This window comes from Nansenia antarctica (genome assembly GCF_963989245.1).
Source record: "Nansenia antarctica genome assembly, chromosome: 5".
Classification (NCBI taxonomy): domain Eukaryota; kingdom Metazoa; phylum Chordata; class Actinopteri; order Argentiniformes; family Microstomatidae; genus Nansenia; species Nansenia antarctica.
In genome coordinates, this window is record NC_137690.1 from 64,171,243 (window position 1) to 64,398,742 (window position 227,500).

The 227,500-nt window shown below is 41.7% G+C and overlaps 10 protein-coding genes across 11 annotated transcripts; 6 read left to right on the forward strand and 4 right to left on the reverse strand.

Annotated features, from left to right (window-relative positions):
- Positions 1–9,063: 9,063 nt before the first annotated feature.
- Positions 9,064–10,337, reverse strand: LOC308157437 (complement C1q-like protein 2; the record flags this gene model as incomplete). Its single annotated transcript, XM_080530990.1, has 2 exons — positions 9,064–9,243; positions 9,747–10,337. The coding sequence occupies 2 exons, from the start codon at positions 10,335–10,337 to the stop codon at positions 9,064–9,066; spliced, it is 771 nt and encodes a 256-aa protein (XP_080387116.1).
- A 15,737-nt stretch (positions 10,338–26,074) lies between these two features.
- LOC308159312 (metalloreductase STEAP3-like) lies at positions 26,075–34,120 on the forward strand. Its single transcript, XM_080533077.1, has 5 exons — positions 26,075–26,104; positions 26,701–27,181; positions 28,287–28,814; positions 29,127–29,291; positions 33,238–34,120. The coding sequence occupies exons 2-5, from the start codon at positions 26,702–26,704 to the stop codon at positions 33,526–33,528; spliced, it is 1,464 nt and encodes a 487-aa protein (XP_080389203.1). The 5' UTR covers positions 26,075–26,104; position 26,701; the 3' UTR covers positions 33,529–34,120.
- Positions 34,121–35,342: 1,222 nt separating this feature from the next.
- LOC308158238 (acyl-CoA-binding protein-like) lies at positions 35,343–37,365 on the forward strand (the record flags this gene model as incomplete). Its single annotated transcript, XM_080531832.1, has 4 exons — positions 35,343–35,433; positions 36,742–36,859; positions 37,096–37,158; positions 37,292–37,365. The coding sequence occupies exons 1-4, from the start codon at positions 35,425–35,427 to the stop codon at positions 37,363–37,365; spliced, it is 264 nt and encodes an 87-aa protein (XP_080387958.1). The 5' UTR covers positions 35,343–35,424.
- Positions 37,366–37,976: 611 nt separating this feature from the next.
- On the reverse strand, positions 37,977–40,838 carry LOC308158239 (vasoactive intestinal polypeptide receptor-like; the record flags this gene model as incomplete). The annotated part of the gene is made up of 11 exons (XM_080531833.1): positions 37,977–38,129; positions 38,274–38,315; positions 38,396–38,534; positions 38,730–38,821; positions 38,914–38,983; positions 39,145–39,205; positions 39,386–39,539; positions 39,657–39,789; positions 39,963–40,072; positions 40,450–40,553; positions 40,748–40,838. The coding sequence occupies 11 exons, from the start codon at positions 40,836–40,838 to the stop codon at positions 37,977–37,979; spliced, it is 1,149 nt and encodes a 382-aa protein (XP_080387959.1).
- A 1,510-nt stretch (positions 40,839–42,348) lies between these two features.
- cfap221 (cilia and flagella associated protein 221) lies at positions 42,349–56,134 on the forward strand (the record flags this gene model as incomplete). The annotated part of the gene is made up of 23 exons (XM_080531834.1): positions 42,349–42,469; positions 42,710–42,810; positions 42,981–43,067; positions 43,165–43,260; positions 43,475–43,575; positions 44,050–44,153; positions 44,894–45,053; positions 45,806–45,935; positions 46,567–46,699; positions 46,815–46,926; positions 47,041–47,128; positions 48,426–48,515; positions 48,767–48,862; positions 49,329–49,416; positions 49,589–49,680; positions 49,861–49,941; positions 50,099–50,206; positions 51,000–51,104; positions 51,505–51,663; positions 51,805–51,905; positions 54,457–54,552; positions 55,478–55,597; positions 55,969–56,134. 23 exons carry the CDS (start codon positions 42,349–42,351, stop codon positions 56,132–56,134), a joined length of 2,535 nt encoding a protein of 844 aa, XP_080387960.1.
- Positions 56,135–74,726: 18,592 nt separating this feature from the next.
- LOC308159015 (gamma-aminobutyric acid receptor subunit gamma-3-like) lies at positions 74,727–112,442 on the reverse strand (the record flags this gene model as incomplete). The annotated part of the gene is made up of 9 exons (XM_080532754.1): positions 74,727–75,008; positions 75,550–75,749; positions 78,983–79,135; positions 80,738–80,875; positions 83,722–83,804; positions 86,789–87,009; positions 102,020–102,087; positions 111,879–112,024; positions 112,390–112,442. 9 exons carry the CDS (start codon positions 112,440–112,442, stop codon positions 74,727–74,729), a joined length of 1,344 nt encoding a protein of 447 aa, XP_080388880.1.
- A 6,272-nt stretch (positions 112,443–118,714) lies between these two features.
- On the forward strand, positions 118,715–149,124 carry LOC308158633 (gamma-aminobutyric acid receptor subunit beta-3; the record flags this gene model as incomplete). 2 transcript variants are annotated; one of them, XM_080532312.1, is made up of 10 exons in its annotated part: positions 118,715–118,842; positions 131,369–131,416; positions 132,299–132,390; positions 132,496–132,563; positions 139,083–139,303; positions 140,053–140,135; positions 142,563–142,700; positions 144,469–144,621; positions 147,911–148,155; positions 148,777–149,124. In XM_080532312.1, the coding sequence occupies 10 exons, from the start codon at positions 118,715–118,717 to the stop codon at positions 149,122–149,124; spliced, it is 1,524 nt and encodes a 507-aa protein (XP_080388438.1). The 2 variants fall into 2 exon arrangements, with proteins under 2 accessions (XP_080388438.1, XP_080388439.1); XM_080532313.1 differs by lacking the exons at positions 118,715–118,842; positions 131,369–131,416 and adding an exon at positions 132,171–132,211.
- A 9,602-nt stretch (positions 149,125–158,726) lies between these two features.
- On the forward strand, positions 158,727–169,694 carry LOC308158241 (transmembrane protein 69-like; the record flags this gene model as incomplete). Its single annotated transcript, XM_080531835.1, has 3 exons — positions 158,727–158,816; positions 168,242–168,378; positions 169,487–169,694. 3 exons carry the CDS (start codon positions 158,727–158,729, stop codon positions 169,692–169,694), a joined length of 435 nt encoding a protein of 144 aa, XP_080387961.1.
- A 1,768-nt stretch (positions 169,695–171,462) lies between these two features.
- LOC308158242 (structural maintenance of chromosomes protein 6-like) lies at positions 171,463–189,448 on the reverse strand (the record flags this gene model as incomplete). Its single annotated transcript, XM_080531836.1, has 18 exons — positions 171,463–171,568; positions 172,523–172,620; positions 172,937–173,089; positions 173,258–173,363; positions 175,394–175,519; positions 175,685–175,906; positions 179,090–179,248; positions 180,218–180,306; positions 181,935–182,081; positions 182,341–182,439; positions 182,918–183,037; positions 183,282–183,383; positions 184,794–184,874; positions 185,026–185,087; positions 185,527–185,663; positions 188,636–188,741; positions 188,962–189,079; positions 189,326–189,448. The coding sequence occupies 18 exons, from the start codon at positions 189,446–189,448 to the stop codon at positions 171,463–171,465; spliced, it is 2,154 nt and encodes a 717-aa protein (XP_080387962.1).
- A 16,000-nt stretch (positions 189,449–205,448) lies between these two features.
- ndfip2 (Nedd4 family interacting protein 2) lies at positions 205,449–221,359 on the forward strand. The gene is made up of 8 exons (XM_080532126.1): positions 205,449–205,661; positions 208,517–208,673; positions 214,877–215,007; positions 215,460–215,547; positions 216,656–216,780; positions 217,965–218,031; positions 218,887–218,992; positions 219,174–221,359. The coding sequence occupies exons 1-7, from the start codon at positions 205,632–205,634 to the stop codon at positions 218,988–218,990; spliced, it is 702 nt and encodes a 233-aa protein (XP_080388252.1). The 5' UTR covers positions 205,449–205,631; the 3' UTR covers positions 218,991–218,992; positions 219,174–221,359.
- Positions 221,360–227,500: the final 6,141 nt, after the last annotated feature.

The window sequence follows — 227,500 nt, forward strand, 5'->3', positions numbered from 1 at the left end:
TTGCCTGTGGCATGGTAGCCAATGCTTTTGTTTCTTTACATTGGAGCCTTATCATACGGTGTAATGCTTTGCTTCTCTACCTGACTCGCTATGCAGATAGGTCCCCAGATGTTTTTTGTTTTTTGGCGGGGGAATACTTTTGAAGTTTTCAATGGCACTATGGGCTATGGGCAAGACAGTAAAGTTTAAGTCGCTTTTAGGATATACACAAAATAATAGTAATCAATACAGAACAATGTGGACTACCTGGGCTGTGTTATCCCAACTATCCCAATGCCAGCTTTCCCTCCTGCCATCTCCCACAGTCGTTAGATAGATGTATTATTAATGAAAGGTCCTAATTATAAGCATCTGCAGTGAGGGACAGTTTACTGGTTGTATATTTTGTTTTTTTAATGATCGCTTTACACTCAGAGCTTGTTCTTCCTGGCCATGAAAGGTCAAGATGTGTCTCCTCTCCAGTACTTTCTTTAAGCTGGTTTAAAACTATCCACCTATACAATGATCTATAACAAAGATTATCCTCATAGCAATGAGAGGTCACTCTCCCTACATCTCCTTTATTTTGCATATTGTATAACAGTGCAACGACATAGACCTACTGTACTGTATATTTCTTCAGTTCAAATATTGAATATTGGTTTTGATTTGGTTCCTTTTTGGTTCACGTGCCCTACCATTAACCAAGTACTTTGTGTTAGATTAGCGTGGTGAATCAGAGATATTGAGCTTTCATTAGCTTTTATTAATCAAACACATTTTGCTCTTCAGCAGCTGAGCTCATTAGTAGCCTGGGGAGGTGGACCCTCATCTCCTATGCTGCGTGGAGCCGCTAACCTTTCACTATGCCCCTGGAGGAGCGGCAAGCTCATTTATATACAAGCCAGGTCAATTTCAATGTTAAATGGTGGCTAAATGCTATTTGTTTTGAGGTGAGTTTAAAACAAAGGAAGTGTCTTTAGAAAAAACATACAGATGTAGTTCCCATTTTCTATATTTAGTATTGATTGTAATGGGGTTGTTATGACGGGTCAGTTCATCCCTCTGAGATCCTCAATACAGGGTCTCTGAACAGAGACGTGTTTTTGACAGCCATACGTAAGCATGGTTGGGGTATTATTATTGTCTGGGGTAGTGGTGGCCAAGTGGATAGTGAATTGGACTGGTGACCAGACGGTCATCAGTTAAAATCCCACCGGGGAAACCACCACTAATGTGCCCTTGAGTAAGCCACTTAGCCCTAAATTACTCCAGGGAGACTGTTAGACAACATATTATTTGTGCTTCAAAGTCAAAGTATCCAGAGCAAGTTACTATAAATGGACACATCATAATGTGAAACGGTCTGGTCAATCGTCAAACAATGTAAATACATTTCAGCGTTGTTGAAAATCAATGACACTCTCTACTAGTCAACTAACACAGCTTGTTTTATGAGCCTGCTAACAATGTAAAGTAGGGTTATAGTTGACTAGGTAGCAGTGGGGATTACTCACCGAATCCATTGCATTATAGTGTTTAGGCTTGACTAGCAAGTTTGCGTTGTGATTTTGTTTTTCCAACAATGTTGAAACATATTTCAAAATAAAAGTCTGAACATTCTGATTGGTTGCCGACTTGCGGCCCAAATGACCAGACCATGTCACATATTTCACAAACTCAAAGTAGGTTCCAACCTGGATCATAATAAAAACATACAGTTGATACCACAGACAGACAATGCCACTTAATCAACCAGCTCAACCTCTCCTTCATACCCATGCCCAGACAAAAAGCTAAAATGTAAACCAATTGCAATGAAAAATGACCATGATGATGTCCTGGAGTGGCTATTCTAGTTTTTGTGCCATAGTCATCATTAGACTGGGGGCTGCCCCAGCAGCACACTACCCTCCACAACCTGTAGAGTATGCTCCGCTTGGGCTTGATCTGGGCCTTGTCTGAAAATTACAAGAAAGACTGTCAATATCTCACATACTTTATTAAAGAGACTGTTCGTTACAATGTGAAATGAAATGATGACAAAATAATAGTAAAAGTAAAAGTAATGTGTTAGCGTAACCTCCTGTAACTGATTCACTGACTTCCTTCTCCACCTCCATTTTCTTTGGACTAGCAGCCACGGTGGCATCCAAACTACGTAAATATAATGGCTTTGACTAACAATCCTTAGAACGTTACTCTTACCAATTTAACAAGGTTGTTGTCCTCCTCCAGAGCACTCCTCCATAACCTTCAAAAAGAACACAGGGCAACTTAACTCTCTCTACATCACAGTCTCCCTGTTGTTTCTGATCAGTATTATCTTGAATGCCTATGGCGGAGAATGGCAGTGACATGTGTAAGTTTACATGAGGGCACACGCTACTCAAGTTTACAGTTTACAGTTTTATTGTTATGTCACATTACACAAGTGGAAGAGAGTAAAACTCGTAGGCTTTCAGTTCCTGACATTGCAGCACAAGACAATAAGGCAAAAGACAAGATAAGTCAAGATTTAAAAAGTGACAATAGTACAATACATAAGTGACAAATAAGACAGGTTACAATTAGCAGTACAAATAGTAAAACAAAATAGTGCAAGTAGAATGTCATGAGTATTGCACGTGGCAGTGGGTGTGAGAGGTCGTATTGAGTCGACTGTGAGCTTAAGGTTTGGGTAGTTCGTATACATGGGGTGTGCTTGGGGATGATAGGCAGTTGTCTACAGTAGGCTTATTTATGAGCCTGATTGCCTGGGGGAAGTAGCTGTTGGCCTCTGAGTTTTGGCCCTGAGGCTCTGGAAGAGGCTTAGTTTTTTTGGACGGCATCGGTTCAAACAGATTGAACTTCTACTCACTTCTCCCTCAAGGTTTTCTCCCTTGAACGACCAGCCAGTCACTCATGTCCTCTGGGGTGATATGGGCTGGGACATTGCCCTCTCTATGGGGTTGTAGAAAATGAACCATGCCCCTCTTCTGCAAGACAAGGGTTACACATGAGACAATAGGAGACTACAAGAGTAAACATTTCAGTCATTTGTTTGTCATGACATTTTAATTACACATATCACATGTCATAGTGTGTAGTGTGGTTTTAATTTCTTTAGATCTCTCTTTAGATATGTTTATTTTGTGATATGGTCACCTTGAATATCAATGATAATATATTATCATTGACATTCAGGGTGACCATATCACAATTATCATACTATATGTGGTGTTCTTCGTTCTCTATAGGTGAGTTACCTGTGATTTATAGTACTTGGGCTGCCAGCAGGTCTGCAAGGTCCATGCTCAACGTAGCCAAACGCAAGATCTAGCCAAACATTGTGCGGTCACTACGTTTTCGTACTTTTCTTCTTATTGTATAATGTATCTTAAAATGTCTGTAAACATCAACCACTACTTTATTTAACCTTTATTTTTTACCAGGAAGTCACATTGAGATTAAAACCTCTTTTACAAGAGAGACCTGGCCAAGACAGGGTCAAAATAGTAGCTTAAAAAACAGTTCAGATAACAAGACAGGACATAAGACAGTGGCAACAATACAATAGACAAACAATGGTAGGGGTATTTACAAGGTGATTAAAACATTGAGAAGTCTAACCAAAGCAGGTACAGCGAGCGGTGACCACATCCTTTAATCTACGCTTGAAGATACTTATGGAAATAAGCCTAGGCCCCACCCTACATTACCCTATTATTTTAGTGTGTTAGAGAACCTTAGATCTAGATTTATTTAACTGAATATAGGTCCCCCTCCCTTGGACCCACCACTAGTCAGGATGGTGCCAGTGAATATGATCTTCATTTGATATCAGTCTGCACAATACTGATTGAGAGCCATAATTCAGTTGAGTTCTGTTAAGACAATAAATTGGACAATTTAAGACACACTGGGACAATGTGCAATAGTGGGCCCTGATAAGTGTCCTCAAAGACTGATTCTACTGAATGTTAATGCATCACAGTTGTTAAATGCAGCACTGAGAGGTTTAAATTAGGTCAGAATGGTATAATATGGTTCCAAGTGGACTTTTGGACAGATATATTATTATATACATGTATATTATTTGTTTTAAACTCTTTAGGTCTAGTGTAATCCTGTTGGTAGAGAATTAGAAAGAACCAGGAAAAGTTTAGAGTCTCTCACTCGTATCCATGGGAACCCAAGTTTGCGCTTGTCATAATTTGTAATCAGCAGCACTGTCTTTGGAGCTTCGTCCTTTAAAGTCCTTCAGACAGCAACAAGAGTGTGAGGGGAGGCCTGGAAACCATAGAACAACGAAAGTATGCATTTTAATGATTTTGAATTGCAATGATGTGACTGCAGCTGGATGATGATGAGACAAGAGATAAGTCCCAGGTGGAATTAATAGAGGTGACACACATTTTAGATGTGCTATTACACAAGGCAAAAGAGAGTGAAAGACAGACACTAATCACACAAGTGGCCCCAGAGTTAGTTTTTGGAATACAACTCCATCACTTGACTTTGATAATGTCACAAGTAGAGAAAAACTGCTATCTTAGATTCTGATAATCCTTCATACATCCTGCGAATCGGATTGACTTCTGTCAGGAAAACTAACTTTATTTGCACTGCAGTTCGCTGCAGTTAACTCAGTAAATCCAAACATGAACTAGGTGCTGGACTTTTTTTCTTTATAATGTAGGGGTGAAAATGGAAGAAGAAGTTGTCTCTGTGTGTCTCGCTCTGTCTGTGTTTACCTCTCATTATCTCTCTCTGCTCCCCTCCTACTATCACTGACCTCTATTTCTCTCTATCTTCTTCTCACCCGCTTTGGCCAATTAAATCCACCCATGCATTCATGCAGCACATTTTAATGGTATATACTGTACATATGAGAGGGATGACTGCAAGACTGACAGATTGAGGAAGAATCCAGTGAGTGATAATTAGATAAATCCAGTGAATTGACTAATAACAGACTGCACTCAATACCTAAACACCACAATGATTTAGAGGTCTAGGCCCGTTGTCCACAGGTAACCCTTTGATCTGCTCTTGTGACCTGCCTGGGTGGTTGAGTTAGCCAAACTCAGGGGGCTGAACTAACACTGGGTCTCTAAAATGTCAGGCTGATCAATGGGGACTGGAAGTTTTCTCCTTAGCAGCTCAGCTAGCTCACAAAGTTGCACTAAACATATTTTGTCTCTGATTTGAATTAGCATCACAGTAATGGTTTGAATAAGACAAGCCAAAATTTAAAACAACTTTACCACATGTGTATGTGTGTGAGGTATGAGATTTTTTAGAGCTTGAAAAGTGCAGAGTCAAAATTCAACACCAGACAGTGATGACAAAAACTATCAATACCCAGACTCAGCTTCTGTAACTGAGCTGTCAGAGCACATCACATCTGAGCACCGAGCCAGACTTGTCCCTTCATCTATCAAGGAGCTTACCACTCTGCTTGTCACTCGCCAATTTCTCACCCTTATCTGGGAGGGCTCAATCCTGTCCTCCATCTTGTTGCAAGTGACACCTGCCATTGTTGATATCTCAGTTGGAGTAGGGGCTCATCTTTCTGTAAAATGTTGCATTAGTGCTACTGACACTGCAGCAAGACAAGGTCATCATAGAAGCACTTTATCGTATACATGTAGCTGTTTACAGCATAGGTTACCATTTTGGCTTAATTATTTCCATTATCAACAATATATTATATACCACGATATATGGTGACCCATTCCCCTTTTCCTTTGTAGTTGTGTTTGTGTAAAAACATCAATATATAAAATAATTGAACAAATTGTGTTATGTTTATGTTGTGTTATCAATTTCTGATCCAGGCAATCAGTCTTAAAACCCTTTCACACATACAAGCCATCCCAGTATATTCCATGGAATTTCCCTGGTCCGGGGTATGTGTGAACATGACTGACCAGGGAAATCCTCCCAGGCAATTACCCAGGTCGGGACCATATATAATTCCATGGAATGTACCGGGTCAGCTTATGTGTGAAGAGAACGTAAATTGGTATGTTTTCACATGGAACAGGTTAACCAATCACAGCGAGTAGTTTCTCACTTGGTACTTTTAGTTCACTCCACTGATGTTAGGGAGTGGACTAGTTAACCCACATCACATCAGCCAAAGTAGTGATCAATATAATTCTACATTGATTGATCATTGTATGACAGAAAACCTCATCCAATGCAGAAAATATAACAGGCTTCCGAAGTTTGCGACCATCCACCACGATGAAACCCCTGTCTTGTGTGAGCGACCCTCCCGGGCAGCCTGCTCACATGCCTCGGCTCCATGGTTCTTTGGTGGAAAGGCATTTTTAACAACAGTTAAACAACATCTGAAAAGTTGAATGTGTGATTCAAGTAGATCGCCCAGACCCGGGCCGGAGCCATGTGTGAAAGGGAGCAACCCGGTAATTGTTTGGCATTTAGCTCATGTGTGAAAATCACTGGCGGACCCGGGTTGGGATTCAATGTAATTTACAGGGAACTATGTGTGAAAGGGCCTTTACTCAGCCTGGGTTAGAACCATGTCATTTGGTAGCATTGCCTTAGCATTGCCTTACATCCCTCCCATTGATGTTCTGTTGCTTATAATCATCAGTCAATCTGTATCAGTCATTCCAGTACCTGAATTATCTGGTGTCAAGACTGTATTAGTCTTAAGGGTTTACACTTTCACATCAAGACCCTACTGTTTTCAGAATGTGGTGGGCTTTTTTCACTGTCATGTTATCTCATCTAATGGTCCAGACATGAACAACACAGACTGGACAGATCAGTATCACTAGGTACTCGACATGTGAGAGGACAGACTGTTTGTGCTTTATGCTGTTATGCCAAATGAGGAAACGTCCCTGTGGCAACGTCGGGATCAACAGAGAGTCCATGAGATTTCCAAAATAGAACTTGCCTGTGGTCTCTTATGTTGTCATCACTTCTTTTTCACCTTGTAAACTGCCTTCCCCAATGGCTGGGAGCATAACAAATATGTGTTTCTGCAAAATGGTTCTCACTGTAGCTCTCTCTCCATCAGTATAGCAGGACATTTGCATTATATACTAAGTGGTTGCCAGTATAATTACCAAGACGATTGAAAGAGGGTCCTCATTGAAATAATGCCTGATGTGGTTGAGTGCAGTTACCTCTTATGACTTGATTGGCCCTGCCCTAATATTCTGTTGTCCTCATTTGTAATTCTCATACCTGAAGCTTTTGAAAAGCTTTATCAAACATTCCTACTTGGATTACCAAATAGTATGATTTTGCCACAAGTACCAGATGGTTTACTGAATTGAGTAAAAACATACAGTATTTCCTGATTTCCATCTGTTCTCATATACACAGTAAGATTTTACGAATAGCAGGGTTTGAAATCTGTATTTTGAACACAGCTAAATAAACCAACAACTTAGCAGAGCCATGTTTGACCAGGTTTGCTAATATTTGTTTTCCATGATTGCAGTTTAATTGAGAGTATTGTGTAAACAGCTGTTTAATCCAACTCCAGGTGAAATAATCGTTTAGAGACACACAACACAGTCATCCTCTTAAGAACAGAATATGCTGACAGTTTTTTTTACCCTTAAATACATTCATTTTCTGCTCTGCAATCAAAAACAGCACCAATGTTAATATCCCATGGTTGATTTGATTGTTGATGTGTTAACATTACTGAAAGAGGCACCTTGTTCTATGCTAATTTGCCTTAATTAGTAGGCAGCACTTGTTCCCCCTCGTTTAGTGATGATATGGAATGTAGATGCATATAGATCATTGTCAGAGGAATGGACCCACCAATCAATCAATCAATCAATCAAACAAACAATCACATTTATTTGTATGGAGTTTTTTTACGAAGACAATTGTCTCAAAGTGCTTTACAAGAAGAACAGTTCTTAACAATGCAAACAATAAATACAATAAGAACAGTATTAACTAACACCAAACCACAGACCTCCAAAAAAGCAAGCCAAGCAAGGATCAAGCACCAGGATTCTCCCACCTTAAAGACTGTTCAATCCATCATCCTCTATAGCCACTGATCTCCCCTGAGACTAATGGATCTGCTGTGGAGCGGAAATAAGAGGAAAGCAACTGCTCCTGTGATACAGATGGACCACAATAACACAGGGATCAGGAACGATTAATGTGACCAGCAGTCATGTAAATACACAATCAAACACAAACGTTTTCCATGTTAACCAAATAGGAGCAGGTGTCATGTATGGATGGACTCTGGCCAATGGGGGACAGCAAACTGGATCGATTTGTTTCTACATTTAGATGACAACTGAGAGAAATCAAAATAGTAAATACCTATAGTTATGCAGAGGACAGTGTGGCTCATTCTTATTTGCATGTTTTGTCATCTCAAACTCCAAACTCCTTAAAAAGTTACATAGTTACAACTGCCAAGCTTATAGTACAGGCCTAAATGAAACATTAATCATGATAGGAAGACAACTATGATACTGTAGAACCATTTTTATTAGTATAAATGAGGACAAAACATAATGCACTCTGGGCCTGTAGTAGTAATATGACATAAAACACAAGTTAGACGCTGGAAGTGCATAACACATTGGCTTTGTAAGTGTTGTTATTATATCTGCACTGATTGGGTCTTTGAATTAAAAAGCAAAGGTGCTTTAGTGTTAGGTTTAGGAATAGCTTAAGTGGAAGTTAAGAGGGTAAGGTATTAGCAAACATTAGCAAAAAGAAAAACAGAAAACAACAACACTAAAAGCACTTTTGTCAAAATTGTCCCGAAGCAGATTCGAAACCCAATCCCCACCCCAACATTCTTACCGTTGTCTAATCTCTATGACAATTACGTCTTAATGATGAGACCAATACGATTCTTCCTTATGTAGGCTATCAACAAGCTATGAGAATTCTGCTGGACGAGAAAGGTCATCACATTCAAGCTAAATGACCTCATCTGCTGTCTTCCTTACCATGAGTAGAAGGCCAGGCAATGCACTCCACACAAAATAAATAAATAAATAAATAAATGTAAAAAAAACAAAAACATTGGATCCTTACAGAGAGAGAGTAGCCTAAACTGTGTGAAGGTATTTAGTCAGGATACAAAATGAAACCAGAGAACGTGCTGTACTTATTATTGTTGCCTCCATGTGCTTTGCCACCGTCTAATTTAACGTAAATCTCGTCTCCGGAGTCTAGGTGTAGAACGAGGCTGTTACTCGCGTAATCATAATTCTGATCAGCGTCCTGAGCGATCGCACTCGCCCGAACCTGTGGGATGAAACGGATATAAATATTACTGCAGTAATAATTCCCTGAACATGATATAATCCAGACAACTCCAGACAATATTGACGCCTGATGGGTGTCGATACAAATAGGCTGGGGACAAGTCGTGAGCTTAGAATTAGCCTATAAGGTTCTAAATCTCCGTTTAGGGTAGTTCAGAGATATTGAGCGTCAAAGTTTTTACATTCCATTATGTTTTGTGAGATGGAACCTTTGTATTTTATGAATGACTAACTCAAAAATGTCAACATTTTAAAAATAACACCACACAGGCATTAATAAACACCTAATGGATCAGATTATGTGGAAAAACTAAATTTTGACATAAATGGAGATAGAACCTTATAATTCTAACGTCACGAAGTATTTTGCCTCTTTGTTATGCCCCAGACTAATTGGCCTCAAGTCTATCAAAGTTTCCAAGCATGCTTGCATGGCAAAGAGGCCGATTACAAATAGCCTACAATTTTAGTCTAGATGTTTACCTGTCCGTTTTTGCATAAATCAGCCCACATGCTGGTCCCGTCGCCTCCTCGCATTAAGACATGGTACGTGAAAAAATAGATCCCGGACACATGGCACGTAAACTTGCCGGTGGTTGGGTCGTATTGGTTTCCCAAGTTTGTGACCACATCGTCGAACCGCAGAACCTCATATCCTTCATGGGGGTTCTTTAAACCGACATAGAAAGCAATATGTGTGCCAACAGCTGCTGTGTTCACCTCGTCCGACAGGGTGGTCGCCGTCCCTGACGTTACCGCGGGGAAAACGGGTGTCCTGGAACCACCGCCCTTTTCCCCAGGTGGACCTCTTGGACCGGGTGGTCCTAGTTCACCCGGGGGACCCCTCGGTCCCGGTTTCCCTGGGCGTCCCGGCTCACCTTTAGTCCCTTGCGCCAACGGTGGCGGCGGAATGGCATTCATATCCTGCATGACCATCTCCATGGCCGTGGCACTGGGTTTATTAGAGCTGTATGGATCACAGATCATGCGACAGGTGCCCAACATCTCATAATGCGCCGAAGTCTTGGAACTTTGCACAAGCAGCGGTATTGCCAGGAAAAGGGCCAACACCATGACGATGCCGACCGTCAAACAGCAGCCAAAAGTCGCTGCCTCTGGACTATTCGAGGAGCAAAGCGATACCAAGTCAACCGAGCTTGGAGAAGTAATCGTGCAAGGTTTACGCGCGTCTGAAGAAAGCCAAAAACAGAGACGGAGGATGAAAGAAATCACCTTTTTTTTTCTCAATACAATACGACTATTCAATTATTGTTTTGACCATGAGCTCTATGCAGTTAGGCTATGCCAGTATCCCAGTAGTATCCCCGTTTCAGAGAACAGAGAGACGGATTGTACGCATCTTTGGCATGGATGTGCGCGCGCTGGTTCGCACGGAGCGCTCCAAGCCATCCCAGTTCTCCTGGATCTAGGAGAGAGAGAGAGAGAGAGAGAGAGAGAGAGAGAGAGAGAGAGAGAGAGAGAGAGGGGGGGGGGGGGGGTTCGCTGACGCCGAGTAGCCTAAAGCCTGTTGCAATATGGATTAAGATCGAAATAATAATCGCGCAATCTTTATGTATGGTTTACAAATCCTTATACACCAAAGGTAGCCTACTGAATCGGAAAGCATGTTACCGAGTGTACAATTTGAAAAATATCTGCCCCGTGTTTTTAACTGTTTAAAAGTGCTCGGCATCTGAACATGAAAACATTCCGTCCAAAAGTGTCCACTATACGTTTGAATGAGCGCTGTCCTTTCAGCACCAATCTTCCTTTTAGGGCGCGCGCCGAGGCGACCGTTTAAAAACCATTAGGTTGAAGTGCATTTGTACACTGATTGTTTAACTAATATTACTAATATCCAAGTCATATTCAATAACATGTTTAAATATCTTAATTCCTAGGTTTTGAATCACAATGTAGCTAAACCCAACATGTAAAATATTGAATACATAGCCTGATACGTATACGACTATAGGTACAGCCCATATGCATCACCTTTCATAATATGCAATATTGACTTAGTCACAACATGGGCTTTACTACACATCTCCAATAGTACCCACACAGTACAAGAAAGAGATGATTTCATGTCTGAAACAAATATGTAGATCCTTCAATGTTAGAGCTGGGACTTATCATTTCACACCCTCTCTCAGCATTACACTACCAGCTAAGGGAAATGCTAACATGTATTCCTGTTCAGCCTCCTAAAGGAGAGTCTGTCATGCATGACACTTTTGTCATTTAGTCGTTACGCATTGAATTGCTCTGTTTATCCATAGATGTTGAAACACAGACCTAAAGATTAGCCATACTTCACAAATTGCTGCACACACTTAATAGGCTAGGGTGTTCCCATACACGTATGTGTTTCCACGGGAAACCTTTTTTGTATTGTAAGTGCATAAGTGAAATGCCTAGCCAGAAAAAAGTTATTGTTTTCCCTTTTTAAGATTCATCAAAGTTAATATCAATATTTAACGTAATTGAATATATACTGTATATAGTTTTATTCACAGTCTATTTTCATGTATGGTCCACTGAAAATCAGGCTGAAGCAATAACTCATAGGAAACAAACCTGAAGCAGAATGAGTGTCCACATATTTGACTCAGATGAATGACCTGATCAAAGTCATTCCAAGCTGGGCGGAATCAGTCTGACCTCACACTGAACATGCAGGTGAATTAATGCTCTTGCCAGTATGCATGTATTGCTGTGGCATTTGTTAGATATACTAGTGTACAGTATGTGATATGCAAAACCTCCCACATATCTTGATCACATTGCCCACTTATTTGATCACAGTGGCCCTCATCTTTTACCCCATTGCATGCCTGCATGTGAAAACAATAGTTTCTACATTAAAGGGATTCACTATTGATAGATGAATTTGTAGGAGACATACAATGGTGATGTGTTATTATCGTGATTGCTTGGGGGACATAGCTGTTTGTCATCCTCTGGGTTTTGCCCCCACGGCTTCAGTTCCGTTTCCACAATGGCAGTAGATCAAACAGTTTCTGACTGGGGTGGCTGTGCTTCATATTAATCCTGGGAGCCTTTCTGACACACCGGTCCATGTAGGTGTCCTGGATGGAGAGAAGCTCACATCTGCTAATCCTCTCAGCTGTCCGCTTTTTTCATCAGGATGCTCGCAGTTGTGCCTCTGAAGAAGGCCCCTAGGATCTTAGGCCCTAAGCCGAACTTTTTCAGCCGCCTAAGATGAAAGATGCGACGTTCTGCTTTTTTCACTTTTTTTTTTACTGGTTGGTAGGCTCGTCCCAGGTGAGGTCGTTGGTGATGTTAACCCCCAGGAACTTGATGCTGTTGACACAGCAGACCCATTGATGGTGATGGGGTCTTGTGTCTGCCTCTTCTTCCTGAAGTCCACCAGCAGCTCCTTGGTCTTATCGGTGCTAAGAGCGAGGTTATTGTCCTGACTGTACTGAGCCAGAGGGTCGACTATGGGCCGCCTAACTAACGCCTAACTGTAACCTCACATGCCAGGCTCCTAGGCTTCAACAGCACATGGCTAGTGAACCATATAACATAATAAGCAATCATCTACATTTTTAGAGCATGTGTCAGAATGCTTCTTCACCAATGTCATTGTCACTATGAATGTCAGCAGATATACAGATTGCCTCATCATCATATCCAATACAGTCCAGAGGAGCAGTTCGTTATACTGTACAGTGAATGGCCACAGTGCTACAGTATGAGTACTTATGAATAACGCCATAATAAAAACCCAACAAAAACCTGCACATCAGTGTGCAATTGACATAAACCTTGCAGGGATTACAGGGACTCAAATGTTCCCACCCAAAAAAATAATTTAGGGAAACAGAAGCAAAGTCTTCTCAAATAACGAGCATGAGCCTGTTAACATAGTAAGACTGAATCTCTAAATACAGCATTTGACAATGACATTGACCTGCGCTGCCTCCTCATTTCCATTTTCAGCACCAGCGTGTTCCATGGTCAACATGTTAGACATGCATCCCTACAGGCTAAATGTCTGCCCCTAAACTTCCAGTCTAGCCTGACCCACTTCTCTATTCTGGCACGTGCCTCTGTAAGACTGCAAGTCTGTTATCTGATGCAATGGGCCTGACTCACAGACCCCCGAGCGGCATTATTGCCCAGATCATAATGACACCTACTCGGTTTGGCTGACAGATTTGGGACTCCAAGTTTCAATAATGACATGGCAGAGGTCTTTAGAATTGGTTCAACCTTTGTTGAACTCTGACCTTGCATGAGTGACCTATGTGTATAAAGCAACAAATCAAGCTTTCTTACAGTGTTCTTTACACTGTACACTATCAATCATGTTGTGAATATGTGACAGGGTCTGATGAAAAGGTCCCCAAGTACGGCAACGTCATTTTTCTGTTTTTTCCAGATTATGAAAGGGCAGATTGCAAGCTTTCAAATGATGTGCCATTTACTGAAACAAGAAACACTGAAACAAGTTTATGCATATTTGAATGTTGATACCCCCCAAATCAACAAACCAAGAAATTCTGCAGTGTTTTCACAGACACTTTTCACCAGCAGGTAATGGGTGGGAACAATAGCTGGTTAACTCCATCCCCAACCACTCCCCCAGGACAACCACTCCCTCATTAAACTAGCTGTCATCTGTCAGTGGGGTTGTCAGCTAATCCCCAGGAAACAAACTTGCAGGGCTGACATGTTTAAATTGCTAAATAATAATAAGAATTCAAGATTCATGATTTCATGATTATTGCCATCTTATTGCAAAACGTTTCTTACATCCCATTGTAAGTGCAAGAGAGTAAAATACTTATGGCTTCAGTTTCAGTCAACATTGCAGCAGCAAGAGAAAACTAAATGGCAATGGAAAAAATGGAAACAAAAAGGAAACAATAATAATACTGTGTCCATGTGTATGCATTTATCATTATAGTCCATAATGCATCTAGTGGGACTTGTGTAGTTCCTTCCCATCCCATCTGGGCATCAAAGCTGAAATAAAAATAGAAGACAGTACGTTTACAATGATTGCCCACTGTTATCAACACACCATTTTTACAAAATCCTACTATGTTCATAAAATAGAATTGCTAATACAATAACAATGACAAATACCTGAAGTGCTGGTGACTCACATCAAGGTCTCATCTCTCAGAACCTCTCACCTCGTCAAGACAAATTTGAGGTCAGAGGTGTGGACACTTCTATAGTGTAGTCTTGCATGGTTTCCATAGACTCTCGTGAACATAGGGTACTGTACTTGTTGAAGTCATCCTACATACTGCACAGAAAGAAATAGGCTAGTGAAATAATTTCAATCAACAGGATTATTCTACAGCAAATCTACAAATCAGCAACATTCTCCAGCATTAAGCTGCTAAATATGAGTGCAGTTCGTGAATGAAACATTATTTTTGATTCCACACAACATTACCGTTCATTACAAAATAATTTACCTTTTCTATAATATCTCTAACAAAGCTAGCTAGCTAGCTAACAAGCTAACACTTGTTTGACTAGTGTAGTAAACACACACACACACACACACACACAAAATAACTTGTGTATATTCGTACAAAACAAATAAAACCATGCTGACAAAAAACAAACAAATAAGCTTCTAAAGCCCAATGCACACAGCGTGCGATTTCTGTTGCACGTCAACGTTCCATTTTGAAGTTTGAATGGAAGTCTATGAGAAAATCGCATCCCAATGCACACGGCCCCGATTTTAATCGCACGGCGAAAATTCGATTCCATTCATGACAACAATGGAAGTTGTCGTGCAACAGAAATCGCACGCTGTGTGCATTGGGCTTAACAAAGCTAGCTAGCTAACAAGCTAACACCTGTGTACACAACACTGACATAGCTTAGCATGTAACTCAGTACACTAGTTAACAAACTAACATGTTTGGCTATGGAATGTAACTCACTACATAGTTAACAAACTAACACGTTTGGCTATGCCATGTAACTCACTGTTGGTGTTTCTGGAACAAACATACAAACTTGTACATACACACAGCTTAGTAAACAACGCATGTTACTCAAAAACAAAGCAGAAGGTGTATTGACAGACCACAGTCCTGTGAATAGTATGTTGATCGACGAAACTTTCTCTGTGGAACTTGATTAAACCCAATGTTCTATAGTCTTGTTCCTGGGGACCCACAGTGTACGCAGGATGTTGTTTCAGCTCAGTACTAACAAACCTTGTTCAACTAACAAAGGTGATTCAATGATGTAGCACTTCATTCCATTACAGGACCATTTAGGTGCTGTAACAGAGATGGTACAGTAAATCCTTAATTACAATAAATGCACTGTGATTTATCTTGTGGATTAGTGTGGCATTGCACTCCACATTAGAGAGGAAAGAGTCCAAGGCTGTCTGGGCCCATATCTCTGTGCTTACCACTGAAGTCCTCTAAAGAAATCCTACTTTACTCCTCTCATCTTGACAGACGAAGCTGAGAAGGTTACGGTCATATGAAGGAGCAGATGGGGCTTGTGAGCCAGGCGGGCAGGGAAATGTTTCAGACATGCTTGGCATTCAACATGAGCCCAGATAGAACTGTCGACTGAGATGAAAGTTAACCACAAACGCAGATGCCACAAGGGATCTCTCCATGTGCAAAGTATGCGGGCTATCACAGTCACTGAAAATCTATGTTAATAGTCTGTTAATTGGTAAGATGAATAAATGTGTTCATTAAGTATAAATAGTCTACATTTAGCCTGAGCAATGATTCATGCACTTCTGATTCATGCATTCATTGATATAGGGATAGGTATTTATCTTAATTTTCATTAGTAAACTAGGAATAATTATGGACATCGATTGTGACAGTCTGTCAAAAATCGTTGTTAACAAAATAAAGGCAGACTGATGAAATAGTGTTGACAGCATCTGACCTGCAGTCAAACCTTTATTTTATTTTAGTAGCTATGTTTTTCTTTTACACCCCTGGGCTGGGATATTTAGTGACTTTCAACAACAACCTTGCATCATAAATATTTACAGTATACACACACACACACACACCACACAAACGCACACACACACACACACACACACACACACACACACACACACACACACACACACACACACACACACACACACACACACACACACACACACACTCTGCCTCATGTGTGTGTGTATATGGATTGTATTCTGATTTATACACTGTTCTGTTTTATATATATTCTGTTTTCATTGTATTCTGTTTTAGAACATTACAATCTCAAATGCACTATGATCCATAAATATAAAAAAACACAAAACAATGCTTTTTCAGGTGCATCACCAAAACATTTAATATCATGGAAAAGTTCATTATTTTCCGTAATTTAATTCAAAAAGTGAAACTTTCATATATTCTAGATTCATTACAATGAATTGGAATATTTCAAAAATCCAGTATCTCAAAATATTACAATATTATATTGTATAATATATATTATATATTATAATACAGAAATGTCGACCTTCTGAAAAGTATGTTAATTTATGCACTCAATACAAATTACTGCATCAGTGCGGTGTGGCATGGAGGTAATCAGCCTGTGGCACTGCTGAGGTGTTATGGAAGCCCAGGTTGCTTTGATAGCGGCCTTCAGCTCGTCTGCATTGTTGGGTCTGGTGTCTCTCATCCTCCCCTTGACAATACCCCATAGATTCTCTATGGGCTTCAGAGTTGGCGAGTGTTTCTTTGACTGAAGTGACTGGCGAATTCTCCAAATGGCTTCATGTGATTGGACGAACAAAAATGTCAATCTTTCAGCCCTGGACTCAATGCATGGTGCCCACCCATTTTCAGTGATTTGGCCAATCACATAATTATGTTTAAAATCATTATCATTAATTCTAAGACATGTGGTGATTAACCGGTTTGCGTCCTAGAAAGGCGATGTGAGCTTCTCTTCAAATAAGGTAGGCCCAAGCAACAATTGAGTTGTTGGCAGATATTACAATTGGACCACGTTTGGTAGTGCACGTTTGGTAGTGCATATGCATAGAGAATTATGAGGCGGCCGCCTCCGACAAAACTGCAATTGCGGCACTGCGCCGACGTGGTGGCGGGGGCGCTGTTTCGCAAATAAGTTAGCTTTCGTTTTTGCTAGCGAAATAGCTGATAGTTGATGTTGACTGCTCAAGGAGAATACATATTTGAAAGTACAGAATGCCTGAGAGCCTTATATTGCATTATATTACATTATATTTTGATTGGTCATCTGGTGCCTGAATATTCTGTTTTCCTTTTAGGTGGACCTTTTCTGATATTGTTGGCTTATGCTATGATAGAGCGTCTCTTCTTTCATGTAGCCAATCATTTCATCATTCTTGCATTGTGTTTTTGTTAAAAATGGCATGGGATAATGTGTATTGAGAAAAGTATGTATGTGTGTGTGTGTGTGTGTGTGTGTGTGTGTGTGTGTGTGTGTGTGTGTGTGTGAGAGAGAGAGAGAAACAAAGAGAGAGCGCTTTTGGCATCAGAAGGTTTTTGTAGGTAGCCTACTTCTCTAAAGAGCATTATTACTGTAACTTAGTTGGCACTGTATCTCGGATGTGATGCTGCTGTTGCTGCAGTGTGAACTATTGATGGGTATAGGCCCTAGACCTAATGGATTTATTAGCCCCCCCACTCAGTATCACCGCCAGCCGCCACTGATTATAATTGTTTTTAAATTATTTTGGGGGGGGTAAAAAAAATGGAGCTCCTGAGACCAGGCTGGGCTGCAGACAAAACTCAGACGGATGACGTCATAATCACAACAGTCGAGATGACATAAAAACGTCACAATCAAATGTGGGTTTATAAAAGACAATCGAGCCAGTTTGATGTCAGTATCACAAGGATCAAGACGCTATCACAAGGTAAGCGCTGGATGTGGCTGCGCGGGTGTGTGTGTGTGTGTGTGTGTGTGTGTGTGTGGGGCGGGGGTCTGGATGTGGCTGCGCGGGTGTGTGTGTGCGCGCGTGTGTGTGCGCGCGCGCTGAGTGTCAAAGTCTAACTCGTTTATTGTTTGAAAGTGATCAAAAGTGTATGCCAACAGAGATTCTTATGTAAAGAAGCTTTTGCTTTACAACCCGACGTCCTAGACATATTTTTTGAAGGTAGAAATACGAAAAGGAGAATGGCTTTTTGGCACGTTGCTTCAATCACAATGTCACGCAATATCAACGTCAGTCACTTTTGAAGTTCAAACAGCCTCACAGTCATTCTGGAATAATAATAATATATACATATAAAATCAGTGGCGGGCGGTGCATTTCACACCTAGGCCTTCAGTGATGTCCGACACATTCCTACCTGAATTATTCTACCTCTTAATACCATCGTTATGACGCCATGGCTCTAGAAACTAGACAGAAACACAGTATAACCGGGTGTTGCATCACCTTAACATAGTCAGACAAGTACAACAGAGTTATATTAATATTTCCGAAGCATTTTTAATCAATAAATCCGCATTTACAATGAAGAGTGTTAAACTAACATCTTTAAGATCTCTACATTACCCACGTCTGTCGTCTCGTCCACCATAATAGCGACAAAGGGTGCCTTTTTAATCTCCATTTTGATCTCTTCTTCCATCACTTCAGCAATAGCAAAAATCAGGTCGTTTTGTATTTTGCCTGACGTCCCAGTAAACACTTTGTTTGTGGACAGGTGGTAATGTAAATCTGGGTTGTTTTCAGCCAGAAAAGAAAGAAGCTCAACGTAGTTTCCTCTGTTTGTGGACTTGGCGCTTTCATTGTGTCCCCTAAATGAAAGTTATTGTTTACCCAAAAACAGGACACAATCGATCAGTATTATCGATCAGTCAACGAAAGCTTTCGTTGTGAGGCTCCGTTTCCCTGCGCACTTTCAAAAGTTTCACATCTACCGGCATAGTTCCGCATCTCAATAGTGAATATCAATAGTGCGTATCAATAGTGCGTAGCAATAGTGCGTATCCAATCAAAAGACGTGCTGTGTGCTGACATCATTGAGCCTTACAGCAGGCGCCGTTGTTGCTTTTGCTCGCATCTACGTAGGTTTACTAGGTACGCCACAGGTTTTCTCGTTCCAATGTTAAGTTACAGGTCGAATCCGCAGCACCGTTTAATGTGAAGGCGGGCAGATTTTTGAGCCCCCTAGCAACACATTTTGATTGGATAAAAGCTCTAACATAAAGGCCAGCCCTCCAAATCTCAATCGGAGACTGGAAGCAGCGCAACCAAGAGGAAAGCTATGAAATGAAGAGAATAGACTATGGGGAATCATTAATACATATTTGTGGAAAATATATATTAAAATAAAATGTATATTCTGATGATGTTTAGGCCAGCAGAGAAGGCCTTGCTGGCCCTGACGGCACACCACTGTATAAAATACGTCTTTTCACATTCTCTTCCTTGTTCAGTTGTTTGTAGAAAGTTATAGAAATGCCAAATAAGAAGAAGCACCAGGGAGATGACTTCAATATCGAGTCTGCTCGGCAGCTTGAAACTGAATTGCACGATGACTACATCGCCCAGGGAGCGGCCCCACAGGCCCACAGAGCAGCCAGCCCGGAGGACCAACCCAGAGGTGTGTGTGTGTGTGTGTGTGTGTGTGTGTGTGTGTGTGTGTGTGTGTGTGTGTGTGTGTGTGTGTGCGTGCGTGCGTGCGTGCGTGCGTGCGTGCGTGTGTGTGTGTGTGTGTGTGTGTGTGTGTGTGTGTGTGCGCGCTGAGTAGAGATCAACGTGGGTCTTGTGTGTAAATTACCGGAGGGTCTTGAATTACAGATTTGCGCTTTAAAAATTTGCCTTGACAAGTAAAAGTCTATGGGCTTGACGGCCCGCCTGTATTCTGTAAATTTCTTTTATTTATCTATTTTGTGTTGGAAGTAGCCTACTAGACATAATGCAAGAAACAGATCAGTATTCTTGCTAAAATTGATTTATTAATGTACTATGTTATAAGAATGTTCATGCATACATTCTAAATATTCCATTATGCACTCCAGCAGACATCATACATAGAGTAGAGATCAATGTGGGTCTTGTGTGTAAATTACCAGAGAGTCTTGAATTACAGATTTTCGCTTAAAACATTTGCCTTGACAAGTAAAAGTCTATGGGCTCCGCTTGACGGCCCGCCTGTATTAATAGATTGTTGTAACGTTATAGGTTACATGATTAACTTTAATTGGTCCCAGAAGGCCTTGCGGCAAGACGTCATAGAAGTTGACAGTTTAGTTTGTTGTTTTTGAGAAATGCAAATTGTAACGTCCAGAATTAAAGTGAATATCCAGTGTAGGCCAACACATTTTTTTATATAAAGAAGCTTTCGCTTTATAACCTGACGTTCTAGCCATCATTTAGGAAGGTAGAAAATACTACAAGGATACGGCTTTTTGGCCGTATCCTTGTAGTAATTTCACATTAAGTAATTTCACATTCTCTTCCTTCCGTTTTTTATATTGTAGCCATTGTAGAGAAGTGCAGGGCCCTGTTGGAGTACCAGGCCCTCCTGGAGACTGTCACTGCAGAGGACAAGAGTCTGCAGAGTGAGGCCCTGGAGGACAAGGAGGCAGCGGAGGAGGAGAAGAAGTGGAGGGCCCTGTTGTTGTACCATCCTAACCTGTTGTTGTGCCAGGCCCTCCTGGTGACCGTCACTGCAGAGGACAAGAGTCTGCTGAGTGAGGCCCTGGAGGACAAGGAGGCAGCGGAGGAGGCTCTGGTCCTTTGCAGGGAGGAGGTGGAAGAAGGCAGACTGAGAGAGAGCGACCTCCAACAAAAACTCCACGTTATGGAGCAGGAGAAGAGGAGCCTCGTCTGTGACAACTCCGACCTGGAGAAGGAGAGGAGCCAGGCCCTCGCTGCCCAGCGAGAGACTGAGGGGAGCCTGGCCAGGGTCAAGGCGACCCTCCTGGAGACCGCCAACGCCACCAGGGAGGCAGAGGACCACATCAAGGCCCTGCAGAAAGAGGCCCTGGAGGACAAGCTGGCGGCAGCTGAGAAGGCTCAGGTGCTTGACAGGAAGGTGGAGAAAAGCAGACAGAGAGAGAGATTTTTTTTTTATGAGGTATCCCTCAAAAATGGAGCAGGAGAAGACGAGCAGGAGAAGAGGAGTCTTGTCTTGAGCAGGAGAAGAGGAGTCTTGAAGGAGAGGAGCCAGGCAGTCGCTGCCCAGCGAGAGACTGAGGGGAGCCTGGCCGGGGTCAAGGCGACCCTCCTGGAGACCGTCGAAGCCACCAGGGAGGCAGAGGACCACATCAAGGCCCTGCAGAAAGAGGCCCTGGAGGACAAGCTGGCGGCAGCTGAGAAGGCTCAGGTGCTTGACAGGGAGGTGGAGGAAAGCAGACAGAGAGAGAGAGACCTCAAAAGAAAAGTCCATGTTATGGAGCAGGAGAAGAGGAGTCTTGTCTGTGACAAGAAGAAGAAAGGGAAATTCAGAAAATTCTGTTCAATGGTGAAGCGCAAGGTAAAACAGAAATATACAGTGAATTTATAAGAGAGCCACATTCCACATAATTTCACATTAAGGAAATGTAATGTAAAGGTAAAGTCTTACCAGTTTATCGTAAAACAACGAACAAGCTATGCATTGTTGTTGTAGGAATACTGGGGTTTTAAGAGATATGTTCTGTCATTGATTCTTCTTCTGTAACAACTGATATAGTGCAAGAGGACTAACCAGGCTGGTGTCCAGCCTCCAGCCCCAGGACAGGAGGACATCAATGATGGTGTCCAGCCTCCAGCTGAAGGACAGAAGGACATCAAGGTAGGAATCCAGCCTCCAGCCCCAGGACAGAAGGGCATCGAGGTTGCCCACGACGATGGACACAGCAGAGGTAAGTCAACATGTAGAACACATAGACCAAGGACATACTAACCAAACTAATGAAGTATTCTATTCTGTAGCTAAGGCCTGGTGAAGCTCATATGAACTCTCTCTCCTCTCTCTAGCGGCCAGCCCAGTGACAGCTGACACGACGCCTTGTGAGGAGAGCGGAGCTTCAAAGAAACAGAAGCGTTCCCGCCTCCAGAGGATGCTCACATCTGTGAAGAGCCTTGGGCTGCTGAGCTGCTGTTCAGGCAGACGGCCTCCGTCCCCCCAGTAACCGTCTTCACGACGATGGACACAGCAGAGGTAAGTCAACACATAGAACACATAGACCAAGGACATACTAACTAAACTAAGAAAGTATTCTATTCTGTAGCTATAGGCCTGGTGAAGCTCATATGAACTCTCTCTCCTGTCTCTAGCGCCCGACTCCTCCAGAGGACGCTCACAACTGCAAACAGCCTTGGCCGGAGCTGCTGTCCACGGTGAATAAAAAATAATTTGGATTCCATTCCTTTTGCTTGTGCATTTTTCATATCTTGTGAACTTGTTATGCTGAAGATTGTGTAACTAGATAAGTGATCTTAAATATCATAGATAGAAGCAACTGCGATTACAGCAACAATTATTGCCATGAAAAAAATTGCATTACATTGACTTCTATGAGAAACCACTTTCCTGGGGAGGCCTGGCCTCCCTCAATACAAACGGATAGGGATTCTGGCCTGTAGGTGCTTTACAATTGCAATATTGGGTTTTAGCCATGGAAAAATTCAGATGTATGAACAAAACGGAAATAATATTAATATAAAAATTAAAAAAATATGTTTTTTGTTAAATAAATAAATATAATTATTGCTTTTTTAAATCTCTCTCTCTTCTCTCAAATTATTGGGGAGGCCAGGCCTCCTCCACCTCTATGGAGGAGCCTCCACTGGTACACAGTCAATCCTAACATCACCACTAGACAACCATAGGATACCCCTTACATTTAGACATGGGTACACACAGTCAGTCCTAACATCACCACTAGACAACCATAGGATACCCCTTACATTTAGACAAGGGTACACACAGTCAATCCTAACATCACCACTAGACAACCATAGGATACCCCTTACATTTAGACAAGGGTACACACAGTCAATCCTAACATCACCACTAGACAACCATAGGATACCCCTTACATTTAGACAAGGGTACACACAGTCAATCCTAACATCACCACTAGACAACCATAGGATACCCCTTACATTTAGACAAGGGTATACAGTCAATCCTAACATCACCACTAGACAACCATAGGATACCTCTTACATTTAGACAAGGGTACACACAGTCAATCCTAACATCACCACTAGACAACCATAGGATACCCCTATAGTTCCTACATTAAGTAAGTGACTACAGGTGGTCAGAATCAAATACCTGGTTGAAAGTAAAATACTTTGAACATCCCTGCATGAAAACACAAAAGGGCATCTAAATTCAGCACATTTATTTATACATTACTTGACACCATGATGTCAATGGGAAAAGAGCGGCGCAAAGCTACCAGCGATCATTTCAAAACAGCGATAATCGAGGCTGTGTTCGTAAAAAACGCTCTGGAAATCTGATCACCACTCATGGAATGCTTCTTATCCAATCAAATTACTTGGTCCCTTTATGACGTTGCACCTAGTGTGCGTTCCGGGCGGCACTCTCAGAGCAAAATTACGAACGCAGCCCAGCGCGGTCGGCCCGGGCCGATATAAAATGTTTTGGGCCGCGGTCTGCTGAAATAAGTTATTTTCAATGAAAATCACCAGAGACAAAATTACAAATATGTTATTCATTTATTTTTTATAAAATACATTCTGAGCGGCCCAGAGTCTCGCGGCCCTCCTGGCATTTGCCAGGCTTGCCCGATGGCCAGTCCGCCACTGACAGCATCTGACCTGCAGTCAAACCTTTATTTTATTTTAGTAGCTATGTTTTTCTTTTACACCCCTGGGCTGGGATATTTAGTGACTTTCAACAACAACCTTGCATCATAAATATTTACAGTATACACACACACACACACACACACACACACACCACACAAACGCACATCTGTGCCTCATGTGTGTGTGTGTGTGTGTGTGTGTGTGTGTGTGTGTGTGTGTGTGTGTGTGTGTGTATATGGATTGTATTCTGATTTATACACTGTTCTGTTTTATATATTCTGTTTTCATTGTATTCTGTTTTTACAATGCACTATGATCCATAAACATAAAAAACAAAAAACAATGCTTTTTCAGGTGCATCACAAAGACATTTAATATCATGGAAAAGTTCATTATTTTCCGTAATTTAATTTAAAAAGTGAAACTTTCATATATTCTAGATTCATTACAATGAAGTGGAATATTTCAAAAAATCCAGTATCTCAAAATATTACAATATTACATAAGGATTTATAATACAGAAATGTCGACCTTCTGAAAAGTATGTTTATTTATACACTCAATACAAATTACTGCATCAATGCAGCGTGGCATGGAGGTAATCAGCCTGTGGCACTGCTGAGGTGTTATGGAAGCCCAGGTTGCTTTGATAGCGGCCTTCAGCACGTCTGCATTGTTGGGTCTGGTGTCTCTCATCCTCCCCTTGACAATACCCCATAGATTCTCTATGGGCTTCAGGTCAGGCGAGTTGGCTGGCCAATCAAGCACAGTATGGTACAGTATGGTAATACTACCACGGTAATTAAACCAGTTACTGGTCGTATTGGCACTTTGGGCAGGTGTCAAGGTGTTCCAAGTCCTGCTGGAAAATGAAATCAGCATCTCCATAAAGCTTGTCAACAGACGGAAGCATGAAGTGCTCTAAAATCTCCTGATAGATGGCTGCATTGACTCTGGGCTTGATAAAACACAGTGGACCAACACCAGCAGATGACATGGCACTCCAAATCATCACTGACTGTGGAAACTTCACACTGGACTTCAAGCAACTTGGATTCTGTGCCTCTCCAGTCTTCCTCCAGACTCTGGGACCTTGATTTCCAAATTAAATGCAACATTTACTTTCATCTGAAAAGAGGACTTTGGACAACTGACTAACGGTCCAGTTCTTTTTCTCCTTAGGCCAGGTAAGACGCTTCTGACATTGTCTCTGGTTCAGGAGTGGCTTGACACTAGGAATGCAACACTTGTAGCCCAGTTCCTGGATATGTCTGTGCGTGGTGGCTCTTGATGCACTGACTCCAGCCTCAGTCCACTGCTTGTGAAGCTCCCCCAAGTTCTTGATTTGGCCTTGCTTGACAATCCTCGCAAGGCTGCAGTCATCCCTGTTGCTTGTGCGCCTACCTTGCTTGTTTTCCTACCACACTTTTCCCTTCCAGTCAACTTTCCATGGGCTTCCCTAACACCTCAGCATTGATGCAGTAATTTGTGCAAAAGGAGCCCAGACCAAGTATTGAGTGCATAAATTAACATACTTTTCAGAAGGTCAACATTTCTGTTTTATAATTCCTTTTTTTTATTGTTCTTTTGTAATATTCAAATATTTTGAGATACTGGATTTTTGATTTTCATGAGCTGTAAGCCATAATCATCAACATTAAAACAAAAAAGGCTTGAAATATTTCACTTTATGTGTAATGAATCTACATTTTTTATTTGATTAAAGTTTGTTTTTATTGTTGTCAGTTGCTTTGGACAAAGGCGTCTGCTAAATGCCCTACACATTATTATAACGGTTTATAGACACATCGCTTTTTGGGGTGGGACTTTTTATCTCTCGCACACAGGGTGGGCGGTTTTGGGCAGGGACTGTTTTCTACGTCACAGAAATAGGATGCGTTCGTAAAATTGCTGTGGAAATCTGATCGGCACTCGTGGAATGCCTCTTGTCCAATCAAATTACGTGATCCCTTTAATGACGTTGAACCCAGTGTGCGCTCCGGCGCTCTCAGGGCGAACTTACGAACGCAACCACAGAGTTGTCGCAGGCCAGGGGGAAACACAGAACGAAGGAAAGGTGAGTGAAGCAGTAGCAAGAATGTTTCTAGAAACGTGGTTTGTTTACTATAGATCGTTTTTTCAAGCGAAACTGTACTTTCCTTATAACACGTGGAACAACTTCCCCCGAGAGGAAATCACGTGGTACTTTCGTATAACTTTGATCCAAACTTAGCCATCAATACTCAGTTCATCCAAGGACAGCTAAAGTTAGCAAGCTAACTATTGCCTGATCATATGTCACAGAAGCTGGCTAGCTAGCTATAGATCTGTACAACCTAATCTGTCATTGATTTACATGTCAAGAGTAAAGAGCCTGAGTCTCTCTGCCCGAATGCTCAATGTCAGGCGACCTTAACTCTGTCACGTGCTTAGCCTGCGGGACTTTTCTACTACGGGAAGTTGCTACCCTACTCATGTAGCAACGAGTAGACAGTGCACAGAGCTGCCAAGTCTCACGCAATCACCGTGCACTGCATGACATTCGCAAGATTGTTGAATTAATCGAAACATGAGTATCAGTGATGCTGACATGCTTTGCTTTGAATGGTGCACTGACAGAATTGACCAGACATTTCAGTTTCAGTTTCCATTTTCATTTTCTGTTCTTGGCAGGATGCCAAAGGAGGAGATGAAGAAGCCTCTCCTGAGAGGTGCCAGACATCTGGAGACCTCTCTGTCAGAGCCCTGTAACCCCATGGTGGGCATCCTTGGCACCGGGGACTTCTCCCGCTCCCTGGCCACGAGGCTGGTGGCTTCGGGGCACCAGGTGGTGGTGGGCAGCCGGAACCCCAAGCGTTGTGCGGCACTGTTCCCCGAAGAGGCCGAGGTGACCTCCCAGCAGCAGGCGGCGACCCAGGCCGACCTGGTCTTCGTGGCCCTCTTCCCCGACCACTACTCCACCCTGGCCGGCCTGAGGGAGAAGCTGGCGGGGAAGACTCTGGTGGACGTCAGCAACGGCACCCAGCTCAACAGGGACCTGCCGTCCCACGCGGAGCAGCTCGCCTCTCTCTTCCCTGAGAGCCACGTGGTGAAGGGCTTTAATGTGATCTCAGCCTGGGCCCTCCAGACGGGGCCACGGGATGGCAGCAGACAGGTAAGGGCCTCTGCGGAGAATACTCCCATTACTCTGAAAATGAAGAAGTGTACAGTGGCATCTATTCCCTTCTGATTGAATCATTGGATTAGGCCTACTGTTGACATGTTGACATGTTTCACTTGTTAAATATCAGCCTCTAAGCCTAGTAATCCCAGATGTTATTGTATACCTGTCGGTGGCAGGCCTGTATTTTACTATTGGTGTAGTGTCCCTGTGAGTTTTAGATTCGATTCGATTCGATTCAACTTTCATTGTAGAGTACTAGTACCAGACAAGTACCAGACAACAAAAAGCAGTTTAGCATCGAAGCAGAAGTGCGAATAGTGATATAAGAACTTGATATAAAAACATGACAATGATAGTGCTATGTACATTATGGCAAGTACAGTAGTTTAGAGGTAAAGGTTATGAGCTATGTACATGTACACATACAAATATGTGCATATGTACATGTACACATACAAATATGTGTACATAAGCAGAAATTAAATGTATGTATTTTCTTTTGTTAGTGAATTAATAAGAATCCATTTTTGTCATTTTCTTGTTCCGTTTTATTATTTTGTATTTTTGAGGAAAATACTGTGGAATCGTTCCTGTTTTGTTTGAGTGATGTGCTCTAAGCCAATCAGATCACTTTAGAAGAGATGTGTTGAGAGTTTGAGGAAGTGCACGCCAGTGGCACAAATGAATGATTGAGAGGTAAACAGACATACCCATATATAAAATAAAATAACCATATTTTTGTTATTTCCTATTGATTAACCCTAACCCTGTATTTTGTTTCTTCTTAAAAGGTTTATATAGCCTACTTACTTGTTTTCTGGGGACATACAATTACAATTACATACACTTGTATATCTGATCTGATCTATTTGCAAACAAGAAAAGTTAGCCAGCTCAACTCAAGACTCAGAATCCCTTAATTAATTACCTCAGGAGAGGGTTACCTACAGTTATGGTAGTTTATGTACAGTATGTATAAAAGAGGCTATATCAAAGAGGCAATGTGCAATAATACGGTATACGGTTGGTGTCTCCGTGGCGAAGATTCCCTAAACTGCCTGACTCTTTATGGTTATACTCTGCCCCCCCTGTCCAGGTGCTGATTTGCAGTGACAGCATTAAGGCAAAGAGTGCTGTAGTCCAGGTTTGCAGCAGTATGGGCTTCATCCCCGTAGACATGGGCTGTCTTTCCTCTGCACGGGAGATAGAGAACACCCCCCTGTACCTCTTCCCCTCATGGCGAGCCCCAGCCCTCTGCACCCTCTGCCTCTTCTTGTTCTTCTTCGCCTACAACTTCGTCAGAGACATCCTGCATCCGTACGTCACCGCAGAGAAGAATGTGTTCTACAAACTGCCCGTGGACACGGTCAACGTCACCCTGCCCTCTGTGGCCTTGGTGACTCTGTCCTTGGTCTACCTGCCTGGCCTCATGGCTGCGTTCCTGCAGTTGTCGTGGGGCACAAAGTACAGGCGTTTCCCCTGTTGGCTGGACCGCTGGCTGCAGCTGCGCAAGCAGTTGGGCCTCTCCAGCTTCTTCTGCGCTGCCTTGCATGCCGTCTACAGCCTGTGTCTACCCATGCGCAGATCAGCCCGCTACAAGCTACTGAACGAGGCCTTTAAACAGGTGAGGACCTGGAGATGATGATAGGTTTGAAACATTACAACCACGGCCACTTACGTAAATACTGACTCATCAAGACCGCACACATGCACAAGGCTCTGTCCACCTCTTTTGTGTCAATATTCCTTTAGCTGTCTGTGTGTGTGTGAACATCATATCTATGACATCAGATGTACAGTACTCGTATAACATAACAAACTTTTGTATACATAACAAACTTTTCTATACAGAGAGGGGTGTGCTTGGCTACGACATGGTTGTGCTGTTCTCACAGGTTAATGTTTATGAGTGTGTCTATCTGTGTTTGCTGGGAAGGTGAAGGCGGGCCAGGAGGTCTCATGGGTGGAGGAGGAGGTGTGGAGGATGGAGCTCTACCTGTCTGTAGGGATCCTGGCTCTGGGACTTCTCTCTCTGCTGGCCATCTCCTCACTGCCCACTGTGGGGAACTCCCTCAACTGGAGAGAGTTCAGCTTTGTACAGGTCAGTTTGCTTTAGACATACACACACACACACATACACGCACACACACACACACACACACACACACAGTGAGCATGAGCAGCCCAGTAGTGCTGCACAAGGCTGCCTTCCCCGGGGTGTCAAACTTGTTTTGGTTGCGGACTTCATTGGACCAAATGCAACCTCACGTGGGCTGGAAAAATAATAATACATTTGCTAATAAAACGAATGTTCCACTGTGGGTCTGATTGGACTAACAGTGCAGCTCAGAGGGACACCCTTGTGGCAATGTCTGTCAAAACAGGACTCTCTCCTCTCTCCTGCGCCTCAGAATGCATGAAGGGGAACTCGGTATTATGATTCCATTTTCCAGGGATTTGTCGTTCTTTTAGCTTTTGAACTTTTCCCCTTCATATTTATGTTAAGCTGATCCAGTTGGAGCAAGATTAGTCACATGCTGCTAGTCCCTGTGATGAAAGGGAGGGGTTCTGCTTGGCCTGTCAGACTGCCTGCAGCCCGGGGAAATGTTTTATAAGCATTATTCTCCATCTAGATTACGGTCCGGTCCCTTAAGCCTGCAACCCCAGACAGACTGAGTCCAGTCCAGCCGGACATGTAGTGTGGACTTTGCTTTAAGGAGTAGGCTGGCTGGTATTAGGAATTAACTACTCTTCAACTCTAAACGAGAGCCTGGTATCATTATTAAGAAGGCCTGAGGCAGGCATGCATGAAATACTCATAGCAAAGTAAACATAAATATTTAGAGATAAAGTGGATGAATCATAACTGTAAAACGTCCCTCTTCGTAACGTTAATTATCCTCTGCCTGCCCTGAGTGCCGTCGGCTGTACAAATAATTAGAGGATCCCACCGACACACACACACACACACACACACACACACACGTACACACACACACACACACGCACACACACACACACACACACACACTCACTCACACTCACACACTGACGACAGGAGCTCATTAAGGTCATATGTGCGTGTAGGTCACACTACTCCCCAGGGTCTCTTAACTACACTAGTGCCCTCATGATGAGCGAATGTACTGCGCTTATAAAAGACCACTCCCTATCCACTAGGGGTGCAATGGTTCTCGTTTTTTATATCGAACTGTACGGTTCTCCAGCCACGGTTCAAAATGCACTAGTGAACGTCGGTTTCTCGGTTTATGCTGCGATCCATTGAAAGTCGGAGGTCGAGTTTGTCTGGAGCGCAGTTGCTTCTTGTTCAAATGTTTGTTCAATGAGAACATCATGGCAAGAGTTTGAGGAAGTCCCGGATTGCTACAAATCTGCGTTGTGGAGTCATTTCAGTTTATGTGCATAATGCGCATATGAATGAATGAATGAATGAATGAATGAATGGTCTTTGTTGTCATTGGTACAGTACAGGTACCATACAACGAAATTTGGGAGGGGGGGCTCCCCTGGCGCTAGGAAAAAAACTAAAAACAAGAAGGGAAAAGAGCTGGTTTACATAAATAAAGGCTATGTACACTATCCACTATACTATACTATACAAATAAAACACTGTGCTGTACTCTATGCTATGCTATACCTATTCTAACATTTCCTATCTCTGAACCTTATGTACCCGAGGGTTGTCATATGGTCTACCTGTCAAGCCTAAGGTGCACTTTTATTTTAATTCTTCCTCTCCTATACCAGTAGTCAAGCCTATTTTTACATTTGAAAGTGTTTTCTGTTGATATATATTTCTATTTGTTATATTATACTTTATATTATAATATACCAGTCATATTCTGGAATGTGTCTGAATGTTAAAGTTCCATAAGTATAAGTAAAGCAAAATAAATGAAAGTAACAGTTTGTATATAAATAGTAGCATTTTCTTTCTCCTTACGCACAAAACATGTACCGAAACGTACCGAACCGTTGGCCAACTGAACTGTTGCACCCCTACGAACCACTGCCTTTCACTGAACTGTCAAGTTATTAGGTTGTAAGTCAAATCCCAGATCTAGGCAAGGTTCCTCATCTGTGTCTACAAAGTTCTTCAGAAAGGGCCTTGAATGGGCCTGAAAGGCTGTGAGCTTATTTAAGGTCATCGCTGATGTTTGGTGTTGAAAATGTTTTTTTAAATATATACTGTATATATATGTTGTTTTAGTGCATTTCTGCTTTATTGGGATAGAGACAGTAGAGATTGACAGGAAGGATGGGTGAGAGAGAGGAGGGATGCAGGATAGATTGATGGCCGATTACACCACCAAGGCGCCCCCAAGGTGTTGAAAATGAACAGGAGGTCATGACAATCGTGGTCCTGATTTTTTTAAGATGACATAACTATTTTGACGATGACAGCGACATTGCTAACTGAAATCATTTACAGCTGAAGGGTGTGCACTAGGGGTGCAACGGTTCTTGGATTTATATTGAACAGTACGGTTCGCCTTCCACGGTTCAATACACTAGTGAACCGTGGCGTTTTCCGGTTTATCTCGAAGCCATGGTATATCGGCACAGCTAGGGGGTGTAACAGCACTCCGCTTTGCGTCGTGCCTAACCACCCCGCTAGCTGTGCCGATATCCACGATATACCACGGCTTCTCATTCCATAACTCTTAAGTAAACCACCAATAACAATACTGTTCCTACTACTACTACTACACTAATTAGCAAGAAAATAGCCTTTTATTGGACCAGGAAGTAATGTGTTTGATGGATGAACTCCTAGTACTCCATGCTTTGCACCTTCCAGCCAGCCACAGAGGCATGTTGAAGCTAAGATGCACGTTAGTAAACACAAACGATGACTGACTTCACTCCTCCCCAAAGCTCCTTGTGGTTTTCAAAGAACATGTGATCATACCCAAATACATCACTGGCCCTTGAACCACATACTTGATCTCTCCTGACACGCACACACACACACACACACACACACACACACACACACACACACACACACACACACACACACACACACACACACACACACACACACACAATTACACACACACACACACACAATTACACACACACACACACACACACACACACACACTGTGATCAATCAACTTTCACTTGACTTGGGATAGGTATACAGGGGCCGGTTGCATAAAGATAGATTAAGACTGGTCTAAGCTAGCTAACACTGTAACTCTAGCGAGGTTAAAACTGCTAAGCAGTATACTTTTCTCCACATTATATTCCTCCAATATACATACGCTTTCAGCAGAAGAAAATTGAGTATCTCTCATATCTTCCTCCGCTAAGTGTAGCTGTTTCGGCCGCCATGTTTTTTTTTCTTCCGTCAAGTGTCTTATTTTACCCAGAATGCATTGCATGACAGGCTATCTAAGTCAGTCTTACCTTAGTCACTCATAGGCTAGCTTTATGCAACAGGACCATTTTAGAGTCTATATAGCAAGACTGACTTAAAGTGAGATCTAAGTCTAAGACTGGGTCTATATTTATGCAACCGGCCCCAGGTGTGGGTGGTGTTCAAGGCAAGCCATTGGCTAAACGCAAAGCCAGCATCATCCACCCACCCCAACATTACCCTCATTCCTTTCAAGTGCAGCACCACAGAGGGAGGACAGGTGATGCCCTAAACATAGTAGCTAACAATTGGTTAACACGTGGCTATAAATTAAAACAGAATGACAAAAGGGGAGGGGGTTAAGGGAGCAATTTTGATAGGCTTAGAGCCATGTAGGCAGTTAGAGGACTGTGGATTGGTCAAGTACCACTGGGATAAAGCTAATAAACGCGAATAACAAGATTTTACAAATGATTTCAATGAAAAAAATGAAAAATGTTTCTTCATTATGTGATAAATCGGTGTGCCACGCAACACCACCTTGTGTGCCAACCTTGGCATGTGTGCCAGAGGTTGCCAACACCTTTCAGGCATATCCATCAAATGCTCCTATAGTGATTCCCCTTCATGTATTAATCATGGTCTCTTCTCTCCCCTGCAGTCTAGACTGGGCTACTGTGCCCTGGTGATGGCCACCCTGCACACCCTCATCTTCGGATGGGACAGAGGCTTTGATCCAAAGCAATACCGCTTCTACCTCCCCCCCACCTTCCTGCTGGTGCTGGTCCTGCCGTGGGTCGTGCTGCTGGGCAGGCTGAGTCTGTCCCTGCCCTGCATGGCGCTGCGCCTCAGACAGATCCGCAGGGGCTGGGAGGAGAACCGTCACATCCGCTTCACACTGCCTGAGGAGGACTGCAATGGTTGCTCACGAGAGGACATCAGTAACGTCTGAGAAACACTGACACACACACACACACAGACACAGACACACACTCACACACACACACACACACACACACACACACACACACACACACAATTTAGGTGGCATCAGGAGCAATTGAAGGATTTCCATGACTTTTTATTTTCTTACTAAATACATCTATGGGGAAATACAACTTTGTTGTACTTTGTGTTGAGAATGATATTTCAAATACAGTAGTCTGTTTGTCTTGCTATCACTTATCAAGGGAAATGAACCATGCTCGCTATGCCTCCTGCACTTTGTATCGTAAAACAAGTCTTTCATTAGATCAAAATTAATGTGTGATCATTTAATGTGTGTGCCAGAGATTGTACAATCAAGTCAAAAAAAATTGCTGGCAGCAAACCCATGTTGGGTTGAGGTCAGAATGTGTTGTCCCTGTTGAAGTCTACACAAAATAATATATGGGTCTAATTTAAAGATATTTTATAAAGATAGATGCATTTGATCAAACTGACCTGCTGTCTTGGAGACTCAATGGTCATCTTCAATTTGTACATATTATTTTATTTGTATTGGCTGTTACAAAAGTTTTATAATGTTATGTCACTTCTGTAAAATGTCCTTAATTGCTTGTTAGTTCATTAATGAAATCAAAGAATTATCATTATATCATATAATTATATTTTGGTTGTGCTTGTTACAAGAATAAACACAATATTTTCCACAACTTATAGTGTATTTGCTTCATGACTGATTTGATTTAATTGTCATGCACCTTCCAACAACGGTACCAAGCCTGTATGGGCTTATAACAAGTTGTCTGTGCAGGGCCGGCCCAAGGCATAAACGGACTAAGCGGTCGCCATAACCATAAACTTAACCCTAACCGTAACCTTAACCTTAACTCTAACCCTAACCCTAACACTAACAACGTTAGCAAACTAGCCCGCTCCTGTAGCCCAGATGACTTCCGTTGACAGCTCTGCAGCCAATCATAATGTGTAATGTCATCACAGCCAATTATACAGTGATACGTATCAGTAATGGCAGGACCCCGATCAAATTCCGACAACCGTTCAAGTTCTGTACCTACACCGGCCGGTGCGAAATGCATTCTGGGATGCAGTATGCATACTGCAGTGTGAACGGTCGGCTGGTATTGGCATACTTATTATGAATTTAGTAGGCAGTATGCAGTATATACTCATTGAATAGGCTATGCTAGTATGCAGTATGCTCGTAGCCTATGCCATTTCGAACACAGCCACAGCCAGGTATTTCAGTTGACACGGGTCACTAGAATGAATGACTACACGTGACAATGCAGTCACACTGCTGCTGGTATTCATTATGAATGTCCTTAAGTGCCCCCGTGCAAGGCCCCCCTTAGTCTTGTAATTTGCTCCAATTCTAAATTAAGATTTGTCTGTATCATTTTCTCAACACCCCCCCAACACACACACACACACACACACACACACACACACACACACACACACACACACACACACACACACACACACACACACACACACACACACACACACACACACACACACACACACACACACACACACACACACAATTACACACAATTACACACACACACACACACACACACACACACACACACACACACACACACACACACACACACACACACACACACACACATTATACATTGCAAATGTTAATTTAACACATCGACTTGTTCTGTCTTATGACGAGCAGATGCTGCCCTCATGTGGTCATTTTAAGCCATTTCATTTGTCACCTCCCATTTCTTCATTACAACCAATGGTATTTGACCGCACTTCAATCTCAGGCAGCTGGGACGACACAACTCATTTTTGATGAAATCAAGGAAGTGAGCATTCCACCTGTAAGGAGTAGAATTGTAGTTTTCTCCTGTCTCCTATCATGTCGCAGGTAAGCAGCATTTATATATTCAATACATGTTTTGTGGCTTGCAAATAGGCCTACAGAATGATCCATAAAGTAGCTGTGATATTGTCAAAGTAATATTAATGTAGGCTATAGATAGGTCCTAATAATGCCGGGCGTACACTACACGATTTTGGTCCCAATGTAGCTGTCCTGTCCCAGACACGTTTTTGAGATGGGAGACAAAGTCCCCATATCGTTGCTTCTAGGTGGAGCGCACTAATGTGAGTGGGTCAGAGACGCAACACGAGGGCTACCCCTCACGTCTTTGACACATCCTGATGGGGTCAAACTTTTATTTTTTATTTTTTTTGTGGCACAGCATTCTGCAATCCTCTTATAGTGTGATATGTGCAATGACAAGTTGTGAGAAAAGTGCCGAAAAAACAGTCAATGACAGCTGGTTTGCCCTTCTACATCCGGGCAAAAAAAGTGAAGGAAACATGTATTTCGTAACAGCCTAATTCCTCGCAGTCCTCCCTTCCCTGAGGAGGTTGAATGGAACAAGTATCTTCACGCAGGAGACTTGGCAGGCATGCTCCCTGTGTAGGCATGCTCCCTGTGTACTAGGCATGCTCCCTGTGTACTAGGCATGCTCCCTGTGTACTAGGCATGCTCCCTGTGTACTAGGCATGCTCCCTGTGTAGGCTGCTACAAACGGGTTTTAAGGCTGAAGCGGGCTTCGACAGAATCGCGGATCCGCTCTATATCTTTGATCATATCGTGACGTTAGAATTATAAGGTTCTATCTCCATTTTTGTCAAAATTGAGTTTTTTTTTTTTTTTTACATAATCTGATCCATAGGTGTTTATTAATGCCTGTGTGGTGTTATTTTTAAAATGTTGACATTTTTGAGTTAGTAATTCATAAAATACAAAGGTTCCATCTCACAAAACATAATGGAATGTAAAAACGTTGACGCTCAATATCTCTGAACTACCCTAAACGGAGATAGAACCTTATAATTCTAAGCTCACGATATGAACACTCATTATCCGAAATACATTATACACTCATTATTTTCATAATAACAAATAATAAACGTGTGAGGCGAAATCAACTTTCTTACAGAAATTATAAGTAAGGCCACTTGTACCCCAAATACAGTAGTGCCACATCGTTTATTGTGTGCACCACTACGTCTGTTAGACAAACACTACAGGAAAGTGTGAGGCTCATCGATGTAATGATTGTTAAAGTCATGTAGTGTACGCCCGGAGTCATAATATAGGCCCACTGTAGCCCACAGCTCTCTCTCTGTACAACGTGTGGATGTTGTCTCTCTCCCCTAGGCTGACTTTGAACAAGCTGCAGATGAGGTGACGAGGCTCAAGATCAAACCAAGTAACGCTGAGCTGACAGAGGTATATGGTTTATACAAGCAAGCCACGATGGGCGATGTCAACATGGGTGAGTCTGTTAGACCTGTCCCACAGGTAACTTGTCAGATCTCATTCCTTTGATGACTCAGATTTCAAATGCCTGATTGCTCTGCAGTCTTGTTCTCAAGAGGAAAAGTGACAATTATCAATTGTTTAACTTGTTGGAACTTTAATTGCTTAACCCATATTTAATGCAACCTAAATTGCCTGTTTGAGGCAGATGATTGGTTAATTGTGAGAGTAACTACATGTTGGTGTCCACAGATCGTCCTGCAATTATTTACTTTGCAGGAAGAACTAAATGGGATGCATGGAATGCCAAGAAAGGTCAGACTGGACAATACCATTATTTTTCTTTAGTTTTTTAATATGTTGCCATTAACCCATAGATGTTAGGTATGTTTTGTTAAAGTAACAGATGTGTAATCAAGGTGTTCTGTTGCTCTTTTCAATCTTAAAGGAATAACACAAGAAGATGCGTTGAAGGCCTATATTGCCTTAGTGGAAGAACTGAAAGCAAAGTATGGACTCTAAAACCTCTAAGTCAGCAGCAGTTTTAAAGAGAGCCATGACACAGTGCATGTAAGATCACTCACCAGCAATCTATCATGTTTAAAATGTACAGTAGAGCTCTTAAACCAAGCTATTATTTCATAATTTATAAGTTTTCAAAAAGTGAGAAAATGCATTGTGCAAAATAACAGTACTGTGTTCTGTGTACAGTACTGTGTACTGTGTACCATTAAAGTGTAATGACATTTTTTATAACACCAAATAAAAAAAGTAAGATAATAATTACCTCTGTTAAAATTCTCTGTACAAAAGGCTGATGTTTCAATAACATTATATCTTTTTGACTTTCTCCAAGATGGCTCTTTCACACATTCATGATTGAGAAATGAGTCCTGTGCCCCTATTTCACAAAAGCACTTCCACTGGGTTCATCACAATGTTCTCATGTGGAGGACTCTTCTTTTGAAAACTTCCCTTGATGGATCCAGTTGTGAAACAAACGACTCCACTTAATAGATAAAGGACAGACAAACTGTGGAATGTGTTGATGGAGTCAGCTGTGAGTGCCTATATTCACCGTGTCTGTGAGGCGACCGGTGGTCGGTTGACTAATGCAAGACTTGGGTTTGTGGTCACACCAAGCTGGCTGGGCCGCAGGGCAGCAGTGAGACCTGGGTAAGGGGAGACCCGCCTTGGCTCAGGGAACCATGATGCTGTCTCGGCTCCCCATGCAAGTGCTGCTTCAGCCTCCACCTGCACCATCTCCTCTGCACTTCATACTGGACCTGGGGTAGGGGCATGTGTGGGGTTATAGAGTAAGGCAAGTATATTATCCCATACCAGAAGTTGATGATGACCGGCAACTTAATGTAAATTATAACCCATCAATACCACTAAATTTGACATTATCTTTAGATCTGAAAACCTACCTCCCCATTTAGAAAACAGTAAAGAACAGCAACAACGAAGCCCTGAAATGGAGGAAATGGGAGTTAAGACATTAAACAATGTTTCTACATCGAGCAAATATCTAAATCATCCAATCACTTACTTGTGTGGATGCTAGAGCCAGCTCCAAAAAGGTCCATATTTTGTACATTAGATTACTGATGTTGACTGGTAGGAATGCAAAGAGGATGTAATGCAAACCAAAGAGGGCCACCAATAGGAAAGTAGATTTAGTAAGCCTCCTGAAGAAAATATGTAATACAAAATGAGACATTTTTGCGGTACACATTAAAGGTAACACATCACATTTTGTGGTTCATTGAAACATGTTTTAAATTAGACTTTCTTGTTAGTAAATGCTGGTATTTCAGGTTTGACAGGACTGGACTGACTCTGGTTGCAAGGTTAGCACACAGAGCACCGTTGTTGGAACTTACTTGTATTGACTGAATTCATTTCCATGAACATCAGGCATCCTGACTTTGCCCACCAGAATTCTTATGATACTCAGAAAAAATATCAAATTAATCTGAAAAAAAGTAGACATATTCATATAGTTAGGATACCAAACACATATTTTGACAAATGTATTAGTCAACACAAAGCTGTCAGTGTACTTACAACTATGAACAGTAGGATTGGTGCTCTTAGAATCCACCAAATCCAGGCATGCGTCCTAGTTTCCCAGCAACTTATGAGAAAGGGAATATATTTTAAAATGTTGGGGGATTTTCAGCAAAGTATTAACAAAAGAATACTGATTAGTAGCTATAAAGAGAAACACATCATGTGTGTACCATATACTGTAGTGTTACACACACACCCATGCAAACACACACACATGGTTATTACCTTTCATCTTCATAGAAGTATTTTGCTAAGCCCCAGGAAACAATGACAATCATTGGCATACCTATACATATCAGAAAGAAAAGCGTTGCCCTACTTCAAATCAATTATCTAATTGAGATGTGAAGACAACCAGCTGTTCTGTCACTTTGATGTAAAAAGTGTTGCACATTTATGTTAATCTCGTGTTAGATGTCATGCTTGCTAGTTAGATTTGTTTGTTAGATGTCATAGATGTATGTACCCCAGCCTAGGATGATGTACCACCACAGATGTTTTTTCTTGGAGAAGTAGGAGAGGCTGACCAGAGTGTGGAGGTAATGTCCCTCCACCAGGAGCCAGCTATAGTTGGCCAGGATGCAGTAGTTGGAGTACATAAGCACAGACTTACAGGACACCTAGATAACAACAGACCACACAGAGCACATCTTTTCACTCCATGTACTGTATCCGTTTACTCATACAGTATACTTCGACGGTCACATGTAGAGTATAGTGGATAGTAGTATACACACTGAGTAGTAGTCACAGCGGTAAAAGTTCTCGTTGGTGAAAAGAACAGCGTCTTTGATGAAGATGAAGGCGGCACGCAGGATGAAGGAAAGGAAGAGCTGGATGTGGATATAGTTTCTGGTACAGTGTAGTTTTCTATACAGGAGCAAAAGTGTCATAGATGTAAAATGTCCAGAAGGAATTTAATACAGTATGCATTTCTCATTTCACTAAAATGTTGAAGCATATTGGTTTCATTGCTGTTTCTGCGGTTTCCAAGTGTGCAATCGTATCATAGCAGTAAGATAAGGTAACTCTCTGTTGCTCACCTACATAGACACAGGATGGTGATGGCAATGGTGAGGGAGATGACAGAGAGCGCATAGCCTACGGTGTACATGGTCTTCACATAGGGAAAGTACACATGGGAGTCTGGAGACTGGGAGGAACAGGAACAACAACAAAAAAGCTGATGGTTGGTATAATGATGCCATCCAAGGGATACAAGTTTATGAACAAAATAGCATCGTTTCAGTATCATATCATGAATTAGCAAAGGTAACACTTCAGTACACAAAAACAAATAATCTTTTCCACCTTGGTTTGTAGCTGCTGTATGTAGATTCACATTTTTGGTAATGTGACAGTCTGCTGGCCTTTGTGTGGAACCATATGCAGGCATTCTACCAACATGGTCCATTAAATCAAACTAAGTACCAGTGAGATATACAGTAATAACCACTAAGTTGAAATAATAATATTATTACAAACCTTTATAATATACTGTACAATGAGACAGTGAGAGATGAAACCCACCTCTATAAAGTGAAGAATGTCATTGAAAGCATAATCACAGACGTTCTCGTAAGGGGGGAATATGTCGGTCCAGCCTATTTCTGTGCAGTTCCGGTACACTTTACCTGGAGAAACATACAACTCCTAATTGGTCTGTAAAAGTACCATGCTCATAAAGTCTTACCGTCTTCAGCCATTTAGCCATCGCATTCATTCTATGTACATAAACAATTTATGGCTAGAAGACGAATAATTGTGTATGTAAACAATTAGTCCATTGGCAAGTCATTAACACAAGTCAGTCACACAGATATCTTACCTTCTGATTTGAAAAAATTGGGACAGGGCTGAGATACAGTTTCCCCTACAAAAGCAGGTGGCCAGCAATTCATGTAATCCCACATACCCATGCAGTCTACAGAGAGAACATATGTATCTTAGTAAATTGAAATACACCACATGCTGACATACAAATATACAAACAATAATAACTCTCCAAAGGTGCAATCTGTTCAATAATCAATAGCTATATCAGTCATTCAAAAAGTGCAAAAATGGATGTACCAATTACGGATTGCCCCTTTAATGGTGTCAAATCCTGTAAACATAAAATCGAAATGCTCATGTTTAGTTTTTAGGAAAATAAATAGATAGCCTAAATACATGAAAAAGCTTATGGTGATAACCATACTCCATTATTGCTGAACATTTACCCATTTAATGTTTACTTACCTGTCTGGTTGACATTGGACACATTATATCGTTGCAATTCGTTAATGCACCTTTCCTCCTCTTTAATATGAATTGTGAGAGGTTCACAGTCTCGATGAGCTTTAGCCTTCTGTAGAGAATTATTTGTTTTATCAAATATTTGTTCTGTTTTTTTCTGTTAATCACGTGCATAATAAACACATGTTCGTGCGTGCTCACCTTTGACTGAATGCAGAGTAGAAGTCCAATAATTCCAATTATGTGCATTTTGTCAGTCTTGTAATCCTTGAATTCTATTTGAGAAAAAACAAAAAGGTTGTGTACCTTCTGAACTCTAACCCTGCAGTCTGATGAAATAAAGCCTGAATGAAAAGTAATCAAACATAAAACATAAGTAATCAAGCAGCAGCATCATCTAATAGCTGAACCCAATTAACTGCATCAACAGTACTGACGGGTTGACAGTTATTGTAGCCTACTTGGTATCCCGCATCTCCATCCCCATCCACACCTCTCTAGGGCTGCGTTGGTAAATCCTCTCTGGAAATCTGCTGCAGCACTCATGGAATGCCTCTTGTCCAATCAAATTACTTGGTCCCGTTATGACGTTGAACGCAGTGTGCGCTCCGGCGTTCTCAGAGGAAATTGACGAACGCAGCCCTAGAACTAGCCCGCCCACCCCCGAGCCCCGGAAGCATCACTATGACGACCAGAGTGTTTGGTGGAGATCTGTTCTTTTGAGACAACACAGGTATGTGGAACCTCCAGCGTTCAAAGGCACTTACTTCGTTTAACAGATTAAAATGTGTTTTGTTTATACAAATGAACTACAACAAACTAAACGAATTATTTTTTTTCTTCAGAAAAGAAATATGACCTGCTGTCATATCCCATACTGTTAACTAGCTGTTGTTTTGCTTATCATTTGCATGCAAGTTGCTAGCCTGGCCTAGCTAATGCAGCGCACCATTAGTACTCTGGGCCACTTTCCCCAATTATTTCGAGGTATTGGATGCAGTACTGATATAATGATACCTAATACTTCCATTTAGGCGATTCTTTGTCATTGCTTAGTTAAGTCACATGGACAGTATTCCACCATGCGATGCTTGAAATGTAAATTGGCTATATTAGTGTTTAGCTAATAATGTGATATTTCATAATCTCCAATTCATCATGAAGATGTCAGTGAATTAGAGGAATACTAGGATGGAAGTGGCATCAGGGACATTCACAGAGCCCTATAGAAAGAAGACCACTCTTCCACTTGGCCAGCTGGTGGAGGAGACCACCAGGAGACCTGCTGTCCCTCATCACCTACTAGAGACCAGTATGACCACTTCACCCCTTTCCTCTTCACAACTCTGTATTTTCAATACAATTATCCAGTAGCGTCTTACTCAGTCAATGCCCAATCTCACATACACAGCAACAGTAGGCCATTCTTACCTAGCCTAAATGGCATAATATTTCCCACTTATCGTGGGTTGTTCTGTTTCATTTTTACAACCGTGTGCTCTTATTTCAGCTACTGTACTTCATAATCATGTATTATCCTTTTATATTTCAGAAATCTTTGCCAAACTCAAGAGCAACAGTCTAATCCAAGCAGAACCGTCAGTGATGCACTTCAGTGGTTTTGACTTGGGGAAGGATTACATAAGGGTCTTGGTCAGTGAAGGTTATCAATCAGTACATTTTACAAAGAGAAATCATGACAACACATACATTTTATGTAGATTTCAATGTAAATATAGCCTACGCATCAGTATGCATTTTGAATGTTCTTTTTAAATTGCACAACATGTGAAATTAATCTATTTTCTTTTTCTTTTTCTCAGAAACTAATCAACTACTCTTCTGAAGTGATAACTATTCATATTATTCCCACCCAAACGAAGTACTTCCAAACTAGATATACCAAAACGGTATTTTGTTGATTACTTCTTAATGTCATGAAAATTACATGTTCCTTGATTTATGTAGTATTGATAATCATTCCCTCCATAAAATGTGTTCATGTAGCATCGACTTCTCCCAGGACTTTCTTACACAGTGAAGGTGCACTTCTGTCCTGATGAATGGCGATACTTCTATGACTGTATTCGCGTCCATTGCAAGGTAGGAATCCACTACTTTGTGTTATTTCTGTTGAGCTCAATTTGCCATGCTGGTTATCTGTTCAACGACCACAACTAATCTTTTGAACTGCCAATTTGCCAAAGATTTTCTGTGTTACAAAGAAATGAAAGTGTTCAGTGATCCCCGGGTACTAGGAATCCTCCAAGAAACAGAAGCGTTAGGGATATTAGTATCATGTTCTTTCTCGTTCCAGGGAGATGATAATCTGCTTGTTCCTGTCCATGCTTACCCAGTTATTGATGATCTGCACATCCCATCCCATATCGGCCTACTGGCTGTCCCTCTGGGCCAGAGGTGAGGCTCTCTGAAAATGGCTATGTTTTGTCTTCAAGCAACCACAACCACCTTTTTCATGGCATGTAGCCCTTAATAGTTGTAGGGCCTCCCTCATCCCTGTTTTCTGAACTCTCTCCTTATCCCCTACACGCTGACTGTCTCATGGGCTACACATCCGTTTCTGAAATAGCCTGAATGATAAACATGACAACCAAAGCTTGTTTGAGGGATAAACACAGTCCTTATTAATGACTAATGGTTCAAGATGGTTGTAGGTCACTGTATTGGAGTTCATTTGTCAAGGCAAATAACTTAGTTAAAGTATTTTTTCTCTCATCCGCTTTGATTGTTGAATAGCTGCGGCAAGTTATATTTAGCTTTGTATTGCATTGTAGGAATAAGCTACACATAACATAACCTATCTGTTTGTGGGTGCTGCTCTTGCTGGGGTTATGTTATAACTCTCTCATCTGCTTCCATTAAATCTTCCAGTGTCAGCCGTGCCATTCCCCTGAGCTGCAGTTGTCCCATTGACTTTGAGTTCCAGGTGTACATTATCCAGCCACATAAGGCCTTTTCTGTCCAGCCCCTCTCAGGTAACCCTAATCAAGAATTGTATTCAAGATGACAATGATATCCCTGTCTTAGCTACAGTAGATAACGATACATCTGGTGACTGCAGTATTTGCCTATATTTAGGCCTAAACATACTTTGATTTACTGTTCATACAGTATGAGGTTAAAATGTTCCTGTTAGTCGTTGGAGGTGATTTTCTCTTTTTATTTTTATATGTTTTTTTACTTTGGACCATGTAGACGAAAGTTTCCCAGACCATTCTGATTCTGAACTCATCCACCAGAATAAGCTCATTACCTAACCCCTCACCGCAGAGCTGTTCTTCATCAACACCAATGTATCCATTATTGTGGAACTGAACATGTTTTTCCAGCCTGCTACTGCCACCTTGACACAAAGCAGCCTGGGGTTCAGTGCATCCCACTGCTCCTCATGTGCTGTTTTGTCTCTGGCGTAGTAATGCTCTCCAGACAGTAATGCCGGATGTCTGGTTTCACTAGAAACATCCTCAGACTGGGTAGAACTATCCAAGAATTCTATCCTCAGTGTTCTACTACCACTACATAAAAGTGTTTGTTTCAAATTGTTCATGGTCTAGCCTGAAAGAGAGATGCAATACATATTCTCTAAAACGTGGGAAAGTAGCAGGTTGATTTGATAGTGGTAGTGAAGGTAGCTTAGGTCCTCCTTAGCTCTGATTTAATTTAAATAAGATTTATTTGTCACTTCTATGAGCTTTTCTTTTGTATTATATTATAGGAGTCATTCCTGCCCATGGGAAGGTGGAGGTCATGATCACATTCAAGCCATTCCAGTATGGTACATTCCAGGTGACCCTACAGGTGGTCATCTCCCAGTTTAACTCCAAACCCTACGTCTGCACGCTCAGTGGATCCTCCTCGCCTCACCTGGCGCTCAGGTACTCAACACAATCTTGGAAACATGTTGACATTTGAATGATTACTATACAGTATATCTGCCCAACACTGTAATTCAACTTGATCAATATTGGTCCAGCGTTAAGCCACAAAAAAACAGGTCATAGTGACGGTGACAAGACTTTAAATGTTATATATTCTTAATCATGTTATTGCTTTTTAGATTAGATTAGATTAGACTAGATTCAACTATATTGGCATTGTCAGAGTACCAGACAAAGTACCAGACAATAAAATGCATTTTAGCATCTAACCAGAAGTGCAAATGGACATCATCATTCATGTGTTTGGCTAGCTGGGATGCTTAATCACGGGACTATAAACAGACATGAACACTTACGTTTATGTACACTGATGAACAGTCTGCTCTTGTTTGTACTTTGTATGAAACATAATTCTTGAATTTGTTCCCATGAGAAAATGGGTGTAATCCATCACTCAGACCCGATCTGTTTATCTCCTAAACAACGAGTTATGGCTGAGAGAAGTTAATCATTTAGGGAACTCACTGCAACAATGTTTTTTTTTGTTAATATTTGACACACAAGATATGGATAAATCGTTGGCTTTATTAAATATTTCTTGGGTAATAACAATAATAATAATTTGCTGATAAAGGTGAGTTATCTGTCAAATGTTTTTGGATGATTACATGAGAGTGATACAAAAAGAAAGCCATGCAAACATATAGCATTATTGATAAAGAAATGCATTGGTGTGTAAATTATCACAGTCAACAGGAGGGAGCCATGGGGCATGGGAAACTGATGTCTACTGCGAGTCGAAGGCCTCCGCATGTCACTCCGATACAGCCTCTGACCAAAACCAAGCTCAGGTCAATGAGGACACATGAAAAGCCAAAGGTACTGCAGCATATTCTCCTGCTGTGCTCACTCGTCAATTTACAGTCTTTATACAGATAAGGGTATCAATATTGAGTGACCGGGTGTGTGATTTGTATTATAAAGCTTTATTTATATAGCACCTTTCATACAAGAAATGCAGCTCAAAGTGCTTTACAACAGGAATAAGAACATTAAGTGAAAAAAATAAAATAAACATATATAAAAACATTTACATGCATAGAATGAATATAAAAGCAGGGGAAAACAGTAAAAAGAAACGGTAAAGGTCAGTCTTTCTGTACTTCCCATTGGTTTTCACCACAAACATCAGTTTTTGGAAAAGGTCTGTCTCAGTCTCTGTGTACGTTCTCAGTCTCTGTGTACGTTCTCAGTCAAGGAAATTACCCACAAACTATCCTAGCTTGTCTTGCCGGATCGTTGAGGCTAGTACCATTTGTTCTTTCAAGATGCACTTTTTTTTTGGGGGGGGGGGGGAACACAGACACACGTCAACCACTAGTCAACCACTAGTCAATCACTAGTCAATCACCAGTCAATCACCAGTCAATCACTAGCCAATCACTAGTCAATCACAAGTCAATCACTAGTCAATCACATGTCATGTTATACAGTATGTCTCTTTCAATAGGCTGTGAGGGAGTTGAGAGATGCAGATGTGCAGCCAAGCCTGAAGACTGCAGTGGATGTGTCAACCCATGCTGGAGTGGCCAAGATGCTCATAAAACAAACAGACAAAATGAGTTCTAAAGAATTGCGGCAAGGTAGACGAACATGGCCATACCGTCATAAATATTATTTTCATGGATGCAGGTAGTTAAGAGTAAATGCTAACCCAGCTTATACTGTAACCATGCCTGTCTTTTTTATTTGATTCAGCAATGATGTCCCAAACCAAGCTGGGGCTCCAGACCAGACAGATGAAGGAAGCCTTGTTTGAGAACAAGGTTCGACAGGACGTCCAGGAGGAGAGGGTCAATCACCTCAGCTGGTGGGGTGGAGATTTGAGGGTTCATTGATGATCATGTACAGTATATGTTATATTCCAGTCAAAATGGTAGTATAGGATTTTTATAAACCTCCACCTCTGCTCTTTTTGATCAAGGCAAGTTCACCTTGGGAAGGACCCTGTCTCGGCACAGACCAAGACACAGATTATGGAGGAGAGAGACATAGCAGATAATGAGTATAAGGTACAGTAAGTCTTCTTTGCTACAGTATCTTCTGAGAGCCTTCCAATGGCTAATGCATCCTTGCCTAAAGAGAATAAAGAATTACATTATTTATTTACTTTATGTCTGCCTACATGTATTTTTTCAGCTGAGATTGACGTGTTATATGTCAAACATTTTACATGATATCTTATTAATGCTCTGTTTAATATATAAAATAATTTGCAGCATTTTGTACAGCCAAAAAGTAAATATTTCAATATGCTTGGTTTTCTTTTCTAGTTTTATTGAGACCGGTGAATGAAGTGTAAATTCAGCCATGGTCACTTTACTTATTTAAGGGGTAAATCAGCTTTAAGATTAGTAAATAGAGTTAGAATATTACTATTTTATTATTTCCTTTAGAAATACATCCTTTTTTTTACTGTGATGTTTTACAAACCTCTCCATTTGTATATTTTTTGGTTTTGGTTTTCAGATCCCATATTGAAGATTGAAGGTCTATCTGCACACCAATATTATGGTTTAACAACCCTTCCTAAAACTCCTAAGACTCCAAAAGTGAGCCTCCCATAGTACCAAAATAGATGATCTATTGATTCTGTTTCCTCTTGGCAGCATCTGCACAAGTCTGACTGTTCAATATCCCATATTGAGTATTCTTTTTGTAGCAATCATTTTTTGTTTAAATTGAAAAGAAGGGACTGTGGTATGAATGATTGTTTTGTATATTAAATCATAAACCAGGTGCCATGGTATCAAAAATCTGTTCCCAACTTTCTAGATTTTCTATGCCATAGTTGTCAACACTTTTGACCTTATGTGAAACTGGTACACTTTATGGTTTATGTTAATCATTTTAAACCATTTGTGTTTTTTAATGTGCGGCAGACAGACTAATTAATGACCTCTTTTAAGTATTCGCCTCTTCTATTTTTGTGGCAAAGCTGCAGTGAGAAGTACACTTCTGCTGCTTCACTGTTTTGTTGAAAGAGGAAAGTGGAAATGACAGTTGAAAGAACTCTCATGGACACTTAACAGCACTTCTTCAGCACTTCTTCTCCCATTTCCTCTCCCCTCTCTGTTTATAAACGCTGTATTCACACACTTCATGCTTTATGGGAACCCTTTGTTTTTAAGAGAGGAGAGGCCAACCACTTGGTTATTGGATAAACTCCTTTCGTGTGTCTCCTCTGGAATCTTGAGCTCAGGCCAGGACCACAATATGCACTACCCCTCAGTGTGGATCACCCTCTACTGCATTTCTTTTCACCCGGGTTGTCTTGTTAACATGACAGCTGCTCTGTCTTCATTCCAGATTAGAAGAGGAGATGTAAGGAAGGAAGGGGACTTTGCCAAAGGTCAACCCAAGCTTTGTAACCGGCGTGCTTTGCGCAATGCAGGACAGGTAAGCAAGTCTCAAAACTGCCCTGTCGTGTCAACAATCAACTGGTATTCATGTTGCCTTCTTTCCCAGTAGAATGTAGTGTAGTGTCTTCCCCTATTGTAGCAGCTACTGTAGTTGTATATCCTTTATATAACTGTTATATTATAACAGATGAGAAAGCTAAAGCGAGATTGAGATGCATTTGTACAGTATCTAAGTCTGACTGCCTCACCACAGTCACAACAGTGAGACTGTGTATTTGCCCCTCACAGGCACCTGAGGCCACGCCTACTTTCAGCGTCTACTCCAGCAGTCAACTGGAGGTCAGGCAGAGAGCTCTGAGGCTCTTCCAGCAGGCAGCTCGTAAGGTACTGAACCCTTAGTCTGTCTCTTCTAGAATTCAGCGGCATGTAACTGTGCATAAAGTTCCCTGTGATAACAATCATAAGCCATATCAGCACCGTCCCGTGTGTCACATTCCTGCATGGCAAATTCCTGAATGTTTCCTGGAATGCGTGTTGTACTGTACATGCCAGTTGTACTACTGTGGTATGCCATTTGGGCTGTGCACAGTGAACAAAGCACAATATTATTTGGTTTCTGCTGAAATATTCTCACACTTTGGACGCTCTGGGTCAGAGTTTTTTTCGAGGAACCCTCCTCAGGACAGACAACAGGGTTTGCCTCCCCGTCTTCAAAACAACAAACACGATATGTAAATACATCATTAAATATGAATGATGAAATAATAAAAAGTGCACAGCAAAGCGAGCAGGGTTTCTAGGGTATAGGACCAACATACTGTACTCAGGAAACAAGGCACTTGTGTTCCAGGTTGTGATTCGATGTCGAATGAAAAACAGACTTGTCAAGCTGAGGGAGCTGACTCAGAGCATGAAGAGACCGTCCAGCGGAGTGAAAGGTACTTCACAGATGAGACAGACACCCCCAGGATAAAGTATTCTCTCTGGCGTAAATTATATGCTAAAAAGTGACATACTGTACTCAGTGCTTCCACTTGTCAGTGATCGTGAATTGACATGTGAATTTAGAGGTGGCAAAAGAGCACAAACACGTTGTTTTTTCTGTTTTAGTTGAGCAGAAGACTCTACTGAAGATATCACCAGACAATGTGCTTCATTTCACTTTCCCCATCTTCCCCCATCCTAACCAGGCAGATGAACTTGTGAGTGCATTGGTCCTTAACCAACCCTTTGATGAGAAGTCATTATATTGGAATACACTACTAGTGATTTGGTTTGATTTGAGCAAGTTTCACTTAGACTAGAGGCATGAATTGAAATGATGTACATTGTTATGTGGAGCTGATCATAACTTACACCTGTTGCCTTCCTGATGTTTCCAGGCTCCAAATGCATTGGGCGCAGTCCCTGTTAGGCCCATTGAAGTCCTAGTGAAACCACACACTCCTTTATTCAGTCTTAAGGTACATGTATGCCACAAAATAGGCTCTATACAATTATCCTCTAAAATTGACTGCAAACAGTTAACTCAATGATTGGCAACTGCAGGAAGAGTTTTTTTGGGATAAATGATACAATAAAATGCAAATTTCTCTTACATTACCCGTGTTACTTTTGCAGGTTCCCCAGCACTACAAATTGATGGGGTACAAGCCTGTGTCTGCCTTTGAGGCAGCAGCCAACTACATTCCTTTGACCCTGGCCAGGACGCTACGCACAGGAGCAACGGTGAGACATTGTAATACGTAAGGACATACACAGATACAGTCATGGCCAAAAATATTGGCTCCCCTGCACTTCTGTCAGATAATGCACCATTTCTCCCAGAAAATTATTGTAATTACAAACTGCTTTTGTATTCACGTGTTTATTTCTTTTGTTTGCTTTGGAACAACACAAAAAAAAGCTAAATCTGATCTAATTCCACACAGAAGTCCTAAAATGCACTGGACAAGATTGGCACATTTTCAAATTGTAAGAAATAATTGTATTCCAAGCATGTAACACTCCTTTTGTCCATGACTGTATAACATGTATATATATATACAAGACAACGAATCGGAAGCATTTCATATATGATAGACCGTGATGGGCTCTGGCTTCCAGAGACGGATGCTTATTTACAGTACCTAAAGAAAGAAAAACCAAATGCTGCAGATTATGACGCACAGCAATTCCAGGCCATTTCAGATGACACACATACAGTACCGCACTAGATCCAGTGTTTACCATACTTTCAGATTTTCCCATGGTTGACATCTATTGTACATTCCCCTCTCCAGAACTGAATGTCCTTATTCAGCCTTAGATAAACACTACTCAAGTATGGTCAGCTCTCCATCTGAACTCTGAACTCCATCTGAGTCCCATCCATGACTACATACAGTACAGTACACTCTATCAAACACTGGATGTTCTTGCCAGAATAGCTATGATGCAGGATTGATAAACCTCTCGTTTTTTTTCAACAATGTGTTGTTATGTGCTCTGTACTGGTTGCTGAGGTGATGTTGTCTCATAGGACGAGCTGATGCCTATGGTGGTTGATGACGAGTCCCCCAGCCTGAGCTTTACTGCCCCCCAAGCCCTGCTGGAAGCTCCCTACGCACACCCCCTCAGGATCTTTGTAAGGCCACATCTTGTAGTAACCTGATTGTTTTGTCACTTTAATTAACATTACATACCATACCAGGTACTTACTTAATAATGACATGATACAACGGTAATAACACAATTATATAACCTGTTCATTATATAATGAGGTCATATTGCATGGGCTTCATTTAAGTGTGTTCATGAATAAGATTGTATATGCTTTGGTGGAGCAGTTTTGTCACGTTGTATCTCTCAACATAATCTCAACGTGATTAACTATGTAGGCTTCCTAATTATCAAATTACTTTCTCAAAGTAATCTTCTCGGTGATCTAGTTAGCCTGATGATTTTTCAGATCATTGTGATCATTTTGCGTAGATCATGTTCCATAATACTATGGCCTTTGGGATGTTGTGTCTCCTGTGCTGTAGAACCCTGCTCCTTACCTCCATGCCTTCAAAGCAGCCCCGCTCTACCTAGAGAGTGACCTGGAGTTCCACCTCTGCCCACTGCCCAGGTACACCGTCCCCAAGAGCACCATCGGTGGCGTCCACACCCCTGACACTCAGAAGAGGTTCTTGGACCGAACGGTAAGTCCATTTCAGTGCAAAAAAACACAGCTTAAAGTGTACATTCAAGCTAAAAAAGCAGGCCGTTCCTCTTTAGAACGGGGACAACTGAAGCTCTAGCCACAGTTTTACACTATTATGTCTTCTCCCGATCAACAACAGGATGTGATCCGAGGTGTGATGACCTGGAAGAAGTTCCCATCGGCCGCCTTGGCAACTCTGTCCTCCACTCCCACACTCACCAGTAACCGGGCCCCACGCATGTAAGGACCCTGCGGCATCCCGCTCTACACATACACAGGGTTCCCACGGGTCCTTGAAATCCTTGAAAGTTTTTGAGAGAATTTGAGAAAAAAAAATCAAGGCCTTAAAAGTTTGTGAAAATACGACATGGGTCATTGAAAGTGCTTGAATTCCCCTCTCTCTCTCTCTCTCTCTCTCTCTCTCTCTCTCTCTCTCTCTCTCTCTCTCTCTCTCTCTCTCTCTCAAAAAAAAAAACAACTTTACTTAGCTCGACAACTAGTATATAAGTCTCTGTATTGCTTAACTTTACACATATTTCACAATATATTGTTTTGCTGTGCTGTGGTAGAGAAGGCAAGAGACCATCTAGTGTTCACACAGCCTCTCTTTTTAATTGTTGTCTATGAGCAGACAGTTCCTATTATATACATTCTCATCTAGATCTGTCTTAAACTATGCCGTGTTGGGTCCTTGAATTTGAGGGAATTGAGTCTTGAAAGTCCTTGAAAGGTGCTTGAATTTGATGTTTCAGAAGGTGTGGGAACCCTGCATACAGTAGTCATACCAGTGTCTCATGAACCAACATGCATCTGACATAACGTACATAGCTGATGACAGGTGTCATACTGATGTGGGATGGCTCATCTGTATGTTATGAGTACATACTACACTATTTAGGAGTATCCTGTTTGACTATCATTGACCCTCACCCCCAGCTCACAGCTGAGATGTGATGGTATGAAGCTAAGGCCCAAGCTACACAACGACAAAACGCGGACGAAATGCAATTTCGATCTCTGACCACACAAGCGTTTTTGTCATTGTCGCTCAAAAGAATCTCTGGCCACGTGGAACCGCGTATTCAGGTACACTGTGCATGCGCGTACTGGTAGACCCAGAAAATGGTTCAAATATAATTGAGACAGTTCCGTAAAATAATTTAAATTCATTCATTTTCATTCACTCGGTAGTATTGTCAACTCCCGATCAATCTCCTCTCCACTTACATTACGTCTGCATGACGCTTTCATAATCTTATTTAGCCTATATAGCACAAGTCATGCATTGAATGTAACCTCAAGTGCTGAACAGTATTAAGCAAACCACAATACATTTGTGCATGTCCGTTATCGAAAAACGCACCTAATCGCCGACCACACGACTCCGAAAACGATATGGAAACACAGCGTTATTGTCTCATCACCGTCTCAGCTCACGAATTTGGCGTGTAGCTGTGACGTGCAAACGATATCAGATCATCACCGTTTCAGTCAAATCCGGCGCCGTGTAGCCTATACCTAAGAGCGAACATGTTTTGTTATGCTTGTTGAGGTGCTTAGGATACTTCAGCTATCATTATCATTATCATATCATACCATTTAACATACTAACATTATTAGTATAATTTTTAACATGTTAACATCTCAAAACCGTCATGTTTTAGCTCACAGTGCTTCAGGATTCCTACCTCGGCCTCCAACTCAGAGCATTTTAAGTTCCCTAAGGCAGGTAGTTACAGTCTGTTAGATCCACTGCCAGTGTTTCAGTCATGCGAGTGGAAACTCAACGATTTATTCCATATTTACAGGGTGAGGAGGGACTGGGAATTTGTTCCTTTGTCTAAGATCTATGAGTGTGGGTGCAGACTCCCTGGAATCTATTCAAGACAAAGTCTTACTTACTAAGAATAAGCTATAATCCTAGGCTCTGTTGAACTAGTGTCCAAACAAATCCGAGTGAAATGCTGTGTGTATATTTAGGGAATACAACAAGCTCTATTTATATACAACAAGCTATATACAATAAGATACAGTACAATAGCCTGTGTGCCACAAGTCCTCTGACTTGCCTATAGGCTGGCTGAATTTTTTCACGTCGTCAGCATTTTGATAATGGAACTGAATTGTTCTGTGTGCTTGTCGTTGAACAGTGTAAGACCTCCTCAGGTCTCCCGACAGGCTGTTTTCGATTTGTCAATTGTTACGAAAGCAGCTAGTCAGCCACTTATTCCTACCACTCTCGCCTCGTCAAGTGGGCTTTTGCTGCCTTGTGGTTTGGTAAACCGTGCTGAATGTATGTGTTACTGTGAAGAATAAGGGTCTGCGAGTCTTGTGTTCTCCACCGAGACCGCAGTCGGCCAGGCCAAGGGGTCGATCGATTGTTCACGGGGTGACAAATAATAACTCACAACACAGAAAGAATAATGTCCTGCATAAGAAACGGAGATCCAAATTTCCCGGGAGGATCGCACCACCATGTGTTAAGACAGTGTGTGGCTGTCGTCGTCCCCCCCCCGACCCCACACACACACACACACCCCTCCTGACACACCACACACTGACTGAGGTCTTAACCACATCGTCAATGCCACTCCCGCCCCGGGGCCCGGCCACACTGACCCCCCCGCCCCCCCACAGATGGGGAATGTGAAATATGATAGTGAGCTGTCTATCTACCCTACAGTAGCTGGTCCTAACATAATGACCAGACACAATGCATGAATGAAACTAGAATAGAATGTTTCCAGGTTTTACCAGATGTCTAAATAATGTCTGTTGTATGTTCCACTAGGTGTGACCCGTTTAACACTGACATGCTTCCAGCTGAGGCACCCGTTGCTCTGAATGGTATTCCTGAGGATCTGAGAGAAGAGCTATATGATGAGCCGTAAGCAATAAACTCAGGACACACGACATCACCCCTCAATAGCCGGCTTTCCACAGTGGGGCTTACACCATGCCTGTCAGGGCCAGCCAAGGCCAATTGCTTTTCCCAGTCACTCCCCGGCATCAACAGTGCTTTACTCCGAGCCTATTTGGTGCTTGTTGGCTTTTAGACTCCTCTATCCCCTGGTCCTTATGAGGCCAGACAGGGCGAGGGGTGCGGTTTAGAGCAAGGGCGGGATATTGTTATCAACCAAGTGCTTTAGTTGGCTAGCAAGCTAATACAAAAAGTACAGTTCAAGTTCGCTGTACTGCACTGTCATCAAATTGATTTGAATAGCACTTTACCAATCAAAGTTCCATAAACTGGTAAAAAGTTACCCGAACCTGTTGGATAACCAGTCAGACCTCGGGTACATAAGGTTCAGAGATAGGAAATGTTAGGATATTTATAGCATAGCATAGAGTACAGCACAGTGTTTTATTTGTATAGTATAGTATAGTGGATAGTGTATATAGCCTTTATTTATGTAAACCAGCTCCTTTCCCTTCTTGTTTTTAGTATTTTTTTCCTAGCACCAGGGGAGCCCCCCCTCCCAAATTCCGTTGTATGGTACCTGTACTATATCAATGACAATAAAGACCATTCATTCATTCATTCAGATGATTCAAAATGTAATTCAAACAAACCATACTACAGGGTGGGAATAGAAAGCACTGCTGTGCAAAACATTCAAACTACCTTGTTCACTAGGCTCAAAGTACTGGGTTTTGAACACTAGCTGGCCACTAAGTAAGCCTTGGCACACACTGGCACTGCTGTGGAAAAGGCTACAATAAAAGTAGCAGAAATCCATACTGGCTCCTGTGAAGGGGAAGTCTTTATTGGATTCATGTGGTTCCTTTTCATGTGGATCTTTTTTTACTAGGTCTGAAGGCACAGGAGTGTCTCTCACGCCAGAGATTATAAGAGCAGTGTTCCCCCTGCCAGAGAGTGTACCCTCTAAACAGCCGAGAGAGGACAGCAGTAAAGATGACAGAGGGTACAGGTACCGTTTGCACTGCATTAACCTCTCATCCCTGAGAGCAATCTATACTGTATATATCCGCAGAATGATGTTTAAGATGGCAGGCATGCCCCTTTTGGGGAACACTGAAGCTGCCACAGCAAAAAATTGGAGGTATACAAAAATAGGCTACTTTACATTGAGGCAAATGATGAGACTGCTTCGTTGTCCCCCAAAAGGTTCCAAAAATGCTTCTAGACGCATCATCTCAGTGGATATCTATACTGGCATGGCCATAGGACACACACTCACACACTCACACACCAACTTTCTCAGGTATCAATAAGTTATTTGTAAAAGTGTGTGTTCTCATTAAGCCCACTGTTACCCACATGTACCCCACCCTCCTCCAGCTCCACCAATAGCCTGGGCTCCAAGGTGATGGCGCGATTGAACCATTTGAAAGGCATGGCAATGACTAGTAGTTCACTAGCAGCTCTACAAGAGAATAAAAAGTGCAAACGTGGCAAAGTTGTACACTGGAATTCACTGGAATTCAAATACACCAACTTGGATTGACTTATGGATGTACTGTAAGTGCTAGATATGTAGTGCTCACTTCAGTTTTATAATATGTCTGTACATTAGAACACAGAAATGTTCATGTCATGTCTATGTTTCAGGTGCTTTTATTTCTGGCAAATAAATAAAATGACAAATAAAGGTTTAATATGATTGTGTCATGGTCAACATGGGACATTATAACATAGTACACTCAGACATGTTGAAACTGGTAATGTTTTATTTTGCTTACTTTAGCCCCATCTTATGGCAAAAAGGACAAACTACTATCCCTGCAGGTTTCAGTATTGCTAAGCATGGTACATTAGCAATCGTCACATTAGGAGGCATTGTCACTGCAATAGCTGTACTAAAATGTGTGTTTCAGTCTCCTCCTTGATTTATTTGGCCCCCTTTTCACATTGAAAACTGTTTAATCTCTTCAATGTCTCTAAAATAACGGTCTACTGTCCACCAGCTCTTTAATCTGTACATCTCTCTTTGATCACTTGCCTCATCTTCTCTATTGTCCTTTGTTGGTTCTCACATATTTCTTTCAGCCCTCTATTGCTTTTCTCTGCTTGCTGGTACATGTTGAGTAGATGCTCAGTGTCGTATCCTACAACCATTTCCTCAATCTTATCTAGCAGCTCAGTGACCTGCTGTCTGTCAGTTCTGTTTTCATTATTGATGACGTGGTACCTGTTCCCACATTTCTCCACAAGCCACTGGACAGCACTCCAGCTCTCGATGTGTTGCTCTGGGGTGACGTCTCCGAAGCGGTCCCCCATTGTGAACAGAACCAGGGTGTGCTCCCAGACCCTCAGGCCCAGTAGCTCCATGTGTTGCTCCACAGCTTTTCTGTCACTCTCAGTCAGGGTGACATCCCCTGGGATCACAAGGAGCAGAGCGTGGGGTTCCGGAGGACACAGATTAATGCTGCGTGCAACTTCCTTCTTCACCCACTCGGATGTATCCTCCACTGAGCTCCAGTCCCAGCCCAGAGTGTCAACCACAGTCACCTGCCGTTCTGCCACCGCAGTGCTGCCCCTCTGACATGCCTTGGTCTCGCTCCCGAACTCCTCCCTACCCAGGATTGTGTTTCCTGTTGAGCTTTTCCCTGCATATTTACCCCCTAGAAGCAAAATCCTGAGCTCTGTGAGTTTGTTGGCTGCACCTGTCAGTGAGACACAGAAACATATCACAACCAAAGGAAAACCATGGAGAAATACAGTGGTTTGTCAGAATAAATGGGTCAAACCAACAGATTAGACCTAATGGGCCGGTTTCAAAGACACAGCTTAAGCCTAGTCCTGGACTAAATCACACTTTCAATGTAAAATCTCCATTGAAGATGCTTTTTAGTCTAAGTTTAGGCTTAAGCCTTGTCTGTGAAACTGGCCCCATAGAGTTTTAGTGCTTACCTGAGATAAGAGCTCTGAGTGTCTCTCTCCTTCTTTGGACCTTCCTCAATCTATCTGTTGTCCGTTTTTCAATTTCCATGGACTTGTGCTCAAACTCCTTTGAGACTTTCTCGTTGATTTCAAAGCACCTCCCACTATTGGCAAAGACTACCTCCTCTATCTTTTCCAACAGCTCCTTGACCTGTGTGCCATCATCCCAAGTCTTATTGTTAAAAACATGGTACCTGCTCTTGCATTTCTCCACCAGCTGTCTCATCTCTCTCCCTATAAACCTCTCAATGCTAATGTCCCCTAGGCCATCCCCCCCAGTGAACAGTACTATGCTGTGTTGCCAGATGCTAGCAATGGGGTACTCCAGCTGTTCCTCTACCATCCACACCTTCCCACAGCTCGCCATGTCCACTGGTATGACCATGAGGAAGACATGGGGTCCCGGAGAACACATGGACACATTAAATGCTAATCTCTGCTTAACACTCTTAAGGGAGTCCAGGGGGAAATATCTCCCCCTCCAGGCAGGGATGTCCACCACAGTAACCCTCCGTCCAAACACTTCAGCTTCTCCCCTCACAGTCTCCTCTGTCTCGGCTCCAAACTCTTCTCGGCACAAGATGGTGTTGCCAGTCGAACTTTTCCCTGAGTATCGGCTCCCCAGAAGAACGATTCTCAACTCTGAGATGGGATCATTCTCAACTGTAAAACAGTCATACTTTCAGCCAAGGCTGTGCATATCTGCAGTAGGTAGACTTGGTATGTAATGTTTACATATATGTATACTGTGCAGTATGCAACCAGTCATAGCTTATCATTGTTCATAACTTACCAGAGTCCATCTCTTGAACTTCAGCTGAGTGTTCCTCCAAACGTGGAGTGGTCTCGTATCTAGATGTTGATGTTAGAATAAAGTCATTACATTTTAAAGAATTGTTGAATTACATGGCATAGTACAACTGGCACAGCGGTCGGCACCTAGCGTATTTCCACATTTTCAGTGCTGTGAAAATGTTTTATGGGGTTCAAAGTCTCTCACTCACTCACTTTAGGGGAGGGCCAATATGACATCATATCTGGAAATGCTATCAACATAATCTCAAAAAGGTGTCACCCATCTCAGCAATATGTCAGTGGAAATTATGATTGATGATTATTATTATTATTATTATCCATGCACTTCACTTACAATATTATTTTAGAATGCCTGCCTGTCAAAATCTCACACTTGTTTGCAGTTGCAAAACATTAGTGTGATTCAAAAATGTTGCTGTTATATCCAGGAAAGAACAGAATAAAAAATAAAAATGACCTGAACGTCACCATGCTGTCCTCCTAGAATGTTTCTGCATTGGATAGACTAACTTCTCCTATTTCCCTTTTACATGTTGTGTCACTATAATTGTTTTTGAATGTTTGTCTAAGTCATGCCCTTGCCTTTAATACAATGGATTAGATGTGCAATATAATAAACGTTTGAAACCCCCTATTCTTGTAAAATAGACATGCACAAAATGTAGATGACGTCAGTAATCTAGTCAAATTGTTTGGGATATGAACTCTGTAAAATGTCAGGATTACAGTTTTGCATAATCCCTAAACTTCATGTTTTAAGCCTTTTGTATTATATCTCATATTTACTGACTTTGAATTTGGGTCTGTAGTACCTAAAAGCGTTAATAAATGAATAGAAAAAGTGAATATACATGAGATGAAGATATGAGATATATGAGATATGATATGAAGATGATATGACAGTATGATATGTATAGAACAGACATAGGTCTTGAGGTATGTCGAGGTATTTTCACCACCTATTGTAGGGCTTTCTGGTCAGAGACAGAGCAGCTGCCATACCACACTGTGATTCAGTTTGTCAGAATGCTCTCGATGATGCACCAATAGAAGTTGACCCCTGTAGGCCGACTCGTCATTGTTAATGATCAGGCATGGTGTCATCTGCAAACTTGATGATGGTGTTGATGATGCATGCACGCACAGTCGTCGGTGAAGAGAGAGTAGTGGAGAGGGCTCAGCACACAGCCCTGTGGGATACCGGTGTTCAGGGTCAGGGTGGAGGAGATGTGGTTGTCTAACCCGGCAAACTGGGGTCTGTTGGTCAGGAAGTCCAGGGTCCAGTTGCAGAGGGAGGTGCTGATGCCAAGTGTCACTGAGTTTGGTGACCAGCTTTGAGGGGATGATGCCGTGGAATGGTGAGCTGAAGTCAATGAACAGCATTGCATAGGTCTTGTTGTTATCCAGGTAGGTCAGGGCGGAGTGTAGTGCCGTGGAGATGGCATCTTCCGTTGATCTGTTTGGGCGGTATGCAAACTGGTGGGGATCCAGTGTAGATGATAGATTGTTTTAGGGATTCAGGGATAATTCAAATAGATAGTGATAAAGGAAATGATACAAACTCAAGCCAGAGTCGTTCAAATCTGACTGTAAACAAAGCCTCAGAAAAAAAGGGTTGTCCATTTTTTTTTGTGTACTTTCTGTCTGGTTGTTTGAGTATTAGAGACTGTCAACAACCATCAGCGAACAATTCTAATCCAAACCTAAGTGACCAACACTATACCTTTCTCTTCTTTTTACCATTCCGTTATTGTAGATTTAGACACTCGTTTTCTAATAAGAATTAAATCAAACCAATATTCTTCAGTGAAATGGTTGAAGGAGCTCACAGGGAAGAACAACAAGCTATTGGTGCAACCACAATTTATTTCTGAGCTGCTAACAGTTGTTTGCAGTATAACCTTAAAAGCCACAGGGAGGCAAAGGACAGTTGTGTTAATACTCACCTTATACTATTTGCACTATCTGGTTAGATGCCAAACTACATTTCATTGTCTCAGTACTTAGCGGCATATTTGATAAAGCAGAAATCATTATTCACATACTGTACATAGCTAACCTTGCTACTGCAGGATACTATGATTGTTAAAGTGACCACCAAGTGGTGCAAAAGCTCTCAATGGAGCATATCTTCCCTAATCCTAATAAAAGCACCAATGGGCAAAGGCTATGATATACTATTTCCTTACTCCATTCTCAAAAATATTACATGCAAAATAATGCTGGTTTCCAAATGTACATATTTTTATCATGTATTTCGATTTTGCTGAATGCAAACTGCAAACATTGCACAGACAAGCCTCTGATAGCAGTAGTGCTATAGAATGCTTTCAATTAAAACATCCATTCCACTGTGGGATTTAGCCCGCTGGGGTTTCATCAGAGTGTGTTCAGGGATTAAGCACATAGGCCCTGCTTAATCTTGACCACAGATTACAGTGTTCTCCCAAGGCCTGTCTCTTAGGCACCCGCTATGACTACGCTGAACACTGGACATGTGTGCTCCATGTTGCTTATACTTATCGTTTACCTCAGTCACATTAGACATAATATACACATAAGACATAATACACATAATATAGTCGTTCATAGGATACTGTAGTGTAGCCTGCACTCCATTAGCTCACCACTCAGAGATTTGTCGGGTTGAAGGGAGAGGTTTTAAATGATGACCCTGTAGTCACACTGCATGCAGGGGCTTATCTTGCAGCGTTTGGCTAGTGCGTAGTTGACACGCACAGTGATTTCCCCCATGCGCAGCCTTTACCCTCTGCCACCGTGCCTACGCTTGTGTGCAAAGCTGGAGTGCCATAAATCAAGTCACGTTTTTCCAAACATCTTATCTTATCAAGATGAAAGGTTGTTTTCCCCCCTACCCCAATCTGGTTATTAATCAGGAGTGCAGACCAGACATGCATGGTCTCCGCCCATGGAAATAATCTGCCCAAATATCAGTGACAACAGCACAGCTGGCCGAGAATCCCCTCAGGATCATCATAGTACTGGAGTGATGGAGCACAACCAGGGGATTAGAGAGGGTGTCACCCTAGGCATTTTGTGCAGAGTAGATTATCGTAAATGTGTATATGTCTGTGTGTGTGTGCGTGTGTGTGTGTGTGCATGCATTTGCATGCAGGCTTGTGCGTGTATGTGTGTGTGTGTGTGTGCGTGTGTGTGCGTGTGTGTATGTGTGTGTGTGTGTACATGCTTTTGCGTGCAGGCTTGAGCTTGTATGTGTGTGTGTGTGTGTGTGTGTGTGTGTGTGTGTGTGTGTGTGTGTGTGCGTGTGTGTGCATGTGTGTGCGTGTGCGCGTGTGCATGCGTGTGTGTGTGTGTGTGTGTGTGTGTGTGATTGCATGTGTGAGTCCAGACTCCATCCATCCCCACTTTTTAGCCCATAAATACAGTACATTATGACATTATGGGCCATAAACACCAGTAAAGACCACACACAGTAGATAGTACAGCTGTACTCTGCAGTGTGTAAGGCCTTGGCATAGCATTGATAGCTCCTTTTGTCATCCCCTGAAAGTAGGTCAGTGTAAGTCAATGTGTATATACGTATGTGAATACTGCTGGGTCACATGAAGGGGACCCTGGCTACTACAGTAGCTCCATGGCAACACATCTTTTCTGGAAGATGTTTATACTGATATGGGACGTCATTAGCCCATGTGACCTGTCAATCCTCCAACAGGCCTTGACCTACAGCACGCAGCCTGCCTCCCTGATCTAAAACAGGCCTCAGTCCCCAGTACACTGTAAATCGCTACAGTGGAGTGGCCTCGTTTAGATAAACTTGTGTTCGGAAGAATTATTGATTTCCCTCCTGCGTCTCCCTAACACTAGCCTAATAAAACTCAACACTAACAGCTGGTGTCATTACCTTTATACTGCCGTAACATGATTGATTCCATTTTCGGCTTGGCCACCGGCTGTTTGATATTGACATTTTTCCGCTTTTTAGATGGTGACACAAAGGTAGAGCAAAGTTGGGTTGCTTGGGGTATGTGATATTTTGATGCACGAATCAAACAGCCTCATGATTATGATGAAATCACTGAAGAAAATGGTGCAACTTCAACACTCAACACAGTCTATTTTCTTTACTCAGTCAGAATGCATTCACCCTCTCGGGGCATTTACTCAATTGTTAAACATGCACACAGAAAAAGAAAACACAGCTGTAATGAAAAACACCCCTCATCAAAAGCTTTATTAGTCCCATATTAACCCATCATCATACACTCAGCCCACTGGCCAAACACTCAAGCCCCTTCCAATACCAACTGTACTGTATATACTGGATAGACCTATAGAGGTCACCCTACATCACAATTCCACACACTTCCTGTTTTCAGTGAATATACTGTATGTCATGAATTCACGTTTCATCACAACAGTGGCAAAGCCTTGAATTCTCCAGAGTACCTTGGAAACGGTTATGTGCATCTCTACTGTATATTGAATTGTACATTATATCTTGGTATCATTGTGTTCGGTCAAAGAGATTTGCTCGTTTGTCTACAGTACCTAACAGGAATGCGATAGTAACGTTTTCTAGAGTCGGAAGACCTGGCGTGCTACCAGCACCACACAGCTGAACCACCACAAAGCAGGCAATTAACACCATCCTCCTCACCCTTGAATTAATTCTAAGCTTTCTTTATTCCATTTTCCAAAGATAGAAATAAATGTACTGTTAAGGACCCTCCCACTTATCACAATGCACCATTTCTAGCCTCTACTCAGAGATAGGCTTTAAAGAGTATCATTACTCTGATGGTTTTGTTGGGCAGAGGTGTATACTAGGTGGATGGCTATTTCTCTCAGCACTGGGAATGCATGATACAGTATGGCAGTTGTGTGTTTTGTGCAACTCTCAGAGAATAGCTCACAGCTTGCGATCTACAGCTTGCTTTCTGAATGTACTGTACCAGGGTATGTGCTTGGCTGATCTGAGTTTTTTTTATGGACAATATGGAATATTATGCCTGATGGAATTTGCAAGCATTGACACTAATGGGTGATGGCATAGCAAGGACCCAAGTCACATGAGTGCGGGAACGCTTTCCTTCAGAAAGAGCCCACACTTCTTTAACACTAGAACAGCCATGGGTGGGCCCCCTGTGAGTAAAAATGTTTTTATATCTTTGCACTCTATCAAATTTCAGGACCCTCCTTTCATATGTGCGTTCTACCACCCAGTATCCTTACATTTTCAAAATCACATCAGGATAAGCTAGTATAAAGCTATTTTTCTGTTTTTCTGTGTAGGAGGCAGGCTCATTTACAAGATGGCCAACTAGTGGTCGTTGTGTGTAAATAGCAGCTTACATTGTAAAGACTACGGTCATTTGACCCCCAAAGCGGCATTTATAGTATGTAAAAAAGGCACAGCTGTGTTAATCAGGCACAACAAGTATTGCACATCAACACACTTTTAGCTCTCATCTGTTGTGTAAATATCATAAAGATATGTGTTCCCATGTTCTGACACTTTCACACAGATACTGTGTTAAGCAACAATCAAATAAAGTAAGAAACCCTTATTTCCTCATCAGACCAGTATTAGGAACGCAGACATCATAGGAAGCCCTCGTAGCTATTCCTGACTTCCATTATTGCAAAGCACAATACATTTCCTATGCAGTACAGCCAGTTTCCAGCTAGTACTCATGTGGGCTGGAGCTGGTGAAAAAGAGGTTACCTTAGAAGGCTTGTCTCGTTGTGGCTTTATGAAAGATTTGCTTTGCTTCTCCGGTGGGAGGGAAACATGGTATCTTGAAGTGAGAGTCCCACGCATTAAGTTTCCCTGTTGGGATAGAACTGCAGGAAAGTTTCCCCCTAATGCGTAGAGAATGGCTGCCCTCTGAGCAGCGAACCTTTCAAAAGCAACATTACTTATTTAAACCACAGAGTGTGCAGTTCACATAAGGGACCACTGTCAAGCTTGGCACTGCAATTCCCTAACATTGTGGATGTAATGGTTCCTCTTAAATGTCTCTATACTGAAGCATTAAAAGGTATTCATAGTGTAGCTAACTCCTTAATATTAGACACTGCCATCGGACAAGTCTGTGCTTTCCAATTCTGATAACAGGAGCTCATTAGAACCATTCTGATACTTGGTAAAATAAAAACTGGGAGTGAGAGCAAATGACTCTGGTAATCAATATTATATACCGTACTGTACCACTGTATGATGCATGCATTGAACACAATTATACGCTTTGGAGGGAGTATTTTGTTCTGGATTGTTTTTCAAAACAAAGAACACCTCTCAAGACCTCTCAGTCAGATACACAGCACTTCAGACAGAAAGAACCCACAATGAATTCAAGGTAAATCTAGCCAGTGGCTTTGTTTTTTTCCCTGTTTGGTTGTGGGGGAGTTCTCTGTCTCTCCACAAGCACTGCTGCTTCTGAGCAGATCACTATTATCATGCCAAGCTCCACATGATTTAATCTTTACCTTACAAAGAAATACTTGTGGCATGAAAGCACTCATACTCTCTGGAGAGCATTACCACCATTTAAAAAAGGGGTATCGCATTTGATTGGAAACCAAATAATGTCACTGTGACCTAAAACTCTGTCTTGCTCTCTAATGGTGATGTCAATAACCTGTCACAGCTCTGGACAACCCCACTCTGTTACACCACAATGGCATCTCCCCCTCTCATCTACCTTGCTGAGCATGACACAGCACAAACATGCCCCAGACCAACATTAATGCATTTTTCATTTACCATTAAAATAAATAATTGTCAGCCTTAGAGGCATAGGAATCTCATCCTATAGGGAAGCTGGTGGAGGTAGACATTGGAGGATGGGCACAATGTAATGCATGGAATGGAATTTTTTTCTTGGGAATTATTTTCCCAATGCAATATTCACGTTGTAACAATAGTTTATGTAGTTAGAGATGAAACAATTAAGAAAATAATGAATTCTCAGTTGCAAAAGCAATTTTTGAGAGCTGTCATTCTCATCTTCGAGCATCAAATGTACACTTTTTGATTCCTTTTACTTAGCTATGTTGGATGTCTTCGTTTAAATGGGGTTGAAAACCATTTCCGCCGCTCCAATTCAATGCAGCTTCCCCTCACATGATTTATGATGTTTAATTCTGTAACTACAACTGGTTCAGAGCCTTTATTTGATTACTTTCTCATCGCTGTCCACGGCATATTCCCTTGAATTAGTATGTCATTTATGAACAGCAGGCCATATTTAGGATATTTCCATATTTCTCTCTGCAGAGTCTTCAAAAGCTTTGCTTCCAATTGTGAAACTGAAAATGGTTTACATGGTGATGCCTCTGACAATTGTGAGGTATTATAACCATAAAACCATTTAAATTAAAATTCAAGATTTAAATCTTAAAATCCGTCTATCATTTGTAGTCTTCTCTCCTGGACAACACACAAAGCTTTGACCTAAAACACCCTTACATGAACTAGATTCTTACTAGTAAATCTTCCCAGTGGTATTCAAACATTTAATTTCACAGAATTAATGTAAATGCCCATTTTGAAACCTTTATTTTTTCTTGATTTACATGAATTAATCACACAGTAGGTGGAGAGGGAGCCACTTGTGCTTGTTGATTGTCATCAACATCACTGACGTACCATTCAATAGAATAGGATGCACACCATTTAAACCGTCGGTTTTCAATATGTGACCCTTTCACTGAAATACTGCGTGCACATACTGTGTTTGTTTATCTTGTTTCAAAAACAAACAAAAAAGACAAAATGACTGCATCTATGTTCCCCAAGACCGTGCTATTGGAAAACTGCCCCAACAAAACAACAATACCAGGCAGCTGAAAGCTCAGCAGAGCTCACTTTATCCAAAGCCTCTAACCACAAATAACCTCTGTCTACTGTTGGGTGTGGTGAACATTCCATCAATACCCTGGGGCTCTGAGGTGCATAGGGTTCAAAATCCATCCCACTTCATCCTTATTGTCTTACAACAGGTGGCGTCATTTCTACGCGACACTCTGAGCCTCGACCGAGCAGTGCAGGCAGGTGATGCACATGAGACAATGCTTCATCCCTGGAACCCCATAGCAACTGACTGAGTGTGTGACTACCAGTCTAGATTTCCACAGTATCTCAAGCTTATTTATATGCAGTACTGAATTAAAGTCAGGATCAAATATGTAAAAAACATATTCTAATTCATCCAGTAAAAAATTGGGTGAGATTTGTATAATAAGTTGCCTGTGTAGTAACACTGGTATTAGTCTAGTTCCAACATTGTATCAACATGTTGTTAGTAATTGGGTAATTGCATGTTACCAGAAAACGTACAATGTTACAGGTAGAGGGGCGACTTAATTGAAAGTGTCGCCAAGTCGGGCAATTAAGATAATTGTGCTATTAGGGAACTATAAATGGCATGAGTAAGAAGGATCCTGTGGCTAGAGCCGATGATATTGGGCAGAGATGTTACGTCGGTGACACTCAAGGCAGCTTGATGTGAGTAGTTTTATGATTGCTGAGACACGATTTTACAGGGACAAGGAAACAAGTTCATCCTTTATGTAATTAAATATCTATTTTTGTGCTGATTCTCTTTTGAGCCTGCCACCTGCTGCAGTTGTTTTCATGCAGGCGTCAGAGGCAGATCTCTTGTGGTTTCACAGCCTTGGTGGCATCAGCAGTCACACTGCAAAAGGAAGTGAATACATGGCTGATTGGGTTATAAATAGTCTCGGCGGTGGTCTCGGCTACATAACATACCACTGAGGCAGAGAGACAAACATGGAAAGCAGAGCATACATTCAAAGTTGTGTTGATTCGTTTAGTTGTAGATTTATTTAATCTTCAAGAGTATGATGTGTTTTGTTTTCTGTTTTTTTATTTACTTTGACAGCACAGGTTTATGTAAGAGGAGTCACAGAGTACCCATGAATACCTGATTTATTGATTTGCTGTGAGCCATGTTTTAGGCTTGAATGTACAGCAGTTTGGGATGTTTCTTATGATGATATACAATGTTCCCCCATGATATGAAACATGATAGGAATTAAACTATATTACCATATACATTTTCATTGTTGCTGTTGTTTAAAGAATACTGTTGTGTACTGTTGTTGCTTTAATCACTGCTTATTCTTTGGGAATCAGTGTACCCAAAAACACCCTCCTGAAGTGTCCAGTCCCTCTCTCCTCTTCTTTGAAGCCAGAGAGAGGCCTGTGAGAGCATGGAAACAGCTGGTCCATGTGATGACCTCGTCTTTGGTTTCCCCATAGAGTCCAGTAAACCAACAGGATAGTAACAGATACCGAGCTCATTTAGAATTGTTCATCAACTCTCCCAAAATTGGCTAATTAATGTCAGTAGGGTAATCAGTATGGCAGATGATATCCTCAGAGATACAGTACGGTACTGTAGATAGACTAGACGAGACATAGGGAAACCCATCCTTATGTTGATGGTCTTGGACCTAGCAGGACAGGGCATTATATGATCCACGATGAAGACATGTTGGACCCTCACACTGAGTACCTTTTACAATGTTTAAATCCAAAAAGGTTCTTTGTCGGGTTCATATCCCACTGTGTACTCCACCCACACAGACATGCAATGCCAACCATCATTGAAAAAGACAGTGGAGCACCTGTCTTGCTGGTCCTGTGCTGGTATTTCATGGTGGTTGATGTATTGCAGCGATTTACACAATATAGATAATTATTGTTATTATATGACTGCTATCTATCTAAAAAGTAATGTATTCAGTATATATGTCATAAACCACCAGTAAAGGATCAGTAAGACAACTAGCGATAGATTAATGTTTATAATGCATGAAGAGAGGGAGTTGCAGCATTAGCCACAGCAACATATGATCCCTAACCTTACTTTTAATGTCTTTTACATTACGGTACAGTACATAGTTTTTTTTTATGTTCAGTGCTTATGTAATTTAGAATGTAGACAGGATATAAGAGCTCTCTGGAGAAAAAAATGGCTATTGGGTCCTGTTAGAGGGAGAGGGACATTTTCATCTCTCTGAATAGTGAAAGGCACTGCTGCTAAAGAAACGCTTTACTTTCCTCTGAAATATCTCATTTCAAGCCATTTTCACAGACGTTATTAGCCTGTATGCTTTCTTGATTCCCTTGTTGAACACATTTCACACATGATAACATACAGTATTAATATCAAATCTTAATTATATTAATGAATTCCCAGATGATTCATTTGTATTGTATTGTTGGAATGTGATTTGTTGCTCTCTTACTATGCGGTATGATGACATACTGTGTTTCCCATTCCGTTGAGGAGAGCAGCTGAACCTATGATCTCCTGTGAACCCTTAATTTCCAGCTGAGCATAATTACAGCTATTACAGTTACAGTTATGTCATGTGACTAGTACTGGACAATTATAAAGTAACACTATTATCAACATTACAGTACAGTATGCATTCATTTCTTACTTCTTTTGTGGCCATATTCTTTTTCGTCATTGTTTTGAATTGTATTCATTGTTTGGAAAATGACATGTGATACAGAACGGTATGTGTGTTTCTGTATGTCACAAAGTATTAGAACAGCTGTATGTCTCGAGGTAGAACAACAGACACATCTGTGAGAGCCTGATGTTCTGGTAGAGAGGCTCCCTGGGTGGATTCGGAAAATTCCCTGTACGACTTTGGATCCAGTCTTAACCCACTCTCAACCCCAACGCCTACTCACATCCCCCTGGGATATCTCACCCAGGTGTCTGTCTCTTTGGACACAAAATCTTGTTATTATGCATGACTGCACATCACACACGCACATCATGCACATCACGTTTACAAGGCAGGCAACTAGGCACATACAGCATGTGGAGGCTGACAACTCAATTCACTCTCCTTAAAGGACTTTCTGACCATAAGGTTGGGTTCCGTTTACTGTTTTATCCATTACAGCCACTCTCTGATAGTGTGCCACTCATTACTTTACTGTTTGTCTCAATCTAGGTCAGTAAACATACAGTACATCTAACAAAGCAATCATTTTGCAGCTGTCACATTCCATAGAGAGCTCTGAATAAACCATGTTATTGTATGGGAATGATGATCTTCTGATACCTTTTGACTCATTTCTCACATTTAAAGCTAATTTCGGTCTGTTGGAATAAAGTAAATATTTTTGAATTGTTTACCTACTTTCTATTGATTGTGTTTGTTACAAATGCCTTTTTATTGATTTGCTTCTCATGAAATAGCAGCATGCACAGGTTTTAAAGTGTGCTCCCAAACTCAAGTTACCTAGAAAATGATGAAATACATGATGTTGAATGAACAGTGTATGCAAGCAAGGTAATATCCTTGATTCAAATGCTAAACACACATTGCACAAACTTCAACCCACTCACCCGCCCACCCAGCTACCCACCCACCTACCCACCCACACACACACACGCACATGCGCGCATGCGCACACACACACACACACACACACACACACACACACACACACACACACACACACCTACACTCACACTCACACACACACACACACACACACACACACACACACACACACACACACACACACACACACACACAAATACAACAAATACAGAACTTCAACAAATACAATTTTATTAATTTAGGCATACCATAGACAGAATTTTCTAAAATGCATACCAGTAGCTATGTGGTTTATTGTTATTTTCAGTAACAACTGGTGAACTTAATTAGGAGTATAAAATAGTGTTGGATTTATTGTAAATATATCAGACTAAGCACTTATAAAGTGTAATATTATCTTGGTATACATACTAGGTGAAAACCATATTTTTTCCTGTTGGTCTAAGGTGTGATACATGTACATTCAACTAATATCTGTATGAAAATAGAATGTAAATATGTCTTAAATACACTTTCTCTCAACATACAATACAGGATACCAATGTATTTCTAAGCTAAAGCACTGCAGAAACACCACAGTAACTTACAATTAAAAACAGTTAAACTCCATAAACACACAATTCACGATTATCTGTGATTTAGATCAACAACTCAGATGTTTCCCTTGTAACTTTGTAAAAATGTTCAAACTCATATGACGACTTCTTGTAGGGTTCCAGAAAATCAGCCATACTATATTTCTTTCATTACTGTACGAGCACAATATGCAGTAAACAGTACAACAACCAGTAAGTTGAGAGTCCAAAGGGCATAGCTGGTTTTCCTCTTCAAATGTTTGATACATGAATGCCACTCTTACCTTGAGTGTACAATAAAAAATAAAGCACTCCTATACTGTATACGTTTAGACTGAAACCATGGTCTGGTGAGATCAAAGCCTCTTTTGGATTAGGCCTATGTGGATTCTCCTCTTAAAACTTCAGATGTAGACTATGCAGATTCAGACTATAAGAAAACAAATAATGCTTATACAACACAATTTCCTGTGTGGCCAAGTATGTGCTGAATGTGGCAGGAAGAGTACGGTAATGATTGGAGGCAGCCATTGATAACAGAGGATGATATTTTGATAAAGAGGAATAATCAATTTAGTGTACAGTGTCCATTTTAGGACATCCTCAGCTCTCAACCATTAAACAAAATGCCCTCAGTTCTCTGAACAAAATGTCCCCAGTTCTCGGACCACATTTCCTCAGTTCTTAGACCAAATGCCCCCAGTTCTCAGACCAAAACCCTCAGTTCTCAGACCAAATGCCCCCAGGTCTCAGACCAAACACACTCAGTTCTCAGACTAAACAACCTTACATCAAACACCCTCTGTTAGTTCTCGTTGTTGTTCCTTGTAACTCTCAACAGTTGTCTTTCTTTCAGATGACTAACCAAATATCTGTGTAAAGATAGAAAAGTGCAAATTAATGTTTAGTCTAAGTCTGAGGGCCGGTTTCACAGACAAGGCTTAAGCCTAGTCCTGGACTAAATCACATGGGCCGGTTTCAGAGACAAGGCTTAAGCCTAGTCCTGGACTAAATCACACTTTCAATGTAAAATCTCCATTGAAGATGCTTTTTAGTCTAGGATTAGACTTAAGCCTTGTATGTGAAACCAGCGTGTTGTAATGTATTTTGATGTTTTAGTAATAATTCTAAACTGTCTGTGATAGGAGTGCATCGCCCACCATCTGCTCATCATAGTACTCTTGATTTAGCTGCACTTCTATCCTCCTACATATACTCTGAAGTAGTAGTCATAGGTGATTTTAAACTAGACTGGTTGTCTCAAATCTCAGATAAAATTCAACATCTGTGTGATGTCTTACAACTATAACAATTAATCTAAAAAACACAATCTAACTTGAAGTCCAGATGAATCCACTCTGCTAGACATCATCCTAACAAATAGGCCGTACAAATATATAGCTAGTGGTGTTTTTGCAAACTACATCACTGTCCAGTAGACTGTATTGGAGGTGAAAGGATAAGCAAATCTGCTCCATGCTTCCTTACACAAATATATTTTAAACATTTTAGTGAGCAAGTTTTTATTTTTTTACATAATCTTTAATCTTATCAACTGCATACCTGACCCTCCGATTTGGCTCTAAAACATTTTTTATCTATATTTACATCTTTGGCAGACAATCTTTAAAGACAAACCTTTAAATACCTTAGAATTAAGAACAGAACTAATCCTTGGTATTCCACAACACGTTCATATCTCTTTTTGTTGGGAAACCAGGCCTGGGCCAAAGCTAGAAAAGCAGACTCAGTAGCTGATTGGCAGATTTTCAGCCAACTGAAAAATAGATGCACCAATTAAGAAAGCTAAATTAAGCTACTTCCTCAGTGCTCGGTCAACTCCCAGCTAAGAACCTTTTTATCTTCCCATTCTACTCTAAATATGCACCAATCTGGCTTTAGACATGGTCATAGCACAGTCTCAGCTGGTACACTTGTTTTAGATGATGATACAATTGCGTCGATCAGAAGAAAAAAAACAACTAACTTATTTATAGATCTCTCCCAGGCATTTGATATGGTAGACCATTACCTACTCATTGAGAGTTTATCTGAAATAGGCCTGGATTAGGCTTCATAGATGGTTTGAAAATGATTTAATGGACAGAACTCAGTGCATCTTAACTGATGGTGTTAAATCAGGTTTTCTTCTGGACATAACAAGATAAGGGTGCTCCACAAGGACCAGTTCTTGGTCCGGGTCTTACTAACTATTTACATCAATAATAATGGATTATCTGTCAATAATTGTAACATAAACAACCTCAAGTAATCTAAACCTAAAGTTGGTGACACTATTGTATCTGCTATTTCACCTTCTGTTTATTTATCATCCATAAAATAGTGATCGCAAAAGATGCAATTTTGAACCCTGCCAATACTGTTGCTGGACTTGATGCAGCGTCTCTAGCGAACAGGGAACATGGAGATTTTGCCCACTGCTGTCAGGACTGCAGAATCGCTACCTATCTTCTGCCGTAGATTGAAGACCCATCTCTCTCTGTCCATCCTAAAGACCACCTCCTCCCCACTATCCCCCCTATACTGTTTCTCTACTATCAAATAAATAAATAAAACAAGTATTCCTTCTTCTAGCAACTGTAACTGGTAACTGCCAACAGCCCCTGGTCATAGCATAGATTATATTTTCTTACGATGACTGATGGATAGATGATTCACTTACTTAGACTTGTATTTGTTATAAGTCACTTTGGATAAAGGTGTCTGCTAAATGCCAGAAATTATATATCATAATATGATATTTTCCTTTTTCTTTCTTTCTTTCTTTTTTAAATTGGCAAATGCTCGTACCTATGACACCCCTCAAATGTGAGTTTCTCCGAACCAAGCATTATATTTGGCACAATACTGTGTACTGGGCTGATAATGGAATACACACAGGAGCACCGCCACATTCACAAGTCAAGGCGGTGATCAAGGAAATGAGAAAAGACTCTGGGGTCTGCTTAGTTAGTATAATAAGTTTGTTTGGGTGGTAGAGTCTGAACCCTGAGCACATTTGGGCTGAGAATTGAGGGTTGTTGTTTTAATGGTTGAGAAGTTGTGTGGGCTGAAAAATTAGGACATTTTAAAATGGAAATTTTAAGATAGGCTATTACAGATAATTATAGTTTGTGATGCTCTATTGGAAATCACCCACATATTATTAATCTTAGATATTGTACAATAAAGAGTGATTGCCAAACTGCACACCTTTATTCTGATAGATCTGTATCAATGAAGAAACTGTAAAACAAGGACAGTGTTGATTGACTACAAAAGTCAAACGTTAAATGATAAGACGGTTATGAGGTAAGGAAGAGAGACATACTGTTGAGTGATAAATGTCAGATTTAAAGATTGTGTAAAATGTTTAACTGTACATTTGCTATGATGCTACACGACCAATACTGATAAACAAACTTGCAGGTCAACGTCCATGCACTCCCTTGAAAGTATAAGAAATTATTTTCAAAAAGTTGGAAAGAAGTAAACTATTGCTTTAACCATACTCCATTGATGTTCTCTAGAGACCACTGTAACAAGCTTTTCAGTTGGAAAGAACATTTTGGCCAGATACATAATTACAAGTAGAATTTTCATGTATAAATTACTACCGTATATTACAATCGATTGTCTGCAATTTCAGATCTCGTTCCTGTGAAGAAAGCATACTTAATGTTTACCATATTAATGCCTATAGATTTTCTAAAGAAAAGATCAACTGACTGAATATACTGCTGATATAACAAACAGAAAACAAACATTTAAAAGGACTCAAATGAATGCAATGGAGATGGAACTAACTAACTATGAAATGCATAAGTAATGATAATTTATTCCATACTGTAGTCTACCCTAGCTTTTAATAGAATTGTTTTATTAATGAACAATCCAGCATGGGTTGAGATGATAAATGAGGGCAACCTAAGTAAGAAAAACTCAGAACAGAACTTCTTCTCTTTGTGTTACACCTCTGTATAGGTGCTGGCCCCCTCCTAAAGAAGGCACTGTGGATGCTTCAACATCTCGTAACCAGCCAGCATCCTGGTCTTGACTCACAGATTATTGGTTTACTAACCCACCCTAATCATTGACTTGTGCCACTGAGGCCTCTTTCACACCGGCAGTTCCGAACGCCGGTTCGCGTTCGCGTACCGAAACCTCCGAACGTTGACGCTGTCTGGCGAACGATACACTGGTATGAACGCGGGCTCGTTCGCCAGACAGCGCCAACGTTCGGAGGTTTCGGTACGCGAACGCGAACCGGCGTTCGGAACTGCCGGTGTGTAAGCCCTATCAGTGACTTCATATGATATCTCTTAATAATATACATGTCTTTCCATTTTGTCCAAATGAACTTGTGCAGTCAAACTGCTGCTAAAGATAGAGGTAGCTAACCCAGTACACAATGTTGAACAACAAAAAAGAAGTCGGAAAGAAAACTCTAGCATAGGCATCCAGCTCTCTGATGTCTATGTGAATGCGTCCTTTCCTCCATCCGCCCCCCTTGCACTCCTCGTAGCAGCAAAAGAAGCTCTGGCAGTCCTTCCCGTCCAGACATTCATATACACAGGTGTCCTCAAAGTCCTGCCAGTACATGGCGTTGTTCAACATCATCACAGTTGTCGGGGATGGCCCCACGTCCAGCACTGAATAGGCCTGCAGAAAGGCAAGAAGGAGGCCTCATTAGAAATGACAAGAAGAGAAAGAGAGAGAGAGAGAGGGGGTGGTGGGGGGGTGTAAACAGATACCGAAAGAAATACACAGATAGACAAGCCAGGCTGGAGACAGATAAGGAGAGAGTGAAGACAGAAAGAGAACTAATACGTTTGAGTGGAACTGTGCTGTCATGCATAAAAGCTTCACAGCAGGCGGGAATCCTCCCATAACCAGCAGGAAGCTGTCATAGGCAGCAGGAAGCTGTCATAGGCAGACATGAGATGACACCCTTAGCTGAGTGATTTCTTAGGGCTTGGACTCGCTCACAAGCTTGACATTAGAACATGACATAACATGGCATTATGAAACAATAACACAATATGGCACGGCAACTGTGACCAGTTTAGAGGATGTACCATGAGGCCTACTGTGAGGCCGACGGCTGTAAGGTCACAGCATTACTTGTTTGGTCTATTTGGTTAAGACCCCTATTACATCAGATGCACAGTGCATGTTAAGGAGAATGTGGACAAAAGCTTACCAATCTCTGAGTCTTGTTGAAAGTAGGCTTTCGTGCCCTGTATGTGTAGTAGTTAAGGGTGGCATATTCCATCATCGCCGCAAAGACGAATAAGAAACAAACAGTAACGAAAAGGTCCATAGCTGTGACATAGGAGACTCTGGGTAAGGAAGTCCTGGCCACTGAGCTGAGGGTGGTCATTGTCAACACCGTGGTGATACCTGAAAGGAGACAGAACAATCAATACTGTACAATATTGAATGCAGAAGATATAGCTTACAGTAAAACATATATTTAAATAGATAACTAGTTTGATAACGCTCTTGGAAAGGTTTTCTGAGCATTGAGTAATTTTGTAATTCTTTTTTCATTTGGTGTCTCTCAGGGTATGTTATATCTCTAGGGTTTTTGTGAAATAAATGGACGTTTATATCAATAAATTATCACTACTCAAACATATTGAAAAGTGAGCAGAATGAATCCTCTGAGATTTCTCATGTTGTGCCTGCAGAGGCCTTTGATATAAAGTTCTGGGTGAAACACACACACACACACACGCACGCACTCACGCACGCACGCACGCACGCACACGCACACACGCACACACCCACGCACACTCTTTCATGCACATCTCCAGAATGCCTCTCATGAGATGGCTGAGCGCTGTTTTCTAGCGGTTACCATGGAGACAAGAAGGCCCATCTATTTTGAGCTGGTAGTTCATACTCAATTCCCCTTCCTTCAGACTCTGCTGGCCACAGTCATTATCCTACCTTTACCATTACCATTTCCTACCTTTTTTACCATTACCTTTTTCTACATATCCTGTACTTTACAACTTACGTAAAACCTTAAAACAATATTTAAAACAAAATGTAAAGTAGAGAATGCTATTTGAATTGTAAAAGGAATCTAGATTCAACAACAAAAATACTAACAAAAAAAGATTCTATAGCCAAAGCAACATTTGTTTTCAGGATACACATACAGTATGTCACTGAAGTGAGCATAGAGCCCAGTCCATCCATCATGGGGGCACTGGCTCTTTGGGATTGTCACAAGGAATACGCTGGCGAGCCTGTCACGACAGTAACCCTGAGGGGACATGTCAGCACCTGCCTACACCGTCTCTACACCCACACCTACTCCTTAGCCCCCACCCGCCCCACCCCCACCACCACATCCTGACATTTCTCTTGCCAGAACTTCCTTATCACACCTCTTCCTTTCAGCTCTCTATCGATCAGGGGAGGACTGAAGGGCAAGGGGGTGTGCACATAAATAGAGACTAATTGATTTCTTTTGTGAAATAGAATATGATTTTTATCTTAATACCACAGACAGTATTACCTGTTGAAAGAGACAAACATGTTGGTGGCTTATCTTTGATTGTGTCCTAACAGGTGTTTGTCATCAACTCTAAAGGCTGTCTTTAACTTCAGTCTGTTTTGTAATTACATTTGGTGGCTTTTTATTCCATTATGAAGTATCCTACACATATCAAACTTGTATCCCAAAAATGTTAAACATGGAAGTTAGTTAATGGCACTTTGTTAGTGATGATGCTGTAATACTGACCACTGTAAATAGAAGGCATAAAACCATGAAGGGAAAAACCATGAATTGACCAAGCTCCTCGAACGACAGAATGAAACTGGAGGATGTTTATCCATTGTTCTTACCTCAAACCAAACTGGAAATCACCTTCAACAATATGATCCACAGGACAGCACATGAACTAACGGCAGGCATGCAGTGGAGGAGGAAAATCATAAATGGATCACAAACTAACTAAAACTTAAAAAGGCATAACATGTACAGTACGTACAATAAAACAGTAAACAACAGTAAAACAAATATACACTGACATAAACATACACACACAAATTACGTTTTAATATTCACTTGGCTATTCAGTTCCAGTTTTAATGTTTATTCATTAATGTATTAATTAATAAATGTTTATATATTTACATTTCACACATAGTCATGTGAAACAATTAGGACACCCCATTACATATTTAGTTAGATTTAAAGAAATATGGACACATCAATATTTGATCTTCTTTCAAGCAATATCTATAGATAGAGGTGATTGAACCAAAAACAATGAAAATGTAACTTTGTTATAATTTATTTAACAATAAATGAACAAAGGTGCCAATTCCTACTGAGGAGAACATTGCCCTGAAAGAGAAATAATTCCCTAAAAGCTGGTGTTGCCCCCTTTGGTTTAAATAACCTCAATTAGATGTTTCCTATAACTGTCTACCAGTCTCTGACATCGACTGGGAGAACGTTTTTCCTACTCCTCCATGTAGAATTCTTTCAGCTGTGTGATATTTGATGGGTGTCTTGCATGCACAGCCCATTTCAAATCACCCCACAGCATCAATATGATTAAGATTCTGGCTATGACTTAGTCTTAGGCCATTCCAGAACTGTAATTTCTAATTTCTTTATTTTGAGCCATTCCCTGGTGGATTTGCTGGAATATTTTGGGTCATTGTCATGTTGCATGGTCCACTTCCGCTTCAGCTTCAGTAATTTTTGGACAGATGGTCTCAAGTTTTCCTTAAGCATCCTCTGATACAATAAAGAATTCATAGAGGATTCTATGATGGTGAGCTGACCAGGCCCTGCTGCAGCAAAGCAGCCCCAAACCATGACATTTCCACCCCCATGTTTCACAGTTGGTATGAGTTTCTTGTGCTCAAACGTTGTCTTTAGGATTGTTGGCGACTTCTTAAAGCATCTTGCGGTCTGCTCTTGGGCTTGCTAGGAATGGCCTGACCTGGCCATGTTCGCAGTTGTTTTACATTTTCTTGACTTCAAATTATTTTCTGGACAGTGGAATGGCTAATGTCTAGTTTGGAGATCTTTTTAAATCCCTTCCCAGACTCATATACGCATATACAACTGTTTTTCTGAAGGCCTGAGAGAGCTCTTTTGATACCACTCACTTCAACAATCAAAAGCAAACCAAACTAAATGTCTGAGGTTTAAAGACAAGCTCCTCCAAAATCCTCTCTAACAATGTTATAATCATATGCACCTGATGTGGTTAAAAACATTTTAGCCATTTTAAGTAGTAATAAATGGGTATCCTAACTTTTTAATCACAAGAAAATTGCATTTCTATTAATTACATTTTACAAGTAATATAAAAATATCATAATTCTGTTTTATTTGTTTAGTTATATTACCTCCATCTCTCAATATTGTTAAAATGAAGATCAAATGGCCATATGTTTAATGTTGAAAAAGCCAAAGGTTTTCTATATTTCTCACATGACTCTCTAACATTTATTTTGAGTTATAAGTATAAGTATATTTGAGTTATAAGTACAGCACAGGAGTGTAAACAAATGTACATTAACATTCCCTGGGCAGGCATGATTAAACCCTCACATATATAATCTTTATATCAGTGTACAGTATGTCATCATGCTACCTAGCGTAGTCCTGGCGGGGGTGGCATCACTCTTGATCCAGAAGGACACCCAGGAGAGCACCACAGTCAGGATGCAGGGGATGTAGGTCTGGATGGTGAAGTAGCCCATTCTTCTACTCAGGTCAAAGTACACAGTCATGACCACATAATCACCTGGCAGTCATGAGAGAGAGAGAGAGAGAGAGAGAGAGAGAGAGAGAGAGAGAGAGAGAGAGAGAGAGAGAGAGATAGAGAGTCTCTCATTGTCCCTCATTACTTCCTACGACGCTGCACCTACTAGTTTCCTGGTGAAAGGAGAGGGAAAACTGCAACTCTACGTTTTTCAGAGTTTGTTGAGATGTAAATTAATTATGGATATTTTTAGCCTAGGATCTAATCGTCATGCAGTGATGTAGCCTGAGAGTAAAGCAAAGTGAAAATAGATGAGAAATGTCTAATTTCCTTGAACAGCAAGAGGCAGATCTGAAGTTAACTGAGGCTTTAATGGTGCTCAACAGAAAACTTGTTTCATCAAGTCGTAATAATATAATAATATAAATATATAGTGATTCACACTTCGAATGTATAATTAATAAGATCACCTGACCTTTTGAGACTGAATCACTTTTCAATATGGAGATGAAATCAATGTTCTCCAAATATAAAACAATTCAGCATGAACAAAGGCATACTCACTGTACTAAAATAGGGTTAATTCAGGGTAATTATTCCTCCAGGTCTCATACATAGTGTGTCAATTTATTTACCCTTAAAATATGCATTAATCCTCAATGGTGTCATGCATATATATATATTAAAAATGTATTGCAAAGTCATTCAGTAACTGCAGTCATGAATATAATCAGATACTTGTTCGGAAAACAAGAGATTAATCACATAAAATTATTGTTGAAAATAAATCACTGTCAAAAGCAATAGGCTTATAACGACATTCTATGACTGGACAAAATCAAATTGAATAATTAAATCCTTTAAATGTTTAATCTGGATGATTTATAGAAGTCTGTTTGCCTTTATAAGAGGAGAATACAAACTAGAACAACATTTTCAACACAGAAACAATGCGTTAAATGTCACAGTGCATTAGAAGCTCTATGGTTGCCTATGCCTATATTAGAGCAACATTCTGTATGATGAAGTCGACTACCACAGCCTAAATGCAATCTCCACTTATCTATGTGGTTCTATTATCTATTATCTCCACTATCCTGCCATTTCTCCTCTTTGTCACAAAAAGGGAATATAGAGAGGATCATGCCACCTTCATTGAAGCCACTGCCATTGCTCTAAAGAATTTTAAAGAACTGCAAAACATAACCTAAAGTAGAAGCAATGCAAACACAACCTAAAGTAGAAGCAATGCAACACACCTTCAAGACACAAGCTGGTAGACCCTGTTTTCACACAGTGCTAGGTGACAGTATAATTCTATACATGTCACAAGCTACTACATTGAGCTATATCAAGTCATAATACAATGGGGCGCTTTCCTGCTGACATCAATAACAACAAAAACCTGCCAAAGCTACCTGTTGTCATTGCCTCTTCCAAATGTCCACCCTCCCATGAGATAAACCCACATTGGTATTGGCAAATTTGATGCAAATTTGATTTGATTTGCTGTTGTTGTTGATGTCTGAGCAGAGTTGCCCTGTTTTGTATGAGTATGTTGTATTGCTGAGTCGACAGTACCTTCTCAAGAAGAAACAAACTGAAACCAGGTTTTGTGTTATGGATCAAAATGTTTACAATTACCTGCAGTTGTTTTGAGCACGCCAGTGGTGTTTCGTAAACCCATGAAGTCAAACTGGTAGAGTCGCCAGTACTTTTGGTCAGAGGTTTCTACAGAGTTCTTTCTCCATTTGAAAATCATTTCGTCTCGGGGGTAACCATCTGTAATCAAAGAAACTGTGACCACGGGACTGCAAAGCAGCTTACTATAAACCTATGCTCCAATGCCTTACAGTACCAATGTCTTACAGTACCAATGTCTTACCGTAAACAATCCCATATATAGCCCACAGAGGTAGAAAGCAGAGGCAAAGAGAGGCAGGGTTTCATTTATATTTACATTTACATTGTTGGCATTTAGCAGACGCCTTATTCCAAAGCGACTCGTTTCATAGAAGCTATGAGTATAGTATTAGTATAGTATTCCTTGATGGGTGGTCGATCTCTGCTGGGTTGGGGCTGTAGCTTGCAATGTAAGATCCAGGAGCAGAGGTGAGACAAGACGAGGGAATGATGGTGAAAGTCAAAATAACTCCTTTACAAAAGAATAATCCACAGGATGATACAGAGGAGCACTTCAGAAAATAATTTGAAAAAAAGTCATAGACTAGAGATTGGTAACAGAGGCTATCGTGGCAAAGAATCCAAGCTACAGCACAGATGCAACATAAACACTCCTCTCTTAAGGAGAGTTCTAATGAGCTGGGAATACACCTGTGTGTTAATTAGTCCAGTGATAAGATGGAACCATGACTGCAAAATCATTGGTAAGGCTGTGTCTAGAGTGACAAGCCATCACTGGCTGGGCCTGAGCATGTGAAATGGAGAACGGAGGAATCTGTAGCTCCATCTCAGAATTTCCTCTGGGGCCTCTAAACCATGTTTGAAAGGGGAAGATTATACTGAACTTAGGGCTAGGCTACACGGTGCCGGATTTGGCTGAAACGGTCGATGATTTGATACCGTTTGCGCCTCACGGCCACATGACTCATGACCGATTTCGAGAGCTGAGACGGTGAAGTGACGAAAACTCTGTGAGGGTGTTTCCGTATCATATTTGGTGTTGTGTGGTCGGCGATACGGCAGCGTGTGTTGATAACGAGGATGCAGACACCCACGTCAGCGTGACCCTTCTCCGGAAAAACCAGATGAAAATAAACAAAGCACTTCAGCTTTCTTTGACTACCAGTGGTTTATTCAACATGGACATCAGAATACAGCCGTGTGTGAACGTGTTGCTGCTTCTGTCTTCTACATTGCATAGTGTTACTACTCACTACCTTCGCAAGAGGCGAGCTAGTATTGCAAATGACAGCATTTTATCATTATGACACGTCTGTATGGTGTAAGTCGTGGCTAACTACTATCTCAATGTCCACACTTGTACACGACTTAGAACGCATGGCCAATACTCTGGTGAAGTGCAGCAAAGAACACCATGACAACGAAGATAAGGGTATTTTAGCTTCTTTTTGCATGATCAAATGTTTGTATTCTATGCATGTGTACGCGTGCAAGTAGCGTGACTAAGGTGATCAGTCACTAAGGTGATCAGTCACTAAGGGGAATGGTGGAGAATGTATTTTATTGTGGTTATTTACTACTGTTCAGCACTTGAAGTTACATTCAATGCATGACTTGTGCTATATAAATCAAGTTTGATTGATTGATATGCGCATTGTGCTTCAGTAGGCTATGTATCATAGTTATTTTCACACAACGACAAACATGTGATACATGTTCCAGTTTTATTCTTTGAACAACAGATTAGCAAACGTTAAATTACACAGATTAATACCACATACATGCCATATTTTACGTATCGGATGAAGACGTAATGTAAGTGGAGAGGAGATTGATCAGGACTGCGGCAGTTGACATTACTACCGAATGAATGAAAATTAATGAAAGCCGTTGACCAAACATTCAATGCATGACTTGGGCTATAAATAGCCTACACTTGATGAACCAGTGCTGTGATATTATTGACCGTCTTAGAAACATCTTAGCAAGAGGCACTTCAACAATTATCATAACGTTTATTATGCATCGGCTCTTTTTATACAACCTAAAGTTACACAGATTATAACGCATACGTACATGCCATATCTTGGATGAAGACTTAATGTAAGTGGAGAGGAGATTGAGTTGACATTACTACCGAATTATTGAAAATTAATGAACATTTATGAATTTCTATTATTTTCCAGTACTGTTTCAAGTATACGTGAATCATTTCCTGGGTCTACCAGCACACGCATGCCCAGTGTACTTGAATACGTGGCCATGTGGCCAGAGATTCTTTTGTGCAACGGTGTGAAAACGCTTGTGTGGCTAGAGATCAGATCGGCTCCGAAGTTACGTTTTGACAATGTGTAGCCTAGCCCTTAGTAGTTCATTGACTTTGTTCTGACATAATAGTAATCATAAGATGTGTATTGAGCAGCTCTAGAGGAGGGACAGAAGTATTGTGCTTTATGTAACACTGCTGGACATCCATTACCTTCTCTACACACTGTTTTCAAGTCATGTTCTAGAACACCAAGCAAATCACTCCAACAACATCATTCACTCAAGAAAACGCTTTTCCCCCATATTGTCCACATTCAGTTCAACATAATGTTATTGCAGGTAAAGTTGTGCGCATCCTTAATGCACTACCCAGATTTGAATGCACTTAGTGGAGGACACTGGTAGGCCAAGCTTTGCATAAAGCTTTCATATTGGTGACTCACACATCACCTTGAGAATATCAAACACAAGCTAGAATAGTTTTTCATGCAGAAAAAAAAGAAAAGCTAGCTGCTACTCTAGAAGAGAATTACGGATGCTTTCACTTCAACATAGTACTGTACATTGCATTTGTAGATTAAATGATTCACAATATTTAAATAGATAGATATATAACATGTATAATAATATCATTAAAATCAATACCTCCATCATGTTCTTGAAATAGAGTCACTGAGAAAAGATATACAATGTCGGCTGGCTGACAATGTACTCACAGCTGGAGAAGACAAGGGGACAGGAGTGCTCATCCATTGGAAAGTTGTGGAGTTGCAGCTGGCACTCTGCATTGATGGTCAACCTACACCGTGAGTCAGAGTCAGAGAGAGACTGTGAGCAATGAGCAATGATCATTTCTCCCATACTGTGTACCCCTGCTCTGACAGAAGCCTGCTGGAACAACGGTGCTAACTAGCTACTGAGCGAGGACATGAGCTACAGTATGTGAGCCAATGGTGTGAAAGTGCACATAGGGTGTGAGGGAAGAGTTAACTCTTACTGTCGTTTTCACATGCGCCATGCTGGGCAGAAAACCGAGGGGCATGATGCATTTCACTGCTATGCCTTTTGGTGTGAATAGACTGAATCACAAGACTGTTGATTAACAAAGTGACTTAGGCTGTAAGAGGGACATGTAATGGGACACCTATTATCTTGACACGACGGGGGGGGGGGGGGGGCTGGAGATTGCAGGTAACCTTGGAACCGGGCGAGTCCTGCAAATGTTATTTCCCGGGAACGCAAACTAGTTTTAAAAAAAAGCTTCCCAGAGTATGTAGAGTAGGTCAACCCCCCCCCCCGCCACCCTTTCCCTGATAAAATGTCACTCTTGTTTATTTTGTCTTCACTAAAGTTCACAGAGAGGCACATTAACATTGGGGGGGGTTACATCCACTCTCCCGTTGTCTTAATCAGCCCAGGATGCCACTCAAGATTCTGGACACTGATGATTACCTATCCTTCATGGATCTTCTGTGATTTCTCATGGAGACAGCAAGTCTCACAACAATAATTAACCTCCCACACAATCTCCTTTAAATCCTTTAAATTAGGCGGTTGCCATGGGAATACCTCACTCAGTACTGTTAACAGCAGGGTGAGGTTTATGTCTTCAATTGAGTTAAATCCAGGAATCAAACTTTGATTTTAAAAGGAGTATATGTATGACCTGAAAAGCATGATCCTGCAGAGAGAGCAAGCTACAGGGTGTGCACTGTGCAGGTTACAGAGTATGCTAACCTGCACCGTGTGCAGGAATGGATCGGCTTGTGACTGATTAAAGGAACCATTATGAAATTGGTTATCCAGACCATTGAGATAAGATCCCCACATGCCAAGTGAACAGGTAATAATTAGGGCTGGGACTTTAATGCGTTAATTTCGATTAATTAATTCCCGAAAAAATAACGCATTAACTTTTTTAACGCATTTAAATCTCCGTTTTTTTTGGGGGGGGGGGGGGGGGGGGGTATTTGGCCAGCCCTGCCACTTCTGTCGCTTGTGAGACACGTTTCTCCCTTGGCAACATGCAAAACAAGAGGGCAGCCTTGAGCTCTGATAATGTAAACAGGCTAGTTTGTCTCAGCAACTGGTGGAAAGAGAAGAAGCAGAAGAAATAGTAGGCTTAGAGGTATCCTAGATGGTTTGTTGTTACTGTGAAGGGTACTGTTTTTCCTTGTTACCATTTTAGATGGCACTTGTGACTTTATGTTAAACTGTTGGTCTGTTTATTATTTTGACCAAGGATATTTGGGTGGGTAGGGGAGGGTGGGGAGGGTTAGTGTAACATTAGGTTAGGCACATTGTGTGATCTGTTGGTCTGTGTAGCTTAAATAAACAGGATTTTGCTGCTTTAAACTTATGTATATGTATTTTCATTGATTCACTCGTATACCAAATCCATTTGAATTGAAAACTGTTGCTTCTCGGGTCAAATATTGATATGCGATTAATTTCGATTAATTAATTACAAATCGCGTCCCACCTCTAGTAATAATACATTTGCCTACTCCCTTTGACAAGTCCTCCAAACAATCCCATGTATTGTTCTGTCCATATCGGTGCAAAGTTTGTGCAAACTGGTATTCCTTCTCAAGTTTGATTTCCTCAATAAAAGGTAAAAGGTGGCCTGTGTACATTGCGGATTGGTGTGCCTCTCCTGTCCTGCCTCCCCCGAATTCTTCAACTCTGGGTGAGGAAACTAATCTCTTTTTTCTCCAACACTAATCTCTATTCTCTCTCTCTCTCTGCTATGTCCCCACTGCCAGAGGTCACATAGTGAACTGCTGAGGACACACCTGCCAGATGACACCCTGAAGTACCTGGCCAGTGCCCTCTCTGTCTTGTTGCTGATTTCGCTGCTCAAGTGACATATTCCCTCTGTGAATTGTTTAGGCTGAATCTACACAGTCTCAACCACCCATGCTACCTGATTTATAAATAATAAATAATTTATAAATAATAAAAATACAACTGTGTGCTTTCTATGTTATGAATTCTAAATAGCTTTGCAGGATTACTCCCGACTTTTAATGATTATACAGTATGCTGTACATGTTCTATGTACATGTACATCACTTCATAGAGGGGGTTCTACTAGGAGCTTATGGGGGGTTCTACTATAACAAAAAAGGGTTCTCCTACAGGGAAGCCAAAGAGCCCTTTATGGTTCGAGACAGAACCCTTTTTGTAAAGAGTGTACACAGGCTATGTGCCCAACAGGGCAATGCAATCGAACAGACTAGGCTAAGGTTACTCAAACAAAAGAAAAAGAGAGAGTACCATGCCCCCAAAAGCCTATTTCATTAACTGTTATAGTACCCAGGTGATGCAAGTCAAACATATATTCAACAAAAACTGGAAAATGTATGAAAGTGACCACTCATTATGCAACATTTTCCCTGCTAAAGACCACCTGGATGGATCTTATTGCAAGTTGCTCTGGATAAGTTTGTCTGCTAAATTACTCAAATGTAAATGGATAATAATAAATAATAAAAAAACAGGGTTCTTTAGATGTAGAGGATGCAGTCTATGTAATAACCTTTACTGATGTCAACTCATCAGCCTACAACGTTTGTGCTCTACCATCTGGAAAGTCCCTGCGGCTTCCTGTACTGTACTTACGTACTCTACAGTACCACCCTGGTCCTATCCCCTCTGCCCCCCCGACACTGATGTCTGAACAGTGAATAATATTGAAGTAGTACTGAACAATAACAAACAGTACAAAACAGTACCTGTAATATGCAATATCAGATAAGAGAATTAAGTTGTTTCCTTTACCTCAGTGTGTAGAGTATCTTCCCGTCGTTCCATATCCGTAGAAGCTGATTGGGTGTTGTAATCCAGTGTGAGTCAGCGTTTTTGGAGTTTCTGAAGATGGTGTCAGGTACCCATATGAGCCCCACCATGTTGCTGTTCAGGGTCAGGATTTTCATTGTGCTGTTGTAGCTCAGACGGGTGTCTATCCACGACTGTGCAAAAATGATGTCAATTTGGTATTCCTGTAATTAAACAGAATGAAGCGATTTGTCCCAAAAACTCTTTGATTCACTTTCAAATTGGGAAAATGTCAACCAAAAACAGTCCAAACTATTATTTCTACGAAAACACTTTCAGTTATAATTATTATTGAAAGGTGCTGAGCATCATTTGTGTGAATGGTCTTTGTAAAAGAGGGGAGGAACCATACAATACCTTTAGTTTTAAGTTTTAGGTTTTTGTTATGAATTGTTCTTAAAAACTCAACAGTGATACAAAATGAGAATGCCAACCTACACTCAGTGTAATTTAACTTTCTAATCACTTATGTTAATACCATCCCAACACCTACATCTGCCCCTGACTACTTAACATTTTCTAAACTTTCCCAGGCCCATGGGATCTGACTTTAATGCCACACTAATTAGTGGATGATAGTCACTGCAAGACTTCGTCTGTAACTATGACCTTTAGAGGTAAAGTAAAAGTCAATCACAGAACGTAGTGGTAGAGGCAATACACATTAGAATGGAAATAAGGTAATACACATTAGAATGGAAATAAGGTAAGTGACCCTGGCTAAAACAAAATTGCTTATATTATGCTATTTCAACTGTCAAGTGTGACTTGCTGTTACGACTTCTGCATGGGAAATGAGTGCTTTCCTAACAACTTGAATAATTGTTTGTGCATAGTCTACAGTTGTGTACTAAACTAATAACTAAACCTCTAACAAAAGTATCACAGCCAAATCATATACATGATCAATTAATAACAACTAATAAACAATAATAACATTGATTATGCTTATACAAGGCTACAAGCATTTTTTTTTCACAAACATGCTTTTTTGTTAGCTTGAGCAGAAAAGTGACTTGAAATCGTCATGCAGGTCATTGACCACCTATAACGCATTCTCAAACCCTGAATAACTCAAATAAATAAAATGCATTTCATCTGCTTTCCCTGACTCCCCAACTTGAACAGTCTCTGCACAGTCATGCAGTAACATTACCCTTTAGATGTACAATGAAGGTCAATAAACTAATGACATTTGTATGAATGCAGTTGTAAAAAAGAAATCCCTTGGAGGCATCACAACTCATTTAACTTCAGTGAGGTTATTACAACCTCAAGATACCAATGGCATTTCATACTCTTGGCATACAGTAAAACATGATTCGGAAATTACTTGATTTGTATGAAATGATTTGATCCATAAACCATTGTTAGGTTATCTACTGTACTGTGCACTTGTATAGTTTGTCCTCAAACAATACCTTTAGCCAACTACAGTAAAAGAAAGAAAGAAAGCAGTACTATTTTGCTCGACCTGGAGCTATTTTGTACCTCTGACTACTGTATTGTTGTACCGTATTTATGTTTGCTTGACTGTGTCTCAGTGTGTATCGTTGTATTGGTTTGTTTATGGCTGTCTTGGTGTCCATGTTGTATCGCTGTGTTGATTGGTTGTGTCCCAGCGCTTGTTGTTGTATTGTTGTCTTTCCTGACTGTGTATCAGTGCTTGCTGCTGTATTGTTGTGTTTGCTTGGCTGTGTCCCAGTGCGTTTTGTTGTATTGTATTGTCTTGTGTTGCCTGTCTGCCCATTGTGCTTGCTGTTGTGTTCCATTGTTGATGTCCGTTGGTGCTTTTGTTGTATTGTTTGTGTTGCATGCATGTGTTTAATGCTTATTGTGCTTTGTTTTTAACATGTTTTATCTTTCAGCCCCCCTCCCCTTTCCCCTTATTGCAGGCCGGCATTGTAAATAAGAATTTTGTTCTTAATTGTCTCGCCTCGTAAAATAAAGGTAAAATAAAAAAATTAAAATAAAAAAGTATCTGGGACCAAGCTAAACCTATTGCTGTGATTAACCTCCCAAGTTGAGAGTTCGCAGGTGAACCAAGAGAATTGCCGCGCGGGCCTTGAAGCCTTTGACTTAGCGTCATGCTGTAAGCGTGAATTGATAGGGTCAGTCTTGTGCATATACTGACACCTAATCTGTTCTGGGAAGACTAGGGAGGGAGATACGGACTAAGGAGGGAGATACGGACCTCCAACATCAGGTCGGCAAATTCAAGGAACCGGTTCACTGAGACAAGCATTTTTTCCTGTTCAGAAGTGCAATGTGCAAATCATGCCTGTGCAAGCTGCTACAGTCAATATGATACAGTACATTCTATAAGCATGGATGTTCTGATGGATTTGTGCATTTATCATGTATTGTTAGATGGCTGCGTGACTGAGGTTTTTTCTTTTCACAGACCAAAAAAAAAGATCACATTTGAGATTCTTCCATAATATGTGACACGGTCTGGTGAAAAGGTCCGCATGTTGGCAATTCTCAACGCTGTGTTGCCTATGTTTTGATACAGAGCAAGTTTCTCCGGTATTTGGTTTGAGGGCTACCAACATTCAAATAAGCATATCTTATTCAACTATTTTCAGATTTTAAAAAAACTAACAGAAAAATGGCATTGCCCTACTTGAGGACCAGACCCAGACCCTGTCACATATGCTATTCAAATGTAAAATGATTTAAATGTTATGATTGATGTAAGACATGCTATTTTCTGATATAAACACATGACATCTATATAACTATCCCATAACTTTCCTGAAAAATGACATTATTCTATTCCACTTGATAGCTCAGGTTTATTGGATTGTTTTGAAAGCTGCATTTAGAAGAATGTACCATCATAGTTCTGCTAACACAGTTTGCTGTGCCAAGAACGAGGCAAGACGGCTGCACCCAGCCAAAATAGTCGATATTTCATGAAGGGAAGCTATCTGAAAACTATTTTGGCTACATTTCATAACGGGAGGCTATGTTCTTTAAAGGTCGATAACTAATCTGCAATTTCAATAATTTGAAGTAGCTTATGCCTGCATGACATCAACAATTGCGTCAACACTGTATTTCTCTGCTTCTACGGTAGGGCTGCACGATTAATCGATTTTAAATCGAAATCGCGATTTGAAATGATGCGATTAGCTAATCGCAAAGCCTGCGATTTGCCTGCGATTTTTTTTTTTTTTAATTTTTTTAATTTTTTTTTTTTTTTTTTTCAATCTTTATTTTACCAGGAAGTCACATTGAGATTAAAACCTCTTTTGGAAATTTGATCAGCACTCATGGAATGCCTCTTGTCCAATCAAATTACTTGGTCTCTTTATGACTTTGAACCCGGTGCTCTCAGAGCGAATTTACGAACGCAGGCATAGGTTGTGTCACGACAGTCAGTCCAATTATTATGAGACTTTGGGCTAACGTAACGGAGACAATTAGACACCACATGGCTTACTGGACGTATGATAAACGTTAGTATGTTATAATTGCGACAGGTAAGTGTACAATTTCACTATACTAACTGTACCAGCCAAGTGCATGTCGGTGCTGTTAGTCCAGCCTTAAACTTAGCTTAGCTAACTTGTAGTCTTTGAGACGGTAGCTTAGCTTAGCTACTCATGCTAACCCGGCGTTAAAGTACAGACACAGAGTTGACAGTCTCAGCAACCTGCGTGTTGGTGTTTATATAGTATAGCAGGCTTATGGATACATGGAAGTTAACTGTTCTGTTGTCAAACATGAATGTGTCCTGTATGCATAACCTCATACCATTCGTTCATACCAGCCGGCTTTAAAGACGCAGAGGTTAGCCTAGCCTAGCCTTGGGCTGAAGTATGTCACAGATTCCTAAGTCAAGGTGACGTGTGTCTGTGCTCCATAGTCAGAGACCACCATTCTATCATTCATCAGTTCGACTGTTGACCGAGTCATCTAGATGTGGTCCTTTCAGTTATAGTCACAGTGTATCCCCAAATGATCATTTTAATAGCTGGATCATCTTAGAAAGTAGCCACCTGTCTAGATGAGATGAGGTTATCATATATACAATTCATATCTTTTAAGTTCTCATCCTTGCATTAGAATTAGAGCAGTTAATAGTTTGATGGTATCATGTGGTAATGCTCTCTGAAAATAGGTGATAGACAGATTCATCCAATCACCTGCCAAGTATTTTTTGAAAGTACCTGCCCTTTTCCAAACAGCTTCCAATTAAGCTTTCCTAGATGGTTGTGTGAAACAAACCACCTGAGTCAGGTTAGTAATGCTCCATCACATGTTTTAATCTGAAGCTTGATTTTAAAGCAACCCAACTTTAAAGCAACCCCAATGTAAGTTTAGTTCTTTCACTCGTAGCTCGGGCTGTGGGGGTGCTAGAGGAGGGAGCCTCTAAGTCCCCTGAAGACGTACAAACAAACTGCACGTTGATACGACCTTCCTAGCCGGAGATATGGCCACACTTTACAAAAACTCCCTTTTTTTTTTTTTTTTTTTTTTTTTGCTATTTAAAAAAATAATAATCGCAAATTAATCGCAATCGCGATATCTGTCCAAATAATCGCAATTCGATTTTTTTCCCAAATCGTGCAGCCCTCTGCAATGCTCTCGCTGACAAGGAAAATAGACTCAAAAGATATTTAGCCCTCCTCAGATATTGCACCACAACCACAAACACAGAGCTACTGATGAGGCGGGCTTCCTGGCAAAAGCATGCATACAGCCAGTTTGATACAGCGAAGGCAAGCTGGCAAGAGCTCGAAGACTTTGTTTGTGTCATGATATTTACACATTGTGGTATTCAATCATGCTATTGAACAAGCTGGTTAGAAGGCACTACTGACTGTTACCAGATCAAAATGTAGGTTAAGCTTAAATGTACAGTGGGCCAGTGGTTAATAGGTCCACGCCATCTCATCAGTGGTCTACGTCAATGCCGCTGCTGTAGCAGACACAAGGTATCTAAAATCCAGTTTATTATAGCAGCTCATAAATTGCAGAGATGAAGAGTGGAAATGGTTTAAATATCAAGTTATTTTGACGAGGACCAAGCAATGGGACCAACTCCTCTCTACTCTCATACCGTCGTCACGCACTCTCTCACAGTGCCGAGAAATGGCTTTAATTTATCTTTTTTTTCAGTGGGATTGAGACTGGATAGACAAGTAGCCTACAGTTGTTATGATTAAAAACTTTGATCGCTAAATCAATGGCGACACGCTAGATGGCCTTTTTCTTTATTTTTATTTTCTCCAGCATCTGGAGATCCGGGGCTATTCATAAAACATTCGGGGCCAGTTGAAATATTGAAAAAAATAAAATAACATGTATTTCAGTCAATATTCATCAGTTTAAGCTATAGGTTTCATAGAATTGTAACACCCTACCCAGTATTTAATGGTTATTTAAACAAACAGAAACAAATTCAAGTAACAGCAACAAATGATTTGTGGGCCGGCTGTGGCGCAGGAGGTAGAGCTGGCGTCTAATGATCACAAGGTTGCCAGAGCAGTGGTTCGAGCCCCAGCTGGCCACATGTCGAAGTGTCCTTGGGCAAATTGCTCCCAATGAGCGGGCTGGTGCCTTACATGGTAGCTTGCCGCCATTGGTGTGTGAATGGGTGAATGAGAGGCCATTGTAAAGCACTTTGGAATAAGGTGCTATATAAGTCAGTCCATTTTATTTGTGAGGTATAGCCTTACAAAAAGAGCTCAGTGAGAACATGACATTAAATGACGTTTGATTTATAAAGTTTCATTTTCCTAATTCAAACTGACTGATCAGTGTCCCCCAGCTAGTTTAGATGGGGTGGTGGTGGGGTTCAGGTTGTTTGCAGTCTATCCAAACTTAGTTCAGTAGGGCAAACAATTAAGTAAAACAGGCAAAAAGAGTTTATGTATTATACTGTATTATACTGTTATGTTATTACTGTTGTAAAGTAGTAATTCATGTTTCCCTAGCGAACTGCAGTAACGTCAGTAATGAAAAGTATAGTATGAGGACGTGGAACAACAATTGCTTTGCCAATGAATATTAGGTTAGAAAATATTGTGTAATTTGCCCGATTTAATGTCACTTCTCATATAAACCACGCCCACTTCCGATCTTCTATCCGAATACAGATAATAACATCTCTGTACACCTCTAATTCGCTGACAAATTCTCTCACCTTCCCACTCCACACCTTCCCTCAATTACACTATATTGTATGTATATTGTAATTGTATGTGACATGGTATGGTGAAACGGTCTGCATGTTGGGAATTGTGAAACCTGGCAATCGAGCAAAACAAGTGTCGTTGTGAAAACAATTGTTTCAAGTTTTTTTTGGGCATATTACGAAAATTGAAGCGATGAAGAACCCACTTAATATAATAAGCATCAGTTTTACACTCACTAAATACCTAGAATTTGTGAGCAAACTTGGGTGGGGGTAGTATTCGTATTAGTGTGGGGGTGTATTCCCTTCCCTTTCAGCCACCTCCACACTCCCACAAATAGCCATGTGTGTGCGTTTGTTTACAAGACGGATGCTGCCAACAATGACTGTTTACACAAAGAAAGTTTGGTCGATCAACATACTATTCACGGGACTGTGGTCTGTTGGCACACCTTCTCCTTTGTTTTTGGGTAAGTGAGTTACATGCTACTAAGCTGTGTGTATGTTTACTAGGCTAACCAAACAAGTGTGTATGCATGTTGCCGACACACCGACAGTAAGTTACATGCTATGGCCAAATGTGTTCGTTTGATTGATTGATTATACTTTATTGTCCCCGAGGGGAAACTTGTCTTGGGCATGGTACTTTCATGCTTCAAGTGCAACAGAGACGATACATACAACATACAGTAGGCAAAGTAAACAACAGGACAGCAACAAACATTGAGTGACATTGGCAGCAGTTTCCACCTGGACATGGCATAATTTGGTATAAATATATATTGCACATAACCCTTCAAGTGGTGTTTTCGAATATTGCACATGGCCCTTCAAGTGGTGTCTAAGATAAAGTGCAGGTGCTGGTGATCATGTCCTAATCATCGTTTCTGCTTGAGCGAATTGATTAGTTTAATGGAGAATGGGACAAATGATAGTTTTAAGAGCTTATAATTACATCTTGGCATGCGAAGCCTTCTACCTAGAGGGAGAACTTCGTATTCTGTGGATAGCGGATGTTGGGGGTCTGCGATGATCTTATTAGCCTTGTCCAGGACAGTTTTTTCATATAGTTTATTTAGGATCACATAGTCTCTTTCACCTACACTTTTCATGGCTGTTTTGTGAATGCTGACTAGTCTGTTTTTTTGTTGTACAGTTAAGTTGCCAAACCACACAATTATTCCATATCTGATTACACTTTCAACAATGGACTGATAGAAAATATTAAATATATATGTGGCATACAGAAAATGTAGATACCTAGTCGTAACACAGTAATAACTGTTTGACAACGCCACCCTCACACTGTAGGGGTGAGGGACCCTCAAGTTCGTTAAGGCTAAGTTTCCCACTAGGACGGGTCCGGAATTAACTGAACCAGAGGCTGGTGTACCCAAAATACAATTAGTTTATTACAATATTATAACAATAAACCAAGGCATAATAATCACTCTCAAATGGTGAAGGCCTATAAAAACAGGGCTACTAAAAAGGGGAAGGGGGGGGGGGGGGGAAGACCTGTGGGTGGACTCTATCCTTAAAGGCAGACAAACGTGAACCGTTGCTTAAAAGGTGCATGCAAACACAGCAAATAGTGTAGGCTAGGAATTCTTAGTGGGCAATACACGGCACACAGTGAGTTCAAAAGACAACCATAAAATGAGGGCTCCAAGTATCACGGCACACAAGCAACCTTTAATATAAAAGCACAGCAAACTGGGAAAAGTAGATAAGGGAACACGTCCGCTCTACACTCCAACAGGTCAGGGATAGTTCAATATCAAACTGTTCGAAAACCACTGCAAGACTAAAAACATAATGGCACAAGGGTAGGAAAAAAACAATGGATAGGACAAGGTAGCGTGGACCTCCTTGATACTCTGAGGCTCTATGCCTGAAGCATCAATAAAAGTTGAGTGACCAATAAAGGCTGAGTGACCATGTGGCTTCCAAACGAATGGGTGCAGAGAATCCTTCCTCACCAACCACGACTAGGTCGCAATAATCTGGAAACAATGCTTGAAGCAGTGACCATGTGGCTTCCAAACAACAGGTGCAGAGAATGAGTCTGAGGTACCCACCCCCCTATATCTCCTTCCAGTCACCACTGGTGCTGGGTCCTAGTGCTATAACTGTCACATATAAACTAAATATTATTAACTAGTGTACTGAGTTACATGCCATAGACAAACGTGTTAGTTTGTTAACTAGTGTACTGAGTTACATGCGTTATTTACTAAGTTGTGTGAGTGTTTACTAGGCTAGCCACACATGAGTTAGCTTGTTAGCTAGCTAGCTAGCTAGCTTTGTTAGAAGCTTGTTTGTTTGTTTGTTTTTGTTAGCTGACTTGGCATGGTTTTGTTTGTTGTGTACGAATGTACACAAGTTATTGTGTGTGTATGTTTAATACGCTAGCCAAACAAGTGTTAGCTTGTTAGCTAGCTAGTTAGCTTTGTTAGAGATATAATAGATTATAGAAAAGGTCAATGCTTTTGTAATGAATGGTAATGTTGTGTAGAATCAAACATAATGATTCATTCACAAACTGCCCATCACTGATATTTAGCAGCTTGATGTATGGATGCTGTATGCTGGAGAATGTTGTTGAATTGTAGATTTGCTGTAGAATAATACTGTGGATTGAAATGACTTCACTAGCCTACTTAAAGTGCAGTTTTATCACACAGTACAATGTCATAGATGTCGCAAGTTTTGAGGGAGTGTGCAAATGTCCACCAGAGCTGTTGCTGGTGAATTGAATGTCAATTTCTCTACCATAAGCCGTCTTCAAAGACGTTTCTGAGAATTGGAATTGGAATTGGAAACGACTTTGGAGATGGCTTATGGTAAAGAAATGAACATTCAATTCACCGGCAACACCTCTGGTGGACATTCCTGGAGTCTGCATGCCAATTGCACGCTCAAACTTGCGACATCTGTGGGATTGTGCTGTGAGATAAAACTGCACATTTTAGAGTGGCCTTTTAGGCACATCTGCGTCAAGCAATAGTCATGCTGTCTACCCAAGCTCCACCTGCTGCGTTGCGTCAACGTTGCGTCAACGTCAACGTTCTACTCTAGCTCCACTGGCATTTTTTGCAAGGTTTTTCTCTCGGTCCTTCACCTGGGCATCTGGGCATACAATCTGTCATTTGTCGCATATAAAAAATAAAAAAAACGACCTCAAGGATGAGCCGTTCGTCGTCCATTCCTGCAACAAGCTTTCAAGCACCTGTGGTGATTGACAGCTGACTCGCGTGGCGTGAATAGCAATTCGCAATAGCTGAGTAGTTGGCTACAAGCATGTTCAATCTGGATGTGCCACACCTGTCAGGTGGATGGATTATCTCGGCAAAGGAGAAGTGCTCACTAACACAGATTTAAACAAATTTGAGAACACAATTGAGAGAAATAGGCCTTTTGTGTTTTTATTTATTTTTGGCCTTTTGTGTTTTTATTTATTTTTGTTCAGTGTAGCTAATTTGTCCATTGTGCTATTCGACCCAGTGATCTACGAGTTCCAAGGCAAGTTGTTACCGTTCTTACCTCTCTGAATGACTTTCAGGAGTATGAGGATTTTGTCTAGGCTGCTCAGTCATTACAAGGCAAGAATTATTTCCACTGTACAAGTTTCAGCAAACATTAGGCGCTCCTCATGAATGTCAAGTCCAACACCAAGTACTAAAATGAGCATATACTGTATACAGTATCAAATGCCACGTTATGAAAGGTCAAGTGCGAAAACATCTCCTGCATTGAACAGCAGTAAAATGTTGTAATCTGGAAATTAGTCATATTCAGTAAAGTATTCCCAGTATAAATTCTTGCATGAGCTCCCTTTCATCCATACATTTGTTCTGTTTTACATTGATAATTGACTGTGAACAGAATTGAGCATGTATAGGCCTATGATATTATATGTACTATATTATAGCTCAACATAGTGTTATCTAGAAGTCTACAAGGAAGACACTATTTTAACAAATTATATTCCAGTCTTTCAAGGCAGGGGGAAGATCATCTAACCATCAGCCCATAGAGAGCTGAGAACTGATTTCTAAGTGTGTCCCTGGTATAAAAATAGCAATACTTTCAACAAAATGGTCAATATGTCCCTCAAACTAGGAGTCAATAATTTATTGAGTGGACTTCATACAGTGTTTTATAGTTGGAATCTACTGTATGTTGAAAAATATGTGGATAACATAGCTTTGTGACTGTAAACACAGAAATACCATGAAATTATTCACTGACCACATGTCCTTCATAAAATGTGACAGCAATGATAAATTAACTATGAATACATAGTTGTGATATCCCTTAATTGTGGTGTAATCTGATAAAGAGCGTTACATTTTGTTAGACTTTCCTTGATGTAAAAGTATTAGGGCTGTCAATGTGAACACTCGCGATTAATTTGGAAACCTTAACGTGTTAAAAAATAAATAACGCAAATGAATCATGTAGCCAGACTGAAAAGGTACCAGGACCTTTTTGATTCATTATCAGTCTTGCTTCTTACAGTTTTGCGTTGATTTAGAAAAATATGATTCCCAATGTGTTAGGCTATAGGCCTACTGCATTAGGCTACAATCCTAGCACTCCACTTTGCACCCTATTATGACGTTTTTAATGATGAATAGGCTTCACCTCAACAATCTCTATGGTGAGACGCATCACCATATTTGAGCCAATCACTGTAATTCTGTAAATGCTATTTACAATCTGTATGGCAAGGCGCATCATTCACCCGTGTTTCATCATAATTGTTAATGGTGTTAAAAATAATGCATGATGTACGACCAGACATAATTTTGCGACATATGAACGGACAGAGACTGAACCATCGTCCACTCCCCGATTTCACCATGGGGCACAATAAGATGTAGCCTAACCCTGTAACCATCATTGCCACTGGAGAGAAGTGCATAATGATACAGTATGTGTTCTCTTTTGGTAGGATAAACACTATCCACTGATGCACTAGAACCCTCCTGAGAGCTGATGTCACATCTTAAGCATAGCTGTTTCAAACATGCCGTCTGTCAAACAGAGACATCTCTTCCTCTCAGCGTGATGTCTCCTCACAAGTTAACATTAGGTAAACATTGCTATCTAGGCTAGACATTTTGGCAGACTATATCAATCTATTTTTATTCTTATGACACCAAACAGCCAGGCAGGTTTAAAAATAATAACAATGCATATTCATGCATATTGGCAGTAATACTATGTGAACCTTGTCCAGTGACAAAGTTTTGTCTGGAAATCTCTGTGGATACATTTTAGCCCAAATTAACAAGATTTGCTTTTACCTATAAGAGTATTCACCAAAAAACGACCTATCACCCCTTCTCCTGCTGGACTGGACATAGATGGTGGTGTGCCTTTCGGCCACTTAATTTAGCTTACTGGGCTTTTTGCACAGCACCAGCAACAGCACCACAGCGCTTTGAGTTATTGGTGTTTAATCACACATCCTTTCATTGTGCCCTATATTAATATCCGCTTCAATAATGCCTAGTCATACAAGCACTCAGTATCACTGGAGTAATTTTTCAATGATATAAAATAAATACAAAAGTCTATGGTATAAGGTCAGTATTAATGTCCATAAAATATAATGTCTGGTTGAGTACAGTACATTGCCTATTAAACCATAAACTGTTATTGTACATATGGATTTACCTTTTAACCATTTAGCAGACACTTTTATCCAAAGCGACTTACAATTAGAGTTTACGGGGACAGTCTCCCTGGAGTAATTTAGGGGCTTAGTGCCTTACTCACAGGCACACATGTGGGATTTGAACTCATGACATTCTGATCTCTAGTCCAACTCACTATCCACTAGGCCACCACTAACTACCCCAATATTTAGCTATGTCAGGTGTATTTAGCTGTAGCTAAGTGAGGTGTATTTAGCTATACTAACGATGCTAACACCCCTTCCAAACTCTCTCCTCGACACTCGGTCTCTGGCTTGTCATCTTTTTCCCCCCTCTCCCCCGATGAGATTCTCACACTTATCACATCAAAGCGGGAAACCACATGCCCTCTCGATCCCATCCCCTCCCCTCTTCTCCAATCCATTTCCGCCAACATCCTTCCTTACCTCACCACCCTAATCAACTCCTCCCTATCCACAGGATCTGTCCCAGCGGCCTTCAAAATAGCCAGAGTCAAGCCTCTCCTCAAGAAACCTACCCTTGACCCATCATCTGTCCACAATTACAGACCTGTATCCCTTCTCTCCTTCCCTTCCAAAACCCTTGAACGCGCGGCATCTAAACAACTGACTGACTATCGCCGGAAGATGGAACACTTAGACCCCCACCAATCCGGCTTCAAGGCTGGGCACTCCACTGAGACTGCGCTCCTTGCTGTCACGGAAGCCCTCCACTCTGCTTAAGCTTCCTCCGTTCTCATTCTCCTGGACCTGTCTGCTGCCTTCGACACAGTCAATCACCAGATCCTTCTCTCCATCCTCTCAGAACTGGGCATCTCTGGCACCGCACACTCCTGGTTTTCTTCCTACCTGGCGGGCCGCTCCTACCAGGTGACCTGGAGAGAATTGCTGTCTTCTCCACGAACCCTCTCCACTGGGGTACCCCAGGGCTCCGTCCTAGGGACCCTACTTTTCTCTCTCTACACCAAGTCTCTTGGCTCGGTAATCTCCTCACATGGGCTCTCCTACCACAGCTATGCAGACAACACTCAACTCTTCCTGTCCTTCCCCCCGTCTGATCTACACGTGGCAACCCGTATCTCTGCATGTCTCGCTGACATTTCAACATGGATGGCTGACCACCATCTCAAGCTCAATCTTAACAAGACCGAGCTCCTCTTCATCCCCGGGAAAGCCTGCCCTCTCCAAGACTTCTCTATCACAGTGGAGAACTCTACTGTAACCCCCTCCCTGACAGCCAAGAACCTTGGAGTGATCCTGGACAACCGACTATCCTGTGCGGAGAACATTGCAGCAACGGCTCGCTCCTGCAGATTCTTCCTCTACAACATCAGAAGGATACAACCATTCCTTACCAGAGAGGCAGCGCAACTCTTGACCCAGGCACTGGTCATCTCCCGCCTGGATTACTGCAATGTACTCCTGGCTGGGCTCCCCGCCTCCGCCATTAGACCTCTGCAGCTCATCCAGAATGCTACTGCCCGGCTGGTATTCAACCTCCCCAAATACTCTCATGTCACCCCTCTCCTTTGCACCCTGCACTGGCTCCCGATAGCAGCTCGCATCAGATTCAAGACCCTGGTGCTTGCATACCAGGCAGCTAAAGGGACAGCCCCTGCCTACCTGAAGGAAATGGTAACCTCCCAAACCCCTGCCCGCTCACTCCGCTCCTCCACCTCGGCTGGCCGACTGGCCCCACCTCCTCTACACAGCAGTCGTGCTGCCCGATCACGTCTCTTCACAAGACTGGCTCCCCGCTGGTGGAATGAGCTCCCCACGGCTGTCAGAACGGCAGAGTCACTACCCATCTTCCGTCGTAGACTGAAGACCCATCTCTTTAGGTTACATCTTAACTGCTCCTCCTGAGACATCTTCTGCCCCTCACCACTACGTCTCCTAAAGACACCCGCTTTCCCCTCTACTGTGTCCCTAAGAACTTCTATTGCCCCCCTTGTACTGTTTCTCTGTTTCTCCAGTGTAAAAAACTGGGTTTTAGAAGAAGGTGATAGGAGAAGGTTTTCCCTTCTATCAATGGCCCCGGGCCTGAGCTAGATTACTCTTCCTGCTACGAATGGTGGACTGATGATTCTCATGCTTAGTATTCAAATGTATTGATTGTAAGTCACTTTGGAATAAGGCGTCTGCTAAATGCCAAAAATGTAAATGTAAATGTCTATAGCTATGTCAGGTGTATTTAGCAGTAGCTGTAGCTATGTCAGGTGTATTTAGCTATGTCATATGGATCACACGATGACCTGCTTTTTCTTCTAGAAGTGGAGTTCAAAAGATCTAAAGCGCTAAATGGACATTAAGCCTTATGAGTCCTACACAGGGTCCCTCCACTGTTCAGAGAGTGGGGTTTGGTGTTCATTGAAGTGTGCCAAGATGTGCAGCCAAGCCGAGCTGAAGAGATATGTTGTTTTCTCTCTGGCATTGTAACATTTACCAAGGCGACAGGGGTGGTGCTGTGGCAGTGTTTGGTCTCCGTCTATAGGCTATCACTAAGTCACATCAGAGTGAAGACAGACCAGTCCCTGTGTATCTACCAGAAATGTACTTGTACTTAGACATAGTTGCAACTCCTGCATGTGATGGCCCAATAACCTAGGCATAAGTATAGCAGTTTGAACTTGTTTTTTCTTAACACAATTGCCTGTGTTCCCACTGACTTATTTTACAGCCCAACAGTGATACGACAGCACACTATACTGACTACTGTACGAGCAACATCAGTTCAGTTCTAAATGATTTATGATGTAATTAAATCAACTGTCTATGATATCCTGTGTACATATTTGGATACTGAATATTGAATACCGCATCACTTCAATGTACTACTGTATATGCAAGGTGAGACAGAGCCATAATAGTAACAGTATTATGAGAAGTCTAAGGAAAGTGTCAACTGCACTCTATCCTTCCTACATATCCTCCCACTCATTTCACCTTATCAGCAGATAAATGACCTGCACGGCTGTGCATCCGAGCTCACAAGAGATGGGATTTGAAAGTATACGCTACTTTAACTCTCCTGGCCACAACTGACCTCCTCTCAAACAGAACAGCAAAAGTAGCTCTTGGCAAATAATGTTCATGATAGGCAGGATAAAGCTGTCCATGCTCTCTCTCTCTCTCTTTCTCTCTCTCTCTCTCTTTCTCTCCCTTCCTCTCTCTCTCCCTCTCTCTCTCCCTCTCTCTCTCCCTCTCTCTCTCCCTCTCTCTCCCTCTCTCTCTCTCTCTCTCTCTCACTGTGTGTGCATGTGTACGTGTGTACGCAAGTGTGTGTCTGCAAGAGAGAGAAGAGAAAGACAGAGAAAAAGAAAGAATATTCACTTACCATGTCAATTGATGAAACAGGTCCGATGCTATTGACATATATTTCAACATCTATAAGAGTTGGTTTCACTGCAAAAGAGGGGAAACAGTGTAAAACTTCATGATGAATAAAAACAAATCACAAAGCTGACAAACCGTGTCAATGTTAGTTCAGGGGACATGCCAACATCAGATTGAAAACAGATTGAAAAACATCAAATGAAATTGAACATACTCTTGATAACAATAGGAATATGTAGCATATAGTCCATAGTCCACACAATCTTTTGTGTAGATCCTGCTGCATTAGGACAGTACCTAATTTCCAGATAAAAGGAAAGGAATTTACCAACCAGAGCCATGTATCGGAAACAATTATTTACAACTGCTAATTCTAGACATTAACAACTCCGGCAACAACTTAAAAGATGGCATTTCATGTTGCCAATCTTCCCCATGTATTTGGTATTGAGGCAAACAGATTTTTACATGCACGTCTCCTAAGAAAACATCCATGCAGAAACAATAGTGCTAGCCATCATGTGCACATCTTCACCTTCTGCACCTTAATATAACATTAAATCTGTACGCTTCCATGAAGCACAAGATAAAACAGATGAACAATGATAAACAACAACAACAAATCACTATGTTAACAATGCAACTATGTAGTATTTCGAGGTTAAGGTAAGGGTAAGTTGTCAGTGGAAGGCATTTGAAAAAGGATGTTTGTCAAAATTGTCCCAAAGCTGATTGGAACCACAACATTCGGTTGCAAGTCATCCACCCTCCCCCACATCCAACTGACCTCCTACTGTAGCAAAGTACCGGTATTCTTTCTTTGGTAGCTGCCTATCGATTGCCATTGCCTGATGTGTGCATGCACACATGACAGAACAATCATGTGAGGGCACGTGTACAGGCATGGACTTCCTAATGACAGAGGATGGTGTGGAATATTACTTGAAAAAAGTTCTAATAATTTTTTAGGAAGAGAGGGGTTGACCAGTTCTTCAATGCCATTCCAGTGACATTTGAACAGATGTAAAGATAGTCACCGTAACCACCCGGTTAATTGACATGCTCAGCTCAGCTTCTACCCCAGGGCCATCCAGGCCATCCAGGCCCTGAACACAGCAAAGACCTAGGTTCTGGGCCCTGGACAGTCTGGACGGATTGATGGCAGCTGCTAGATTGAAAAAAATCAGGTGTAGTGCTGAGGCACAAATGTGTACATTTCAAGCCTGCAAACTGCGACACTTTAAATGAATGTGCAATAACACTATGTGCAATATGACAACCCTAGGGTACATAAGGTTGCAGAGAAATAGGAAATTTTAGAATAGGTATAGCATAGCATAGAGTACAGCACAGTGTTTTATCTGTACAGTATAGTATAGTGGATAGTGTACATAGCCTTTATTTATGTAAACCAGCTCCTTTCCCTTCTTGTTTTTTTAGTTTTTTTTCTTCTTTCCTAGCACCAGGGGAGCCACCCCTCCCAAATGTCATTGTTTGGTACCTGTACTATATCAATGACAATAAAGACCATTCATTCATTCATTCATTCATAAACAATTCATACTCTAGATGTTACACTTAGCTTCCCGCATCATTTAAAGCCTGTTCTCTATACCTATTAGCGTTCAATCTTACAAGGCATTGTTGTAATGAACAGTTCACGCTTGTCTGGCTATGTGCCTCTCTATCATTGCACATTATCCTAACTCACTGCTCACAGACTTGGTAACTCCAGCAATTAACTGTTGAGGTGGTATTGTAGGCTACACTCAGTACAGACTTTCACAGAAATATCAGCATGTGGATATGTTTTGTTTGCAACACAGCCCTGTAACGCAGAAGAACAGAATGTAGCATGTGAGGCCATTTTAGACATGTGCGTTAATGCATCATAATAATTCATGTCAGCAACTTCCTAGGTGTAATATTGGATGTGAGCACTAGGCTAAATGCCAACTTTTTTTTTCATTGTCTTTTGGTTGTAGGCTACTGAGACATTACATCAACGTTCATGTACAGTAAGCATAATTACATAATGGCCCAGTTTTTTTGTTTATGGAATATCTGAGGATTGCTCCTCTTTGATGTTCCCTATGGTGAGTTGCCTGTCCTGTCCTGTCTGTTATTAATGATTTGCTGGCAGGCAGGGAGAGACATCCCAGCCCTGCCCAGTCCTGCCTCCCCCCATATCAGACAAGCATGATTACAACTCCCATCTGCAGTGTCAAATGACCCCATGAGGGTTTAATGGAGGAGCAGCTTTTGCACCCAGTTAGCCTGTCAATGTGATGGGAAATAAATTACATGGTCTCGTCAGACAGACCGGCCCCCGTTCACTCAGACCTCTCAATCACCCTGTTAGCAGGGACACCCCCCCCTTAGGAAGGATGTATCTACAGGGTCTCTGGCACCTCACCCTGAGGGGCTATGTAAACAACACTGTACTATACGAACAAACCAAATCGGTTTGCTCATGATGCCACTCCCTTCACTCTCTAGTCCAGGGGTCTCTAAGTACGGTCCTGGAGAGCCGCAGGTATATTCGCGAAAATCGGTGAGTCTATACCCTCCTAGAAACACCTCTGGTTAGTAACATCATGTTTTATACAAACTGAGTACTGGGTAGGACACTCCATTTTAGAAAGCACTTTCGCTGGATCAAAACAGCGTTCTTAAATTAAATATTTATTTCATAAGGGACCTCAATCCCTGATCACTGCCGATTAAGCATAGTCATTACAACCATTAGGAAGCTATTAGAACGCTTGAATGTTACATGCTGCTGGAACTTTACGTTGAGAATATCAAAACCCTGGGGGGTTCAGTTCTATATAACGTTCTGATCTGACACTACATGAGAACATTTCAGTTGTGAAAAAACTATTGACACTTCAGTTCATTAAGGAAGCGAATAGGTTTATTTTGTACAAATAATCGAATAAGATTGTAACATATAGATGTATGTACATTTATGTTCAAGATGGATTTGAACTGGACTGAAGATTAGTGTGGGAAATGCAGCTGTTTGCTAAAGTCATAGCCTGTTTGCTAAAGTCATAGCCTTTATTGATGTAAACCAGCTCCTTACCTTCTTGTGATTTTATGCATCTATGCTTTTTCTAAAATGTGTTTTCTTTTTCCTTTCCTAACACCAGGGGAGCCACTCCTCCTAAATTTCGTTGTTTGGTACCTGTACTGTAGCAATGACAAATAAAGTCCATTCCATTCCATTCCATTCCACTACATCCAGTTACATGTGTTTATTATGAATCACTCTGTGTTTGTGAGCCAAAGGAATTGCCATGATTAACTTACATTAATTCCTTTACAACTGTCCTGGTTCGTTGTGTCACAGAAGAGTGGGTACGCCTCATCATGACCTATTCTCACCTTTTTTCGCCTAGGTGTTTCTATTATGTCTATTATGACATTTGAGTGTTTCATAGATGTGTGTATACTGTATAGTCATATTTTATCTAATTTAACATGTTTTTAAGAGTAGCATTTTGATGTTATTTTCCTTATTCTGTGATGTTTCTTTCCAGTGTTTTGCTACAGTAGCTTATGTATCTTTGATATAACATTCCACAGGAATCCAGCCAAATGGTCAATCAGTTTATTACAATGATCACTGTAATGGTATCGCACCGTTAGCTCCGGATCCAGCTGAATACCTGTGGTGAACACTGATTAGGGATGCTCCGATTTATCGGCCACCGATTTAAATCGGCCGATTTCACTCCAAATGACTCGATCGGTGATCGGCAAAAATGGCTGATCGCAAAAACCGGTTTTTATTTATTTTTTTCTTCTTTTTTTTTTTGCCCCTGGGGAAGACAGATAACTGAACAGAAAACATAGGAGGACGTAACAGTATGTCAACCATGAAGGCCACGTTTATGATGTCTTTTATACAGCCATATCGACTGACTTGGGCTTCAGGCCCTAACTGGGTGATAGGCCAGACTTTTACTATGCCATAAAAATGGGTCTGCGTTTGCTTGGTGCCTAATGGATCAAAACTTTTGTCTAAAAAGCAAAAAATATGTAGGCTATCCAGTCAGTAGGCCTACAGTTATGTATTTTTTAAAAAATCGGTATCGGTATCGGTTGATCTTGAGGAAAAAAATCGGTGATCGGTATCGGCCCCAAAAATCGGAGCATCCCTACTATTTATGAAGTTTCTCCCCATTTGATAAAAGGTCATTTGATGTTAGGGTTAGGGTTCAAAGGTGTCTCTGTTTCAAATATAATATCTTTGAATTATTATCATAATTATTATCATATTATGTGCTGCTGCCCACTGGGTTTCTCCACATACTTTTCAGAGCTTTTACAGCCTGGACATGATGACTGCACCTTCAGAGGGCCAGACTGAACTTGGTGCTGTATCTGAGAACTGCATCAATAAGACAGGGGGAACATTGCTGTATCCACACAGGTTCCAGTTCGGACCAGGCAGTGGCTCAGGAGGTAGAGCCGGCGTCTAATGATGGCAAGGTCTGCGGTTCGGTGGTTTTTATCCCCGGCTGCCACGCGTCGAGGTGTTCTTGGGCAAGACACTGAACCCCAAATGCTCCCAATGAGCGGGCGTGTGAATGTGTGAATGTGTGTGTGTGAATGGGTGAATGAGAGGCCATTGTAAAGCGCTATGGAATAAGGTGCTATATAAGTACAGTCCATTTACCATTTAGGCAATCAAGCCGTGTTTTAAGCCAATCAGGGTGTTTTACAGGGTTCCCTAGTGAGGGATCGAACCAAGTCGTCTGAAAGAGAACCAAAGGGTTGCTTCAGGTTATCTGAAGGAGATGAAGGAGAACCCTCACCTCATTGCCCCTCTTACTCTTGTGAAGTGGTTCGCTCAATAAATTATTGTGCACTTGGGATCGGAAGGTTGTGAGTTCAAATCCCGCCTGAAGCCACACCACTACTAGTGTGCCCTTGGGTAAGGCACTTAGCCCTCAGTTACTCCAGGGGGAATGTCCCTGTAATTCGTAATTGTAAGTCGCTTTGGATAAAAGCGTCTGCTAAATGGCAAAATGAAAAATGAACATCCAAAGTCCAAAGTTTTCAAATAGTATTTAGGCCAGGACCAGGCTGGATCATCACAAAAGCATGTCCCATCCCATTGGTACTCTATTGAAAGAAGAACTAGATTGATTTGAGACATGTATTTCCATCTAATATCTCTCAATATCTGTACAATGTCATGACAATATAGGGCTTTTAACAGACGAAAACAAAATAAATTAGTCTGTGCCTGGTTTGATAGTGTCTGATTGCCCTGGTAAACTGCAGAGCTGACTTTAATGATATCACATCTTGCTCAATAACATAGCTAGCCCCAAGCCTCTGTTTTTACAGCAGTCCAGAGCCAGTACAAACACTAATACTTTTAGCTGAGTGGGAAAGGGGAAGATGGCATTGCTTGTTATATTAAAGGCCTTTGTAGATGTGTACCTCTGGCAATCCCATCATTAGGGTGTGTGGTTCTGTCTCAGGCCCTGCCATTGTACTTGCTGCTAACCTGATCACTGCACAGCCAGAGGAGAAGGGTGAACTTTCTGTAATGAGGCACAGGTGACATAAGGTCAAGTGATGCCTGTTGAATGCCTGTTCCTAAAGTGTTGCTTGCCAAGTGAAGTGTTTCTACAGCACTGCACTGTTTGTGGAGTTAAAGTGTACTGTATTTGAGAAGTGGGAGAGGTTTGTTCATATTGCAGATTTTTTTCCCTCTTCCTTCCTCTAAAAGGGTAAACAAGTACAAGCGCGTGCATACGCGCCATTAAGTTGGCCTATCCCTACAGTATTTCTGACACGCACACATGCACACACGCACGCACACACATACACACACACACACACACACCACACACCACACACACACACACACACACACACACACACACACACACACACACACACACACACACACACCACACACCACACACCACACACCACACACCACACACACACATACACACACACATCATTACATTTCTTGAATATTCACTCTTGCATTCAGAAAAATATGGAATAAAGATTAGCTGAGTATTAACAATGGCAGACAGATTTCATTAGTATTATACATTTCCCAGTAGATTCCAACAGAATGTCTGGGGATTACCCTGAGCTGTTCCAAAGCCTTTCTTTGCATTGCTATTGCTGAAATAATCATTTGTATTCCACCCATAAACCACAGAGAGAATTCTCTTAATCCCTAACAATAGGGGAGTGGATGATACTCTTAAGAAGGTTAACATCCATAGGGTTTACTTTACACCCATCTACACATGACATGACCCCCCCTGCAGTGACATACAATATCTAACAAACTAAATGATGCAGGCAGGATCCTCCGTGCACCTGCTGGGTTATGGAATTGGGAATGGCATGATGAACTAACTGAGGAGTCAAAGATGAGTGCCCGGTATGGTCAGACTAGAAGTCCATTTAATTGAGTCTCTCCAAGACTGTGAGCTCATTTCATGTGAGACCTAATTAGATGTCATTGGGGCCTTGGAACATTGAGAAAGGTAGTCATATCCTGCCTTTCTGCTGACAGGATGTGCCACATGCCAGCTCACCTGCCGTAGTGAGAGAGAGTTGTACAGCACTGGCACTGTCTGTAACTTGAAAAGACGAAAATCTTCCAGTGAAAAAGAAAACAGTAAATGTTCAGTAATCGACCAATTACTGTATGTAACTGCGATTGATGAAATTACTACATCAATTATTTGGTCCAGTCAAATTATCATCATCATTATCAACAAACATGTAATCATCAAGGATTTCCCTTTAAAACAGCACGGGACAAGAGTCCGAAGAAAGAGACAACATTAACCCTCACTGTAACCGCCATGTGTAAGAGAAGGGAAATACTTGCCAACGGCTGTTGAACCACTTCTCCTCCAATAGAAAGTGTATTGAGTGGGCGATGCTTAGAATGAGTCTGACATTGTCTCTGGATGAGCAGAGTTCATTGCTCTGAATAACGGCAAAGTGGGTCAAACTTTACCTTGTGCTAGGAATGCTGCACATTGTTTTAATTTGTGAAAACATATAACTAGGATGCAGAGTTGTTTCCTGGCAGGAGAAACCTCCTGCCTTGACATTTAAAAAAAAAAAAAAACTCTATGAACTAATGACAACGGAGATCAGCTGCACCCACTCTGAAAACATCGATTTTCACCAAGATGCACCTGTTTTTGCGTCCCTCCTCAGTCACATCTCTCAGCTTTCAAAAAGCTAGACGGAAAGAAGAATCCCCTCTTGCCCACCCTCAAACCTTTGCCCTACCCCCCTACACACACACACACACACACACACACACACACACACACACACACACACACACACACAAACCTGCTCATGAGTACATACACACTAGCTCACACAGACTGTTATAAATGTTGTGACTTGCTATCAGTCAATTAGTTCATGTATTTCAATCTATTTTTACAAGGACAACTGTGACAGTCTGGTGAAAAAATGCCCAAGTAGGGCAAGGTCTTTATTATTTTATTTTTTTTACAATATTTTACATATGAAAGTACAGATTGTACACTTTCAAATGATGTGTCATAAATACAATTGTTGAAGAAGATAGAATGTTGGTACAGCTCAAACCAAATTCCGGAGAAACTCGCTCTGAATCAAAACAGATGCGTATTTTGCGCATTTGGTAGTTGGCTAGCAGCTAAGGAACGTTGCTATGAACATCTAACTGCATGTTTAGCACAACAAAAACTCATAACTACACATAATTAGTTGATCACAGAGTCCTTGCTTTTGAACATGTCTTAAAACGTAAGTTTGTTTATAAGCCATGTGTATTACTAACCCCGTAGCCTGAAGCAAGACGGGACGCGTGACAGGACGTACAGTGAATCCAATTCACAAATTATAAGTATTTAGTGATCCTAAAACAGTTTTTTGTTATATTGAGTGGACTCTTCAACACTTTCACTTTCGTAATATTGAACAACCGGAAAACACACATTTGTGTGGACTACATTTACATGTAGTCCAAGGAGAACTCGATAAAGGAACATTTAAGGTTCAACTCCCAGAAGCTTGGAGGAATCTATCTTCCAGAATCTTCTGTGTACCATGGTGTGATTCCGAACTAGGTGGTGGATGGCATGCTGAGTAATGTAGTCTGACCCACTTTGTCTAGGATCCCCTGACAACCCAAAAGGAAGCTGACATAATAGGGCCACAAAAGCGTTACTTCCTCATGTGAGATGAACCGAGAGATGCATCAGTATCCATAATCTGGTAGGTGATGTTCAAGCCAAGAACTATAAAAAAAAAGAATCACACGGTGCAAGCCATAGTATACCAAGTATAGACCTATCCAATATGAGTTCATTTATGTGAGGTGTTTACATGAGAAAGGAGTGGATATACTGTACGATGTGAGTAGGGCATGTAAGTCAACATCATGTGCCTCAATGCACAGGAAAACCATTGAATACAGCAGTACACACATATTCAATGTTGAGAATATTGAATACAAATAAAATTAATGTGTGCTTATGAGAGATTGGCATAGTTCAATCATTTAGCTATCAAGCTTGCAGAGTTTAGAGAAATGCAATGGTATTTTATGGCTCTGAGGAAAAGCTCAGCTACAGAGGGATCATCAACAGTGTTACGAATGTTTTGGTTGTGTCTTGTGTTTTGGTGTGTTTCCATCCCTCTACCTATCTCCATCCTTCTCAGGCATTCTGGCAATCAATTTGTTCAGCTGCACCTCGTTCCTCAACACCTCCCGACGTATTTAAATCCTGCACTTCCTCCCCTCACAAGATCCTTTTGTTTCTGTCTGTTCAGAGTGTGTGTGTGTGTGTGTGTGTGTGTGTGTGTGTGTGTGTGTGTGTGTGTGTTTAAATTAATTGTGACAATTCTCTGTTCAGACCCCATTCCTTCATAATTCATCCCTTGTATTTTCATTCCAGTTACAGGAGAACAGTGGTATAGGTGAGAGCAGCCCAAGGGTATACATTTATGCACGTAGGTTACTCTTGTCTATATGGGTTAGTTAGTTGTTAGTTAGTTGGTTAGTTAGTTTGTGCCATCTGTTGTGTTTTTGGGTAGCTTAGAGTGTTGGTGCTAGACTTTGTCTAGAGGTATTCTTCTTAAGTATAGGTTAGTCTTAGTTTAGGGACTACTTTATATGTGGTTCTTTCTTTGGGCACAATGCCCCTCTTCACTCCTTAGTCTTGGTATAATAAATCATCATTGTACTGTTCACTTTGTCTCCTTGTCATTGTTTTTCACTGTTTTCACTCCATTGTCACTGTCCGTCGTGTCCTATGTTAGTTGCCTCACCCGTCCCCTAGACCTGGGCCAGGGTGGGGAACAACCCTGGAACAAATCCACTCTGTTCTCATGTCCTGAATCTCACTTTTGACTGCATGTTATCCTCAAGTGCATGTGTTAATATTTAATAACCAAGCTGAGTTTTGACAACTGCCTTTCATCTAAATTTAATCTGTAATAGATGTAAAGAGGGACAAGATGTCTGTCCTATATAGTGAGAGAAATGTACTGAAATGCATATCATTTGAATCTGTGTTGGTCATAATAATCATCCAAACTATGCAAATTAGGTAGCCTATATTCCCTTAGTCTGAATTGACTCACATAAAGGCTGAATCATGTGAGGTCTGGGTTCTTTGGGGAAATAACATGCATGATGACGAGTCGCGAGCACTGCGCATGGGAAAAGCCTTTCAGCACCTTGGACAGCGCTATATGTGTTTCTGAGGCACAAAGCAACTTCGTTACCCAAAGTGCACAAACTTTACAGTAGCCTAAATCCACAGCAAAGATTATAGAGAAATAAAACTCACCTCCAATATCTGGACGAAGTTTCTTGTCGTACTCCTTCAGCAAGTTATTCAATATGTGCGTGGCGTCGGCCTGATGGTTTTTCGGGACAAACACTTGATTGACAGTGACATCCTCATAGTCCTCGTTGTGTTGGCGTGGGTCTGAGCTAAATATACAAGAAACATCTGTTTTATTTATATGTTTTTAGACGCCGATTCTTCAAAGTACAACAACACTTGTTCTCACCGAAGCGCTTATTCAACAAAGAAAACAACAAGCGTAACATGCAACAATACATTTACAAACATAATGACATCAAACACGTCAACTCGGGAAGTTTGAACATAATCATTCTGCAAAGTGCAATACGCTTTCCTGCCATCGAGAGGATAATGTAGCCTACTATTTGATACACAGAGCATTGCACATTTTATTACAATTAATAATAATGATGTTAAAGTCAAGAATAGCCTACATTTTCAACAATAGGAAAAACGAGTCATGTCACCTTACTGATATTGACATACTTACCGCCCACGTTGGATTGTCAGAAGTAATAAAGAGACCAGCAACTTGATTGTCATTTTTCATGAAATTACTTGATCAAGGCGTTAAGACTTCTGCGTTGTTGAGCCGCGCTGTGTTGACTAACGATGGAATCAGGAGACAGGGTGGGATCCAACAACAGTATTGAATATGAGCCAGAATCACTTCATATAGCATGTTCAGCCGACCACATAGCCACAATAACCTCTCCCGTCCATAAAATAAGATGAAATCCACGTTCGAATGTCGCCGGGATTTGACTGAACCGGTCCAGCCCTGGCTTCCACGTCAATGATCAATGTCTTGAACAACACCCAACCTCCTCCTTCCGCAACATATTACACTAACCAGTTTATGGACAGGACATGATGACGTTCGTTCACCAAGGTAACATAACATACAGCGTCTCACAAAGTGACAGCCCCTAAAACGATTAATTATGCAACTCTATACCCACATTTCAACTTAACGAGTGAAATACCCTAAAGTGGAGTCACAAACTTTCATTGCATAGCCTATTCTGAGTAGTTAGTTAATTGTGCCATTTATGTTATGATATTGTTTAATTCATGTCGATCTATAGGCTATTTCTCTATCAATAATCTCCATAAAACAAGGTTTACTATAAAACGTTTAAAGTATTAGCTTACATTTGATACAGAAAACTATGGAAAACGACCACGTTTTTTCTCTAATATAACTTTCAACCCTGAACTCAAATCGTTTGGAAAATGTTGAACCTTATTTTTCGTATCGTGCCATTATATAAACATAAAGCACATAGTTGGACAAGCCATTGAACGAATAGTGTGTTAGTTGGTTAATTAAACTGAAACAAGTGACGGTGGGGATGGAGATGGCAGACTACCTCCGTGCGGCCAAAGGGCCGTATTGCAAGTGGCTACAAATTGTCATAATGTATAACGGATTAACCTCTTAGCTTCTACGGCGGAAGATATAATCTGTCTATCACAGGGGGGGGGAGAGAAATAAAGACATATTTGACATAAACTCAACATACATCTGGAAAGGAAGTATTATTCCAGTTCTCCTGATTTAACGCCAGTTCGGATTAGGCCTATTAACGTGGTATCATCAGTGGCCTGTGAACTCAAGTTGTCTGAAACATGCAGATGCAGTTCTGATTTATCCTGTGTTATAGACAGCCTACATAAACAGTATAGGCTAACCACCAAATAAAGAACTTTACTAAATATAAAATCAATCATCCATTGCATGTAATCGTTCATTTAAAAGTATTAAAATAAAAAGTGGAATAAATTGTCACAATGTGCGACTCAATCAAACAAAGTCCACTTGTAGGTTAATATTTTTCTCAGATTAGTAATTAGTATTGTATAGCTGATTGTTATAGCTCATAGCATCATATCCAGTACCATTTTAAGGGATGTTGTATTACATCCCTTTTTATTTGTTCAGCATAGCTGAAAATCCTAAATTTCTTACTAGCACGCACCCCAGCTGTCCACTGCATAGGACAAAACCATTTGTCATCAGTTACGGCTTAAATTAAAGGAAAGCACAGGCCTCCTGAATGGAAAAGCAACTTAAGCGGAACTAAATCCTTGACAAACAGATGTATGGCAGATGTGGCTGCCAGTGACTGGTGGGACAGAATCAGTCCTCTGCTTGCATCAGGACCATAGTATCTCTATAATCCAACAAGTCATGGCCAGTGTTGCGTTGACCCTCCTCTCCTGGTCTTCCTATTACAGACAGGACACCTCCTTGTGGGTTTTAAGTATAGTTCAATGACAATGGAGGTGTGAGAGGCGGATGCGCTTCAGAGAGGTCCTGTGCTTTATAACCCCCTGTTCTTGAAACAACAACACGTTGACAACAACCTCAATGATTATTTACACATTTAAAGTAGCACAAGGACTATAGCAGTACAGAGAACATTCATGAAAATAACTAAAATGTTGACTTGAATATGTTTAAACTGAATGTCATTATTTAACAGCACTATATGAGATAGAAACATCATATTTCAGTCATGTCCTATATTATAGAGAACTTGATTACAAATAATAATGAAACGTGTATTCATTGCACTATTTACATGACTCTTTAATGAGAACTGTACAGTCAATTTCCAAACACTGTTGGAACAAAAGATAAAAGATAACAAAAGATCACCCCTTTCTTAAAAACAGAAAACAAAAGAACCCTGGAAAAATGCAGGATACTTCTCAGCACAACTGTTGCCCAGTTCTCTCTGCATTCTCTTACCCATTTCCTGAACCTTCCGCTTGGTCTCACAGAGCATGGAGCCTGAGGGCAAGATGCCAGGACCCTGCTCCAGGGTCTCCTTCCTGGGTCTCCCTCCAGGGTCTCCCTCCAGGGGCCATTGCAGGTAAAAGTGCTTTACAGGCAAAGGTTCATGATCCCAGGATAATTACATCCTCTCAGTCCTCAGGAGATCCCAACAGAGGAAAAAAGGCAAATCTTGTCATGACACACAGATGAAATGAGAGGAGTACACTTATCTTGATAAAACTGTTCACACTTTCACCCCCAAAGTGAAGCTTTATAATTCACAGTTCATCCTCTCACTCTCCTGTCATTAGTGGGGAACAGATTATTAGTTAAAATTGAGTGTCTTTGGTAATGATGGTATGTTCAATCAGATGTAAATGGTAGGTTACAGTCAATGTAAAATTGTGCATTGCCATTCATGTTGTATTCATTGCCATTCATGTTTATTATATCATTAGCAACATCACTGTCTATTTCCTGTATCTGTCACAGTTACACCCAGGTCATCATTGTAAAAAAAAATACACAATATATTCACTATAGAGAGGTGAGAACATGTCAAGATTGCAATACAATTGTACACAGTAGAAGGTGGGTAAGAAAGATAAAACAATAAAATACTGTATGTCAGTATGAGATATTTAGCTGTCAAATGTTACAGGCACATACTGTATAATCAAGTTTATGGAATCTCAAACCTTTGGATAGCATGTTCAAAAACTCAAATCAAAAGCGCCATGTTGATTTTACACAGTTGATTTACAAATCCTTGTTGAATGAAAGCAATGTACAGTGGGAATAGAGAGGGCATTCAAGGTAAACATGGTGACAGTATCTCTCTAATGGTTTCATGCAGATCACAGTACGAGAACAATGAAAGGATGACATCTGATGAAAACTCCTCTCCATGATGAGGTATCCTCTCCAGCAGTTTTAGGCCAATATGGTTGAAGATAGGGCTGTGTGGGAGATGACATGAGGGAAACTGCTCCTTTGACCACTGGTTACCTTTTGTTGAGGTAGGTAGCCCAGTACACCAGATTAAAGGTTCCAAAGAGAACAGGGAAAACTATTCTGGACATTTTATCAATCTTGCTCACGCTGTTGTAGGTTTTCTTGGGATCCTGAATTTTGGTTTCAGCTGACCTCAGCTGTATAGAGGTGCTATTTGAGATGGTGGAGATAGCTATATCCTTGGTGATATTAGGGGTATAATTCACCCCTGCTGAACAAACATTGTTTGGCTTCTTTGACAGCACCATGGGGTCCCTTTTCTGCAGATAAAATAATGACGGAATGAAAATACACTTGTTATACAGTCACAGTAAAGCTTGTGCCACAGAAGTTTCACAGAAAATACAGTTCTAAATTCAAAAACTTGGCTATGGATCTCTATCATTTTCAGTAGTGTCTCATCAGGCCTAAACAGTTTTCAGTATGGATAGGACCATACAATGACCTACCTTGGGGTGCTGCGCTTCCATGGCCTTTTTACCATCCCATGCCCAGCTCCTTTTGGTGAAGTAGTTTACAGTGGCAAATTCAATAAGCGCAGAGAAAACAAACGCATAGCACACTGCGATGAACCAGTCCATGGCCGTAGCATAGGCCACTTTAGGAAGCGAGTTTCGTGCGCTGATACTGAGGGTGGTCATTGTTAGGACTGTAGTGACACCTGATCCAAAACAAGAGGTATTTTAAGTTACAGTGCAGCAGTGTACAGATCATGCACATATACTATATACTGTATATGCTATCATTGAACACTTTATTAGGAACACCTGTAAGTGTGGAGGTCTGGAGGTGATGTAATGGCGTGGGGGAATGTTTTCTTGGCACACTTTGGGCCTGTTAATACTAATCAATCATCACTTGAATGCCACAGCCTATTTGAGTATTGTTGCCGGCCATGTGCATCTCTTTATGGTCACAATTTACCCATCTTCTAATCGTTACTTACAGCATGATAATGCACCATGTCACAAAGCAAAAGTCGTCTCAAACTGGTTTCATGAACATGACAATGAGTTTAGTGTTCTTCAGTGGCCTTCCAGGTCACCGGATGTGAATCCAATAGAACACCTTTTGGATGTGGTAGACTGAGAGATTCACAGCTTAAAAGTGCTCTTGAAAAATTATTAAAGGTATTGCGTGATGCAGTCATATCATCATGGACCAGATGCTACGAAGAATTTAGGCAGTTTTGAGAGCAAAGTGAGGCCCTAACCAGTATTAGTATAGTGTTCCTAATAAAGTGTTCGGTGAGTGTTTGCTGTTTGAGTTCTACTAACCAAAGACAGTCCTGGCAGGTACAGACTCGCGGTTGAGCCAGAAAGACACTTGAGACAGGATGACGGTCATGAAGCAAGGCATGTAGGTTTGAATGACGAAGTAGCCAATCTTCCTTTTCAGGTAGAAGTGGGCCATCATTACAGTGTACTGTCCTGCAGAGTCAAGGGATAACAGAACAAGAGTCAAATCCCTCCACCCGGTATAAACATGCTTTATACTGGTAAATGGACTGACTTATATAGCGCAGTCCAAAGCCCTTTACAATGGCCTCTCATTCACCCATTCACACACATATTCACACACCAATGGCGGTAATCTACCATGCAAGGCGCCGGCCAGCTCATTGGGAGCAATTTGGGGTTCAGTGTCTTGCCCAAGGACACTTCGACATGTGGCCAGCCGGGGCTCGAACCGCCGATCTGCCGACCTTGCGATCATTAGACACCGGCTCTACCTCCTGCACCACAGCCGCCCCATACTGCAGTGCAGAAAGCTGTTACAGTATCTACAATGGACATATCCCATCTTTGGTTGTAAGTACTGTATATGTATTGATCAGCTTATTTTTAAAAAGCCTTTATGCATAAAAGTCTGAGTGGATACAATATTTTTTCTTGTGTGGTTAATTTGTCAGATCAAGGGATTTTGATTGTTAATAGCCTACATAATCGTACCACTACCATAATTATAAATATTGCTGCCTTTTTTCAGTCACAGCACCCTTTAAAAGTATGCAAAATCGCGAGCACCCCAGTCTAAAATGTATTCAAAAACGTACTCTGCATCCCTCTGACAGCGCACGCACACACACACACACACACACACACACACACACACACACACACACACACACAGACACACACACACAGTTTAAAATGTCACAGCTATTTTGCCTGATCATCATTTTCATGATAAATTGTGTAACTATAGTTTTTGGGAATTTAAATCTATTTTATTATGTCAGCGTATTTTTTGGGAATGGCCCGGCCCCCCTGATGAAGCCAGACGTCAATCTATTAAAAATGATGACAAAACAAAGAGAAGACTGACAACAGCCATATATATATTATTATTTATGAAAATGTTTGTGCCGAAGTACTTGGATGATATATTTTGTTTTATCCTTTTCAAACGAAATAATGTGACAGTAACTCAATAATGTGACAGTTGCTGCATGAGGTAAATTGTCAGCGGTAAAAAAGAGAGGGTGGAACATAATATCCTGTTAACCAACTGAAGATTGCATTTGAAGCTTTAAAAAAAAAAAAAAAATCCTTTCTAGCTTCCTACTGCTGGCTCTGATAAACTATAGAAAATCCACTGATGACTGCTGCTTTCTCCAGGCAAAATCGGATTTTTGCATCTCACTAATCCCTTGTCACAATCTGCATCCTGCCATCAGTGCTGCTGGGGACGCGCTCAGTCCTGCCCACTCGCTCTCCTCTGACCACACTCATCAGGGACAAACACACACGTACACACACAATCTCCGGCCGCAGAGACACCCGCTCCTGTTAATCAAAAGGCTCCAACTGGTGGGATGGAGGGGGGCTGACCGGTCCCCTTGGGAAGTTTTTTTTATTCTTCCTGTGGAGGGCTAACAAGCACCAGCACGATGTCTCCAGCAAGCCGGATACTCCTCCTGGGCCTCCCTACGCACCCATGACTCCCAGCCTCCAGCCCTGCCCTGACATACCCACCGGGGGAACCCACATCTGGACTGTTTTGCCTTTGATGCATGGAGCCCGATGAGACTCGTGGAGGAATGAACATGTTCCTTTGGTGGATTTTACTGCAAGGATTTTGGAGCGTTTATGGGGAACTTCCATTCATTGCAGAGAATAACGCAGCCATGTTGGTCAACTGGTAAGTACCACGGCAACTACATTCAGAAGGAATCATTGCAATGAGAATTATTTGACCAGGAGGAAAGTTATACGTTACAAGTATTGTAGTTATTAATATTATATTATATTATTTTCCACCAACATCGAATGACAATCAAACAACTGAATATATTTGGTGAATATAAATTATATCCGAAGTAATGTAGACGTTGCAAAAAAAGATACCCAAACGGTACAGTACTCTATTCAGATGCTAAACGTCGATATTGTTTTAGGGGTATGGTAGTGTGGTTTGTAAATGTAGTGGCTGAAGAGGAGGATGTCATGTCTCTAAAACGAGCTCCACTAATCTTGACTTGATTTAGCTAGTAGGGATTGTACCTAAGATTAGACTTGCTAATTGAAGAACCATAACAACCCAGTTCCTATTGGGGACAGCGAGGTCCACATACTGCACAGATGCCCAGACAGACCGCCCGCTTTCTCCAGCTGACCTCCACTCCACTCTCCCATCACTCACTCCTAGTGAGCTGGGCGGAGGAGTCAGAGAAATAGCCCTCTTAGTATGGCTAGGGTCGATGCGTAAATATGTGCACAAATGGACCATCGTGTGCTATATGGCCAGGAGGTGGCTTATAGGATCCCGCAGCAGACTTAACAGTCAGGGTTTAGGTCTTATCCACGATCAAGGGAGATTGCAGGGACCCTTACTTTCATGAGCAGCCGGGTTAAACGATATGGCTCTGGGATGGTTTCAACGATCGACAATATAGGGAAATCCACACTTTTAATAACCATTGCTGCAGACAGCAGCTGAAGTGTATTACAGTTTCTGTTTTACGTAAGGGAATTAAGCAGATGCCTTTCAGTCCCACGTGTCACGGCCGGAGTGTCCAATCCCAAAGGGGACTGTGATGTCATCCTCTTATGCAGAACTGATGGGACCGTCTAGTAGGATTAACCCTCGACTCTCAGGGGCACGGTACAGAGATATGTTTGGTTTGACTTCCCTGTGCGGCCCTAGTGGCCATTGTCCTGTACAGGAGAGGCTAGTTTATGTTGAGCTATGGCCTCAATTATTCCAACATCAAAACAAAATCCTTATACAGTGGCCTTAGCTAGTAGGGATTGTACAGTGGAGTTGAGTGAAATGTGCAAAGCAGAAAGTAGAGACGGGTTTTTGAGCATGCACAGAACCTCGACTGGTGTGGATGTCCTCTGTGCCTGCGTTGTGGCCGACCAGGAGGTACTGGTTAAGCCGTGACCCGTCTTCGGCCACCAGCACAGACTTGGCCGCACCCTCGGTCCAGGTGTACACCACCTCTGAAACCGGATAGGCATCTGAGAGAGAAACAAAATAACGAATCATATCTTAAATAAGGAGCCTGCATCAGCTAATAGGTTACGGTTGGAGTTGAAGTGCATAATGTTTTGAAAAAGCTGATCTTGTAAGATAAATGGCACACCGTATGAGATATTTTGGAAACAGGTGTAGAGTAAATGCACGTTAGGAAAGGAATTTAACATTTGTTATTAAACCTCAGGACACAAAGCAGTTCAACATTCATGAAAGTATACAAGTTGATTAAATGAATTGAATATACAGCTGTTAATGCATCCTCAACTCTGTAGAAACATGAGCGGAACAAGAACTAAAGAGATTTAGTTTAGTGATTTAGTTCAATGTGACCTTATTATGTTTTTAAGGGGTGTTTTGCATCAATCTTCTTCCCTTGCCACAATATCAAAATGCACTGGAAGCTCCAGAGAGTAAGGGACTGGACACTTTTCTCAGCAGGGGGTCTATAAGCTCAGACTTTAAGCTGTGTTTGAACCCTTGTTCGCAAGGCATCTAGTTAATCGCACAGTGCTGGATTGGACTTGACAGTCTGACCACGTCTGACCTCAAGGTCTCTTCCAAATTCTGTGTTAGCCTCGGGAGATAGGGTCTGACACTGTGATAAGCACGCACGCATACACACACACACACACACACACACACACACACACACACACACTGTACAAGCATGTGACCTTGGAGAAAAAATATCAAAGAGCAACTAATGGGAGCATCAGAAATCTAGGAATTTCAATTACTTTGTTCTCTTACAAAATACATTTACCGGGAAACAATTGAGTGAAAAATGCTATGTCAATGACAGCACTCTTTATATCTTGGTATTACTTATCAAGGGAAATCATCCATGGCTTAATGCCCATTATGCCTCCTTCACTATAAAGATTTGTATGCTCTTTCGACTCTTTAAACTGGAAATCAGACATTGTTACAGTATGTCCTCCTTCTGCACACACACACACACACACACACACACACACACACACACACACACACACACCAGGATTAAAGAGGAGGTTCCGAATAGTGAGGTTAAGCCCTCAAGACTTTCAATCCTACTCATTACATTCACAAAGAGATTCATTAGCTCCTTCCTGAAGCACTGACTTATGACTGAGTTCATACAGTACAAGACGGTTAGGATAGGTTGTAGGATTTCTTTATCAATACCACACAATTCAGACATCCTTGGAAAGATGCAATTGATCAATAATACATGTATGATTGAGTGCTTTGTGCTTTGCCCATGTCTAGTACTTTGCCCACGTCTAGCCTGTGTTGATGTAACTCTACAACATGAGGTTGTGACCTTTCAGATGAGAGAGATCTACTCTCAGGAAAGCCCTGCTTACGAAAGAACCACTTCAACAAATGGAACAGTGTATCTTCAAGCACAGAGAGTGGAAAGTAACACCGAGAGTAGAGAAAGACAGAAAAAAAGCTAAAAAAAACTGAGTATAGCTTTTCATCTTTTAAAGATGTATACACGATACAAAAACAAACACATAGAAAAGTAGGGAAGAAAGAGCTAAGCCACAGGCATCTGAGAGAAGAAGAGAGGGAGGAGGCAGAGACGGAGAGACCACTTGGAGAAAAAGAGCATGAGAGAGAAGGGATGAGTAATGCTCTTCAAGGCAATGCTGTACAAATGTACTTTTTCCCATGCCTTGTGTACTCCTTTTCTAAGAAAATAATTCTGGATGAAAGAATAACTGTTTTAATCCCCTGATGACAAAAAGTATTTCTGGAGTAAAGGAAATAATGTAAAAGAGGTACAGTGTGTGAGTGTTTCCAGGGACAAAACAGCACCATTTTCCCACTTGTAGGAGGATAATTAAGAGTAGGCTATAAAATGTATGGAAAGAATGGAGAACAAAGAGAAAGAAAGTGGGGAAAAACCCTCTAAAAGTACAGGGCCGTAACTAAGCAACAACATGCACGTAGTATGTGATCTACTACTTGGCATCGGTGGGCCTACTACAGACACAGGCCGACACAGTACAGCATGTTGGATGTTGGATCTCATTAGCCAAAAACCAGGGCCAAATTAAAAGTTGGTTAGGTCGGAAGTATTAAGGATCAATGACGTGGGGGATTTTGTTGCCCTGAGCATGACCTGACTGACTACCTGTGCCAACTTTGCAGCAGTATTCAACAGAACTATGGAACCGGACATCCATCTATCACTGCATAGCTTTGTTCATGAATGAATTAATGAATTATCTTCATTTTCATCATTGTCATTATCTTTTGACTAATGGTTCATCTCTCTGACTCTTAACAGACAACCTTGGGTTTTTGTATTAATAGCGCTGAGATGTCAGAAGCACCTCAGTTACTGCACCAAAGCTTCGATGTGTTGCAGACAGAAAGAGGCTTGACCCCCGTTGTTTAAAATGTCATAACCTTTACACTTTAACACCCTTCTGTGTATTTAATAACATTCTAGGGACTATGGCATTTTTCCTTATTTTTGAGCAGCTATTTTTGCTGTGTCTTCTATTATGGACTAGCTCATTGTGAGTTGATTAGAAAAGGAGTGTCTGCTACTGTACAAACAGATGAATAAAAAAAAAGTGCAATATTTTGTAAATAAACACAGTAGGCCTAAAGATAGGCAGAGGTGAAAGGTGATGTATGAGCAAAGGGGAAGAGGTGCATACATGACAGAGTATAGGATTTGCATAGAATCAAATAGCATCAAACGACAGCAATGTTACCAATTGTACATCTCTTCTCCCCAGTATGATGTCACAAGGAATGGCAGCCATAACAGCAGACTGGTCAGAGTTGTTGTACGTTTGTACGGGGGTACTGTCCAATCGGCTCAGAAATCAGTAAGGGTATTTATGGCGTATGGTGTGACAACACTGCAGGCGCCAAATAAGTATCAGGGTTTCCCCAACAGGTCCACCGGGGACAGCCTGCGTCCCGGGCCAAAGGTTAAAGAATAGCCGAGGTATTTTAAGCAAAGTCAGGTCAGATGCAACACCTCAGGGGATCTTAACCTAACTGGATGAGATGCTTAGCCCTCAGATCCCCATGTGACACCAACACACCCACACTCTCTCAGCAGCAGCGATACACAGGGGCCTGAATCCTCTTACTCAGGAACCCAGTGTCACACCCCCGATACAAGCAGTAGGCAATCCAACTACGTATGCCAACGTAAGCCATAAGGTCCTGGCTGTAATCTCCATCTAGGGCTAATTGGCAGATGATAACGCACACCTGTGGTGGTGCTCCGAGAGACAATTTAGGCCACGGGGGGCATGGACTACGTAGTGCTCTAATTAAAACGTTTGAGGTCAAGCAAGCAGATTAAGGATGGGAAAACCTTCTTGTCGTCAGACCACTTATAATGGACAGGTTTCGTCCATCCCATGTCATCGAATAATACACAAATTGGAAAATGTATTGTTCATAGCCTGTGTGGTAGAGAAAGCATGCTGCTGTCTAGAATACTGTCACTGTGCAAGCTCAACTGTCTCTTGAGAGGCATTCGTTTGGAAACTGAGAGAGGTAGAGGTTTGACTGAGGTAGGAATAATGCTGACATTACCATTTGCCATTGACCCAGAATACTAAAGGTATGGTGCATTATGATGGAGTTACACTACATTACAATAGTAGTAAAAGTCTTGTTATAAGCACAATCTACTCACAGCTTCCAAACTTTAGAGGGCAAGCGTGAGCATCCATTGGGAAATCCTCCAGCTGCATAGGACATTCTGCTGATATGGTTAACCTAGAGTAACAACAACAGTATCACCATCACCATCATCATCATCATCATCCTCATCATCATCATCATCATCGTTTGTTTAGTAGTTTAGTAGCCTGCACAGATACATTGCGTAGTAGCCTGCGTAGAAACACTCCACATAGCAGCAAAGCTGTAAGAATAAAGAGTAAAGTCACAATCATTTATTGATATAATCAACTAAGCACAGGACATTAGATAGATTATACTGCCCTCTTGTGGTCATCTCTTGTACATTCTTAGCAGAGGTTCTAATCCATCATGTATTTCGTCTGTGTTTACAGATGAAAACTCAGAACCACATACTTTGATCAATGTAAATACAATGATATGATAGAGCAATCAAATTGGAAACAAACTGAAATGAGGGCACCTCAGGTCCTTGAGGACTGCGTGGGCTCAGGTTGTGTCCACTTCACTATGTAACTATCCAATTGTATAACCGTGCTTGTTGTGACATAAATAGCTGAATGATTTTGAGACAAGATATATAACCACTAGCTAATCCTCAATGGATATGAGACACTAAGACCTACTATGGGTCTCATTTGTCTACATTATGAGCAGGAAAGGCTGCCTTCATGTGGCGGTGAGTAAAAGCGCAGCACTGAGCACTCAATTAACTTTCAATCTCCAACCTATCCTATGAGGACAGTTGTGCATATTGGTACTTTTGGTACAAACATAGCTGGGCCATGTATAGCATGCTGCTGTCTCCAACAAATATGATATACATAATTGAAGACTACTACTACTACTACTACTACTACTACTACTAATACTACTACTACTACTACTACTACTACTACTACTACTACTACTACTACTACTACTACTACTACTACTACTACTACTACTACTACTACTACTACTACTACTACTACTACTACTACTACTACTACTACTACTATACCTGCAGTGAGAATATACATGTATTTTCCTCCTGTGTTACCCTTTTCTGAATCAAAATGTAATGTGATGCAACAACCATCATGCCTTTATTGTGAGCTGCTAAAGAGTTGTGAAATAGAACATTGAATGAATTATTTGTGGAGACAAATATGCGACTTGCTCTGAAAACTGTGGCTCGCGGGCTAATGTTTCTGAATCAGGTTGAGAAAGCAATCACATTTAGTCATTATCTCAGAGCCGAGAAGAAGCTTTTCCTGATGTCAGTGGACTCTGAGAGGCTGTGCATGCAATAAATCGAGGTAGTACTAATCTCTTTTCCTGGTAATGGAAATGCATTAAGAGACAGTAGTAAAACCAGCCGATTAAAAGCAGCATCCTGATGTTTCATTTCCAGAGTCGTTGGGAATCTATTACCTTTTTAGATTATGTAGCCTGCATCCCCCATCTTATTGCTTCCTCATAAGAGTTGGATGTCTGTGGACATGCTCGATCACACCGATTAGAGTCAGAAACATTGCTCTGAGGGGTACATAATATCTTGGATAATCTATTTTGCATCTGGTATTGGTAGCTCAGTGGGTTGCATTGATTTGAGATTAGTTGATTCCTGAGAGGATACCAGTACACCCCGAGGTCAACTTCTATTGCTAATGGTCATAATAAATGCAAAGTAATAAATGCAAAGGGTTATTCATCATTGATCCAACCTACAATGAAATATGTCACTGAATGGCACCCAGCTAAAGATATATACTGTATGTATATCTTGTATAAACAAAAAGAACACACACACAGTGTGTGTTACATACACTTTGTTTAAAAACATTGTTATTCAACAGAGTACTCCTTTACTAGAACATCAGAGAGCTGGGCCGAGTCACACTTTTCACTTCAGAAGGTCTTGTAGCTTCCTAACAGGGGTGTATAGGTATTAGATGTATTCAAAATACGTATTCAGAATACATTTTGAAGTATTCAATATTCTGGTACGATATATTTTTAAAAATGGGTAGTCAGAATACAGATACTTTTATAAATAAGAACATTTGTACTTTTAGAATACTTACTAATTTATATACAAAATAAAAGAATTACTGCACAGTAGCTGTAAATGCTGATGTCCACCTGACTGCACCATGGGTTTTGTGTCCCCCGACTACACCATGGTTTTTCCACACAGATTGACTGGTGGAACAAGTCAGCTTTCAATTTGTGGCGCTACCAGAACCATTTTAAAGTCAAAATATCCAAATATGTTGCAAAATATTTATTATAAATATTTATATTATATTATTATTCAGTATGTCCATGCTTCTTTTAACAATTATTTTCTGTGGTTTATTCAATGCTCCTGTAGGTGCACTGAACAAATACAAAAACATCCTCTGTACAAATGAAAAATGTGTAGCTCTGAATACTGAATACATGTTAAGCCATGTACAGTACTGTATTCAGTATTCGGTACCTCAATACATTCATCAAAGTATTCTATACAACCCTGCCTCCTACACACTCACAGGCAAGGACACTCAAACATGCAAGGACAGGGGCCTAGTTGACTGTACTGTATTCTAGTGAGAGAGCATTACATGAAGACTTCAGACAGAGCTCAGGTACTGTGTGATGTACAGTATGTACCTCATTGTGTAGAGCAGAGTCCCATCGTCCTGCAGCCGCAGCAGCTTGTTGGGCGTGGTCATATTGTGGGCGATGGATTTCTTGCCATTGAGGAAGAAGGTGTCGGGGGTCCAGATATTACTGGCCAGGAGGTTGTTGAGAGGCAGCATCTGCATGGGCCCTTTGAAGCAGAGGCGCTCATCTTTCCAGCTTTGTCGAAAAAACACATCGATAGTGTATTCCTGAGGTAGAGAAAAACATGCTATCGATACTTGGTAAAACTCAGAGGCACACGTCCATACTATGTCCATGAGGTATTTATTCATTTGTTAAACTTAGCAGCATATACTGTAAGCTATCATTACATTGTAACTATCTGCACATAATAATTGTGGCGCTTATAATGTTTTCAGGAAGAAACTGCGGTTGCTGTAGTCTCATGCTTTGACTGGATATAATTGAAAGTGTGGGCGTAAATAAACTCACCATTTCGGTATCTGAAACTGGCCCAAAGCTTGTGACAAATATATTGGTTTTGATCTCTGTGACATTTTCTGTGGATGAAGTGGGATTTGAAATATACAAAAGTAAATTCAAGCATTGCTATACGATCTAAATCTCTCTTATCAAGGAGAGAAACAGAAATCGATAGAAACAGATTTCTCAGGAAATTAGTTCAGCCCTTTGTCTGACACATCATTTCCCTGGCATAATTTCACGGTGAATGCACAACATCACTGAACTGTGATACTTACTGACATTATAAAAGAAGATTTCTAAATTAAACGAAAATAACAAAAAATGGAAAAAGGCTATATTGGCTATTTTCTCTCAGAGATGCAGAAGAAGGAGGTGCATTTCTTTCAATGTATGCTCTGTGCCTTCGCCCATCTCTGAATAGAGTTCTGCCTCTCAAGGTTACTTTCTGCAGACAGAGATGGTCGTGAAAAGCGCTTTGCCTGTGATATATGGAAGGATTGCAGTGCACTTCATTTTCACTTAGGATTGATCTATTACTGTGATTACTTCTGCTCTGGGGAATATTTCATCCAAGGTGCCATATGAGGAGAGACTCTTTCTCTCACCACATCAACAGGGTCTAGCGAGTGCTTTTCTGCAATGGGCGATACTATGCTGAATCATAAATCATTAATGAGAATTTAGTATGAATATATTCACAATAAATCCAAACAAATCATAGACTTTCACACAGGTGCATCCATATGTCTCACTATAGGCCTACTTCATTTAAATCCCTGGCCTGCAGCTTCACACAATGGCTCAACAGCACGTGTCTAAATCGATTGTAGAGAACCACAACCCTCTTACAACTACATAAAATGTGCACCCATATGTGACAGCTGGTGAAACAGGGAACAAAGTTGCCAACCGATCAAATGGCTTTATTCTGGAAAATGTAAATACATTTCAACGTTGTTGAAAATCAATGACACACTCGCTAGTCAAGCCAAAATATTGCAATGCAATGTATTCGGTGAGTAATCCCCAGTTACCTGGGGATACCTAGTTACTGTATATACCTAGTTAGATACCTAGTAAGATACCTAGTTATCTATAACACTACTTTACATTGTTAGCAGGCTCACAAAAAAAGCTGTGTTAGTTGACTAGCGAGTGTGTCATTGATTTTCAAGAATGTTGAAAACGTTATTTTTCATAATAAAAGTCGGAACATTTTGATCGGCCGCCGACTTGTTCCCGGTTTCACCAGCTGTCACATATATTTAATACCGTTGTTACCTCCTTGAATGTATTGACATGGGCTTGGAACACAATACAGTACTAAATCAGTGTGCAGTACCTCCTAGTCCTGGCCTGAGTCTGTTGTCGTAGCCATCCAGCAGGCCATCCAGGATCCGTGTGAAGACGGTGCTGTTGTCATCTTTCTGTGCCTCAGTAGTTTGGGAAAGACTAGAGGGAGAGACCAGGCTGGTAAGCATAATGTCTGTCAAGGACAGTGTCATTAGGTGTTGAACCCTGTAAGAACCATCATGAGACACAACACAGGTGGCATGAAAAACCTAGACACAAAATACATATTTTTAAATAAAGAGGTGAAGTAGCCGTAGTACTTCCTTGGCTTCCAGAAAACGTCTTGTCTCCGCCCTTTTCCTTTCACAATTGGATTATGGTGATACAGTATATAGGTTTGCTTCTCTGTCCACTTTATCCAAGCTAGACCCCCTGTATCATTCGGTTCTAAGATACATCACCAATAGTGCCTTCAGGACCCATCACTGTACACTGTATAGTCTGGTTGGATGGCCATCTCTTTCTGTCAGAAGGCTCCAACACTGGTACACTCTTGTGTTTAAAATCATCTCTGGCTTCTTACCGAATTATCTGGGCCTGAAGTTCATCCCTATACCGAGTGGCTCGGGTCTCAGGTCTCGTAGATGGCTACAATACAAGGTGCCACTTATCATGAACAATGTTGGAAGGGCAAGCTTGTCTTATTATGGCCCTTGGTCTTGGAATGACCTACAGACTACTTTTAAATTAGAGGCCCTTATTTCCATAAGTATCTTCAAGCGTAGATTAAAGGATGTGGTCACCGCTCGCTGTACCTGCTTTGGTTAGACTTCTCAATGTTTTAATCACCTTGTAAATACCCCTACCATTGTTTGTCTATTGTATTGTTGCCACTGTCTTATGTCCTGTCTTGTTATCTGAACTGTTTTTTAAGCTACTATTTTTACCCTGTCTTGGCCAGGTCTCTCTTGTAAAAGAGGTTTTAATCTCAATGTGACTTCCTGGTAAAATAAAGGTTAAAAACTGTATGTATTCAGAACTGTCTGTATTACAAGTTTGTTTCAAATGTGTTGTGTGAAAGAAGGCCAGTCAAATAAATGTATTAGCATTATGAGACATCAACATAATCATATCTACTGCTTCTACTGTTACTATTACTACGTATGATAGTTAGGGCTACAACTTTTGACTTTCGACAATATACTTATGGGTGTACATTTTTAACTAACTGTAGTACGAGTTGACTTACCCAACTTGACATGAAATGCACACCAGTAAGACAGTGAGCAAAACATGTTTAATTGTTGAAACGCTGAACATTTTCTCCTCAATGTCTGTAAAACAATAACAATAATTATCATTATCATCATTTTATCATATACATATTAGCATTATTGTGACAATCATAATCATGATTACTACTGCTTCTATTGTTACTACAACTATAGGCACTAATCCAGACCCCTTGATACAATAACAGTCTGAAAGTCATGCTATGAACATGACATTCTGGACATTCAGTCTGAAAGAATGATCATTCACATTCTGTTCAAGAATCCCAAACCCCTTGTTAGGCTACAGCAGAGAAAAAACATCTGTTTGGTGCAACTGTTCGCATTGTGAGCTTCACTGCGTATAAATTCGCAGGCAATGCAATAGCTATAGCTTTCACTATAAACGATCCCCCTCCCCCACCCCAATACCCCAAAAACGGCTTATGGGTGCATCTTCTAGTGCCATCCTCATGCATTCATTGATAGCGGCGTAATCAAACAGATTACCTGAATGGAGTGCCATCATCTTGGGTTTAATTTCCGTGGAAGAGGGGGTTCAAAACATGCAACAATGAGAGTCGAGGTATGCTGGAATACAGCGTTTACAATGAACCACCGCTGGCGGATTCGATCGGGTATTGTTCTCCCCTGAAATTGGTAGAATGAGTTCCAACTCACAGGCTTTCAGGCGACGTCTTGTCCTAGTATCACACCCTTCGCACCTTCTTGAGACGTGTCAATATGAGGCGCATATCTTATTCCTGACAACGTTTTTGTTACCCTTGCTCAAGTACCGGTAATTCGTCCGCTGATGTCAGAGCGGACGAGTGGAGCCCTACACACTTCTCACCTCCAGTGCCGCTCACTGACTGTCTGCAACAGTTTTTCGTACCGGTGTCTTACCATAGGTGCGACCGTTACAAAGGTCCCCCAAGGAGTGCTCCTCGCATCACTAAACTTTGCCTTAGACCGTTTCTCTCTTACCCTGATTTCCGATGCTTGTTGTGAAGCCTATAATTCAAAGAAAAAAACGTCATCTTCCCTCGCAAGCTGCAATTAAAGTCTAGTTAGAAATCCTGTCAACGAATAAAGGGCAGTGGGGGGTGATATATCCAGTTGCGAGAAAGTCCAGACCCAGCATGATGTGTGCATGGTTATAGCCTGGCTATTGTATCAATCGAGGTGCTCATGTTTATCGTTTGGGCAAATAGTTGACCGTTTGGGCAAACAGGCCGTTACCCCCCAAAACATTTTTAAGAACATCAAACAAAGTCGTAATAGTGATAGCCGTAAGAGGGTACTATAACTCCATATTTGAAATATTATTTCATAGACAGCTGATGTTGTCACATCACATATACTCTCAGTATCATACTGAGTATGTGAGCCCTTTGAATGATATGTCGTATACGTAGGCTATTTACACGTAGGCCTATTGATAATAATAATAAAAAATGTTATTGGAAAACCAATATGTTGTCAATGAAAATAACTATTTGAGCGACAACGTTTGTTTCAGCACCACTGACTGGACAGCTCCCCAGTAGGCTGCTGGGGGCAGCGCTGGTGCTGTTCTATTGTTGAGTTTTGCTTCAACTGCGCAAGCATACAAATAATGCTCCATAAAACCATCGGCTAGGCTAGAAACGTCTAAGGAAATTGTATTAAAACAACAAATAAATAAAGAGGAATTAATCGTATTAATTAATCTATTGTTATGTTTGAATTTGATGCATGTCACCAGGTATCTGTGGATGTTGGGTAATATAATCAACATGCTTGACTGTGCAGGTACTGTACAATAACAGGTTGACAAATTATAGCTTATAACTATTGCTCATATTTTCCAGGAATGCTGTCGATGGAAACAAGAAGTTGTTTGCAATTTATGACACAAGGTAAGTCACATGAAGTTAATACAACTGAATATAATCCAGTGTCCAGGGTCAATGTCCAGTGGGATTAATTCTGAAACACATAAGTAAGTAAGACTAACTTACTGTGATTCTTTTGTGCTGGAATGATAACCCCAACGGGGTTAATGGTCAATTATAATTATTGACCAACACTCGGGGAGTACGGTGATCACTCAATTGGAGACGACTTGTTAGTTAATACGCTTGTTCCAATAAGCCTATATCAATTAAATATCACCATTGCTATTTGCTAATAATATAGACGTATAGATTTTTGGGTGAAAACCCCTTATTGTAACTCATTGTAAAATATGTTATGGGGGATTTGGAGTGAGATGGTTGGCTCCTATTTCAAACACAGTGCCTTTGCAGCCTCCACCGACTGTGTTTTTTTGTCAGTAGGCTGCGTTTCGTTTAGGAAACTACGTTGAGAGAGAGAGGGAGAGAGAGAGAGAGAGAGAGAGAGAGAGAGAGAGAGAGAGAGAGAGAGAGAGAGGGGGGGGGGAGAGAGAGAGAGAGAGAGAGAGAGAGAGAGAGAGAGAGCGAGCGAGAGAGAGAGAGCGAGCGAGCAACCCAAATAAGAGTGATGTCAAACCTTTGTACATATCCGAATTATCTCAAAAGCCAACGACCTCGACTATAGGAAACTATGGATCTTTAATAATTAGGAGTAGGACCGTTTTTTTGCACGTTACACATTCTTCTTACAACAGCGTGAGGGATGTGGGCTTTTCTTTCTGCACCAGTTATTGTGGCTGTCGTATGTTGCGCACAAAGGTGAGTGTGGCTTTGGTCCAAGTGCGTCTGGAAAGAGTGCGCGCGGGTTAAACTTAGTAGCTAAATATCATTATGTTGTCATTTCAGCGTTAATGAACCAGGGAACATGTCTTTTGTGAAAGAGACAGTGGACAAACTATTGAAGGGATATGATATTCGCCTGCGACCAGACTTTGGAGGTACGTCTTATTTCCAACGGAGTTATTTTTTTTGAGGTTCCAGATTAAAACCATTTGCAAAATACAGGTGCAGTCATTGTAATTGTATTTGTATTTGCATTTCAGGGGCTCCCGTAGCAGTTGGCATGAGTATAGATGTCGCGAGCATAGACATGGTCTCCGAAGTAAACATGGTGAGTGAACTTTACTACGACGTAATGAATGAAGCACTAAAAAGCATTGACATGATAAGCGCAAGGCTGCACCGAATCGACGTTGGGAGCGCCAGCGCCGTCCGGAGTTCTGGGCGCAAGTTGCACTGTTTCAGATTCAGATTCAGATTCAGATAACGTTTATTGCCATTATGCTTGACACATATAGGAATTTGTTTTGGCATTTACAGAAGGTGCATTTATGCTTTTTTCACATATACATGAACAAAACAAGTACAAATACAAATGCAAAAACAGGACAACACAGGACAGACAGTGCATGGATAGTGCTGTATATAAAGTGCAGTGCAGTTATTCAAGGTCCAGTGCATGTTCAGTCCTTGCAGTACCTTGTACTGTAGTACTGTACCTGTACCTGTATGTCGCTTATCATGTAAATAGCCATAGGCGTACAATATATTTTGCAACCTAGTCGTACCTACACTCTCCTCACCACTGCACATATAGGCCGACAACTTTTCACTCTCTAGCTATAGGCTTTTTTTTTATTTTAAGCATATTGAAGAAAATCATCAATCAATATCAATGTAAGCACACTTGTCTGGATTGGATTCCTCCCATACTAACTCCAGTTTACCTGGCTAGTGCTGATATAACATAGTACCCATTAAGGGCGCCTGACTGTTCAAGCTGTTTTATTTAGATCTGTTGCATAACTAGATACACTATATGGACAAAAGTATGTGGACGCAATTATCCTCTGGGGCTTTTTTCATGGTTTGGGCTAGGCCCCTTAGTTCCAGTGAAGGGAAATCTTAATGCTATAGCATACAATGCCATTCTAGAGAATTGTATCCTTCAGTTTGGGGAAGGCATGGGGATAGCATACAATGCTATTCTAGAGAATTGTATCCTTCAGTTTGGGGAAGGCCCTTTCCAGATTCAGCAATGCAATGCCCCCATACACAAAGTGAGGTCTGTCTATGACATGACATTTGCCGAGTTTGGTCTGGGAGAACTTGACTGGCCTGCACACAGAGCTCTGACCTCAACCCCATCGAACACCTTTGGGATTAATTGGAATGCCGACTGCGAGCCCGTCCTTCTCGCCCAACATCAGTGCCCGACCTCATTAATGCTCTTGTGTCTGAATGGGAGCAAATCCCCGCAACCATATTCTAAAATCTAGTAGAAAGTCTTCCCAGAAGAGTGGAAGCTGTTATAGCAGCAAAGGTGGGACAAACTCCATATTAATGCCCATGGTTTTGGAATGAGAAGTTCAACAATCAAATATGGGTGTGATGTTCAGGTGTCCCAAATACTTTTGTCCATATAGTGTACATTTGATGGAACACTTGATTAGTATTAATACCATAGGTGGGCCTACCCAGTCTGATGCATGTATTGTCAGTATAGTCACTGCATACAGACTATATATCGTCTACAGTGTACAGTATAATCACTGTACACACCTATTCATATATCATTCAGTTACCATATGCAGCCTCTTCACTCAAGTGTGACATAAGGTTGATTTGGTAGGTAGCCTACAAGAGTAATAGTATTGTATGTGTAACTGGTTGGCAAATGTTTGAATTACAAGTAGGCCTACAGGTAGTGTGCATTGGAAAGTGTCAAAGTATGGTCAGTAAAAACACGCTATGTACTGTACAGGTTCAATGATTGATGACCATGATAATAAACTCTCACTGGGGTAAAAGAGAGCATTTATGTTGTGCTAATATCCCTTAAAGTATTCCCAACTACTTCAAATAAGTTTCAATTATTTAGACATAGAGTATGTGAACTCGTGACGTTAGAATTATAAGGTTCTATCTCCATTTTGTCATAATTGAGTTTTTTACATAATCTGATCCATTAGGTGTTTATTAATGCCTGTGTGGTGTTATTTTTAAAATGTTGACATTTTTGAGTTAGTAATTAATAAAATACAAAGGTTCCATCTCACAAAACATAATGGAATGTAAAAACTTTGACGCTCAATATCTCTGAACTACCCTAAACGGAGATAGAACCTTATAATTCTAAGCTCACGAACTCTCAGCAGCTTAAAGAAGGATTCATGTTGGAGTAATTTCCACTTGCCCCCCATTCAGGACCAATCTTATAGAGACAGTACATGCTCTCTCTCTCTACCTGTCCCACTTGCATGCCGGCACATGCATAGACATGCACACGCACGCACACACGCATGCACACACATGCACGCATGCACACACACAGCATCCATCTGGCATGGCCATTAATCCAGCTGTCTGGGCAGATCATATCTGCCTATACACTGGACAGTAGTTCCTGAAAAGATACACAACATTTGCATAGCAACTTCTGCTCAGGTGTCTCTCAGAACTAATTAGTTCAGCGCTTCCCTACTTGAGGCTGGGACATCAAGTGAGGAGCCATTCCAGGGCAATGGCATGCACATCCAAGTTCAACCAAAGGTGCATTGAAAAGTAGATTGCTTATTGTAAACATGTCACCGACCACTGCACATAAAGACAAATGTTTCTGATCGTTCTTGATGAGATATTGAGGTGTCTTATTGTGCTTCTTCTGAATATGTTCAATATAAAGTGCCAACACAGCCAAGAAGAACATGAATGCTGTTATAGTCATGGTATCAGTGTGTTTTATGTGCTCAGGAACATGAGACACATGGCAACAAATGAGCAAGTTGTATGATTTAATTAATGCTTTTTGAGGGTATTTAAGATGTCAATGTCACCTCTATAACATCATGTAGTCCCGCATAAAGTGCTACCTTTTGGAAAGCCTGTAATCTTTTGCTAATGCACTGCTCTCTCTCTCTACAAACCACAGTGACACACAATTACAGTGTGTTTCTCCACACTGTATAGCTGCTTAGTGGAGGAAGAGAAGAGCAGCCATAGCCATCAGTTACTATGGAAACTATTATAATTAGCCTACTATCTAGTGTCTTCAAACCAAGTGATGAAATAAGTTAATTTAACCAGCAACCAACCATGAACACAATGAATGAACAGAACATTTCTTACTTTTACACAAATCAGTCTTTGCAAAATGTATTTCATCTGCAGCATATAGCTGTGTTTGCTGAGTGGCATTTCAATCATATTAACACAGTCGACTGTATTTGGTATGTATTTTAGATACCGTCTGACCCATACTAGGAGTGTCATATTGGATGGAGGAGATTACTGTACAAACAATACTGTTTTGGACATGGACATAATAATATGCATAGAAATATGAATACACATACTGTACGAACCAGTACATGTCGTTCCGCAGTGTGTGGGTGTTCAGCCGAAAAAACTGTCATGCAGAAGTGAGGAAGACATTTCCAATGTTTCTGCCATTACTGTTTGCTCACCACTGTACCTTAATAGCTGTACCTCTGTATCTACATATAAACATGAAGAAAGAGGGAACAAGTCGGCAACCAATCAAAATGTTCAGACTTTTATTCTGAAAAATGTAAATACAATTCAGCGTTGTTGAAAATCAATGACACACTCAGCCAAGATATTGCAATGCAATGGATTCGGTGAGTAATCCCTACTGCTCTACACTAACTAGGTAGTAATGGGGATTTTCAGAATAAAAGTCGGAACATTTGGTCGGTTGCTGTCTGACTTGTTCCCTCTTTCACCAGCTGCTGTCACATATGCTATTTACAAACAAGCTTATATTTTGGGTTCTGATGGGGCATTCATAGGGCATTCATATGTTATATTCTTCAAGAATCAATGGCTATATTATACAGTATCATTTTATTTCAAAGCACACAAATGGATGTACCAATCCCAGATTGCCCCTTTAAGCTTGACCTCTCACTTTAAAAAGATGTGATTGCCTATATTAGAATTGGGCATGCTTTTATTGATCCACCAATCAGCCCTCTGGACTATCATCCCAAATGAGAGCGTCTCCATTTCTGGGACTACTTTGAACCAGAATCATGTCACTGAGTCAGTGTCCAAGGCAGCCACTAGTTCAGTGCTCTGTGGAATTCTTGGATGTTGCCCCTTGGGAATCCCTTACAAAGCCCAGTAAGGCCTTAAGGCCGATTTAAAGTTCTGCATAAAGTCGACGCCGTAGGCTACGCGTAAGCTTACGTAGTCCCGCGTGACCGTGCGTAGCCTTGACGCGCTCCTCTCAAAAAATCTAAGTACGCGTCAGCGCGTCAGCTCTGTGATTGGTCCGCTTGGTAGCACATGATTCAGACAAGATTCCGACTCTCTCGTCGGCCAAAATGCGGAAGCCATGATAGAAATGTCATTTACTTTTTCTGTAATTACTTATCAATAAAGATTTGAAAAATTATGATAACCATCGTATTATCTTAGTTTAATGTCATTTCAATGCATCATAGAACGTATTTACAACAAGCATAACAACAAAAAGATCGCTATTATGCCGCTTGAGCTTTGAGCTCCGTTGACTTCCTAACCGGAAGAGGCACAGCACAGGGGCATAGAAAACACACTGCCACCTAGCGATGTGACGGTGTAATTGCAGCGCGGCCTACGCAGAAGTGTAAAGTGCGAGAGCCCTTACGTAGGGAACATAAGCTACGCACGTAAATTCGACGCAGAACTTCGGCCTTAACTCGCCATTTTAATCCAGATTTATTTATAAAGCCCAATATTGCACATCCATAAAAATCTATTCATGTCTCTGTGGAAACTGTGTATTTAGTTTGGGTCTCCCCTCTCTTGCATTACTCTCTTTACTGACATAATCAGCTCCTTCTACAAATCCCCCTTCTCTCGCCATGGGGACTATGCTACTTTTGATATGCTGTTTAAGGTTATTCATGGTAGTAGAGAGGGACCTTCTTGGAGATTCTCAGCAGTGAAAAAAGGGCACTGGGAAATCCCTTGAGGGAGGTCATGGAATTGCTTTTTAATTGATAGACTGCCACAAATCATAATATGATTGATAATGAATGACACAACATTGATGACACGCATAATTACATGCGTTTTAATCATTTATTTTTAAAGGAAGGGGGGTGTATGTAGTAAGGAGGTGCTCTGTAACTGATATTGGATAAGGGGGCCTGTTTTAGACCATAAAGCAGTTTGGTAACACTTTACATTAAGGTCCCATTTGTAAAGGATTTATACATGTTTTAGAATGTGTTCATACATAATTTATAACCAGTTTATTATAAATAGGTCAAGCCAATGTATAGTTAGTCAAGCTAGTCAAGCCAAAATATTTCAATGCAATGGATTCAGTGAATAATCCACTACTACCTAACTATAACACTACTTTACATTGTTCGCAGGCTCACAAAACAACCTGTGTTAGTTGACTAGCGAGTGTGTCATTGATTTTCAACAACGTTGACATTTATTATTATTATTTGTATTATTTATTGACGTTTTTCAGAATAAAAGTCTGAACATTTGATCGGTTGCCGACTTGTTCCCGGTTTCACCAGCTGCTGTCATATTTGATCTGAAATGAAGTGTGATGCAGAATTTATCAGAATTCCAAGGCAGCAGTGTTGTATTCAGGACTGAGCGACATTGGTGATTTGAATCATTCATGATCTTTTTCATGTAAAACCCCATCTAAAACTACAACCCATGTCACACCTGGAAGGCTCAGACATTGAAATACATATCCTGCAACATCACTGAATAGTCTATTCAAGGTTTCATAGCATATGGTCTGTGAGGGGGGGGGGGGGGGGGGGTATTGGCTCAACATAGTTCAGGAAGGGAGATCGGTGGGGCGGCACAGTGAAAGCTAGCCAATAGAGACAAACAGTACAGAGGGATCTATTCTACAGCAGGCTGTAAGGCCGTATGTTATACCCTGAAATGTAAGAGTAATGGCTTATGTTATACCCTGAAATGTAAGAGTAAGAGTGTATGTTATACCCTGAAATGGGACCTATCGTACATGGCGAGGGCTGCAGGGATCGTGTGGCAGGAGACCACACAGGGACGGCTCAGAGGGTAGAGCCAGTGTTGAGAAAGGGGGATGGGGACAATCAAGATGGCATGGGGTAGTATCTCACTACTTAGGGCATGGCTAGCCGGTGCTGGATTTGGCTGAAACGGCGATGATCTGATATCGTTTGTACCTAACGGCTACATGACTCTGAATTCGAGAGCTGACACGGTGACAATATGACCAACTGTGAAATCCTTACAGGAATAACGTGTTGTTATTCTGCAGTGGATTATAGGTTTGTCTGCTAATGGAACATTTAATTTCTACCATTTGGTTCATCCACAGCTCAGAAGTCGCAGAAGTCTTCTCATCACAAATAAATAAATAAATAAATATGAATCCATATAGCGCTCAGCATTCCCATATAGATAGTCATCTATCTATGATATTACTCACCTACACATCATTTCACATGTCACAGAAAGAATCATAGGCATACACACACACACACACACACACATACACCCACACACACACACACACACACACACACACCATATGTTGAAATGAGAACAAACAGTGTCTTTACAGTACTTACCATGAATTTCTCGTTTTCTTCCCCAGGACTATACATTGACCATGTACTTCCAGCAGTACTGGAGAGACAAGCGTCTGGCCTACTTAGGGATCCCCCTCAATCTAACTCTGGATAATCGGGTAGCAGATCAGCTGTGGGTGCCTGACACATATTTCCTCAACGACAAAAAGTCATTTGTCCATGGTGTGACGGTGAAGAATCGCATGATCCGTCTCCACCCAGATGGCACAGTTCTCTACGGTCTGAGGTGGGTTCTATTTCAGTAGAATTCAATTAAAATTCCAAAGTCCAAATTCAAAGTGGATCACTGGATCTGTTTTGTTTTTTTTGCAATGGGGGATGTTGTTCAGAACTCAATTTCACAGAGGTGGCCAGAGGTGTGAGATTTACAATAGACTTACACTCTGCTCCTTTAAGTATTTAAATGTCTCTTCTTGTGACATTTTGATACCTTACCAGTAGACTCTAACGGCTCCAATCTTATCTTGATCAAAGATGACTTGATCCAAAGAGGAGCTACTCTTTCTTACAATAGAAAAAATAAATATTCATTGAAATAAATATATTGTAATGACAAGGCAACAAGTCATACTGTAATGTATGAAAAGTAATAAAGGAGTAGGATCTCCAAACATGGGTTAATGTGGCATATGTGTTGTATATTACATTACCTGTACATTACCTGCATTGACTTCTGGCTCTTGCTTTTAGCCTCTCTAATCTAATCTGATACTAATGGAAACACCATGACTGAAGATGAATGCCCATATTACGTTTCTCTGTGCAGTTGTCTGTAGTTATTCAGAATACAGTGATGCCATTGTTCCCTAAACAACTCTTTGGAAAGTAGTGATAGTGGTTTTATCAGCTAATCTCTTGATTCATGCAGTTGGTATGAAGTGAGGTAGGTCCAGATTAAAGGGCTGGAGAATGTGTGGTTTCCGTTGTAGCTGTCGCTGAAAGTGAGTCTTCTTTACTCCTGTGTGTCTGACTCAGGATCACGACGACAGCAGCCTGTATGATGGACCTGCGTAGGTACCCTCTGGACGAACAGAACTGCACCCTGGAGATAGAGAGCTGTGAGTGACATCAAAGCCATCAACCTCAGAAAATTCAATGAGCAAAAAATAAGTGGAGATGACTATGTCATCTATGTGTCAACTTAGTACATTTTTGTACATATTATAGTCTGATAGTTCCTTACACTGAATGTAGTCCATGGGTCAGGAGAAACTGTAATCCATGGTTCAGAGTTTACATAGCCACTACTAACTTCAGCTAACTTTGCCACAGCAAAACAAAATGTGATTGGATAATGTTCAAAATGACATGGTCAAATCAACTCAGTCAACTCGGTTCGACCCCTCACTGGGAAACTCCCCTCTTGTGTATCTTTCGCTGAAGACCCCTGTTCATCACGTCTGGAACAGGCAAGAGAACGAACCGAGTGGTGGTTCCATAGGCAGAATCCCAACTTGGATTCTATAGCTGGTACTTTGTGGTTCCACAAGGAGCCAACAACCACCTCTGTCTCGCCTGATGATGCATAAGCCTCTCGCCCAGATGACTGGTTCACAATGATAGACCTAAAAGATGTGTCATTCTGTATCGAGGTTCGTCAGCCACACAGATCATTTCTCAGATTCGGAGTTCATCTTATGAGTACCGGACTCAGCACTGACATGGTGGAGAGTCTTGTGCCCCTTGACACCCATAGCTCCCCCATGAGGTGAATCCTCAAACAACGGGTTGTGACGACAGTTATGTCCACAGTAACGTACACCAATCGCTGTTGAGGAATACATTCTCTCCAACTCTATAAGACAGAGATTGTTGACAGAAAAGCTGAACACAGGAGTGGACTTACTATTGTGGTGAGGAATGGTTACTACACCTCTGCAGGTCGTCCAAGAGGGTTGGAGACGCTACGGAGATCACAGATCGCTGTACTCCACCAGGACACAGACGCTCTTGCCCACCAGTGGCCACACATGCTCCTGTATGCATTCCCTCCATTTGGTCTAATCCCTCCTCCCACCGATTATTTCACCCTCATCCAGAGCTTTTGGATCTATGGGTTTGGCCCGTGAAAGTTTCAACCAAGTCTTGGGAGATCTGCTTCTGAATGTGGCTGCCGTGATTCAGAGGTATAGGGCACCATTCCACTAGAGGTCTTTAAGACCTGAAACGAAGGCTATTCGATGTGCAGTGAGGAAGATTCTACCCTTTCAGGACCCTGTCTCCCCGCGATCCCATGTGTTCTTACAGGACCTGCTCAATAAGGGCAAAACTTTAGCTAGAACTTTATCTGGCTGCAATTTCTGCGTGCCACATAGGCTTCGGGGACGCACGTCCCTCGTATGTCATTTCATTCGTGACAGTTCAGACTCATCCACCATACGTCCACTCAGTTAGCCCCCTGGCGTTTGGCAGCGTCCTGAGCCCTGTTATTTTGCAGGGTCTCAAAGTGAAGGGCTGAACAGGGTCAACCCAGGTTCTCTGAAGGACATGAGGAAGAGCCCTCACCTCATTGCCCCTCGCACACTGAGCTCATGAAGAGTGGTTCGCTGGAGGAAATGGCATCCCATTTCCCTTTATTGGGACGGCGGATTGAACCATGCGTGATTGAATAGGGGTCTTCAGCGAAAGGCACACAAAAGTGCATGTCCAATAATGAAGGGTCCCCCTCATCTCCTTTAGAGACCCTCTGTTACAACCTCTAGACTTGGTTGGTAGTGACTTTGAGCTGATTTAGCCACACAACTTGAACTTTGTCTAATTGCCCCCATCATTCACACTGTTTTTTGTTAGCCGTGGATATAGTTAGCTGAAGATAGTAGTGGCTATTTAGACTACTCTGAAGCACGAATTACAGTTTCTCCTGGCCGATGAACTACTTTCAGGGTAAGGAACCATCTGAAAACAAGGTGTGAAAAATCAAACTATCCCTTTAAGCAGTACTTTATACTACTGTTTAAAACAATGTTTGAGTTTGTTAGCAACTATTAACTTGTATTGATAATGTGTGCAGTAAATAGTGTGTGATTACACAATTCACAAATGAGTATCAGAGTTGGTAAATAGGGAGCTACACTGTAATTACACATACTGTGATATAGTAGCTGCGTTAACACATGGTTTCACTGTTCAACAAATCTACTAACATCATATAAAACATATTATTGCCCAAACCTTCATTCAAAACAATATATTCCAGTAAGTGAGTTTTAACCCTGTATCGTGAGCTTAGAATTATAAGGTTCTATCTCCGTTTAGGGTAGTTCAGAGATATTGAGCGTCAAAGTTTTTACATTCCATTATCTTTTGTGAGATGGAACCTTTGTATTTTATGAATTACTAACTCAAAAATGTCAACATTTTAAAAACACCACACAGGCATTAATAAACACCTAATGGATCAGATTATGTAAAAAACTAAATTTTGACAAAAATGGAGATAGAACCTTATAATTCTAATGTCACGGTATGTCTTTCATGTTTTGCAGACGGCTACACAACAGATGATATTGAGTTCTATTGGAAGGGTGGAGACACTGCTGTGACTGGGGTGACACGCATCGAGCTGCCGCAGTTCTCCATAGTGGACTACAAGCTGGTATCCAGAAATGTTGTCTTTTCCACAGGTGAATACATAAATACATATAAAAAACCCTAAACATTAAAAGTGATAACTATACTGTATGTAATCTAGTTATTGCCTTGATAATGACATAGATTATTCCAATATCCAGTATTTTCACTGGAATAAGGCTTATAGGATGCAAAGAGCAAATGACTGCATTGACTTAGTATCTTTCACCATATTTCAAATAGGCTATTTATTCCAGAGAACAAAAGATGGTTAAACCACATACTGTATGTTGGATCATTAAATCGGAAGAGCCTGCTGAGGAGAGCTGGATAGCATGGCAAGCATGTCATACTATTTTTAGCCCCTATGATGCATGATGCCCATAATCTTTTTTTCAATCTCTATACTAGCCTTTCCCCATTGACTGTTTCACTTCTTTGGAGCGGTGTCCTCTAGTTCTGATGTCGTTACCAGTTTGTGTGTGTGTGTGTGTGTGTGTGTGTGTGTGTGTGTGTGTGTGTGTGTGAGTGTGTGTGTGTGTGTGTGTGTGTGTGTGTGTGGAGTGTGTGTGACTGCGTGTACACATGCATGTGTTTGTTTGTGTGTGTGTGTGTGTGTGTTTGTATGTGTGTGTGTGTGTGTTTGTATGTGTGTGTCTGTGTGTGTGTGTGTGTGTGTGTGTGTGTGTCTGACAGCAGCCATTAAAGTTTAGTGTCCAGTGGCCCTTTCCCCTGCTGCTGTGTAGCACTTCAAAGACTATCTCAAAGTCTGGCTAATGACCAGGTTTCCTCCATGTGCTTCTGGCTTCACTCTGAATCACACAGGACGAGTGAATGATGGTTGGATGGCAATTACCCAGCTGTTTCTTCTGGAAATCAGCCTTGGATTCAGGGCATTATATATTAATGCATAATAAGACCCACAACATCAATTATTCCGGTCTAGGCATACGTGGAAACAGTTGCAGTAATGATTTGTTTTCTCTGTTCTCGTCCACTCTATTAGTAGGTACAGTAAATGAAATTGATATTAGGTGAACATAGTTCATAGAACAAAGCATCACTGACTTTTACATTCATAGAGTTTTCAATATTTTCATCAATATTATTTTCATAATAATAATCATCATCATCATAATTATTACATTCATCACCCCCTTCCCCTTCCTCCTCCTCCTCATCACACATGGTGTACCTCCCACTCATTAACTAAGCACTGACAATATAGCTGGGTCTCTGGATGTATGTTAAACACCCACATCCTGCTTACCACACATTTGTTTTAACACCTTCTTTTGTCTCCTTCTGTTTGCCAAAATGTTAGGATTCTTAAAGGGATAGCTCACTCAATAACACATTTGTACAATCTTATGGGTACATTTGTTTCTATACCTATCATGTGATACACAGAGAGGAAATGTGTAAAATATGTTCACCATAAACAGATATATCCATGAACAGATACATGATAAATCATATAATGTGCTTGTCATTTGCCAGATCATTGAAGAAATACTGTACATCATTGAATAACTAGCAAATCAGGCTCCAAGACCACCATACATGCTTAAATTATCAGATAGTTTGATGTGAATAATGTATCTAGATGTTAGTGTACAATTATCTATCATTGGAAAGTGTCCTTTTTTCCCTAGTATTCACAGTTAAGTTGTTTCAATTCATTGTGAAATATGGTTCAAGATGCTTGTTTCCATGGTGATAAATCCAATCCATGCTGCTATCGCCATGGAAACTGAAACAAAACATGAGTATGCTCCTTGAATGAGGAAGTCGTTCTCCTCAAATGTTGTTTTTGTGCAGGTGCCTACCCACGACTCTCTTTGAGCTTCAAGCTGAAAAGGAACATAGGATACTTCATCCTGCAGACCTACATGCCCTCCATCCTGATCACCATCTTGTCCTGGGTATCTTTCTGGATCAATTATGATGCCTCTGCTGCAAGAGTTGCATTGGGTATGTGCACCATGTGTTACACAGTTCACTATTAATGGCACATTCCATTGTGATTGGATTCCCTTATCATCAATGCCTTTAACACAGTCTAGTGTTATAAGGGTAATATAATAGCACCGAAAAAATGCCTAAATCATAATATAAACTAATGGCCAGTGCAACCCATACCTTGTACTGTGTGTGTGTGTGTGTGTGTGTGTGTGTGTGTGTGTGTGTGTGTGTGTGTGTGTGTGTGTGTGTGTGTGTGTGTGTGTGTGTGAGAGAGAGAGATGTGGACATTAATGCAGAGAACATCAACATGGAAAGGCTTTTCGTCCCCTCATGAACAGTACAGTAAAGTAACAAAAATAAGAGTTCATTGCAAAGGCATGTGATATCCGGTCTGGGCTACTCAGGAGGCAACCAGAGAACAATTCACTGCCAGTGATGGATTGTTAAGAGCTTTCAGTCGCCACCCAGAAGGGTGCTTTGTGAAGCTGCCAGTAAGAGCCATGACCAGGAGATCAATGCAGCTGGCAAACAATTGAATTGTTCGAAGGCAAATTAGATTTTCAGCACTGCCAGTGAATTTCAACTCAAATGACCCACTTGCCCCTAATCTTATTGTAGCACAGTTTCGCCACTCTCTTGAGTGGTGTACCCTTTGCCCAATACCTTTGAGGCTAAATCCACCGAGTTATGTAGCTTAGTGTAACTGGTAAGATACAGGATGGTCTACACTGCATGCAGCCTACTACAGTATTTTATACATCAGAAAAGAGAGACCAATAAGCTCTAGAGTTCTTACCTGTACTGTGTCCATTAGTGTATTATCAACACTGTACAGGAAATGCAGCAAATGGTGTTAGACCAGACACACATTTAAGTGTTGACCATATCTCTTTTCTTGAGTGTTGAAGATTGGAATAATGTATTGATTATAACATTAACAGGCAGAGTGCTACAGCACATGATGTAGCTTGCACAATGGTTAAAAAACAAAAACAGCAGAGTTGAAACTTACTGTACTAAAAGAAGTGTTAAAGATATTCACTTTTAGACAATAATACTAGTTAATTATTTTTGCACAGTACTGATACAATTAATATGTACCTTTCTAGTAGGTAAGACTATTACAGTACAGTACACACACAAAGCCTAGTAGTATTTGGTAATGGAATTACATAAACAATTAATACATCATTATTAATAATTGTCTGCTATGAATGACACAAATTTTTTAAAAAGTAGGTTAAAGATTGTTTCTGTTTTTCATCTATTAGGCTTTGATATTCGATATCTAGTGGAACTTAACAAAACATATACAGTATATGTATAAACTCTAGAACTATGCTTATGTAAGATACCATGCATGTTAATCTATGTAGTAGCTATGGAGTACGACCACATTCACCCTCACTTTCTGGAGCCAGCATACTGTATAGACAAATAGGAGAGAATAAAGGAGACAGTAAGAGACAGAGGGTGAGAGAGAGAGAGGGAGAAAGAGAGAGAGAGAGAGAGAGAGAGGAGAGAGAGAGAGAGAGAGAGAGAGAGAGAGAGAGAGAGAGAGAGAGAGAGACAGAGAGAGAGAGTGAGTGAGTGAGTGAGAGCCTCCATAAAAAGATATTTATCCCCAGAGAGTCCAGTCTCCTGATGAGAAAGGAGGGAGGCCCACAGGCGGTGATTAAATGGTCCGGATGGTGTGAGCAGTGAAGGACAGAGAGTAATAGAACCACAGCGAGAACACCTATAAAGAACATTGCTGCTGTTAAGCAAAAACCTAGAGATCGCACCAATGAATGAAACCCAAAGGGGTAGTTCTGCTGTATCTTACACACACACACACACACACACACACACACACACACACACACACACACACACACACACATGCACGCACGCACACACACACACACACACACACACACACACACACACACACACACACACACACTCACACACACACACACACACACACACACACACACACACACACACTCACACACACACACACACACACACACACACACACAAATCTTTGCCCAACCCCCCCCCCCCTTAAATGTTGCAGCATGTACGTATTCTCTAGTAGCATTGTTTTGATAAAGAGACAGTTTTAGGAGGTACTGCTTAATATGGCTAATGTCACTCTCAGCTGGAGGCAGAATGCACAGAATTGTTAAAATTAGTTATTTGAGCATGCTCAAGGGGCATATATGTCTAACTTCTGGATTCCAATTACAAGCAGAAGTTATTTGTTCAAACAGGCTCATTCATGGCAAAATTAACACTAGAAGCCCCGGGTCAAGAGTGAGGTCAGGAGACGTCCATTTATTGACGTTAGTGTAACAGTGTAATTATTGTATTCGATCAATACAATGCAAAACATAATGAACTGGTTGTGTTTAGTCAGGACTTTGTATTTGTATGTTTAACACTAGTCTTACAAATATCTAATAAAATATCTCTGCCAAACCCATGAATGGCTAACTAATTTAAACTGGAATGTGTCACACACATAGACAGCAATACAATTACAGTTATTTCCATGACCAATGCACGTCGACATGTGAACATGCCAGCCAAGACATGACATCACACCCGTATGTCGAAACTATCTATTTACAGTAGACCTTGTATTCAATGACCATACTATGATATCTCTTCCTGTGTGTGTCTGTAGGCTACAGTATTAAACAATACTGAAAGTGGGCAGTCAATGCATAATGATGTGGATAATAAATGAAGCAAACAACTTGCGCGTATGTGTACGTGGCAACATTTTCTATTGCATTAACGGAAGCGGGAGCTTTCCGTCCTCTGTCAAAAATGCACAGCACAAGGACACTGGGTGATAAAGAGTGAAGCGACCCTCAATCTGTAATATGCTCTGTCCGTCAATATGCTATATTCAATATGGAGCTCCTTCAAATACAAGGTGTGGTATTGTAATGATTCTTAAGTTGTGACTAAACAGGGCATTGATCTAATACAATATCACACTAACGTCAACAAATGAACCTCATTCTTTGCACCTCACTCTGGGTACTTTGGCTTCTAGTGTTTAAGAGATTGAATAGAACATTTTGACAGACATAACTGAAGACGGACTCTTTGCTGTTCTTCAAATTTGCATCAGGATTGCTTGTTACTGAGTAAAAGTACAAATACAATTATTGCCACGAAGGGATTGTTGAAACTATGTAAGAACAACAAATAGTGCTAATTATAGACTGCATGTAACATGTTATCTCACCTGGTCTTCATTGAAATGAGATAAACCTTCAAAATGTCTCTTGTCACCCAGGGATCACCACTGTGCTCACCATGACCACCATCAACACCCATCTGAGAGAGACCCTTCCCAAGATCCCCTACGTCAAAGCCATCGACATGTACCTGATGGGCTGCTTCGTCATGGTCTTCCTGGCCCTGCTGGAGTACGCCTTTGTCAACTACATCTTCTTTGGCAGAGGACCACAAATGCAGAAGAAGCTTGCAGAGAAAGCTGAGAAAGCCAACAATGAGAGGGCCAAATATGACACCAATAGGGTAGGACCCTTACTAGGAACTCTAACACATTGTTGTCTGGGCATCAGAATAAAATGGTGGACTTGATGTAGACTTTCCATCCAGCAAAATATCCACACTAATATGAGAATAGATCAGAGACTCTGATCACACTGTTCTGTGTTTCTCTTGGTCACTTCAGGAGGGAGGTAATAGCAAAACGTCGTCTGTTAAGAGGTCAAATCAGGTAAAAGGGCTTCGTCACTCACACTCGGTGAGTTTGACTTGGTGGACGCTTCTATTTCTCTATCTCACAAGCTTGCCATTGACCAACATGAAGTTTGGTTTTTCCATGACATAAGGTCATCATAAGAAGGACTTCAGCCTGCATTGCCCTATGTTCAATTGTTGCTTTTGAGTTATATTATTTTGCTTGAATCCAAGCATGCTTATCCACAAATATCTACATGTCATTACAGTGCTGCTGTTTACACTGTATTGTTCTTCATTCAAACCCACATTCAAAGTGGCACTCATGTGCATGCCTAATCTTGTCTCTCTGGCCTCTTACCCTGTGCAGAGCAGGAGTCATGGCATGACTTGTTGTAGCTCATAAAGTCAACATAATGATACAAGAGTTAACTCCTCTCCCTCTCTCCTCAGGCGGAGTCTCATGGGAATATCCTGCTAACGACCCTGGAGGTCCACAACGAGGTGGCAGGGAATGAGGTCACCACCAGTGTGGCAGACATCAGGAACTCCATGTCCATGAGTTTGGACAGCACCGGGGTGCAGTGCAGGAAGCAGAGCCGCATATCTCGGTCTGCGAGCCGCCACAGCCTGGAGAGGAACGCGCTGAAGAGGACCCGACTGCGCAGGCGCTCTTCTCAGCTCAAAATCAAAATCCCCGACCTGACGGACGTTAACGCCATTGACAGGTGGTCACGGATAATCTTCCCCTCCGTTTTCTCACTCTTCAATTTAATCTATTGGCTGTACTATGTCAACTAAACTGATTGGTTGGGCTTAGGTAACGTTATTATGTTTTTCTTTCACTGTTGCTTTCTGTTTTTTTTTTACATAGGGATAGGGAAAGTTTTGCTATCAAATAAGAGCCCTATACAAGAAGGACAAAATGCTTTGACCTCTTTGTCAAAGTTTTTATATGTGCAGTCTTACTCAAAGTTAGATTGTGGTGGATTACACATTTTATACAGAATATACAGGACTTTGTAAATAAATTCTCTTGGAACTGGGTCTTCATATTTCCCAGATGATCTGCCCTGCACAATGTCCTCTCAGCAGTTTCTAAATGGAGAGCTTCACACACAACAATTCAAGATGTGCAATTTGCAAAATAAAGGAGACATAAGACTTAATTTGCTTTAATAAAACAAAAAACAACTGACATTTGATGAAATTTGTAATTGTTTAAAGTGTTGAATGTAAATTAGAATTATGCTTGTATGGAATGCAGAACATGAAGAAATCGTGTTCGCTGAATGATCCTACATTTTTATATTATGCGTCCTGAATGCGCATCGATGCAAAAATATATACTCAGTTTTTGTGATTCTTAGCCATCTTTATCACATATGAATATCTTTTTTGCCTTGGGTAGATGATAAAGTGCACATACATTATTAGCAACTTTTACAGTGAAGTGGTCCTGTTGATGTATTTTTCTGTAGTGTATTATTGTCATTATCATTATGAATCCTAATTCTCAATATTATCACCTACTGAGCAGGTACAGCGCTTTAAAATGTTAAAAGGTTTGTTGACGATTAAGATGTCTCAGGTTATAGACTTTTCTTACTGGCATACTCTAGGCAAATATTTTTGTCATTGAAATGGTGATTGGGTATATAAACATGCAGTGAGTGAACCTGCCATTGATATATTATTTTCTTCTACCTGACCTTGTGACAGCACAACAGAATTGCACTCTGTAAATCTACGTTCTTCAAATCAACTCCATCTTTGATAGTTACCCAAATCTACAGCCAAGGGCCTTGTGCTATAACCTGTCTTATATATTTCAGATATTTTTGTAAGTTGTGATTTTGACTATAGCTATTCATCTTGCAAACTAACTTGCACATTAGCATTCCAGAGAATTCAACATTTCAAAGGAGCGCCACTGTTGAAATGTCTATTTTAATCTTTGAAACAAAGAGTATGCCATGAAATTAAAATATCATTGCAATACATATAGAATTCTGTAATAGGTTCCTTTGTATCAGTTAAAGTGGAAGCAGTCGATACTGAATTTGACTGAAACCATTATTGCATGATGCTTGCATGAGGTGTTCACCTCAGTTTTCTCAGTGCACAACTATGAAATATGTTCTGAAAGCAAAGGACAATAAGCCATGATCATTTATCATTCTAATTCACTGATATTTACCATTAGGAACATATAAAACATAGGAGATGTCAGCGATGATATGGGGGTAATATTTGGTGAAACATTATTCACACTGCTGTAAGCGAGATGACACTGTCATCTCATTTCTGTATTGTATACTTGAGGAGGAACAGTAGAATGGGACGTTCCCTTATCAACTGAGCAGGCTTCCTGGTCACTGGGACACTAGAGACATAAAACAGATAAACTGCCGTAATGTTTTCTCAAGGTTATAAAGCAATCAATCATTCTAAACTCATGTCCTGGGGACAATGGCTGGGATTTATGACACCAGCCTTCTAACCTAAACTAATTGTCAAACATGTACAACATCAACCGTTTGGTGTTGACAACATGCAGCCCATTACTTTTCACAGAAACTGTAGTTAAGGTATAAATATATTTTGCTACTTGATCATTTAAGCTTGTGTGTTTTGGGTATGAGTGTCAGGATGCCAGAGTGTGTGGTATACCATAATCAAATGGTAACAGACCTTGGAGTTATCTTTCCCTTCTCTACTGTGTAGATGGGGCATAGTGTTGGTGTGGTCTTGGCACATGCAATGTTTCAGTCTCTCATGCATTAAGAAGTGCATTCATAATTGCTGATTGCTGGTTTCTAATGTTGCAATGCCTTGGCCCATCATGGAATGTCAAATGTTCTGTACTGCCACAAATGTATGTAGATATAGATATTTGTGTATATGTGTTTTTTCCTTACTCCATTAAGTTACAATGTTTCTCTAATAAATACATCATATAAATTGTATTATATTTGACATTGCACCCATTCAAACTAATGTTTTAGAACATTAGCCTCAATTCATATATGACTTTATCAGTAAAGTACTGTAACAGACAGCCAGTTGAATTTCTTGTTGATACAGTATCTAATGTTTGATTGATGTGTCAGGTTCAGATAAGTACATTGTCACCAGTATTCCTGGATTGTGATTAAAGTTGTATTTATCATTGAATATGTGTGTGGGGGATATTTTGATATGCATTCAGATATTGGTATTAATTGTCAGTTTGGTGGTCTAGAAAAAAAACATTTGAAATGCTTTGACAGTTCTGAAATACAGTCAAATGAGTTAATACATTATTTACATTTCTGGAACGGTACAATATGGTGATAGATTGCTTTACATTACATTTCCATTTGATTTGATCTAAGTTCAACCTAATACTATTATTTGTAGCATAGTCTTTTCTTAGACATTAGTTACAACAATAGAAATACAGGCACCATGTTAATGATTTCAGGTTGAACAGTCAGCATATACTGTATGTATGCCTCCTAGATCACGTAGCCTACTGTATTCATGGTTTAAAGTCCAATAATACCTCAACCTGCATTTTTCTTATATCTGGCTTGAATAAAAGGTGTTGGGCTGTGTCCTTCAAGAATTACACAACGGTGAGGTTGGGCCCTCCAGACATACAGCCATAACCAGGAACCATTAGGTCTATAGGCAAGGCAGTGGGCCCCTTATTCAATACACTTAATGCCCTAGACCTAGGGGATGTGACAAGTCATAGAGTGCCCCAAATAAACAGCCAGTTGCTTAACACAACTCATATCACTTGAGAATTCAAGAAGACAATCAAGACAAGTCGGCATCTTACCCCAGCTCAATTAATTATAGACTACCATATACTATTATATATATATATATTGTTAACAATGGGGTCAACATTTTTTTATTCATTTGATACATTTTTTATTTGATTTTATTCAGTAAAACCTGAGTGCATGTTGTTTGCTTGTTGTTTGTTGTCAACAGTACAACAGACTGTACCTGAGGAGACATTTCACACATATAAAGATAAAACAAAAGGGATTCAGTCATCATAACTATACTGAGTTTTAGCATTGTCCCTGGTGGGCTATGGGTTGTGATGATTGGAGTTTCCAGTGTGAATAGCATTTTGCAGGTGCAGAGAATGTATTGGTTGTACAATATCGATGGGGAAATTATGTTGTATTTCCTGAGGCAATCTCAGACCAGCGTTAGAGTATCCAGCTGCCAGGAAGGTGACGAAAGCAATTACTAGCTTGAGAATTGATGATGACATTTTGACCAGAAGAATGAGGTCAGACCAATCAATTGGAGCCGTTTGGAATGTCCCATTTGTATTAGACCCATCAACCTTATTTGATCTGTCTTATGATTCTACTCTCATTAATAAACCAACTTCAGCTTGACAAAACACATACAGAACATTCTGAATAAGAATACACACAAAAGCACCTGCATTTATGTTGTAACTAGACTTTGCATTTTGGTACTGTGCCTATATGTAATATTGCCTCATCTGCGGCACTGGCAAGAGTTAAGAGTCATATTCTGATCCCATCTCTATCTCTATCTCATTTTGATAGTTGAAATGGCTATGTAGCCAAAAACCAATACTGTAGGCTATATGAATAATTCCATAAGGAACTGCTGTGGTATGCAGTACAGTCCCCACAGGCTTGCCAGCTTCAATGAAACCCATGGGATGCTCATGGTAGATTTTTTTTCTTTCTTACTTTCTGACCATTATAATGGCTACATGGATCATGATCCCCATGGCGCATTACATACAGTAAGGTTCCACTATTCTTATTCATCTAAATATAACTAGACATTGAGCTGAGAGAGGTATGGTAATTTGCTTATGCACTTGGTTTCATGAAAAAGTCACCCAACACCAGAACTGATGACATTACCATTGATGCAAAATGTGTTTTATAAGTCATCCATGCTTAGTAAGTTAATGTCTAAGTGTAATACATACATGGTATGTCTACTGGATAAAATGACACTGTTTCCATTGAAGGAGACACAAGGGAAACACCCACAATTGTCCATTAAGTTGCAATTTCAGGGGATTGTCTTAGATTTCAACTTTAAGTGATTATAACACTCCAATTTTACTTTGCAAATCAACTAACACGAACAGTTAACCCATATTCCACTCCTTGTAACATCTTGATGTATTTTGTAATCAGGGCACCCTTGAAGAAGAGAGATCGGTCTCTTCTTATTCAGGACTTCCCTGAATAAATAATGTTTGTTTTTTTATTATTAAAACATGATGGCACATTTGAGAGGCTGTTTTTGCAGCTTCCATTATCATGACACCATTGAGTGATCCCAGACAATAATCTTAATAATCTTCTATTACACTTTAAATTGTAATTGATTACAGAACAATGGAGGTCGACACTCTCCACTTGCACTGTTGCTCAGTTTAAATGTCCTTCCTCTGAACTAGTTCTGTCTTAGTGTGTTTGTCATGCTGTCAACCTGATTCTTGCCCATACAGTTTAGGTCTCCCTACTATTCACCAAATATAGAAGTGATGGTTCAACTTTCTGGTTCTGTGTCAACTTTCATATTGTCAATAGTTGTTTTGTTGGAAATAGCTGTCCAAGTACATATCACAGAGTGTCTCAACCACAAAAAAACTCAAATGTCCTTTCTTTTAGGGCCTTCAGCTGTTGTGTTGTTGTAGACACAAGGGGGTCTTGTGTCAGACAGTTGTGACAGGGTGGTAGACAGATTGTGATAGATTCTCTGAGATTCAAATGTTAGGCCAAGTCACTTGAACCACTCCAGAGGATCTAATCCCTTAGTAGACTTGATGTTAGTTGAAGAAAAATGTCTGCTGCAGAATTGTACAGTATCAATAGAGTCTACTTCATAGTTTGTTATTCCTTCTATTCTCATCAAGACAGTCTCCTGAAGACAGTGGAGATACAATCCCAGAGGCATTTTGATGATGCCATTTCACTGCAATAAATACAATCATTGCCATCCAATAAATATAATTGTTTGTGGGTGGCAAGGATAAAGCCACTTGAGTGACCTCCTTCTCAAATGAATATGGGAAACTTTTATTTTATTTTTTAAAGTTATTTGGGGCAGTCCCACTCAGATTTTTCATTTTATTGGACAGGCATAGTGAAGACAGAAAGCCTATTGGCTTCTGTGCAGTTAGTGACAAGAATAAAAATGTGTTTTGTAAACTTCTGAAGTGGTCTTGAGACATGGAGGTAGCAATAAGGATAATCATTTCGAAGCCCAGGGTCAATGCCATGCTTTTTTTTTGCTTGTACAAGGTTTAGAACATGGCAACCATGGAGATTATTCATATTTGTCACTTCCTTGTAAACAGCCGGGGACTGAAAACACGGTATAACATTACTCACAGCTGCCTCTAGCATGTCATGAATATACAGTAGTCTCACCTGTTTTCTACTTGACATCTAAGGGAGATTACATGGAACACGTCACAGCATTAAAAGCAACACTTTCTGTGGGAGAAAGTACCAACTGGGACTTCCTGATCATGTGACCTGATTAGGCAAAACTGCCTGTAGTTATATTCCGTTTCACTGTACTTGCTCTGAATCGTCATGTGACAAGGTCTGGTTAAAAAGTCCTCAAGTCCTCATGGTCATTTGTCAGTTTTTTAATACAATACAATTAATCATACATTGAAATATGTATTTGAAGAAGATATGCTTCATTGCATGTTCCACCTCGAAATAGCAGAGAAACGCGCTCTGAATCAAAACACATAACAGGCAAAGCCGCTGCTAATAGCCAATGCTAAAAAGGATCTAACTGCATGTTTAGCACATCACAACATGCTGATAGAACATCAACATGCTAAAAACACATAACTACACATAATTAGATGATCACACAGTTTGTACACGTCCTAAAACAACATTTTATTTACAAGCCATGTATCACTTACAGACACTTTCATAATATGAAAAAGAAAACAGAAAAAACTATTAAAAAATAAGATTTTTGCTCATTTGCGCGGCTTGAGGATTACCGACATGCAGCCCTTTTTTTTTACCAGACCATGTCACATAGGCTATGGGTTCAATTGCTCTCCCAGTGTTGATGACCGAATCAGTGTCATAAATTGAAGAAATATTATCTAATCGAGTGAGGATGGCATTGTGCCAAAGCAAGTAAACTCCATGGATAATCATTGATGGAAAGTGGATTATGATCAATATTTAATAAGCAATTAAATTAGTTCAGGCATTTTCCGGTCCTGCAGTAAGTTCCAGTTTATGACCCAAATGGGCTTAGAGCACAAAACTGCCATGCAAATAGAAATAAAAATGTTACTCCTACCAGTTAAATTAACATTTTCTACTGAGGACCTCTCAGAATAAATTCTCTCTGATGTTTTCTTCTCTCTTTTATTCTGCCTGCTAACTGACACACTTTATTTTAATTCAACAGCAGCAGTGGGTGAGAGGGGGGATGTTTCCTCATCAAAAGACTGTCTAAGAGACTGGGGAAATGCATTCACTCATCAATGTGCTTTTGATGATGCCTTTCTTTTTTAAGAACCGAATGACACACTTCAGCTGGGTATTAGCCTACTTCTCCCTTTTCCATGTTCTGGTCTTTCTATGTTGTGTCTCATACAGTAGACAAAGGTTGCTGGAATGTTCTCTTACACCACATGCTATGCCAGCTTTCTTTATTGGTTATCCTGTCGGTGTCAATTGACATTGTAATGTTGCATTTTTACCTTCAGATGGAACGTTTGAAATAGTATCATTCCTTGTATGACCCTTTGTGTCTTTCATTTAACCATTAGCGCTGTGGATTTGGAGCAGAGGGGAGAGTTTTTGCACAATACCCACTCTGAGGAATTTGCTAAATTCATACATTTCAGTGAGAAGACAAGAGAAGGCTGAGGGCAGAGAATGTGTGTCTCTGGGCCTAACTGTTGGACAATTCTCTTTGCTGATGCTTGTTTATTTGGGAATCCATGTCAAACTGAAAAAACCTGCCAAAATGTAACCTCCACTGAATCAGTAAATATGTTTACTATGTCCACAGTACGAGATGAACAGGAAGACAATTCTTCGGGGACATTTCAGGAGTTGTTGCTCAGGTAAATCCCTATGTGTACTATAAAGAAAGTATTGATTGCAGAGTTTTGTGTAAAAAAAAACAAAAAACAGTATTTGTATTTGTCTGTAGAGCAGCACTATGGTACACCACAGATTCAATAGTGTTGTTCATATGGTACCCGTGGCAAAAGACTTACTTAGATCATCTGGGTAACACCAAGGTTTCTTAAAAATTGTTGGTACAATTCCTTCTATTCATGTGGTTGATCCATTATCCATTATCCAAATCTATTATTGATGGGTTGATCCAAAAGGAAAATAGCTAAATCAATTTTTTCGAAGCAGTGAGGATAAAGGCATTATGTGCATGAGGTCATTTCAAAATAGTATGTGCCAAATTAGAAAAGTCACTTCATAATATTGGCCCTTGAGGTCTTTTGGGAACTTTAATTCATGTAAACCCAGCAACAATAGACAGCTAGAGTGTGAGTGATCAGATTGTCATTTTAAATGAACTGAACTTTGTAAAAGTCAGTCTGCAGACTAGTTGTTGACAAGTACGAGTTGATGTATAATCTTGACAAATAAGTATAAATCAAGTAGTTAATCAAAGCTATTTTAGACAAGGGCAAACAGTGACACATGCATTATAACTTATCTTGCAAGCAACGCCTTACAGTGTCCAGTTCTGTTATTCTCTGAGATTATACTCATTAAGATTGAAATGACAGCCCTCTCTGGCCTTGAAGCATATTTCTCTGTACCACAAGGTCCATCCAAGACTGGAACGGGGTTGGTCACTGTAGCCTACATTTATCTCTGCACGTGCCTGGAAGGTTATCCCTTTATGAATATCATTGGCCTCATCCATCAGCCCCAGTGTTGTTATTTATGACCCTCTATACTATAGTCAGTCTGACTAGAGGCTTGTGTGAGGATACTCTGTGAGCCTTGCTCTTTCCTTCCAGGTTCTTCCTGGAGCAGGGCTGTTCCATTACTATAACTAGTGCATAATGAGTGGTTTGCACCTCTGTAGTTTGTTTGGGGACATATTCTGTGGATAGAAGTCTCTGACACATTCATGCCTACCTCCTGGAGAGTGTTCTTCGGTTATCTACTGTAGAAATCTACCATAGCCTACCACTACATTTGCAAGCAAATGCAAAATCAATGCTAGACATTGACAACACACCTGACTAACCAGAAACTCCTGTCAAGCCAATTGTCCCATTACTTTTGGTGCCCTGAAATAGGGGGACTATACAGTGGGGCAAAAAAGTATTTAGTCAGCCACCAATTGTGCAGGTTCTCCCACTTAAAAAGATGAGAGAGGCCTGTAATTTTCATCATAGGTACACTTCAACTATGAGAGACAGAATGGGGGGAATCCAGGAAATCACATTGTAGGATTTTTAATGAATTAATTGGTAAATTCCTCTGTAAAATAAGTATTTGGTCACCTACAAACAAGCAAGATTTCTGGCTCTCACAGACCTGTAACTCCTTCTTTAAGAGGCTCCTCTGTCCTCCACTCGTTACCTGTATTAATGGCACCTGTTTGAACTCCTTATCAGTATAAAAGACACCTGTCCACAACCTCAAACAGTCACACTCCAAACTCCGCTATGGCCAAGACCAAAGAGCTATCAAAGGAACAAAATTGTAGACCTGCACCAGGCTGGGAAGACTGAATCTGCAATAGGTAAGCAGCTTGGTGTGAAGAAATCAACTGTGGGAGCAATTATTAGAAAATGGAAGACATACAAGACCACTGATAATCTCCCTCGATCTGGGGCTCCACGCAAGATCTCACCCCGTGGGGTCAAAATGATCACAAGAACGGTGAGCAAAAATCCCAGAACCACACGGGGGGACCTAGTGAATGACCTGCAGAGAGCTGGGACCAAAGTAACAAGGGCTACCATCAGTAACACACTACGCCGCCAGGGACTCAAATCCTGCAGTGCCAGACGTGTCCCCCTGCTTAAGCCAGTACATGTCCAGGCCCGTCTGAAGTTTGCTAGAGAGCATTTGGATGATCCAGAAGAGGATTGGGAGAATGTCATATGGTCAGATGAAACCAAAATAGAACTTTTTGGTACAAACTCAACTCGTTGTGTTTGGAGGAGAAAGAATGCTGAGTTGCATCCAAAGAACACCATACCTACTGTGAAGCATGGGGGTGGAAACATCATGCTTTGGGGCTGTTTTTCTGCAAAGGGACCAGGGCGACTGATCCGTGTAAAGGAAAGAATGAATGGGGCCATGTATCGTGATATTTTGAGTGAAAACCTCCTTCCATCAGCAAGGGCATTGAAGATGAAACGTGGCTGGGTCTTTCAGCATGACAATGATCCCAAACACACCGCCCCGGCAACGAAGGAGTGGCTTCGTAAGAAGCATTTCAAGGTCCTGGAGTGGCCTAGCCAGTCTCCAGATCTCAACCCCATAGAAAATCTTTGGAGGGAGTTGAAAGTCTGTGTTGCCCAGCGACAGCCCCAAAACATCACTGCTCTAGAGGAGATCTGCATGGAGGAATGGGCCAAAATACCAGCAACAGTGTGTGAAAACCTTGTGAAGACTTACAGAAAACGTTTGACCTCTGTCATTGCCAACAAAGGGTATACAACAAACAAAGTATTGAGATGAACTTTTGTTATTGACCAAATACTTATTTTCCACCATAATTTGCAAATAAATTCTTTCAAAATCAGACAATGTGATTTTTTTTCTCATTTTGTCTCTCATAGTTGGTGTACCTATTATGAAAATGACAGGCCTCTCTCATCTTTTTAAGTGGGAGAACTTGCACAATTGGTGGCTGACTAAATACTTTTTTGCCCCACTGTATATGTATACTTTGCCATTAATTACGCAGGGCACTCTATATATACAACAAAATGCAGTTTAGTACTCAATGTTGCACTTAACAGGGCAGAAAAAGCCAAGGTTTACCTGGCCACCCAGAGAACAGATACAAGCCTCACACCAGTCTTCTGGGCTTTATCCCATGTGGCTGGATGGCCGTGTTGAAAGACCACATGGGTGACTCGCTTATTTAATCTTTTTTTTTAAGATTTGGCCATAATATTTAAGAAACAAAGTGCAGAGGCATGCATTTAAAAAACAAAAAACAAAAACCACACTGCAAATAACAATAAGTGACAAAAACACGAACAAAAATAATAAATAAACCAGAAACTCACAGAATACATTTTAAAAAGCACACGAGTCGGCCTGTTCCAAACTACTAGTCCACAGTGCGGTGCATCGTAGCACACTTGTTGCACATGTAACAGAGTTGGGAATGTATGTTTAGTTGTGGTGAATGTAGATGAGTTTCGCCGTGCTTGAGCAGCCCTGGTTGTTGTTGGAGCCCCCTTTGGAGTTTGGGTGTACTGCAGGTCTGCGCGTTCTTTTGTCCTTCTGTTGTTGCCATACTTACGGTGGTACCAGAATATGGCTGCCATCTGAATAGGTATGTGCGCGATGTAAAATGCTCCTCGTATTTTATTATTTGTGTGGAGAATCTTGTAATGTAAGGTGAAAATGTTGGTGTAGTACTGTGCTGTTTGTTTTTACATGTATTGTGATGATTTCTGTATAGTTTCGTCCACGGATTGTATGTTTGAGAACATTTATTGTATGTTATTTTGAATGCGCAGATTCACAAGAGTTGCAGACCAGAGGAAGATTTGTGTTTTATATGTCTTCCATGCAGGTATGTTGCTCCACATGTTGTTTGTAATTGTTATTTGTAATGTTTGAGGGAAATTTGTGTTCTTTCTGTAAACAAATTATCCTGATGTGAAATATACATACACGGTGGGACAACCGGAATATGGCTGCCATCTGAATAGATTCACAAGAGTTGCAGACCAGAGGAAGATTTGTGTTTTATATGTCTTCCATGCAGATCAATAAAAAGAATTGGTTGAAAGAAGTTTGCCTGTTTGACCATCGTTACACTGGTGCCGTGACACGTCGATCTCAAGATCAGCTGAACGCCGATCTCCGTGGATGCTGCGTGGATGCCAGGTCTTAGTGTGATAGATCAAGTGTGGTCAGAGTATTATAGTAAATGGTAATTCAGTCTGAGGTCTGTGATTACATCAGTTTAAAAAGTGCTTTGATTGTTTTGTTTTTTATGTCCTGCGGTAACTTTATATATTTTTTAAACATTATTATTATTATTATTATTATTTTTTCATTCAGTAATATTACACAACGCAAGTCTGTACCACTATGGCTCAGAGGCCAGGTTTTGATGATGAGATTTTTGCCAGTCCAGTGTTGCCTATGGGGAGGGGTGCATGGGGGGCATGTCAGAGCTTTTCTGACAGTGCTGTCATCGGTGGGTTGAATAGTAGGGAGGTGGGGTGTTCCCAGTTGTTTACTGACAGTGGTAGAGGCACAGGGTCAAGTCAGGACCCAGGTTGTGCTGCTGTCGGGCAGTTTACAGGGAGGCTCCTCCCACATCCACACCCAGTGTTGATGACACTGAAGCTCTTCATCACCTTTCAGACATGATGGGTCAGCTAGGTGCTCAGATTGGCGAGTCCATTGTAACCAAGTTAATTTCAGCTGGTGTAGTTCACTCAAGTAGTATGAGCAGTGCACACCTCAACTGCACATCGCCTCCAGATCCTGTAACTGATCCTAATGTTGTTAGACAGGAGGTTCCGCGCGTTACTGTGAATGTAAAATCAGACAGGGAACCACCAATGTTCCGAGGTGATAGTTCTGATAAGTGTTCAGTCCAGGACTGGATTGACGTGTCTAAAGCTTATCTGAGAAAGCAGAAATGTCCAATGCATGAACAGGCTGAGGAGATACTGGCAAGGCTGATGGGTAAGGCAAAGGATGTCGTGAGGGTTGGTTTGCGTAGCGATCAGACACTTGATGTGAAGCAGAACCCTGATCTCATCTATGATATCCTTCTCAAGTACTTCAGTGATGTGTCATCATGCCTCCCGTTGTCAGATTTCTATGCCACTCTACCCAGACCCAATGAGAACCCTGTAGACTACTGGTTGAGGATCAACAAAGCAGCTGATGTAGCTGGTGAGGGCCTTAGCAGACAAGGTAGGAGGATGGAGAACATGGGTGAAGAGGTAGCACGGATGTTTGTCAGGCATTGCCCGGACTCTGGACTATCCCGTATGCTGGAATGCAAGGCTATTGAGGAGTGGAGCTCACGAGACATACAGTTGAAGATTGATAATTATCAGAGAGAGCTGAGAGCCTCTGGCAGGACCGGTAGTTCTGTGCCATTGAAGAGCCATGCCACTGCCCTCCACACTGTGCAGTCTCATCCAGAGCCTCCGATTCAGTCTGTGTCTGAGCAGTGTTCCACCCAGTACCCCCCTGCTCCTGCCCATAGTCCAGTGTACCACACACAGTGTCCGCCTTCTACCCTCATTCCTTCCCAGGACCATGCTTTAGGCCAGCTTCCGTGCCCCTCCTCCGTGACTGCTGTGGCCCAGAACACTCAGCAATCTGAAGACAGGATTCTTGCTCGCATTATGGAGAGGCTGGAGCAGATGATGGGGAAAGTGCAGCAGCGTGACAGTGCTCCTCGTGGCGGAAGATACCAGGGTGGCGCCCGTGAGAGTCTGTGATGACAGTAGACACACTACCATCTCACACTGCATGTCAGAGAAGCTGTGCTTTGTCTGTTTAGCCCCAGGTCACACAAAAGTTGAGTGTCCCACCAGGTCGTCCCGAGCACCTCAGCCTCAGGGAAACTAGGTGGCCTGTATTCAGAGGGAGAAAGTATAGGTCGCCAAGTAAACTCCCATTGTGAGGACGAATCTAGTGCTGAGACAGTGTATATAGCTCTCAAAACCTCAAGTGATAACTCTGAAGATATTGTTTATCAGAATACACATACAATTAGTGGTAGTGACAGCCTTTTCTACACACCTGTGACAGTTGGTAATACAGTGACTCTGAATGCTATGCTAGACAGTGGGTCTATGGCTTGTACAATGAGTAAGACGGCAGAGGGAAAGCTTAGAGAGGTTGGAGTTGCTACAGAACATAACCAGTTCAGTTCAAATGTGGTGCTTGTTGGCTGTGGTGGTCGCCGTGTCAAGCCTGAGTTAGCTTTCAACGTGGAAATGGAGGTGTATGGCTGTAGGATTATGGTTCCCACTCTGGTAGTTGAAGGCCAGCATGATGAGTTGATACTAGGCACCAATGTTATTAAATATATCCTCCGGCAGTATAAGCAATGTGATGGCTACTGGAAGGCTGTGTCTACGCCCTGTCCTGCTGGCGATCCAGAATCTGAACAGTTTCTCTCGATGCTCGCTGGTCTGAACCGTTGGCGACGTGACGTCATACCTGACAAGATAGGCACAGTCAGGTGCAACTCAGCTGTGTGTCTTGAGCCTGGTCGGGAGTACCTGATGTGGGGCAAGCTACCCAAGTCCACTATTGTGTCTCCTGGTAGCGCTGTGATGACAGAGCCCACATCGTGTCGCTCAGCTCCAAGAGGGGTTCTGGTGGCCAGAGTTGTTACTCCTTTGTGGGGAGACGGATGGGTTCCATTGAAGCTGATCAACTCGTCCGACAGGCCCGTCTTGGTAAGACGCAATGCTAAATTGGCCGACGTCTTCTCCTGCATTGCGCTCGAGGACATGGATGAGACCGGACCTGCTGAGGTCCCACTACTCAGTTGCTGTCAAGTAACCCCGTCCAGTGAAAATGCGGCCCGCACTGTTGATGAGGAACTGAAGTACATGGGATTGAGTGGGCTCGACATACACTCCTGTGACGTGTCTGAACAGTGTAGAAGCAAGATGGCTGACCTGGTTGTGCGCTACGAGGACATCTTCTCACGCCATCACCTGGATTGTGGAGAGGCAAAGGGCTTCATACATCGCATTCACCTCTCAGATCACAGGCCATTCCGGCTCCCATTCAGACGAGTGCCCCCCAGTCAGTATCAGAAGTTGCGCCAAGTACTGAGTGAGATGGAGGAGAAAGATATAATCAGGAAGTCAACCAGTGAATATGCATCTCCGTTGGTTCTTGTATGGAAAAAGAACGGAGATCTCCGTATCTGTACAGACTTTCGCTGGCTGAACAAGAGGACCCTGAAGGATGCTCACCCTCTCCCTCACCAGGCCGACTGCTTAGCTGCACTTGGAGGTAACTCCTTGTTTAGTACTATGGATCTAACCTCAGGGTTTTATAACATGCCACTACACGAGGATGACAGAAAGTACTCTGCCTTTACAACACCTATGGGCTTGTATGAGTATAATCGCCCCCCGCAGGGCCTCTGTAATAGTCCTGGGAGCTTCATGCGTATGATGACTAGCATTTTCGGAGACCAGAACTATCTGACCTTACTGGTTTATCTGGATGATTTATTGGTGTACGCCCCTGATGAGAGGACAGCTCTGGAACGCTTGGAGATGGTGTTCAGTAGACTGCGTGGTCATAACCTGAAATTGGCCCCCAAGAAGTGTTTTTTTCTCCGGAAATCCGTCAAATTCCTCGGCCACATAATTAATGACAACGGTGTGTTGACTGATCCCAGCAAAGTTGAGAGCATCGCAAAGATGACAAGTGCTGACCTGATGGAAGCGGACGGTGTAACCCCCTCACAGAAACGAATCAGATCTTTCTTGGGGATGATCAATTATTACCAGCACTTTGTGCCTAGCTTCTCCGCTATTGCAAAGCCTCTCTTCTCTCTGTTGACGGGCCAGAAGAGAAAAGGGAAGGAGAAACAGTCCAAACAAAGGTCACAAAGCAGGAAGTTGAATGTTACTGACTGGACCCCCGAAACGGAGCAGGCTTTCCAGAAGCTGAAAACGGCGCTGGTTGAGACGGCTGTCCTGGCTCACCCTGACTTCAGCCGTCCCTTCATGCTGTCAACGGACGCGTCCCTTGATGGCATCGGTGCTATCCTGTCGCAGATCCAAGAGGGTGAAGACCGAGCGAGGCCAATCGCATTCGCCAGCAAGTCCCTCTCTCAGTCTCAGAGAAACTACCCAGCCCATCGGTTGGAATTCCTAGCCTTGAAGTGGAGTGTCTGTGACAAGTTCAGCCATTGGTTGAAGGGGCATGATTTCACAGTTTGGACGGACAATAATCCATTGACTCATATCATGACGAAGCCCAAGCTGGACTGCTGCGAGCAACGATGGGTGGCTAAGTTAGCGAGCTATAACTTCGACATCAAGTACGTGCCAGCCCCACAGAATGTTGTCGCTGATGCCTTGAGTCGTGTGCCTTTCGTCAAGCAGAGAGTCAGTCACAGATTACTTGAAGAGCCCTACAAGAATCTCCTCTCCGAATTCCAGGATGTGTCGAGTGCTTCTGTACAGGACGCCTTCCGGTCGTCCAATGATAGTGGTGACACTCCACGCCAGGCAGAGAGTTACGCTCAAAGTGTCCCATCACCTCTGCATGTCCACGCTCAGTCTATGGAGATGGATGAAGTGTCTGTTGTTCTACAGTCATATGACGATCTGTGGGAGGTCGGAGCAAGAACGCGCGCTGTAGCAGTCTTGCACCATTTGCCTCAGTTAGTCCCAGGTGGTCAGGACTCACTTCCTGCTTACAGTGAGAAGGAACTCCGGGATGAACAGCTCAGAGACAGGACTCTCTCTCGAGTCTTGTACTATGTGGAGAGACATCGGAGACCCTCCAGGAGAGAGAGAGATAAGGAATCAGTCACAGTCATTAGGTACCTGAAGCACTGGGAGAAACTTGTTGTGAGCAATGGGATACTCTACAGAGTCGAGGGATCAAGTCGTGAAGTCAAAACGCCGCCAGTATGTGGTTCCTGAGTCTAAGAAAGTTGAAGTTCTGAGAGGTGTTCATGACCATGCCGGCCATCAAGGTCAGTTCAGGAGTCTTGGCTTGGCCAGACAGAGGTTCTTCTGGCTCAACCTCGACAGAGACGTAAGAGACTACGTCCGTAACTGCCAGCGGTGTATTGTCAGTAAGACTGTTGAACCTGCTGCGAGGGCGCCTTTACAGAGTATCACATCAACCAGGCCACTTCAGCTGGTTTGCATTGATTTCTGGTCAGCGGAGGACTCAAGGAAAAAGTCAGTTGATGTGTTAGTTGTTACTGACCATTTTACAAGAATGGCCCAGGCATTCCCCTGCAAAGATCAGTCAGCCAAACAGGTGGCGAGAGTTCTATGGGACAAGTTCTTCTGTGTCTTTGGGTTCCCAGAACGTATCCATAGCGACCAGGGAGCTAGCTTCGAGAGTCAACTAGTGAGTGAGCTGCTCAGAGTCTCCGGTGTCAGAAAGTCGCACACAACCCCGTATCACCCGATGGGTAACGGTAGTGTGGAACGTTTCAATAGAACTCTCGGTAACATGATCCGAGCGCTTGAACCAGAGGCAAAAATCAACTGGCCGAGGCGTTTGCAAACTCTGACGTTCATGTACAATAGCACAGCGCATGAGTCAACTGGCTATGCACCTTTCTATCTGATGTTCGGGCGTACTCCTCGTCTCCCTGTCGATATACTCTTCCGGACAGTCCTGAATGATCCAGCTGTGGTCAGCTACGACAAGTATGTGATGTCTCTCACGAAGGATCTGAGAGAAGCTATGGTCATAGCCCAGGAACATGTCATAAAAGAACAGCACCGTCACACAGAGCTCTACAACAGACGAGTGAAAGGGCCCACCATTGACGTCGGAGACCGTGTGCTGTTGGCGAACAAGAGAGAGAGAGGAAAGAGAAAGGTGGCTGACCGTTGGGAGTCTACTGTATACACTGTGGTGGATAGGAACTCTGAGACTCACACATATAGGATACAAGACACTGTCACTGGACGAGAGAAGGTAGTCCACCGTAATCTATTGATGCTGGTGAACTTTCTGCCGGTGCATGATACGAGTGTGATCTCTGACCCAGTTTCATCCCTGTCTGCTGTTCATACATCAAATGAGCCAAGTGACATGTCCGTGTCGGAAGTGGAACAGGATTCCTTGCCTGGGGAAGTGAGTAGAGGAACCGCGTTCGAGTCGGAGAGAGTGGATTCCTGTCCTGGGAGTGAGGGAGGGGAGGTTGAAGACATGGAGTATGGGGGAAGAGCTGTTCGGGAGAGAGATGTTCCCTTGACTGTCCCAGAGCCCACGGATCCCAAGGGAAGAACCCTAGAGTGGGTCACCCAGTTACCATTCCCTGACCACTCACGGACAGAGGCTACTAACACTGTAGTGTCTTCAGTCTCGTTTGCCCCTCAGAGGGTCCCCGAGCAGATGGCTGAGGAGCAAATGGTAGATCAGTCCATTAACTCTGATTCTAGATTTGTGGTTAGCGCTGATGATTGTACTGATGTTTCTGGTAACACAAATCAGACAGATGATGCTGGTGACACACAGCGTTCTGACACTCTAGCTTCTGTCACACAGTGTGAACATCCTAGTACAGTCACACAGGTCAAGTCCAAGTTTGGTCGCCTTATCAAACCAGTTGACAGATTGATTTATACTATGTCAGGACAAGACATTATCCAAGACACTAAGTCAAACATTCGAGCTGTTTGTAGGTCAGTGTTCCAGGCTTTCCACAGTTAGATAAGCCGAAGCTCAGTTCAGTGCATGTATACACTGTGCACACTGACATCCTATGACATAATATAGGTTTGTTCGTTATTCTGATTGTTTCATAAGAGGTTGTGGCCTCTTGAAGGCTAGTAATACACAGTGAAAAAAGGGTCTTGTGGGGTGTAGAACGCATCCTACCGCCAGTAGTTGGTTGGAGAGATAGTTTACCTCTCTTTCCACTTCATCCTTATAGGATACTTTTCAAGTTGGCTGTCCTGTCCTTTGGTGGCCCTATGTAATAGTGTAAAAAGTAAAAAGTAGTATTTAAATGTATAGTTGCTGCTCAAGGTTGGCGAAATTCAGGGGAGGTGGGTGTAACAGAGTTGGGAATGTATGTTTAGTTGTGGTGAATGTAGATGAGTTTCGCCGTGCTTGAGCAGCCCTGGTTGTTGTTGGAGCCCCCTTTGGAGTTTGGGTGTACTGCAGGTCTGCGCGTTCTTTTGTCCTTCTGTTGTTGCCATACTTACGGTGGTACCAGAATATGGCTGCCATCTGAATAGGTATGTGCGCGATGTAAAATGCTCCTCGTATTTTATTATTTGTGTGGAGAATCTTGTAATGTAAGGTAAAAATTTTGGTTTCGTCCACGGATTGTATGTTTGAGAACATTTATTGTATGTTATTTTGAATGCGCAGATTCACAAGAGTTGCAGACCAGAGGAAGATTTGTGTTTTATGTCTTCCATGCAGGTATGTTGCTCCACATGTTGTTTGTAATTGTTATTTGTAATGTTTGAGGGAAATTTGTGTTCTTTCTGTAAACAAATTATCCTGATGTGAAATATACATACACGGTGGGACAACCGGAATATGGCTGCCATCTGAATAGATTCACAAGAGTTGCAGACCAGAGGAAGATTTGTGTTTTATATGTCTTCCATGCAGATCAATAAAAAGAATTGGTTGAAAGAAGTTTGCCTGTTTGACCATTGTTACACACACTTGTTGCACACTTGTCGTCCGCTTCTCTTCGCCACACAGCTGTAGCCTACCCTACGGCGACTGGGTGTACACGGAGCTGTAGGCGCTATCAACCTGGGGACAGAAGCGCTTGGTGTGCGCCTGGGCCCCTGTGGCCCCGCAGAGTGGACAGACATACTGCCACAAGAAGGGGCAGAGCACGTTCCCGTCTTTGTCCTTGAGCCAGTGGTTGGTGAACACCCCCCCAGCCTCCCCGTTGTGGCGGCAGAAGCTGCAGAACTTGCGAGAGGAGCGGTGTCTCCCGGGTCTGTGCGCAGGCAGCGCAGGGTCTCCCTGGCCGGACTAGAAGAGGATCTGCCGGGTCTGCGCGCTGGGGCTTCGCCATTCCTGAGAGTAGCCTGGCCAAGCCAGACTGGATCAACCTGTCCACCTCTGTTAGCTTGGGCGGCCCTGCGTATGTACAGTGACAATATAGTCCCAGCTGCCACTATTGTCATCATCAGGGCCGGCCCGTGGGTCTGTTGGGCCCCAGGCGAGATCTTGAAAATGCCCCCCCCCCCCCCCCCCTCGTAGTAAAAAAAATCACCTGGTCACTGGGCCATCCTAGTAGGTAGTGTCAACAATGCCTATGTCAAAGAGATGACTTGGGCAGATAGTGATTTTGGAATGTAACAAGCATTCTGATAGGCTGATGGCAATAATGCACAGTGAATCAGCAGTGTTAGGAGAGTAGTTAGGCAGATATCTCAATTTGGCCTGTAGTGGCTTCAAACTATTTAGTAACCACCGTCCAGGCAAGACAGGGGTTTTGACGCACATCCAAATATTCAAACCAACAAAATCGTATATCCAGTCCAGGTAGAATTGCAACAAAAATATGGATTTATTAAATATTCTTTAAATATAAACATAAAATTCACACTTTCAAAAAAAAAAGAGATAAAAATAGATAGCAAATAGATAAATAACAAAATAAAAAACTCACCAGCCACCGCTGATAATATATTCTTAAATATTCTTTAAATATAAACATAAAATTCACACTTTCCAAAAAAAAGAGATAAAAATAGATCGAAAATAGATAAATAACAAAATTATAAAACTCACCAGCCACCGCTGATTTGGCAGTATAGCCCACAGTAGTTTACAGTATATTTCTCAATATGAATCACAGTATATTTCTCACAGTAGCCTATATATAACTCACAGTAGCCTATATATTAGATATTGACTCTACGTGCCTTAATAGCAGCAAAATCATTGATTACATCATTGTATGAGATTCTCTCACTTATTTTATGATTCACACTGAGAATCGCAAGGCCAGTGAGACGCTCCTGGGACATTGTGGATCGTAAGTATGTTTTAATTAGTTTTAACTTTGAAAAGCTCCTCTCTGCACTGGCTACAGTTACTGTTACTGTACAGTAACAAGACTTGTTTGGCTCGATTGCGAGGTTTCACAATTCCCGACATGACGACCTTTTAATCAAACCATTTTTTTTTTTTTTTTTTAATTTATTTTACTATGAGTGGGCCCCCCCCGCCTTTCGGGGCCCCAGGCGACCGCCTGTATGGCCTGTAGGACGGGCGGCCCTGGTCATCATGGGACTTGGCATCGCCCTGCACTATGACCTTTCTCTGCTGCCCACCTACCCCAGCTGGTTCAAAGCCCAGCGGTCGATACTTACAGTTGTGGCTTTGTTATCCCTGCTGGCCACACTGGTTCTCAGGGGAATATACCCAGAGAAGATATTCTCAGAGCAATAAATTATGCTGCACAGCACAATTATATAGTCTAATGTAAAACACAATGTTTTATATTAGTGTTCTCTGATGGACAAAGAGTATGGGATGAGTGATTGAAGACCTGCATGGTATGTTATGGAAGCATAATGTTTGTATGTTATTTATTTGGTACATACCTGTATGGTATGCTGAATGACAGCCAGTCATACCATGTACTTGTTCATTTCTACCCACCTCAGCATCTCTGTAAACACCTAAAGGGGAGAAAGACTGTTTCATTATGTAATATGTATGTTGCAGGTAATACATTGAATGTGTTTGAAAAGATTTGCAATTTCATTTCAAGGAGGAAGGTATTACTACGGTCCTAATTGAGGTAATCTATTACTTGGGGTATCCAGCGCAAGAAGTACCATCATGAGCAATGTAAGTGTTTATCAGTCATTAGTGCCTTTGAATGATCTCAGAGACCTGATTTGTAAGAACCAGTGACTTAATCCCCCTTTTAAACCTGAAGGTCATGAGTTGGAAGATGAACAGGTTAATCTGGAGTCCCCGGTAATCCAGAGCACATAACTGAACTGACTCACTTTCCCTTCAGAATGCAACATCATTGAATTGTGTATTTATATATTTTCCAAAACAGGTTTATATATATTTTAATATGGCTATAACATGACAAGACTGGAGGCTGACAGAACATACCTTAGATGTAATTATAGCAATTCATAATTCATCAGGCACACAAATGTTTATGAACATGTATTTAAGTTTAAGAATGCATTCAACACAACTTTTTTTTATTAAAATACTTTTTAATGTTTTTTAAATGCAAACAGCAGTATCTAATTTAACAAAACTTTGGCAAAAAGGCAAGACAAATGGGTGCAGAAACACATGCAGATGCAGCATCCAAAAATTTCTAATTTCCTTCCCTGGAGGAGTCACAGGAACAACACACATCTAGTAGGACAGTCCCAGAACATAAGAGAACATCTTAAAAAGACCCGCCTGAAAAGGTGTGGTTTTCGCAAGGGCCTTAAAAAAGTCAATGCGTGGCCAGGGGTGGTCCAGGTCCAGTGGTCTAGCACCGCAGTCTTTTTTTTAAATTAAATGTGTTTTTCTGATTTTATCCCTTTTTTCACCCAATTTAGTATCCAATTGCACCCAACCTAGTATCCAATTATCCCCTGCCTATTGCGTAGGATCCGCCGCACGACCCCGTGGCCGGCAGCCCCAGAGGAGATCGCCAGGCAGACTAGCTGACTGGCTCCTCGAGCCCAGCACCGTTATTCCGGCACCCCGGGGGCGCTGTTGCGCGACGGATCCTTGTCCGGAAATAGTCCTATACCGCCCTCTGGAGCGGCCGCTCAATATGCCGCTCCCTGTGTGCCTCGGCCATATCCGGGTCTGGCGAGACCGGGATTCGATCCCAGTCCCCGGTGGGCAGCTTGCACTAGTGGCTGGTGCTTAGACCGCTACGCCACCGCGGGGCTACGTCTGTGCAGATTTCTATCTGAATCTGAAGCTCACCTTTTAACTAATGATGTCTTTCACACCTAACAGGTAACTTGGTAAACATGAAGAAAATGGAGTCCAGGATTTGGTAGGTTCCCAGGTAAACTTGTTTCTTCCACATACCCTCAAAATGTCACTGAAATTAGGACGGATATATTTGGAAATAATCTGACACTCCTCCTCACCATGTACATGTAGAGCCCACTCGCACATACACAGAGGTAGACAAACTAACATAAACAACTATATACATTAACATTAACATTAACATTCAGTCTTCCTCTTCCTGGTTCCTCTGGCCAAATGGCAGTGTGGTTTGACCACGGTCAGGGTCTTTCAGGCGGATGATTCGGATCATCTTGTTCACTGGGAGTGAACTAGGGGAAGACAAACCAGCCATTTAACCACATTTTGCTAAATGAGCCTAGCTACATTGTGCTCTCATGCTAAATTAGTCTAGTTACATAATGCTCTTATGCTAAATTAGCCTAGCTAAACAATGCCCTTATGCTAAATAAGCCTATCTACATTGTGCTCTCATGCTAAATTAGCCTAGCAAAATTGTGCTCTCATGCTAAATTAGCCTAGCTAAACAATACCCTTATGCTAAATTAGCCTAGCTACATTGTGCTCTCATGCTAAATTAGCCTAGCTAAACAATGCCCTCATGCTAAATTAGCCTAGCTACACCCCAGATATGGATCTTCTTGATGTTAAAATATATAATTGTTTACATTCTTTAACTTCTTTGAGGCAATTCAAAACCCAAAATTGTCAAGAGATGTGATGACAGAAGAAAAACAAACAAACAAATGTACCGTATTTTCCGGACTATAAGTCACACTTTTTTTCATAGTTTTACATTACCGTCTACAGCCGCGAGAGGGCGCTCTGGGCTTGTGACAACTATATGCTGCTCCTGTACCACTGAAGAAATTAACTGAAACATTAACGGGAGCTTGGTGAACTTGTTTACTGGTAACTTGCTTGTTGGACTCGCTGGCTTGTTATGTTAATTTAGCCTATTCAGCCCAGTATGTTCTTTATGCTATTGTGTAGCTGAATAACTGTTAATGTGTCACATTAACATACCGGACACCTATTCAGCCTGTTGTTCTGTGTGCTATTGTGTAGTTGAATAACTTGCTTTTCCAGATTAAATGTCTGTTCTTGGTCTTGGATTTTGTGAAATACATTTCTAAATAAATGCGACTTATAGTCCAGTGCGACTTATATGTGTTTTTTTTTTCGTGGTGTATTTTTTACTGGTGCGACTTATACTCCGGAGCGACTTATACTCCGGAAAATACGGTAATGGGACGTGACAGTACCTCATGGTTTGCGGGGTGAGGAATATGAACTGGCGGAAGGACTGGCTGTTGGCGATCTTCAGCATCATGTCCATGGATATCCTCCGGTTCACCATGTCCTAAAAAGTGCCAAAGACACTTTAGATCAGTTACATTAGATCAGATTCAACTTTATTGTCATTGATTACAAGTACCAGACAACGAAATGCAGTTTAGCATCTAACCAGAAGTGCAAATAGTGATATAAGAACAGTGATAGGTACAGTATGGCAGTTTAGAGGTATACACAGTTATGAGCTATGTACAGTTAATTACAGTTACAGTCAGTTAGTCCCATTTCAAATGTAGTCACATACTTTTCTCACAAATACGCTAACACAAGATAAATGGGTCAAGACTTAAAAGCCAGTTAATTTCATGAATGTAAAATGTCACCATGTAGACGTCAAATTCATCAAGGCAGCGGAAGGGGGCTTCGGTGATGGCCCAAAGGGAGAGGACGAAACAGACAGTGGAGAAGGAGCACAGGGACAGGGACAGGGACCGCATGTCACTAAAGGCCGCCTTGTCACCTTGACCTGGCTGGACCTGAGAGAGAGAGAAAGGGAGGGAGGGAGCGGGAGAGTGAAGAGAAGGAGTTTATTTAGTGATCTATGTATAGAGAGGGAGAGAGATCTATCCATCTATCTATATACAGTATATAGTTCATAAACTGTAGGCTGGCAAATACATGAAGGAGCTGTGGCTTGTCCTTACCGAGATGGTCATGGTTTCATTATTGTGGTCGAACACCATTCTTCCTGTGTAGCCTCTCTGTGATAGCATGTCGTCAAAGGAGTACTGACAGCGTAATGACAGTAACCTGGAGAGAGGCGAGCGACAATTGAATTCAATATCAAATTCAAATTTGATACAGGACCTTATGCTTGCCTGCAGCACCACCCAGTGACCTCTACGAGACTGTTATGCGCTTTTTACACTTTTGTGACGACCTGAACCGCTTGGCTCTGCTCAGTTTAACTTAGCTTGGGTTCAGCAGTAGGGTTGGGTACCGAAAACCGGTAATGGTATGGTACCGCTTACTTTACATTCGGTACCTACCGAACCGAATTGCAACAGAGATTTTGGTTCCTCGTTTCGGTTCCTCTCTCTCGCCCCCTGGTGTCCGAAACGGACGTTACATGCAACAGTCAACCGCCCGTTAAAGTTCCACTCAGTGCGTGTAGTGGTGAGGAGCTGAGCAGTTGAGTGACAAAGAGTTGTGCCTCAGCAATAAAAAAGTAAAAAGCTGTTTAATGTTGTCGACCGTGTTATTATATAGCTACAGTGTTTCCTCTATGGGCCGCCACAAATAAGTTTTCTCCGCGACTAATTGATTCAGTCCACTAAGTCAACGTTTTCTCCTCAGGCTGCGCAACGAGAAAGGCAGCGAGGTATTATGACCGGAGAACAGTAAAAAAGCAGATTGAAGCTAGATTTAGGCCCGCTTTCAGACCTACATTTCGTTCCGATTTAGGGAGTACGGTAGTAAGTTACAATATGTTACAATGTTGCACCTCCTCTTGGTTTGTGTTCGCACTGAAGTCGAGACTGAACCGCTCTCAACACGCGCGAGGCAACGCGCTTGCAAAACAGTTTTGTGATTGGTCCGAATTTAGCGGGAAATTTGGATTTCAGGAAATCCCTCTCCCTGTCCCTCTCTCCATCACTTTAGCAACGACACAGTATTGGCAGGGGAAAAGAAGGTGAGTCGAATTTTTATTGACAACGGATTTGTATGCTGGAAAAACAAGCAGCTAAAATTCAGGGAACATTTGGACAATAAGAGACACAAGGGAGCTGTGGTCACATGGTCTAATTACAGGGCAATATGCGTGGGGCAAAAATAATCTATTGCCTCTAAAATCCTCACGAACAGAACGGCGGAGGTACGGGAAAACAAGGCTCATGTCGGTGTCATCAAAGGTAAAAGTTGGTTTTCTCAGTTGATAATATTATGCATTACCTTGCATACCTTGTTATGTACCAAATATACCAAATGCCCCATCTGACTGTCACACTGTGATTTTACTTTTAACAGTTAGTGAGTAACGTTAGCCGGTTTTGGGCGTGTACTCTCTTGTAGGCCTACTTCGTATTGATGAGCTGATGTCTTTTCAGTGTGTGTGTGTGTGTGTGTGTGTGTGTGTGTGTGTGTATGTATGTGACAGTTTATATTCTACGGATGTTGTTCAGTGCTGTATGCGTGTTCCCGGTTCTGTGTGTACAGCACTCTTGTGTACTTCATATTTGATGAGCTGATTATCTTTCACTGTGTGTGTGTGTGTGTGTGTGTGTGTGTGTGTGCATATCTGTCAGTCACATGTATATTATACGGTAACCTATGTTCAGTGCTGTATGCGCGTTCTGCTGCAGCTGTAGCCTCAGGATATCTTGGTATTTGATCACCTGCTATATAAAACATCGCCGCATTAATGGCTTAACCGCAATTTATTTTTTATTTTATTTTTGCCACCCTCTAGTTTTTGGTGAAATTACGTCTTGACGCGCGTGCGCGTTTCATGCGTGTGCACGCGGAATATCGCGTAAGTGACCACCCCGCCACTAATGTGAAAAATCCTGGAGGAAACACTGAGCTATATATATATACATTTTTAAAATCAAAAGTACCGATTTAAGTAGCGTTTCGGTACCGGTACCGTTTATAAAGTATCGGTTTGGAACCAGTATCGGATAAAACCCAAACGATACCCAACCCTACTCAGCAGTGTGAAAAGGGCATAACAGACTTGATACCTGTGTCTGATAGAAACACGGTGTGACATTCCCCTATCCTATCCTGTTATCTAATAGGACAAGAAGAGAGAGATGCGGTCTGTGGGATCCACCTACGTCCTCAGTGTGGTGTAGTCGGTTAGCCTCTCGTTTATGATAGTGCCCAGCATCTGGGTGAAGCGGTTGAGGCTCTTTACCTCCCGGGCCAAGGTCTTGTAGCTCTGCTGGGCCTCATGGAATTGCCTGAGAAGGGAGGAGAGACGTCATCATTGTGTGGACAGTTTCTCCAAAGTGACTTACAAATTGGAGGTTACAGGGACAGTCTCCCTGGAGTAACTGAGGGCTAAGTGCCTTGCTCAAGGGCACACTAGTGGTGGTGTTTACCCAGGTGGGTCAACAGTAGTTTACCTGATGACCGTCTCGCGGTCTCCCTGCTGGTCCTGCTGGGTGCTGATCTTCACCTTCAGGCGGCTGATCTCGCTGTCCAGATTCCTGGCCGAGCGTCGCACCTCCAACCGCTCAGGGCAGATCTCAGAAGCTATTTCTACGGCGGTCTGGAGCACACTGCCCTCCATGGTGCATAGGTTCCGGTTGGCATCCACAGACTGCCTCAGGTTCTGCTCCTCCGTCCTAGGTTGAGACAGACAAACATTCAGCTGTCTCAGTTCCTAACCCTAACCCTGCATTTCTAGCGCCATGCTCTAACGGTACCAATTAAGCCACGCAGCACCATCTGACCATCTCTGATATGTTTGTAGGTAGGTGATTACACAAAGTTAAGTAAAACAATATGAAAATGCACTGCACATCAGGCAAACGCTAGTTGCGGTATTCAATCCCAGTTATGTCTCTTTGTGAAATTGGAGCCCCCAGCGATATATATTGCGGAGCCTGTTCCCTCAATACTCAGTATACTCTTCTTCCTCTTATGCCATTTAGCTGACGCTTTTGTCCAAAGCGACTTACATTGCAGTGAGTGCATACATTTTTAGGTATATATGTTCCCAGCGGGAATGAAATCCCCAACTAGGGATGTCCCGATCCCACTTTTTCACTACCGATACCGATACCTGGGCTTCAGGTATCTGCGATTCCGATATCAATCCGATATTTGTATTTATTTTTTTACTCCTGAATAATAACAAATACTTCCCCAGTATAGGAATGAATGGACTTTATTGTCATTGCTACAGTACAGGTACCAAACAACGAAATTTAGGAGGGGTGGCTCCCCTGGTGTTAGGAAAGAAAAAGAAAAAAAAACTTTTAGAAAAAAAATCACAAGAAGGGAAGGAGCTGGTTTACATAAATAAAGGCTATGTACACTATCCACTGTACTATACTGTACAGACAGACGACTAGGGTTGTCATATTGCACAATAGTATTATTCCACATTTATTTAAAGTGTCGCAGTTTGCAGGCTTGAAATGTACATGTTTGTGCCTCAGCACTACACCTGATTTTCTTTTTCAGTCCAGCAACACTCCACAACAACAGTTGGCTATTAAAGACTGCCAGCCTTTATTGAAGCAACAAAAACAGTACTCTGCAGTACAGTGACCAAGTTAAAACAATTTAGCAGCATTCAGCATTGTAAAAAAATAAATAATTACTGTCTGATTTCTAGTTTTAGTGCCTTCAGGTTTTTATTCTATTTATCTTCTCTTACAAATGGCATGCAATTATAGCACCCTTTTTTAAAGTGTAGCCTGGTGACACCCGCTGGTGAGACCCTAAATCAGTCGCAGAATCGAAGGGGTCAAAAAGTGAAACTTATTGTGTCAACAACATCTGGTTTTCGTTTTTTTTTCATAACAGGCAACTTGAAGTTTTAAAGTAGCCACTCAATATAATATACGATCCCGTTTAACGATCACTACATTTGTGAATTGGATTCACTGTTCTCGTTTGCCGTAGGCTACCGGTAAGTGATAATGACTTGTAAACATACTTTCGTTTTAGGACGTGTTCAATTCAATTCAATTCAATTCAACTTTATTCGCCATGTGCAGTGCACTAGGAACATGACTTGGTATTCTCCATGCTGAACAAGCTACAGTACATACAAACAGCAAGACGACAATACAACAATACTCAAGACAATATATACAGTACCAATATGAGTGAACAAATATACTGTACAACTTAGTGCAAGAACATGTAAAGTGCAAGGTGCAATGATCAGGAGTTATTGAGGAGGGCTATGGCTTTGGGGAAGAAACTGTTCAAGTGGCGTGATGTTTTTGACCTGATGGCCCTGTACCGCTGTCCAGAAGGGAGTAATTCAAACAAGCTGTGAGCTGGATGTGAGGGGTCAGCCTGATCTGGAGCTATGGAGGTCTGTGATGGGAGGCAGGGGGCAGCTGATGATCCGCTCAGCTGTCCGTACGACTCTTTGTAGCTTGGCCTTGGATCGAGCAGACACAGAGTCATACCAGACAGTGATGGAAGATGTTAGGATGCTCTCTATGACGGCCCTGTAGAACTGGACCAGGATGTGACGACTGATGTGAAGTCTCTTCAGCTGACGGAGGGAGAACAAACGCTGCTGGCCTTTTTTAACTAAATGGGTGATGTTGTTATCACATTTTAGTTTGTTGGAGATGGTCGTGCCCAGAAACTTGAATTGATCCATTATTGTGACAGGGGAGTTATTGATGACCAGTGGAGAGTTGAGTATTTTTCCAGAAGTCCATAATCACCTCCACTGTCTTGGTGTTGTTGAGTTCCAGGTTATTGGCTGCAGACGAGGACACCAGGCGGCCGACCTCCTTCCGGTAGGCAGTCTCGTCATTATTAGTGATGAGGCCAACCATGGTGGTGGTGTCATCTGCATATTTGATGGTCTTGACAGATGTGTCACCAGAGGTACAGTCGTTGGTGTACAGGGAGTAGAGCAAGGGGGAGAGCACACAGTCCTGAGGAGCACCGACAGTGTTAACTGTGCGGCGCTGAGACAGGTGAGGGCCCATCCTGACATACTGTCTTCTGTTGGTGAGGAAGTCAGTAATCCACTGACAGATGGAGGGGTGACTATTCAGCTGGGCCAGTTTATTGTGGAGGAGGTCAGGAATGTTGGTATTGAAGGCTGAACTATAATCCACAAACAGGACTCTGGCGTAGGTGTTTCGATTGTCCAGGTGTTGCCGAATATAGTGGAGCGCAAAAGCAAGGACAGTGTGTTCATCTAATAGACCTATCGCTAAGCCACGCCCCAAAATAGAAATTGTCCAATCATATCACAGCAAAAGTCAAAACAGGCAGAAAACTCGGACAAACAACTTGCAAATATCTGATGGTGAAAAGCTTCTAGACTAAATATTCTTGTCATCTTTAAAAAACATGTCTATTACTTGCTGTGGTAAATCAGAAATGTGCCAACTCCCACCATTGTAAGTCAGTGAATGTCATTCAGTCGCGGTCGGTCAGTCAGTCACTGTCAGTGAGGCGTTGTTTGTTTGTCTGAGTTTTCAAAGGGGGTGTGGCTTAGCGATAGGTCCATTATTGTAGTTATGTGTTTTTAGCGGGTCGATGTTCTCTCAGCATGTTGTGATGTTATAAAAACGCAGTTAGACTTTCGTAGCTATGTATCACTGTTAGCCGCTAGCTGTTAGCAGCGTTTGTTGTTGTGGTTTGATCAGTCACTCTTCTCCTGTCACATTCTCATTCTTGAGGTGCACCAACATTCAAATACTCATGTCGTCTTTAATGCCGTGGATCGGATCGGGACATCCCTACCCCCAACCTAAGCGTTGTTAACACCATGCTCTACCAACTGAGCCACAGAGGACCACGTTGTGAGGTATACTCACAACATGCGGGTTTGCTCCTCCTTGGCGCGGGCCACAGCCAGCTGAAACTGGTCTATCTGCTGTCCCAAGGTGGAGTCCTGGAAGCTGAGAGCGTCCAGCTCCGTCTGTAGCCGCTCCATCCGCTCAGCACGCACCTGGGTCTCTGCACCCGAAGCCTGGCTGATATTGGGGGTGGGTGACAGGGAGACAGAAAAGAGAAATTGGAAAGATAAATTCCAAGTGGTCAGTCACAGAGTCATTCCCCTCCCCTCCCATGCCATGACATTAAATGAAAGAAACTTTGAAAGCAAGAAGAATGATTATAAGAAAATATGTGTGAAAGGTAGGGATGCACCGATACCGATACCAGTACTCATATTCGTAAAACTCGTATTCGTAAAACTGTGATACGATACATCCCCCTGATACCACTTTACGGTGTTATGCCAAATTACTCTCCCGCAGATTCCTGGTACAGCAGGGTAAACATTCACCAAACATAATATACTGTATATGAATTAAGATTAATTTGGAAACCATAATACGAAAAATATGCTAACATTTAAAAAAAAAAAAATATATATATATATATATATTTAAATGTCGGTACGAATACGTGTATCGTTACACCCCTACTGGAAATTAAGATATCTTTCACTAGAGTGTCTGAAATAAATATACACTATTTTGTATGAAGAAAAATAGGAAAACACTTTCTAAACACATTTTCTTACTACAAGCTACTCTGTTACTAGCATAGAAACGGCCACAAAGTTTGAGCATTAACAATGGTATTACGGCACAATAATGGTATTACTGAAGCTGTTTCACATTGTGAAAAAGTACATCAACAGCCTGTTTACTTTATTTTATGAAGTGATTTGAAGGCAATAGACAATAGATTAATTCTGACAATGTCAGACTAGCTATTACCAGCTAAAATATTATAGTTATAATTATATATTAATATATGTTTTCAATGTCATTGTTAGAACTGTAGTGGTATTATTAAGTACTCGGTAACAGTATTTGGTATTGGCAAGTACCCAAAAGTAAGACTTATACTTGTAATCAGTCTGAAAGAAAGTGGTATCAGTTAAAGGAAGAATGTGTGAAAGGTAAAGGAGAACGGGGGGGTGGAAGTGCTACCTCAATTTGAGCTCATCAATTCTCCTGGAGAGCTGATCCATGTCCTTCTCCAGGTCTCTTAGGTTGGTCTTGGATCTGTGCACACTGGTCTGGGAAAGAGTCACAACAACTAAGACGATCAAGCGAACAAGAGAGGGCCAACTCCTGTGTGTTGATAGAAACCCCCAAAGGTCTTGTTTAATCTATTGTAGTTCTTAAGGTTGTAGTTCAAGGGATTTGTAGTATAGTCATAAGCTACGGATGGATCCTAATGGCTAGTTACAGCTTGGGTTATGGTTACGCATATTACAGTGCTCTCATCTCAACGATCATAGCCCTAGGGGGTATTCCACGTACGTTGATAACTACATCAGCGATTCGTTGAAAAAGCCTGGTTCAAGCTCATCTCGATTGTGATTTAAGACTCAACTCGTTCCAATAATCCAGTTCCGGCTTGTCTCGTCAATGGTAACTCAGTTCTGGTTTATAAAAATGCTGGCTTTAGTAGTAATAAGCAGCCCAGAACAGACGATTGACGAAAAGAAGATACTATGACTGGAAAATGACAGCGCAGCACTCTACTTATGGAGCTTTATGAAGACGAAGATTAAGAAGTAAAAAAGGGCAATATTGCCACAATTAACGAGGCGAGGGAAATGGCTTGGCAAAACATTTTCTGACAGATTAAATACGTACGTACTACTAGCCCCTACTAATTGTTTTATTTAAAATTTTTCATAAATGAACATTCACTACTGTGGTTATATTAGCAGCATGCTATGCAGGATCAGATCATCGGGATGGCATTGAGTGACATTGAGTGGTATTAACTGCTGCCGTCAGATCATAGTGTTCTTTTAAGATGGGGGTTATAATCCCCCTGACATAACTACAATGGTGTTTGAAGCCTTTCTGACTAGTAATGATGTTCTTCTAGCATTGTAGCTGGCCCCTGAATTTGGCATAGATAATTATTTCTTATGATTACTGATGGATAGATGATTCACTTACTTAGACAGATGTATTTATTGTAAATCGATTTGCATGAAGGATTCTGTTAAATGCACCCCCAAATGTTAAATGCCCCCACACATTAAATTAAAGTCAACCACTCTCTCCTGAGGCAAGGATCGAACCAGCAACCTTCTGAATGCTAGCTGCCTTAACCCCTGTGCCAGACACCCCGCTCTGCTATTTTTGATGCAAGCTGATACAGATACCTATCTATTTATACCTTTTTTCTCTATCTATCTATCAAACTATCAATCTATCTAAAAAGGTCGGACATAATGTTTCCAAAGAGTCTCTTGACGGAACTGTCTTTCGGGATTTTGTTTCCGCCTGTAAGACATTTTTAACACACATCAGGTTAGTTCTGAGGCATAAATTGCCATGGTAACTCAATAGCAATTTCTTTCAGCCACATTCAGGGAACGGAACTCCGAGTGAAATTATCGCGAATTATCAAAACAAGCCTGGATTTTCCTTTATCAGCGTTCATGGAATACCCCCCTGGTCATCTCAGCTATCATAGCCCTTGTGGTCGTTCTGTGCTCTGGTCTTGTTACGGCAGTTGTTGTTGCTGTGTTGTTGTTGTTGTTGTTGTGGTTGTTGCTCTGTGCTGTTGTTGTTGTGGTTGCTCTATGTGGTTGTTGTTGTTGCTCTGTGTTGTTGTTGTTTTGGTTGTTGTTGTTGTTGTGGTTGCTCTATGTTGTGGTTGTTGTTGTTTAAAGCTCACCCCAGCGATGTTGGAGAGCTTTCTGCTCTTCTGGGCCTCGTTCCTCAGCTCAGTCCGCTGGGGCCGCATCTCCTGCACCCTCACAGTGATGGACTCCAGCTGGTCGTCGATCTCCTTGTATATCCTCTCCGCCTCCACCACCTTGGCCTGGACAGGAATTGAGGTGAACAAGAGCACCAGCGATTACAATCAGTGGAGGGAAAAATGGCAATGAGAAAACATAAACCAACAGGGCAACCCATCACTTTTGGTCTAAATAATGGAAAATACTACCAATAACTGTAGGTTTTGAATATTGAACTGGAAGGTTAATCAAAATGCCAGACCAAGTTGAAATGTAGGACCACAGGTTTGGAGCCATAACTCGTCTTAGGGTTTTGGCCTGTAAATAAGAGGTCGACCTTACCTTCCATTCGTCCACTTTTTGATCGTATTTGGCAGTGGACTTCTCCTCTGATTCAAGCCTGTCCTTCAGGGGCGTCACCTCCTTCTCCATCTCTGTCACCTGGCACAGAGGGACACAAGTGGTGTCAGTAAGAAATCACTGAACACTAGGACAGCCGTGCCTTTTTTACCTACTATAAGAACCGCCTCTGGGGTCAAATGACCATAGTCTTTACAACGGGAAGCTGCTATTTACATACAACGACCCCTAGTTGGCCGGCTTGTAAATTAGCCTGCCTCCTACACAAACATTGTTTTATCGAGTGCAAAGATATAACATTTATTTTACTCACCCACCCATGGCTGTTCTATTGTTAAGTAGGAACTGGACACTCATATTTTGCATAGTGTACTACTAGATTTCTCTCTCTCTCTGGCAAATCGTCTCGGTACCAGAAAATAAAATGTTATTCTTAGTATTGTTAGTATCATAGGGATGTAGTTGCTTATTAGCCAGTCTAACACCATCTGAAATTGTGGGACTAGAGTTTAAGTTGTTCAGTTATCTCTATATTTCTATTGAAGGTCTATGATCTCACCAGAGCCCAGGCCATTTGGTTCTTCAGCTCGTTCAGTTTAGTGTGCAAGTCTTCCAGCGACACCAGGCTTTTGTACCTATCCTGTTTTTCCAAATACGTCTTTCTGAGGTCGTCCAATTTCTGAAGCACAGGAGCACACAGACAACACGGAATGTCAACACAGTTAATAGCTCTCAGGCACAAATGTGTTTTTGTTAAGAAACATTGATTTGATCAGGACCAATTGGTGGCTTAGATTCAAAGCTGATTTTTGATGAATAGATGTACGAGAGAGAAAGGATTGGTGACTGTGTGAGATGCGGAAAGACATAAGCGTACACACACACACACAGTCGATCATAAATCAAGTCAAGACAATGCCTACCTCCACTTGTTTTGCTATTGTGGTCAAGATGACATTCTTAGTCACCATGACGTAGTTCAGATCCTCCTTCATCTGTTCCAGCTGTGTGACTTTCATAAAGAACTAGGGACAAAAACACAATCAGATCACCAACAGTGGGACTCTAACTAGAGATCCACACGCTTAAGTTGGATCATCACGCATACTTCCCATTGACATCAATGCAAGATTTACACAAATCAAGTCACCACAGGAAGGGTTAACTTAAATTACTGTGACCTGTACTGTATTTGCACTGAACTGTTCTACTGCTGTAATTCCCCATTGTATGCGGAAGCATGCTGAATGGAAGGGTTGTGTGCAAAATAGTGTTGTTCCGATACAATTTTTTTATCCCGATACCGATACCTGACCGTGCAGTACTTGCCGATACCGAGTACCGATCCGATACCACGGCGTTTGAAAAAACAAAACAAAAAAACATGTTTTTTGAGCCGCATACTCACCTTGATGTAAAATTATTGCTAACACTTAGTCTGGCACTGCTCAAAACCTTTGTAAAACTCGTAGGGCCAGTTCCACAGACAAGGCTTAAGCCTAGTCCTGGACTAAATCACACTTTCAATGTAAAATCTCTATTGAAAATGCTTTTTAGTCTAGGATTAGGCTTAATCCTTGTCTGTGAAACCAGCCCGTAAAGTTTTTGTAAAACTTAAGTAAAAATTTTTTTAAAAAATAAATAAAAATAAAATGTAAAGTACTCGCCGATACCGATACCAGCATTTTTGTGCGTATCGGTGGCCATGCCGATACTAGTATCGGTATCGGAACAACACTAGTGCAAAACACATGTCCTTGAGATGCGCAGTGTCCTTATTTGGAGATTGTTCATGAGTGTTGATGTTACCCCTCAGCCTAGTATCATAACTGCTGACATCATAACTGCTGATATGAAGAGTCTTGTAGCTTCAGCATCTTGGGTATCATCTGACCCGTTTTGTATATCCTGTTGTAACATTAATAGTGTACATGCAAAACTAATTGTATAAGGGGGCATGCCACTGATGTTCATGGGGACACTTGGGGCGTGCTTACCTAGTGTGACTTAACTGTGCTCCCTGCTGCAGCAATAAAATAAAGCTTTTAGAAGTTTGCAGTCATTTGTCAGTACTCTCTTCGTTGATAAGAAATAGATTCCCACACCAGATTCCACCCTAACTATGTAACGGCAGTTTTCTATTGCTAAAGGAAAATCCAGGCTTATTTTGGTACATCTCGCAAGATTTCTTTTTAAATCCAGGCTTATTTTGAAAAGCTTGCAAGACTCAAAAATAAGCCTGGATTTTCCTTTAGCGACGTTGATGGAATACGCCTCTGTACTCATTTCAATCTCTTGAAATGAGATTGAGGTAAAAAAACCTAGGAAGTCTTCTACCCGTAACAAAATATTTGCATTTCACACTGCTATAACATTTGCATTGGATATCTTAACATGTCAGTGGTATTACTATTACTGAGGGCTTTGGGTCATACCTTGTACTTGTCCCCTTCACCTTTGGAAAGCAGAAAATGCTTGCTCATCTCTTGAGTTAAGATAGTTATAGGATTGTCCACCTTATGGGAAAAGAAAAAGAACAACAACAAAAATATTTGTAACGTGTAAAATAAATACTCATCGATTCCAGTGTCAGTGATACAGCGTCATCAAATAATTTCAACACATTATAATAGGAAGGTAGCAGGTGATGAGCAAGTCATACAGTACCTGGATGTTGAAGGTATCCAGAATGTTCATGAGCTCCTCCTTTTTCGTGGAGACCACCTGACCTGCAAGTCAGAACCCAGTGTAAAAGTTACATCTGATTTTCAGTAAATGAACGTGTGGAATGCATTACTATCCCAAATGAATGGTTATATTTTTTCTGAGTGGGGCAATCGCACTCTGATATGTCATTTTTATTGGATAGAGATAGTGAAGATACACAGGAAAGTAAGGGGAGGGTATGCCAGCAGGGCACAGGCCGGATTCAAACCCATGCCGACATGGACATAATGTGTGCACTGTAGGCCGTGGTGCTAGACCACTGGACCACCCCGGGCCACACTATCCCAAATTAACCCTGTGCTACTCACAAGCTTGGTGCATTGATTTAAAGGAAAGATTCACACTGAAGTTACAAGCATATATCCAGTGACTTCAAATGCGTGCTTGAATGAAAGATGCACAGACTGAAGAGGTGTATCCCTAAATTTTTGGGACATTTACCACTTTTGTTCTTGATTTTGTAAGTCCTCAGACCCTCACGGGTTATCTTGAGGTCCACAATGATGGCCGAGCCAAACAACTCGGGTTTGTGGGCGTCTTTCCCCCTGTTCCGCAGTGTGATGGAAACATCGGCAGAGCTGGAAAAAGAGAAGATGACAAAACAGGGTAAGCTTTTTTTTTTTTTTTTTCACACAATTAAGATGCCCTATTTTAAGGATACTATGTAAAAAAGGTGTTGTTATTTTGTGACATCAAGCCTTTTTTGGTGGTTACAAATTGACGGCGACCCTAAATGCCAGACCTATTAGGACTAATAGAGCTTCTGATGCTGACTAATGGCGCTTTTCCATCAGCAGCTCAGGTCGGTTCAGCCCGCTTTGGCCCGCTTTTGATCAGTTCTGGTTTTCCACTATACACAACAGACCCGGAAATAGTAGGAGGAGTAGGCGATAGTAGGCGGAGTTACGCGTCATAACAGTGCGCCATGGTGGTGACGTATATTTTCACGAGACACAACACAGCCACAACAACAGCGACATGGAGGAACTTGCAGCTATCCTATGCCTTTCCCTCGGCATGTGGTATATTATTAACCGTGTTTTTTTGGAGAGAAAGAGAGAGAGGGAGAGAGAGGAAACGATTTGGCGAGAGAGAAGACAGAAGACAGAGGAATGCTGAAAAGAGAAAGAAACTTATGTGGGCTATCGTAAGGAGCGACGATGTTGGCTTTGATCGTCGGCGTAAACAACAAACACAGGTGGGTTTTGTTATCCTTCACGGCTATTTCTAGTATATGACTGGTTTGGGTTTATTCCGAATTTACAAAACACATTATCTCTGATCTATTCCAGATGCCTAATTTTTTGCGAAATCTTCGCAGCGCCCCGTCAGCGTGGGCCATCAACAGAGCTAACGAGTGGTGGGATTTCGTGGTCCCTGATTTCACCGAAGCTCTGTAGGTACAGAACTTCAGAATGTCGGAGGAAACATTCATGTATCTGTGCCATAAACTTCGACCAGCCATGGAGAGACGAGACACAGCCTTCCGTTTGTGTGTCCCCCTCAACAAAAGAGTAGCGATGGCACTGTGGAAATTGGCGACCAACTCCGAGTACAGAAGTGTATCACATCTGTTTGGTGTCAGTATCACAACTGTGTCCCAATCCCTCGGCATGTGGTATATTACTAACCGTGATTTTTTGGGAGAGAAAGAGAAAGAGAGAGAGGAAGCTATGTACACATAATAAAGTCATGTTTTTTGAACCCTTAAAACCACTGCCTTCACTTGTCTGCTTTATGAACTGTAGTATCATTGTGTGCCGTGTTATTCACGGACAAACACGGTGCCCTTTGCGGGTTAATAACTTCGGTTTACCGTGGGTTAGGATAACAATTCAAACGTGTCCGGATAGGGGAGAGGACAGGGAATCCAAAACCATTTGAATGGTGTAGATCCTACACTCCTATCAACGTCGACAGTGCGGAGCGAATTCCCTGTTAAAATGTTTCTCTGCCCCCGCTGTCAACGGGACTTTGAAACAGCAGCAAGCGGTGCTGCGAGCAGCAGCGGCCGGGTGAACTCCCGGTTCATCGAGTTTGCGGTTAAAAGCATAACTTCTCGGGGTGTCAGCGCGGTGGTTAAGGGCTCAAAATGACCGTAGACCGATGGTGAAGTTAGCAAAGGAGTATTGTGTTTGTACCACCTCCACAGCCGGTGTTATTCACGGGCAAAGACGGTGCATAATAGCGATTTTTGTGTTATGCTTGTTGTAAATAAAAGTTCTATGATGCATTGAAATGACATTAAACTAAGATAATACGATGGTCAGCATAATTTTTCGAATCTTTATTAATAAGCTATTACAGAAACTGTAGTGACATTTTCCAAGAGCGAATGTGGTATTTCAAGATGGCGGTTAGTGAAGAAATCTATGAACATGGGATGATGATTTCCATTGACCAATCAACGGTGTGCAGCGTCACACGTCACACGCAGCCTGGCAAAAAGATCCGGATCTAAAAATGTAGACCCTGGTATCGAAGGGTAGCTAAAGAAGCGACCCGACCCGACCCGACCCGGGCCGACATATGGAAAAGCGCCAAAGAAGCAGGCCCGGCCTGGCCCTGTAATGGAAAAGCGCCATTAGGCATTTTCAATATGATCGTGCATTATAAACATGGCACCCCAAAGAGGCACGCTTTTCTTAGCAAGTGTGATGGTGTGGATATGATGTTACGCAACACCATTGCAGCTCAGGTGACCTACTGTATGACTGAAAAAACCCAAGGCAGTGATTCAACTCGGACAGTTGCCAGTTATGGGTGAATGTTTAAAACGATAGTTCATCTACATGACATCATGATACATTAGGTTCCTTATCATGGACAGGCTTATTAGAAGGTTTTAAATGATATGCTGAAACGCAGAAAGTTTGGAAGTATTTTCACCAAACTGATGAATTCCATGTGCAATGCAAATTAAGTGATATCAAGCTCTTCTATCAGTGCACGCTCCCATGAGAAATCATATGCTCTTCAAGCACAAAGAAACACTCCCAGTGGGGGACAAGCAGCAGCAATGTCGCATCAGATATTTTGCCAATTCAAAGCACCGCTGTGACGCCCACCAGAACCGAACAGGCAAACGCTCAATGCCTCAATGATAAGCCAAGATATATTGCCTCTCAGCTTCGTGGAGGAAGAAGGCTTCAGAGATTAGCCAGCCCCTCTGATAGGGCTTTCACACCGGCAAGGAACCGTTCCCGTTTGCGTTCTGAAACCTCCGAACCTTGGTGCTGTCTGGCGAACCAGCCTGCGTTCATACCAGTGTAACCAGAACTATCCGCGTCATCAACGATGGGTGATGAAGGGGCGGGATAAACAAAAATGTCACAACTAGATGGCAGCTACTTCACGGAAAATGAGGATAATATCTTCCACTACACTACAGTATCTGAAATAAACACTATTTTCTATGAAAAAATCTACCTGCCGGTTCCAGGCGTGGTTCGCGAACGCGATTCCTTGGCGGTGTGAAAGCCCTATTAGTGCTTCTGAGAGATTTAGGGTTAGTACTGATTTAGTACTGATGACCGGGTGAGAAAGTTACCTTTCTCCTTCTTTCACAAAACATTTCAGGGAGGATCCTCTGTCTGTGGTCTGTGCTTTTCCACCCAGGGCAACTATAAGGGCAGTGAGAATGGCACTCTTTCCACCTGTCAGTTTAAAAACAATATATTAAAAACAAATGGATGTGTGCAACACAGAGGACACACAACGCAAGCAATCAAACCAATCAGTGTGGGATTACAAGAAAGTAATACAAACACAGAAACATGCAATACAATAGTAGGTGGAGAGAAAATACGAAAAGCGTCTTGTTGTGACATTCAGGATGGACAACAATGCAGTCATGGGAGCAAATGATAAACTCACTCCCGTTGTTGCCAACAACAAAATTGATATTGGGTCCGAAGGTGAAAGGTCCCAGCAGAGAGTGACACATGAAGTTCTTCAGGGTGATGCTCTCGATAATACCCACATCTCCAGATGACTTATAACAAAACAGAGAGAAGAATAGTCAAAACTGCTTATTGCTCAACATGTAGGCTAACATATGAACTCCAGGTGATTATTTTACTCTACTCATTGTATCTGACATAAAGCCAGTACCCCTTAAAACGAATAGTTTTTTTAGCATTAATTAAATAAACAATAGTTTATGTCAGTAATGTATAAGTACAATCTGAGAACCGAGAGTGCTCCTCATCGTGGAAAACATCACGTCACTGCCACCTACCTGCAGGGATGTAGATGGCAATGGTAGGCTGAGATCCACTGTGCCACTGCCATCCTCAGATTCCGGCTCCGCGGTCCGAGCCCGTTTCTGGGGGGTTTCAAGAGTGCTCTTCCTCTTCGACATCCTGCCCCTGGCCAGGTCTGTAACATTAGTATGCATTTAACCAGATATAAAACTAACTGTAAGTGAACCAAAACCGTATAATAATTCTAATTATAATACAAACCTCAACAAACAAAAAGAACAGAACAGAACAAAGATACGAGCAAGCTGGTAGACCTTCCTCAGAGAAGACGGCACACTAGCTCCCGTGGATTTCCGCGCGCAACGTCAAAAATTACTGTCATGTGATCTCCAGGGTTGCCAGATTGGGCGGGTTATCACACTGGTCTGGAAAAAAAAGAAATTGGGCGGTTAGGGCTGAATAAATAGCATTTAGGCATCAAAATGTCAGTGCCTGAAAGTTACAAAATGCGTGAAGTTTTCTTTGATGTAGAAAAAGCATATGATATGATATGGAATGAGGGGCTTTTGAATTAGAGGTAATGTTTTTATCTGGATTATGGATTTCTTTAATAAAAGAACCATCCAGGTAAAAGTAGGGAGTCCAATAGATGAGGTGGGAAATGGAACACCGCAATGGAACACACTTGTCTGAGTTCATGGCTTCCACACCGTCAACAGGTTATGGGCCCAGGCGTGAAGTAGGAGGAAGCAGATGGTCTAGACTGTGCTTTGATGGAGACGAGAGAAATTACGAATTATGAAAGACAAAGCTCAGAAGTTTCGGGGACACCGAAAAGTATCGTGCTGACACAGAGGACAACGTGATGAGAGCGAGTGCCTCCGACGGCCGAGGGAGAGAGAGGACTACAGGATTCGACGCCACGTGCTTCAACTGCGGAGAGAAGGGACACTTCGCCCGGGCATGTCAGCGTGGCGAGCGCCAGAGACAAGTGAAATGGTGTGGATACTGCAAGAGCTCCACACACACAGATGCAACCTGCAGGAGTAAAAGGCAAGACAACGCAAAGCAAGCGGTCGATGAAAAAAGTGACGATGAAGAGGAACACGCATATGCCTTCAAAGCAAGCGACGTCCAGCTAGCCGGTTCCAAGCACAAAGGGCTGATGGTGGACACCGGAGCAACGTCACACATAATAACGGACATACACAAATTCAAGAAGTTCGACGACACGTTTCAGCCAGAGAAGCACTTCATCGAGTTGGCGGATGGCACCAGGACAAGCGGCGTGGCGATCAAAAGGGGCGACGCAGAGGTGAACCTGGTGAATCGCGCTGGGAAAGTGGTGAAGGCCAAGCTGAGGAACGCACTCCTGATACCATCTTACCCACGAGAGATATTCTCGGTAAAAGCAGCTACCGCCAACGGAGCTTCAATCAAGTTCAAACAAGGACATGACGAACTCATCCACAAGAGTGGCACGAAATTCGACATTAAAGAACACAACCGGCTCTACTACTTAAACACTGTGAGTGATGCTCCTGTAGTAACTGATGATTCATGTAACGGCTGTTATGATATCCAAACGGGGCACACAATTCTTGGGCACTGTAATTATGATGATGTTTCCAGGTTACAGAATGTTGTAAAGGGAATGCAGATAAAGGGTAAAATTGATAAGACTAAAATGAATTGTGAAATATGCACACAAGGTAAATTCGTTCAGAGCAGAAATAGGGAACCAGACACAAAAGCGAGGGAAACATTTGAACTTGTACATACAGATTTGGCTGGTCCTATTGACCCAGTAGCCAAAGATGGGTTTAAATATGCCCTAGCTTTTACAGATGACTACTCAAGTGCAGTATCTGTGTACTTCCTAAAAACTAAGAGTGATACGGCGAAAGCTACAGAGAGATACCTCGCAGATATAGCACCATATGGAAAGGTGAAGTGCATTAGGTCCGATAATGGGACTGAGTTTACAGGACAGGAGTTTCAATCTCTGCTTAACAAGAACCGCATTAGACATGAGTTCTCAGCACCGTATTCGCCACACCAAAATGGCACGGCTGAGAGAAACTGGCGCACACTATTTGATAGGGATGCTCCGATTTATCGGCCACCGATTTAAATCGGCCGATTTCACTCCAAATGACTTGATCGGTGATCGGCAAAAATGGCCGATCGCAAAAAACGATCTTTTTTTTTTTTTTTTTTTTCTGGGGAAGACAGATAACTGAACAGAAAACATAGGAGGACGTAACAGTATGTAAACCATGAAGGCCACGTTTATGATGTCTTTTATACAGCCATATCGACTGACTTGGGCTTCAGGCCCTAACTGGGTGATAGGCCAGACTTTTACTATGCCATAAAAATGGGTCTGCGTTTGCTTGGTGCCTAATGGATCAAAACTTTTGTCTAAAAAGCAAAAAATATGTAGGCTATCCAGTCAGTAGGCCTACAGTTATGTATTTTTAAAAAAATCGGTATCGGTATCGGTATCGGTTGATCTTGAGGAAAAAAATCGGTGATCGGTATCGGCCCCAAAAATCCAGATCGGAGCATCCCTACTATTTGATATGGCACGGTGCATGCTAATTGAGAGCAATCTGCCAAAGGAGATGTGGACGTATGCTGTACAGACAGCGGCAGTAATACGCAACAGGTGTTTTAATAACAGAACCAAGCAAACTCCATTTCACACGCTGACAGGCAAGAAACCTAACTTATCTAGGATGAGGGTATTTGGGTCGGCGTGCTACGCATACCGACAGGACAAAAAGAAACTGGACCCACGAAGCGAGAAAGGGATTTTTGTAGGATACGACAAAAATAGCCCCGCATATTTAGTGTACAACCCAAACACTAAGAAGGTCATGAAACATAGGCTAGTGAGGTTTGCCACAAAGCCTGTCCTGGTAAAAGAGACGCAGACAGACCCAATTATGACTGATGATGACTTACCTGGGACATTTTAATAAATTCCTAATCAATTGATTGCGAAATCCAAAGGTTGCCATTTTTTGATGGGCACTCCCAGAACAATTTACAATTGGTTTGAGGTGTTTTGACCCAATATTGGCAGAGTTATTGATCAGGAAAGCCAAATCTCCATAGGGTTTTTGAGTTCTTGAATTTTAATAAATTCCTAATCAATTGATTGCGAAATCCAAAGGTTGCCATTTTTTGATGGGCACTCCCAGAACAATTTACAATTGGTTTGAGGTGTTTTGACCCAATATTGGCAGAGTTATTGATCAGGAAAGCCAAATCTCCATAGGGTTTTTGAGTTCTTGAATTTTAATAAATTCCTAATCAATTGATTGGGAAATCCAAAGGTTGCCATTTTTGGAGGGCCACTCCCAGAACAATCTCCATTGGGTTTTTCACTACTTTTACCACGGTCCCTAAAATGCCGAATGTGAATGTCTGTTGAATGTGGAATATAAAAACAACTTTACCACGGTTAAAGGAAGACTGAAATACAATCATAAACATCAGTTCCCTTTCAATCTTGAATTAAACTAATTTTCTCGGCTGATAACAACATTGTTAATTTTATTACGAGCCACTTTCACTTCGCATGAATTACAGTTAAGTAGGCATTAACGTGTTCGAGTGCGGCTCACATGCCTGTAATAACTTTGCATAACTAGTAGGTAATGTGCGTACGTCAAGTCAAGACCTGACGTAGAGCTACGATCGTTTCCACTGTCAAATTGACTCACGTTGACATTTTATGATTCACTATTTTGACATGGTTTTCTACGTACGCCAAGGGTAAGATCACATTTTATCCATATTCTATAAATGAGGCCCCTGGTGTTAAAGAAATGCCTGCAGTTTACCATGAGTCTGGTCACAATGATTAGATGGTCATTGGTCACAATGCAATGAGTAAGGAAAATGAAATGGCAATAAAATGGGGAAATAAAGGAACGAAAAGAAAATGGAAGTGACAAATGAGAATGAAATGACAATAGCAAAGACAATGAAATTACAGTAACAATTAAATGGAAATAGCCTAGTTTGTTAAATGCTGATGTTCCTAAACATTGTTTTAATGTAACAAATGATCCACTGCTCCAACCAGCCTGTGTTGTAGGTCATATATGGGGAACTGATACAACTGTGTTGTAGTTGTTTAGCGTTGATTTCATCCATGCAACTATGTTGGTGTTTATTGTTTATTGACTCTATAGAACAGTGTTGGTGTTTCATTTTTATTCCATACATACAACTGTTTACTTTTTATTGACTGAAATTGTTAATCCCTGTTCAATGTGACTACCAGGGTCCACAAAAGTGATGCTACTTAACCCTCCTTCTCTCTCTCTCATAGATTGACAAAACCAAAGATGAGATGACAAGGACATGAAAATGGACATTTGTGAAATGTTTGTTCTTGAATAAGTTCCTGAAGCATGTAATGTCCATTGCACTTGTTTTTAACATTTGTGATATTTGAATGTTCCAATCCTGACGAAGCTTGTAACATACCATGCGTTTCACGTTTTAAAACTTTTTAGTTCTGTGATATTTTAATGAATTGAAGAATATTTTTGACTTGACCACTTGAAAAGATTGTAATAAAAACTTTTTCAGTTTTCTTTCGTCTGAACTGTATTGTGTACATTTCAAATAGACTTTTAACTGCAGTTTTCTCATCATTTGGGGCGACCATCTGTCATGCGGGGTAACAAACGATTGGCAATAAAGCCCAATGCACACAGCGTGTGATTTCTGTTGCACGCCAACATTCCATTTTGAAGTTTGAATGACAACAATGGAATGTTGTCGTGCAATAGAAATAGCACGCTGTGTGCATTGGGCTTAACTGTACTAAATTCAAAATAGAATATCCATCAGTTTTGGCTCAAATATTAATCAACTATATACCATGCTTAAGTGGATATTATCTGTACACATTTTAAATCAGTTTTATGGGTTTTAGAGCGAAAATTGGTATTGTAACTGCATTACAAGGGAGACACTGCCATTATAGAATAAACTTGTCAAATCGTGGTTCACAAAAAATGAAAAGGCACACAAGCCTGTCTTTCTTAAACTGTTTATTTAATTACTGATACTTGTTAAAATATTAGTAATGTTGAGGAAATATATTAATTTTTAGATAAATTACGGTCGCCCCAAATGACTTTTTTTTAAGGCTGTGTCCTATTAATTCAACTTTAAAAACACTAAAATCTCTTAATTTTGAGTTTTTGCATAAATGTATATGTACACTACATTCCAAATGTTTGAACAATGGCCAAATATATCCTTATTTTTAGTATTTAAAAATTGGCCTGTTCAAAAGTCTTATCCGTCAATGACCCATATTGTCTGGTCTATCAGAATGATCAGGGTCCTGAGACACGCCTGTCGTTTCTGTCACCTCTGCTCTTATGGATACTTCTCCCCCCAGGTAAGTCATCATCAGTCATCATTGGGTCTGTCTGCGTCTCTTTTACCAGGACTGGCTTTGTGGCAAACCTCACTAGCCTATGTTTCATGACCTTCTTAGTGTTTGGGTTGTACACTAAATATGCGGGGCTATTTTTGTCGTATCCTACAAAAATCCCTTTCTCGCTTCGTGGGTCCAGTTTCTTTTTGTCCTGTCGGTATGCGTAGCACGTCGCCGACCCAAATACCCTCAAGTTAGGTTTCTTGCCTGTCAGCGTGTGAAATGGAGTTTGCTTGGTTCTGTTATTAAAACACCTGTTGCGTATTACTGCCGCTGTCTGTACAGCATACGTCCACATCTCCTTTGGCAGATTGCTCTCAATTAGCATGCACCGTGCCATATCAAATAGTGTGCGCCAGTTTCTCTCAGCCGTGCCATTTTGGTGTGGCGAATACGGTGCTGAGAACTCATGTCTAATGCGGTTCTTGTTAAGCAGAGATTGAAACTCCTGTCCTGTAAACTCAGTCCCATTATCGGACCTAATGCACTTCACCTTTCCATATGGTGCTATATCTGCGAGGTATCTCTCTGTAGCTTTCGCCGTATCACTCTTAGTTTTTAGGAAGTACACAGATACTGCACTTGAGTAGTCATCTGTAAAAGCTAGGGCATATTCAAACCCATCTTTGGCTACTGGGTCAATAGGACCAGCCAAATCTGTATGTACAAGTTCAAATGTTTCCCTCGCTTTTGTGTCTGGTTCCCTATTTCTGCTCTGAACGAATTTACCTTGTGTGTGTAGTGACTACATTATGGGTTCATGTTCTCCTCTTACTGTTGGTTGTGTAGTGGGAGGGAACCAGTTCTGGCACTAGGGGCAGAGGGGAGGATTATTAACGTTGCACCTTCCTGTTTAGATACACGAGTTTTGGTAACCATTTTCTGGTCCTGTACTGAGAGTACAAGTTGTTGTTTTGATTAAACAGTTATCATTACGTTGCCTACGTCTTTCCTTTTTCCTCCGGCACTACACTGGTGACCCGACGTGGATTTTTGTTAACGTAATTGTGTACGAAAACCAGCGACGAACATTACAATCCTGCAAAATGTCCGGGCGAGGAAGACGTTCAAACCAGCGGCAGCCATCACCATCCCCTGTCAGGGTAACGCGTGGTGCGCACACTCCCACTCTCAAGCTACCAGAATTCTGGGACTCAACGCCTGCTGCATGGTTTGCTATTGTAGAGGCACATTTCAATAAAAGTGACATCGATGACGACGACGACCGGTACAACCATGCTGTGGCAATGTTGGGCAGCTCCACCGCGGCTCGAGTGGTAGGTTTTTTGTCTGCTCCCCCGACGACGAACAAATATGAGCGCCTCAAGGCCCTGCTTCTAGAGACATTTGAACTGTCCACTGCGGAGAGGGTGCGTCGCCTATTTGCCATGTCGGACTTGGGTGACGAGAGGCCTTCTGCGAGCATGGAGAGGATGCTAAACCTGCTCGGTACAGAAGACCCCATGATCCTCTTCACAGAGCTGTTCATGCGCACATTGCCAGCTCAAGTTAGGATGGCGCTGGCCAACACCGCCATCATGGAGCCCCGCGCCCTGGCCAGGGAGGCGGACCGGTTCGTCTTGGCCATGCCTCAACGGTCCCCCGACCTGCTCGCTCCCGCGGCCGCCCCGCCACCCGACCGTCGCAGGAGAGCGAAGGATGACGCCAGACCTTCTGGCCAGCAGGGTAACGCTGCGGGCCATTGTTTCTACCACGCCACTTTTGGCGCCAAGGCCAAACGGTGCCGCTCACCCTGCACCTTCGGACCGACGGGAAACGGCGGGGCCGGCGCTCAGTAGTGGCCCTGAGCGCTGGCGTCACCAACAGGCTGCTCTTCATACAAGACACCGCCTCTGGTCGCAGTTTCCTTTGTGACACAGGTGCCCAGTGGAGCATCATTCCGGCAGAGAGATCGGATATGGCGAAGGAGGAGCGTGGTCCGCAGTTGGCAGGCGCGGACGGCACACCTATCTGCTCTTACGGCACTAGGGCGGTGGACGTGTGCTTCGGAGGGCAATGTTTTTCGTGGGATTTTGTCATAGCGGCTGTCACATTTCCCCTCCTTGGTGCGGATTTTCTGTGCGCCCACAACCTGTTGGTGGACGTGGGGAACAGGCGCCTGGTCAACTCACAGACTTTCGCTTCATTCGCCTGTACGCAGGGGGAGGCGGTCTACAGCGGGTGGTCCAATACGCTCGCCGAAAGTGACCAGTACCTTCGGCTGCTCGCCGAATTCCCCGACCTTACCAAGCCCACCTTCTCCGCGCCCACGGTGAAACACGGAGTGGAGCACCACATCGAGACCGAGGGGCCTCCCCTCCACGCCAGGGCCAGGCGCCTCAACCCGGAGAAGCTGGCCATCGCCAGGGCGGAGTTTGCGCATATGGAGCAGGTGGGCATCGTTCGGCGCTCGAGCAGCCCCTGGGCGTCTCCCCTGCACATCGTCCCTAAGTCAGACGGCGGGTGGCGCCCATGTGGGGACTACCGCCGCCTCAACGACGCGTCCAAGCCTGACCGCTACCCGGTCCCACATGTCCAGGACTTTTCAGCGAACCTGGCAGGCAAACGCTTCTTCTCCAAAGTGGACCTGGTACGGGGGTACCATCAGGTGCCGGTGCACCCCGAGGACGTCCCTAAGACGGCCGTAATCACGCCATTTGGGCTCTTCGAGTTTCTGCGGATGCCGTTCGGCCTGAAGAACGCGGCGCAGACCTTCCAACGCCTCATGCACTCGGTGCTCCGGGACCTACCATTCCTCTTCGTCTACTTGGATGACATCCTCGTCGCAAGCACCACGGAGGAGGAGCACCTGTCCCACCTCCGGGCCCTTTTCACACGGCTCAGCCAACATGGGCTGATTGTCAATCCGGCGAAGTGTGAGTTCGGACGGAACGCCATCGACTTTCTCGGGCACCGGGTCTCCGCAGAGGGGGTGACCCCCCTCCCCTCGAAGGTAGAAGCTGTCGCTGCTTTCCCGCGCCCCAGCACAATCAGCGAGCTCAAGGGGTTCATCGGGATGGTAACCTTCTACTATCGCTTCCTCCACCACATCGCTCACATCCTGCGGCCTCTGTACGATGCCCAGAAGGGCAAGACTCTGAAGCAGCCGGTGGACTGGACGGCGGAGCGTGTCAAAGCCTTTCAGGACACCAAGGCGGCCCTGGCCCGCGCTGCCATGTTGGCCCACCCCTCGCCCTCGGCACCCACTGCTCTCACCACGGACGCCTCTGACTTTGCTGTGGGAGCGGTGTACGAACAGTGGGTTGGGGACGCCTGGCAGCCTCTTGCATTCTTCAGCCGCCAGCTGTCTCCCAGAGAGCAAAGGTACAGCACATTCGACAGGGAGCTCCTCGGGCTGTGGCTTGCTGTCAGACACTTCCGTTTTTTACTGGAGGGCCGCGAGTTTACGGCCTACGTGGACCACAAGCCACTCACGCACGCCATGTCCAAGGTGGCGGAGCCGTGGTCCGACCGCCAACAGCGCCAGCTCGCCTACATATCCGAGTTCACCACAGACATCCAGCACGTTGCTGGGAAGTCCAACCAGGTCGCGGATTGTCTCTCCAGGGCGGTGGTTGGTGCGGTCCAACTGGGTTTGGACTACGCGCGCATGGCTGCAGACCAGGCCGCCGACCCCGCCGTCCAGGCTCTCAAGTTGTCGGACACAGGACTGCGCCTAGAAGAGGTGGTTTTCGGTGACGCAGGGGCCACGCTCCTGTGCGACGTCTCCATGGGTCAGCCACGACCGGTGGTCCCCGCCAACTGGAGGCGCCCCGCCTTCGAGGCGATACACGGCTTGTCTCACCCTGGTAGGAAACCGTCCTCACGGCTGGTGTCAGAGAAATTCGTCTGGCATGGGCTCAAGAGGGATGTGAGGGCCTGGGTTGACACGTGCATCGCCTGCCAGCGCGCCAAGGTGCATCGACACGTCAAGGCCCCCCTGGAGCAGTTCTCTGTGCCTGAGCGGAGGTTCGATCATGTAAACGTGGACCTGGTAGGGCCGCTGCCCCCCTCGCACGGATACACCTATCTCTTTACCATGGTGGACAGGACGACTCGCTGGCCGGAGGCAGTTCCGCTCTCCTCAACGACAGCCCCCGACCTGGCCCGGGCGTTCATCGCGGTGTGGGTCTCCCGCTACGGCACCCCTGCTGATCTCTCCTCTGACCGTGGCTCACAGTTTACTTCAGAGCTGTGGGCAGCGGTGGCGGAGAATCTGGGGGTCAAGCTCCACCGCACAACCGCCTATCACCCGCAGGCGAACGGGCTCTGTGAGCGTTTCCATCGATCCATGAAGGCCGCCCTTCGAGCCAGCCTCACGGACAGCGACTGGCTTGACAAGCTGCCGTGGGTCATGCTGGGGCTCAGGACAGCGCCTAAGGAGGACCTCCAGTCGTCGTCCGCTGAGCTGGTGTTTGGACAGCCGCTGCGGGTCCCCGGTGACTTCATTCCCAAGTCAACGGAGCCCTGGTCCGCCGCCGCTCAGCGCGCCTCCCTGCTGGACAGCGCCAGGACCTTCGTCCCGGTCCCGACTACGCAGCATGGTGTCCCTACTTCGAGGGTGCCCCCGGAGCTGCACTCAGCGAGGTTCGTTTTCATTCGTCATGATGGCCACAGGACTCCACTACGTCCTCCTTATGACGGGCCTTTCCGTGTCATCGAGGCCGGAGCCAAGAACTTCATGGTTGACATGGGGGGTAGGCCTGAGTGTGTGTCCGTTGATCGCCTCAAACCGGCCCACTTGGACCTTGAACTGCCCCTGGACTTGGCCCTGCCACCGCGCAGAGGCCGGCCTCCAGTCCTACCTCCCCTGCCGCGCCCTGGCCATTCCCCCCTCCGACCCCGACAACCTCCCGCACCTCCTGACTTTACCTACGATCGTAGGGGCCGGGCCATACGCCCTCCTCGCCGTGAGGATTTCCAATATTGAGGTGAACACTGGGGGGGCTGGTGTAGTGACTACATTATGGGTTCATGTTCTCCTCTTACTGTTGGTTGTGTAGTGGGAGGGAACCAGTTCTGGCACTAGGGGCAGAGGGGAGGATTATTAACGTTGCACCTTCCTGTTTAGATACACGAGTTTTGGTAACCATTTTCTGGTCCTGTACTGAGAGTACAAGTTGTTGTTTTGATTAAACAGTTATCATTACGTTGCCTACGTCTTTCCTTTTTCCTCCGGCACTACATGTGCATATTTCACAATTCATTTTAGTCTTATCAATTTTACCCTTTATCTGCATTCCCTTTACAACATTCTGTAACCTGGAAACATCATCATAATTACAGTGCCCAAGAATTGTGTGCCCCGTTTGGATAATTATATTATTATTATTATTATATCATCATAACAGCCGTTACATGAATCATCATTCATACAGGTGCATCACTCACAGTGTTTAAGTAGTAGAGCCGGTTGTGTTCTTTAATGTCGAATTTCGTGCCACTCTTGTGGATGAGTTCGTCATGTCCATGTTTGAACCTTATTGAAGCTCCGTTGGCGGTAGCTGCTTTTACCGAGAATATCTCTCGTGGGTAAGATGGTATCAGGAGTGCGTTCCTCAGCGCGATTCACCAGGTTCACCTCTGCGTCGCCCATTTTGATCATCGCCACGCCGCTTGTCCTGGTGCCATCCGCCAACTCGATGAAGTGCTTCTCTGGCTGAAACGTGTCGTCGAACTTCTTGAATTTGTGTATGTCCGTTATTATGTGTGACGTTGCTCCGGTGTCCACCGAAGTGTCCCGTCTCTCCGCAGTTGAAGCACATGGCGTCGAATCCTGTAGTCCGCTGTCTCCCTCGGCCGTCGGAGGCACTCGCTCTCATCACATTGTCCTCCTCAGCACGATACTTTTCGGTGTCCCCGAAACTTCTGAGCTTTGTCTTTCATAATTCGTAATTTCTCTCGTCTCCATCAAAGCACAGTCTCTAGACCATCTGCTTCCTCCTACTTCACGCCTGGGCTGGGCCCATAACCTGTTGACGGTGTGGAAGCCATGCTTGCTAACTGTCTCTAATCAACAAATACACGCGACCACTCACATCGGTGGTTTTCAGGAAAGAGAAAGATTTATTTGCCGCTCTCACATTTATAGACATGAACGTAATTAACATACGTGAACCTGCGTATGACAACACACAGCGTGAGTATGCAAATGAGGTCAACATATGCAAATGAGGTTCGCGCAGTTCATCGAAAAACAACTCGTTGGGGTTTGGCTAATATCGTTAGACAAGCTTGTCCACAACCCAAAAAACGTCTCTCACCAACGTTAATCGAAGTTTCGGGATATATTTCATCGACACATTAACTTGCACATTGACTGCAGCCCGGCTGCCTTGTTGCAGACGCTCCCGTGGATTTCAGCGTGCAACGTCAAAAATTACTGTCATGTGATCTCCAGGGTTGCCAGATTGGGCGGGTTATCACACTGGTCTGGAAAAAAAAGAAATTGGGCGGTTAGGGCTGAATAAATAGCATTGTGTTCGCCCATAAACGTGCATACGCGAATTTTCCCGCGTACATTTTGGGATTTATAAAAAACTTTGCTGTGAAACTGTGCGCACCTCTACGCACACTGGGACCCATGCGTACGCCAGAAACAGGAGAAATGAGCAACTGCAACTCCGCAGGCAGAAGGATGAGACTGGAGAAACACTTTGAAATGGATACCATTTCCACCAACATAAAACTAAATATTACCTCTTGTCTATCACATATGAAGGAGTGCACACAAATAATATACGTGCACACTGCACATATCTTATTCGCCCTTGTCCTGTACGCATCACACTGTACATATATCTTTACTGTACGTATCATATTGATATTCATGCAAATATATACACTTTTTACATTCATATTCATTGCACGTAGCGTGAGGCTGGACATGAACAAATTGACCACCATCCGCATTGACTTCACAGTAAACAAAGAAATTAAATACAATGGTAGATATCTGTTTTTGCAAAACAACCCCTCAAATATTGTACGGTTTAATCGGGAATCATATTTAATTGGGTTTGTAATTCTTAAACAATACTTGGATGATATTAAATTATCATATTCTGATGCCGTTTTCGATGCCTCAGTCAGGCAGATACGACTGCACAGTTTCATATTGTTATGTTTGTTGTGCACCGTTAATGATAATGGCCCTGTCATTTCCAATCAGGGTAATTACCACACTTAAGGTGTGAAGAGAGATGAAGCCTGAAGAGATCGGTCTTCAGTTTACGACGGAAGATAGGCTAGGTGTAATGTGGAAATTGTAGAATGGACTGCCATTTTATATTAGGGATGCAACCTCAGCAAATATTTGTCTGACTAAGTCAAGACTAAAAACCCATCTTTTAATATTGCACTGCAACGTTTGCAGGAAAAGTGCTATACAAGTAAAAGTTATTATTATTATTATTGTTATTATTATTATTATTTGCACAACTGTGTGTCCATTGTCTATTGCAAGTCTTAATCCAACTTCATTGTAAAGTACAACATATAGGGAATACATGGTTGCATGTTTGCCCATGTACAGCACAGTTCATCCTCAGAGGTATTGGCAAGGAGGACGACACTAACAGTCAACAGTCTGGAACCCCACTCCTTCTGCTGGAGGCTGATGGTGCGTAACATGTGTGTGTAACATCTCTGTGTACTGTCTGAACACACCAGGTATTTATTCTGTGAGGTAAAACTTAATTCCTCTAAATCTCTACAAAGCTACCATCAGATTCTTAATTACGGGAAGATCTCACCCTGTGATTATTGACTGTTCTCCAGCATAATTATTACAGCTCTTTCACAGTATAATCATAGTCTGGTAATGAATACCAGCTCATTAAATTAATCAGGCCAAATTATTTGTATAAACTTTATTTGGATATGTCAGTAAATTCAACAATATGATAATTGCAGGTTTGATCATCCAATGGATCGATGATATACATTGATAGATAGATAGATAGATAGATAGATAGATAGATAGATAGATACATACATACATACATACATACATACATACATACATACATACATACATACATACATACATACATACATACATACATATAGACAGAGCCTGACTTTTTGTTGCTGTTGTTTTTTTTCCGATCTCATGACAACTGCTTAAAGATCTAATCCAGGAACGCATAGGAATTTCATTCCTACTATTGTCCATTATTGTATATTAGATTTCTTTGGAGGAAGGTTGTCTCTGAACATATAATAGCTGCTGGACAGTTTAATAAATAAACACTTTGAAGTCCAGTTACCTTGTCATGTTGCCAGGCAACATACAGATGCTCTTAGAGAGCCCATTAACATGTATCACTACACATGAATCCCTAATGCCTCTAAAGTCTACTCCTCTTCAAAGGGTGAAGCTCATTCCCCTCCATCCCCTCACTTAAACCAGCTGATACTGTATGTAGTCATCTTAGCTAAGTAATCGTTTAATCCTTCATTAAGCAATAGGATTAATCTTCAAGACTGAAAGCTTAAATGAATACCCCCTATTGTAGGCATCAGAATTATTCACAGAGTTTTGCCAATTATGAACAACATAGAATAATAATATAATATTATTATTATATTATAGTATAACAATGAAGTATAATAATCACTTAGCTTCATGATCTCAAATACATTCCTCGTGAAATGTAACCATACAAAATGCATTTTAAGATACAGAAATCTCATGTGTCACTCCATCTGACAGTCTCAATCTCTCAATCTCTTTTTGTAAGACTCTCACCCATGTACCTCAGGTTCGTATTTGTCAGGGTACAGGTATGCAAGGTTTGCTGTGTGGGTGGAAAGGTTCTTGTTATGGTTTTGTGTGTGTGCAAATGTTTTCATTAATATGTGTGAGCCCTCTTGCTGTTCTAAACTATTAGACAAAGACATTCAAAGACATTTGATGTGGAAATCCCAGTCTACAATAGTTTTACATCATCTAATGGAAAAGGCATATAATTATAAGGTAATTATCAGATGTGCTTGCTTGTATGCACTGCTTCCCCTCGAACAGGAGGTACAGGACCCCGGCCGCTAAGACAAACAGACTGAAGGACAGCTTCTACCACAGGGCCGTCAAGGCCCTGAACACAGAAAAGGCCTAAGTTCTGGGCCCAGGACAGTCCGGACGGATTGTATGGCAGCTAGTGCTGAGGCACAAACATGTACATTTTCAAGCCTGCAAACTGTGACACTTTAAAATAATGTGAAAAAATACTTTCTTGTGAAATATGACAACCCTAGTTGACTATCTGTGCAGTATAGTACAGTGGATTGTGTACATAGCCTCTATTGATGTAAACCAGCTCCTTACCTTCTTGTGATTTTATGCATCTATGCTTTTTCCAAAATGTGTTTCTTTTTCCTTTCCTAAACACCAGGGGAGCCTCCCCTCCTAAATTTCGTTGTTTGGTACCTGTACTGTAGCAATGACAAATAAAGTCTATCTATCTATCTATCTATCTATCTTCTGTTTAGCTTCTCCATGCCCTTGTGGTGCTTATCAAGCACTTAAGTGCTTATCAAGGGTTTGCTAGCTTTCGATTGAGGTATTACAGGCATAATTCTGATGGAATATCATTTTGGATAGGCTTTGTAAGTACCTAAGAGCACTGGGTCACTGGGTAGAGCTCTGTAGTTTAGGTCGGACTCTGTGACTTGTTTCACTCGGTGGGTGTGGCTAACCCCAACAATTGGTGCTTAAAATCTCTTGCATGACAACTACAGTATGATATCCAATAGACAATGTTTTCATTAATATATTCTCACAGATAATGTTGTTGTTTTTTACAGGTGTGTTAAAATGGGCTATTCATTCATTAAAAATATTCATTTTTACAAAATGAGTATGATTACAGTGCCTCCCTGTGTTCATGTATGAACACTGCAGGTTAATGTTAACATGTGTGTGTGTGTGTGTGTGTGTGTGTGTGTGTGTGTGTGTGTGTGTGTGTGTGTGTGTGTGTGTGTATTTGTCAAACAAATATTTCAACAACAACATTAGACAGAAAGAAGAGAGACGCTGCTTGAATCCTCTGAGTTTCTTTTGGAATAATCGTTCTATGAGCCAAAACGGCCTAATGTATTCTCTCTGAAATCAGGGCCTCATATTCCTAATCTCCTTAATGACGAGAAAGAGAAAGACAAATGTTTTGCCTAATTTGCCTAATACTATTTCCAAAGCACTTGTTTCAAATTGTCAACTAACCCTAACCGTGGTGTTGATTAGTTAGTCAGACATGTTTTTGCTGGGCTCGATCAACAATGTTGTAACTACTGCCCATGCCCATATTAATTACAGCCCCACAACTCGTGAATTTAGAATTATAAGGTTCTATCTCCGTTTAGGGCAGTTCAGAGATATTGAGCGTCAAAGTGTTTACATTCCATTATGTTTTGTGAGATGGAACATTTGTATTTTATGAATTACTAACTCAAAAATGTCAACATTTTAAAAATAACACCACACAGGCATTAATCAACACCTAATGGATCAGATTATGTAAAAAACTCAATTTGGACAAAAAAGGAGATAGAACCTTATAATTCTAACGTCACGAACTGCCGAGAAACACTTCGTTGGAGTTTGGCGTCATCTGCTGGTGGAATTCGGAATTCTAAATTGCGTCACACAACTCCAGAGAACGCGTATCCTCCTCGTTTCCTGAAACTGAAGTATTTCTCAGTTGAAACGTCAATGGACGTATTTAGTGGCTTGCCCGCTCCGGAGGGTTTATCACATGTACTTTTATAGAGTGGTGTCATCTTAGAAAGTCATAGATAAAGTTGTGAAGTAGCTTAAACAAAGTCTTCGACTTTCTTGCTGGCTGGCAGAAACGTCCAGTAACGTCAAGATGGACCAGGCGTCGAGCCGATACCAAGCGGTGAGTCAAAACAACTGACACTTGCCTGCTAATGTGGCGCTATAATAAACCAGAATCATCTCAAACAACAATACATTATCTTATTATCTTACACAGGACTTGCTGTCGACCTTATATATATATATATATATATATATATATATATATACCTTGCCAGCCAACCAGAAACGTATCTTTCTGTCCCCTTAACACGATGACAGACAGCAACGATTGTCTTGACAGTTAGCTACGTATGCTAGTTAGTTAGTTAAATAGCTAAAGCAATGTTTCTACTGCTGTCACTTTTACATTAGCATGCTTAGCTATAGCTTAGCATAACCTAGCTAGCTAGCCTTGTGCTAGCACTGTGTTGTCGTAGCTAAGCTAACAGCTAACCGGGCCTTACCTTTAGTGACCGCATATAGCTGCTTAGCTCTATAGCCAGGCAGTAGTGTTCATACGGGCTAACGGGGAACCAGAGGGCGTTAGATCCATCTCACCACTACCGCATAGCTGGTTAGCATAGCTGGTTAGCCCAGCTAGCGACGCGTTAGCTTAGCTGCCGTTTTGACACTCCGTTTTCACTGGCTAAGATATGAGCTAGGATTGCACGGTGGTGTTTTAACGTTAGCTTAGCTAGCATAGCAAGCTACTGGCACGACTTCTGTTTGCTGTCATCACTCACAACCGCCTATGTTACTGTTAGATATGTTATAAATGCCTGAAAATGTTCATGTGAACAGTCTCTCTTCCCGTAGTTTTTTTAGTCGTTAAGGGAATAGCCAATAAGGGAAAATGTATTCTGACCTAGTCAGATTTAGGAGGTAATTGACAAGTGACACTGGCTCGAAGTGTCAAACACCTGACACTGCTGATAGCTAACTCCAAAGTTAACTGGTTCCAATTACGCAACTACTCATACCAGGGAAAGTATTACAAGTTGATAAATCAATTTTGGGAAAATCAAGACCCTTAATAAGTATTCAAAAGTCTTATCACGATTTTTATGAGGTCTTGAATTTTGTAGGTATTTTTCTGAATTAGACTCTGTCCAAAGAGTTTGAGTCCTAAAAACGTTTAGTAAAAGTTTGTGAATGAATTAGTTTTGATTAAAAAAACAAAGATGAACCGGAAATTGTGTAGTATGATAGTGGTCTAGACTCTAGTCTATTGCAAACTAAAACTGTTGAGTTAAAGGTGTCACTGATGTAAACGGTTACAGCTCGAAGTGGCGGTGAGGTCTGGAAACATGTTGACAAGGTCTTTAAAAAGTCTTAGAAAGGTATTGAAATTAACCTCAAGATTCCTGTATATACCCTGTGATAGCTCACTACAAAGTTAACTGCTTCCAGTTACGCAACTAACTCATACACATGTATTACTCGTCTAGGCATACTTTACCATGTTTATAAACATGATACTGTTTCTTCCAAGTATGACCTGACCTGACCTGACACACCAGATTACCAGTCCAAACTGGTCTTGCAACAATCCACAATGCTATGTGATAAGGTTTCATAGTATCATCTAGTGTGGGTGTCCAAGGTTCACTGAGCTCTGGTTTAGCAAGTCCTGTTTGTTTTGTTTACCCAGTTACAGAACCCTTTTCTACTTGTAATGCAGTCTTGCTTGCTAGCTGGCTAGGCACATTATGTATTTATAAAACATTTTTCATGAATCAGTCTTAGAATTGTGTAGTCTTAGTCCCGGTCAAGTCAAAGTTTTGCCATTGTAGCTGTTAGCCTTTAGCAATAACTATCCAAAGTGTGTTGGTGCATTATCCCACATCAGCTGTTACACCAGGGAAAGTAGCCCACATTTTGTGACTTTTTTATTTCACCCTTGATTTACAGAACTTTCAACCACCACACACATCCTGCCTCTTCACTGCAGTCAGTTGCTAGGCAACTGTGGTTTTTGCTTCAGTGTGTCATAACTTTGTGAAGTTTTAGGTTAAATGTATAACAGCACTGCTGAAGTTAGGTTGAAAGGTTGTTGTAAATTAAGCAAGGCTGAACTCCTACTAGTACGCTACATACGTCATGATGCTGAACTTATTGTGTTCCAAGCCACAAGGTTAACCCCGGTCATTTGACGAAATGCAAAGCCACTAGACTAGACCTATCTCTTTCATGAACTGCAATGCCAAAAAAAACATTTAGCTGTCACTGCTAAACTCTTCTATATATCAGCAGAATGAATTGTTAGTTAATGTTAGACATAATGATTCACATAATGTAAGGATCTGTGATCATAAGCATGTTGGACTAAATGTCTCGCATATGAAGATCAAATGATTTTGACAGCAGTCTTTCTGTAACGCATTACTCATATTTCTGTTTCTCGTGACAATGTTCTCTTGAAACTGTAGCTATGCTTGCAATCAAATAACATCATTATGGGATGACATTATGGCTGCATTTACACCGCAGGTCGTAATGCCTAGTTCCGATTTAGTGCCTATATCCGTATGTTCTTTTTTTTACTTTTGTGACCCATTAAATGACCCATATCTGATACCTGTGCTTACACTCGCAACACTTGAAACGACCCACCTGCGACCCACATGCGTACATCGAAAACGAAAGTAAACAGACAGCCAGAACTTGCAATGGACGCAAACAAGACAGAAATGATCATCCCTTTTATAGCCTATATGTTATAATATATAGCAATTGCTTTCCGAAATATGTTTAGAGGTCTGCAAAATATTGCGCACATTTTAAGGTGGAGATGAAAGAGGACTTCACTGTTGAAGTGAGTGAAACTCGGGTCAAACGTCATCAGTGTTTGTGTGTAGAAAGGAGCTGTGAGTGTATTACTAACTTGGGTTGCCAAGTGGTTAACACGGTCTTGCCTCTACCTCTCATTCTCAGTTACAAAATGAGGACGACTCTTCTGAGGCCTCCACCAGCGCCCAGCCGTCCACATCGTCCCAGGCCAGCCCTGTCCCGGAGCCAGCCCTGCAGGGAGAGGCTGAGGCCCCACCACCCCCCTACACCAGCATTGTCCTGGGAGCCACTGCCGCCCCAGGTACAGAATTAAGCTATACAGTAGGGGGGCGGCTGTGGCGCAGGAGGTAGAGCCGCCGTCTAATGATCGCAAGGTTGGCAGATCTGCGGTTCGAGCCCAGGCTGGCCACATGTCGAAGTGTCCTTGGGCAAGACACTGAACCCCAAATTGCTCCCAGTGAGTAGGCCGGCGCCTTGCATGGTAGCTTACCGCCATTGGTGTGTGAATGTGTGGGTGAATGAGATTCCGTTGTAAAGCGGTTTGGATGAAGGCGCTATATAAGTGCAGTCCATTTACAGTAGGGAATTGCAGGGTAACTCACTATATGATAACCGTATGATAGTTTGCCCCCCGATACCGATAGTATCACGGTACAACGATTGTGCGATAATAAATCCATTGTAAGACAATTCATCAACGATACATGACGATATCTGTGTTTACTGAAGGAAAAATCCCACCAAGATATCCTGAGGCTACAGCTGCAGCAGAACATGCGTAACGTGCATACATGTGACTAGGGATGTTCCGATACTGATATCGGATATCGCCGCGATATTGGTCCTGAATGCTGGATCGCGGATCGCACCAGAAAAAAAAAAGGCTCCGATCCGCGTGCCCGATCTGGCGTGTCACTCAAGTGACGACAACAGTAGTAGCCAGTGGTCACATGCATGATTTGGTCGCATTTGCGAGTGAATATATTTCTGTGCAACTTGGAAATACATTCAATCGCACCAGTGCGACTACTGCTGAACTACTGTCATGCGCAGTCAAACTTATGTGTATAAGCGATGAGGGAATAAAAACTGAACAGAAACGCGTGTCGCAGAAATGCTTCACGGGTGTCCTATATGCGCTTAAAATGCGCATAATGGGTATATTGGATACAGCTTCCGGTTTCATTACAAAGAGGTTAACCCTATATGTGCCTGACGTCTAACAACATTCAAATGACTCTAACTTCATATTTTTTCGGATTTCAATGTATGACACATCATTTGAAAGCTTATGATCCGTAGTTCCAATCCACAACACGTCGCATTTGTTGCTTTAATAAAGGCTGGCAGTCTTTAATTTAACTGTTGTTGGTGTGGACTATATACTGGGGAGGTATTTGTTATTATTCAGGGGTCAAAAAATGTATACAAATATCGGATCGGTATCGGTATCGCAGATACCCGAAGCCCAGGTATCGGTATCGGTATCGTGGGATCGGGACATCCCTACATGTGACTGACAGATACGCCCAATACACTGACACACACACACACAGAAAGATCATCAGCTCATCGAATATGAAGTATAATCAGCTACTACAAGTACACAAGAGTAGAGTACACATGGAACCGGGAACGCGCATACAGCACTAAACAACATCCGTAGAATATAAACTTGTGACTGACAGTCACATACATACACTAGGGATGGACGGTTTCCAATTATTGAAACCGAAAAACCGTCAAAGACTAAAACTGCGGTTTTCTGGTTAACCGGAAAAAAAAAAAAAAAAAAAACGCCAATTTCAAATAATTGAGCCCTACTGCTACAATACACTCGTGTCGAACACCATTAAAACACCGTAAGCACAGTCGCAACACATTTAGGCTACTTAGTTTCACAAATATAAGTGGAAAGGCAGACTTTTGTAAGCTACACCATACATGAAAACACATGAACACTTAACACACCAGCTCCGCTGATCCAGGGTGCACGCCTGCACGGAAGATCATCTCTTGGAACAGCGTCTTCATTGAATGAACTGCTTTCTCAATATCTTGGTTCTTAGACAAAGTTTCAGCTGCTGCTCAATGTATTTAAATATTTGAATACTGCTCAATAATCACTGAAATATTAGACTTAGAATTATGCAGTGAACATACTTAAAGCTTTTCATAAAAACCACATGCCGCGAGACTGACTCGTCCTGAACTGTCGTAAGTCAATCAACAAAGAATGCCCCATCAAAATAAAAGTGCCCATGGTAGAGCTGTCAAAATAGAGCTTTCAAAATAAATGTACTAATACAGATAGAGATAAATACAGAACTACCTTTGCGTCACTAAGTGACCGCGTATCTTCTGAGACATGCGTTCTGTCATCACTTTCAGTAGCGCCTTCACACACAGTGGCGCTGTGCACAAACACTCTTGATCCGTATAGCTCTTGTTTTATTATATTGTGGTTTAGTAAATACTGCACTTGGAGTTACATTCAATGCATGATTTGTGCTATAGAACATAAATAAAGTTTGATTGATTGATTGATATCAAATCAAATGACATTTTATTTCTATAGCGCATTTCTCACAAAAGTGACCCAATGCGCTTTACAGAGAGCAGCGAAAATTATCTTATTAAATGTAAGCGAGTAATTGTAAAAAAAAACTTTCCTATCTACCAATAACTGAAGGCAACTATCTTTCCCATAGAGTGATTCGTTACCCTTAAATATAATCCCAATTAGATATTAATCCTCAGTTATTCTTCACAATTGACCAAACCTCTCACTCATTGCGCGGCAGATTCAGACTGTATCATTGTTATTTTCACACACGACAAACATGTGACATGTTCCAGTTTTATTCTTTGAGCAACATAGAATATACAATAGAATAGAAAACGTAAACAAAAACATCTATAAATATAAATACAAACGAGTGCAAATTGAGTGCAAGCAGGTAAAACAATTGTGCAAAGATATCACTGATCACATTCATTCTAATTCTAATTCACAACCTATGGCTAATAACTAAATAACAAAAACTGGCAGTAACAAAAAATGAGCATAAAAGCTATTAAAGGCTATTAAATAGTCCGTTAATCGAGGTTCTTCGCAAGAAACACGAGCATGTTCACCTTTTCAGGATTCAGCTGCGCTCGGAACGGACTTACAATTTTGCCTGCTGCGCTGAACACCCGCTCTGAAGGTGAACTTGTGACACACAGTGGCGCTGTGCACAAAGTACACTCTTGATCCGTATAGCTCTTGTTTTATTATATTGTGGTTTAGTAAATACTGCACTTGGAGTTACATTCAATGCATGATGTGTGCTATAGAACATAAATAAAGTTTGATTGATTGATATCAAATCAAATCACATTTTATTTCTATAGCGCATTTCTCACAAAAGTGACCCAATGCGCTTTACAGAGAGCAGCGAAAATGATCTTATTAAATGTAAGCGAGTAATTGTAAAAAACCTTTCCTATCTACCAATAACTAAAGGCAACTATCTTTCCCATAGAGTGATTCGTTACCCTTAAATATAATCCCAATTAGATATTAATCCTCAGTTATTCTTCACAACTGACCAAACCTCTCACTCATTGTGCGGCAGATTCAGACTGTATCATTTTTATTTTCACACACGACAAATATGTGACATGTTCCAGTTCCGGTTTCAGACGGTTTTGATAAAAAACCGTTTCTAATTTTAGAAACCCCGGTTTTCGGTTTAACCGAAAAACCGTCCATCCCTAACATACACACACACACACACACACACACAATGAAAGATCATCAGCTCATCAATGCGAAGTAGGCCTACATGAGAGTACACGCACAAAACCGGCTGACGTTACTCATTAACTGTTTAGTAAAATCAGTGTGACAAAAAGCAGGAATTATGTTTTTTATTCATTCACTTTGTTGTCGCTGGTTGTGAAAAATGAAACAAACAATAATTTAGTACTAGCCTTTCTTTCTTACTCTTAGCTTAGTGTCTCTAACATACACACACACACTGAATGCAACTTGTCCATGTGTGCCTGCCATCATTCATACAAAATAAAGTGCCAAAAGGCTTAACTGCCCAGAAAGCAGGACTTGTTTAGAGGAAGGACTACGTATACAACACTGGAATAGCCGTTTCAGTGAATTATTTTTGACACAGTATTTCATATCTTGCTGCCAGTGTTTGCAGCATCCGGCGGAAACCTTTGTTTTCGGCTACACTGTACGGGCGAAGGTCCTTGCAGATAAACCCAGCAATAGACTTGGTAAATAGTCGTAGCCCTCGGGGAGTTAAAAGGAAGCCTTGCTCACCTCCGTTCTACAATGCGCGTGCGCAGGTTTTTTTAAGTATACATTTTTTTTATAGCGATATTTGGTGACGTGGAATCGATAATCATATCGCAAGAGGCCACACGATACGATAATCGTTGTATAAATATTTTGTCCCACCCCTAGTTCACTTTAGGAATGCACTGAAAGTTCGGGCACCGAAATTATTTGATCGAAAATAGCAATAAAAGTACATTCGGTGCTCGGCCGAATGTGTGAAAAGACCGAATGATTACCGAATACGAGACTTTTTTTTTAATGACGCGATTAAACGCTGCAAGCAACCCATGCTGTTCTATGAATAAGATGAGCATTGAGTGATGACTGCCTACTGCCAAGTCATATAATTACAGCAAACATTTAGGCAGTTCAGCATCAGTGGAGGCTGGTGACTTCCAGAATTGAGGAGGCCAATTTTTTTCCCGCTTGCTCGCTTCACTCGCGATGGAATGTTCCCTGTTCTTCTTATCTGTCTTTGTTAAAAATTATTAATTTGTGTTTGGCGGTACTGAAGGGATTGGGACACTCTCAGGATGGTGGATGAAGCAGCTTTTATTGCCTGCACAATGGGTCATCAAATAAACAAAACAATTGACATGAATCTCTGGTCCGCCTGCAGCAGCTATTGTCCCTTCTGCTCAGGCTCACAACATTCACCACAACATACTACATACAATCAATGACATGTCAAAAGCACTCAAACACTATGTCAATCAGACACACAACATACAATTCGGAACAATACTTCATCCATTTCTAATATTTATCCTGCAGAACAGCACTCATACACGCGTGTGGCGGAAAAAGGTACTACACGGAGGCCAGGCCTCCTGCCCACCCATTTTCAGTGATTTGGCCAATCACATATTGCCATGAAAAAAATTGCATTACATTGACTTCTATGAGAAACCACTTTTCTAGGGGAGGCCTGGCCTCCGTGTAGTACCTTTTTCCGCCACACGCGTGTATGAGTAATAGAAACGGATAGGGATTCTGGCCTGTAGGTGCTTTACAATTGCAATATTGGGTTTTAGCCATGGAAAAGATTTATGAACGAAACGGAAATAATATTAATAAATAATATGAATATAAAAAAAAAAAAAAATGTGTTTTTTGTTAAATAAATAAAAATTATAAAATATAATTATTGCTTTTTTAAATCTCTCTCTCTTTCAAATTATTGGGGAGGCCAGGCCTCCTCCACCTCTATGGAGGAGCCTCCACTGTTCAGCATCTGTTCTCTGAACGACAATGAGAGGCACATTCCGACATTAAGACTTCTTTTTAGTTTTTGCGACATCAAAATAAAAGCGTGGGTTGGCTGTGTTTCTGTGGTGTTTTGTGAGGACTGCCAAAATGCCAATAAAATATGTTTACAAAAAAAAAAAAAGTGTAAGCTAAGCAATCACTGGAAACTGATGATGGGATCACTGTGTTATGTGACAGCTGCTGCTGAAAGGGTTGGCAGCCGAATTAATGTTCAGACTTTTATTTAGCAAAATGTAAATACATTTGAGTGTTGTTGAAAATAAATGACACACTCGCTAGTCAACTAACACAGCTTGTTTTGTGCGCCTGTAAACAATGAAGTAGTACAGTTAACTAGGTAGTAGTCGGGATTACTCACCGAATCCATTGCATTGCAATATTTTCGCTTGACTAGCGAGTCTGTGATGTGATTTTCAACAACATAGAAATGTATTTCCGTTTTTCTAAATAAGTCTGTTTTTCAAAATAAAAGTCTGAACATTTTGATTGGTGACTTTTACCAGCCGCTGTCAGAATTTGAAATTATTCATATGAAAGAATCTTTCATGAAATTAGGAAATATTAGGCAACATAAAGTATATACAATTTCAAACACGTACTTTTGATAATTATCATTTTACATTTTACATGAATAAGCTAAATAAATAAAAAACTGCCGGTATGTATTTGGTATTCGGCCAATCGTTTCCTTAATTTCGGTTTTGGCTTCGACCAAGAATTTGTGCATCCCTAGTTCACATGACTCAAGAAATTGGGCAATTCTCTTAGTATATTTGATTACATTGAATAATCATTTGATAGATGTTGAAGTTTTTCGTTTTACAGGATCCATCTTCACCTGTCTATTTTGTCCTGTTCTAATGGCCCTCTTCCCTGTTGACATCCTACAGAAAGCAGTTTCCAGTGTGATTTCCCCGTGCCACCCCCCTACAGTGTTGCAACCTCATTGCCCACCTATGATGAGGCTGAGAAGGCCAAAGCAGCAGCCATGGCCCTCTGTCCTGTAGAGGTATTGCCACGGGTAAGGAAAAGCTCACGCACAAACCACAGACATCTACAGGTGTAGCCTGAAGAAATGGGTCTTTGCAGTTTACGCCGGAGAATAAGGAGTGACTGCAGTCCCCCCTTGCTCAATGTAACAATGTAAACCTTTTAATGGAAATAATGAATCTGTCAATCATAGTCATGTTTTTATACACATTTCACCTTTAAGTTAGGCTGCTATAGTTTGAGCAGTGAAGTGAATGTCAGAGATCAGTCATACCAGTCCGTGGTATGCCAACATCGTCTTTGTGGTCAAAGCAGGGGAAATGTTATATTTGCTTTGGTTGCTCAGCAACTCAAAAACAAGAAGGAACTTTTTAAGTCAAACAACCCATGTCAGTGTAATACACATTGAGCAGTAAGAGGCCATCTGACCTCTGTCATTTTGTCAACCTTTTAATGCAGTGTTTTTTTCTCTCACTTGAGCAGGAGGATGACTTCACTCCTAGAGATGACTTCAGTGATGCTGATCAGCTGAGAGTGGGGAATGATGGGATATTCATGCTGGCCTTTTTCAGTGAGTTAACTGGCCCTCATGTTGATATTGATACTTGAGTCGTAGAGAGCAGGGGGGTATTCCACGTACGTTGATTAGTATATTCGCGATTAAAAGGAAAGCCTCGTTCAGGCAACTCTCGATTGTGATTCAAGCCTAAAGTGATTCCTTGAATGAGAATCAGGCTTGTGTCATCATTGTTCACAGAAATTCTCGATTTGGGCGCGCGCCCGTAGGGAGAACGAGCCCAGAAGAGCCGATTGTCGAAAAGAAGATACTAGACTGGAAAGTGACAGCGTAGGGCTTCTACTTATTGAACTTCATGAAGACGAAAAATAACTGTCAGGTCATCACGATGGCATAGTGGTATTAACTGCTGCCATAATATCAAAGTGTTGTTTTAAGACGGGGGTTCAAATCCTGCTTCTGACATACACTTTTTACTGCATTTCGTTATCTAATGCTTATACTAACAATAAAGTTGAATCTAATCTAAAAATGTATGTATAAAATGATGGTATAGGCTAATTTACGAGAACTTAGAATGGTGTTTGAAGCCTTTCTGACTAATAAATGATGTTCTTCTAGTAGTAGTATGAACATTTGTTTTTTTTCAATATGCCCGCTGGAGGGGTTTGTAGGAATAGTAATATGGGTCTGGTCGTCAGGATGATTTTGATATACGGATAACATCTGACTGTGGTTATCTATTAGTAATACTGCAATTAGTTATTTTGAACGGTTGAAAAAAGGTTTTCTATAGCAATTCTATAAGCTGTTGTTGTAGGTCTAGTTGCTTTCTCTGGTTTCACCACAAGGTGGCAACATTCAGTCTCTTTAATTGAGATCTTTGGAAAACAACATGATCCCTCCCAATAGGAATGCAGGAGGGAAAGAAGAAAAAAATATGTTCTCTTGCTGCTCTCAGTGTGTTGAATCAGTAACTAAGCATGTATTAGTGAAGGGCATGGCTTTTGTAACTTGCACAGGTTTCATAACATGTTCTAATCTGCTGAACATTGATTGACTGTGCAGGTGTACGTTTAACCACAATTATCAATCCTATAGAACTTTGCTCAAGACCTTGTAAGATAATCATAATGACATGCTTGTGTTTGTCTCCAAACAGTGGCCTTCCTGTTCAATTGGATTGGGTTCTGTCTGTCTTTCTGCCTGACTAACACCATTGCTGGTCGATATGGGGCAATATGCGGCTTTGGCCTCTCCCTCATCAAGTGGATTCTTATTGTGCGGGTATGTACAGGTTAAAGCTTTTCTTAATGGGGCTCTAAGTCTCATATTGTGTATTGTCATTTTAGCCTCTACAAAGAATGCATACTTCAAACATAAATGTTACTTACTGTCATCTTTAGCATTTCATACGTTCTACTTAGTTACTTAACTTTACATGACTGAAGATGGTCAATTAGTTAAATGGTGTGCAAAAATAAATAGCTAGTTATCACAGCGTTGCCTATGTGCTGCTGTTGCAGGAAGCAGATGCATGCTACGGCTTGTTTCTAGAGATGTGAGGAGGACACCTAGAGCAGGAGCCAGTGAGCTCTGACATCAATCAAATCCCTGTATAATTGACACAGGAAGAGCAACCCCTGACCCTCCCCTGTCATTGGGAAAGATAATTTCTTTTAGCCTCAGGCTCTCAGTGGAGTTGAGATGGAAGTAGGCCCAGTCACTAGTGTGGATTGCCACTCCCACTGTATGTTATGCAACACTGTAGATATGGGCCTTGGTATTGCCAACTCAAGTAATCACAGTTACTGCACTAACATTTCCGGAAATATTTTGGGCTGGAGAAAAAGGCACCCGTAAAAAAGGCACCCAATATATTACTTCGGGTCTGATGCTAACGTAAATGAGTATTTCTAACGATAACCAAGACTAGGGATGCTCCGATCTGGATTTTTGGGGCCGATACCGATCACCGATTTTTTTCCTCAAGATCAACCGATACCGATACCGATACCGATTTTTTTTTAAATACATAACTGTAGGCCTACTGACTGGATAGCCTACATATTTTTTGCTTTTTAGACAAAAGTTTTGATCCATTAGGCACCAAGCAAACGCAGACCCATTTTTATGGCATAGTAAAGGTCTGGCCTATCACCCAGTTAGGGCCTGAAGCCCAAGTCAGTCGATATGGCTGTATAAAAGACATCATAAACGTGGCCTTCATGGTTTACATACTGTTACGTCCTCCTATGTTTTCTGTTCAGTTATCTGTCTTCCCCAGGAAAAAAAAGAAAGAAAAAAAAAGATCGTTTTTTGCGATCGGCCATTTTTGCCGATCACCGATTGAGTCATTTGGAGTGAAGTCGGCCGATTTAAATCGGTGGCCGATAAATCGGAGCATCCCTACCAAGATGATCAAATCTTGTTTTAGTTACTTATCATCAACTGTACATTTTTTTCCACAGTTCTCTGACTACTTTACTGGATACTTCAATGGGCAGTATTGGCTCTGGTGGATCTTCCTGGTCCTTGGTAAGTTTGATCAGTATTGTATGCTGCACTTAGTATCGTTGTCCACATACTCCAGGTATAAGTTGTTACTTTGTAAGATTTACATTACTTTCCATACCAATGCTTACTTAGCTCAAGGTACAACATGAAAAGTGTTTTTGAACAACCTCTTTTACCATGTTGGTAATATGCAGCAGATGTATCTCAACAGATACAGTATATCTCAACAAATTAACCAACTACCCTTAGAGCATGTTACACATCTACACCATCTGCTGGCCAGTTTGAGTTGCTCATGTTCTTCTTACATTTATTTTAAGCCTGCAAAGATGAAACAGTGCCTATAGAAAGTCAACATAACCCTTAACTTTTTCCACATGTTGTTGTGTTATAGACTCAATTTAAAATGTATTAAATACATAAACATTTTCATCAATCCACACACAATACCCCGTAATGACAAAGTGAAAACAAGTTTAGAAATTACTTCAAATGTATTCAAATTGAAACACAGACATCTTTCACTCTTTCATAAGTATGTATACCCTGCATATGACACTCTTAAAATTAGCTAAAAAGCTAAAATGTCATCAACAAATCACTCAATAAGTTGAATTGAATTGAAATGCAATGAACTTTTTGCAATGGACCCATTAAAACATATGCTTGGGTTCTCCTCACCGATGGCAGGCAGCTCATGGAGTGTAGTGTCTATGAAGACATGATGTATTCTAATGCTAGGCATAGAGGCATAGAATGTGGGGATGATTGGGATGAAATTCTATTAACTTGGACTAGGACTAGCGCATCAGTACTTGCATAGTGTGAACAGGTCAAAGACATAATGTACATTAATGAATTATTCTCTATTACCAGGTCTCCTGCTCTTCTTCAGAGGATTTGTGAACTATCTGACAGTGCGCAACATGTCAGAAAGCATGGCTGCCTCCCACAGAACGCGCTTCTTCTTTCTCTACTAACGGTAAAAGAAGACCGTATTACGCATACTGAGGATGTCAACTTAGATATTTTCATTACAAATGTATCTGATCCTACAGACAATCAAGTATTGTAACATCACTTGTCATGAATGTGTTAGTACAACATACAAAAAAGTATATTTTTATATAATATAACTTATCTCTCCATTTCATTCACTTCAGGTTTTCATACCAAACATTCCTCCTAAATGTGAAATTGTTTGATTTGCTACCCCTCAAATGACCAGGACAACAGCCCACAGTGAAAAAAAAGGAGGGAATAAGGAGGAACAAGTGCATCTTTTCTGCCAAAGTCTGACCTCTTCATTAAAGCAAAAGCAAAAAGAACTGACTCGCCACTCTTTCAGAAGTTAATATAGATTAACCAAGCTCCTGTTTAATAGTGTTTTCGGCTTTGTTCAGCTTACTTTGATTTACATGTATTTCTATCTACCCCTGGTATTGTCATAACCTGCTTGATATCCCAAATATTGTTTCTACGTCTTACTAGGAGCTACTACAGTAGCTGGGTCTACCTGTTGTAGGTCTACTTGGAATGTATGAGGATATGTACAAATACAGTATGCATCCAAGAGGTCTTATGCAATTGTGTACTTTCCTAAAGTGGATGTTCAATCTTGTGATAATGATGAGTTGGATAGTATTGTATTACTTTTACAGTAGACCATCAAAGCTCTATTAGGCCCGATCCCAATTCACCCCGACGGCTCTGTTTTGCGTGTTCACGTTTAGGGTAGGGGTGTTCCAATTAATGTTTCCAACGAGGGGCAGGGGGAGGGCTTTCCAAGGCTCCGTCTGGAGATTTTTCAGGACCACGTTCGATTCGGAGTCATAACCCTACCTCCCAGGATGCATTGCGAATCATCTACAGAAATCAGATTTTGCTCTAGGCAATGCGGAAGACAACCAGAAATGTCATTGCTTGTAATTACTTGCTAATAAAGATTTGAAGAAAGAAAAAAAAACGCTATTATGAGGATGTGCTGTGCCTATGCTTAACATAGAAATACACCGTTCCAAAGTCCAGCGCACTTCAGCCAAGTTTAAGATCTGAGGGTTTTGGTGCTCAGTAGTAGAGGACAATAATAGCAAAACTATTACCTGGGCACTTCCATTAGACTACCAAAGCATATCATGTAGCTGACTAACGCTGTGGACAGCGTCTGTTTCTCCAGCGTTCCTGTCACATCGGATTTCGGAAAGCCATAAAAATAAATCTGCACTCCGTGTTTAATGGTATCTATTAAGGCTAATCTGTGCATGATACTGGCACATTTTGACATATTTCATTTCGCATTTCCCCCCTTTAATATAAACATTTAACTAAAGTTCATCTGCAAAGTTGTTGTCCTATATCAGTGCAGACTGGCAGGGTAGGAGCACAGGTTGATAGCCTACAGAGCACCGTTATTCTGTCATGGTCTGATAATGAAGCATTGTTATTTTTTATTTGATAACTTGTTTGTTCGAGTGATAGCGTAAAACATAACTTGTGAATGAATCGCAAGTGTCAATGCTTTTCTATGACACTAGTGATGATGTATCATGATCTTGAAGGGTTGTCCCATTTCAGAGGGAAAGATTTCAGCCACTACGCCTTGTGGCTCTGTTCAGAGCGGCTCTGTTCAGAGTCCTTGGCTCCAAAGCAAGTGGCGCTCCAAAACGAGCCGTAGGGGTAGGAAAGGGAATCGGGATCGGGCCTTAGTCTATTAGAATTTGTGTCTATTTTCCCAGGACTTCTGCCCTGATTTAATTGTCTTTGGTATTAAAATTTGCTTGACTTTTTTTTCATGATTTGATCCTGAAACTGTATCCAAGCTTATGCCAATTAATGATATTTGCACTTTTTAAGAACCTCTATGAGTTGTGAATTGCTTACTTGTTGTAGTGTGTAGATGGATACTTTGTCGATCAGTTTTTAACTGGAATTTGTATTTATCCCAACAGGATATTTGCCTTTTGCACTTTTTGTTATTTCTGAAATAATGTCATTGTGGGTAATTTTTTGATTATTACTATTAGCCTAAACTGAAATTGTAAGTATTGTCAAACCTCTTTAATGCTCGAATTATGCCATTTATTGTTCAATAATGTTTCAGAAAACCTCCTCAGCAATATAAAGATCTTTAATTATAACTTAGATGCATGATTAGTCAGGCTGAAATAACACATTTCACATGGAGCAAAGTAATAAGTATTCTATGTATGTTTGTAAAGACTACCAAACTATTTTTGTCAGGAATGATTCTTGGAATATCTCCAGTTCTTAGAGATAATAATGTGTGCTTGTTAACTCTAATAAACTCTCAAGTCTTGCGAAATGCCAATAAAGTTCAAAATGCACCCTGTGACTGTCTCCTGTGTGATCTCATTTTGTTTAGGTTATCATTTGCCCTTGAGAGCCCAGGAGGGCTATGATTCTCCTTTCCTTTCACCACTATACATAATATTGATAACCCTATGTTATAGTTTTGTTCATTAATATGTTCTTTTACTCTTTGGATAGTATCCAACCAAATCAATACTCTGAAAAGTCTGCAAAAACTGAAGAGCTCCCTGTTTGCAGTACTGAAGGTCCTCTTCTGAATGCTTTTTGAAGCACCCCCAGATTATCACCGATCCTCCACCAAATCTCACAGTAAGTGAATGAATGAATGAATGGTCTTTATTGTCATTGCTATAGTACAGGTACCAAACAACGAAATTTAGGAGGGGTGGCTCCCCTGGTGTTAGGAAAGAAAAAAAACACAAGAAGGGAAGGAGCTGGTTTACATAAATAAAGGCAATGTACACTATCCACTATACTATACTGTACAGATAGACGACTAGGGTTGTCATATTGCACATAGTGTTATTGCACATTCATTTAAAGTGCGAGACACTGTGGCTTGTAGGCATCTCCAGATCTGTGTCTAACCATTAGACAACCAGGTGTTGGGCAAAGGTAAAAATTGGACTCATCAGAGAAGATGACCTTACTCCAGTGGAGTCTACGGTCCAATCCTTATAGTCTTTTGCAAACCTCAGGCTGGCTCTTTGCTTCTCGTTGATGATTGAGAACATCATCTCTCGCTTTCCTTGACCTCAGCCCTGCCCCAAGGAGCCTGTTTCCAACTGTCCTCGCCATGCACTTCACCCCAGCTGCCGTTTGCCATTCTTTTTGTAGATCACTTGATGTCATCCTACGGTTGTTGAGTGACATTTCGAATGAGTTGGAGGTCATCCTGGTCAGTGGAGAGTCGTTTTCGCCCTCTGCTGGTCTGTAGCTTTGTTGTCCCCAATGTCTGCTGCTTGACGTTGTTCTTGTGAAGTCTTTGAGTTTTTAAGGATGGAAGCAACCTGATGCTCACCGTATCCCTCTGTCAGTAAAGCCTCACCCAAAACCTTTCTTTTCACCTTTTGGCATGGCCAATAGTTATTTTTTTAGTTTCCAATTGCTTTTGAGGTACTACTACTTTGCCATCCAGCTGGTCCCCAGTGATGACCACAAGGAAACGTTTTTTTATACTTTTTCTTGTTAAATATGATCTGTGTTGCTTTGTGACATGGTGTATCATGCTGGAAGTTGCAATTAGATTAGGTGTTTTGGAAACACATTCTCATGATGAGGTAGACCTGCCTGAGACATTTAAACTTAAGTGCCACCCTCAGACCTTTAGAATGTTCTCTTGGCCTAATCGTAGATGCTTGGCTCTTTCACATGGGGTATCTGGGTTCGACCCCGTCTGTCACATTGGTGCCGAATCCCAGAATTGGTCTTCCCTTGAAGGGGGAGGTCAAAGGAGGCTGAGGTGATTTGGAATCACACTCTTGTGATGAGGTATGTACTCTCCTGCCTGAGACATGTAAACTCAAGTGTCACCATCAGTCCATTCCAGTCAAGTAGGCCTACTGTAATTCTCAATAAAAAAAAAAGAGAACACATTTTTCAAATAAGATTATTAGACAAATTACCCAGAACACAGGAACATCATATCCAAGATAACTTCTATTTTTTAACAATTGCAGCTTTTGTGTAGCCTGGTAAGGTCACACATACATATGTATGAAAACTGATTTGAAAGAACTCACATGTTTTATACTGCATATTCAACTGTAAAATATATTAAAATAAAGTATGTGCAAGGGTGTAGCAGGACAAAGAAAGGCTTTGAATCCACCAAGACCTAAACTTACATACGGTAGGTCCTCTGAGGTTATTTCACACATCTATGAGCTTTGGAAAATCTTCCACAACACGACCCCAGGTTATCTCTATACCTACCCAAGCGAAACAAAAACCTAGTGTACATTTAAATGCTTAAGTGCATTGAAAATAGATCAACAGAGTAATTAATTATGCTTAAACTATATAAAAACTACTATATGTTTTTCTATATTTACTTAAAGTATACTAAAGTTGTACTGACTTTGTACTTTTGTGTACTTACTCAAAGTATACTTTAATTTCATGCCCTTGAATGTGTGCTTTAGTATCCTTGCAAAAGATATGCTAGAATTATTACTTACAAAAAGTATATTATTGTCATGGAATTGAGCCTGTACTTTAGTATACTTACAAAAAGTATACTTTATTATGAAAATATTAATACCAATGCATTTTTTTTATCTAATTGAAGTATACTTTTAGTATTACCTATGCTAGTGACACATTATTGACACACCTATAATATACTTCTGCTATTTGACAGTTGCTTTGAATATGACTAAGATTACATTCGTAGTGAGTTGAAAGTACATCTCAGATCATCTATTAGAAATGTAAGTAAATTATTTATATGTAAACTAAGAGGGGTCAATTTAACACATTTCAAGTATACTATGCTAAAAACCTCCATAATGTATACAATTTAGTACAATTTAAGATCATTTCAGTATCCTATACTCCTTTATAAATATATTTAAACTCAAGTATACTAGAAATATAACAACTTAACTATACTTAAAGTCTTTTGTTGTTGTTCGGGTATAGAATGTAACACCTGGCTGCAGAAACCATTTCAAAGCTGGCCTTTTTTTTACTAAGAGCCAAACTACTAACACCCTGTGGTGTCATGGCACGGTTTAGGTCCAGGGCTAGACAGAAATAAATATTCAAGCATTAACATATACAGTATGGATGAGAGAAACCATGTCATTTAATCTATCCAGATGGAGAATGAGAAACAGAGAGGGAGGGAGAGGAAGGGAGGGAGGGGGGAGTGACCACTTTTTGCAGTTCTGCACATGATGGTTAAGGTAAGGGTAGGGAAAGTTCATCCAAAACTGTCTGCCCATATCAACAGGTCCTGTCATCATGTTCACAGTTTTCACTGGGGTAGGTACGGCTGATCCTAGATCAGTTGTCAATGGCAGATAGGGACGCTATCTGAGGGGGGGGGGGGATATGCCCCTGCTGTGGGGAAGTGGTGGGGTGTTGAGCTGGCAGGGAGTCTGTGGCACTCACCTCCAAAACTTCCCCACTTGACAAGGTTAATCTGCTATGATGACGAGCAGTTGTGCTTGGCTCCGCTGCTCATAGATTCCTTCCGATAACCGTAACATGAACTCCAGCACGATAGGGAACCTGGAGAACTTGTGGTAGTGTTTTAAAAAATACATGTTTGCTTCTTTACCTTTTCCCTTACATCCACACTTTGTAAAGCTTACCCTCTCGATGAACCACGCTTTTGTGACAAATCTCGTGGTCTGTGTGATATTGGACAAAGAGAGGGGTAAATCACAATTAGGCCTACAAACCTATGTCGCTACCCGTGTTCCTGTACACTGCAATTAGCCTACAAGCTGACAAGGACATAGCTACAAATTAAAAGACAATTATACCCGCTTGTTTTTCTGCCCCGTAACATTTATGTTCAACATTATTTAGCAAAAAAACTGAGCTTATAGGGCATCACATGCCACACACACAAGAGTTCAAGTTCAGACTATCTGGCAAGGCGCCATCAGGAACAGGTTCTAGGTGAAGTGAATCAAACCAGCTGTTGCGGAGCCGTTGCCTTGGCAACTGCCACACAATATTTGTATTAGGACGTGCAAGAGACATATGATCCAGACAGTTCTGCTCTCGGGTCCTAGAGTACACAGTGTAACGCACAGCTGTCCTGAGAAAAACACGGCTCTCTGGACAGCAGCAGAGCTCGCTTCCCTCCCCGGGTTGGCTTGAGGACAGGTTTACGGAACAAGGAGTTGATTCTGATTCCGGAACCCCCTGTGTTACTGTCCTTTTCTGTTGTTTGCCTTCCACATCATTTATCTCTTGTGTGTGGAGCCATTTACACAGCAGCAAGGCGAGATATCGGTTCAACGTTTGCAAATATTGACATTCTTTGGAGGATGCCACCTGGCCAACCTGTTGAGTATATTGCCCCAGTTCACAATCAGTCCCTTTTTGAAGCCACACCAACAGTAGGATCGACATCCAAGAGTATGAAGGATTGTAGGTTTACGGAAAGAGAGAACACAATTGCCACATAAGGTGCATTTGATACCTATTTCCAATTGAGTTCATGTTGTTGTCGTAATTTTTCATCATCTCCAGTCAATCGTGTTACAGTAGTCCTCTCTTAAAGATAATGGGAAATCATTCATAATTCCACTAAACTAATATAGTAGACCCAGTGGTTCCCAACCTATAGAAAATAAATGCATATATTCAACAGATAGCTGCATTCATAATTTCAAAATCTGGCCATAGTGTGTTATTTACAGAAAAAACAGGCTAATGACAGCATGCAACTAAATAAAATGAGACCAGGACACAATTTCATCAGGTCTGAAATGGTCTCCAGGACAGTGATAAAGAAAGAGAAAAGCTTGTTAAATCTGTTTAAGTTGATGGGAGATGGCGTTTAGGCTGGGTGAGTCTCTTGCAGTTTGGTTACTTTTTCCCTTTAACTTTCCCATTAATTAATAAAGTATAAATTCTGTCTACTACCGTCTAGCATGAACCATGAAAAGAAAGGTAGACCTCACTGATACTGTATTTTACCTTTGGTGAAACTGTAAGGTGAGCTCCCACTGCTCAACTGCACAAAAACATCTCATGGACTTAAAGGGGTCGACAGACGGAAAATCAGAGCACACAGCTGGTGTCAGGTGATGTTTGCAGTATTTTACCTGTTTTAAATGGCACTGGCCAATCATCTACTATGGGGCGGCCATTTTGGCTTCAACGTTCCGTCTGGGCCACACAGTGGACAGCAGTGTTAGTCTGGCATGAAAGGCCTCAATCACCGCCTTTCACCTGGGGCCAGAGAGAGGGTGGGAGGAGAGAGAGAGAAAGAGAGCGAGAGAGAGAGGAAACAAGAAGGAAAGAGAGTGAGAAAGAGAAGGAGAGAGAGAGAGCGAGAGAGAGAGACTTGTTTTAACTCCTTCATGTTTGGAGAGCTCTGACACGTGTTATTGAGCAACTCCTCCATGTTTTCTCAGTAAACACCGTCTCTCCATGTTCTCTCCATGTTTTCTCCATGTCTGAACAATGGTAGGCTTTGAGTCGCATCACTTAAGGGCCTATTAATAATTTGACAAGTTTTCTCTAAGATTAATTGCGGTAATGACTGGGCTGCGATTATGTGTGGCCAAAAACTTCAGAAACGAACTTAAGATTAATTTCCCTCCCTAATTTTCCACTTATCAAAATGTTGAATGGAGCAGAGTGATGCATAAGTGCCCATGTGTTTAGTGAGGGCGAAGACTGATTAGCAATATTCACAAGAAAGTAGCCTAACTTATTGACCTCTAAAATCCAAGACTGTTAGGTTGCATGCAGTATAATGATGGCCTGAACTCATGACTGTAGTGAGAGGATGCAGCATGGCTGCCACAGATGGCAGACACTACGCCTTACTGGCCCCCATACATCCCCACGAAAGAGTATGGGTCCTGTCCTCCCAGCAGATGTCTGTTAATAGGCCAGCCAGCTGGAGCACAATGAAGTGAGTGTCCCCATGGCATGGAGTGTCAGAGATAAGAGCCACCTGCTTTTCCTGCTGTACGTAGTCTCCCCTATAAGGTCAAGCACAGGGATCGGGATCCACATGCAGCTATAGGGAAGACTTGTTTTCCATTTGGTTCCAAGTGTTTCAAACCAATCCAATTGTGTTGTATTGACAATGATTTGAGGCTGTGTAAATATTATTTTAATTAAGGATCCAATCTGATTATAAAGAACAAATAACATAATATTCAATGATAAACACAGGTTTGGATTAAGCTGACCATTCCCTTTTAGTTACATACACTGATATCAGCATCATCTGTTAAACGAACAGTTCAATGAATAATACATTTAAAAATGTGTGCCTTCTCGCTTCCTGCAGCCCTTGCATTCCACTATTCAATGTTGAACCTCTTAAACCTTCCTCCCCCTATCCTCCAGTTGTTCCCGCCTCCCTTCCCCCCATCCCTCCATTCCTCTAGCCCTTCATTACACCTCATCTGCGTTATCTCATTATGAGGGCCTTTGGCCAGCAGGCTAGACGTCAGAG

Coding starts and splice junctions, on each gene's coding strand:
- LOC308159312 (XM_080533077.1), top strand. CDS start 26,702: ATGCCAAAGGAGGAGATGAAGAAGCCTCTCCTGAGAGGTGCCAGACAT. Junction 27,182..28,286: donor CACGGGATGGCAGCAGACAG/GTAAGGGCCTCT, acceptor CCCCCTGTCCAG/GTGCTGATTTGCAGTGACAG. Junction 29,292..33,237: donor GAGAGTTCAGCTTTGTACAG/GTCAGTTTGCTT, acceptor TCTCCCCTGCAG/TCTAGACTGGGCTACTGTGC.
- ndfip2 (XM_080532126.1), top strand. CDS start 205,632: ATGGACCAGGCGTCGAGCCGATACCAAGCG. Junction 205,662..208,516: donor CGTCGAGCCGATACCAAGCG/GTGAGTCAAAAC, acceptor TCTCATTCTCAG/TTACAAAATGAGGACGACTC. Junction 215,548..216,655: donor ATTCATGCTGGCCTTTTTCA/GTGAGTTAACTG, acceptor GTCTCCAAACAG/TGGCCTTCCTGTTCAATTGG.